At 40.8% G+C, this 249,891-nt stretch overlaps 6 protein-coding genes and 1 long non-coding RNA gene across 17 annotated transcripts; 3 read left to right on the top strand and 4 right to left on the bottom strand.

Moving 5' to 3' along the window:
- Nucleotides 1–13,125: 13,125 nt before the first annotated feature.
- Nucleotides 13,126–14,846, bottom strand: LOC144983649 (uncharacterized). Its single transcript, XR_013647408.1, has 2 exons — nt 14,258–14,846; nt 13,126–14,015 (listed from the first exon to the last, which is right to left on the bottom strand). It is a non-coding gene; the product is annotated as an uncharacterized LOC144983649 (long non-coding RNA).
- Nucleotides 14,847–44,142: 29,296 nt separating this feature from the next.
- Nucleotides 44,143–184,319, top strand: nlgn2b (neuroligin 2b). Of its 5 annotated transcripts, none has more exons than XM_023962099.2 (9): nt 44,143–45,039; nt 98,435–99,177; nt 131,140–131,193; nt 137,841–137,990; nt 166,396–166,581; nt 171,797–172,062; nt 172,981–173,134; nt 173,633–173,999; nt 179,187–184,319. In XM_023962099.2, the coding sequence occupies exons 2-9, from the start codon at nt 98,691–98,693 to the stop codon at nt 180,100–180,102; spliced, it is 2,580 nt and encodes an 859-aa protein (XP_023817867.1). In that variant the 5' UTR covers nt 44,143–45,039; nt 98,435–98,690; the 3' UTR covers nt 180,103–184,319. The 5 variants fall into 5 exon arrangements, with proteins under 5 accessions (XP_023817867.1, XP_023817868.1, XP_078786427.1 ...); XM_023962100.2 differs by having other exon boundaries at nt 173,639–173,999; XM_078930301.1 differs by lacking the exon at nt 44,143–45,039 and adding an exon at nt 84,703–91,266 and having other exon boundaries at nt 173,639–173,999.
- On the bottom strand, nt 80,281–84,193 carry LOC144983808 (uncharacterized). The gene is made up of 7 exons (XM_078931221.1): nt 83,617–84,193; nt 82,745–83,538; nt 82,339–82,621; nt 81,407–81,582; nt 80,780–81,154; nt 80,357–80,536; nt 80,281–80,289 (listed from the first exon to the last, which is right to left on the bottom strand). The coding sequence occupies exons 1-7, from the start codon at nt 83,759–83,761 to the stop codon at nt 80,281–80,283; spliced, it is 1,962 nt and encodes a 653-aa protein (XP_078787347.1). The 5' UTR covers nt 83,762–84,193.
- Nucleotides 184,320–189,055: 4,736 nt separating the features above from the next.
- Nucleotides 189,056–199,797, bottom strand: LOC101159037 (endonuclease domain-containing 1 protein). 4 transcript variants are annotated; one of them, XM_020709010.3, is made up of 4 exons: nt 199,628–199,797; nt 199,500–199,556; nt 190,695–191,025; nt 189,056–189,833 (listed from the first exon to the last, which is right to left on the bottom strand). In XM_020709010.3, the coding sequence occupies exons 3-4, from the start codon at nt 190,980–190,982 to the stop codon at nt 189,225–189,227; spliced, it is 897 nt and encodes a 298-aa protein (XP_020564669.1). In that variant the 5' UTR covers nt 190,983–191,025; nt 199,500–199,556; nt 199,628–199,797; the 3' UTR covers nt 189,056–189,224. The 4 variants fall into 4 exon arrangements, with proteins under 4 accessions (XP_020564669.1, XP_020564670.1, XP_078786771.1 ...); XM_020709011.3 differs by lacking the exons at nt 199,500–199,556; nt 199,628–199,797 and adding an exon at nt 191,483–191,622; XM_078930645.1 differs by lacking the exons at nt 199,500–199,556; nt 199,628–199,797 and adding an exon at nt 191,404–191,458.
- Nucleotides 191,563–230,359, top strand: kdm6bb (lysine (K)-specific demethylase 6B, b). 3 transcript variants are annotated; one of them, XM_023962751.2, is made up of 23 exons: nt 191,563–191,796; nt 198,539–198,742; nt 200,436–200,558; nt 203,445–203,501; nt 203,770–203,893; nt 206,498–206,554; nt 207,681–207,885; nt 207,960–208,187; nt 208,262–208,417; nt 208,489–208,767; nt 213,119–215,439; nt 215,507–215,633; nt 217,996–218,101; nt 219,106–219,311; nt 221,221–221,357; nt 221,437–221,511; nt 221,585–221,733; nt 221,810–221,924; nt 223,443–223,630; nt 223,721–223,862; nt 223,930–224,056; nt 224,146–224,316; nt 226,832–230,359. In XM_023962751.2, the coding sequence occupies exons 5-23, from the start codon at nt 203,775–203,777 to the stop codon at nt 226,853–226,855; spliced, it is 4,932 nt and encodes a 1,643-aa protein (XP_023818519.1). In that variant the 5' UTR covers nt 191,563–191,796; nt 198,539–198,742; nt 200,436–200,558; nt 203,445–203,501; nt 203,770–203,774; the 3' UTR covers nt 226,856–230,359. The 3 variants fall into 3 exon arrangements, with proteins under 3 accessions (XP_023818519.1, XP_023818520.1, XP_078786769.1); XM_023962752.2 differs by lacking the exon at nt 191,563–191,796 and having other exon boundaries at nt 198,428–198,742; nt 207,681–207,898; XM_078930643.1 differs by lacking the exons at nt 191,563–191,796; nt 198,539–198,742 and adding an exon at nt 199,096–199,285.
- A 4,490-nt stretch (nt 230,360–234,849) lies between these two features.
- On the top strand, nt 234,850–236,989 carry tmem88a (transmembrane protein 88 a). 2 transcript variants are annotated; one of them, XM_004076574.3, is made up of 3 exons: nt 234,850–235,348; nt 235,929–236,254; nt 236,518–236,989. In XM_004076574.3, exons 2-3 carry the CDS (start codon nt 235,946–235,948, stop codon nt 236,791–236,793), a joined length of 585 nt encoding a protein of 194 aa, XP_004076622.1. In that variant the 5' UTR covers nt 234,850–235,348; nt 235,929–235,945; the 3' UTR covers nt 236,794–236,989. The 2 variants fall into 2 exon arrangements, with proteins under 2 accessions (XP_004076622.1, XP_020564673.1); XM_020709014.3 differs by lacking the exon at nt 234,850–235,348 and adding an exon at nt 235,689–235,825.
- A 1,567-nt stretch (nt 236,990–238,556) lies between these two features.
- pcolcea (procollagen C-endopeptidase enhancer a) lies at nt 238,557–248,114 on the bottom strand. Its single transcript, XM_011483702.4, has 9 exons — nt 247,917–248,114; nt 245,780–245,888; nt 245,450–245,702; nt 243,634–243,758; nt 243,422–243,558; nt 243,044–243,345; nt 242,892–242,969; nt 239,616–239,786; nt 238,557–238,829 (listed from the first exon to the last, which is right to left on the bottom strand). The coding sequence occupies exons 1-9, from the start codon at nt 247,991–247,993 to the stop codon at nt 238,699–238,701; spliced, it is 1,383 nt and encodes a 460-aa protein (XP_011482004.1). The 5' UTR covers nt 247,994–248,114; the 3' UTR covers nt 238,557–238,698.
- Nucleotides 248,115–249,891: the final 1,777 nt, after the last annotated feature.

Genomic DNA, 249,891 nt, shown 5'->3' on the forward strand with positions numbered 1-249,891 from the left:
TGAGATCATCATCCCATCACTCCAGCAAGGTAAGAAATTCTGAGATGTAGTTTGGAAAACACACCTGACTGAGCATGCGTGTGTAAATATTTTAATGTTCCATCAATTATCAGTTTTTCGTGTAAAAAGTCAATCATTAGTTTAAAAAAAGTTAAAAAAGTAAAAATTTTTACTGAAAGTAAAAATTAAATGTATGCTACAGACATCTGAAATGTAATGTATTTAATGTGTTTATTGTGAATATAAATTTCTGAGACACAGGAAGGATGTTCTGTCCAGATGTTTGTGTATTTGTTCTTGTAAGGGTCAATGAAAGAGGAATGTTGAGATACAAAGAATTACCAGTTAAATACTGTTGGATGAATGGTGAAATATTGAGTTTTTATAATCGTTAATCGGACTTCAGTTTCAGACTGACCAGCCATCAACCTCACCGCACGTCACTGAGTAGTTTTGTGTGTCAGAGAGAAGCAGAGAAAAGAGTGAGATAGAGAGAGTGTGCATGTGTGTGTGTGTGTGTGTGAGATGAGAGAGAGGTGCCTGTGTGTGTGGAGGGGGTATCTGACCTCCAGGGTAACTCTGGCTAAGGTGCATTTGATGGGTGTATTGAGGGTGGACACTTTCCTTGAAATAAACACAAGTACAATACTTGCTGTTGTGTTGTAGGGAGAGGAGTTTTTTATGGAAAATAGTAGTTTCATTGCGTGTTTGTGTGTGGACGTCTTGGCAGGTTAGTGTGTGGTGTGGCTCTTTGACTCTCACAGTGAAAAAATTGGGCTCTTGGTGTCAAACTTGTTCGCCACCCCTGCCTTAGTTCATTACAAGTAGATTAAACCAGCAAATTACCCAAATCTCAAATCAGTTGTAGACAGTCAGATTTCTTCTTTCCCTTCTTTTCCTTTTGGGTCGGTGCTTGTTGTTGTTGCATAGCATTATTCTGTCAGTTTAGGACGTGTCACACAGCCACTACGTACATGTTGTGCAGATTGCATTGATGAAAATTTGGTGATATGTGAATATTCATGGAAAAAGTGAGAAAAGTTGTGGTCTTTATGTAAAATTTTCAGATGTATCAGGAATGTACCACGTTAAAACAAACGGAAGAAGTACGAATAAACCACTCAAAGAACATGTAAATCATTGTAGAACATGAACCGTGTGTTATTATAGCACTGTTTATATGCAATTCATCAGTGTTTCATGCATCAGTTACGTAATTTTAACATGTTTTGTGCCCCGTACACACGATACAAAAGTTATACATCGGTGGTACATGCGGGAAAAAGTTTGTTAGTGGAAAGCTACAAATTTGCTTACACATCTTGCAAAAAGCATGCACAATAGTGTACGATTTACATAAGAATTGCATATAAAATATGTAAAATACACATAAATTGCGTAATTCTCAACCGACAAAAAGTTTTGAACAGCTCAGAACCTGTTGGCCGAAACTGACGACGGACATCTGCACACATTGACAAATGACGATTCACCTGTATCACGAAAGACCGATAATTTATACATGGAAAATGCACAAAATGTACGTAGTGGCTGTGTGACGTCACCTTCTGGTTCCGTTTTGTCAAAAGCATAACAAATCAAATCAAATCAAATCAAACTTTATTTATAAAATAGCGCTTCTCGTGCATTCTGTGCAGCTCGAAGCGCTTTAACACTAAAAACAGAAAACACACAACATTACAGTAAAAACCCAACCCACCCTTCACCCTTCCCACTCCCCTCCGTTAAAACACATGACCCATGGCCCCCACGTACAAAGAATAATGACTATGTAACTTTAAATAAATAAGCAAACAAACAAGTATGGCTTGGCTCTGCCGTTAGGAAACAGTATTTGGGAATCCTTTCATACCAGGAGCCAGCTTGGCCATTGGAACATCGCCACAGTGCCCACCCAGACTGGGACAACACTGGGGTCCACTTCACAGCCATGAAGCTGCAAAGCTAGACCCCAGCTGCCCCAGCAAGGACGACAACTGGTCATAAAAAGCCAGCTTTGCCTATACAAGCACTGACCATGAAGACCAGCTGTCCTTCTGACTTTCCCTTTCTCATTATTTATGATCAACATTTCCGAATTTTCTTTCTTTGAACTTTTTTTGAATTTGTTTTGAAGGCTGCTATTTTGTTTCTGCTCTTTTTTCCAAAGTGCTTACGTCACAAACTATTTCTTTTTTACTTCGTCCTTTTGATCTTTTGGAGAACTTGTTTGCTATCGGTTCGTTGAACCAAAACAGACGTTCGTCGCAATAAAACGGAAGCGGTCTTTTTCAGGCAGACCCGAGGTCACTGCTTGGTCCACACCATCTTTCACCGGACTATTCAGCAATGAACTTTGATGTGGACAAAACAGCTCTGGGTTAAAGCACCCCAATACTCAATAAATTACCCTATTGAGCAACAAACAATCCACTCTTCTTTGGCAGCTCTTCTGCATGCCAGTCGTTAAGGTAACCACTGGAAAACACAAGGTCAACCGGAAATGCCAGGCAAGGTCCTTCTTTTTCATCAGTGCTTGACTGAGAGATGACAGCAGCTATGAGTTTCCCATGAAAGTACCGAGCCACGGACTGCAGAGGCAGTCACGCATGAGATAATGCAGTTTGTATTGGCTTGAAAACAGAGGAAAGTATTTTTCTCCCCAAAGCATTCAGCCATTGTCGTCAGACACTCACTTGTCTTCTTACTTTGAGTAAGGAATCAATCTGCTAATGGACACCACATTACGCTCACTGCCAAAAGTTGCTCTCCTTTGGGTTTTTTTCTAATCTAAGTACATGCAAAGTTACATAGAAGGAAAACTAAGCAGGGACTCTTCAGACGGTCTGAAGGTTATATAAATGTTTGCATCATTTTAATGAAATGTCCTGACACAAAGTAAGTGGAATCCTTAAGATTGTAATTATTTTGACTTTGGCTAACCTGTTTGAATGCAGCTCTAACAGCTCCTGTCCATTGTGTTCAATGTATTTCGGATTTAGAGACCAAGTTAAGGGGACATTAATTTGTGTTTTTTGGTAATTAAAAGGGGAACACGGTATTGAAGCTCTGGCAATTTATCCTAAAGTATTTTGTTTTCCTAAATAAAATGCATGCACATCTGCCTTGCTCCCTCCACGTGGTTGTTAATCTTCGCTCTGATCACATGCAGGATTTATAACCGAGGCTCCCTCAGCTCTGCATACTGAAGCCTCTTATACTGAAGTCAGAAAATGGAGCACAAATCAAAATAAAGTATGAAGGGAAAAGCAAATGACAATTCCGTCTCAAGTCCCTCGGTGACTTTTCCTCTTCTGAATATTGTCCAAAAAGGGGGATTAAGTGCAGATGTTTTGCTAAAACCACATCCATGCATGCATATCAGTTTACACGCAAGCAGAAGGTATTAGTGGCATATCCTCTTTTGAGGGGCTTTATTGGGAACTGTTTTTCCTCGGATAATAATTCAGAGGCTTTTCTATGTTCTGCGTTACATAATAAAGACTTTTAATATCCGCAGTGAACATTGCAAGCTTCAGTAAATGGATGAAAAACAGATGCAAGAGAATAGTTTGTGGTTAGCAAAGTCATAAACAATTTTATTTTGCACAAATCTCTAATTTGAAGTTATGGGAAGATAAGTTAACTGTGATGAAAAGACAACAACTAAAAATTCCTTCTATAGGATAGAATTCTGATCGCTTGAAGACCTGAGTTGTGTGAACGGATTTCCGGTCATTTTAGCCGCACAACAACTTGATTGTGTTCTATTTTGGGGAGATACACTCACAGAATCCATCTTTCTCTCGGATTGTCTCACATTTTTCTACAAAAATATTTATTGGTTTCCTCATTAACAGCGAGGACCTCAATTGCAGCGCAGGCATGTGTAATCCCAAACCATTATTTTACCACCACCGTACCTCACTTGAGGTATTTTTAAGCATCATTCGTAAATGTGTAAATCAAACAAAAAGGAGAAGGGGCACAGTAAGACTTGAAATATTACAAATTTTCAGAGTTTTTGTTTTTCATTATAGAAGATGCATTTAAAAATCTTTTAGAAACCTTTCCTGATCCTAAACAGTTTTCGGGGCCCTCTGAGTGCTTTTTAAAAAGCAAATCCCATCGCACATATGTTTTCCAAATATTCATACATACTGTTTTCATATTTTTTGAAAGTTATAATATAACTTCGCATGTAGCAGAAGATTTAGAAACCGCAAGGATTCTTTGCTTTAGTTTGGGTTTCCAGTCGTGTTCTTGGTCATGTGAGTTGTTCTCTAACAGTCACTGCAGGTTTATGTAGATCATTCACAGCTGTTTTCATTTCTGTCAATTGCCCTCAGTCTATGTAACCCTTGTGTTATCCTAGGCACTTTAACATTGGGAGTTGGGTCATCTAGACCAGTGATTTTCAACCTTTTCTGAGCCACGGCACACTTTAACCTTAAAAAAAATCCCGCGGCACACCAGCATCCAAAAATTAAAAAAAAGGAGAAACTCAGACTGTATTGATCTACAGCCCCTCCCTCCACAGTCTCACATGCATTTTGGAGATAATTGATGCAGAAAAAGCTGGAAACTGCAGCTGTTTTTTTCTAAAAGATGTAATAAAAGTTAAGTTAGAAGATTTAAAAACAGTTTGAAGTGTGTTTGTTGGTTTCAAGACGTTTAACAACAGATCTCCTTGTGCTCACAACCCAATGCATCATGGGAGATGTACTGCATAAAACGGCCAGCGGATATCGCTTTTCGGAGCTTCATTGTTTTGTTCACTTTTTCCACAGTCTGATACCGGACTCTGTGGAAAGCTACACCGCTAAAGACGAGCTTTAGCTGGTATTTTTGTTAGAACTGAGCGACTTTACGAGCTAAATCGGGACGAGGAAGTGAAGACTTTAACCACTTCTGATTGGTCAGACTGATGACATGTGATTAAGCTCCCCAAGAATGATTGGTGGAGACAGTTAAAGCGACGGGACTTTTCCAAAATACAGCCGGAGCTGCAGCTGAATCGTGGTAACGTCATTCTTCTCAAAATGTCTTTAATAAAATAAAATAAACGCAAAGAAAAAGTATTTTACGATCTTTTCTATTCCTAACTCCTCAGTGTTTTATCAGGGCCTGTTTGGATGAACAGAGCTGAAATCCTGGAGATGGGAAATGTTGTTAAATCAGTTAATGAGGGCAATCTCCCACGGCACACTTGACCATCTCCCACGGCACACTAGTGTGCCACGGCACACTAGTGTGCCACGGCACACTAGTGTGCCACGGCACACTAGTGTGCCACGGCACACTGGTTGAAAAACACTGATCTAGACCCACTAGACAGTGCTCTGAACCTTTCTTCTTCAATGATTTGTGATCTTCACTGGTGTCCATGGATTACATGAAATCTTTCCACTTTTATCCACCTTTGTCATCTTAGGGATAACATGTTAATGTAAGGGTGGGGTCATCTAAGATAGCACAAGGGTTAAGTGTGTGGTTTTCAGTTCATCCTTGTCAGTTCATCTGCTATGTTCTGTTCTGCCTTGCCACCTTTTTGGTTCTCCATAGGTTTCGTCATGGTTCAGGCTATGTATTAAGTATTTTAGTCTCTGTCACCATGTCTGATCTCCTGAATATATCAGGTCAACAGCAAAAGAGTCATAACTTGTAGCTACAACTCACAGGAAACTGGCATTCACAAAATGGTTGATATTTTGGTCTTCTTTCATGCAGAGATCAGATTGCATGAAATTTTTGTTTCCTAAAAAAGGAAGAAAAGAGATTTTAGCAACAGAAAAAAGGGATGTAGTTGTATTAAAGACCAACTAAAATGAAAATTGTGATTTTGGTGTTTTTAACATGTTCTTGTAGCATTTCCCTCATGACGGAGGACTTGAATACAAAAATTAAGATTATAACTGTGTTGCTGACTATTTTTTTATTTAAATTGTTGAGAATCAGGAACAGACGAAAAGATGGAAAAAGCTTGTCGCTATGCACAAACCACAATCGGTAGACCACAAGATCCCTGCTCCAGTTGCAGACAGCTAGATCTTCGTTTTCTTCGTCTGAGCTGGCATCTGGCTCAAAACTGCACGGCTGGACAGCTCCAATATTGGTCGCCATTTTTCTTTCACCCATAATGTTAGATTGAGGGTTGTGATGGGCGGGGAGCCAGCAGAAGAGTGTGCAAACAGATGGATGATGGGAAATTAGGACAGGTTCACTCTGCACCAATGGTCCCGCCCACATCTCAGAGGTCAAATCCTGCTGCTCTGCAAAAACTAAGTCCTAGAAAAACAACACAAGGATTTGGGCTAAAAACAGAATAATCATAGTTAAAAGACCACTGGGTACACTTTTACAAGAGTTTAAAAAATTAACAGAGTGGAAATTCATCAACAAAAAACAACAACCTGTTTTCTCTTAGATTGCATATGCATGTATTACGGGACCAAGAATCTGATGTCACCCATAGCATCTTAAAAAAAATGAATCCTGAAGTGGCATTCATATTTAATTAAACTCTGCCCCTCTGAAAATGCTCATAATGGCAGTAGTCAGATATACAGGCCAGTAGGTTTTGTTGAATTCTCCATTCATTTAGACACATGCCAATCAAAAATCCCAAGCCCCTACTTACTTACAAATTTGTTGAAACCTCAGTAAAACTTATGATCAAACCTTAATGATTTATAAGCAAAAAAGGGTGAAAGGGCATTATAATTAATAAAAACAGTTAGTTTGTGCACACAAGCAAAAGAGCTCAAGCCATCATCTGGATTAATAGATCTGATGCTACCCTCTACTTCAGTCAGTTTCTATGTAGACCAGTTGAAAATAATTTGTTCCCAAATAGAGGCATAATTATTTCAATCCAGTTGTATTTCTGTTTAATTCTCAAGAAAAAACTCAGACAGAATTTGTATTTCCCAACATGTTTTTAAATGTTAGTTTTGAGGAGCCAGCTAAGTTCTTTTTGTAGGAGAAGGCTTTTATTGCCAATGCAGTGACACTGCAGCACTATAAAGGAGATTATCAACTTGTGTATGATGTTTGGGTCGCGAGGTTCCTCTGTATCAGCAAGTGGCGCAGAAGTAATGGAATTGATTCAGTAAATCTGATAACAGTATCATCACACTGTCAGATGCTGGATTGGATTTCTTTCCCCAAAGGCTGGGCAGTTTCAAAAATTTAAATTTCACCCTTAAATAATCAGGAAAAAGGGATAGGAATGCTGCTGGTTTCTACCACTGATGTTACAATTTATTGTTATAGATTTTTGCTGCGGTTTTATTGTGATTTATTGTTTCCTTTTTTTGTATTCGTTTAAGAAAAGCTGCATGGAAGTGGCAATGGGCCTTTCAAAACTTGGCAAATAGGAGCAAAGTTTGAAGATCAACATCTAAAATGATGATATATTTGATCTGATGTGTGTCATTTTTAAACATTCTAGAAAATGCATTTGTTTACATGTAGATCTAAAACTTTTGGTCCATTTTGCTTCATTTTTTCAAAAGAAATCCATTACCCTACTGCCATGACTTCAAGAATACAGTGATGTCTGGATAGATGCTTTTATTTGTCGTCATCACATGTGCAAAGACATTTAAAGTTTAAAGTTCAGTGCATCATTCATTTAAAAGAGAAAATCAAAATAATTTTCAGATACTTAACTGCAATTAATAAACAGAGCATGATTCAGATATTAAAAAGAAATTGAAATAATTGGCAACAAATAAATAAAAAGGGCATCATTTATTCAATAAGTACAAGAAATTACAACTAATTAAAATCATTTACAATAAAAAGGAGTTTAAAATTACAAAAACAAGCACATTAATAATAATAATATATACTCAAAAATAGATATCAAGGCCACAATGCAGCAAGTTTTTAGAAACCTCCAACATTAAAACAATTTCTGTATGAATTTTAACATTTTTTAACAACATGAAAACATTTTACTGTGGTATATGATAACTGTTAATAAGCTGGTAAAATACTGCTATAAGGCTTTTAACAGGAACCATTGAAGGCTCATATTTCACCTGCTTTATCTTTTTTACATATGTTACTCATTAACTTTAGAATTGATTTTAAAATGTTAATTCTGATTTTTAGAGCTTTTAATGGCCAGGCCCCTGACTATGTTCCCCATCTGCTCTAGTTGCCCCCTTCAGTCCTCAGTTTTCAATTACTTAAAGTCCCAAGACTTGTTCCAAAATGAAGGTAAGTAGCCCAGAGATTGTGCAACGCCCTGCCTTTATGCTTCGCCTGACTGACAATGTCGAGTCTTTTAAAAGACCTTTTAGTTCATTGTTCTGTATCTTGTATTATTCTGTTTCTCTCCTTGACTGTAAAGCACTATGTGAAAGGTGCTATACAAATAAAGGTTATTTATTTACTTAATGAATTACTTGAGATTATTCAGATTCAGAATAGAATTTCCAATTTCTTTGGAATCCAATTTGGCAAAACCTGACATCTGGAAACACCAATTAAATAAAATGTACCCCAACTGGAACAAGCAATCACTGTAAATTTTTGTGATGCAGAACTTGTACACTGGGATTTCAACCGAGTTTTTAGTGGCTTTATACTGTTTTAGTGCAAAATAAATACTAATTGGAATCTCATCTTTAGCAATCAGATCGATCTAAGGGAATCAGTTAATAGAATCCACTGTTTTATAAGATTACATAAAAATTGGAAAATACAATTTGAATTGATGCACAGTAATTTTATTTTACTATGATATAAAAAGGACTAACGGCCATAACAGAAAAAAACACACATGTGAAGACAGCAAAAACTAATCAGTCTATCATTCCAGTCCAATGTTTTGAAACACTTTAGCAGATACATGTGACCATACAGTGTGCTAGAATGTTCTAATAATGTTCCCTTTGGATTCTGTGGATGTGGAAAAACAGAAGTGGACTGAACTCTAGGAAACTAAAATGTGAATGGGTTTGACATTAATTCTTGTTTACTTGTACATATATTTAATTTACACTTGATTATCTTGCAAGAAATACAAGGAATATGGAAAACTTCACCTGTTTAGTATATCAGGTATTTATCTCTGAGTCAGACTGGTTGAATATTTGGCTAAAGACGTCCTCGATCGATTTTAGGTCAGTGAATCAGATCTTAAAAATGAACCAATATTGACCAATAATCGGATCGTCAACCACAGATGATGATATGAATCAAATCGAGTCTTTTCATGAGAACATTGAAAGTTCTTGGTACTATCTAGCTCACTTCCAGGCAACTGCATGTGGTTGAGCTCTGTCCCTCCACGACCCTGAACAGGATGAAGTTTGAGTAAACAACAGATGAAAAAGCTACTTTGTACACAAACTTTTAAATGTGTTTTTTTTTCTAGGCCAGCTGTTCCATGTTGAGCATAAATCAGCATGAACCTTCAGATGCAACTGTCCAGATACAAGCAGGAGATTATGATTTCTAATCGTACCAGACTCTTTTTTCTTTTTTCTTTTTTCTTTTTTCTTTTTCTTTCCTCCTCTCTAACATCTTCACTCGTTATTTCCGAGGAGCTGCATCAAAGTGAAAACAAGCCAAAGACAGATTAAGATGACCTTTGGTGTCGTGGATTAGGAATGGAAAGTAAATCTTCCGGCTCAAATGACATCTTTTGAAGACAGATCTAATCCAGCTGCTCGAAAATCACATTTCCAACAATTAAGGAACATCTTGTTCAAATCTAAACTGGTGTGTGTTTGGAACAAATTTGGAAACTTTTATCTGTGAAGGGCTTTAGTATCATGCCAACAAAATCAGGTCACACATGTGACATTTCTCAAGTGTCCCATCAGACTGTCAGGTGTTTCACTAATACAATTCTAGTCCAGTAGAAATTGTTGACATTTTAGCAAAATTGGAATCAAAGAAACCCTTTTTACTATTCTTATTTTAGTCTTTCAATAAAACAATAATAGCTTTTTCTCTTTGACTATCATGAATTATCAGGCTTGTATGTTGTGGAAGTAGATGAAACTGGAATATCCTGGGTGGGCACCTCCCATCACAGCTGTTCTGGTGAATTATGAGCACCCACCCCCCTATCCCTACTACCACCACCACCATCCACTCCTTAGGTTTTGTGTGGTTTGCTCCCAAAACTGTGCTTTTATTTATTTTTTATTTTTTTGCTCATGTGCAGCCAAGCAAACAGTCACATGTTTCTACACATCACAACATGATGTTTTTTCCCACAAATGTAATTCATCCTGTTCCATACTGAGCCTTTGACCTCATTTTCCTAACATCATTCGATGTGCAAAAATGCAGTATTGTTCGAGCCGAGTTTGATTCCCAGAATCACAGGACCAGTGCCTGATCTTGTGCTGAACTGAACATCCTGTGCTGCACACACAAAGCACTGGAGCTGCTAATTGGCTGCTCCAGATTAGGTTTCTTTCGAGAGAAGAGGCGAACGAGGTCTCACTCCCCATGCATCACACACTGTGACTTCCTTCACTACTACGGCACACCGAGCAGTTTCCACTGGGGTCTCTTTTGATCTGGATCCTGATTTTAAGATATCATTTTAGCCTAACCACATGCCTTTTTTGGTTTTTGTGTAGGATTGCGTCTTTTTGTTTTATTTTGTGCATTAAGCTTTTTTTATAGTGTCCGAAACATTTAAAGCGAACATATCCTATGGTAAATTAATACTCATGCAAATTCACAATTTATGACCTTGTCTGTGTTTTTTTTTAAGCTCTTATTTTTCCTTTGGTCTTTTATTTTTAGTGTTTGCTTAGATTTCAATGTGCATCCATGCCTTTGCCTTATTGTTGTTTTGGTGCTTGCTAATCTTAAACCTTGTTGACACAACTTATTTTAAATGGCATGATGTTGATTTTTGGTCACTAACTTAGTTTTCAGCCAAAAATGACTGTTTTTGTTTTGTTTATTGTAAACATATGATATTCAAATGCTTAACAGACTATTTATTTATCAAATTAAAAAAAAAAAAAACTTGTGAATTGTTTGCTGAAATCTTATCTATGGTAAATTTCTGCTGAACCTATAACACTAATGAGCGTTCAAGAACTTGCTGTACGCTGGTTCTTGAATGTGCTTTTAGCATTCGGTGTTCACAATGGACTGTTTCTACCTGATTGAAAAACATCTACTCTCAGTCGGAGCAGGCTTGGTGCGAAGAGGCAAAGCAGTGGAAATCTCATAAATCATGCTCCAGGCTTTTTCTATCACAGCTCTGTTCCATTATATGAAATACTTGGTGTCTTTTAATTGTGGCTGGGCAAAAACTGCCATTATTAATTTATCCTCCATGATCAATTTTCTGACGGTTGGCACTTCCGTTAATTGAAAAGGACGCCATCCTCGCGTGCAAAGTCCAAAACTGAAATTGAAACACTTTTTTTGAATTAAATGAGTCATGTGACCAACAACTGGATGGTAATGGGATTTTTGGTAGGAATTGGCTGGCTCGGGCACTGCACAGCGGGCGTCACAAGAGGTCCCTCAGTATCACAAAGTTAATCCAAAGTTGAGCGTGTCGTGCAGAATTGTTGGATCCACAGTTCCTCTGTAAAATCACCAACCACCATATCCCAAAATGGCTTCATTCCCACTTTTAAGGAGCTTGCCACTCCAAATCCTGAAAGACACCAACGTGTCCCTTGATAGATACTGAAGAGCACTAGTGCTGTGGCAAAAATTTGAATGTATCTGCTGTAAATCAAAGAATTGCGTACATCTGTCGCCATGTTTTTGAATAACTGCGTTAGTTGGTTTGTGTTTATTCGCATAATTAGGATTTACTGGAAACAATGTCATTTTAAAATTGTTTTTTTTTCCAACATTTCTAGAACTTCAAGTTTTGCTTATATGTGTAATTGAAACACAGCTAATAAATATCTGAATGTACATCTGAACAATGTCCATGTGAACAGGTGAATGGAAGCGTGGTTTAAGAAGCACTGAACACGCCCACGCCGTTTACCTGTGACATGTTGAGAGTAAGAAGAAGGTTTTGTCTCTCATATTTCACCTTCATGATATAATTTTCAAGAAACTCTGTGCTTTTTCTTTTTGACCTTTTATAAAATTAATTGTGCTTCTTCTTTGCTTATATTTCTAGTTTACAGCCACACACACTAAGAATGCCGACAAGAAGCATCAGCTTCCTGCACCGTCTTTAGTACATCCAGTCTAAAGAAACCAATCAATGGTGATGAGGGAGATAAGTGCTGGCCAGACCAATGGTTCCTCACTAGCACTCTCAGTAATGAAGCTCCAATCCAGACTTTTGCAGTAATTGTCCGTTTATTTGCAATGAACTGGACTGGATACAATGTTTATACATGTTTTGACGGCCAAGAGAGACTTTTGCCTTCACCCTGATCCCAGCACAATAGATTATTTAAAGGGGGAAAAAAAAAAGATTTTTTGAAAAATCAAGACTAGAACGCCCAGGATTTTTCACTCCCCCTGCAGCGTCCAGAGCACAGCCAAATGGCTGGGTGGCTCGAAATGACTAATTCAACAGCCTTCAATTAGTAAATGCAGCACCAACTACCTGATCATCTGGATAAAGACATGTCTTAGCTAACCACATTCTTTACTCTGATCAGGGTGGGGGAGGTTTTTCTGCTTCAAAAGAGCCTCCAAGCTCTGACAAACTTTGACTCCCAGTATGTCAACTGAAAAACCAAGATGCCTTATTTTTACTACCCTGAGCAGACATTGAAAATGATCCTGGAGCAAGTCAACCCATTTGACTCTGAGGGAGAAGAGATAGTCCTTTAGCTGGACTCAGACTGATATTTCTTTTGATAAGATTTCATGAACATCTTGTTCTCATTTTCTGATTCTAGCAGTTGTCTATCCATTTATTTTCTGTGCCTGCTCATCTTGGTCAGGATCACAGGGGTCTGCTGGAGCACATCCCAGCTAGTCACAAGCAACTGGGGAGGGGTACACCCTGGATGGGTTACCAGTCCATTGCAGGGCCACATAGATAAATAACCAGGAACACTCACATACACACCTATGAGAAATTAAGAGTCATTTAATTTAACCACATGTTTCTTGGACTGGGGAGGCAAAGGAGGCCTATTTGACATGTTTTGGAATTTATAGTTTCAACTAGAATTCAACAAAAAACAAAAAAATTAAAATAAACAAGTGAAACAACATATATCTTTACATTGCTGAAGGTTTTCATTGCTCAGATCTCAGAAATCAGATCACAGATGAGGAGATTTCATTGCCATCAGAAAAGAGAGGACGACAGAGAGGAGACACACTGTGCCAACAGAAAAAGCAAAAGATGGCAGGATGTGGCATTCAGAAAAGGTTGGGAGGCCTCTTCATCACAGCCCAATTGAATGTTACACTGCTGAGGAAGAGCCAACTGCTTTGGTCAGAAGTACGGTGTCGACTCGCTTACAGAGATTCCTGTGTCTCCTCACTCTGAACATGCTTCAGACTATTCGGGACTGTGTTGTTCAGCATGAACGTTAGACAGAAGATGACAGCTGGTTCATGGCCCTCCCTGAACTAATGGGGTTCATTGCCATCCTCCTTGTGAGGGGGGGATAAAACTTCCATCCATGCAAAACGCAAGATGGTTGGCGAAAATGGGAAATCCACTGATCTAAAAAAACTATGGTCAGAAACCACTTCAAAGATATCATGCAGCATTTACACTTTGATGTCAAGGGCACGCGCATGGAACAAGTTGGGACTGACAGGTTTCCTGCAATCTCCAATGTTTTTGGGTTTGTTGTTGCCAACTGCATCAAACTTTCAACCAGGCAAAATTCACTGGGAGCTTCCAGAATCAGTAAAAAACCTTGCACAGGTACATGCGGGAGCTGAGAAGGCGAAAAAGGAATACCGTGTTTGGTGACAAGCTCCCATACCTGGCAAAGGGAAACGGGCAATATGCCAGGTGAATAGTCAGTACAAGAACAATAATGCAGAGTGCGCTTTGTTGATTGCTACATGTATACCTTTCCTTCCACTTTCGGCTTCTCCCATCAGGGGTCGCCACAGCGAACGAGTCGCATGGTAGATTTGGCAATGTTTTACGCCGGATGCCCTTCCTGACGCAACCTTCTCAAACCGGGCTTGGAACCGGCAGAGGTAGAGAAGGGAACAGGGAGCAGCCCGGAGTCGAACTCGGGTTTCACGGATGGAAGGCGCCGCAAACCAGCACGAGCTAAACTGGCTCCCTTGATTGCTACATGTATACCATGTGGCAAATGCAGAAAGGAGATTTTGGGGCAGTACCAAGTATGCGCAGACAAGTAGTGGGTTGAAGATATGACTTTGACCAGATGATTTCTTTGCTTGAACATTTCAGTATTGTGTTGGTAAAGAAGTGTCTCTTGTGCATGAACGATAAATCTCAGCCAAAAAAGAAAAACCAAACTGTGGTGACCTCTTACTAGAAGTGACAGAGGTGAGGGGAAATAGTGAAAACTTGCGCAGCCACTTGGCTTGTCCTTTTTGCATGCCAAAAGAACAACCTAATGGCTGTGCTGTTCATGTGCAAACTATGTTGAAGGCTGCTCTTTGGGCATGTAAATTTTAACTAATCCAGCCACTTGGCTGTCCCTTGGACATTGTAGGTAGAAAAGCCAAATGGCTGCCCTACGGACGTTCTAATGTTAAATGACGGGCTGATCTATTATCAGTGACTCTGTTTACGCCAAATATCAGATCTTTCTCTGATTTCTTGTTGTTAGTTTTTTCAAGTGACCATAAAAACAGATTGATCTGATATCCTTTGACCGACTCCTGCAGTTGCAATGAAAAAATTGGATGAACATTTACAATTTCTCTCCTTAAAGTCAATATTTCCCGGTTTGTATCCACTCTTATTATTTTCTGTTTTTCCAGCTGTGCAAGATCATATGAGTATATGATGTAGTCAAGATATGAGACCAGAGGTAGCGTGGCTGATCCAAATCAGCTGCTGCTTCCTCTGTAGATACAAATGACAAGAACATTGTGGTTTTTTTAGACATACTGGTGAGCGCTACAATCCTCGATGCTGAGACACTTACCAAGAACAGACCAGAAAAAACTTTACAAATAACTGGAAGTTTAAAACTCCGAAACAAACGTAACTGTCCCAAATAAATACATAAATAACTTTTCAAAAAAGCAGACAGATGTTTAGTGATGACTGGATTTCCAAATTATATTTTTGTAAATGTCTGTATACTCCCAGTTGATTTTTTTTTTTTGGCAATAAAGAGGCGGTGTTGTTTAAATCCCAAAGTACGATTGATTGATTTTGAATAACAGTAAATGAATATAACTTTGAATGAAACTTTAGCTGTTGACGTGATTACACTTTTAGTCGGATTATTGTTTAAGATTCCACGTGCTCAAAAGGCAGACTGCTTTTGCTGAATATCAATCCAGTTAAAGGCTATAAATAAGATGAATATTCAAGAAAATCCATGAAATACGTAAAAGATGTCCACATGTCTATCCATCCTCAGAACCCACTTAATCCTTTTTGAAGTCACAGGCTTGCTGGAACCATCCCAGCTGTTGTGTATAGTTGGGGTACATTCTAGGTTGCTGGTCTGTTGGTGTTTTTGGTAAATAAAAACTTTAAATGGCCTATATCATGCAAAAAAAACTTTTTTGAGCATTTAAGTGTGTTATAATGTCAATTCCTAACTTTAAACAACCTCAAAGCGGTATATTGATGCATTCACGCATTTCTGAGAAAAAAAAACCCCTGCATTCTGAGCACCAGACCCTCCCAATACACGAATATGAGTGGGCGCTCACATTGTGTCGTAGACCAGTGAGGTACAGCCCCTTCCAGAAAGAGTGTGGCACCGTCCCCGGGTTAACACAAACTCCCACTTTAGCCAAAATCTTTTCCTTTTATATGAACAACATTCACGTGCGTCTTTGCAAAAGTTCAGATGTTGTTTGTTTTCGTGGGAGAAACGCAGACACGCTGCCGAGGCCGAATCTAGAATGACGTCACGAAAATCGCGACACCCACAAAGAGAGGAAGGCGGAGCCTAAAAGATTGAGTTGTCTTACTTCCGGGTAGGAAATTAGTTGCGAAAATAAATCATATTTTATTAATAAATGTTCTTTAGTGGGCCAAAGATAATATGTCATTGTATGTATGGATATAGTTTACTCTTAAAGGCTTAAGAAATTAATTATCAATATATGAGTCTTTATGCTGACAGAAAAATGCAGTTGGCACAAAAATAATACATGAGAATTTAATATAATTAAAACTAGGTTCTCCCTTCAGGTTTCCAATTGACAAGACACATTGTTTAAAATATTCAGAAATAAAGAAGGAGGATAAATACCGAGTCATACTAAGGCAACATGCTAAAAATAGCAAAATATCTACATTCAGCACTGGCGCACATGAATCTCTTTTGAGGTCTGAGATTCTGCATTTCCTCTGGCAAAAACGACACTCCCAAGGCTTCATCAAAAGGCATCCTGCTGAGTTTCTCCAACAATTCATGAACTGTTCTCTGGTAAAGAGAGCGACTGTCAGCATGCAATATGACGTTTTGTCACCCAATGTTCCTATTAACTTCATTGAAATAATGCAGCTGAAAACACACAAAAAGCACAACATTTGACCACTTTTGATTTTGACTCCACCACGCCTTCCCCGCTTCAGGTCATTTCAGTTAAACCAGACGTAATTGTGTCTCTTGGTGAATTCTGAAGTCTCCTCTGCAGCTTGGTAGATAGCTGAGCTTAGAATTCCACATTTTCCTGCTATCCTTCATAAGAGAGTCCTCTTTGATGTTGCAGAGCTCTGCTGCGAGACAGCCTCTGAATCAGTGGGAAACTGCAGTGGATTAATGGATATTGCAGTCAAGTCTCTTGCTGGGGGCTTGCTTGTGTTTCGTGAGCCGACCGCGCTGATCTTTGTTATCATCAACTTACCGTTAGTCGTGCCCTGCATTTGGCCCAGCAACAAGAAAAGCCATGCGATAGCTGTATTTGTTTTTATGATGCCGCAGGTGGCTTTTAAATGCGGTGCAACATATTCTGCGCTGATTCTGTCTCTTGGGGGTGTGAGTGGCAATCCATTAAAGCGGGGAAGGTGTTCTGGGCATGACAGGCATGTGAGGGCAACTTCCATATGAGGGACATGGGAGTTTGAACACCTTGCTGTCTTAATCCAGGAGCTGCCAGGTCAAGTGTCAATTAGAATTTACATCAGGAAAAGTAAGCTGCTGGCGCACAGACTATTTTTGTGGTGAAGCTAATTATTTCCATTCACCATGTTGGAGTGTGCAGGTGAAGATTTTTGACAAAGCCGGTGACTATAAATGACTGCTTAGCTCGATGGTTAACCAGTCTTCATGGGCAAATGGGCGGGGCAAATAAGGGTGACAGTTGTTGAAACACACAGTAGGGTTGTTGTGTGACTCAGAATTTGAAGTTGACTCCTGTCAATTAAAAGACTACACCCTGATTTGTGCAAAATTTTGGCATTTATAAAAAACTAAGATTAAGATAGAGGTAGAAAAGTTTATAAAAAAACGTAGTGCATTGTATAGGGCAAATTCCAATATCCAGTTTCCCAGAAGTCTGTGCGAAAAGATGGTGTGCATCGGTGCTCACTGGATTGGCAAATATAGATGACAATGCATTGCAGTTGAACTGTTTTTCCATTTAAAAAAATGTAGGTAAAGCTGTTTTTCACGAATCATCTAAGTTTTCATCTTCAGCACACAATAAATTCATAAATGGTCTTTGGAAAATGTTTACACTGTTTGCTTTGGCATATGGGTATTGTCATGTTTGGCGTCTGAAAATAAAAGTAGTAAGTATGGTCTTTGCATGTTTTTCAAATTCAAGACTCTCAATAGTCCCCCACTATATAGTCTTTTAGGGGTTAGGAGGTGGTGAAGGAATTAAAACACAACCCACGTGATTTGATTCATTTTATTTTATTTTATTTTTTTTCCCAAACAGAATTTGATAAGTCCAACCTTTTTTTTTAAGACTCACTCTGAGGAAAATCACGTTTTTGGTGTTTTTTATCATGGTCCTGTAGCATTTTTCCCCTTGATGGAGGACATATATAAAGATAATAAGATTAAAACTGTGTTTCTGAGTATTTATTTGATCAGGGTGAATCGGAAGCAGACGAAAAAAATGTTGTTTGAAAAGCTTGTAGTTGTTATGTGCAAACTACAATCTGCAGGCCACAAGCTCCCTGCCCAGGTCCATTCTGATGCATGGCATTGTAACCATGTTCATTTGGTACAAAGGACCCAAAATGTGCCAAAAAAATATCACCCACATCATTATACCACCACACCAGCCTACCATTCGAATGTGGCAGCAGACTCGTCCGACCAGACAACACTTTTCCAATCTTTTTTGTCCAGTTTTGTGTTAATTGTGGCCTTAGTTTCCTGATCTTAGCTGACAGAAGTAGTGCCCAGTGTGTCCTTCTTCTGCTGCTCTTGCCCATCTGCCTCAAGGTTGGACGTCTTGTTTGTTTAGAGATGCTCTACTGCAGACTTTGTTTGTAACCACTGGTTCTTTGAGTTCCTGTTGCTTTTTTTATCAGCTGGAACCAGTCTGGTCATTCTCCTCTGTCCTCTGGCATCAACAAGAACTATCACTCACAGGATATTTTCTTGTTTTTGGAACATTCTCTTTAAACCCTAGAGATAGTTGTGGTTGAGAATGCCAGTAGATCGACAGTTTCTGAAAGCCCTGTCCATCTGACACCAACAACCATGGTCAAAATCACCTCAATCTGTTTTCTTCCTCATTCTGATGCTCAGATTGAACTGCAGTAGATAATCTTGGCCATGTCTACATGCCTAAATCCACTCAGTCGCTGCCATGTGATTGGCTGATTAGAAATGTGTGTTAACGAGCAGTGGGACTAATAAAGTGGCCAGTGAGTGTATCATTTACGTCTTTATTTGGGTAAAATTTTATTACAAAAATGCCAGAAGTGTCATCCACTACTCTTTTTAACATGATGCAGTGAAAACACAACAATACCAGGATTTATATTTACCTCACATGGAGCAGGTGATTATCCCAGCATGCACTTGGCAGGCTTGCTGTCCATTGCAAGGCCAAAGTAGGTTAACAGCATCTCAGATAAACTCTCACCTGTGAGAAAGCAGCATCTTCATGCTGTGAGACAAAAGTGCAAATTAGTGCCGCGCTGTGTTTAAAACGCGGCTCCGCTTACACCCGTTCTGTCACTAAAAAGGCCAAATGTGCCTTTATTGAAATGATATCCTTTTCTTCCAGACATCCTGGTTGTTCAACACCTATTTGGAGCCAAAGCATGACTCTATGAGGTTATAAAATTGGTATTTAAGGTAGCCTGAACTCGCAGTAGTCAGCATCTAACACGCCACAGGCTAGGTAGATTTTAGCCAAAACCACACTTTAATCCCCAAACTCTGTCCTCTCATTTCCCATGGTGGACAGACAAATCCTTGTTTACCCTTAACCCTCATCTGTCACCACATTAAGCCTTCAACAGAACCTCTGGCACTGATTAAAATACTAATATTATGCCTTTCTACCCTCAGGATATCCTCACAGATGCCTCTCCTTCACACTGTAGCAGATGGGTGTATGATGACTGTGCTATTAGTGCAGATGTTCTTTTATTTTTAATAATTTGTTATTTCTCATGCATGAAATAAAAACACAGGCAGACCAGGCTGGTATATGACAGCTTTACATCCCGGTTTGGATGTGATAATCTAATCCTCAGCAAGACTCTTTCTCCAAGATGCTGATCTCTTTTCCAAATTAGACACATTGCCAGACACTTTAAGCAAGCAATGACTACATTTAACACATCATGGGAAATCATGTATAGATAAACGCTTTAAAAATATAAATTCATAAAATATTAAGTCTTTGCCATCCAAATTTTTCTGTGTATTTTACAACAAAAGGGGGAAAAAACGCTTTGATAAAATCTTTAGCTCAAAGAAGATGATAAAAACTTGGGTAAATTGATTGTTCACTGCCTACCAAGGGGTAAAACATTTAGTGCATGCAATTGCAAAGTGCAGTTTAAGCATTGGTGTAACATCCAGAGTTCCAGCTGGTTAACGCATAATTATGACACAACATTGTGGTTATAAAGTAGTCAGTGTGCTGGCCTGAACGAGGGGTGGAAACACCTTAAAGCAAAATAGTAATAGAAAAATAAACACCTATACACCAATTGAAAAAATACACCAAATGACAATTAGCTGATGGTTTTCTCAGCTAATTTTACAAGGCAACAGTTGTCAAGACTCAAGCTTCAGTTTGCACCTCCGACCACCAGAGGGAGCTATCTCCCCCACCTTCCACCAGCTGTTCTGCACTCAGCAATCACCACAAGTGTATTTCATCAGGTTTTTCCCTGTGTAACATCTTGTTTTGTATTTGCTGACAGTCTGAGCTTAAGAACTCTGTTTTCCTTTGTTGACCTTTCCTGTCGCTCTGCTTTGCCCTTGCCTACTTTGTTTGCCGTCCAACTATTAAAGCTCCTTGACCATCCTTTTTGAAACTGGTTGAATGCAACTAGTGTGAAAGCATTTTTTAAGGCAAAACGTACAAATCACGTGGTCATACACCGCGCGTAGAAAGTAAAACTAGTTGAACTTTGACTAGTTTAATGGCAGTGGCCAAACTATAATATTTTCCGAAAGTTTAAAATTAGCATTTGGATCTAAAATGTAACATTGCATTTAGCATTTGGCAATGATATTATTTATTTTAACTTTATACTAAACAATTCAATCAGCTTTTAAATGAAACCGCATATTTGTTTGCATTCAATAATAACATTCTGCACATATATAAATTGTTGGATAAATCTGACAAACTCTCAGAAAAAGTAGGAATTCAGGGCATGACTGCAGAGTGTTGACAGATAAAATGAGATATTTTACATTGTTTGTCTAACAAAATGACTAGGATGCCGGCTCAACAGCGTAAAGTCTCACATGCAGTCAGATTTACATAAATTCCCTGTAAATGGCAGCTGTGGTTTTCTATGCTGCCACCAGATAAAGAAGGCACTTTTCAAGCCTTGTTTTGGTTTAAGGGAGTCTGAACGTTACCTTACAGCCAAGAACTGCTATTATAAGAAAAACGGAATTTACTTAGAAGTCAAAGTTAAACCTAGTTAAACCTTTTATTGTATTTAAAAATATATTCAGAATAGTTTTTACTCATTTTTTTCTGTCACAGATTGCTGGTGGCACTGAAATGTTCAACAGAGCAAAAAAATGTTTTACATTTGACTTTTTTCCTAAGTTTTTCCTAAATGTCGGTTATTTTTTAGAGTTTTTTTTTTTTTTTTTTAATAAAACTAATGTATTGTCATTCGTCTTCAACAGCTCTACAGTTTACATTATTTGACAAAAATCAAGTTGTTTGATTAATGTCTGAAGCTATGTTCACACCTGGCATCTGTGGCGCATTCAAGAGCGTACTAAATGGGCATTTTTGAACGCACTGTTCACACTGGACGATCGCTTCCCAATACTGGCAATTGTCCGCCACCTACAATTGAAGAGGCACGGTGTGAAATGTCAGAGTGGTGCAAATCTTGTGAATCTTGCTCCAGGCTTTTTGTTTCAATTCTGATATATGAAAGACTTGATGTCATAAAATTCCAGCCCTACAAGAACCACAATTGTTAATTTCTCTGTCATGATCAATTTCAAAACAGTTGGTATTTCCGTGAATTGAAAGGGATGCCATCTCTTTGTCGTTGGTCGTTGGTAAAGTTCAATTGGTTTATCTATCAACGCACTTTTAATGGCTGCTGTTTGGTATGCAGATTTCAAAGACGGACTTGAAAACCTGCGTAGTGACGCATGAATGCAAGACTTTTGAATTCAGAAGCCCGAAACACAAGTTAACATAGACTTTTCATTGTAAGTGGTCGTTTAAAGCCCGGTGTGAAGCTAGCAACAGAGTCTGTCTTTTAATGGAAGTACCCTCTCCAAAAAGGACCTAAGATCTTAAACATAATTCAAATTCCAGGTTTCTTTCCTGTAGTAAGTAAAACTGTACTTGCAGATTAAAGGTCATATACAATGCTTTTCTTAAGCCCTTCAGAGTAAACTATATCTCTATATGCTATATATTACCTTCAACACATTAAAGAACATTTTTAATGAAATATGAGTTTTTGTCGCAGCTCATTTTTCTAGACAGAAGTAAGACGACTCAATTTCTGAGGCCCCACCTTTCTCTCTGTGTGGGTGCCACCCATTTCATGACGTAAATCTGTAGTATTTCTGTATGAGTAACTTGTCTTTTAATCTCTTGATGCATATTAATGCAAACATGCATTAAACCACTTGCAGCATCAACCTGAAATTTAGACATCAAGAGGTTAAATAAATTCCCCATTAGCTCCTTAGTGCCTAAATGTTGCTTGAAGCTTTAACATACAAGCATTGCTTTTAAAAGTCCTTTTATTGAATGCTGTAGATCTTTAAGTAGTTGTGAAAACTAATAGAGAGATATTTATTGTTTAACATAACCGAAATAAATATCTCTCTATTAGTTACCAAAACACTTTTAAATATACCACATAGTCATAATACTTCTTTAATAAAATATGTATATACTATACTATCGTCTATTTCCACGCTCCAGAAAAATTGGCTGTGATCAAAACTGATGCAAAGCACCATGAACGTGGTGTATAATGATCAAAGAAAATGAGCATGAAGTGTAAAACTTATGCAAACATGAGGCAATGCTATTAAACCCATTTAGCCCCAAACAAGCATGTACCATGTGATCCAGTGAAACCATCATTCAACTGTGCTGCATCTTCTGTGGTGCATCACACCTCTGCAGATAATCTCCTCATACACTACCAGTTCAAACACCATGCTGTGTGGTGAACTCCTTCTTGATTTAGTCTGATTTTTTTATGTTTTGTGTTCAGGTTTGCCTAATAGTTTGACTCTGTTCCTGTTTGGACCTCTTCCAGGTTGAAATCAGTAATTGATGTGGAAATGTATTTTTAACAGTCAGTGTTAAAACTGTGTTCATTCTTACTAACATGTGTTTTGTCACCCTTTTTTTTTGGTATAATTTTTTAAATTTTATTCACGTTTTGTTATTGTCTATGGAGGCTTGATGTGTGCTCCATAGACACATCAGTGCACAAAATTACTATTTTGTATACACAAGAGAGCATTACGTGTGCACAAATTATCATTTTCTTTGCACAAGTTAGCATTTTGTTCGTACAACATGCTAACTTGTGGGAAATATATATTTTTTTTTTTCCAATGTCAATTGCAGGGTGTGTAAATGAGGAAGAACACTGACTGAAAGATACACTGCAAAAACTGAATCTTAAGAAAGTAAAGTCAAAAGACCCTTGTCTCAAGGAATAATTTGTTATTTTTTGTCTTGCAAGAAAATTATCTTATTAACCCTTGTGCTATCCTAGGCACTTTAACATTGGAAGTTGGGTCATCTAGACCCACTAGACGGTGCGCTGAACCTTTTTTCTTCGATGATTTGTGATCTTCACTGGTGTCCATGGATTACATGAAATCTTTATCCACCTTTGTCATGGTAGGGAGAACACGTCAATGTAAGGGTGGGGTCATCTAAGATGGCACAAGGGTTAAAAAATGTTTCAATAAAAAACTAACCTTAGTCTGGCAATATGTGTCTATGATTTTTTTTTCTTAAAATAAGAATTCTCAGTGAGACCAAATTTCAAACCCCATCGTCAGATTTTTTCCCCCCTTATTAATACAACTGCTTCCACACGACGGGGGGGTCATCAGAAGAATCTTCCAGATTAGCTGCCACCGCTCAATTTTTTTTTTGAAAAATAGTTTGCAAAGTCACGAATTTGCAGTCAGGTGGGGATGACGTCAGTACACATTTGGACGGCTACAGGGTGGTGGTAGCTGGATCACTGGCCAGCAGCAGATGTGATTGAACGATGTGTAAATGTCTCTGGACAGCTGCCGTCCATATCAAGTGCCACCGGCCGCTAACTGGGTAAATACTGTTGGAGCAGCACTCTGCATTGCGCCTTCCCCAAAAACCTCTTCTTGTTTGCCCTTCCCGTGCACGTTTTCTAGCATGAGTAATGCAGCAAGCACAATGTTTTGTCTTCTTCGCATTCTTCTTAGCATCAACCGCAATTCATGTGTACAGTCTGTGTTTGTTAAGTCTGTGAGTTGCTGTGGTGCTATCAATGCTATGATGAGTTATGTGAAGCATCAATGCCTTCTCTCCATTTGGACCCATGGTGGTCGAGATTGCCAGATTGTCATTTGGTCTTCGCTGGACCCCCAGCCCATGTCAACAGCCCTCATTGTGTGTCAGTGCTGCTACCGTACGATTTCTAACAATCAGATGGTGGCATTGGGCTGCCAGCACAGGGGAAAGAGTGTGACTGGAGGGTGACAGTCTGAAATCGGCCTGTCATCAGACAAGTTTGGGGACCATGGAGACCCCCTCCTATCACTCAATTATGGCGTTGTTGCCTTCCTGTCACTGGACTGCCACCAAGCTGCCTCCAAACGTGCCTGAGCGGCCAATGTCAAAAATTTGACCGGTTGCCATAAAATTGTAAGTTTTTCTTGAAACCTCTGTAGCCACCGCGCAGCGTATCAAAAAGGCGACTGCTGCCTCCCCGTGTGGCCAGATGCTGAATTTGCTGAAAAACTTGCATTTAGGTCGCAGTGTGGTGGCATTTGGGGCTATGCAACCATAGTCTCAAATAACTTTTTTTTAATTGACTTCTGCACTATAGGTTTTAAACTGAGCGTTGATGTTTAGTGGAAACAAACCTTTCAGTGAGTTGGGCAACAGCTGGATGTTAAAACAGTTCATACAAAGGAGCTTAAATATTAGGTAAGAATCTGGGAAAAAACAGGAACGCCGGGAAGCAGACTTATTTAGGTTATGGAAGATCATCCATGTCTGAATCCAAGCCACAGCCCGAAGAAGAAGGAAGCTATAGACAGACGGTGTTTTTGTGAGGGGAGGGATGGGTACTGGGACTGCGGGTGCAGAGCAGAGAACATTCCAGGAAACTCAGAGGCATAATCTTCTTATCCATGGCAGATTGGTTCAATGTGTGATGAACACATTCATGTGCATGTATGTGCAGAGAGGAGAGAGTGCGAGAGGTTCAGCTTTGCTCCTTCACATTCTCCAACTGTTTCACAACATCACTTCCTCCCCTCTAGTTCTGTTCTTTCATGATACAGCAAAAAAAAACCCTGCAAGTCCAACCTCTGTATTGGTTTCAGTTATGACCCTGACTAGGAGGCACGACGGGTGCTTTCACACCAGAGATTCCTGTGAGAAAGAGCATTTGGATGGTGGAAAAGCATGAGAGGAGGGGGTAGGGCGATGTGGACAAGATTCTGCTGATTGTTGGAAACTATACCCTCTAATTTCAACTGCAACTCCATGAGACAAAGGCCTCGGGGAGAGAGTGGGATAAGAAAGTATTTCACAGAGTGATAAGACAAAAAACAAGAGAGCAAGAGGCAAGGATGAAAGAGAAAGGGAGGATGGACACAGGAGGATAAAACACTAGAATGAGGTTTGGCCTAAATCCAGACAGGGAATGGAAGAAGACGATAGAAAAGGGAAGGGGTTGCCACTGACCAAATGCCACTGTTAGTGCTCGTCATGTCCTTTTAGGGTCTTCCGACCAACTTGATCTCTCCTGGACTCGCACACCTCAGCTTTTACGCGCAATGCTGCAACACACTCTTAATCTTAACATCTTAGTAAAGCACCATTTGCCCTCCTGGTCCATGTGTATCCTCTCACCTCTCTTTTCGATCCCAGTTTCCCCTCTCCCCCTTGATAGTCTTACTCACAGACCGTGACTATCTCCCACAGTCAGAGGCGCTGTGGATTAGAGAGAAAACCAAATGCAATCAGCCAGCGCCTCCTGCTGTAGAGGCAATGAAACACGGCTCGGCTGCATCCTTGAAAACCACAGCAAGGACATTTCTAGAATCAATAATTGGCTCTTACTTTTGTTTCCCCCATTGCTTTTACAATCCAATGCCTGTGCGTGTCTGGCATCCAAAGAGTTCAAACATAAAAAAGAGGGGGATAAGAAGGAAAGAATTATCCGAAATGTCATCAAATTCTATCAACCTTTTTTTGTTTACCATAATCTTTTAATGAAAGGTAAGATGGACTCACTCAAAAGAACTGGTGTTAACTAATGCTGAAAATGATCAACATTTACAATAAAACTGTCTCTGTTCTATTTGGACATGCACTTTATTAAGTGTAACTGTGTGTTATTGCATTTATTAAAGTGCCTTCAGAGCAATACTTGTGTAATAGAAAGTACAATTAGGGAGCAGTTCTAATGTAACAAAACCTAATTCCTTCTGATTTATGCAAAGAGAAAAGAAATATGTTTAAAGAAAAACCCAGAAATATGGTCTAAAGCTCAGTGTGGATAATATTGTAAGATGATTACAGTATCCATTTCACTCAGAATGGTTTTCACTATATGCATAAAGTCTCTTGCAATTTTTGACACACTTATGAAACTAGGGCACGGAAACGTATTGTACTCTCTGCATTTCACAGTTCTGAATGTTCAAGTCATTCTCCTCAGAACTAGATAGTCAGCTCCCCGTGTTTCCCAGCAGGGCCGATGCTGAGAACCTTCCTTCTGATGTTTAAAAGGCTCTGAGACCGGAGGACTGGTCTTTAGAGCTATATCATTTTAAAATGTGTCACATATTCTCTGGAAAGCTTGAATATTCTCTAAGATTGTCGTTGATTTTCTGTTGCTCCTTTTGTTTCATTGCAGTGTTGTTCTTGGGGCGCTCTGTTATTCGTCGGGATCAGTTGAAGTGAATAGCATAAGCTGGTACAAAAGTAATTCAGCGTGGGGAGAGTGTTTTAGGGGAATCAGAGAATGAGAGACTGAGAGGGGCCTTGGCAAAGCTACAGTGTTTCACTGCAGAGATTTTAAATCCTTTAACATGATTTCCCTCATCCTATTAAATGCGTACTTACAGAGAGACAGTCAGTGAAAGTGCTCCATACAGGAGTGAGGAGGACTGCATAAGAAGGAGTGAAAGTAAGAGGACGAGAGATTTAATGGATGTTAAATGTGAGAAAGAACATGTTATATGTGTCCTATCAGTCTCTTGAATCAAGCATTTTTCTCCTGCCAAAATAATATGCCATGCTCTAGACAGAAGACAGAAAGGCAGGCAGGCGGATAGATGGAAGAATGCATGCATCCAACATGGATATATGTATGTGTTGATAATTTATGCATATAAGCATCCATCATGTATGAATGTATGCATCCATCATGCATCCATCATGCATCCATGTTGTATGAATGTATGCATCCATAATACATTTATCATGTATAAATGTATGCATCCATCATGCATCCATCATGTATGAATGTATGCATCCATCATGCATCCATCATGTATGAATGTCTGCATCCATCATGCATCCATCATGCATGAATGTATGCATCCATCATGCAGCCATCGTGTATGAATGTCTGCATCCATCATGTATGAATGTATGCATCCATCATGCATCCATCATGTATGAATGTATGCATCCATAATACATTTATCATGTATAAATGTAGGCATCCATCATGCATCCATCATGTATGAATGTATGCATCCATCATACATTTATCATGTATAAATGTATGCATCCATCATGTATAAATATTATGCATCCGTCATGCATTTATCATGTTTGTATGTCTGCATCCATCATGCATTCATCATACATGAATGTATGGATTCATCATACAGCCATTATGTATGTAAGTCTGCATCCATCACGCATTTATCATGTTTGTATGTCTGCATCCATCTTGCATCCATCTTGTATGAATTTATGCATCCATCATGCAACCATCATGTATGTATGTCTGCATCCATCATGCACCATCATGCATCAATCATGTAGGAATGTATGCCCCATCATGTACCCATCATGCATCAATCATGTATGAATGTATGCATCCATCATGTACCCATCAAGTATGAATGTATGTATCCATTGTGCATCCATCCTGTATGTACGTAAGCATCCATCCATCATGTATAAATGTAGGCATCCATGTATGTATATATATGCGTATGGAATCATCATCCATCCATCCATCCATCCATCCATCCATCCATCCATCCATCCATCCATCCATCCATCCATCCATCCATCCATTTCTTGGATCGTTCTATATAATTCCATTGAAGCCTTGGGTGCTGGATCCTGATTGGTCCTTGTTTACCATTTGCTCTGCCTCCTGTTGTCACACTCGTCCTTGATGGGGATGTTGACCCTTGCCTATACCTTTTGCTGGACCTCCCACAGGGTCAACCAGAGGAATACCCCTGTACACCCCTGAGGTTTCTTCTTTTTTTTCCGGAATCCGTTTTTATTTAGGAGTTTTTCCTTACGGAGGGTCTAAGCAAGGGCAGAGATCCCCAGTTTATTTTAGTCTGTTTAGTTAGTTCAGTTTCAAATTTCCTATTGATTTCTATGTATTCATGATCCTTTTGATTTTCTGTTTACTTTACGAGACGTCTGTTGTTGTGATTTTGGGATTATGAAAAAATGAAATGAAATTGAATTGAATACCTGGACTGGTTCTCGTCAGGAGTATGGAACAAAGCCCCAATAAATGACATCACTTTGTTCCTCCCAATCGACCATTGTTATCATGTTGTTTTGACTAAATCCCAGTTTGTCAGCCAATTTTCAACAATATCGCAGTAGTAGGTTTAAGAATTGTCATCTGGACTTGGTTTTTAAAAACAATTTTTAAACCTACTACTGTGATGGAATCAACGTGGATGAATGAGAGTGTTCAGACATTTTACAACAATATCTTTACATTGCACTATTTTTTAGTGTTGTGCTCTTGGTATTGTATTGCAATTTGGTGTTGTACTCCAGCCTGCTATTCTATTGTATCCTACAGTTTTATAGGTAGGGTGTGAGCTTGAGAAATTCAGGAGTTGATCCACGATGTCCTCAGAGGAGACAGGGGTGATTGGGACAGACTTTAACAAACATGTAGGGAAAGGAAACAGAGGTGATGAGGAAGTGATGGGATAGTCTGAATACGAATGCAGAAGGACAGACAGTGGTGAACTTTGGCAAAAGAATGGAAATGGCAGTGGTGAACATATTTTTCCAGAGGAAAGAGGTAGGGTCACATGTGAGAGTGGAGGAAGAAGCACACAAGTTAATTAGACCTTGTGCAGATGTTGTAATCTGAAAGAGCCCAATGACTGCAAACCTTTGACTGGAGAGAATGCAAGCAGACATCATAGGATGGTGGTGTGCAGGATGACTGAGGAAGAAAATGAAGAGGACAATGGCAGGGCAGAGGACCAAGTGGTGAAAGTTGAAAAACGACAAGTGCTGTGTGGCTTTAATGGAAGACAACTACAGTTAAAGTGATCATGAAAGATTGGGAGGCATGTCATCCAGAATGAATAAATGAGAATAAGAGACGTGGTGATGGAATCAGGAAGTTCAGGAGTGTGCGTGGAGGAAATGGGGAAAAAATGGAACACATAGAGGACAGAAGAGAGTGGACAAGAGAAGAGGGAGATGATGGAGGTGCCAAAGAGTGTATGAGGACAGGTTGGTGAGGCAGAGAAATGGAGATGAAAGGGATTTGGTGCAAGAACAGGGGTGGACATGTGTTGACAAGTTCCAAAGGTGTGATGAAAGATGGAAGCAGAAGGTTGAGGACCTGATGATTGAGAAAAATGTTGGAGAGCAAAAAGGAGAAGAGGTGGCAGCTGTGGAGCAGAATGTAGCGAAAAGCAGTAACAATGAAGGAAGGAAAACAGTTATGCCACTAAGCCCTCTCCTGCATCGTGCAACCTACACCTCCAGTTCCTAACAGAATGACCTGACCACTATAGACTCAGCAGGAAAATTTCTGCTGCTATGGCTCTTTCGTCACTGCAGTTCATGCCGTGCCACTAAAGACGAAGCATTTTCTTGCAGCATTGTTCAAGTCCTGACATGCCACATCCAGCCCGCCGGTTTTGAGGGGAATTGCCGGGGCCACAATACTTCACATGTCCTGTCCCAGAGAAGGATCAATGAGGCAGCTCCTCTTCATGTATCCTGTCTCTAAGGATGGTTGCCGTTTAACCCTCATAGTCATGCTTTGTGTCCCAAAATACGTTCACTTAGCCTGCTCCCCTTTATGTTTCCCGTCTCTGATGATGGTTGCTGTTCATTCCCCTTTGTCATGTCTTCTGTTCAATTCAATTCAATTCAATTTTATTTGTATAGCCCAAAATCACAACAACAGTCGTCTCGATGGGCTTCGAAGTAAAACATGAACTCAAAAGGATCACGAATACAAAGAGTTCAATAGGAAAATACTAAAATGAACTAACAAACTGACTAAGCTATACTGGCATCCCTGCCCTTAGACCCCCCTTCGCGGTAAGGAAAAACTCCCCAAAAAAACGGATTCCGGAAAAAACGAAGAAACCTCAGGGGTGCCCACATGAAGGAGGGATCCTCCCCCAGGACGGACAGGCGATTTACCAGAACTCTTAGAGAAGAATTAAATTATCTAAATCTACAACTACATATATAAAAGTCCAGCAGACGAGCTTCATCCAGCCGTGGTTGTGGGGACAGTCAAAGGCGCGAGTCGAGCCGGAGACAGGAACCACAGCCAGGTGTAGGAGCAGGAGCAGAGGCGAGGTACTCGGCAGAGGCGAGGTACTCGGTCAGGTACAGAGCAGAGACGAGCCAGAGATGAGCCAGAGGCAGGATCCACAGCCAGGTGTAGGAGCAGGAGCAAAGGCGAGGTAAACGGTCAGGAACTGGAGCACGGATGAGCCAACTGGAGTCTGGAAGCACTCCCACTCCCCAGGAGGGGAGAGGAAAAGAGGGACAATACATGAATCGCACTGCACCAAACAGAGGCATGGAGAACTAAATGATAAATTATGATCAAGAATAGAGGAGAGGAAGGGTAGAAGTAAAAAAGGAAAGAGGACAGAACCCCAGTGCACCATAGTTACCCCAGCTTCAACTTCTAGCAGCCTTTTAAAAGAAATAGTTATTAAGTTTAATTTAAACAAATTAACATTAAGTTAAATAATCTCTGAATACTAACTAGTCTGACAATAAGCCTGTCCAAAGAGGAATGTTTTCAGTCTAGCTTTGAATGTAGAAACTGAGTCGGCCTCTCTTACATGAGCTGGGAGTTTATTCCATAAGACAGGGGCTTGGTGGCTAAACGCTCTACCTCCAACCGTACTTTTACTAATTCTAGGAACCACAAGCAGTCCTGCATTTTGCGAGCGAAGTGTTCTCATTGGATGGTAAGGGACTATGAGGTCCTTAATATAGGACGGGTCCATTCCATGTAAGGCCTTATAGGTTAACAGGAGGATCTTGAACTTGATTCTGGAATCAACTGGGAGCCAATGGAGCGAAACTAACACAGGAGTGATGTGATCTCTTCTGCTGGTTCCAGCTAAGCTAAGAAGCTGCTGCGTTCTGAACAAGCTGGAGACTTCTTAAGGAACTCTTAGGACAAGCTGCTAACAAGGAGTTACAGTAATCCAGCCTTGACGTAACAAATGCATGGATGAGTTTTTCAGCATCACTCTTAGAAAGTATATTTCTGATCTTAGCAATATTCTGCAGGTGAAAAAAGGCAGTTCTGCACGCCTGAGATATGTGAGCCTTAAATGATAAATCCTGGTCAAGTAAAACCCCAAGGTTTCTAACTGTGGAATTGGGGGCTATACTTATGCCATCCAGGGAGACTATCTGAGCAGACAGAGTATCTCTGAGGTTTTTAGGACCAAGTATAATGACCTCAGTTTTTTCTGGGTTCAAGAGGAGGTAATTAATTGTCATCCAGGTCTTGATGTCACTGATGCAGGCGTTCAGTTTCTCTATCTGGTCATTCTGGTCAGGCTTCATGGATAAATACAACTGCGTATCGTCGGCATAACAATGAAAATTAATGCTGTGTTTCCTGATTATGTTTCCTAGGGGTAGCATATAAAGCGTAAACAGGATCGGTCCCAAGACTGAGCCCTGTGGGACTCCATAGTTGACTCGAGTGCACTGAGAGGAATGGCCATTTACATTAACGAACTGATAGCTATCGGACAGATAGGATTTAAACCACTGGAGAGCAGATCCTCTGATCCCTATGTCCTGCTCTAATCTATGGAGTAAAATACCGTGGTCGATAGTGTCAAAGGCTGCACTGAGGTCCAACAGGACCAGAATAGAAAGTAGTCCCTTTTCTGAGGCCAATAACAAGTCATTAGAGACTCTAACTAGTGCAGTTTCCGTACTGTGGTGAGGTCTAAACCCGACTGAAAGTCTTCAAAGTGGCTGTTGTCCTGTAGGTGGCAGTAAAGCTGCTTAACTACAACTCTTTCTAGGATTTTAGAAATAAAGGGCAGGTTTGATATCGGTCTATAGTTGGCCAAGATGCTAGGATCCAAACTGGGCTTTTTCAGAAGAGGTTTAACAACTGCATATTTAAAAGACTGTCGCACGTAACCCGTTTCCAGAGAGGCATTTATCATTGTTAATATGGGATCATTAATTAGGGGAAAAGTTTCTTTAAAAAGTCTGGTGGGAATTGGGTCTAACAGACACGTTGAGGATTTGGAGGACGTAATAATTGATGTTATTTCCGCTTGATCCACAGCAGTGAAGCAGTCCAATGTTACAGAGGTTTCTATGGATGCCTCCATTTCTACCGCTTCAGCCTGTTCTGGGCTGATAGTAGGAATAACTTGATTTAACTTATGTCTAATATTTGAGATTTTACTATCGAAAAATGTATGAAAATCATCAGAGCTGAGAGAAACAGGAACATGTGGTTCTACTGAGCTCTGACTGCGAGTTAATTTAGCAATAGTGCTAAAAAGAAATCTTGGATTATTTCCATTCTCTGATATTAAGGTTGAATAGTACTGGCTTCTAGCTCTACGCAGAGCTTTTTTATAATTTAATAGGCTATGTTTCCAGATATCCAGAGACTGCTCTGAACCGGAGCGGCGCCATTCTCTTTCCAACTTACGGGTTTCTTGTTTAAGAGAACGAGTTTCAGCGTTAAACCACGGTGCTACTCGGTTTTGTCTGACGAACTTAGGTTTCAAGGGGGCAACAACATCGAGTGTACTCCTGAGGGCTTGTAAGGCATCATTAACAAAGTGGTCATTTATACTAGGACTGATACTATGGGAGCTGGTCTCAGAGTATTTTCTCAGAATATCACTAAGTACTGGCTGAACTGTGTGTTTAATCTCAGACACAGAACGGTCAGTTAAGGTTCTTCTAAGCTGTTTCTTATTCACTGGGACAGAAGGATGTTCCAGTGTAAGCTGGAAGGTAATCATAAAGTGATCAGAAATGATGGGGTTAAGAGGAAGGACACTCAGCTGGCTGATCTCTATCCCATGGGTTAGAACAAGATCCAGGGTGTGCTTATGACAGTGAGTGGGTTCATTCACACTTTGGGTGAAACCAACATCATCTAATAAAGCTGCAAAGGCCTTTCCTAGGCAGTCACTGGGGTCATCAACATGAATATTAAAATCCCTTAATATTATAATTTGATCAGAATGTAAGACAATAGTCGATAGGAAGTCGGAAAACTCAGTTAAAAATTCTGAATATGGGCCGGGGGGGCGATAAATAATTATGAGTAAAACAGGTTTTCGAGTTTTCCTGTTTGGGTGACTTAAAGACAATATGATGTTTTCAAATGAATTATAAGCATTTTTAACTTTAAGGCTGAGAAGTAAGCTAGACTGTGATATTACTGCCAAACCACCTCCTTTCCCTGAAATCCTGGATTTCTGATAGTTAGCATAAGTGGGGGGGGGTTGCTTCATTCAATCTAACATAGTCATCCTGATGGAGCCAAGTTTCTGTTAAGGCTAAAAGACTAAGGTTGTTATCAGTAATTAACTCGTTGACTAAGAGGGACTTGGAGGAAATGGATCGAATGTTTAATAAACCGCATTTAATTACATCATAATTCTGCTTGTGAGAACTGCTGTCTGTCACTTTAAGGTTTCTATGACTCTCATCTTCCAGATGAGAGTCAACGAGGCTGCTCCTCTTTATGTTCCCTGTCTCTAAGGATGGTCGCCGTTCAACCCACAACCATGTTTCCTGTCCCCAAAATACGACCACCTGTTTCCACCACTTTGTTCCCTGCCTCTGAGGATGCTTGCCATCATTACCCTTTGTCATGTTTCCTTGTCCCAGAGGAGGGTCACGAGGACTGCTCCCCTTTATGTGTCCTTTGGGAGAGTCGTTGGGACTGCTCCTCTTCCTGCCTGTTCATGGGGAAGAACTTCCTGATGCACTGTAACTTGTTGCATTATTCCAAGTCCTTAATTGTAGTTTAGTGTTATAGTGCAGCTTTGTGTTTATTGCTTTGCCATAATTTAGTGTGCCAACATCAGGAATAGGAACCGGAGAAAAATGAGCAACTAACCATGACAGGTGACAATGTTTTATGACTGGAATTTAAAGTTGACAATAATATAAATTAACACTTACTGAAAACAAACAAAAAATGCCTTAATGCCTTAATATTGAACAAGAAAAAGACCAAATGAACCATATATTTATGTCAGATAAGTTTTTCAAATCACAGACCAGACAGTTGAAGTGTCCCATTTTAACATGTCTAACCCTACATTGGCTCCATTAATAACTTTCACAATCAGTGATTTAATTTTAACCAGACATAACTATATTTTGACCCAATAATGCAAGTTAATACTTTGCCCACTACTAAATGTCATTCTCAGGAGAAAAAGCTCATTCCTTGCTCTGCCTCACAGAGGTGCATTATCCATAAAGATTTCCTCCTCATAATAAATCCACCGGTACACAGTAAATGTTTTGCATATACTACAGAAGTATAGGGTCCCTGATATAGATAGCGACCATGTACATTTGCGTACTTTCCATTTTCATTTTTTACTTACCATTTAGTAACCATTTTGCATTCCAAGAAATGTGTTGATAGTTTCTGTTTTCATACAGAACATTTCATACAGACAACTGATCAGACACAGACAGCATCATTTGCTGTCTGGGGCGATAATAGCAGGTAAAAATATCACTCTTGGGTCTGCAAGTCTAGATAAGATAATTCCATCTCGATGTATTATTCTAAGGAATTTTAAAAAAGGAGGTGGATCCCAATATTTTCTTATGATTTATTGATTTTCCAAAATGTTTCTATCACCAAAGACTTACTTCTGTGGCTACGAAGACAGTCTTTTAGGTAAACTTTAATTGGAGTTATTATAGTTAATCCTGTGGTTTTATGTTTCAACTTTACCTTTTTTGATATTTTAATGGGGGGAAAAATTGTCTTTTCAGCAAAAATGCTGCAAAAATAAACAGTGGTTTTTACTTTGTACTCCAACACAAAGAAAAACGCACCTTTATAATACGTATTTATATAGAAAGCAAAACATAAAATATCACTCTTTTGTTTATTTAGAGAAATAAAATATAAAGCAACTTCATCTGCTCCTGATTCAATGCAATTTGAATAAAGAATAATAAAAAAAAACGTTTTCTCAAATTATTTTATACACGTCCTCCATTCTGAGAAAAATGCTACAAGAAAGTGTTAAAAACTCCAAAAAAGGGATTTTCATTGGAATGGGTTTTTATGAAAAGGAATGTATAATTCTCTGTGTATTTACTGTTAAACTAGAAATGAAAAATTATTTTTTACATAAAACACCAACATTTTATCAACAGAAAATAGACTTCATGTCTAATGCTTTTGCCAGAGGAACATCCAAATTGCACTTCAGTGACATAATGTGGTGTTTGTTCAAAAAAGGAGGCTTTTGTTAAATAAAAATGTATGAGCAAAAAAAAGAAAAGAAAAAAAAACTGATTAGAAAAATTGAGTCAAAATGTCAAAAGATACAATGTAGTTGAAATGTCTTTATCGTGTTTTTGATCCAATTTTTCTTTTTAGAACCTAAATTATTTTTACAGTATATTGTCGAAAAGGTAAATCTTTAACATGAAGAAGCTTTGGTTAAGGTTTCCATAAATATTGATAGGAATTGATTGCAATTTCTGTCATTTTGCTTGTTTCTGTTTCTACCTCTCTCATCATTTTATTCATTTTCTTGGATCTCCTCCATCAGCACTTCTTCTATCATGATTAAACTTACAGACTATTCTAAAACCCATGCTCCCTTCATTTACCTGCAAGATAAGATTGATTCACACCATCCCACAAAGATTGCATGCATTTTTTATAGCTGGATTTGAAATTGAAATTTAAGTCGATAAGAATGGAGATTGTGAGGTCTCTGAGAACTGATTGATGCTTCTATAGCAGCTTGTTTAGTCCATACATATGCAGCAACAACATATATCCAGCAGAGTGAGCTATTTTCCAACAACTCGGCATCCAATGGTTTGGAAACGGAGCTGCAGCACACAAAAAACAATATGGTGATCGCACCATAGTCAGAGGGCTGCAGGTGAATTACATTCTCACATAATACTGCTCAAATCCATATCTTCTTGTTTCTCAGATTTTATGACGTATTTCTCATCAGGTTGATCCCTAATGCTGACTGCTTCCTATTTTGTGTTTCTAAATGATCTAATTTAGGGATGGCCGTTGGAAAGACGTATGGGAAGAGTGGTCACCCTTTAACCGAAAGATTGCAGGTTTGACCCTTTGGGCATGACACTGAACCCCGCATTGCTCCCACTGGTTAGCAGCTTGCATGTTCAGATCTGCCACCATCAGTGTGCGAATGTATATGTCTAAATGAAATTGTGACTGTGAAGTACTTTAGGCCTTGAAGAAGGTAAGAAAGCACTATGCTGTGTGAGTACCTGCCATTTATAATTTTCAAAAGGCCACTGACAAAATACCAATTGGTTTTCTTGCATTTAGCACCTAGTCGTAGCCTTGTGTTTTGGCATTTCAAGTTCATTACAAACTTCAACATGAAAACTGTGGCTCAAAAACAGCTACTTGCGACACTGCCTTCTGCTTGTTGCGATAAGAGGACGTGGCATCTACTGACACAACCTTTGTTTTTAAAAGGCCGTGTCACACAGCCACTACGTACTGTTGGTCATATGTGAATATATGTAGAAAAAGTGAGAAAAGTTGTGGTATTTAGGTGAAATTATCACAGAAGAATGAACCACATTAAAACCGCGGAAGAAGTACGAATAAACCACAAAAAGAACACGTATACAAAGCAGGACATGAACCATGCGTGATTATTGTGCTGTTTATGTGCAATTCACTAGTAAAATGTGCATCAATTGCAAAATTTTATCGTGATATGTGCGACGGATATGCAGTAGAAAATTAAGCATTGGTGGTACATGCGTGAAAGGTCTGTTACAGATACGTGGAAAGGTCGTGGAAAGCCACAACTTAGCGTATGCTTCTTGCAAAAATCACGCACAATTGCGTCAGATTTATATAATGCTAACGAACAAACAACTTAAATGTAGCATAAACTGTGTGATTCCCAACTAACCAAAAAGTTAGGACAGCTCAAAACCGAATTCAGGTAAGGACTTGTCGGCAAAAACCTTCAACGGACGTCGACGAATGACAAACGCAAAAATCACTTATGGAGTACGTTTGTCACGCATGGAAAGACTGACATTTCCGACATGGAAAATGCGTAAAATGTTCATAGTGTGACATGGCGATAGCAAGCAAACATCTGAATGCAAGTCAGTTCAGCATTTATTTCAGCTAACAGAATGCTCATGGTTCGCCCACGGAAATCTCAATCTCGTGCTGCAATCCAGGAAAAAATAACACACTGCCTCCCACTCATTGTGATTTTTTCAGACACCCAGTCTGGTCAGACTCTTCTTTGTTATTGCTCCCAGTGATAGTCAGTAAGCGCATCAAGCTTCTGCAGCCGTTGTGCTGAAAACCTTGATGACTATTCTTAGTCGATGTTATGTCAGTGCTAACTTTAACAAGATTTCTCCGCACTCCCATCCTCAGGACAACCATCAGGAACAGGTTTGTTTTCTACAACAAGAACTTATAACTTTCCTTCCATCACTTGAAAGCTTTTCTGACATTAAGGCTAAAAAAAGCTGCTTCCTTTGATCAGTTTGACCAAATTTCTTTTCTTTGACTGGAGTTACACCTTTATTCTTCATTGCAAAGCAGTATTCTTTAGGCAACTGTTTCTTTTGTTTTTTTTTTAATTATCCTGGCTGTGGTGTAGAGGTGGAGCGGTCAGCCTTTGCTGATCGTAAGTTTGGTGTGTCCACGCGTCCTTGGGTGAAACACTGAACCCCATATTGCTTGTGGGGGTAAAAGGTTTGTGCCAGTGTTTGGCAGTGAAGCTGCCATAGGTGTGTGAATGAGACTGTGACTGTAAAGCACCTTGGGTCTTCAGGGAAGGTAGAAAGGGGCTATATAGGTAAACACCTTAGTGAAAAGAGAAAAGCCATTTAACTTCTTCAGACCCAGTGTCCAGCTGCATCACATCACATTTTGGGTCACATTACCACAATAGTTAATTTTGCTTAACTAGGGCCCTGTGACTACTTGTGTAAAGGGTTAGTTAATAATAATAATAATAATAATAATAATACATTTTATTTATAAGGCGCCTTTCTGGGCACTCAAGGTCGCCGCACAGCATGTATACAGTATAAAATACAATAAACACTTAAAACAACAACAACAATTTAAATAAATACAAAATTAAATAAAAAATATATAAAAACGTGAAAAGGTTAATGTTAAAGTGAATAGTTCCACTATACTTAAGAGGTTCAAGTGAGAGTTCTAACAAAACAATGTTAAATACCTTACATTTGATGTTATTGACAGAATCAAAAATAGCAGCTCTCTCAACTCACCGCGAAAAGGCCCGGTTCAAATCCCAGCTGGGATCTTTGCATGTTTTCCCTGTGTAAGTGTAGGTTTTCCACTCTACACCTTCCACCCACAGTCCATAAACATGATTCATGGGTGAATTAGTGACTCTAAATTGTTGCTATACGTATAATTGTGAGTTTGTGGCCTGTTGAGGGTGTCCCCCGCGTTCGCCCAACAGTGGCTGGGTAGGCTCCAGTAATCTCGTCCCCCCAATAAGGGATTTAAGGGGTTCAGAAGATGGATGGAACTTCCTAAAAGAGATTTACATTTCCAAAGAAACTTAAAAACTAAAGCTTGAAAACATCAAATTCTTTTTTTAATAATGTGGAAAAAAATTGGTTAAAAAAACTACATGCAGGGCTCAACTAGCCAAAAAATTTCTCAACATAATTTATGTATTCTGAATTTAAGTTAAGTATATAAATATATGGTGTGCTTGAAATATGCTACAACAATTCAATTTCCCTATGGGATTAGTAAAATTAATCTTAATCTTAATTTGAAAGCAAAACAGTTATTCCCTTTCTTTCTAAAGTTTCAGTTGATGATTATTCACTCACGAAAACAAAGAAATAATAATTGGACGTGTAGCCTAATGTCAGGTTTTATATTTATGCTCATTTATTTACAACTTGAACATTTTTTAAGAAATTAAAGAAAAAGAATTAACACTAAACATTCATGGTTGTGACTTTGACCCCCTGTCAGAAATGATGCCTTACTTGGCAAAGCATCTAGTGAAACTGTTTTTCTACTCGTCAAATTGAAGTTTGATCTGCATTTGGCGGGTGTTAATTTAGAGCCCTGACTACGTGTTTGCTTTCTCTATTTAAGATTTCTGATTTTAGATTACTTTTTTTTAACATGGAGATTAGCCGCACTCCAGTTTAAGAGCACTTTCTAATGGCTAATATGGCAAATGACTGACCAATTAAAAACTTAAGAGTAGAAGAAAAGAGCAAATTAAAACAGAGTTTCAATGCAAAGTAAATGTCACACAAGTCAGATATGTTTTTGTTCATTTCATATAATTTGTAATGAAAACCTGAGAATTCCTCCGCAAAAAGCAAATTTTTAAAGGTATTTGATCCTAAATGTCATCAGCACAATTTTTTTTAAAATAAAGAAACAGTTAAATAAACACATTTTTCTTTACTAAAACAGCTTTTCATGATGGTGTAAAACAAAGATCAAATCCAATCTTTTCTATTCATCTTTGTCTTGTGACACAATTTCAGAATGGCAGAGCAGAAAACAAAATATATTTTTTCTTATGACAGGTTTACATATTTAGCCATATTTTCAATGAATAAAGTGTTTAACAGAAGTTTATCGCGGCATTTTGTTTTTATTTGTGACAACCAATGATCACATTAAAACATATCTTTGTTTTTGTAAACAAGAAATGTTTGATATTTTTGTTTAATTCATAGAATAGAATAGAATAGAATTGAATAAAAAAGAATAGAAAAGAACTTCATTGATCCCACGTGAGGGAAACTACCTTGTTACCAGAACTCTAATAACAGATAGATAATAAATAACACTAAAATAACACTTAATTACTAATAAAAATGTTGCTGCATTTGCTGCATTAAAAACAGAAAATGAGCTTACCGTACATTGACTTGAAAATCCTCCAGATGATGATTGGAATGTTCAAATGTAAACTGATGTGCACAAATGTATGCACTTGCAAATGCAAACAACATTTTTTTTTAACTAATCTATTTATTTGTTTCCATTTTCCTCCACATATCCTGTCAAACACTTCCCTCCTCAAGCCCTTCTTTTCCCTGCTTAAAAAATAGTTGTTGGTCACGTACCGAGTTTGTTTTTGCGTTTTGTGTACACTTTGTGTTTTCAAGATCTCTTTCCAGATAAAATTAGGCCTTAAGATGGATGTAAGTCCAAAGTTAACTTCATCAGATCTCTGAACTGGCTTAGCTGGCTCCCTTTAACAAAAAGATGCCTTCATTTACTCTGAACTCTCTCAGTATATCTCTATACTTTCCTTTTGTAACTTGGAGCTGTGCTTCTCCTTTTCATTTCCCCTTCTTTTTCCTTTGGGTAATACAAATCCTCTATCATAGAAAAAAAAGGTTTGTGCTAACAAGATGTGCTCCCGCATTGATCAAACTGTGATTTTTAACACAGGTTGTATCTGCAATTATTGCTTGAATGTTCCTTTTTAGTCCCTTTCATTTGTTTTTTATGCAGAATTTTTTTTATCTTTCATCCTTGTCCATCAAAGATGAATTAAATGTGAAATCTGTGTCAAATAAAATCACATAGAATGAAAACAGGAAAACAGTTTGGACGTATTTCTTTAATGTTACAGCTTTGGTCACATTATTTTTATTTTTTATTATTCTGTGTTTTGTGTACTTTTTTATGTGTTGGAGTGGAACCTTGCTATTTTTGTGGATCTATGAGTCTCTGTGTTGATTATTTTCAGGTGTGGGGTTAAGGTGGTAAAAGCAGTCTATGAAATTACCATGTGGACATCCAGTCCTTCAAAGGGGAATTCTGCTGCAACCTGTCTTCAGCACCAACACTTGTCTCTAAATTGTGATGCCTGGAGATGTGCTGCCTTTCAGGTGTGGCTTTTTGTTTACGGCGCTGTTTAGCGTTCTGGTTGTGTTGATTGTACTTGAAGTGCATCCGGATAAACGGTTGAATTTTTTTTTGTTGATGTCACTCATAAGATGACATTTTAAAAAGTGCTTTTTGATCGATGCAATGTTCATACTAATGATTTAACATGAAAAAAATGACAACTAAATAAATAAAAGTCCATTATTCAGTCCCTGAAAACATGAAAATATAACCACTAAATTAGTGGCTATAGATAAAAAGTGCATCAGTCGTTAAAAAAAACAGGACACGCAATTAAAATAGTTAAAAACAGAAAAAAAATATATAGAAGATAGACCCCAAAGTACAATGACCACATCAGTAAGGGTGGGCTACCATGTTTTTTTCTCCTGTTAGGATGTCACAATATTCCTTCTTACATTTTTTGGGTAAAAAAATGTGTGGATTTAGAATGTTTTGTTTGTTGCTTTGGACTTTTTGCTTCACTTTCTTAAGTTATTGTTGTTGCTTTATTCATTTTTGTTGTGGGTTTAAAGTTGGGGCAAGTCTAAGCTAGATTCCAGAGACAGACATAAGGGCATAACAGTAAATGAACTACTAACCATGGTCTACTACTATGATCGTTATGAATTTCTGCCTGTGATGGATCATCATGGACGCCCCACAGAAATGCACTCCTGTCTGAAAGATGGATAAGCCATGCAGTCTCATCCCACCCTGTTCATTCACCTCCACCAAATCACCTGTTAAAATTTGAATCCTAACCCAGGCACTTACCTTACATTAGAAGAATGTCAGGCTTGCCACTTTACTCTCTGCATACACACCACATTAGATCCACAATAGATGATTATTTCCTATGAAATCACGTTCACAAACCCCCTCGGCATTGCGTGCTCAGATGGCCACTTTCAATGTTTAGCCTATGTAAATACACGTTTTGGCCGTCCACATTCCAAACTGTTCTCGTGTAGCTACGCAAGTTTTTACAACTGTTTTTGGGCTCTGCTTATGTATTTATGTGTGACCATTGAACGTGTGTTGAAAGTTAAACCAGGTCGAACTTTGACTTTGAACCTAGTGATTTATGGATGGTCCTTTTTAATTCACAGAAGTGCCAACTGTATGAAAATTGATTGCATTCATCCGACCATACTTCAATGAGTTGCTGTGTCTCATAATTGTGGTGTAATGACATTGTTTATAAAAGAACTGTGTTAAGGAAGTTACAACAGAGCGGTTAGGATGACGTCACGGCAGCGTGTGCCGCGTAATGAGACACACGAAAAGCATGTAAGAAGCGTTTTCAGCAGTGCTTAAAAAAAGCATTCTAACAAATAAACAGTTGTACTCTTTTTTTTTTTTTTTTTTTTTTTTGATAAAACTAAAATCGCTGCTTTATTGTGGTACACTGTTTATTTTTGTATCGCGTGACCACCGGCTACAGTCGCCGCTTTGGTTCAGTTTTTCCGCTCCGAGGGTGGATTATATTCAGACTGAGGAATCTCAGAGCAAACCTAAGCTCAGTCCGATTGGAAACGAACTGAAACCACCTCTAAAGATGGGTCAGAGAGTGGTTCTTGGTCCCAAACCAGGGTCTGCTTAGATGTATTCAGACCAAATTTGTCCAGTCTGAAGATGCCCTAAGTCTTTTATATATCGGAATAGCGCTGTGAAAGATAAACCTGGAAAAAGATGCAGGAGGTTTGCACCATTTTTACCTTTTGCACTAAGCCTCTTCCAACTCGAGGTATTGGACTTATACTAAACAATTGCAAAGAAAAAGAAGAAAAGAAAGAAGCCCTTCCCAGCACAGTGTGAACACCGTGGACTAAACGCACATCACATGCATCATACGCATTTCTGTAACTTGAGAGGCTAAATAAAAAAAAAGACTCTGTTGACAACTAAAGTTTTCATTCCAGGAAACAATGTTTCCTGTTAGACCTGTTGATCAAAAACTTTTGATTTTTTTTATTTTGTAAATCTGAAAATGGTTTATTGGCAATCATTAATAATATAACTCTATGTATTTGAAAAAGTAATGTTATGTTGTTGAAACCGGCAAGGAAATTTTAGCCTAAAAGGCTATGTTTCAATGAATTTATTATGTATTACTGCAAAAAAAGTCTATTCGTGGTTATGAATATTTACACTGTCATGAAGATGGTATCTTCTAACATTTTTCTCTATATGCTAATCAACTTGGTTTATCTGTGTTTTGCCATTTTAGTACAATATTCAATTATTTTTAATTATTGGAATAATTAAGGAAAAAAATATATTTCTTAAATATTCGCAGCAATCGCGTACAATGTTTTTTTTTAACTTATTTTTGCGCCCCCAAGTGGCCAATTATGGTATGAGTTAAAGTTAACACTTTTATCTCTTAAATTTACTGCCAAATAAAATGTTGTTGTACGTGAAGCTTAAACGATTTTTTTCTTTCATCGTAGCCTGAAAAAAATACAAGAACTGTCAAAAAAAGAACATTTAGATAACAGGCTGTTCCAAGCAGCAGCAGCAGCGTCTGTGCGTCACGAACCCAACCTGTGAGATCTGAAGATCTCACACAGCTGGGCGTCCTATGAGAAGAGACCAAGCCGCACGGAGAGAGGCGTGAGCGGGAGAGCTGTTGGAGCTCACGCCATGGGCTCTTCTTCTTTTTCCTTTCCTCATCCATCCTTCCATCCGTCCCAAAGGCTCCTATAGAATCCCTGCATCAGCCTTCGTTTCATTCGTGCTCCGCTCTGAAAGCATGAGGTGGAAGCGGAAGTGTGTCAGGCTGAGCCCCTCTTCTGCGCTCACAGCATCACACGCCAACTGAATCCAAGAGACAGCAGCACGCACGCGCGTAGCGGACAGATTGGACACCTGATTCTGAGCGTCTTTGGAGCGCTCTTTTATTTTTTGGAACCCTCCACCACCTCTCCAAGCCGGTGATTTAAAGGCCCTCACGGTGCGACGCGCCAAATATCCCACCTAGGATTATCATGGACTAACGTCAAGGAGAGAGGACGCACCGAATCCTGCCGCTGCAGCCTTTATCGTTTTTTTTAAAATTGTTAATTAAATTTTTATTTTATTTTTTTATTTTACGCAATCTAAAGTCAGCGGGCTGCCGCAGAAGTCAAATATCTGTGGCGAAGGAAAAAAGAGCAGGGTGTTGTCAAAGAGGAATGAGAGGAGGAGGAGGAGGGGGGGCAGTATGAGGTGTGCTTTTTTTGGAAAAGCCGGAGAAAGACGGAGACCGAGAAGGTGTACTGACGCGCGAGAGCCTGCGACGCGGTGCCCTCTTGAGAAATAACTGCGGTCCGACAAGAAATGGCCTAGTTAGAGGAGGAAAAAATCCACAGAGGACAGACAGAGAGAAGAATCGTGTTTAGGTGGACGCATCATCATCACCATCATCACCATCATCATCATCATCTGTCTTCAAGGTAAGCCTCCAATGACAGATGTGTTTTTTTTTTTTACTGCCCATCTGTCAGGAGCGAAAAGTGTGCGCAAAATGTATGCTTTGGTGACTTCGCACTTTGCGCACGTTCCTCCTGTCTTGACGCACCGTAACAGGGGGATGAGATCCAGGCGCCACTTGGTTGCTATAGCACTGCTTTTCTTCCTCTCAGCGAGAAGCTGTCGGTTGGCCTTGCCTGTTGATAAACTGTCACGTCTCAACTTGACCCGTCTACTTTGTGCATCCGGCGTCAGCAGCCGCTGGATATGAGGGGGATTTAATTGAAGCTGGCTCCTCCTGTAAATCAGGCTGCTTTTTCTTCTCAGCAAAGCTCTCATTTCCCTGGGCTGAGGTGTAGATTACACTGATTGTTTTTTTTTTTAATTATTATTATCTGGCTGATTGATGACATATTAATATGTGCTGCAATATAACCAATCTGAAACAGTGTGACAGGCCTTGCACTGTAATCAACAAACTCAGGCTTTGGACGCTGCAGTCAGGATGGTGAATTAAATGCACACTCTCTGATGATCCAGGGAAGACTCCATTGATATGCAGTGCTGGTTGGTCTGTGCTCGGTTAATGGCAGACAACAGGACCTCTGTTCTGACAGGTCACTGATGAGAAATAGTGTATTTTCATTTTTAGGAGAGTGAATGTTTCTGCTCTTTCAAAGATGCAGCGCCTCTAGCCATGCTGGAGTGACATTTAAAAATCCATCAGAAAACTAATAAAGTGCTTTTGTTGACTTTCCCAGGATTCTGTATTACTCTAGTTGGCGTGTGGCTTCCAGGCCGCCGCTATGTTTGCCCAGATGTCAAAGTACAGGTCATTTTTGAAGAATCGGACTCCATCTGCCAAAGCCAGAATGTCTTCATGCAATGACATCTGTACTGCAGGTACCACGGTCATTTGTAATTCAAAAGAAGATAAAAGTGATCACCAGCATTCTTTGAATTCTGCGTCCTATTAAGCTGAAGCAAATTTGGACAGAACGCTGTGTCTGTTGGTTTCCAGAGAGGACAAAAAAATAGTGGATAAGTGAAGATAAATGGAAAGTAAAATAAAGAATGACTGCTTAATGGATTGGATGACAACACGAGGTGGAGAATTACAATGCAGAACAAAATGTGTCAAATGTGTCTTAATGTTTAATGACGTCGTTGGCAGGCGGTGTGTGAGGAAGGCAAGTGTTCAGTGGAATCATTTTCTCATAAAAGCAGAGCTTACTTCATAGATTACGAGTTTTTTTTTTTTTTTTCCCCCCCCAGCATTTGCAATTATCTTCATGCAAGATCTGCCTCCAATTACCCACTCCCTTTTTTTAGGTGTCAATGAACTTGTTTACATTAATAAGCACAATCAAAACCCTTTTTGAGCTCAAATAAATTACCCAGAATCCTTTAAGATTTTACCAGCTACCACTTCCCCCACAAGTATGTATTCAATGGACTAGAAAAGGAAAAATAAAAAATAAAGCTAAAAAACTAACATAAAAAAATCACCAAAAGAAATGTTTGTGATGATTATGAAAGATCTGGCAAAACAAAAACAAAACAAAAAAAATAGCCGTTGAATCTCTAACAAGATATGACAATATATTTATTTTTTTAACTAGAGTTGCTGTGGGGTCTGAAATGTCTCTAAATAGCGACAAATTGACAAGTTAGCAACCCAGCTTGTGAGGTTTAGCTTACTGCTTTTTCATTGGCTGCTTGTTTATAGTTGTCTGTGTGCAAAGGTTGGAGAGTTTGTCATCTTTGTTTGAGACCCCATGTTCTCTATTTTGTGTATTTTATCTGATTTAAAAACTCAATTTAAACTCCCACCGGACAAGTGGAAACCGAGGAATAATAAAAAAGAAAAAAACAGACAGGAGAAACTAAAGGTTTTATTTTAAAATATAAAATATGTCGCTCTGCTTGGCAAGCTACCAAGCAGCAAACACATTTGAGATAATCCAGTTCAGATCTCTTTAGATTTATTCAAACCTCTTTTTAGCTCTTTTAGATAATTTATTATTTGAAGACAGATTGCAAGAAAATCTACATCTCTGTATTTGGATAAATAAACAGGCAGATGACAGCTTGCTCCAAAATTACAGCAAAAAATAAACTGTCATTTAAAAAATAATATTGTTTGAGAAGAAAAACAGCCATTTAAAAGACTACGAAATTCCGAATAAGACGCAAGATACGCACAGGAAGCTGTTTACCGATAAATTATCTTCCAGGAAGTTTTAGAATGTCTTTAATTATTTTAGTTTTTGTAAGGTCATAAACAAATAAACAAAACAAAAAAGGGCGCTTATATGCACATACATGTTGGTCACGACTGACCTTAAGCTTAAGATCATGTCCGGACATTTTATATCATGTAGTTTGTGTGCTTGATGACCCTTTAAGTCCCCCTGACAACCTCTTAAGGTAGCTGCAGATGGCATGTTATTTGACCTATGACATTTTTGAACTCTCCCAAATTACTTTAAAAAAAGGTATAATTGAATAAAAATAAGGTTGGTAGTATTGTTAAAAATGTGTCAAAATGGGGAGCATCTATTAACCAAATTGTTTTTAAACCAACTTCTTTATATTAAGCTGTAAAGCCTTTCATTTCTTGGCTGAGATTTGAAAAAAAAAGAGGTTAGAAAGAACCCAGTCACAAAAAAGGAAAAGCTACATAGTTGCTTGACCGAACCCTTCATCTGCAAGCAAAATGAAGCCTACAAAACATTTGTGCAACTGCCTTGTGCAGCCTTCTTTAACAGGCAACACATAATAGCCATTTGGAAAGTAGACTGGCACAAGTGCCATCATGCTTTGTGGGGTCTGAGGAGAATGTCACAGCAGACCCCATTTAGAAAATCAGGTGATGTAGTGCGTTTCTTATTAGCAGCAGAAGCTTAAGACCATTAAATGTGACGTTTGACGAACTCTCCAGATGTGATCCGTTAAAGGTGCTGCAACATTCGACTATCTGGTTTTCACACTTGGAAAATATTTGGTGCTGCTGTGATCAATTTGTGACATGGTTTTTTTAGAAAAGGGTGATCTGTGTTGATAAAGAGTGCTAATTATCAGATACTTTTATTTTGAAAATGCGTTTCCATGCTTTAAAAAAATGACCTTGAGGGCTCCTAAACTTGACGTTTAATGAAACGTTCAGTTTGTTTTGCTCTCCTAAATGAGTACAGCCCATTTTAAAAATGTAAAAATAAAAAGATAAAAACTAACTTATCCTCTTATTATTTTTTAGGATGGTGTTAAAAGTTGTTGGCATTTATACCCACTTTGTCCTCTCTAAAATATTCTGCGACCAAGGATTTACCTTGATCTTTCCATGCATTTCCCCATGATCACCTATCACGGAAGCAGTGCCCACAGAACTCCTGGATGAGCCTCCCTTGGTGTTAATGTCACCTTTAAAATATCACAAGTTCTAAATGCTATTTCATATGAAGCTGAATGGCGATGGGTCATTATTTGCTGAGCTTTGAAGCCTGTGCGAGCTGGGGAAGCAGGGGGAGTACTCAGATGAATGCAAAGAAGAAATGCACTTCACATAGATCACAGCCCTCTCGAATACTTTGTACCACGGCTACAGTTATGTCTTTGGAAAAATTGAGAGGGTTACAAATTCATTTTCAGTGCATCTGCAACCTCATTCAGGAAGGTTCTTCTGCTTTCACTGTTTTGCTTGTGAAAAAGAAAGACCCTATTTGACCTGTAATTACCTAAAACTTAAGAAACTGCAAAGGAAAACCTTAGTAACATGCATCCGTACAGGTTTGTGTGTTGTCCAAGCCCATGGAGGGTCATAGAGAAGAGTGGCCGCATCTTAAAGGGAGTGCAGGTGTCTTGCAGTTCCCCTTGAGATTCGTGGGTCCACCTTAAAGAAACACATAACAAAATGGTTCTTCACATCATTGGCTGAAGGCGGAAATGATTCAACTTCAGACGGAAGCTGAAGCTCTTTTTTTTATTTCCCTTGCTATTTCGCAGTCTCGCTATTTTGCAGATTTTTTTCAGTGTGATTTTAGGTGCCCATTTTTTCCCAGCATACTTCGTTGTGTTTCCTGATTGGCTGTTGACCCTGTCAATCAAACTTCTCCGTGCTGTCTCCTGTGCATATTTTCTTCTGCAGCTTTTCTCTTGTCATGATCAGATCTATGTTTTCAACTTATTTTTCTACAAAGGTTTCAACTTTGAGAGAAAAAGTGTGAAAATGTTCTTGTCTGTCAAAGAAAAGTGTATAAAGTGTGTAGAGAGGAGTTTTATGGACTGGTTCAAGTCCCGGCTGGGGGACCAGAAAAAGAACATCAGTGGGGGACCTTTCTGTGTGGAGTTTCCATGTTCTCCCTGTGGTTTTCTCCGGGGACTCCGGCTTCCTCCCACCATCCAAAAACATGCTTCACAGGTTAATTGGTCACACTAAATTGTCCATAGGTGTGAATGTGAGTGTGGATGGGTGTGTGATAAAGTGACCCTGCAACAGACTGATGACCTGTCCAGGATGTCCCCTGCCTCTGCCCACAAGTGGCCCCGTGACCCCGAAAGGGACAAAACGGAAGAAGATGTATAAATGAAAAAATTAAAGTCTTACAGCTTGAAACAACAAATGTACAAGATTTACTGTGTATGTACTGTTACATGCCGCCAGTTAAAATATAGTGTTTTGGGGTGAACTTCTAGTTCCAGTTGATGATGTCCAGCCGCCGTTTTGTTGTCCGCATCCAGGTTCAAATGACCTTAAAGGGCCTATAACATGCTTTTCTTACGCCTTTCAGAGTAAACTATATCCCTATATATGATAATATATTACCTTTGGCACACTAAAAAACACATTATTAAATGAAATATGAGTTATTTTTGCAGCTCATTTTCATACCTGGAAGTGAGACGACTCAATTTTGGAGGCACTGGCTTTCGCTCCTTGTGGGTGTCGCCCATTTAATGACGTCATCCCAGAGTCTGCCTCGCCAGCTTGTCTGCAACCCCCCCCAAGAAAAGAAAGAAAGCATTTAACTTTTACAAAGATGGATGTTCATATATAAAAGGAAAGTGTTTTGCTAAACACTGCTAGCCCCATGCAGAAAGTGGGCGTGTATGTGTTATCCTGGGGCGGTGCCAGACGCTTCCTGGATGGGGATGTTCTTCTTTTATCTATGACAGAATTGCTGTGTTCACATGAACAAAAGTAATCGGAAAGAACGCCTGATCGGAAAAGAAATGCGTCATGTAAACACGCCGTTCGGAATAGTCTGCCCCGATCAGACTCGTTCAGATCAAAATTTCTTTCCGATCGAGGTAGGTGGGTTATGCCGATTGTTGATCCGATCGTTGTGCATGTAAAGATTTCATTCCGATCATGTGTCACTACTGCCCTGGTTTAATGCCATGCGTAGACGGTGGTACGCTCCAGAGAAAGCTTTGGACGCCCGGTGCGAAGCGCCGCTCCGCCTTTCCCCCGCTGCCTCTTCACCTCTCCCCTCTCCTACACCCCTCACAAGGTGGGTGCGGGGAGGAGCGCTTCGTGCCCCGTGACGCATGAACCCATCGCGGTCCGGGTCTCGGGTGCCGGTGGACCGAACGAACTGTGTCTCTGAGCAGAGCAGCCGGTTTTATAACTTTGTGTTTGAGAGGAGGGAAGGATGCTTTGTTACGTGTGCGTTTTGTTATGTGTGGGAGACTTCGGACCGCGATCCGTCCCGTCGCTCTGGGTTAGTGGCTGCCGGACTCAGGAGAACCGTGTGTCCGACCAGAGCTCGGACTTCCAGCTGACACGGTGGCTTTGGGGCGGTTGGAGCTTTTCAAAACAGAAATGCAGCTCAGTCCTTAGAAACTGTTCAAACAATCATGTGGATTTGTGTTTCCAGTCGTGTCCCGATTAAATAAAGGCTGATGTTATTCACACATATTTACGTGCAGCCAAGATGCAGATTGCAGCATTTTATTTATGGATTTTATGTTCATCAAAGGCTAAATGTTGTTAGCGCATGTTAGCCTTCTCCTAACCCTTCTTTCTACCAGCTCTGTTCTTCCACAAAAAAAACACTGACCACATGGATTAAAAATAAAATGATGAGCGAACAAGCGCTTCATAATATTCATAACATTAATAAAAGTATGTTTAGAAGATCATCTCACATATTACTGAGCTGCTGCATAAATGTATACAGCAAGGTTTGTTTACAACGGGACTCATTTCCTCTTTCTGTATTTTCAACGCTACTGCGCATTCCCAAATGATTTATTCCGACCAAAAGTGTGACCATGTGAACGTTCGTTCTGATCGGAAAAAGTTTTTCCGATCCCATATACACGGTTGGATTTCAATCCGACCATTGATCCGATCAAGATATTTTGCGCACGTAACCACGGGTATTGTGAGACCCCAGTTGTTTTCGTGGATTGGGAGGGGCTGGTGCTTAGAGAGTAAAGTGCGAGTACATAGCTCCTTATTGACCGCACGTAAATGCTGCACACATGGGCTGTTCGGGTGATGAAAGTGCCCACGATTCAAACACAGTCAACACCCTGATTGTTGAATTTCCTCATTTTTAACATTCCGGCTTAACGCACAGAGCACGGAAGGAGTGCCCATTTATCACGTGAGCAGCACTTACAGATTCCACGCGCAATTTACAGGATTTGAGGCGGTAAAAAAAAAAAAAGAAGAAAAATCTGTCTGACGTGCCTGCGTCAAACCTACTTCCCCTTTATTGACCCTGACATATTGTTGAAGGGTTCACTACGGCTCGTCATCAACATGTGCGTCAACATTAAGATGGCCTACGACCTTGATATTTTGCCTGGGCCACATGCGAGAACTGTACAGGTTTGCCCATTTTTCACCCACAGATGGTCTGTATCCACTTGTAAGTGCAGTTGTGACTTGGTGTGATGGAACCAGGATTTAGATTCTAAAACATGAGCCCTAAAACTACAGCCAATTTGGCTTAAAGTGGTAACGAAATAAAAAATAAAAAAAGGGGACAGGCTACAACTTGACCCTTATTTTTATAACACTACCATGTCCCTTCAGTCTGCTGCTCTGAGGATAGATTGGATGATTTACCTCAACACCAATCCCAGCATCATCTTAATCACAGTGAAGGGAATTTATCACCACCTTCTACCCTCTAGATGCTAAAATCTGGACACACTTCACTGCTTTGAGAGAAATAGGTCCTTTCACACCATGAGCACACAAAGCAAACTAAGAAATTCATTTTCCTGCATTAATTTACTGCTAAAATAGTTGATATTCATTATTTTTGTCTAAACCTGACTCTACTGCCTCAACAGAATGCCTCGTGTGATGAAAGTTGACACTAATATTTGCTGCCAGCAGGTGTTGCGGTAATATTTGACTCTGTGTGGTAGTTTCTTAATTTTTACAGGAACGGGCATCAACAACAACGGACATTCTTCAAAGAATGAGATGCTATAGCTGCTATCTGGGTTATCGTCATCCCGCATGCCCCTGTCCTCTTTGCTTTGGAGCACAGGCCTTATTATTTGCCCCCTCTCAAAAGATGATGCATCTTTGAGAATAAACACATTTCCATAATCACACTCTGAATATTCAGTAAAACAGAAAGGCAACTACAGCCATTTCTCTTTAGAGAACTTTCTTGGATGTGGTAACATTTGAATCAAATTCTTACATGAGTTTGCAGCAGCAGGAATTTTCTGATTAGGCTGATATTGTCGTGACGCTGTCATGGTGGAGTGGGCAGAGGAACTCGATGCTGAAAATAAATAAACCTGATGAAAAGTTAATTGTTTTCAATTGATGTAATTAGAAATTTGTGAGGAGCCCAAGTGGAACAAGAGGAGCGGAGGAAAGGCAGGAGGTAAGTAGGCTCAGGTCTGGTTCGATGGATGTGTAATAGGTTAGGGAAGCGGCTGAGCTGAAGCTCTGAGGAGTGTGATTTCAGAAGAGGGAAGGTCCAATCCAAGATCTAAACTCTAAGGACAGATTTCATGCTAAATTCCAACTCCGCTCATCTTTTGCTCAATTGTAAAATTGTCTCAGTGGTCTTTTAGTAATGATTATGGCATTTTTGCCCCCAAAAAACAAATTTTTCTTGGACATAAAATTTGTCTCGCAGTTGTGAAAGGAACCAATGGCAGGAAGTAAGCCTGGACTCATTTGCCATCATCCCCTTACAGCCCTCATACCCCCAACCTAACATTACTGGTGCAACAAACATGGCGAGTAATCCAGCCGGATAGTTTGGAGCCAGATTCCAGCTCGGATGAGGTAAACAAAGACGTACATGGATTTGTCTATAAGTGGACCCATCAGAATAGAGCGGAGTAGGGAGCTTGCCGTTGTCGCTTCCATGTCACAACTACAAGCTTTTTCCACATTTATTTTCAGCTATGAAAAAAAAAAATCATGTGTTTTTGCCTCCAAGTAAATTAAAATAATTTTGAAGCCAAAGTGGTTTGATGCATATTTGTATCCATAGGCATGGGGCAAAGATTGAGAACAACAACAAAGTTGAATCTCTCCCTCAAGATTCTAAAGTTAAGTCCCTTATTACTACACTACCCCCGCTTAAGGGAATGAAGCCAATTTGTGGCCAATCCCAAATCATTTGTAATATATCAATGAAGTTTTTGCCCACATGGAGCCTGGACAGTGTTTTCATTGCCATAATAAAAAAAATTGAATTCATGAAATTTTAAAGGGGGGGATATTAAAAAGTAACCCTAAATGAGGGCAGCAAGTCAACTTTCAAATGAACAGAGGAAGTCCTCTGCTCCCACACTTCTCTGAGATGTGCTGCTTCAGGACCTTATTAAATCAAAATCCTTGTTTTAGTCGCTGAGTGGTGATTAAAAGTTCATACATAAGAAAGGTCAGCATGGTTTAAATCTATTCAATCATTAATCTTCTAATCTGTTTTTTCCCTTTTGGGGTCACGGGGCTGCCGGAGCCTATCCCGGCCACTCATGGGAGAAGGCAGGGAACATCCTGGACAGATCGCCAGTCTGTCGCAGGGCGGTTTAAATCTATTACCCAACTCAAATGTGGTCCTAACCTGCTCAATTAATTTCAGATCTCGGGCATTTCGTCTTTGACATTTATCAAAACCAGGAAGAAATTATTATTTTGTGTAATGTGTTCTGCAAAGAGTAGATTAGGGTTTTGCAAATTGCGTTTTAGGTTTAGATCATAGACTGATGTTTTTTGAGAAAAGAGTTAAAGCAGTTGATCGACTGGTATAGAGAAAGGCACTTGGTGTTTTAATAGTTGGGAAAAACTGTAGGTTTTACCTAAAGAAAAACAACATTTTCTCCAAATTAAAAATATTGTTTATACAAGATTTATTTGATTAGAATATTGAGTTTAGTGAAAAGCTTTTTATTTTCAAGTCATTGTACAACACAAGAGAAAATCTCTACCACAGATTCGTTCTCCAACAAGGGCATGGCTATAGGGGGGTAAAGGGGGCTTTTGCCCCACGGCAAGAAGCTTTCCCCTTACCCCACTTGGCTCCCAAATTTTAAGTCAATATTACTTTAATTAATGAAAAAGATCTGGAAATCATGAACAAAGCTTCTTTTTAGAAAAATACACAATAGCAATGTTTTTAAATGAAATTTTAAGACCCTTGAGTTTTTTTTACAGAAACGTTTTTTTTCTTTTCTTTGTCATGGCTTTCTACTCTGATATTCTCATTTGCCACCGTTCCAAATTTGATATGCCCCCCCCATAAAATGGAGTGAGTTGATGTTGTCCATGCAAGTAGTAAACCTCTCCTCATGCAATGAAGCTCATTTCCTTTCTGAATGCAACCTCTGCTGAACCTATTATAGTCAAGTTGTGTGTTGTTGACACAGCTCTCTGGTCTATCGGTAACTAAACATTTTGGTATCTTCTTAAAATCTTCTGATCTAAGAGTCTGTCACTCAAGGTGTTTTGGGTCTAATGAACCTGGAAGAACTGTCACTCAGCATTTTGTAACAGACTGCTTTGAAAGCTTGGATGAGCACGGATTGGGGTAAATTATGGACTATCACTGCCTGTGTGAATTTAGAGTACAGTCATCCCGTAAAATGTCACACCCTTCAGTCAGGTGCTTACATGAGAGAATGAGGGCGATTCATGGAAAGCAGATTTTCAAAACTGGTGCTGTGCTTTCGGATTTACGTCAGACAGTAATATGAGTCACGCAAAGGAGAACAACAGGACAAGGACTCCTCAAGCTGGTCATACCCTCTCATGCTTCAATAAAAACACTGAACAATGCTGCCCCTGGTCTTTGAGATCCACCATCTGGCTTTTTTTTTTTCATCATCTCTTCCCTACTCACCTCTGATTAGCTGGATTAAGGGCTTCCCTATTCTGATTGACTGAAAATGCCTGATCCAGTCACTAAAGAGAAGGGCAGGGGGAACCAGGGTTGAGGAGCCTTGCATGTTCTCCCCACGCATGTGTGGGTTTTCTCCGGCACACTGGCTTCTTCCCACATTCCAAATATAGCCTCCACAGGTTAATTGGTGAATCTAAATTGCCCCTAGTTGTCCATGTGTTGTTGTATGACCCTGCAACAGACTGTCGACCTGTTCAGGGTGTACTCCTCCTTTGCCCAACAGTAGATGCCGTTGGCACCTGCAGCCCCATGACCCCGAAAAGGATTCGGCAGGTTCTGATGATGGATGGATGGATGGATGGATGGATGGATGGATGGATGGATGGATGGATGATTGCGTTTGGGGAGCATTTCACAAATGAAATGTCAACAGCATTGTGACAACTGTACCCCAACAGCAAGGCAACAATAACAGAAACATCAGGTTTTGAGTTGACTGATAAAGAAAATGATTGAAATGGAGGAGGACTATTTGTTCATAGTCATAACCCTACAACTTTAGATGTTAAACCCTTTAACATCAGATGGTTAGCTCCAGTGTTCACATTCTTTCAACGACCGTAATTCTTCAACCGTTTAAGGAATTAATGTAATTCCAGCAGATTATGAAGCGCAGAAAAGCAGCCTTATGGTGATATGCAAACCTGGACAGTAGTGAAGTGTTTGCGCAATCTACCAGCTGATTCTGTTGTGGAGAAAAGCGGTTTTGCATGGTTATTCAACCCTTTACATTAGTGTTGCATATTGGTGTATATTATAGTGGTAGGTTTAAAGGTTGTCATCTGGACTTGGTTCTTAACGTTGAAGACCTTTTACCCAAAAGGCTTTGTCAATTCTGAAATAGCTGGTAAAAAGAGCTGGTTTATATGTGCTCATGGAGGAGGAGTCAGACCTCAAACTGGATAGTATTGTCTACTTGGACTACATAGTTTCGGGTCGTTAAGAGTCCTTTGTCCTTAGCTGGGGTTGGGGCGACAGTAACTACCCTCCCCAACCTGGTCATCTCTTTCAGCTGTCAATGACCTAGGTAAAACCGGTTCAGTTTGTTTGGGTTTCAGAACACTGCTGTAGATGGATGGAAGAATAAACCTGAGACAACCATTCTTATTAAGAGAATGTTTCTTTTTCTTGACAAAGATGGCTTCTTTCACTCCTTGCTCAAACCATCCTTTCTCTCTGGCAAAAATTCGGACTTCACTATCCTCGAACAATGGTTTGTGGCCTTCAGGTGGAGGTGCAGGGCAGACTCGATGTTGGTAAAACTGCTTGTGTAGCGGTTGTTTGGTTTCTCCTATGTATTGGTCATTGCAGTTCTCTTTGCAGTGGATAGAGTACACAATGTTGCTCTGTTTGTAGCTAGGAATTTTGTCCTTAGTTCTAATCCAGGTCGAGTCATACCAAGGACTATAAAAATGGGACCCAAGGCTTCTCAGTATTAAGAGTACTGTAAAAGTAAGAGTAAATTCGTTGTACCTGTACATTGACAATAAAGATATTTCAAGAGGTTGGATTGGGGGGATTTAAACCACCAAATGGTTCCAGAGTACTACTGTCCCCGCAGCTTACTGATCCCCCAGGGGATCTGCCAAATACCGCAGGGGGAAAAAAATTTCACACACTTATGTGCGTCACAACTAATGGGACTTTAACTTGAAGTCTTGTGGGAAAACATACATCTTACTTCTTGAGGAGTAAGAACTAGCCGTAAGAATGAATTACTAACCTGATGAAATGTGATGCTACAGAATTCCACACAGACTCCAGATTTTTGTTTCAGAAGGTGCCACAGTCTCTTTATTACTGTTATTAGTTGAACACTTTTAGGTTTGATGATTTTTTCTTCTTGTGCGTGCCGCAGCAGGTGGCTGCTGTTGTTAGGAACATGTTTAAATGTGGCCCCTCCCCCACATCATGGAAATGTTGTCCGAATCCGAATTGCTTCCCTACCCCTACGGCTTCTCCCTACCCCTACATTTAGCACTCTAAGTGGAAAGTTATGGAAAGAATATTGTCTTCAAATTTGGATGTTTCTACTTCTTGGTGACGTCATCACTAGTGATCTATGTTAGCTTGTAGTTGCCAGCGGTGTAAAAATACATTACAATATCAGTTTTCTAACTTTAAAAAGTCATGAAAGAGCAAAAACTAAATATTTAAACGTAAACGTCCGTGCTTCAGAGCCCACCAAGAATAAATGCATTTCTCCTCCACGCCAAAGCACGACATGGATCACCCTTCTCGCTGAGGCATACCCAGCCATAAGTTCCCCTTAAAAAAAAAACTTTCGGACACCACTACAGCTACATTTTGTGCAATAGGGAGGAGCCAGAGGGGTAGGGAAGCAATTGGGATTCAGCCGTTGTCTTACATAGTTCTAGACCACAAGAAAATGAGCAAATTTTACTTGAAACTTTACATTCTAGTTTAAATTCAGAACCGATCACTGGTGAAAGTCACAGTTTTCCCTTACAAAACACTTTTCTTTCTTGAACGTTTGTATTTAGAACATGCCCATTGAAAACAGCGCTCTTTATCGTTTATTCAGCTGACCTCAGGGACATACCTTTGAAGCACAGGGAGCCTTTTCAACTCTAGATGGCATATAAATCATTTCAATGCCCCAACGTGTATTATAACTCCCTGCACCACTCAGCGCTAACTTACACATCATTAGTGCAGTCGGTCTGTCTGTCAAAGTTTCCACAACTGTCACAATGATCTTGGTTTAAAATCACAGCAAACCTGGATGAGTGATGATTCTGTGTCAGAATGCCTCCAGTGTTGACAATTCGGCTGGTTTATTGTTGATGTAGAATAAAGACAAGCGGCTCTGTTAGCTTTAGGAGCAGCTGCATGACATGGGAAATGTGTTGTCCATTATTATGATTGTTTATGGCCAAACACCATGCTTTCAGCTCTGCCACACATTTAGCATATCATTTTTTTTCTTCCATTAGTGATTGAACTTCTATTTTAAAATCTGCCCTGTTTACTATATGCTGCGCTTCTATTGTCAAATAACAAAGGCAGCTCTGTCCTTACTCCATCTGTGCCCTCTCTCTAAATGGAATGAGGTTCAAATGTTCTTTATTAAGGTAGTTTGCAAATTATTAAAACGTTTTACTGTTTTCACAGAGTCATGGCAGAATATAATAATCAGTAATCCTGAGAGCTGCTTCATATCTTACTGGATTACACGACTTTGTTCACTAACCCCTCTGAAGGTTAGACTGCACCACAGACAGCCCCACATTTAAGTTTGGTTTAATGTTGGAAAGTCAAAATCTCTTTCCTAAAAAGCACATTTATATCTGCAGTTTCTAGACAGCAATAACAAAACATAACATTCAAAATAAAGAATTTAGACAGAACATGAAGGAAGAAAGAATTCAGACAAACATGAAATGTAGAATTTGGACAAATATGAAGAAAGAAGAATTTATACTGAAAAGTAAATCAAATTGAATGCAACAAGAAACACAATTCTTGTAGGATTTAGCCAATGTAAAGATGTTTTTTTTTTCAGAACCAGGTCATGAGGACCAACAAAAGATGACAGATCCAGGAGTAAGAGTTTATTAACCCTTGTGCTGTCTTATGGGGTCCAAATGACCCCACCCTTACATTGACATGTTATCCCTACCATATCAAAGGTGGATAAAGGTGAAGAGTAATGTAATCCATGGACACCAGTGAAGATCACAAATCATTGAAGAAAAAAGGTTCAGCGCACTGTCTAGTGGGTCTAGATGACCCAACTCCCAACATCAAAGTGCCTTGGCTAGCACAAGGGTTAAGGGGACCAGAGCAGGCAGGATGATGGCAGAAACTTGACACCAGAGGACATGGAGGCAGACGGAGGATGGAGGATGACGAGGAATGGGGGGGGGGCAGAGTCCAAATTTCAGTGAAGGGGCGGGGCGCCGGCTTCAGAATCAGACTGTATTGACTGTATCTGAGAACTGGACTGAGTGACCCCTCCCCCTGAGGTTCCAATCAGGAAGTACCCACCGGCACCAAGAAGCCAAAATCCCATAGACTTCAATTGAGAAATAAATAGCTATTACTCAGTCATTCTATTTAACAGAATAACCATTCTTGCTCTGCTACCTTTTTTTAAACATGTATGACACCAAGTTTTTCATATATCAGAATCAAACTATGAAAGAAAAAATCCTGGGGCAATATTCACGAGATTTGCACCGCTTCAACATTTCGTGCCAAGCCTCTTCCAACTGTACATGCACTAGTATCTGGCTGCAACTGTCTAGTGTGAACACCATATGTGAACGTGTGTCACATGCCTGGTGTGAATGTAGCTTTACTGCTGGCAGAGGTAGCCCTATTCTTCAGTAGTACGTGATTTAGGTAATCAATGGTGGGTAAGACATAGAATAACCTCAAAAATTTTAAGTTGCACCTTTCTGCCAAAGTGCCTTCATATGAGGGTAAGTCTGAGCTCGGTGATGCTAATATTAAACTCCTGTTGAACTGATCATCATCAGCAGCAGCAGATGCACATACTTTGTTAAATTTGAGGTTGTTCTGTTGTGTGCGAGAACACGGTGCCATGAGGGAAATACTCAAACAATTACATCAGCGTTGCAACTGTTGCTGCAGATATACAACCTGGGAAAACATAACAATTTTCAAATCATTTAGAAATCGCTGTTCTGCAAAGAAAAAAAAGTTCACCTCAAGGTCAGACTGTGCGATGCTCAAGTTTGCACATAAAACGCTCAAGCTCCATCTCAGACCCTGCAGGACTTGTGGAGCATATTAAATATTTTACAATATGATACCACAATTAGAAGAAAGACTGCAAGACTGCACGTGTGCTGAACATGTACAGTAAACCTGAGCTTAAGGAGCATGTGGCTTACATACGGCATGCAAACCACAAGATTTCTGGTCTGGTGAGCAGCATCATTTGGCTTGGACACCCAGCACCATTTGGCTAAAAGCAGACAGTTTTACATCAAAAAATACTTTACGAGTGACGGAGGGTCGATTTGGGTTAGTTTGGTTGGACCTGGACACCTTACAGTCAGTAAGTTGAACTCCTTTGTACACCAGAGTATTCCAGCGTGAAGTGTGAGGCCATCTGTCTGTAGCTTAAGCTTAGCTGAAACTGGGTCACGCAATAGGACAGTGATTCAAAGCGCAGCGACAAATAAACAGAGGAATGACTGAATAGGAAAAAGATCAGGGTTCATCTTGGGGTTGGACTAGTTAAATCGATGATGTGAGGCTGTTGAAGACACTCCTCAAAGCTGCAACCTGATCTAAAAACGGCTCTCGTGCGTTTGTGGTTTACTACAGTCCAAAAACCTTTACATGCACATTAGTTCTAGCTTTTTAAAGGTTTTAAATAAAATTCATGTCATTTTTATGACCTATTCCGTCAAATCTGACGTGATTACATTTTCACAAGATTTTGATATTTCTGGTGGTCAAAGCTGTACGCCTGGATAACTCCAATATTGCTCGCCATCTTTGTTGCAATGGTAATGTTTGGTTAAACCAATTTAACTTTGACCAGTCAGAGACTTGCATTTGGTGGAGACACGACAATTAAATCTGGAGAAATATCCTGATTGAAGGAACTAAAACTAGTCAACATGCAAAACCAAATGCATTTGTTGGAAGCAGGTCACACTTTTACTCATTCCCAATAAAAAATGTATCACTCTTGTCCCCCCCCCACCCCACACACATCATTTTGAGTTTTTTGCAAAGCAGCAAGGGACAGAAGGAGACAACAGAGAGATAAAAAGCTGCAGGTGGCAGGCTGCACATTAGTGACTCCTTATTGAGGTAACCCCCCGCTGCAGCGTGAAAACCTGGCTGTGTCCTTCTGCAGCATAAAATTGGAACATTATGTTGACAGAGCTCCTATTGTCTCCTGTCTTTATTAAAACAGAGCCTGGGTATCTGGCTGCTCCAGCAACACAAACGCCAAGTGCCCTTCTGCTGTGTTTCCAACTGTGCAGCTGCATGACAGGGTTTTCAGTTGTGTCCAGCATCATGTGACCTCTGCAGCCGGGTCAAGTTTACATAAAAGCATGACACTGATTTTATAGAATTATTACCGTATAACTGGGTGGATGGAGATCAGAGTTTTGATTTAATTAGTTAAAGGACAATAAGAAAAATTCTAGACGTTGTCTGCAATAAAAACCATCCAATATTATGGTAATTCAAATTCTAGTTTTAAAATATTTTCTACTCATCACTATAAAAGCTATTCTCTTTTGGATTTGATTTGAGGTTTTCAACTTTATTCAAAACTGTGATTGTTTAGGAGTTTGTTAAAAAAGATCCTTGAAAATCTCAGAAGTTTGTGAATAACTGTTTAAGTAAAAATGAAAGAAACATAAAAAAAGAAAAAGGAGAACACTGCCCACAAAGAAGAAAAAAAGGTATTAGCCACTGTTTTAATTTGTGACTCTTTTCACTTTAAAAATGAAGTCTTTTATATATCCTTTTCAGAAAAAAAACAAATCAGAGAGAACAAAATTGTTTCATATTTGATACATTACTCACACTTTTTAAAGGATCTTACTCTGCAAAATCCTAATAAAGTATCACTATTCCTTCCTAAAAAGGTGCAATTACTTACAAAAAAGGGCCTTAAAAATGTTTTTTTTAAAACACAAAATTTAACCATTAGTTTAAATCTTCAAAGTCACACAAAATCAAATCAAAACACTTTCATATATTTTTGTTAAATTGTGACCATAAAAATTCTGATTAAAATGAATTTATACCAGATATTTACTTGCCCATCTCCATTTTCCTTCATACATAAGAAATTCATCTTTGTCATGGGAATTATTGATACTTCAGGATTCTTAATTCTGTCTGATAAGTTATGAACCTGATACTGATAAATCATGTATTGAAAATAGTATGGTAGATCAGGGGTGGGATTATGTTAATTTGCTTCCTTCCAATCCCTTTCAAACAATCTTATGTCTAATTATCCTAAATTATCCTAAATATTTGTATGAATGTATAACGACTGATTGTATTGTTTTGTTCATTATTCTTATTTGATTGCTTAAAATAAACCATTTCTAATCATAAAGGAAAAAAAAAATTGTATCATGACTAAAATATTCTGTTGCAAACAAAATAAGGATTTGGAAATTAGATTAGCGAACAAGCTTTATTTTGCTGCAGAGCTGTGACATTTAACCATTTAAATCAGTCTAGAAAATGTCTAATCTGAGTGTTGCGGTAATCTGACACACTGAGATTTCCCCTTAGAAACCAGCATGGCAGTGAGCAGAGGTTTCTGCAGCTCTGGGTTAAAGCTTTTCACATGATTCTCACCCTGAATGTGTTAACTAGTGGACAGGTCCAAACTGTGTGGGGAAAAATGGCTGCCATCCTTAGTGTGAACACATTTAACTGACTGTTAATCCCTTTTTGTACCCAAAAGAGAAGTTGTGAAGTCTTCTGTCATCTTTCATTTTCTGAAATCTGATTGGTTTTTTTTTCTTCCAATGAAATAAATTGACAGTTTAAAGACGGATTTGATTTATTTTAATGGAAAAGCCATTTAAGATGTGGATTTTTTTCCTGTTGTTTTGGTTGTAATAAATGGGTTTTAGTGAAAATAGGAATCTGAATAATATGAGGGATTTTAATAGTTGAATTGGCGTTTCAATGATCTTTATAGAGTCTTTCTTTAAAAAGGTCCTAAAAATCAACATATCGGACTGTGTCTAAAGAACCACTCAGATAAAAGTTGTGTTTTTGGTTTAACTTGTTCTTGTGACATTTATAAAGAAAATTAAGCTTAAAATTGCTTTTTTTCTGAATATGTCTTTATTTAAATCGTTGTGAACCAGGAGCAGACAAAACATGGTGTTGGAAAAAGCTGGTAGCTGTGAGGTAGAAGATACTAAGGCAAGCCATAAACACTCCTACTCTGCTCCATTCTAGTGCATCCATTTGTAGACGACTAAATGCCATTATTCAACACATTACTAATGGTAAGTGTTGCATTACGGTGCAAAACTGCTTTTCTCCGTGACAGAGTTTACTGAAATTACGTTTGTTGCATAGACGGTTAAAGATCCGATAGTCGAATGCTCCGATGTCAAAGAGGGTCAATGCAAAAAATAAAAAACAATACAAAGGATTTATGGGATTCTGATAATGGCCTTTATTTGTTGGGCTTAGATAAGATATTTCCAAAACGACAGTTTTGAATAGGATTCTCCTGGAATGCTGTCATTAGGATGGCCAATAGTGGTTTTGACTTTGCCTTTAACATGGGCAGGCTTGTTGTCAAAACACAGGCAAAATGAACACCAGATGCTGTTTCCTACAGTTTTCTGAGTATTGGCCAGAAATCCTATCCGTAAACATGTTTACCTCTAATGAACACTTTTCTTTTACTAAAAGTCACTCACACTAGTCCCTACTGGGGTCTGCAACCTGAGGCTCCAGAGCCACATGTAGCTCTTTTACCCTTCCATTGTGGCTTTTTGGGTTAGAAAAATAAAAATGGTTTTGATTTTAAATAGTAACTGTAAAATAAAAAGTAAGTAGCAAAGTAACAAAAAAAAAGCAACTTATTCACAAACAGTTGAAGAACAGCATGTTTCACATGTTTCATAACTAAAACATTTTGACAGATTTTGTGCATTGTGCACCACAGACAATACAGTAAACAACCACAATTTAGGCACAACAGATTATAAGGCAGATTGTTAATTTTTTTAACAAATTCAAACATTTTAGGTATGCCTTATGGTTCGAAAAATATGGTATGGGACTCTCAATTAGCTTTGATTTAATTTGGGTTTGTTAGATCCACAGATTTCTGGGTGCACCACAAACAGTAGAATAAGCTGATGTGTTTTTACAGCCTACTACTATGTTGCTGCATTGAAATGATCTCATGTGACGCAGGATGTATTTTATTTTGAAAGGAAGTCATGTTAACCGCAGTCAAGTCATACATTTTTTTATATTTTGAAAAAAAGATGATTTTTTTTATGCTTATGTTTATTCATAACAGAAACCAACAGTTAATTTGTATTTGTCATAAAAGTACCAATAACATGAATATGTTTCTCATTTTTCTATAGGGTGAAGTTAGACTTAGTGGCTCCTACTGGGTTGTGGAAAATCATCAGAAATCATCCCGATTGGCTCTTTAGGTGTTGAAGTTTGCAGACCCCTGAGCTAGTGTCAATGTCTAAAAAGCTGATGAAATCAGTGCTGGTTTTAACACTACCTTGACAGAAAACATAGCATGAACTGCAGTTTATTAGGTAATGCAGAGATGCAAACAAGTCAGGATGGATCTGGAATCCATCACAGAAATATCACAGCAAACCTTAATGGGTTTTTAGGGGTCCTGTCTCAATAGGTAGTGACTGTTTGTAATCTATATTAGGCTGGTGGTGATCATGCTTTGCCTAATCCACACTGACAAGAAGATAGAAGTTGTACATTAAGATAGTTTTCCTCAATTTTATCAATGGTTATTGGGAGATCTGAAGTAATCAGAGTAGTTTTTACTGATATGTTTGCTGGATAGGGGGTCTCTGACTTCATCGAACATCCAGCTTCCGGTGATGACTAGTTTGAGACTGTTGAGAGGCGCTGATTAGATCAAATGGTGCAGATGTTATCGGAAAATAAATGAAGCCTTATTGATTAAAGTGGAACAAAATGGGTGTCACTGTTTCTACTGTGGTTGCTAAAGATTTTTGGATGATTTCGAGATCTGTACTCATTGATTAAGGGTCGATAGTTGGCACCTGTAGACGTGTTTGATCATTATCTGAATAGATGACTATTAAACAGCTGTGTTCGTATGAAACATTTATCTTTAAATCCTTGGTTACAGGTTCTAAAGAAAATATAGTTCAGAAATTTGTAGAATTGTCGTCCTAAATTGGCATATTTTAGCAATGTTTATAGCAAGTACTGTATTTTTTCACACTATAGGTGGCAGTTAAAAGCCTTGATTTTTTTTTTTTTGAAGCTACAGTATGCTTTATAATCCGGTGCGCCTTATATATGGATTGATTCTGGTTGTGCTTGCTAATGTTGAAGCTATTTCAAGAGGTACACTGTGCTCTGTCAAAATTAAATTCTGTTTTTTTTTACTCTTTATCTCCATCCTCCCTGTAATAAAGTAATAATTCTATAAAATTAGAATCATGCTTTTATGTAAACTTGACCCGGCTGCAAATAAGGTTAAGAGTTATTGTAAATTTTGTGAAGACGACGCAGCTAACGCGGTTAACTTGTTGCAGTGTCAGACTGTTTTTTTATTAACATGTTACTGACAACGCTGAAAGTTAGTGTACTCACAGAGTAACATTTTTTTTAGTGGTATCAGTCGGTATTTTAGTGTTAGCATAACGTAAAGTGCTTTACATTAAAACAAAACAAAATAAATAATATAAAAACAATCATGAAAATTAAAATAAGCACAGACATTGAAAAACAGGGCCCCCTCCCTGTACCTACGCACAGCCCCCCACTCCTTTCCCACTTCCCACCCCCTAATCACAGTAATGTTTTTTTTAGCGGTATCAGGTTGGTTTTTATGTCTTACTAACAAGGTTGGGGATTTAGCGTAGTCACAGTAACATTTATTTTAGCGGGATCTATCTGTTTTTTACGTGTTATTCACAATATTGGGAGCATTGACTGTGTAATATATAACTGGATATATCCCGTGTGACGTCAACCATAGAAAATACCTTGTTTCAGGTTCCAACCAAATGAAGTCAATTCAGTTGCAATTTTTCAGCGATATGTCCTCACCATGTACAAACTAGACGTCCTTGTCTTGTTTAATGCACCTCATAATTTACTGGACCTTATATATGACATAAGTTTGGACCCACTCATTGATGGTGCACTTAATAATCCGGTGCACCCTATAGTGCAGAAAATATGGCAGATCAAATTCATGATATACCTCGACCATCCTTGATACCTAAAAGATCTCCACCAAGCTGCAACTCCATTAACCTTTAGTGGTTTATTTTAGGGAGAAAGAAAAACGGTTGAGTGTTTTCCAAGAGACCCAAGTCACTTTACTTGTTATCCTCAACCCTTGTAAACATCTGTAAATTATTAATTTGTTTGGATTCTTAGAACACAACTGAACTTGAGTGCAATAGTACAGTGATTTGATGCTAGTTTCAGCAGCAAAAAGAGGTGTGTCTTTATTTGAGACAACAAAAAGCGAACACATAACAGCCGGTAACTTTAATAAACATAGTTACTAAGTCACACAAATAAAAAAAAGGTTATATTTAAAACGTATTTTACCAAGCACTTGTAATTCAAGACGTCATCCATGTAATGCAAACTATTCTACTGTAGTTTTCCCCCCTCTTCATATGAAAATGATTCACATCATTTTACCATTTAATATCCCAATAAATACTTGATGGAAATATTCTTCCTTCTGTTTCATTTTTGCAACATCTCAGCAGCAAAGCCATTGTGTATATTTGGTGGAAACTACAGTAAGAGCCTTTTTTTCAGTTGCATTTCTTTTAAAAAAGTTACTGGTTGTAGAAGTCAAGCTGTTTTCTTCCTTCCTGTGATCTTTCTCATTAACTAAGGTTATTGTTCTCGTGTATATGTCTGTGGTGAAGCAAAATTTAGCTAAAAGGTCTACGTTGGAAGTAATCCAGTTGTACCTTATTAAAAATATTTTTATTTTTCAGAAAAAAAATCGTAGTCACATATATGATATTAAATTGAAAGACATTTACTAAACCCTTTAACACCAGTGCTTAAGCTTCAGTTGATACTTTTTCAACTTCTGTAACTCTTCAACTGTTTATACAATTATCATAATTCCAGTGGAATCTGAAGCAGAAAAAAGCAGCCTTGTGCTAATATGCTACACTTTATGTTAGTAATGTACTGTATATTGGTGCAAAGCCACGTGTTTTCATGTCAGAATCAGCTTATTCACGTTAATAACATAAATGGTCGAGGAGTTACGGTGTGTCAAGGAACGTTTGTTATCTAGGTATCTCTGGTATTAAAGGGTTAACACTAGAAAGGTTATTATACGAGGATTTTTGATTGTGTCCAACTATAACCTATGCGAATTTACCATTCTTTGTGCAATATAGCTTTTCATGGTCTAAAATCAAGTTACACTCGAAAAATGCATTTGGAGTGTACTAAGGATGTTTCAAGGAATCAGAAGTTGACTGATCTGCAGAGGCAGAGTGGTCAAAATCTGATTGGAAGATCACAGTGTAAAAGTGTTTTTGGGCAAAACACTGAACCCCACGTTGCTTCTGGTGGTTATAGGTTGGCGCCAGTGTTCAGCAGCGGAGCCGCCATCTGTGTGTGATTGTGTGTGTGAGATGGTGTTTAAGCGCTAATTAAGTATATGCCATTTACCATGTTTTTGATTCTTTAGTTTGGCCAAATAAAATTATGCTTCAAATATAAGTCTCTTTTCATTTGGGCAAAGCTATTGATGTTAGACACATTTCAATAAGTGCTTCAAATACAGAATGCCTGACATTTTTCTCCAACAAGACTTCGCCATCTTTTAGTTCAGTGAAGAAGGGCACAGACATGCAAAATAAACAACAGACAGTAGTGGAGTACATAAACCACGACGTGTTCTGTCTTCTTGGTGCGTGACTCTTCAAAGAAAATTGAATGACTCAAATCCTAACCATAATGTGCTTAAATCTGCCTCCGTATGTTTCATCTTTGCAAATGTTGACAATATCTCAGTCCACAAATCGAGAAGCTGCAGCGCCAAGCTAGACAACTTTTCTAGCTTTCACGACTTCAAGAGGAGGTGGACAAAAACGTGGGATGTAGGTAAATTCTGACATTTGATGAAAGAAAAAGACCAAAAAAAGAAACCTGCGTGCTGTATCACACTGTTTGAAGAAACGTCTATGTTTGTAATGACAGCTAATATGCTAATGCTAATAGAAACCACATTTTGTCAAAACGGCGATGAGCAACGCAGAGGAATGATACACTATTTGTCAGATTTTTTGAAAACAGGTAACTCCAGAGTAAAAGTGGCAGCAGCAAAAAAGTACATAATAAAGAATAAAAAGTCATACAAGTCGCACTTGAGTATGAGTCATAGATTTGGGAGAAAAGTACTAAAATGTGGGACCAAGAACGGGCATTTCATCTTTAAAGGTCAACCGTAATAACAGAATAGAAAACAATAGAGTGAATATCTGCACACTTCACTACTGTAACACATTGATGCTTATTTAGTGTTCAATTATCCAGATAACCATAAAGAACATGCTAAAGAAGTCAACTAAACTCTTTATATCACTTCAAATCACTAAATCTGTTGAATTCTTCATTCTCTATGTCACTTTGGAACAACTCTGCTGAGCCCGGCTTGAACCTGAATTATAGGTCTTCTTCTGTGTTGATGTCGGTAGCAATTACAGATACAAATATACACAGTGCCCTCTTGTGGTTGTTCTTATTTATCTTTGAAAAATCACTTAGTCACCCCTGAGTATAAGTCACACCCCAGGCTAAACTATGCAAAAATCTGCGACTTGTACTCCGAAAAATTTGATTTGAGTTTAGCATGGAGGTTGCAGATTAACCCTTAAAGCTCCAGTGCTGACATTCTTTTGACTTCCTTAACTCTTCAACTGTTTACTAATTAATGTTAACTCCAGTGAATTCTGAAGCACAGAAAAGCAGCCTTGTGCTGATATGCAACATTTTACACAGTGAAGTGCTTATGCAATTACGCAATTACTTTAAAGGTAAAGTGTTGCATTTACTAACATAATGTGTTGCATTACACATTACTCATTACATCTCCCCTTTTAAAGGGCCAATAAATAACACATCCATAGTCATTTTCAAAAACCAAATATTACTTTTTCATTATGCTTGTCTACTGTACAAGCTGTATATTTCAAATGTACTTATTTGACATTTTTTGCAATCAGAAAACAGAACAAGCCTGAGACAGTAATGGAAACGCGGCCCACGGCAACTGCAGTGACTAAAGAATCTGTTAACCCTGCAGCTATGGTGTAATGACCAAACCTCTGGGGCCGACAGCCACAGTTTCTATGCTTGTAGTGTAACCAGCAGGTATCAAAATAATTAAACACTTTGTCAATATGTTCTTGTGCCTCATGCGGTGGTTTATATTTAATTATAAGCAAAAATATTGATGATTATTCCTTTAATAGCATTAAAAAATAATAAAACACCAGGTTCAGATATTTTTGTAAATGTTTGTTTTTCTGTAAATAGTATTGCAGCATTTAAATATTACTAAGTAGACAACACCCAACATTATTTCTTATGTAGAGATTGCTCTTGCCATGCTGTACTCCAACAAACTTGGTGACTGATGTCTTGCAGTCTGTTTCCTGGCTGCATCATTTACTAACTGGACAACAATTTATGATGTAAGATTCAACCCGAACCTGTCTCATGAGAGTCTGTATGTCATACAGTTGGAAATTCATGCTCCTTCTCAGGAGCACACAATGCCCTCCATTTCTCACAATACAAAATTGATACTGATGCAAAAAAAAAAAAGAAGAAAAGAAACAAAGTGTTGCAGCTATAGCTTGCTCTTGCTTGATTAAATTCTAAAGATTTCTCCATGCAATTGCGTTCCTTTGTGTGCCACACTGTCTGCTCATTCTCACCTCCTGTGAGTTCATCTCAGCCAGTACAGCCACAAGAGCATCACACTCTCACTGTCTCATTAAATCCACATACAACTCTGTGTCGCTAATGCAGCTATATGTTCCCCCCTTCCTGCAACACTTCATGTCACATTGTTTAAAGTCTTGCATCGGTTCTGGAGCACACCTCTTATCTGCCCACCATGGTGCAATATCCCATCAGCAGCTGCCACCCTCCCCCAACGATCTCACAGCTCTGTCACTGTGGGGAATTGTGTAAATGTGCCGTACATTATCAGCCACACGAGCCATTTCTAGCCCACTTTTCTTCGGAACTCACACGATCTTATATAAGAAAAGAGCAGGTGTGGCTGACATGTGTCTGTCAGCCACACACTTAAAGAATGATCCAATTTACTTTATGGTGGTGGGGGGTGGGTAGAGTAACTTCATTTGGACATTGTCATATCTTCGGTGTATTTTTTTTTTTAATGCTCAGACTCATTTTTGATTATATGGCACAAATAATTCAAGGGCATGCTTGTTGCTGTGACAACGGAGATTGCAGTGATCACGACCCTTGAGCAGGTATGAGAGATGGATGGATTGGCATTTCAAATTAAAGTGATTTCACCCAGCAGGAGGAGGCTTGATTAGACTGGAGGCCCTTTGCATAAGAACTTGTTTGCGAAGAATAATTGCACGATTTCAAACTAGACTTCTTAATCTGAAGTCTGCTTGATGAGCTGATTTTGTCCCAGTGTTTTTATTTATCTATAAACTTCACTGTACTTTATCTATTTAGACCCTGTTAGTGACTTTTTAAAAATAACAGTCAGCATCCAGCCATTGACTGTATATAAAAAGTGGACTGAGTGACCCATCCCCCTCGCAGTCCAAATAGGAAGTATCTATTGGTTCCAAGAAGTCAAAAATCCATAGACTTCTATGGAGAACTAATAACCATTCTTGTTCTACTTCCTGTTTTCAACATGTTCTTGCCAATCATACATTTTTTCATGACCTTTTTTCTGTATTGCAAGTTATTCCACTTATCAGATGCCTCAATAAAAGTAGGTGCTCTCACGTTGAAACGTTAGACAAATTTTGTGTAGCCCACTTTAGTCATGGTCATGGGACTGAGACAATTCTATATCCTGTGGCTTGGGGGGATGTTTTGGCACAAAACACTAGACTAGCTCACCGTATAACCAAAAATATCTAGAAATAACACATGCACATTTTATTTTCTCATTTACTAATTGTTAATCAATGCTTTAATGGCGTTGTCAATACCTAAATCGGTGATTTACGGGTATCTACATTTCGATACCCTGGCATAGATCTTGGGTGCCTCAAGGGCTGGTGACCTATATATTTTCCGACCAACCTGCCATTAAAGCTGCTTATTGTAAACAGGCATGTTTCTAACATCTGAGTGTGTGTGTGGACAGGCCCCGCCCCTTCTAGATCTGTATTACTTCTAAACCTGACCGTAGAGATTATAACCATCCAGCACCTTTTTGCTTTATGCTGCTTCATGGTTTTACCCCCCTTCTATAATCACCCCCCCCCCCCCCCCATGTCCCTCTCTCTTCTTCCCTCCTTTTCTTTTCTGTCCAACCAAAAAAAGGTTTTAATATAGGTTAGATCAGGGGTCGGGAACCTATGGCTCGCGAGCCATATATGGCTCTTTTGATGGTCACATGTGGCTCGCAGACAAATCTTTAATTATAGTTTTTTTTTTTTCATTAGACCAGTCCTTCTCGGGCGCGATGCGATGCCAGAGGCGCGCAGTAGTAGCAGTGCTTAGAGAGAAAAATCTGCGCCAGCGCTATCAGTTACTATTATCTATTATTTCACAGAGTTTGTACCAGCTGGAAACTTGTGAATTGCCGTGCCTAAAACTGCGCGCTCCCGTCTCTGAGAAAGAGCGCGCAGATGCGGGGACGGGATGTGTGAGGGAGAAAGCAGAGGGTGGGGCTGAGGTGTTGTGGGGACAGGCAGCAGGTGAATCGCGCAGGGATTGTAAAAACGTAAAACCCGCTGCCCGTCACTCACTGCAGCGTGTGAGTGTGTGTTTGACTCCAGGTCTGCATGTGATCAGTCTGTCTCACATCTACAGAACATTCAGACCTACAATCACGTTTAAAGTCTCAACGCCTGCATGAAGCAGAAACTCACCACGGATCAACCGGACTAAACCATCAGCAAAACTACCACGAGAAATACTCACCATTTATTAGCAACAGCATAACAATGTTATTAAAAAGAATCCTCAGACTTATTGTACTTTAAAAATGTTGAAATTAAATCAAATGCACACATTCACTTGTATATTTAGTTTTAAACAAATTGTCGCGGACTGAGTTGGATGGCTGTTGGGCCGCGTTAAAAGTTCTGGAGTTCATTGAACGCGTCAAGCAGAGATCTGATTGGCCCTCAGTTCTGTCGCTCAGCCTGTTGTTAGGTAGTTTGGACCAATGGGGTTCAGCTATTGGCCGAATAAGGGAAATGGGAGGGGCTGCAGCGGTAGCAGGGGAATATAAAGTTGGGAGAAGCGCACTCGTCTCGGCGGGAGAGATTCAGGAGTTGCTGAATGAATTGTTCGGCGTTTGTTGCGGTCTGCAGTAATCGGAATAAAGAACTTTAAAAGAGGTTAAGTCTCCGTGCCTCAGTGTGGGAAAGGGACACTACATTATTGTATGGCTCTTTCGAAATTACATTTCAAAATATGTGGCATTTATGGCTCTCTTGGCCAAAAAGGTTCCCGACCCCTGGGTTAGATGAATAAAGTTTAGCCTAAAATTACAAAAAGGGTTAATTCAAACAAACACCAAGTGTGTCGAAAGATTCATAACCCCCGTTGTTACAGTGAAATATGTCCAACACAAGAGGCTTTCAGCTCTCATCTGTTTGCTCAGCTGTTGGACAGGACAAGTTAAAAAAAAAGCTGCTTATTGGCTAAACACACCTGATCCAGGTAATCAAATGCATATAAAGCAGGAATTTTGGAAAACCAGCAGCAGCAGCCCTTGAGCCTAGATACTGGCACCCCTGTTAAATCACTAATATTTAGCACAAATTATTTGCTAATTGGAGGGGTTCTCCACCACAAGTGCACATTTTATATCCTCTTAAACATTTAACTAACACCCGTTTTGGCAAAACTTGCGTTACTCTACCTAAACTCACGGCACCATCCTTTTTGAGCTGACTGGATTAAAATAAGCAGCATAAAAGCAGCTAAGGAAGAATGGCTGTTTACAAATGAATGCAGTCCAGAAGCATCAAATCATTGCATCAAATAATTGTTAAAACGGCAACTGAACACACCTATAACTGCAAAAAAAAATGAAAGCAAAACAATTAGGAAGTTATATAGTATGATAACAACTGTCCAAAATACCTCTTAACATGATAGATTTAGTGTGAAACGAGTCGCCTATGAGTGCCTTAAAGGTTTCACCTCTAACAGGCGCGATCTGATGTCAGTGCAGGACGAGGTCGTCAAGTCTGATGACCGTACTAAATGAGATCAGTCGTGAATTGGTTCTAACAAGTGACGGATGTTTATTATATCCCATGAAAAGCCTCTTTAAAGGGGCTTGTTTAGGTTGTAAAAGCAGCTAAATGAATGGGCAGCAGACGCTTTACTCACAAAGGGTCAGGACAGTGGAGCTTTATGGAAGGAGACTGAAGGACGAAGTGCGGCATGACATCCAGCAAAGCACTTAATAACATGTCACCCTTGTTCTTTGCACCTGCCTCTTTTGAAGCCATGACTGTTTTCACCGAACTGTTCCCAGTCGGCTCCTCTCTCCTTGTCTTTTTTTAAGCCGACCTCCTCCTCGACTTTATTTTAGCCACACGCTTTGCTCTTTCCGTATGACCTCATATCGGGGCTGTGTTCCTGTACCACTTGTATCAGACACCTTTTTAATGGATCCCGGCGAGACCCACAAACATGAAAGGTACAAAAGCATCCGCTCAAGTCTGGAAGTTTAGGCCAACATTTTTAAGCTTTTCAGTAAAGCTGAAGGAGTAATTTGAGGAGTCAACTTGCATTTCTCAGAAAATTATAGATTTAAATTGTTGATTATAGCAGCAAAAAGGGTTTCTAATGGAACTACCGCTAAAGCCGGACAACTATATTAACTGCTGTACATAATGGCTTGTGTGTAGCTGCACTGTGAAAGCTTGTGTCTAGTCAAAAGCACAAACACAATACAGAAATGTTACACAGATTCTAAGTAAAATTAAAGTTCAAACTTACCTGGAACCTGTTTTTTTAATTGACATATTTTTAACTTTGTTTATAATTAGCCTGCAACTTCCTCCCCAACTTTTGAGTCAATATTATTATTACTGACAACAGTTAAGAAATCAAGCTTCTATAGTCATTGCAAAAATAACACAAATAATATTTTAAACACAATTTTGAGACCCTAAAATTACGTATTTTTTATGAGTATGTATTTTTGATCATTTGACCATTTGTAAAGGCTTTTTATTGTTGTTTTTATTTGTCATCCTTCCGACGTCTTCTGCCCCCATCCCTCCCCCTCCTATATGAAACGTTCTAGCTCTGCCACTGGGCCTCCACAATCCCTAATTTATCGCCATCTCGATGAGTGCCTGTGCGATACACATATCGCCAAAGATGGCGTAAACTGCGATAAATGGTTTCCTTAATGCTAATCCAATCTCATGGCAGCTTGAAGAATCCAATGAATCAAATAGATCCCTTTACGCATTTGAACATTCAGATGGACCCCTTTTATTGTAGAGTCCTCCCTCATATTTAGACGAGGGTTATTTGGAGTACATCTTTAATCAATCAATTTACTGTCTTTGTATTGCATCTTTCATCATTCATAAGTAGAGCACATTATGCTTTAACAGAAAAAGCAAAGAGATAAAAAAAAAAACAGGTTAAAACATAACAAGTGTTACAAGTGCAAAATGTCTGATCAGATCAAAGATCAGTTTAGAGTTTACAGTTTACATGGGCCCTGAAAAACCTAATCCGATTAAAACAAACCTTTACATACCCCACACTTTCGATCGGAATAAATCATTTTGACATGCGCAGAACTGTCTAAAATACCGGAAACGGCTGTAGAAGAAGGAATAGCGAGTTCCGTTGCAAACAAACAAATGCGGCAAATGGGGAGATGTAAAGATCTGCTTTTTTTTAAGTTATTCGACAACTATATATTTATTTATTTAGCCATCATAAAATAGGACATTAAAAAGGAGATTTAATAGAAGAAAATATTTACCTGTACATTGACTGTCACGCACTTTGTAACATTTGGGAACTTTGTACACAGAGGTTGCACAGGTGAGCTGAAAAGGTTAGATTCTCTGCTTTTACCTCTAATCAGGCATTATATAGTTTCAAAACTCTTACAGCCACCAAAAATATATACATCTATATATACTTTTTACTTTTTGACTTAAACTAGACCTGATTAAAGGTGCTCTCTATAACTACTTTAAAGACCCACTTCTATCAAAATCATGTTTTTTGAGGCTTTTAACATGTTTTTGTTGCATTTTTCTGATGATTGACACATTTAAAGAAAATTAAGCATAAAAGTGCCTTCTGTGTATTTTTTGTCAAGTCATTGTGAAGAAGGAGCAGACAAAAAAAAAGCTTGCAGCAGTGAAGTTGAAGCTACAACAGCAAGCCACAAGCTTCCTGCTCCACTCCATTCTGATACATCCACTTAAAGACAAATAGATCCATGAACGTCTTTGATTTCCTCGTCTGAGCTGGAATCTGGCTCTAAACTGTACGGCTGGATATTGCTCACCCTTTTTGTTGTACCTTTAATGTAAGGCTGAGGTTGTGAGGGGCTGCAAGCAGTGAAAGTGCAAACAGAGAGCAACAATCCTGCACACAACTCGAAGGCGAATTTCTTACAAACTATTGCTGCTAATCTGTAGAAACGATGTCCTCTAAAACAACACAAGTTTTGGATTACGGCACAATCAACACTGGGAACACTTTGAAAATAGATCACAAGATTATTGGAGGAGGAATTTAAATTTTCTTTTTTTCTTTTCTAACGTGATCAGCAAGGTGCTGTGAATCATGCCAACATATCGAGTGGTCCACCAAATATTTTGACCTTTTTTTTTTTTAAATATATTGTTAGAAACTGTTGCAGCCCAACAAGATCAAAGCAACACTGAATGTAATAAAGGTCATGCCAGAACAGATAAAGCTTTAGAAAACACCCTGAAGAACTATATATGCTAAACCATTTGCATGTTAGGCCCTCTGTACTCTTGTCAGTCTTTGTTACCATGGCATCCTTTTTTTCTCGTGATTTCAAGGCGGGTTGCACGGTGTAGTGGTTAGCACTTTTGTTTCAGTGAGAAGAGTTTGCATGTTCTCTGGGCACTCCGGCTTCCTCCCTCTATCCAAAAATGTGTTTCATAGGTGGTAGATGGTTATAAAATCGCCCTTTAGTTGTGAGTTTGTGTTTTTTTTTGTGTGTGTACCTCCATGATGGACCGGCAGGCTTTCCATGGTGAATCCCGACTTGGGGCTGATGTAGCTGGGACGGGCTCCAGCGACCCCCATGACCCTGCACAGGACAAAGCGGGTTTAGAAAGTGGATAGATGGATTTAACAGGCAGCCTCTCAGTGTCCTACCACCCAGGCCTCCTCCAAATGAAGCGGGAGAGATCCGCCTGTCAGTCGAATGTGGTTGTCATAGACGGGAACGAATCACTTAGACGTAAATGTTTGCCAAAGAAATGTTCGTAACACCCACGATGGGGACACGAGACACACATTGAAAGCACATGTCTAGTAAGTTCTGAAACATGTGGTGCTTCAAGGGATAGCTGCAGCATGTGTGCGCCTCCAACCACCTCGCTTGTAGAATTGAGAAGGTGTAGGCATGGTTGCACCCCCCCCCCCCCAACTGTGTACATCACCCACAGATATCTGAGCTAAAACAGCTAACATCTCACTTAGATCATCCCTAATTAATCTGTCACCAGACGCTGCACTCTACTTGGTGTCGTTATGACACATTCTCCTGCTCGCAATCACAAAAGCACTGAGAAAATAGCTAAATAAGAAGTAGCAGCCCCCTAAAGGCACCAGTGTTCACCCATAGCCTATTTTAAGGGAGGCTGCCAGCAGCTGTCAAGATGTCTCTCTTTTGGTGTAGAGAGGTGTGAGATAAACGGGTTTCTGTGTAATCCACAGGTTTTAAACAGAAATACAACGACAACAAAGACACTGACCAACAGCAACATATTGATTTTCTGGTCCAGCAGTGACAAAAGGCCTTTTGTCTAACATCTCTTATCTGCTCCTGGTTCCTGCTCCTCTCTGAACCCTGCGGTGCTTTAGTAACTTGCATTGATGCTTCATTAGGACACCTTTAATTAATTTCTGTTGGACTACTGGTGAACTCTTTTTAGTTATTTATTTTTTCATATGCTTTTTCATGCCGTGAGTCCAAGCTTAAGTGTAGCTGGGAAAAAAAAAAAGATGTTTAATTTGTTTTGACCTGATATTTAAATGGAGCATGGCCTCTGGTGCCCACTCAGAAGCTGTCCAAAATCTTTTTCTTTTCGAATGACACATGCACTGCAATTTGTCAAGTTAATTGCAATTATAATAAGCTTAAAGTACTATTACCCTCTGGAAATTTGCTCCCTTATACAACGGTGGAGGGTGTACTAGCATCAATGCCATCTGACTGAACTGAAAGATGCAGCAGAGCCAAAGGCAATGAAAGTATGTCCAAATCTTATATTTGTATGTGGAAAAAAGTGCATCCTAAAACATTACAGAATTGCTATAAAATTAACAATTTCAACATGGAATTTGAAGGGATTTGGATTAATGGTTATTTGAAGCTGTTCTCCACAGCAGTTTTGATAAAGCAGTATGGAGACAGACATAGGCTGACAAGGGGAGTTTCTGTGTTACACTCAAGACAGGGGTTTTAAAAAAATGTTTCACTATCCAATCAAAGTGATATCATTTTATTTGCAATTAGCCAAAAACGAAACAAAACAAAAAAATATTACTTATTTTAAAGACCCACACCGACAAAAAAATTGTTTTTATCATGTTCTTGTGGCATTTTTTTAATTATAAAGCAATTTAAGCTTAAAATAGCCTTTGTGAGTATTTCTTTATTCAAATTACTGTAAATCATGGGTAGAGAATAACGATATAATTTAATGTAACAATGATGTAGAATACATGCTGGGCGGGGCCACCAGCTCCCTGCCCGAGCTCTCAACAACAGGAAAATAAAGGGGGGGTGGGGGAGCTCCCCGTCATTGGTCCTGCCCAAAACTCAGAGGTGAATTTCTAATGAATTAAAGCTGCTATGCAGAAACTATGTTCTTAAAGAAACATGTGTCATGATATGACGCAGATTCTGAATGACCCAAGTGCTGGAACCCGGAAGGAGACTCGGACAGGAGGTAAGTCTGAAGTAGATTTTAATTGGGCTGAAGATGAGTGTTGGCGTCTTCCCAGAAGGTGGAGCGTCAGCTGGCTGGAGGCGTCTTGACGAGGAGATCCAGGAGCGAAGCACGAGTGACCAGAGGACTGCGACCAGGTGAGTATCAGAGTGGATAATTCCTGAGGCAGATTGAGAGGGATAATTAAAGACATGAAACTTGGCAATAAACAGGAGCAAGGATAGGTCAGACTAAGCACCATGGGAGGAACAACGAACTGGCGTCGGCTGAAGATCCACAGACTCCTTAAGAAGGCTGCAGCAGTGATGAGGTGAGTGAGAACAGCTGGTCGCGTCAAAGGCAGAGAAGGTGGGGGAGGGGGAGAGTAACTGACAGGCCACCATGACAGTACCCCCCCCTCAACGACCGCCACCTGGCGGTCCAAGACGACGATCCGGATGGGCCCGGTAGAAGTCGTCGATGAGGGTATGGTCCAGAATCAGGGAACGGGAAATCCAAGAACGTTCCTCCGGACCATACCCCTCCCAATCCACCAGAAACTGCACACCCCGCCCACGGCGCCGGACATCCAGGATCTTGCTGACCGTAAAGGCGGGGGCGCCGTCGATGGTACGGGCGGGTGGCGGGGAAGTGGACGGCGGGCAAAGCGGACTCTCAGTGACCGGCTTGACCTGAGAAACGTGGAACGTGGGATGCACCTTAAGGGCTGCCGGGAGACGCAGCCTGACACAAGCGGGATTGACGACCCGGTCAATGGTGTAGGGCCCGATGAATTTGGGGGCCAATTTACGGGATGAGGCTTGGAGAGGAATGTTTCGGGCAGATAACCAAACCTTTTGGCCAGACTGGTAACTGGGACTCACCCCCCTGTGGCGGTTGGCTATCTGGCAGTTGCTCTCCTTAGTGCGAAGGAGAGCCGCCCTGGTCTGCAGCCAGATGTTCCGACACCGTTGGAGGTGGAGCTGGACCGAAGGCACTGCCAGAACCAATTCCTGAGAAGGAAACAAAGGGGGTGAGTAACCCAAGGATGCCTCAAAAGGAGATATGCCTGTGGCGGTGGAAGAATGGGAATTGTGGGCATATTCCACCCACACCAGGTACTTGGACCAGTCAGCTTGATTCTGGGCTACCAGACACCTGAGAGCCGCTTCCAGTTCTTGGTTCGCCCGTTCTGCCTGTCCATTAGATTGGGGGTGGTAGCCCGATGTGAGGCTCACGGTGGCTCCCAGGGCGGAACAGAAAGCCCTCCAAACTTGCGACGTAAACTGAGGTCCACGATCAGACACTATGTCGCTGGGAATTCCATGATGACGAAAAACATGATTTATGAGGACGTCGGCCGTTTCAGAGGCTGAAGGCAGCTGAGGCAGGGGAATAAACTGAGCGGCTTTAGAAAAACGATCAATAATAGTCAGGATTACCGTATGGCCTTGGGACGGTGGTAGTCCGGAGACGAAATCCACCGTTATGTGGGACCAGGGACGGCTGGGCGTGGACAGGGGTAGCAGATGTCCAGAGGGAGGCCGGTTGGAGGTTTTCGAGCGGGCACAGGTGGTACAGGCCGCAATATACTCCTTGACATCGCGCTCCATGGTGGGCCAAAAGAAACGACGCTTGAGTAGTCGGGAGGTACGGTAAACTCCTCCATGGCAGGCAATGCGGGATGTGTGTCCCCATGTGAGGACTTCAGATCTTAGGGCGTCTGGAACAAAGAGAGTGCCCGGAGGACAGGAGATGCCATCAGGAATCTCTCCTTGGGCCTGGAGTACCTTGCTCTCGACCTCCCAGGTAAGATTGCCGATAAAACATGAAGCAGGAAGTATAGGAGAGTCAGAGGTAGTCTCGGAGGTGTTGTATTTGCGAGATAGGGCATCAGGTTTGATGTTGCGGCTGCCAGGACGATAGGTGATTGTGAAATGGAATCGATCAAAAAACAAGCACCACCGGGCCTGACGGGAATTGAGTCATTTGGCACTGCGAAGATAGGCCAGGTTCTTATGATCAGTTAATACTAGGAAAGGCTTTTCTGCTCCCTCCAGCCAGTGACGCCATTCTTCTAATGCCAATTTTATGGCCAAAAGTTCACGGTTACCCACGTCATAATTTTGTTCGGCGGGACTTAGTTTCCGTGAAAAAAAAGCACAGGGCTTGAGTTTACCGGTGTCCTCGCGTTGTGATAAGACAGCTCCTACACCGGAGTCCGAGGCGTCCACCTCCACGATGAATTGTTTGGTAACATCGGGCTGAATCAGGATGGGAGCAGACACAAAAAGGGACTTGAGTTTTCTGAAGGCGGCATCAGCCTCCGGGTTCCAGGCGTAAACTTTGTTTATGGAGGTGAGTTGGGTGAGTGGGGCAGCTATACTGCTATAATTACGTATGAACCGGCGGTAGAAATTGGCAAACCCAAGGAACTGTTGCAGTTTTTTACGAGTTTGCGGTATCTCCCATTGAGTGACGGCCTCAATTTTAGCTGGATCAGGGCGGATATTGCCAGCCTCAATGATGTAGCCCAGAAAAGGGATGGAGGACACGTGAAACTCGCATTTCTCTGCTTTGACGTAAAGCTGATTTTCGAGCAACCTCTCAAGAACTAGACGGACGTGATGTTCATGTTGGGATTGATCGGTGGAATAAACAAGAATATCGTCCAAATAAACAAAAACAAACCTATTAAGGAAATCCCTCAGGACGTCATTTACAAGTCGCTGAAAGACCGCAGGGGCGTTGGTAAGACCGAACGGCATAACAAGGTATTCATAATGCCCCAACGGGGTGTTAAACGCCGTTTTCCACTCATCTCCGTCACGCATGCGTACCAAGTGATAAGCGTTACGGAGGTCGAGTTTCGAGAAAATCTTAGCCTGTTGTACCGAGTCAAACACAGATTCGAGTAATGGTAGGGAATATTTGTCTTTGACCGTGATTTGATTGAGCTCGCGGAAGTCAATACATGGCCTGAGAGACTTATCCTTCTTCTCCACAAAGAAAAACCCTGCGCCGACAGGAGAAGAAGAGGGGCGGATATGACCCAAAGAGAGGGCTTCTTGTATATAGCTTTCCATGGCGCTTTTTTCGGGTCCCGATAGATTGTATAGCTTCCCCTTGGGAAGGGGAGCCCCATTTAACAGCTCGATGGAGCAATCATAGGGACGATGAGGGGGCAGAGCGCTAGCTTTGGATTTAGAAAAAACCGAACGAAGGTCGTGGTAACAGGAGGGGACTTTAGAAAGGTCGATATCCTTCCCTAGACCAGGGTCGGGATAATTAGTGATGGGCATGGCCGAGTGTAGGCAGTTGGCCATACAATAGGTGCTCCAGTTAACGACGCGAGGTGAAACCCAGTCAATATGCGGATTGTGTTTCTGGAGCCACGAGAAGCCAAGAATTATGGGTGTTTGAGGGCACTGAGTGACAAAAAACTGACAGTATTCACGATGATTACCGGAGGTCAGAATGAGAAAAGGACTGGTACGCTTAGTAATGCGAGTTAGTTGTTTTCCACCCAGCCCAGCCGCGTTGATAGGCGTGGAAAGGTCTTCGACTGAAAGCGAGAGGTCATGAACAAGACGTTGGTCTATTAAACTATGCTCTGCACCAGAATCTACAAGCGCTTGGAGTTCAAATACTTGGCATTTATTACTGACTTTGACAGGAACAAACAAGAACTTAGAGCTAGGTGCTGGTTCAGGATTTTCCCCCCGTGGCCTGTCAACTAACGGGGGGGTTCGAGAATTTAACCGGACGTTACATTGAGAGACAATGTGACCAGTCTGACCACAATAGTAGCATAATCCCTCATCACGACGTCTTTGTCTTTCTTCAGAGGAAAGCTTGGCGTGACCAATTTGCATGGGTTTGTCAAGATTGCAAGTAGCAGTATCACGGTTGGATGGTAGGGTAATCCTAACCGGGGAAACGAGAGTAGCTGAAGGCGGCGGAGGCTTACGCTTTTGTTCGACGTGGCATTCACGTAACCGGACATCGGACCTCAAGGAGGCGGCGACAAGGTCTTCAAAGGTGTCCGCTTCTGGCTGTGAACATAGGTGGTCTTTAATGCGATCGTTCAACGATTGATAATAGATGCCTTTGAGTGCGGGATCCGGCCAACCTGCTTCAACCGCCAGAATGCGGAAGTCGATTAGATGGTCACTTACCGGGCGGTTACCTTGTTTGAGACTCAGTAACCGCCGGGTGGCTTCTTCCTGCTTTCTGGGTTGGTCAAACACTAGACGGAATTCCCCAATGAAGCGGTCGAAAGGTAGGTGTGTGATGGGATGGGTGGCTAGGAAAGCCTGAGCCCACTGAAGCGCCTTGCTGCGGAGTGAATTAACAATCAGAGATATGCGGCTGTGATCGGCCTGATAATACCTGGGGGCCTGTTGGAAGATTAGTTGGCATTGAAGCAGGAACCCTCCGCAGGTCTCAACGTTGCCGTAAAAAGGTTCCGGCTGTAGACGGACATTTTCCGGGACGAAGGCGGAAGAGGAAGTGGGGTTGTTGCCGGAACTAGGAACTTGGGCAGCGGCTGCAGGGGAAGAGGATTGACTGGTTAATTCAAACAGTGTCTGAGAGATGCTGTTGAGACGGCGAAATAGATCCTGCTGGGCTGTGGACATTTGAGTTAGAGCGTCCGCTTGACTACTCAGGAGGTTTCCTTGCAGGGTGATGGTGTGACGGAGCCCCACCGGGTCAGCTGGGTCAGAAGTTTGGCCAGTTCGTTCTGTCAATATATGACGCAGATTCTGAATGACCCAAGTGCTGGAACCCGGAAGGAGACTCGGACAGGAGGTAAGTCTGAAGTAGATTTTAATTGGGCTGAAGATGAGTGTTGGCGTCTTCCCAGAAGGTGGAGCGTCAGCTGGCTGGAGGCGTCTTGACGAGGAGATCCAGGAGCGAAGCACGAGTGACCAGAGGACTGCGACCAGGTGAGTATCAGAGTGGATAATTCCTGAGGCAGATCGAGAGGGATAATTAAAGACATGAAACTTGGCAATAAACAGGAGCAAGGATAGGTCAGACTAAGCACCATGGGAGGAACAACGAACTGGCGTCGGCTGAAGATCCACAGACTCCTTAAGAAGGCTGCAGCAGTGATGAGGTGAGTGAGAACAGCTGGTCGCGTCAAAGGCAGAGAAGGTGGGGGAGGGGGAGAGTAACTGACAGGCCACCATGACAACATGTTTTTTTTATTTATTTTGGTGTAAAATTAAAATATCTCTGGTGTGCTTTTAAAATGTATCAAAAGATGATCGCAGTTGGTTTAACCCTTGTGCTATTCAAAGCACGTTAAGTTGGGAATGGGGTCATCTGGACCCCACAAGATGGTGCGCTAAACCTTTTTTTATTTATTTTTGTCTTGTTCTTCAGTGGTGTTCATGGATTACATGAAACCCTCTCTACGTTTATCCACCTTTGTCATGGTAGGGATAACACGTCAAGGTAAGGGTGGGGTCATCTGGACCCCATAAAATAGCACAAGAGTTAAAGGGTCTCATTTTCTCTGGAAGTGCCTACATAGATGACAGAGAGGCAGGAAGTCTGGTCACTTTTGACCAAAAGAAAAAGCCTCAAATGGAGTAGGTAGGTGGTTGGATGAACAGGTAGATGGAGATCCTCTTGGCAGAAGTGAAGATCAGCATGGCTGTGAAGTTTTCCTTTGGCCTGAGGCGAGACACTACAGCAAACAAGCAGCCTCCAAAAAGCGCCGTTCTTCTCCGTTAGCATGCATTAAGTGATCTCTTTTCATTTTATGGTGACCTCATTAGTTGTAAAGGACAGTGGGGATGGTGAATATGCATTTCAAATGCAGAGGAAATTATGCAGTATCTTTTTAAAAAACCTTGCCAAGAGCGTAACCAGGGGTCATGAAGATCAATGAAAATGTCCTCTGGGGAACAATGAATGAACCTGTTTCAAAAGATCATGGCTGTCATACTCCAGCCTGAGAAAAAAAACAGTGCAGAAGAACTCTATCATTTTTTTCTGCATAGTGATGAAAATGACTGGGAAAAGATAGATAGTAGTTTGTTTCTTCTTGTAAGAAATATTGTATATTCTAGTCTATAATTTGCATTTTATAAGCCTTGGTTTTCTTTTTCAAGAAATGATAATCCAGAACTTGAAATTGGATTAAACACCCTGGACCTTGTTCTAACCCATGGTATAGAGATCAGCCAGCTGAGTGTCCTTCCTCTTAACCCCATCATTTCTGATCACTTTCTGATTACCTTCCAGTTTACACTGGAACATCCTTCTGTCCCAGTGAATAAGAAACAGCTTAGAAGAACCTTAACTGACCGTTCTGTGTCTGAGTTTAAACACACAGTTCAGCCAGTACTTAGTGATATTCTGAGAAAATACTCTGAGACCAGCTCCCATATTATCAGTCCTAATATAAATGACCACTTTGTTAATGATGCCTTACAAGCCCTCAGGAGTACACTCGATGTTGTTGCCCCCTTGAAACCTAAGTTCGTCAGACAAAACCGAGTAGCACCGTGGTTTAACGCTGAAACTCGTTCTCTTAAACAAGAAACCCGTAAGTTGGAAAGGGAATGGCGCCGCTCCGGTTCAGAGCAGTCTCTGAATACCTGGAAACATAGCCTTTTAAATTATAAAAAAGCCCTGCGTAGAGCTAGAAGCCAGTACTATTCAACCTTAATATCAGAGAATGGAAATAATCCAAGATTTCTTTTTAGCACTATTGCTAAATTAACTCGCAGTCAGAGCTCAGTAGAACCACATGTTCCTGTTTCTCTCAGCTCTGATGATTTTCTTACATTTTTCGACAGTAAAATCTCAAATATTAGACATAAGTTAAATCAAGTTATTCCTACTATCAGCCCAGAGCAGGCTGAAGCGGTAGAAGTGGAGGCATCCATAGAAACCTCTGTAACATTGGACTGCTTCACTGCTGTGGATCAAGCGGAAATAACATCAATTATTACGTCCTCCAAATCCTCAACGTGTCTGTTAGACCCAATTCCCACTAGACTTTTTAAAGAAACTTTTCCCCTAATTAATGATCCCATATTAACAATGATAAATGCCTCTCTGGAAACGGGTTACGTGCCACAGTCTTTTAAATATGCAGTTGTTAAACCTCTTCTGAAAAAGCCCAGTTTGGATCCTAGCATCTTGGCCAACTATAGACCGATATCAAACCTGCCCTTTATTTCTAAAATCCTAGAAAGAGTTGTAGTTAAGCAGCTTTACTGCCACCTACAGGGCAACAGCCACTTTGAAGACTTTCAGTCGGGGTTTAGACCTCACCACAGTACGGAAACTGCACTAGTTAGAGTCTCTAATGACTTGTTATTGGCCTCAGAAAAGGGACTACTTTCTATTCTGGTCCTGTTGGACCTCAGTGCAGCCTTTGACACTATCGACCACGGTATTTTACTCCATAGATTAGAGCAGGACATAGGGATCAGAGGATCTGCTCTCCAGTGGTTTAAATCCTATCTGTCCGATAGGTACCAGTTTGTTAATGTAAATGGCCGTTCCTCTCAGTGCACTCGAGTCAACTATGGAGTCCCACAGGGCTCAGTCTTGGGACCGATCCTGTTTACGCTTTATATGCTACCCCTAGGAAACATAATCAGGAAACACAGCATTAACTTTCATTGTTATGCCGACGATACGCAGTTGTATTTATCCATGAAGCCTGACCAGAATGACCAGATAGAGAAACTGAACGCTTGCATCAGTGACATCAAGACCTGGATGACAATTAATTACCTCCTCTTGAACCCAGAAAAAACTGAGGTCATTATACTTGGTCCTAAAAACCTCAGAGATACTCTGTCTGCTCAGATAGTCTCCCTGGATGGCATAAGTATAGCCCCCAATTCCACAGTTAGAAACCTTGGGGTTTTACTTGACCAGGATTTATCATTTAAGGCTCACATATCTCAGGCGTGCAGAACTGCCTTATTTCACCTGCGGAATATTGCTAAGATCAGAAATATACTTTCTAAGAGTGATGCTGAAAAACTCATCCATGCATTTGTTACTTCGAGGCTGGATTACTGTAACTCCTTGTTAGCAGCGTGTCCTAAGAGTTCCTTAAGAAGTCTCCAGCTTGTTCAGAACGCAGCAGCTAGATTCTTAGCTGGAACTAGCAGAAGAGATCACATCACTCCTGTGTTAGTTTCGCTCCATTGGCTCCCAGTTGATTCCAGAATCAAGTTCAAGATCCTCCTGTTAACCTATAAGGCCTTACATGGAATGGCCCCGTCCTATATTAAGGACCTCATAGTCCCTTACCATCCAATGAGAACACTTCGCTCGCAAAATGCAGGACTGCTTGTGGTTCCTAGAATTAGTAAAAGTACGGTTGGAGGTAGAGCGTTTAGTCACCAAGCCCCTGTCTTATGGAATAAACTCCCAGCTCATGTAAGAGAGGCCGACTCAGTTTCTACATTCAAAGCTAGACTGAAAACATTCCTCTTTGGACAGGCTTATTGTCAGACTAGTTAGTATTCAGAGATTATTTAACTTAATGTTAATTTGTTTAAATTAAACTTAATAATAACTATTTCTTTTAAAAGGCTGCTAGAAGTTGAAGCTGGGGTAACTATGGTGTACTGGGGTTATGTCCTATTTCCTTTTTTACTTCTACCCTTCCTCTCCTCTATTCTTGATCATAATTTATCATTTAGTTCTCCATGCCTCTGTTTGGTGCAGTGCGATTCATGTATTGTCCCTCTTTTCCTCTCCCCTCCTGGGGAGTGGGAGTGCTTCCAGACTCCAGTTGGCTCATCCGTGCTCCAGTTCCTGACCGTTTACCTCGCCTTTGCTCCTGCTCCTACACCTGGCTGTGGATCCTGCCTCTGGCTCATCTCTGGCTCGTCTCTGCCCTGTACCTGTCCGAGTACCTCGCCTCTGCCGAGTACCTCGCCTCTGCTCCTGCTCCTACACCTGGCTGTGGTTCCTGTCTCCGGCTCGACTCGCGCCTTTGACTGTCCCCACAACCACGGCTGGATGAAGCTCGTCTGCTGGACTTTTATATATGTAGTTGTAGATTTAGATAAGTTAATTCTTCTCTAAGATTTCTGGTAAATCGCCTGTCCGTCCTGGGGGAGGATCCCTCCTTCATGTGGGCACCCCTGAGGTTTCTTCGTTTTTTCCGGAATCCGGTTTTTTTGGGAGTTTTTCCTTACCGCGAAGGGGGGTCTAAGGGCAGGGATGCCAGTATAGCTTAGTCAGTTTGTTAGTTCATTTTAGTATTTTACTATTGCACTCTTTGTATTCGTGATCCTTTTGAGTTCATGTTTTACTTCGAAGCCCATCGAGACGACTGTTGTTGTGATTTTGGGCTATACAAATAAAATTGAATTGAATTGAATTGAATTAAATCTGATTGTGTTTACTGATGTCAAACCAATTTTTGAGAGGTACAGGGCGCTCTGTCAAAGCATTTGTCTGTTTTTTTTTTTTACAAGTTTCAAACAAGGTTGGGTAATTTTGAATATGCTAAAACAGGTAACATGTAGCCGTGTCAGATTTATTTACATCTCACTCACAAGGTTGGGAGTTGATGGTATTGTAAATATGCTAATGTAGATAACTTAAGAGTCCTGTCAAACAATCTGAGAAGCCGGGCGGATAAAACATTTTTTTTAACATGAGGAGTGCGCCAGTCTTTTGCATCAACCAGAATAAAAACAATAAAAAGTTGACCATCTTGTTACAGATATTTTTAATGCAGCTCACTCTTCTAACGTGGCTAACATGTAGCCTGTTACAAAGAAGTTCTACAGTTACTGTGAATGGAGCTAAAAAAAGTGTGACTGACTGACTATAAGGTGCTTAAAGTGTCCCTATACATGACATAAATTCAAAAATAGACCATTCATTGAAGGTGTGCTTTATAATCTGATGTGCCCTATCGTGCAGAACATGCAATAGTCATTTTTAAAACCTTTCAAATTAAATATTTTATAGGGTCAAGTTTGTATTAAAGGAAATTCTTTATGGTGTGTCTGACTGAAAAAAATAAGTTGAGAGGCAAAGGTGTTTAAATCAGGCACTATTTGGCTATAAAAACAAAAAATATAGAACCAGATTGCTTCTCCTTTGTTTTGTCATTGTAAAGTAAAAGTTAATTTAATTTTGCATAGTTTGCATAGTCTATCTTTAAGTTCCTCAATAGTTTGTATGGAGATTTGCTTTAACACACAGCTGTTTTAACACACAGCTGTTTGTCTTTTTTTAAAGGACTGCATTGGACACCTAATTAGGCCTTTACAGCAGAACCCTTTACAGCAGCGATCCCCAACGGCCATTTGGTACCGGGCCACACAGAAAGAATAAATTACTGACCTTACTTCCGTTTTATTTATTTCAGAATCTGAAAGATGTTTTATTTTGAAAAATTGCCCGTTTCTCTGTTACATCCGTCTATGTTACTCTTGACGCAGGCCAAGGCGCTCTTTTCGGTCCCGTGATAGGTTACCATTAAAAGAAAACCCAGGAGCTAGCAAAATGAGTAAAAAACAAACGTCTTTGGAAAGTTTCTTTGCCAAGGGGAAAATGCCCTGCCAGGATACAGAGGAGGAGCCTTCTATTTCCAAAAAAAAAAAAGAAGCTACATTTAATAGACAGTACTTCTTTTTTGCACAATGAGTGTGGGAAGGGGAGAGGATGATGACACCTGTGCGATGTACAATGTCATGCGTGTCAAAATAACAGCTCAGGGTTTTGTCTGTAACGTCTCTGTACCTCCGTCATCGTAGTATTGCTACAATATTCATCTGCCTACTTTTCAAAGACCGGTCCATGGAAGTTTTCTGTGACGTCATACCGGTCCGGGGCGTTAAAAAGGTTGGGGACCACTGCTTTAAAGCATTGAAGGGCTGTTCTGATATCATGGTCACCCTTAGGATTGCCTCTTGTTTTCTTCATAAAATAAGAATGGAAGAGTGGAAGCCTTTCTTTGAAAAAACAGAAGCAACAGAGCTAATGTGCTAAGAATAACCTAAAGTCAACATTGTCACCAGTATCATTGTTTCATTTTGTTCCGCGGATTGTGAGTACAGTCATATGATGTTAAATAATTACATTAAATTAAATAATAAAGGTTTGTCCATCATCTCATCTCCCTCGTTATACCTGAAGGTGGAACACTTGGAAAAAACAAGACATCTTAATGAAATGTGTACAGATTTTCAAAGGTTATTATTGAGTGTTATTAGTAGAGTCTCTGAAATGGTTAGAGGGGGTTTTCTGTTATTTAGTTTTTCAGGACCTGAAAAACCTCATCATTGTATCTCTTTGAGGATGATCAAGGAACGTTTAAGACAGAACTGATTTCAGAATCTCCAAAGTCCTGGTGTCTCAAACTCTTTTCGAATCTGTTGAATACGTTTTCAGCAAGAAACCCTGAGCAATGGCTGAATGATATTTCAGTGTTAATCAGTGTTAAATAAAAATTTAAATCGACTTGTAGTTATGGTGTCTTCAACTGGTGACCAATAATATTATTAGCGCGTGGCTAATAGTATGTCATGTTATAATTTTTTTTTTTTAAATGATATAATGAAAAAACGTTTTAGCTGCACTGCAGATTATGTTAATCCTATATCGCTAAAGCCAGTTAAGATTGTCTTTCAGTGACAATCCCATGACTTCCGTTTTTGCGGCTTGTCTACAAATGAAAATAATGGGCTGTTCACCAGCTATTTAAAACAAAGTTAAATTCCGTTAACTGTATAGAATAGGACTGAGTAACCCCTCCCCGCTTGGTTTCCAAACAGGAAGTACCTGTTGGTTCCAAGAAGCCTAAATCCCATAGACGCTATAGCGATATAAACAGCTATTATTCAGTCTTTTTAATGGTCATGACATTTTTTCTTTATTGCAACTTATTCAAGTTATTAACTGGCCAATCAGAAACCTCAATAAATGTGGTCCCACATTTAACTTTTAAAGCATTTGTTTGAGAGATTCTGTCGGGAACTGGTGGTGGTGGATCCAAAATGCAGGTGACCGGGTTTGGTGTCAGAAAATAAAACTTTTGATAAATCAACTGAAACATGACCAAACCATTAGAATAACAAAAAGGTGGCAAAGCAGATGACCGGACACAAAGGAACTGAAAACTGGATACTTGAATAGACTGAGGGTGACTAACTAAATAATGCCAACTCTGAATGATCAACCTGAAACTGGTGAGCCTGAAAAGCAAAACAGAACATGACAAAAACACCACAAAATCCAGGTACAGAATCCTCACAGATTGCCCCAAGCCTGCTTTCAAGTAGTAAATGTTTGAACTCCGAATAAGTTCACTCCTGATTAGTGAGAGTGGTTGTTAGATCAAACTTGAGGAAACTGATGTTTCAAGTGATTTTATTTTAAAAGTAAATAAAAACAGGAAAAAAAATCAAATAAAAATGTAAAGTAAAAATGCATTAAAGTACATTCTGTTAAATTTGAGAGAAATTTAATTTAAGTAATTAAAAAATTAAAGAGAGGAAAAGGAAAGTTTAAGTCTGTAGTGGGCGCGGTGTTAATTACGGGCTCAGCTGTGCGCACCGGCGACGTCTTTGGATGAAGGGCATGCGTAGCGCCAGATCAGGCAGAGCTCGAGAGCGATCGGAAAACTCGCGATCCATCTCAAAAAACTAGTCCAAAAACCTGGTTAAAGGCATCAAAACCACGGAGGCAGCCGGTAAGCTTCGGTCGTAGTGCGGGGCATAGTTGGTGTGATCTGCTGTGCGTTAAGCGCCGGCTGCGCGTATCCGCGTCAGCTGCCACGTCATTATATGTTTGTTTAGTCTATCATTGAATGTCATTTATACAAGCACTGCTATTTATGAAATATATGTATAGCTGTATTTTCAATGAATTCCCGTCATTATGAAGTTAACTTTTTAACAAAGTAATTGTGCAAATTGAATTGATTATAGAGTCATGAATTTACGTGTTGATTAATGTTATATATTTATTGTTGTATTTATTGTGGTAAATTGATAAAATATTATGTCTTGTTTAGGTTTTTCACCATACGTACATGTATAACCAACACCTCGCCATTACTGTTGAAACCTCTCAGGAAATTGAATAAAACAGAACAAAAGGAAAAGTGTGTCTGGATGGTGTGTGAAGTCCTGCTCCTAAAACTCTGTGGATGCTTTCCCCTTTCAAGTGGGGCATGATAACTTGACAGTGGTTGCCAAAGAAACGATGACCTAGACCCACTTGGACCAATCACTGCTTACTTAAAACATTTGGCTCCAACATGGCGGCATCCATATCGCAACAGAATTGGATTATTATTTTTGGATCCTGAATTAAGTCCTTTTCAAAGTGTGACATCATACTCAGTTCTCATATACAGTCTATGGTTGTTCCTCATTGACTCTTTTGTTAAACCAAAAAAATATATTGACTACTTTCATAAGATAAAGCAGCACAAGATTTCAGCCTTGTTGCTCTGATTTTACTCTTTCACTAACAAAATAAATATTTTATTTTAATGAGAACCCTATATTGTTTTCTTATCTGAAATTGTGCTGCTGAGTGGTCTTTTAGTTGTTTGTTGTTTTAAATCCTGAGCTATAAACTAGTCTTACTGGGTGTGTTTTAAAAACTGGTATGGTTTGGTGTGGTCAAGTCTGGTTTAGAATAGTCTAGGCAACTCACCTTGGACCATCACGGCTCACGTGGGTTGAAGCTAACAACAATGGAGGTCATCCAACGACTCATTTTGGCTTTTGGTACTTGGTTCATTTAATGTTGTTTGAGGATGAAGAAGAATACAAATGGCAAGATGGCAACAACCACAGTACCAAACCTAGACCTGCATGTTTTAAAAGCCTTTTGTTTTATGATTGTTATATATATATATTTTATTCTATATTCTATTCTTTATTCTTGATTTCTTAGACGCTTCTTTTATTTGGTAACATTTCCAAAAGTAGGCGGTTGGATCTTTTCACTGGTATTTATTTGAGTAAATCCTGATAGTACTTTTTAGAATGTAAATCTACATCTATTTCCTATTTTTTAGCCTACATCAAATGTGGACAGGAGTATTGGCTGGATGGTGTACGGACTCTGTGTTTGCAGAGAAAGGAAGAAGAAAAACCATTTGGCTGAGCGTGCATTTGCAGCCTGACAAGTGGAAGTCTCCAGCTTCTCACTTCATCAACAGGGGGACTTATTCATCTTTCATGATTCATTAAAGGTTCTTGAAAACACTTTGAGCCTAATAATCATCAGTTTATATCAAACACTATAAATCATTCTCCCTGTACCTGCTGAAAGAAACATTCCTTTGGAGACAGAGTTAATGTGCCGTTTTAATGAAGACGTTTTCAAAAATAATATATTATAATATACCCCACAATATACTCTATGAAATCTCCAAAGATCAATTTACTATGAAAATCTACATTTGTAGTACAGAGATATTTATTATACTTCATTTTTTGATTCAAGCAGTCTTTTAGGTTATGAGTTTGTGATGTGTAATGTGTTTTATATTGAACTGACCTAATTTAGTCTTGAAAACACTGATAAATCGATTATTTAGAAAGGGTGAACTAAATGTTATGGTAGAAAATATAGTTGATGAACTAAATTCTTTTACTTTGAAGTGTGTTTGAAGTGACAGGATTGATTCCAAATTAACTGGAAAAATATAAAATCCACAAAATTAAATTCCAAACATTGTCAGAATAATTTAAGGTTCACTGCCAATTTTGCAAATAGTTGAATTATTTTGAACTGATTTTAGTTTAATATTGATTCAACAAATATTTTTGCATAATTGGAGTTTAAAGGCCCGTACACACCGGGACGAATATTCGCCAGCGTTTTTCGCCACGTTTTTTGTGTTCTCACCCAGGCGATTTTCGCTGACGATGAGCCGAGCGAACATGCAATTCATTCCCTGACATTAGATGGCGCTTAATGTAAAACAGAAATACTCCTGTACACAAGGTGGCGCTGCGCAACTTCACGCTTCTTAAAGTCGCTTTTCCCTCAGAAGAAGAGAGCAAGTATTTACGCGCTTGTCAGAATCAAACAAAGAAAACATGAATATTTCAAGCACCAGTAGCTCTAGCTCCAGTTCCAGCGATGAAGAAATTGTTCTGTTGAATGATGAAAGATGCCGGAAAAGACGTCGATTTTGGGTACATCCCATAGTTAAGAGAAGAGAAGAACATGGGGAGTTTTATCGACTGGTACAAGAGCTGAAAATGTATCAAGAGCGTTTTCGGGGATATTTTAGAATGTCCGTTAGTGAGTGCATCTTCTTCGTCTTATTTCTTCGTGGGAGTGTAGACGCTACTTGGCATATATCTTCTTCGCCGTGACGTATGTGTGCTCAGCAAGACAGTTTTGTGTTTGAGCGCCCCCAAGTTGTGTCTTACTGTAACTTCAGAAGCTCCAGACACGTGTGCAAAAGCGCCATTCTCATTGGTCGTATAGTTTTTGACGCGGCGCATCAAACCAAAAAAACGAACCCGAGGCGTTTTTTAAAAAGTGACACTTTTACGCGTGGCGTTTTTTCACGTCGGTGTGCACACTCACATTGGTGCCCTTTGTTTAGTCACGAGGCGTTAAACGTCGGCGAATCCCGGTGTGTACGGACCTTCAGACTTAAGCTGCATTAAGTTTTAGTCAAAACGTTTTTTTGTTGTTGTTTTTTTCCCCCCCGAAAATCAGCTCCATCCAAACCAACAGAGAAACACATCCTGGCAGCTGAAACTGGATCTAATTTTACCAGACAAAGATTAGACCAGGCAGCAAGCATTCTTCTCAAGAATTGAGTAAAAATTTTCATAAACCACTCTGACCATATCAATTCAAACATAACCTTAAAAATGCTCCAGTGGCATTACCTTCTCCAATAGCCTCAGCTGACAGGGCAGTGTATTACATAAGACGCAGCAGAAAACGTCTCCCATCAGCCTTTTGATTTGTGTGTCAGCTCATCCCATTTTCTGTGTAGAGGTGCATGTTCAGTCCCGTTTCCACTTATGGATGGTGGATACAAACAGATGGCAAGAATATCAAGGTGTCACCGCTTGCAAGTTACATGTAGGAAGTTGACAATGGAGGCTCTACTCACATGGAACATTTGGTGCCTGATTGGATTTTCTGCATTTGCGTGATGTGCACATGCGTGTACGTCCATGTTTGTGCATGCAAGGCAGCAATGGATACATGAGTAATCTGACAGGCTACGAACATTTGACCCGAACATTTTGTGATACTGCCTAGAAAGGACACATCTCAGCTCTGCCTCTACTGTGCATACTAAAGGGGCTCTGACCTTGGGCTTGTGCCATATGTTCCTTTACATTTACCAGAAGAATACAAACACAGATGTCTCCAACAAAACCAAAATGTCTTCATAAATGAAGCAAAAACATGCAATGGGCATTTAAATTTAAATGTACATTGAATATATGTACAAAATGATGCATGAGCCCACACTCCAGAGATCTTGACTAAATCACTTAAATTGATTTATAGCAGAAATTTGATGCAAAAGGATAAACACAGTCTGCTTATGAATTCAACTCAATATAGCTTTAATTGTGTTTATTTTCCGTTCATGTATTCTCTATTGACATCTGTTTCAATATTAACCCTTTAGCTCCACTATCGAGTACCGTAATTCTTCAATCGCTGACGCAAATAACTATTGACAGTTGCAGTCGATTCTGAAGCAGAGGAAAGTGGCTTTGTGCTGATATGCAACACTTTACAGTAGTGAAGTGGTCATGCAATCAACGTAAATCTTGTGATTCTGTCAAGAAAAGTGGCTTTATGAGAAGCCATCAGAATCAGCTGATTTATTTGATAAATGGTCAATGAATACGGTATGTCATAGAGCGTGTGCTATTTGGAAGGCGCAAAGGATCAAAAGGTACAGTCTGTTGTTTGCTAAAAGTCTTGAAATCCCATAGATTTATCTGATGACTGTTCAATGACTATTCAAATGTAATTTTCTGAATTGCTGTACTCTTGTCTTGACCCGGCAGATGGACAGGTTAGGGAAAGGGTTAGGTTAATGTTCAAGAGCACATTTAGTTTGGGATGCAACTTTTGAATTAAACATACATCAATGTCTTATTTTCTATCTTGCAAAAAAACATATAAAGGTTTTTCAAAAGCAAAATGGTCTTTGAGAAAATATGTCTTTGTGACTAGAATTGACAGATCTCTTTGCTTCTTTAAAGATATTTTTTTAAGTTTGAAGAATTCTTGGTTTATTTCTATGGGGCCTGTTTCTGCACTAAGGTACTGAAGCAAAACAGAAAAAAATAAAGCAGAAGAACAACAAAGAACATGTTGCGCCTCTGACCCAATTTGAAATTTGAATGTTGCCGATTGCTTGGCAACTTTAACGTTCATACTATACGTTAAAAACTTCTAAGGGAAAAAAGAAAAAAACAGTAGCTTGCATTGTCTAAAGTGAACCTCCTACTGAAGGCCTGCAGACATGTGAATGTTACCAACATGCTAACTTTGACCATGTCTGTGTACTCGCACATCTTTTTTTCAACATAGATCGTTTATGTGTAACATGCATTTCCAAAAAGCACATTGGTATCTTCTTAAACCTCTGCATTTCGGCAGCTGTCTGTAAATGAAGTGGATTGATAGCGCAGGGTTTGGATGCTGAAGGAATGAGGTGGCATGGAGCCTACAGTTAGCGATACATAAAGCTGTTATCACGCCTAAAGGGCTCCGACTCCCAAAGCTATCGTGAGATAAGCTCAGCCCATTCATCTGTAATGGTGTGAAGGCAACTGAACAGATCAGAGGGAGAACGCTAACCGACACAGAGGAACGAAGGGCCGATGCAGTGTTCTGACCACGGGAATCGGGGAGATCATTTCCACCACTGTTTTACAGGCTTCAAGTAAGCTTCACTTTTTGAAAAGATTATCTTCACCTTTTTAAAAACAAGATGAAACAAACCATTGTCAAATGTTCAAGTAAACAGTCCACATTCAGATTTGTTTGAAGTTCCTTGAAGTTATGCTAGTATGCATTTCAAAATGACATTTTTACTTTGTTAACATGGAATTGTTGTGAATGGTAAATGGTAAATGGCGTATACTTATATAGCGCTTTCTACCCTCTTTCGAAGGCCCAAAGCGCTTTACAGTCACAGTCCCATTCACCCATGCACACACACATTCACTGCTCCGCTGCCGAACACTGGCGCCAAACCTCCCACCAGAGGCAAGGTGGGGTTCAGTGTCTTGCCCAAGGACACTTCGACACATGGGCGTGCAAGCCGGGAATCGAACCTGCAATCTTACGATCATGGGTCGACCACCCTACCGCTGCACCACGGCTGAATGTCAAAGGTTAACATGACATAAATAAATAATTTAAAATATAATAAAACGGTTCCCGTAAAAATATTTTTCCAGCTGAGGTTTGGAATTGAGATCAATTCCTGTAATATTTTTGAAAATTAGATTTCATTTGATTTATTTATTTCAAGCATTGTAGTCAGATCAATAAGGAATTTATACAGATTAATCAAACTCATTACAGAAATTATGAAATGCATTGATTAAAGAAACAGAAAATTAAACAAACAAAAAAGACACTTGAACCACATTTGCGTAATTAAATATAGTGATCATTAAGTAATATTAAATAGATCTTGATTTTTCTGCTTGAAAAGGAGTGGGCAGAAGCAAGTTTATATAATCCCACCCCACTTTGTTTATTCATGTTATAGTTAAAATAGTTTTTCTAATCTGGTTCTGATCCGATAGATTCTTTTCAAGTTACTTGAGAAAACCTTCATTTATGATTTCAGTAAACAGTAATGGTAACCGGTATGTAATCTGCAAAACAGTGAGACTGTAAAAGGTGAACCATTTTAAATTAAGTTCATTCTTCTTTTTTCTTCTAATTTTTGCTTTGTTGGAGTGTGTGACGCTCCATATCGCCTCCCAGAGGGCACTAGAAGAAAGAGGTTATAACATAGCTGGGCTGCATTGTAAAATCCAATGCTGGTTCTGCAGAACTTCTTTACTTTTCATAGAAAATGATGGAGTTTGCATGTTCTCCCTGTGCATGCGTGGGATTTCTTCGGGCAATCCAGATCCCAAAACATGCTTCATAAGGTTAATTGATTGTGTATGTGTGTGGGAGGGACGGTGTGGCCTGCAACAAACTGGCAACCTTTCCGTGACCCCGACAGGGATATGGTGTGTTAAGAAAATGGTCTTGATGGGATAAGAAAATATGGTTGCCAAAAGCTTTTAGAGTATATTAATATTAATTTCCTTAAAAAATATTGAAGTTCTTCAGTAACATTTTACTGTTGTCAGAATCAATTTTACCCATTTTACTGTTGCCTGTGCAGTTTTATGATCTTACTTTTCTTTTTTTTTAATGTTTTGTACCACAGGGTTTTCATTGCATTGCTTCATTGTTCTTTGATTGGAAGAGGAAATGCAGTATTTTTTATGTGGCATTTGTGAGTCTGGGAAGGGCACTCACGATGTCAAACAACAAGGGTTCTTCAGGTCACTTTGATGAAACTCTGGTACCAAATTGAATTTTCAAAAGAAAAGCTTCACCAATAACTTCTCCTTCATCCCAACAAGGATAAATAAAAAAATGATTATTTGGTTCCTGATATAAAAGAAACAGAATCTCAAAGCGTCTGCTGAGATTTGTGTAAAGTGCACTATTCAAATCCATATCCTCTGTGCTTCAAAGACTTCATTTTGGCTAAAATCGATGTACCTGTTGTGTCTCCTTGAGCCGTTTAAGCACACTGACGCAGCTTAAAGCGTTTATTCACAGACGTGCACTGAAACCTGCAACTTGTCTGTGTCTTTCAGGTTTAATTGGCGTCCAGACTGCTGCGCTGGACCCGATGGGAATTTCAATGGAGAGAACCGATGAGACCACAGAGGCTACTTGAGAATGCTACCTGTCCCTCCGGCTCACCATGTCATCCTAGAAACCCTATTAACTGCTCCCCTTCCACCATCCCTCTTCTTGCCTTTGTCATTTCCTGTAACCCCCTGAGTTAGATCCCATTCTTGTCCTTGCTTACGCCCCTGCAATCTGAGCGTGCCAGTCTTTATTTTGGACATGTTTCTTTTGTTTCATGGCACCAGCCACCAAGGCTGTGGTGGGCGGCGGCCTAACATGTCTCGGCAGGTGGCTAAACCCTGTCTACTGTGGCTCCTGGGACTGGTGCTGCACCTAACGCTGTCGTCCTCTCAGCGAGTTGACCTGAAGTACCCCATCGTGTCCACAGTCTACGGAAAGGTCCGTGGTATCAGGAAGGAACTCAACAATGAGATTTTGGGCCCGGTAGAACAGTTTTTAGGTGTGCCATACGCCACCGCTCCTGTCGGCGAGCGGCGCTTCCAGCCTCCCGAAGCGCCCGGCTCCTGGCAGGAGATCCGCAACGCCACTCAGTTCGCACCCGTGTGTCCCCAGAATGTACACGGCGTGTTACCAGAAATCATGCTACCTGTGTGGTTCACTGACAACCTGGATGCAGCAGCCACCTATGTTCAGAACCAGAGCGAGGACTGCCTTTACCTCAACATTTATGTGCCGACAGAAGACGGTAAGTTTGCACTTTGACAGAGAGCTGTATAAATAGATGCAGGATTTCAGGAGTCCAGGAATCCATAGCACTTCTTTGCATTTAGAATGGTGTCAGAGTGAAATCCTGGTTGTCACTGTGAATATCTCGAAGATCATTTTGCATCTCTATTGTTAGGCTGAAAAACCCTTTCTCAATGCGACAGCTTGTGCTTTCTTCAATATTTCTACTCTGACTCCCACAAAGTGGGTCATTTTGATTTATCAACTCAGAGACAGAAGTTTGTGATGTCAGAGGAATCCTAAAGACAAGCTTTAGGAATTGTACCAGTTTTGTCTGCAATCCCCTTTTGAATAACTACAAGATAAATCATGTTACACAGTCAACTTATACTCCAAACACACTTGATTTTGGTTAAAATTTCATTTAAGGTTGTGTCACACAGATGCATTTTCCACATCTGATATTTCAGTCTTTTATGATAGAGAAGTGGACAAAATTGTTGCTCTCAGTTAAAGAAATAAAGTCCATGCTCACTGAAATGACTTGAAACGTTCAAAAGTAACAATAAATTTAAATTTATTGAAGATTAAATGATCAAAATCAGCCATTACTTTTGAGTTGTTAATTTACAGAATAATTAAAAAAAAAAAACTAATGAAATGGGGCTGGACAAAACTGATGGTACCCATAACCTTTTGAGGCAATCCCTGCAATGAAACGGTTTCTGTATTTGTCAATGAGCCTTCCGCACCTGTCCACAGGTGTTTTGGCCCACTCCTCATGAGCAAACTGCTCCAGTTGTCTCAGGTTTAACGGGTGTCTTCTCCAAATGGCATGTTTCAGCTCCGTCCACAGATGTTCAATGGGATTCAGATCTGGGCTCATAGAAGGCCACTTCAGAATAGTCCAACGCTTTTCTCTTAGCCATTCTTGAATGTTTTTGGCTGTGTGTTTTGGATCGTTGTCCTGTTGGAAGACCCATGACCTGCCACTGAGACCAAGCTTTCTGACACTAGGCAGCACATTTCTATCCAGAATGCCTTGATAATCTTGAGATTTCATTTTACCTTGCACAACTTCTAGACACCCTGTGCCAGATGCAGCCCCAAAACAGAACTGAGCCCCCTCCATGTTTCACAGTAGGGACAGTGTTCTTTTGGTTGTATGCTTCATTTTTGAGTCTACGAACATAGAGCTGATGTGCCTTACCAAAAAGCTCCAGTTTTGTCTCATCTGTCCAATGGAAATTTTTCCATTGGACAGATGGCTTCTCAACATGCATTTTTGCAAATTCCAGTCTGGCTTTTTTATGATTTCCTTTCAACAGTGGTGTCCTCCTTGGACGTCTCCCATGAAGTCCACTCTGGCTCAAACAACAACGAATGGTGCGATCTGACACTGATGTACCTTGATCTAGGAGTTCACCTTTAATGTCTTTGGAGGTTGTTCTGGGCTCTTTGGATACAGTTCCAACTATCCGTCTCCTCAATTTGTCATCAATTTTCCTCTTCCGGCCACGTCCAGGGAGGTTGGCTACTGTCCCGTGGGTCTTAAACTTCTGAATAATATGTGCCACTGTCGTCACAGGAACTTCAAGCTGCTTAGACATGGTTTTATAGCCTTTATCTTTCCAATGTTTGCTTATAATTTAGTTTCTAATGTCCTTGGACAATTCTCTCCTTCGATTTCTGTTGTCCATGTTCAGTGTGGTACACACCTTTTCACCAAACAGCAACGTGACTATTTGTCTCCCTTTAAATAGGCAGACTGATTATGGGTTTGAAAACAGCTGTGATGTCAATTAAAGGACATACCTGGGTTCATCATGAGCCCCTGGGCAATTAGTTCTCAGTCTATTATGGAGGTACCATCATTTTTGTCCAGCCCTATTTCATTGGTTTATTTATTTTAAATATTTCTGTTAATCAAAAACTCAAAAGTAATGGCTGATTTTGATTATTTAATTTTCAATAAATTTAAATTTATTGTTACTTTTGAATGTTTCAAGTCATTTCAGTGAGCATTGTGGACTTTCTTTCTTTAACTATGGGGTACCAACAATTTTGTCCACCACTGTACACGTCAGTTGAGGGTTGCGGCCAACGGATCTCAACATGAATTTGGTTTTGAGCTGTTAAAAATGTTTAGTCGGTTGAGATTTACACAATTCACTCCTATTCTACATAGTTTGTACGCAATTATTACATAAATCGTATGCAATAGTGCATGATTTTTGCAAATTTGTGGCTTTCCACGATTGTTCCACGTGCGTCTTAACGACTTTTCACGCATGTACCACAGATGTATAACTTTTAAATGGCGTATTCTGCGCACATATCGCATTCAAATTACATAACTGACGCACGGATCACCAGTGAATTGCACAATAATTGCACAGTTCATGTACATGGATTTATGTGTTCTTTGCTGGGTTTGTTCTGACTTCTTCCGTGGTTTTAACGTGGTTGATTCGTGATACATCTTCAAAAATTTCACGTAAAGACTACAACTTTTCCAAGTTTATTCACTTATGACCAATTTTCATCCATGCAATATGCGTAAAATATACATAGTTTCTGTGTTACACGGCCTCAAAGGAACATTATGTAACCCTAGTATTTAAAATAGCTGCTACAGACCATATTCAGCACTGCTGCCTCTCCTCTCAAAACACCTGAGGTCACGGATGTTAAACCACACCGTTCTCGGTATAATATTCAGGCAAAGTTTTGTCACAAACTGCTGGTTCCTTTCCAGTTAACCAACTGTGGCGAATGCTGTTGCAGCACTTGTCTTCTAGCTGTCTGCATAAAATGCCATTCACACTTGCAGGCATGGTAGGTTGGAAATTAAGTGGCACGTTACTGACATGGTCAGGAGAAAATTGAACAGCCCATGTGTCAGTCTTAAAATATCCCATTGTGCTCCACAGTGAAATATATATCCTAGTTAGATTGAAACGTTTTTTAAAAGTCTTTTAGGGTTTTTCAGGTCACATTGCTGCTTTAAACACCTTTTAATGACGTAGTTAAAAAAAAAAGGATCACTTTAAATCAGAACTGGACGAAAATATCAATTTATCTTAAAGCAGGTTGTCTAAAATCCCATTGTTTGATTTTTAAAGTCCCCCTCCGATGAAAACCATGTCTTTTAAGTTTTTGACATGTAAGTGTGGCATTTTTCTAATGAAAGAGAAAAAAATTAATAAAAATGTTTGCATTTCTGAGTATTTCTCCTTTTAAATCGCTGTCAATCAAACTGTCGCAGAGGCGCTTGGTTTGAATTAATGAACTGTTGTGATGTCACAATTTCCCAGTAGTGCATGTGCTTTGCAACAGTTCCCTGATCTGCCCTGTCCCACGTGCAGAAACTCAGGTGCGGGAGAAGGGAAGATGATATGTTGCTGCATTCCCTGCACGCATTTTAAGTGCATCCAAGGCTGGATTTTGTTACGGGTGGCACATATGTATTTTCAAATTAAACCTTAAGTCCCATTAGCTGTAACGCACTTAGGCGACCTTTTATATTATTGCCTCGATAAAAAGAAGAAAAATATCATAATGTTCAGGAGGACCGGACAAGCTGGCTAGCATATCTCTGTCTGGCCGCCAGTTGCCTCCCGGGAGCCGGCATAGATGCCCACCTTTGCCTAATAGTAGCCGGAATAGGTTCCAACGACCTCCGCTGCCCCAAAAAGGAGACAGCGGGTTCAGAAAATGGATGGAAGCTCAGGAGAACTACTATCGGATCAATCCACCATATTGGATGTGTTTTCTATCCCACTATCACTGAAATCATCATGTGTCCAAAATTGAGTCCCTGATTGCCAGAGTTCAGATTTTTTAACTCTGGCCCGCCCCCATAATCGTGCTGCTGCCAGACCGTCGCTCCGCGACGGTCACTCAAATCGCGCCGCTGGACCTCAGATAGCATCTGTACAATTGACTTAACTTTGAAACTGGCTGCCCCTGCTGCGTAAATCGCGTTTGGTGTGAACGCAGCTTAACCGTAACCTGTAATCCTAAACTTAACCCTTCCTCTGGGTCTGTGCGGCAAGGAAAAAAGTCCAGCACAGGCCGCACGTATTTGGAAAATTACATCCAAATAGTCACTTTCCTTCTGGCATTTCATTTTTTTTGCTCTGCAAGTGAATGAAACATTTTTCACCATTTCTGAGACTGTCAGTCGGTGTCATTTGTGCCCCTGCCTTGTGTCAAGCCTTTCACTCATGCAAGACGCAGCTTGCAGAAAGACGGGATTGAGAGCAGAGCCACTCAGCTCAGCACCAAATGGCCACGCCCATGTAAACGAGATTTTAGCAACAGAGGCTTCAGATAAACATGAAATATGGCTTTCAAAGACATTTAGGTTGTGGGATTTTGGTTAAAAACTTCATAACCATAATTAAAACACATTTAAAAAACTTGTAATAGGGGGACTTCAAAGAATTTATTTGTATATATGTGCAAAAAAAGTTGGTCAATGAAAAAAGTTCACCTCAATCCCTGTAATGTAACTGTAGTTATCAATAACAGAGTCCAAAGGTTTCCAGCAGGTCTCTACCATGTTGTCACAGTAACTGCTATTTTGGTCCATTCCTCCATACAGATCTTCTCAAGAGCTGTTATGTTTTGGGGCTGTTGCTGGGAAACACAGACTTTTGACTCCCCCCACTGATTCTCTATTGGATTAAGGTCAAGTGACAGGCTAGGTCACTCCAGAACCTTGAAATGCTCTTTACATAGTCACTCCTTCATTGCCACGCCGATGTTTGACATATCACTGATAGGTGTTCGCCCCAAATCTCCCCCTTTATGACCCCATGCATTCTTTCCTTTCATATAAATCAGTTTCCTCTTTGCAGAAAAGTAGCCTGATGCTTTGACACCTGTGCTTCACACTGGGTCTTGGAATGCGACTCTTCATTCCTTCCCTTCCAAACGAAGATAAAAATCCTCTGAAATTGGATTGAGATCTTGTAAATAAGGAGTTATTGAAAAGCTTTTTGTGTTTTATTGAATATATAATTGTAATTTGTGACTTTTTTCACTTCAAAAAACGAAAGTCAATGTTAAAGTTGAAAAAAAGAAACATTTAGATAAAAATTACGGCACATATTGAGTGTCAGGCCACTTGATTGCTTATGAGGCACAACATTGCATTGAAGCACTTGTAGTTTTGTGTAAGCTGTACATGTCACACACTCACAAACAGAGGGATATTTAGTCCTCTATGTTATTCCCAGTAGGAAAGGTGTGCAAATGAGTGAGACAGATTTTACATGTAGTCCGGTCTGCTTGTCAGAATCTGTCACTTATTGTCAGGGGTCACTGCTTACACAATGCAGATGCAGTCTCCAAGGACGTGTTTGCCATCCGTGAGGAAAAAAAAAGAGTGGAGCAGAGTAAAGTGCTCTGGAGGCTGGAGACAGTCCAAACTTCAGAGCTTCACCTGCAGTTTTGTGATAATCCTGTAATATAATTTCCCATGTTTCTTGATTTAAATGTTGAATTTAAATCCCATGCATTCAGGAATATGTAAATAATTTTGATGCATTTTCAGGTCACTAAACATCTCATTGCTTTCTAACAATCTGTAAGGATTGCTCCAATTATTTAACCCTTTATTACTTAACTTTACATAAACGGTGAATAGGGCCGTTTTTTATTAACCACAATATAATCTTTACAACATTAACTCTTTGCCTGCTTGGGCTAAAAACAAAATGCCACCTTGAACATATTTTTTTTTATTCTAGCTATGGAATGTCTCTTTGGCCATTTTTTCATCTGATATATGAGCCTTTCAAAGAATATGAAGGAAACAGCAGGACAGAAGAAAACCTTTTTTTTATTTAAGGTTTTACTAAGGAAAACATGCCGAACATTTGCTTAGAAACGGGAAGTTTTTTAATTCCAGATATAGGGTTGGGACTGAAGGGTCAATCCCATCAACAAATCACTCAAACCAAAACATATTAAAGATCACAACAATCAGAAAAAGCAAAGATAAAATAAAGACATATTTTAGAAATCAAAATAAAATTCCAGAAACCAAAACGTAATTTCAAAAAAACAAAACACAATTCCCAAAAAATGTGACAAAATAACATTTCGGAAAACAAAAGTCATTTCCAGAAATTGAAATGAAACAAGAATAAGTAACTGGAAAAGGTAGATTTTATGAGACATCACTGATTGGATGATGATGTTTCTTTACCATTTCAGAAGGAAGTTATTTGGCATGAAAATGTACTTGAACAGAAGATTTTGCTTTAAGCTTCTGGCCAAACCCACTGCAAATGTTAGGTGATTGTCATTTAACTCTACCAGAGTTGAGGCAAAAGAACATCCTCCGGCTTTCTCTTTTCTTAAAAACTCAAACATCATCATTCAATCAATGACATCCCATAATACCTAGCTCTTTGTTTCCTATTTTGTTTCATTTTGATTTATGGAAAATATATGTTTTGTTTTATGGAATTTTGTTTTAATCCCAAAAACATAATTGTTTTTTTTTGTTTTGCTTTATTGATTGTCGTATTGATCTTTAATGTGTTTTTGCGTTGAGTGATTAATTTATGTGATTTGAACTTCAGGGCCACCGTAGAGATGAGGTATTAAAGGGGAAATTCATACAGCATGTTGACAATCAAATCAAGTCTTTAAAGGTGTAAAATTTATTTTGAAAACAAAAGCTGCAATGCTGCTACTTTTACTTGCTGAAGGGCTTGTCTTTGTTTTCATACTGACAATTTTAGCAAAATGAAATCATCAATACCAATAAATCACATTTTACCAGCTTTTAATTTGAAAGAAACTGAAACAATTTACTTTTTGTTTTTTTCTGACTGCTAACTGTTGTAATGACCTGTATTTAGAAAAAAAAGACTAACTCACACACACATATAAACGTTGTTCAAAGCCTTTTGCTGTTCAGTTTAAGCAGAACTAGGTTCTTGTTCTACTGTAAGTCTTCCTTCCCATGGATCTGATGTGTCTCCTGCTTGCCCAACTGCTTAAAGAGGTGGACCTTCTGCATCTGTTTGTTCTTAGAAAACAGGAACTCCAAGTTCAAGCCTGGGAATTTAGTTTTTACTGTAAAAGTCAGTGAAACAAAAAAACTGACTTAAAAAAAGGAGAAAAGAACAAGACTTTTAAGAGTAATGATCTTGGAAGTTTTTATTGATACTAGAAAAAAGAAATCTGTGCGTCACCGGTTTACTTTAATGTTGCAGTGGAGTGTGTATGTGTGTGCTTTAAATGTACATGTAGCTTTATGTAAAAAAACAAAAACATCAATAGTATGTTGCAGGAAATCAAACAATTGTACAAATGTATGGAAAAGACTTGTATTTCTAAAATAAACAGAAAAAAGGAGAAATGCTGTCATTTGCCAGAGCTTTCAAATTTGTGCAGAGAAAAACTGTACATGATCCAAAAGTACATAGTCAAGTGTCAATGAGGCCTTTCTAAAAATTTATATTTATTTATTTAAGTAACAGAAAAGCAAATTTGTGGAGCAGAAGAAAACTTAAAAAGTAAACATTTCCTTGAAGATTGATTGTATATGAGAACTGGACTGAGTGACTCCTCCCCCTTCGTGTTTCAAACAGTAAATACCTGCAGGTTTCAAGAAGCCAAAATCCTGTAGACTTCCATAGAGGAAAAAAAGCCATTACTCAGTAATTGATTTTGTCAAAATAGTAATTCTTGATCTTTTGTTGTTTTTTTTAAAGGCCCAAATCATGCAAAATCAACTTTTTGAGCTTTTAGGTGTGTTACGTTAATTACTCACAAAAACAACCCAAAAGCGATATTTTGATCCATTCACGCATTTTTGAATATTCCTCTAAAACCTGCAGCCTGAGTACTAGCTTCACAATGGGACATAGATAACTGAGGAACAGCCCTTTACAATAAGAGTGCAAAGAGCCGCAGCCCTCCAAAGTCATAAATGGACTGACGGGAGAGGGTTGAATATTTGGGTATTTTTTACATATTCGTATATTTTTTTCTTGACTTTTTTCTTTGAAAATCACAGAGAGAGTTATTTGGTTATTTGGTTATTTTTTTATTTTTATAAATAATTTTGTTTATCTTATTAAAAGATGAATGAATGAATGAATGAATGAATGAATGAATGAATGAATGAAATAAAACTTTATTAATATAGCACTTTACAACTCCTTGAGGGCTCCAAAGTGCTTCGCAATGAAATATATAAGAGGCTTCAGAGAAGAAAAAAGCCATATTAGAAAGACAAGATTTGGAATCCCTGCTATAGAGCAGGGTTGGACAAACTACGGCGAGGGCCATTTGATAAACTACAGTTTGTTAAACTACTTAATCTGGCCCGCCAAACTAGAATAAATGATTGATAACCATGATTGATGACCATTGTATAGGTGCAGAAGGTTACTGTGCATCCATTTGGTGTTGGGTTGCTATGTAAGATTTGTTTTCATTTTTCCAATTCAAACACCACATGAATGCATACACTAGGTACATTAAATGATCAAAATGTCATGACCAGTGGATGAGGAAGACCCAGTTGCTGAAACCTGGAAGGAGGACACAGGTAAGGAGTACGGTAAGTAATTAGGATTATTTTGATCCGATGTGGTTGGGAGTTTTGGCGTGGCTGGAGGTTCTGGCGAAGTTGATGTTCGTGGCGTGGCTGCAGGTTCCGATGAAGTTAGTGGGTGCCGTTCCCGACGGCACCCGGCCGCCGGGAACGGCGGCCGGGTGCCGTGCTGGGTGGCTGGTCGCCGTGGCGGGGGCTGGGGGGGGGGCTTGGGGCTCTGGGGCCTGGGGTCGTCTGCCCGTGGCCGGTGTTTCGCCCGTGGCCGGTAGTTGGCGCGTGGCCTGGCCCCCCGGGGGTCGGCGCCGCAGTCACAGCAGGGGTTAATGGGTTCACTTGGGTGGGTTTATTTCATTATTATTATTATTATTATTATTATTATTATTATTATTATATTAATTATTTTATTATTATTATTATTATTAGTATTATTATTATTATTATTATTATTATTATTATTATTATTATTACTTATTTATTTTTTTTTGGGGGGGGGGGGCCTGGGGGGGCAGTGTGCTAGTCCTTAGGGGGGCCAGGGTATGAATGGTGGGGCTGGACCCCCTGCCCCCCCGTTCTGGCACCGGGACCCTTCCTTGCTGGCTGTCTCTCGGCGCCGCGAGGCTCTGGCCTCCAACTGCGGCTGGCTTGGCGTTTCTGGCTGCCCGGCCGCTCTGGGAGGGGGGGCGCCTACCGCGGCCGGCTGGGGGGCCGGTCGCTCGGGGGAGCCTTCTCCCCCGGTTGTGCCCATCCGCCCGCTCCTCCCCGCTCTCACCCAAACAAATATTGCACACAGGCACATAGGGCCCCGGGATCTGGATGGGAGGGGTATGCTGGCGGGGCTCACTGGGGATGCCCCTCTCTGGGTTCTCGTTGGCGCCCGCCCTCCTCCCCGCTTTTTACCTACAGTGTATTGATGGACAGTTTTTTTTTCTCGCTCATCTTAGTGTCAGATTTTCACCTTTGATGTAACATTCGTCTTTCCAGCAGATCTGGTATAATTGTTACAGCTTAAATTAATAACTTAGTCAAATCAGTGCTTGTATCCCCCACCTTTTCACCTTTCTTCCTTTTACTCTCTTCCACCCTCCCCTCACATTCTTCCCCTCTCCCTCCCCACACACACTAAATGTAACAAATAAATAAAAAATAATACGACAAAAAGGGGTTTATACAAATCTACACTCTAGTTTCTTGAAGCTATATAACCTCTTTTTGTGATAGTAAAACCTGTCCAACACAAAAAGCCTTCAGCTCTAATCTGTTTGCTCAGCTGTTGGACAGAACAAGTTAAAGAAAAGAAAAAAAAAAAAAAAAAAAAAGGATTCGTGGCGTGGCTGAAGATCTTGGCAAGTTCGGGATCCATGGCATGACTGAAGGGTCTGACGAGGAATGATTCTCTCAGGAGATTCAGGAATGTAGTGGCTGCTCGAGGAACCGTCTGACTCAGGTGACTCTCGTGGCATGAAGTCCTGAGGCAGAAAAAACAGTTAACGAGAGACCAAAACATGGGAGCCAGACATGAGTTTAAGGTTAGACTAGCACCATCAGGGGGAACAAACTGGTGAAGAATGCTGGAGCTGGGTCTCCTTAAGTAAAGCAGAGTCTTGATGAGGTGAGTAGTCACAGCTGGTGGAGTCAGGAGCAGAGCAGAGAGGGGAGAGGGAGGAGAGCTGACAGAGGCATCATGACAGAACCCCCCCCCCCTCAACGACCTCCGCCTGGCGGTCCTGGGCACGATAGAAGTCGCTGATGAGGGTAAGGTCCAGGATAAAGGAACAGGAGACCTAGGAGCGTTCCTCTGGACCGTAACCCTCTCAGTGCGGTGACGAAATCCACAGCAATGTGAGACCAGGGCGGTTAGGTGTGGGGCATTCTGGACACGAGTTTCGATGTCCCAAGTGAGACTTCCCACGATGCAGGTGGATGGTTGAATGGTAGTGGTGGAAGGTGATTCGGAGGAGCAATATTCACGAGAGAGGGCGTCGGGTTTGATGTTGCGGTGATGTGATGGTGAAATTGAATCGTTTAAATAATACACTCTAACAGGCTTGGCGTGAGTTGAGTCTTTTGGCGGTGCGTAGATAAGCCAGGTTTTTATGGTCAGTCCAGACGATGAATTGTTGAGTCGCCCTCCTTCAGGGCAAGCTTGAAAGCTAAGAGTTCCCGGTTACCCACGTCGAAATTGTGTTCTGCGGAGGACAGTTTACATGTAAAGAAAGCACAAGGTTTGAGCTTGCCTGAAGACTCTTTGAGAAGGACTGCTCCAACACCGGAATCCGAGGCGTCAACTTCCACAATGAATTGTCTTGTGGGATCAGGTTGAATGAGAATAGGAGAAGAGACGAAGAGTATTTTGAGGGTGTCAAAAGCGGCCTGAGCTTCTGGGTTCCATTTATAGAGTTTAGAGATGGAAGGGAGTGGAGTTAATGGTGAGGCGATGCTGCTATAGTTACAAATAAAACGGCTAGAACTTAGCGAACTCCAGAAACTGTTGTAAATTCTTACGAGTGTGCGGCGGTTCCCACAGGGCAACAGTTTCAATATTGGTGGAGTCTACCCACCTCGAAAATGTACCCCAGGAAGAGAATGGAGGAAACATGAAATTCAAATTTTTCGGCCTTGACAAAAAGTTGATTTTCCAATAATGTAGACAAAACTAGGCTTACATGGTTCTCGTGCTGTGAGGGGTCTTGAGAATAAATTAAGGTGTCGTCCAAGTAGACGAACATGAAACGATTGAAATCTCGGAGGACATCATTGACTAGTCGTTGGAAGACTGCGGGTGCATTGGTCAAGCCAAATGACATTACAAGGTACTCGCAATGACCAAGGGGAGTGTTGAAAGCAGTCTTCCATTCATCACCTTCTTTTATGCGCACAAGGTGATAGGCTTTGCGGAGATCTAGTTTCGAAAATATATGAGCCTCTTGGACAGAATCAAACACGGAACTGATGAGAGGAAGAATATTTGTCTGTCTTTGACAGTTTTTGGTGTAATTCGTGTTAATCAATACAGGGACGTAAGGACTTATCCTTCTTTTCTACAAAAAAGAACCCTGCATCAACTGGAGAAGATGACAGACGGATGTGTCCCGAGGAAAGTGCCTCTTGGATGTATCTCTCCATGTCTGCTTTCTCGGTACCGGATAAATTAAACAATCTAACCTTAGGTAGAGTAGCGTCTTATAGTAAGTCAATGGCACAGTCATAGGGTCCATGAAGCGGTAGTGAGCTGGCTTTGGTTTTGCTGAGGACGGCCTTGAGGTTATGATAACAAGAAGGAACCTTAGAAAGATCAATATTTTCTGAAATAATATCACAGGGAGAAGTGACGGAGGGAATGGCTGACTGGAGACAGTTAGCCAAACAAAACGCACTCCAATTAATAACGCGTTGATGAACCCAATCAAATTGGGGGTTGGGTAGTTTGAGCCAGGAGAACCCTAAGACAATGGGGTTTTGAAGAGAATGGGTGACGAAAAACTGAAATAATTCTCTGTGGTTACCAGAAGTAATGAGTAATATAGGCTTAGTGCGATGGGTGATAAGCGAGAGGTGTTGTCCCCCTAAACCAGCAGCTTTAATAGGAGAGTCTAAAGGGTTCTATGGGCAAAGTCAGTTGCTTGACAAGGCTGTGATCGATTAAACTTTGTTCTGCGCCGGAATCAATAAGGGCTTGGGAGTCAGAAACCTCTGACTTGTAACAAATCTTAACAGGGATATATAAAAAATCTTTTCTAGTGGAAACCACCGAATGGCCCACCTGCGGCCTGTCTTCTAACGGGGGGCTCTGGAGTTTAAACGCAAAAAGCATTGCGAAACTTGGTGGCCCTGGTTTCCACAGTAGAAGCATGAACCCTCCTCTCTACGTCTTTGACACTCTTCAGCGGATAACTTTGAATGTCCAATCTGCAGTGGCTCTTCCGGAGGTTTGCGAGATATTTCGGACAGAGGAAACGAATTAGCGGCGGTACAATGCTGAGGGATGCTAGGAGTTAGCTTACGAGTCTGATGACTGCGTTCATTCTGGCGTTCTCTGAGGCGGGTTTCAGAATGCAGAGCTTCAGAAACAAGTTTTTCGAAACAGGGAGCTTCAGGTTGTGTGCACAGATGGTCTTTGATGGTGTCATTAAGAGATTGATAAAAAAAATCCCTCTTAGCGCTGGATCGGACCAACCTGCCTCCACAGCTAGAATCTGGAAGTTGATCACGTGATCGCTGACCGATTGATTGCGTTGCTTGAGGCTCAGCAATCATCAGGTGGCTTCTTCCTGCTTTCTTGGTTGATCGAAGACCAATCAGAATTCTCTGAAGCGATCGAAGGGAAGATGCGTGATGGGATTGGCCGCTAAGAAAGCTTAGGCCCATTGCAAAGTTCTGTTTCTGAGGGATTTGACTATTAGTGTTATTTTACTGTTATCGGAATGATAGTACCTGGGGGCTAGTTGGAATAAAAGTTGACACTGCAATAAAATTCCTCCACATGCTTCGACGTCACCAAAAAAAGGTTCAGGCTGGAGACGGAAATTTTCCGGTTTGGGGACGGAAGCGGAAGTGGGGATGTTGCCAGAAGATGGGAGCGGAGCTGAAACAGTGGAGTTAGAAAATTGTCCAGTTAAGTTAATTCTAAAAGTGTTTGTGTCATACCGTCCAGGCGTCGGAAAAGATCTTGTTGTGTTAATGTAGCGGCTGCTCGAGGAAGCGTCTGACTCAGGTAACTCTTGTGGCATGAAGTCCTGAGGCAGAAAAAAAAAAGTTAACGAGAGACCAAAACATGGGAGCCAGACATGAGTCTAAGGTTAGTCTAAGGTTTATTTGTATTCAATATTAAGCATGTTTTCTTCCAGCTTTCATGTTATTTTTTCCCTATTCTCATGGAGATCCATGGAGTGTATTCCCAAAACACTCCATGGATCTGCTCCTGGTCCGGCCCTTCTATCAAATTTTGAACCTTTTGTGGCCCACAAATCGAACCCCCCCCCCCACCCCCCACCCCACCCCCACTGGGCGATCTTTGCAAAAGTTCTTCTTTATTCTTTGGTTTTTGTTTTCGTTGGCGAAAGACACGCTGCTGAGGCCGGCTCTAGGATGTCATAGAATGGGCGGTCCCCACAAAGAGAGAAAGGCGGTATCTCAGAGATTGAGTCATCTTACTTCCGAGTACCAAAATAAGATCACAAAATAGCTCATATTTAAAAAAAATAATTGATTGATACTTTATTTATCCCACAATGGGAAAATTCTTCTCCGCATTTGACCCATCCCCTGGGGGAGCAGTGAGCTGCAACCGAACCGCCCTCGGGAGTAGCGTTAAGGGTTTTGCCTGAGGGCCCTCATTCGGTGATGTTAATTGCTTGCCATTGATATGGTAATTGCTTCACTACCATTGTTCATTTCCCTCCGGGAATTGGATTCCTGCATGGTAGCCTCTCACCTTATCGACGGAGCTACCCTGCCACTTCTACAGTATGCTTAAAGTAATATATTATATACAGTTTACTCTTGAAGGCATAACAACACATAAGCCCCATAACATTTTTTTGATAATCCAGATTTTGTTTCATGATTTTTTTTAGTGCACTTTGTAAACTAATCAGTCAGATACCTCAATAAAAGCATGGTTTGATTGACAGATTCTCTGAGCCTGCTTTCAATGGAAAGGGTGTGGACTTCCAACAAGCACAATCGTGACTGGCGACGGTGGTTGCCATGGAAATAATGACTCAGACCAATTCAGAAAAATCACTGCTTACTGACGTCATCTGGCTCCAACACGGCGGCATTTGTATCACGGAAAAATTGCAACTTAATTGACTTCATTTGTTAATGGAGCCAGGTGTAAATCCTTTTCAATGGATGACGTCTCACTCACTGAGTCCAGTTCTCTTATACAGTCAATGGACGTTACACATGTCATTGATGCCGCTTCGTTTAACATAGATTTTAAGGTTCTAGAAAGCAGCTTATAGGATCCAGGACTTCCCATGTTTGGAGACATCTCCGTGACCATGTGGCATTCAAAAGCAGTAGTCCAATGCTTGTTTTTTTGGTGATAAGAAGAAACAACAATGGAAAAGTGAAGATTGAGATGTAAAAACCAGTGTCTCTGAAAACATTTGTCATATGAATATCAAAATGTTTGAAGAGAATGTTGTTGCACTTTTTGGGGTTCATACCTTCTCTTAAACTGCACGAAGTTATCCTCTTGGATGTTGATCAAACGGTTTGATTGCATCAGTCTGATCATCATTAATTTCAGGTTTATTATCATTCCCAGCAGGGGATCGAGTTTTCTTTATGCTCTAAAGCTACAAAAGCGTTTGATGAAGAAGTTGTTTATATATTTTATTATACATTAGCATAAATTAAAGATCATTAAAACTTACCCTCCGAATAACCTTAATGAAATATTCTGACTGTTTCTCTTCTGCTTTCTCTTGGAAGTCTTGTGACAAATTGATATGTTGTGGTCCATCTTTTAACCCTGTTAAAAGTGTTAAAAATCACTTTTTTATGAGATAGTATCAATTATAATGCGATGGTTGATTTGGTAAGTTACAAAGAGGTTGGTTAAAGATGCAAAAATACTGACATTTACCCTGTCTGAAATTTGATCCACACATTTTTAACATGGTGTAACTGTACCATAAATAATTATATATCAACAAATTTTGCACTATTTCTATACAGCAAGCAGTCATTTCAAAAACAAACAAACAATAGTTGAGTTATTTTCACCATAAGGTCTTGAAAATTAGCAAAAATTCCCGCCAAAGTGCTTTGGAGATTTCATGGAAGCAGCCATTTTGAAATGTGCAGGAAAAGCACATTTAAAAAATATAATACAAATGGTTAAATATGGTTAACCTATAGGGTTAAAAACAAAAAAAAACTGTGTTTTGTTTTGTCATTTCACTCGTATGGTAAACCCCATTAAGCTTCATTGACAAAAGTTGGTTAAAAGACAATTAAAACCAAAAAAAGCACATTTAAATATAGGTATAGATCACAGCAAATACTTTTTTTTTCAAAGTGACTTTTTGTTACTCCACACTGGAGATAGGTCCTAATATACCCATTACAAAAATTGATGTTCGTCAAACCTGAGATTTTGACAATTTAAAGATGACTGTTTAAGGCCTAAGCAATCAACTACCTAAAAGAGAGCCGATAAGCATCATCACTTTTTACAGCCACTTATAGCCACTTACCAATCCACATAATTGAACTCAGGTGTTACCGTCACCTTCATTATCACAGGTGAATAATATTATGCATTCAAGCATGCAGACTGCATCTCTGAAAGAACGTGTTTCTCTCAGGAACTCCAAGTTTTGACACAGTACAGTGATAATCAACTCATAAAATGTTTAGGCTTCTTAATGTCTACTGTCAGTGGTGCCATAATGAAGTGGAAGCAACAAAAGGTGTGACACCAAATTAGCCACAAAGTGGTAGTCATCTGTAAGTCGAGTCAGCAGATGCTGGAGGGTGGGTCAAAAAAGTTTTTCTACAGACCTTCAGACTCCCTGTGGTCTTCAGTTTGGTGGAATAGGCTTTGATGCCCGAGCAGCTGCATCTAATATTTCAACAAGTTTTATACAAGGTGTTGGATGCGATGGTAGAAAGCCTGACTCTGAGTCTCTATCTTATGTAAGGGTTTGAAGGTACTTTCTATATTGTAATGTGTCAATAGGGTAGTATGGTGTAAGATTCCAGGTGAATGCCAAAAAAACAAAACAACGCAAAGACTAATCACAAAAGCAACTGCCATAGCAGAGCGTCTGTGCAGTTGATGCTGAAGTAACTGGAAGGCCTTAGTCACAACTGCCCTTATAGGTGGATATGGGCTGTATGTGAGGGGGAAATGGGCAAAGCTGTACGGGGCACACAGGTGGCCCACAGGCAATGTGAAACATGTCCCTTTTTTTCAACTCCCCAAACCATGCGCGCTGCTTGTGTTCAGCTTGATAATCATAACAATCAAAATGAAAGTTTGCGTGGACACCCTATACACGTCCTCCGGGCACTTACGTACACCCTAGGTGTGGTCATTACCATGTGATCAGTAAGTAGCCAGTACTAGAACCTCACTAATGACTAGAGTGCAGCATAAAGCTACCGTAGAACAGCATTACCCGCACGTCATAAGTGCGCACAACTTATCCTCAAGCTATGTTCACACCGCCTTTGGCAACAGGCGTTCAAGCGACCATTTTCACTTAATAGACTATGTAAGGACATGTAAATGCGCGTTTTAGGCTTCAACACTCTCGCATTCAAGCATCGCCACGTAAGTTCAAAACGTGTGGCCATTGAACGCACATTGAAAGCTAAACCAGGTTGAACTTTGACCTATCAGGGACTCTGATTTGGAAGTGGCACATGGACGGCGTCCCTTTTAATTCACAGAGGGGCCAACTATTTGAAAAATGATCATGGAAGTGAAATGAATGTCTGCGGTTTGTGCTGGACTGGAATTCTACGACACAAAGTCTTTCATATATTTGAATAGAGCTGTGGAAGAAAATACCTGGAGCAAGATTCTTGAGATTTGCATCGCTCCAAAATGTCGCACCAAGCCCCGTCCAACTGTAGGTGGAGGACACACGCTAGTACCGGGACAGACCAGTGTGAACACCATTAGCTAAACGCATGTTCAAGAACAGGCATCAAATGCCCGGTGTAAACATGGCATCACAGATACTTCATGATACACTTACCACAGGCTCAGAATGATACAATCAATTTTCATTCCCTCCCTTAAGGTGGCCATATAAGCCTCAAGGGAACTGCAAGACACCCTTGTGCTTCCCCTAAGATCCATCCGCTTCTCTGTACAATCCTGTACGGTCCTGGACAACCCACAATTCTAGTCACATGCAACTATTTGGAAGGTTGACCCGTACAGGTGCATGTGACGAAGACATCGGACTGTTGACAGAGGAAAAACAGAAGGAAGATGACAGACTATGACAAAGACGGGACTAGAGAGCTGCTGACGTGATGTGGAGAAAGAATTTAGACCAGGTGAAAAGGAAGCAGGTGTAAATTCTTCTGTAGAAGGGTGCTGAAGCCAGCGCTGCCAGATGGGATGTTTATGACGTAATGTTGGAAGAAGTCAGAGAAGAAGATGCAGAGGACAGTGTAAAAAAGAGGCCAAGGGTTAATTGTGGTGACTTCTGAGGGGAGCAGTTGATAGCAAAAGAGGAAATATGTAGGGAGGAACATGAAAAGCTAAATAGAAAAGGATCAACTAGATACAAGAGAGCCTACCTGCCTATAGGACTTCAGTGTACAATTTCTTTAGGAAAGGAAAGCTAAGAAAAAATCTGGCAAGTGTTAAGGTCATCAAATGTTTTTGTTTGGTTTTTATGTTCAGGACACTGACTAAAGAATACAAAAAAGTTGTGCAGCATTTGATGCCACAGCAGGCCTCATCATTTCAAAATGAAGGAGAATTGCAGGTTTACTGTGCAATAAGAGAAACAGGCTTTTGTCAGGTAACCAGTAGGAGTACAGTCACTAAAAATAGGTTTCTGTTGTGGAAATGGAGGACTCTTATAAAAGGATAACCATCAGCGCAGCACTCCACCAATGAGGCCTTTATGGTAGAGTGGTCAGACAGAAGTCATTACTTACTAAAAGGAACATGACAGCCCACTGGGAGTTTGAACAAACACTCAACTACTTGGCTACAACCCCCAACACTGTGTTTTTAGGAAACAAGAAACTGAGCTTCATCTTGTTAATAACAGTTAAATACAGCAGCGTCACTCTGTGGGGACTGGTTTCTTCTTCCTCTTCTTTTTTTTTTTTTTTTTTAGGTCTGGAGGGTTTTCAGGATACAGTAGAATCAAATATGGATGCAGATTGAGTGTTAATGTTTCCACGAGCCAAAAAAAAGTAAGTAGAGTAGCAGCTACAGGAAAACTAACCCGAACCTGATGGAGCATCTGTGCAAAGACATGAATATGGATCTGCCAAGGCACTCCACCTGGTTCACTATACAGTACCTGCCAAAAAAGAAGAGTAACAAAAGCTATGAAAGAGGAGAAATGGAACAAGCTTAGTACACTTCTAAACATGGGAACTTGTCTTGTATTTCTCTGAACTGTTTTTAACTGTGTAAGATTTTTGGATGCCTTGAAGTTGCCACAAATCTATTTCTTTGGGTTGCCAAGTTAAAAAAATAAGTATTTCTTGATGAAATGCTAAGTTCACTTTGGACTTGACATTCATATTTCACATTTTGAGAAACCTTAAATTGAAGCAAGGTTAATAGTTAAAGCATCTATAGCAGGGGTTCTCAAAGTGCGGCCCGGGGGCCCACAATAAAATAGAGGCAGAGCAGGTTCCTTTGAGGAAAAATGTGTTGGCGAGGAGAAAAGGCGCTTTCAAGCTACGTGGACAAATGCTTACTTTGTCGTACCTCAAGGGCTGGATAAAGTCATGTGCCTTATTTGCAAGCAGGTAAATGCAATGCTCAGCGAATTCAATAAAAGTCACCACTATGTTACAAATCATAAAAACTATGTCAAATTTACCGGCGAGGAGCGCAACAACAACAACAACAACGAGGCTATGCTGCACAGCAGATAATGTTTACAAAAATGGCTAAATCCAGTGAAGCTGTGACAGAAGCTAGCGATGTCGTGGCTTTGGAAATGGCCCGGCGTAGCAAGCATTTCAAGCAAGTGACGGGGAGTTTGTAAAAGGAATGTATTTTTTCTGTTTATCCATTTTTTTAACCAAAATTGGCCCCCACTCTAATGTTGAGTTCCTAATTTGGCCCTCCGCTACAAAAAACTTTGAGAATCCCAGATCTATACCATGCATAATCAACCTTTTGAGCTTTTAAGTTTTTTATATTGTTCATTCTCACGAAAAGAAAACCCAAAGTGGTATTTTGATCCGTTCGCGCATTTCTGAGTGTTTCTCTGAAAATCTGCGCTCTGAGCACCAGCCCCTCCCAACCCATGAAACTTAACTTCTTATGTATGAAGTTGAGGAACAGCCCCTCCCAGGAAGAGTCTGTGCTGCCAGCACCGCCCCCAGAATAACACACACACACTTTCTACATGGAGGTAGCTGTGATTGGCTTAACGCTTTCATTTTAAATGCACATCCATCGTTGCAAAAGTTAAGATGTTTGTTTTCGTGAGAAAAAACGCAGACACGCTACCGAGGCCGACTCTAGGTTGACGTCACCCACAAGGAGAAAAAGGCGGCGCCTCAGAAATCGAGAAAATAACTAATATTTCACTGAAAAATCCTTCTTTGATGTGCCAAATGTAATATATTATCATACATATGGATATAATTTACTCTGAAATGCTTAAGAAAAGCACGATAATGAGTAAGTTCTGAGTATTCAAAGCTCTTTTTACACGGTTTTAAACAGGCTGGACACACTTCTACTAAAACACTGCAAATTGACAGTAGGAGTGTGTTGAACTTGTTAGAAATGTGCTAGAGATAAAAAAAATAAAACATTTTTACAAGCACATAAGTGTTTTTGACGGAAACAATCCCTGCTGTATCCTGTTAGTGATCATTCTGGAAATGAGTCCACTGCTTGTTTAGAGTTGATGTGTGTCAAAATTTGAAGTCCCATAAATTATATATAGACGTTAAAGACAGGATTATATAAAAGATCACATTTAGGTAGATGTACAGTAACATTTCTACAGCATTAAAGTGAATCTGCATGAGCCAGTGCATCATTCAGAAATAGAAGTTTGTAACCACCAGGACTTCTCCAGGAGTATCCTGCCTAACCTGAGTGATGAAGAAACACGATCCTTAAGCTTCAGGCCCACTATATAGGGATCAAGAATGAAAGCGGATACAAAACAATTCAAATAGAAACCAATGGACTTAGCCTGAGCAGTTTCACTGGAGCCATGTGGTCAAGAAGCATCTTAGCCACTGACTGTATGTGAGAATTGGACTGAGTGACTCCTCCCCCCTCGCGTTCCAAACAGGTTGGTTCTTGGTTCCAAGAAGCCAAAATCCAATAGACTTCCATAATCTATAACAGCGGTCCACATCCCCCGGGCCACGGATCGGTACCATTCCGTGGGTCATTTGATACGGGGCCAAACAGAAGGAATAAATAACTTACATTACTTCCGTTTTATTTATTTCGGAATCGGAAAAAGGTTTTATTTTGAAAAATGGCCTGATTCTCTGTTACATCCGTCTATGCCAACCTTGACGCAGGCCAAGGCACTCTTCTTGGTCCCGTGATAGGTTACCGCTAAAATAAAACCCAGGAGCCAGCAAAATGAGTAAAAAACAAATTTATTTGGAAAGTGTCTTTGCCAAGGGGAAAACACCCAGCCAGGAGGCAAAAGAGGAGCCTTCGACTTCCAAAAAAAAGAAAGCTACATGTAGCCCTTGTGCTATCCTGGGCACTTTAACATTGGGAGTGGCGTCATCTAGACCCACTAGACAGTGCTCTGAACCTTTTTTTCTTAAATGATTTATGATTATCACTGGTGTCCATGGATAACATGAAATCTTTCAACCTTTATCCACCTTTGTCGTGGTAGGGAGAACACATCAATGTAAGGGTGGGGTCATCTAAGGTGGCACAGGGGTTAATAAACAGTACTTCTTTTTTGCACCATGAGTGTGGGAAGGGGAGAGGATGATGACACCTGTGCGATGTACAATATCATGCATGTCAAAATAAAAGTTCAACATGCGTCTTGACACATCTCTGTTCCACCTTTGTCGAAACCTTGCTACATTAATTGTACGCCACATCTTAAAGATGTGGCGTACAATTAATGAGTGAACAGTTTGTCTGCTGTCATACCGGTCCGTGGCATTAAAGGTTGGGGACCACTGATCTATAAGATAGATAACATAGACTTCCATGACCAATCAGATGCCCCAATAAAAGTATGCGGTCTCACGTTGAACGTTCGAAACGTTTGATTGACTGATTTCCCCCAAGCCCACGTTCAAGTAGTAGGGGTGTGGCCTTCTAACGAGCTCACTTCTGATTGACGAGAGTAGTTGCTATAGAAATTATGACTCAGACCGACGTCTTCTGGCTCCAGCATGTCGGCGAGCGTATCAGAAAAAATGGCAACTGGATTGATTCAATTTGGTCTGGGGGAAAATCCTTTAGTTTTGTTAAAGCTCTTTAAAACGCACAGCAGAGGTTCTGACGTGTCTCATGTGTGAAGACACATAGAAATACTAAGACTTTATGGAAAATCTCCATTCAGGACAGTTGGAAGAAGTGTTTTTTCTGGACAATGAAGAGGTTTTTATCAGTAGAACTTTCATTAAATCTGATGATTTTGTAATTTAAACAATAAATAAACATGTCAGCTACAGCCGTCTGTGTATAACCTACATATATTGTATTCTTTCTGTTCTATCTTGAAATGTCAGCAGCAGACAGACAATTTTGGTTAATAATTAAATATCTATGGCTTTTGTTGTTGAATAATTGAAGAGAAAAAGAGAAAGAAATGTGGCATAAGAGTAAAAAAACGAATTGAAAATCCTTTTTATATCTTTCTCAGTTTAAACATTTTTTGGTTAATCAGATTTATGTTTCTTGAGGCTATAATGCTGTAAAAATGGGTTTTTATAACATTTTCTCCCTAATAAAAATACCTTAAGTAGGTAAAATAAGATTTCTAGGGAGGAAAAAGGAATTGACCAGATATAGGCATGGTAAATAAAGTAACTGCCCCTATAGTGGCGGAACTATCTAGATTATTTTTTAGGGAGGCCAGATGCTGGCACAGGTTTGGGAAAGTGGGAAAGGGGGGGTTTAAGTAAGTGACCCAAAACTTAAATAAACGTTAGTGGTTCTCATCTCGTACGTACGGAGCCCGTGTCCTGACTTTAAAAAACTAAAATATATCTTATTCCCACAAAATAATATTCAGTTCCCACAAGGTAATATTCCGTTCCCACCAAATATTTCGTTCCCTCGAAATAATTAATTCGTGTCATTAACACGACATCGCTCTCCGTCCGGCCGCAAAAGCTGCTTTCAGCGGTAACTTCCGTGTCTCTGTGACCCACATTCTTTCAAGAAAAAACAAACAAAAAATAATAAATAAATAAAAATAGACCAAAAAGCCCCACACCACACCAAAAAAGGTGTACTGACAAACAAGCAAAAAAAAAAAACAACACGAAAAAATGAAGATGAATACAGCCTCAACAGAGGACAAACTAGTGCTTTGCTTGTGCCTGTCCCAAGCCCGGTAAATGCAGTCGGGTAGAGCACTCAACATAAAACCTATAAGGCCTATCAAATGGATTAAAGGAGAAGATTGATTTATAGATAGATGAACTTTTTTGTTTTCTTTGCATTTTAGGGTCCCGGAGGGACATGAGACCCCAAACTCAGCACACCCAGACTTTCCCCCCCTTGCCCATAGTGGCATGCATGAGAAAAACACACAACACACCTTTGTGGCTAGACTTAATGTCATTGGCCACTGTGCTGTGTTTAACGTTAACCACGTTTATGTTTTTCTTTTTTATTTGACCATAGAGTCTGTGAATGGAATGCACATTCACAGGACAGCAGTTTTTAAATTGCTCTTTGATTTTAACTTTAATGGTTCCATGTGCAGAAAAGTTAGGTGCAGCTATTGTGCTCTGAGGTATAGAGCAGATTTCCTCTCAGCCTTGATCAGGTGTTTGGCGTCAGATCTTCTCAGCATGACATGACCTTAACACATTTAAGCTTCAGAGTAGAACATTACCTAATTCCTTCCCATTCCAGTTAAAGCCATGCCTGTTCTGTCTCTCATACCCAGAAATACTCTCCCTGACCATGTTCTCGACTTTGCTCTTCAGATAAAAAAAAAAAAAAAAAAAATCAAAGCCTTCTTTTCACTCCACATCTGTTCGCTCTGTTTTTTTCTCAAACCATGCCTGCCTCATCTCCTCTCTGCTTCTCCTCTTTCTTCTTGCTCCTTATGCAGATGGCAGTAGAAGGGGTCACTGTTCTGAATGCAAATCAGCTCAGTGCCCTTCCCCACCAGGGCATCACGCAACCCGTTCAAGTTTGAGGGAAATTTAGAGAACTTATCAACTAACACAAATGCCCTTTTGGATTGAAAAGTCAGTTATATTCCCTCTTTTTATCTCTGTTTTGCTTCCCACCTGCTTTGCTGTGTTAAATGTGTGATCAGGTTGTTAGGCAGGAGAACTGTCTCACTGTGTTCCCATTTCCTCAAGACACTCCCCAGGCAAAGGCCTCATATCCTTCATTTTTATTACCTCTAGAGCAGCCATTTACCGTGCACTTTATTAAAAAACATATTTCAAGGGACAAGACGTGAGGAAGGCAAAGCGGGGTGGGGAGGGGGGCAAGGACCGAGCTGGATGCACTAGAAAAGATGAAGAGCAAACAGTTTAGAAATGCGTGTCCTGCAAGTTGCAGGCGTGGAATGGGGATGGGGTGGGTGAGCTGAAGCTGTGTCTGACACCTTGTCAAGTAGACGGGGCAACGTGGACATGACATACTGCAGCTTCATGCCGTTTACCGCGCTGAGGAAATGGAGAGGGACGGGAGACAGCTGGCTGCTGGTGCACTGAACCGGAGAGAAACGCAGTTGCCTGAGAGATGGAGTCACATTAGGTCAAACAGTACAGTCCTGGGACAGCCCGGACTGAATGCCTCTTCATAGACCATTGAATTTCCCTGAGCAGTGGCCCATTACATCATGTGGCAGTCAGCCTACCGGCACGCTTCTGTTCTGAAGAGGATGAGGAAGATGTTTTCAAGCCTAAATTCCCCGAGGCCACATCCTACTTTAGTTCCTTGATAATGCACTCTAGTAGTTCTCCAGACCTTAAAAAGCCATCAAGACCTAGATACCTTCTTGAACACTCACTTTGGTCCAGTTCCTCACAGTCATTTGTAGAATGGGGTTGATGCGGGTCAAACTCCGCCTGTGGTTGGCTTAACTTTTTTTTTTATGCAACAACTTGTAAAACTTTGCTTAGCTGGTAGTCATTAGCCTGTTCTTGGACCTTTCAAACTTTCAAATTTAGTTTTTTCTTCAGTGGTAAGCAGCATGATGACAGTTTGAAAGTGGTGAAATGTGTCTCCAGCTGCTCAGTTGATGCTAGCATTACCTCACAATGGATCAACCCAACCATGCTCATAAAATCTACAGCCTTGCCTGATTTGCAGTGAAAAATAATGAATATAAAACCCTATCAGTACAAAATGCACATCACTAGTAATTAAATCCAGTGAAATGTAATTAAAATATGTCATTATTAAAGACCCACTCCAGTGAAAACTGTGGTTTTGGTGTTTTTAACATGTTCATGGGGCATTTTTCTGAAGATGGCGGACGCACATCTAAAATAATAAATAAATATAAATATAATAAATATAAAATAAAAATAATAATAATAAATAAAGAAATTAAGCTTAAAATTACATTTTTCTTTGTTCAAACCGTTATGAATCAGTGGCAGGCAAAAAAATGCAGTTGAAAAAAAGCTTGCTGGTGTGAGGTAAAGTTACTACGGCAAGCCACAAGCTCCCTGCTCCTATCCATTCCGATGCATCCACCTGCAGACAAATAGTTCCATGAACACCTTTGTTTTCCCCGTCTGAGCTGGAATCTGGATCAGAACTGGATAGCTCCAATATTGCTCGCCATTTTTGTTGCACTGCTAATGTTCGGTTGGGGTTGTGAGGGGCTGTAAGCTAGCGGGTGAGAGTGTAAACAGGGGGATGTTGGGAAGTAGAGATGCGCTTATTCCGCGCTCAGGCTCAGGCATCTGATTGGTCAGTTTATAACTTGAATAACTTGCACTACAGCAAAAATATCATTAAAAGAAATGGGATAAGTAAAAAGATAATAAAAGGTTTTAGAGGAAGTATTTTATTTTGACAAATGGAATGACTGAGTAATAGCTTCTTATTTCTCTATAGAAGCCTATGGGATTTTATTTTTTTGGACCAGCAGGTACTTTCTATTTGGAACGTGAGGGGGGAGGGGTCACTCAATCCAGTTGTCATTTACAGTCAATGGTCTGTAGTTGAAACCTGTTTAACTGAAGAAACAGCTTTGCCTGCATTATTTTCTAATACCAATCAAAAAGTCGTAACAATAGTTAATCAAAGTCAAAGTTAGCTACATTTAGCCACTGAATTGACAACACTGATATGATGTATATGAAGTCTCCAGAATTATCAGTAGAACCAAGTGAATTCTGGTTTGATGTTCATCAAGGTTGTGCACCCCCTAGCAGAAATGTGAGCTTTATAGTTACAGTGTTCCCTCTATTTTATCGTTCTAAAAATAACCACCGATAGATGAAATCTGAGACGTAGGATTACAAATGTTTTAAGGCTGTAAACCTCCTTACAACACAGTTTTCTCAGACAGACATGTCTGAGAATTTTCACACTTTTTTCATTTGTTGAAACACTCAAAGTGCAAAATCTTTTAGGAAATAAGTCAAGTATTATAGAAGGAAAACAAAGCTCGTGAACGAAGATTTAAGTAACTCTGACAAGCTGAACACATTCTTTACAAGAGACACCACAAAGAGGAAACAGAGCAGCACTGTAAAAAAAATAAAATAAAATAAATAAAAAAAAGAACCTGCAAAGTTGCGCTCAAAAAAGCTGCAAAAAAACGAGACCCCAATACAGTGAGGGAGGTTTTTGTGGATGATAACTAAGTTGGAGTTGATCCATCTGGTCTTACCCATCTCTATAAATGTGAATGATCTTTAGCGTCGGGACTGAGCCCTACACAGTGTTTTTAAATCACAACATCATGCATGTATGAACACCATTCTCAGCTATGTGTTGTAGTTCCACTGCATAAACACTCCACTTATAAACAGACGCCGTTGTTTTTACAGTACACAGTAGATGCTGACTTTTGTTTTGGATGTGTGCTGCAGGCGCTACAGAACTCGGAAAAAAATGACCTTTTTTGCAACGGGTTATGTGCACATCAATATGTATATGTGAGTGATTGTATAACTGTGATTAATGATCATATTTAGTAAATTGAATTATGACCATGATGGAGGTTTTCTTCAATACCAGCTGCAATACCGGCTCTCTCTTTTCCTTTTGTAGGACCTTACATTTCTTACTGCTCCCTTTTGTTTCCACGTGTATAACTTGAGTTTTGACCCCTCATCTGACTTGATATTGATTTCTGCAGTTCATCACACTGCCTTTCTGGAGCCTTATTGCGGCCCTCATTTGTAAATCGCTTTGGTTAAAAGCGTCTGTTCAATCTGAACGGTTTCGGGTTGGATAAAATTGAGTTATGCCAACAAGCCTTTACAAAGCTCCGCCATCTCTCACATGAGATGTCTGCAAACGCCTTGTGACTGTTTCTCTGTCCTCCTAGTTGCAGCCTAAGCCATGACTGCATTGCACTTTTATGCAAAGTGGGTCTCGATAGGTGTTTTATTGGACATAATTCTTTGAAGTTGTTCACGGTAGAAGTTTAGCGCCACATGCTGCTGCAGAAGCAGAAGTTCTAGATGGAAACACCCTTAAAGAAGTCAGAGTTCTTTGCCAGATGTTTTGGAGTTGGCGGTGTAATGAATCATTTTAATAACAATTCAATTAAAATCATTATTAGGGGGTTACGATACAATGCATATTTGCTTTTGGATCATTTTAAACAATCTATTTCATACACCTAAAATGGATCCAGGACATCTTTAGCCAAAACTTCTACCAGTGTGACTCAGAAATAGATATCTGGTACTGAACAGGTGAAGTTTTTCAGATTCCTTGTATTTCTTCAAGATAATCAAGTGTAACTTAAACATGTCTACAAACTGGCAAAAAAAATGGCAAATACATTCAGATTTTAGATTCCTAAAGTTCAGTCTACTGTTGTTTTTCCACATCCAAATAATCCAAAGGGAATATTATGAGAACATTCTAGCACACTGTATGGTCACATGTCTTTGCTAAATTCAAAGTGTTTCCACACATTGGACTGGCATGATGGATTGATCAGTTTTTGCTGACATCACATGTGTGTTGTCTGCTGTGATGCACTTGGTCGTTTTTACAGTATACTGTAGTAAAATAAACCTACCATGTCTCCATCCAAATGGTATTTTCCAAAATCAATGTGTTTTATTTTATTTTATTTTGAAACGATTTTATATTGGTATAGGTCGATTTGTTAAAATTCGATTGACAACTTGCCTCAAACAGATCGATCTGGTTTGATCGTAGGAGTAAAAATCAATTTATCCAAAGGCTGTGTCACACAGCAACTACATACATGATACAAGATGAAAATTGATCATACGTGAATATTTGTGGAAGAAGTGAGAAAAGCTGTGGTCTTTAGGTGAAATTTTCCCAGATGTATCATGAATGAAGCACGTTAAAGCTACGGCAGAAGTACGAATAAACCACGCAAAGAATACGTAAATCAATGAAGATCATGAACTATGCGTGATTATTGTGCTGTTTATTTGCAATTCATCAGGGATTCGTGTGTCAATTACGTTATTTTAGCATGTTATGTGCGTCATTTATACACTTTTATATTGGGTCATTTACGCAAAATAAAAGAAATACATCAGTGTTGCATGCATGAAAAGTCCGTTAGACATATTTAGAACGGTGGTGGAAAGCCACACATTTGGGTATGCATCTGGCAAAAATTATGTACAATTTGTGTAATAATTGTATATAAATTTGGTAGAATACTGTTAAACTGCTTAATTCTCAACCGACCAAAAATTTTGAACATCTCAAAAACCCAAATTCACGTGAAGAGCCATCATCGAAACCCTCGACGGACATTTGCGCACATTAACGAATGATGATCGTAAGAAACACTAAAGAAATACGTATACCGTATATGTATCACAAAAGACAGAAATTTCTTACGTGGAAAATGCACGAAAATGCTTAAAGTGGCTGTGCAACACGGCCTATACCAATTGGATTGAAGCAAGGAATCGGGTCTTGAACAAACACCAAAATTACAGAATTTTAAGAAAGCTCGATGGTCAACCCCATGGGCCGGTACAGTCCAACGCTTCCATTTTGTGTCTTGCTTTAGTGATCAAAATTCCATATGACCATTGACTCACTTTACTATAATAATAATGAAGTGGATTTATCTGTGCTTTTCCAGATGCTCAAAGCGCTTACAATGTGCATTCATTATTCATAATTGGTGATGGAACTGTGGTATGGTACTACATCAGTAGCCACAGCTGCCCTGGGGCAAACTGACAGAGGTGCGTCGCCTAGGGCCCCTCTGGCCATCACCGGGATATTCATATGCACCAGTGCAACCACAGTGGAGACCTGGAGGGTGAAGTGTCTTCCCCAAGGACACAACAACAGTTGGCTGGAGGGAGCAGGAATTGAACCGCCGATCCTTCGATCACTGGCCAACCTGCCGCCTATGTGTTTGGCTACATGCTTTCCTTAAAATAGCATGTGAATTTAGAGAGTGAAGGGAAATTGGAGGAGTCTCCATTAAGCAGAAAGGTGTGGTTTTTGAGTGGTGATAAGTAGTGAGGGAGTGCTGACAAGACAGCAAGTTAATGGGCCTTTCTATCCATTACTGGCCCGTTCACCTGTCTGCTCTGCAGCACAGGACCAACGCCTGTGCCGTCTGCTGCTTCGGCAGTAAGTGCTCTCAGCATCAGGCTTCTGCAGTGATGCTGAAAGGAGACAGCAGATCCACTAAGCATCGATTCTCAGACATTAGGACTGACAATAAACATTTGATATCAGGAAACCATATTTATGAAGATGGATGGATAAAAGAGCAGCATAACGATGGTAGAGTGCACAGAAACTTTGTCAACTTTGTCATCTGATGCACAGCACAAAGGAAGAGCATATGGAAGCTCTTGACTGTCCTCCAGTACAACAATATTAAAGTTAAATAAACAAGTTAAAAAAAAGTTGAATATATTACAATTAAATTATAGTATTGAAGCAAACCAAGACACGCAAAATGTCACAGTTTCTCAAATGATCACTGGACCTTTGAGATGACCTTTAAACTTTAGATAATAATTTTTAACTTTTTTTTAATTGCTTTGAATTTATTTTAAAGATGTCAGTCAGTTTTATGTTCTATGATTTTGGTTTTATTCTCAAAGACTTCTCACTGAGCTGTTTGCTCTGCTTCAGAGCTTGATATCTGTCATGGTCCTCTTTTTTGTAAAGGCCGTGTCACACAGCCACTACGTATATTTTCCTCACTTTCCACGTGTTTGTTTGTGATACATGTGTGAAATACGTAATTCATAAGTGTTTCTTGCGTTCGCCATTTGTCAACGTGCGCAGAATTTCTGTCAAGGTTACCGCCGACAGGACTTTCGTAATTCTTCCGTGGTTTTATTGCGATTTATTTATGATGCATTTGTGAAAATTTCACTTAAAGACCACACCTTTTCTCACTTTTTCCACGAACATTCAGGCATGACTAGTTTCAAATATGCACAAAATGTAAGTAGTGGTTGTGTGACACGGACTTAAAGCATGGGAACATACCTGAAATATCCAACAAACTAAAAAGTTGAAGAAAAACCAAACGACAGGAAGAGATTTTAACTCTGCACATGACAGGATACAAAAGAAGCTATAACAGTACAAAGTGAACATCATAAGAAGTGTAACGTTGCACACTGAATGTGATTCGCAAATTGCATCCTTTAACTCTGTTGAGTTTGTGCAGGGATGTTACTTTTTGATGCTTGTGCAAAAATATGTTCATAAACTAGATGAGTTTGGGAGGAGCTACTGTCCAAAGTTTTAGCCTCAAGGCTACATGGAAGCATTGACTGTATATATTATTTACAAAGCATGGAAGACACGGATGAAATCGAGAGATCAGGTTTATTAATTTGAAAAGCTTGAATAAAGTATAGGTAAAAATGCTGCCATGTCTGGGTTCATGGGATCATTCAGAACCTCTCCCAGTACTGTGAGCTCCACCATCTACTGCAGGAGCTGCATCTGAATGACTGCTGCTTTCAGCGGTACTTCTGTGTCCCGCTAACCCAATTTGAGGATTTTCTCTCCTGTATTTTCAGAGGAGGGAAAAAATAAGTATAAAACTATAGGACAATTTTATTGCTGTCTCAATACAAATAAGAAAAATATTAAGTTCAGAGGAAGAACGATCACCTCTTCTTGTTGGTTTTGGATTCCATCTGCTGATCACAGGCCAAAGCCTTGTACATGATTGGTTAACATGACAAAAACTTTGCCGTGCTGCACTGTTGTGCTGTCTGAACTGCGCTCCCGCCAAGCCGCACCACACCATCTCTCAAAAAGCAAGGACCTCAGATCACATTTACACATGAATTTAATGTTGAAACTGGGCGACCGTGCCATGGGAAAGTGCATTTGTTGTGAAAGCAGCTTAAATCACCAAAAATTGATTGCCGGATCAACAACTATGATGAAGTAACAAAGTGAAAGCTCTAATCGGTACAAGATCATCACAAGATGGATAAAAACCAGCAGGTGTTCTTCTTTTTAGGCAGTGTCGTACTATATGAGCAGCTCTAATATCTTCAGGTTGGTCCACGCCTAAAAGTGCAGTGTGAAGGCAAAACCAAACAAAACATTCAAAGATTTTACGATCCCAGCCATAATGAACCGATTTCATCAGGGCTTCCTGATCTAAAAGATGCTTTTTCTTGAAGGCAGTCCTAATAGGCCATCTCAAATCCAGTGGTTAATTGTTTGCTTATGGAAAACTCCATCCCAACAAAAGGTTTATGGCATTCTTCTTAGTGAAAGTCTGACAAAGGAAGAGGCGATAGGACAAAAGTCAGTCACTAAGATAAACTGGGTTTAGTAGCTGTGCCTTAACTGAATTTATTACTCAGCCTTAATTTGCCCCCTCTTTGACCTTGAAGGGGGAAATCGGAGCCGTTTATTTTAAACATTACAGGATGAACGTTTCCCATGTGTGTGGGTAAAATACAGTATGTGAAAAATAGCAATAGTAAACTGGGCTGATTCAGTCAGAAAAGTCATCAGGAACAAGTGACAGCTTGATTCAGTTCCTTACTTTTATTTTCCTTTCAAGGCAGCAATATGTGAGGACTGATTGTGAAAAGGCTTGAGGAAGAAAAAGTCTTTTAGGTCATTTACAAAGGCAGACCTCGACAGGATCCCAAACAGCTAAAACAGATGACTTTGTGGTTATCTTTTTAGGAAACAGTGTGTAATGCTTGTACACAGCCGCTGAGGTGAAATGGAGCACGGTGCCTCACACTTTGCCAGTTTTTCCTCCTCGAAGCCTTTCTTGTTTTTGTTTTTTTTTGTGTGAGGGAATTTCCTGCAGATGCAATCTTTTTGAATTTTGTCTTTTGTCTCTCCTTCCCCCATTTTCCAACCCTTAGGTCCGCTCACAAAAAAACAAGATGAGTCTACAATGAACAGACCAAAGGATGAAGGTATTTTAATTGCATGTTTTTTTTTGCCTTTCTTTTTACCTTGTGCTCTATTTTTTAAAATCCGTAGGGACTGAAGTGTTTGGATGTGAATTAATGATCACCCTTTTTGTGCACATTACACAGCCCACTTTGAAGCGCTCTGTCACAGGCAAGCATGAGCTACCTAAATATTTAGCTGTTCGGCCCTTTACCCCTTCTCCTCAGTTCTTATCAGAATTGCTTTTTGGTTGCTTGTAGAGAAAACCCTTTTCTCATTTCTTGCTTTTCTCATGATGAATCTCTATATGAGGAAAAAAAATCAATATTCTGTCCTTTTTCACATGGGCTTTTATTCTGAAGTTCTCATGAAACAACCTTCGGAAAAAATGTTCTTGGCTTTAAGATTGAACTCAAAGTTTGACCTAAAACGGGGAAAAAAAGTGATGTATTTCTGCATGTTTCTGCTCTTGCCGTACATTTTCAGGTTGGCTGCGGCCAAAGGGTGATATTCTCACGACTCTTTACTGATGCGGCCAAAATCGGTTCGGTCTTGTGCTGCACTCTTGAATCCCTGATTTACCCTGGTCCATCTGCGGTGTGCCTCCCTTGTGTAGCGTGGGGAGTCCGTCTCACGACCGTCGGTTAGTGCTGCTCAATCCTGGTCCTGGATATCCACCACCCTGCCTGTTTTCCAGTTCTCTTTTCACAGCTTTCTGCAAATTTGCTGACTCAGGTGTCTCCTAATTCTGATTGACTGAACACACCTGATCCAGGGAATCGGCAGCAAGAAATAAAGGGAGAGACAGGCAGGGTGGTAGATTTTAAGGACCAGAATTGAGCAGCCTTAGTTTACACTGTCCGTCTCCCCTCCCCCTGGTGTCCGAAGGAGTGGTTCCAATACTTAAGCGATCAAGCCCCATACTCTCTCCTATAAAATGCATGTTTTGTATCAGAATGATGTTTATGGTTTTGTACTTCCAAAGTAAAACTTTTATTGGCCATGGTTAAAATGGTCACCGCAGTGATAACAGCCGTTATCCCGTGGTCACGACACATTAAAATAAAATATTATTTCATTACATTTTATTGTTAAAAGTACAACGGAAGTTTTTATTTTGAAACTTGGACATGTTTCCTGTTTCTCTGGCTTTAACACCTTGACAGACTGGAAATAAAACTTCCACATAAAGCTGGCGTTGCGGAGTGACAGGAGTCAGTCACGAGGCGATGTAAACATTCCAATTGGTTAAGGAACCTTCTATAATTTGTGTGTCAACGCAACGGAGACGCCCCGCAGACGGACTAGTGGAAAAACAATGTTGTTTCCGTAGATGTGCAAAGGAAGCATACTCTTGAATGTCTGTTCTTGTATTTATTTTTTTGTTCACTGTGTTGCGTTCTATTTGGGTGCTGAACCGTCGCTTCCTTGCATCTCTAATTGCCCTGCTTTAAAAAGAGACAGATGCAGATAATCCAATTGTGCGGATTCTTAACAGTGAAAATGGAGGGATGGGGTCCTGAGGTATAGGAGAAGAGCAGACTGATGGAGCAGAGATGAAAGAAAAAGAAAAGCTTAGCACAGAGAAAGCACTGGGAAGGGCAAAAAAGAAGGGTGAAAAAAAATAACAATCATAATGAAGACAAGTGCGTGATGAAATGACATTTATAGAGCTCAGAAAGTGAGAGAAATGTGGAGGAATAGAGAGTGAGAGGGTGGATGAGTAGAACACTGGAAGAGCTTGACATTTATGCCGACAGCTGATGGATCTTGACAGGATCAGGAGGGTTGGGGTGCAGTCGAAATCTTCACTTAACCGCTCAAGTATGGATTGGACAGGGGGCTCCTAAACAATGTGGTATTTGCATCTTACTCCAAAGTTGTTTGGAATGAAACAGCCATTGCTTGTGTGCTGGTTTGCGTTTAAAGAAAGTATTTAAGTGCTGATTCAGGCTAAAACCTTTTACACCCAAATCAATCGAAATTACCATAAAGGAATGAATGAGAGGGCATCAGAGGAATGGAAAATCAGATGGTAGGCACTTCCTGTGGAGATGAAAGACATTACTATTGAGAATGGAGGGAGGTGGTTAGAAATCAGAAAGGATCAGGTCAGGTGGAGCTGAAAGGAGTGAATAATGTGACACTGTCTTTGAGGCAAGTGGATGAGATGGTGAGCTCCTTGTTGAGTGGAGAAACCCGCAAAACATAATCAGCTCAAACCCTATTTGTAGTATAATGTAGTAGTACAATGCTACGTTCACACCGGCCTCTGCAAAGTGCATTCAAGCAACCACTGTCTACAAAAAGTCTATGTAAACATGCATTTTTGCGTACTTCAGGCTTCTGCGTTCAAAACTCTGTCACGCAACGCTAGGCAACTTTTTAGGTTTTGGGCTCTACATACAAAACATGCATCCACTGAACTTAATCAGTTGAACTTTGACCAATCAGGGACTCAGATTTTTTAGTGACATATGGATGACGTCCTTTTTTAATTCAGTGCCAACTGTTTGAAAATTGATCACGGCGGAGGAATTAACAATTGGTGAGTAAGGTACTGGCGGAGGGAAACCTTGCCCTAAGTTGCCATGGCTCCTCCTTACAATACACTTGTTTTTTAAACACCTTTGGACACCACTACAACTTCAAATTACGCTACAACTGGAGCAGTAGTGAGGAGACAGGAAGGTAAGGAGGTAATTTGGATATGACCCAAGTCTGACATATAACGGAATAGAGCTGTGAAAGAAAAAAGCCTGGAAAAAGAATCATGATATCTGCACCACTTTGAGATTTTGCACCAAGCTTCTTCCAATTGTAGGTAGCAAACAATTCAATTCATCAAACAGTAGAAGAAGAAGACCCCCCCCCCCCCCCGCGCTTGTCCAGTGTGAAGACCATATGCTAAAAGCGCTTTCAAGAACTCGCACCACTAGTGGACATAGAGTCAAACCCAAATTATGCAAAGAAAAAGTGACATACTCTAAAACTACAACAGTGCTGTTGCTAATGAAGCAAAGTGAAACCAAGAGGATATTTAAAAAGGCCTTTGAAGCAGACTCACTAAAGGTCATTTAGAAATGTGTTAGAAAATGGTTTTGTTTCTGGAAAAAAATTGTAGAAGGACCAGAAAATCCTATTTTTCCATCTATTCCCCTACTAAAGTCATGTCGAGATGAGACCAGAGCAAAGTAGTCAGTCCTAACGTTCATCTTTCTTTCTAATGTTCAATGTTCTTCTTTATGTATTTATTTCTGTGAGATGTAAAAAATACAGCACATTTGATGGGCTGAACATCAGGTTAGTCAATTTCCTGCTGCTTTGCTTAGCAGTGGAGTAAAGAAACATTCATAAAACCGGGCAGTTGGATGAAGTTTGGAAAACCACATTTATCAATCCTCTCAATAAACTCATAAAGTACAATGAAAGATCATGACCACAATTGAAAAAGCAAATCATAAAAAATGAAATGTGTCTTAGAAAATCACAAAAAAATTACAGAAACCAAAACACACCACCAAAACAAAAACAAAAAAAAGAAAGAAATGAAACTGAAATGTTTCAGAAAACAAAAGTATTTAGCAGAAATCAATATGAAACATTAAAAAATGACACAAAGGAAGAAACCAGAAAAGACAGGTACTATGCAACATCACTGATTGGAAGATACCATTCGTCCATCATGTCAAGTGAAAGTTATCTGCTATACTGCTGTACTATTCATTAAACTTTTAATAGTATGTTGACATTGAAGACTCATTCAGAAAAAAACTCAAACGTACAAAATCAAACATCATTATGCAATCTGCAATGTGTCATAGTACCTACCGTTTCTGGTCTCATATTGTGTTCTCTTTTTTAGCATTTCCTTTTGATTTTTGGAAATACTTTTGTTTTCTGAACTGTTTCATTTTTTTTTATTTCTGTTGTTTGTTTGTTTTTGGAATTGTGTTTTGCCATGGTGCAGCAGTAGGGCGGTCGACCCATGATCATAAGATTGCAGGTTTGATTCCCGCCTTGCACGCCCATGTGTCAAAGTGTCCTTGGGCAAGACACTGAACCCCACCTTGCCTCTGGTGGGAGGTGGGCGCCAGTGTTTGGCAGCGGAGCCGCTGCCAGTGTGTGAATGTGTGTGTGAATGTGTGTGTGCATGGGTGAATGGGACTGTGACTGTAAAGCGCTTTGGGCCTTCGTAAGAAGGTAGAAAGCGCTATATAAGTATACGCCATTTGCCATTTTGCCATTTTCCATTTCTGGAATTTTCTTTTGATTTCAAAAACATTGTTGTTTTTTAAGTATTTGTTTGGCTTTTTTTTGTTATTATCTTTTTGGGATAAGTGATTAGCGCTTCAGGGCCAACATGACAAAAGTCTTGTGTTATGAAAAAAAATCCTAAATTTCATTCTATTTAGGCAACCAACCTTTTTGCGTACAGCAGAACCACCCCTCTGAGATTTTTTTGGCTCATCACAGCCTCAGATCTTCTGTCATTTAGGGTTCCAAACCTTTATCCTGAAGATAAAAACCACATTGATGTAAGGTGATTTTAGAGGAGGGACTGTTGCAAAGTCATAAATTATATGAATATTGTGAGCTTTATTTTTAATGGCCTTATGACAACAATGGAAATATATGTTTTATCTTTTCCTATTTTCATTCATCTTCTGCCGTTTTATCCCTTTTGGGCTCACAGGGCTGCTGGAGCCTATCCTGGCCACTTGTGGGTGAAGGCAGTTCGCCAGTCTGTTGCAGGGCCATAATCACACACCCATTTATAGGTCAATTGGCAGCTCTAAATCACACGATTTAGAGCTGCCAATTGACCTATGAAGCATGTTTTTGGACAGTGGGAGGAAGCCAGAGAGAACCCATGCATGGGGAGAACATGCAAACTCCGTACAGAAAGGTCCCCCATTGATGTTATGTGTCAGGTCCCCCAGCTGGGACTTGAACTTGGGGCCTTCTTGCTGTGAGGCAAGAGCGCTAACCACTGCGCCACCATGCAGTCTCTTTAACTACATGCTACAGAAAATTCTAGCGCTAAAAAAAATCAAGAAAATATCTGAGGAGGACAAAGTTTATTAGAAATGTAACATTTTGACTTGATTGAAGTAAATGTCACCTTAATGCATTTTCTAAAAGAGAAGAAAAATCTACATTTTCTTTGAGTTTGCACTTAATAAAAATGTAGACCCATGTCGCAGCTTGAGTTGCATGTCTCAGGATTAAATTTACAGTTAAAGTGTTGCTGTGAGTGTGGCTGATGACAGCCTGCTGATACGTCATTCCTCCATACCGTCCTGGTAACGCAGAGATAATTGAACTTGTTTACATATCCTTCGGGAAATCAGCCAATGCTCGGAGAAGACCAGAGCAGATAAGAAAAAGAGCAGCAGCACACTAGAGTTTCAAACCAAACGTTTTTTTTTTTTTTCCGTTTTTTTTCTCAGTCTTGCTCGTGTCTCTCATATGATCTATAAAAGATCTAAGACAGATTAAACGTATATGCTGCTACACGAGCCATGTGCGGCGTTCTGCCATATTCGCTCGAGTGTGTGCGCTCGCCACTGCGCGTGACTCACCCAAGTGCATGTGTAACCTGAGATTCAGGTGGTGATGCAGGCGGGTGTGCAAATACGTGAGTGGAATTTGTTACCACGGCAACAGGCATTCAGTGAATCGGTGCAATGGAATGGCTGGTGCACTTCTATTAGAGAGAAGCAGTTTCCATAGCGACTCAGCATCGCAGCTGCCTATGCGAGAGTTTCTGTGTGTGTGTGTGGTGTGTGTGTCTTTTTATGAATATGGTGTGAATCCTGTGCGAATTTGAATGTTCATTAGCGCACCTTGCTATGTGTGACTTACTTTATACCATTCCTTTTTGACTTGTCCTTGGATGCATGTTTCTTTGGCTTAAACCTGGTTCACTCTACCCCCTCCACACACACACACACACACACACACTCTGCCAGTCTTTTTGTGTTGGCCTATTTTCTTCTTCTTCCTCTTGCTGTTTTGCTCCCCCACTTATCCTTTTTTCTCTCCTTTCCTCTTATCTTTCTGTCTCCCCCTTCTCTGAAGCTCATCAGGGTAAACAGATGCTGTGGCTGTTATTTATGTTTCCACTTGGTCTCCCTTTCATACAAATTATCCACAGGACCTGCACAGTGCAGACGCTCTGCCTAACTGGGCTGCGCTGGCAGCTCTCGCAGCCTCATCCAGACACTCAGAACGTACCACAGACACCGGGGGAGGCAGAAGTGGAGCGTGGGGGGGTTTGAAAGCTTACAGAGTGAACCATAGCAACATACTGATGGGCACAAAGACACCAATAAGAGATAAGGCATAAGAATTGCCTGCACCATTTGCTCTGCACTTACAGGGGAACAACTGTTGGGAACGTACCATAGCAGCATAAGACAAGCCAAACAGACATCACAGACAGAAATGGAGATGATAAACCCAATGGGACATGTACAAAGTGTTTGACTCCAACTCTACATACCCTGAAAATGTTGAATTCTCTCTACAGTGGTCTTTTTTTGCCTATGAAGTCTTGACTTGCAGTAATTTTACATTTTTGAGCGCCAATTACCTCAAAATATTTCTTTAATGATTCCCAGTTTGGCTCTGACTTCCGTAATAAATGACTGTCTCTGTTGTACAGATGTCCGGGATCGTCGTAAGAAGCCGGTCATGCTTTTCATCCATGGGGGCTCCTATATGGAGGGCTCAGGGAACATGTTTGACGGCAGCGTCCTCTCTGCGTACGGAAACGTAATCGTCGTCACCATGAACTATCGACTTGGTGTGCTTGGTAAGTCTACCGCCCACATGCAGTTCACCGAGCTGGATTTTGCCCTGTTACACTTCACAGGGTGAGATTGCTCCGTTGGGAATGCGGCTTACAGAATAGTATTGTTTGCTGGAGATTTTCATGGTCATTTTCCATGGATATTTTCCATGACAGAGAGAAAAAGCCTTCCGTAGTAATAAAAACAAGAATGGGACAAGGACGATGCTATTGGGAAATAGGACATTTTTTTTAATGTTGACCTTTGCAGAAGCTGACTATTTTTCCTGAATTAGTGATGGGAAACACTTGAAACTCCAAGGTGTGTTTTGCCTGTATTTTATTCATCTTTTATGATTAGATTGCAAGGTTAGTGCGGTACAGTGGTCGCACGCTGTCTGCCTCCGTTCATTTCTTTTGCCATACCTGCTTAATCCTGATCAGGGTTTAAAGGTGGGGGTGGAAGCCAGCTCCAGCTGTCATGGGGCTGGAGGCCGGATACACCCCAGGTCAGGCCATCATCTTACCACAGAGCTGTTGTCTTTTCAATTTTTTTTATGTAAATCAGCTGCAACCTCAGGACAAAGACATTTTCAAACAAATTTAGAAAGAGATTGAAAAGGGAAAATGACTAAACTGTAACTCAGAGGGAATTTGTTAATATGGCGTCTTCTTATCATATGAAATTCCATGCATTTTTTCGTCATTTTCCTTCCTCCACTTTAGGTACAATAAATTGTCCTCTTCAATCGTTGCAGCTGCAATAACCCAGTTTGTGCCTGTGAGTTGAGCCCAGCGATCATCGAATGTCCTTACCCTTTGTGCTGCTTGATATCAGTGAAGTATTTACATTCGCCATCATCTTTTGGAGGTGTTTGCTCACAGATCATATGTGGCAGTCACTGAGTTTGGCAGCTTGGGTAATCAGATCTTGTTTATTGCATCAGGCCTGTTTCAACATATCACAATAATGATAAACAGAGGAACTGGAGTTGTCTAGGATAGAGTCCAGCGGTGGCGGCGACTTTTAACAGAGGGCAACTTGATACATGCTGCTATTGACAGTGTGAGTGAAGAGGCGCAGGCAGGCACAAGGACAGATAGAGAGTTACCAGCATGACCCAGACCCACTGTTTTCTTTTTTATACAGCCTTTTTCATGGTTTTCACCTAAACTATTGCTGTTAGAAAGCTTGTTTTTTTTTCCAACTTATTGTTTGAATTCAAAAGAAGTCCCAAAATTTTGACATATATTCATGCCTTCTAGAGCATTTATTTTTCTATATAATTTTCTTTTAGGATAAGGCATCAACCGTTGCTAAAAATGATTCAAAGATTATAGGTTTAAACATGCTACTGAATTGTACTTCCCAGAAAAAAGGATTTCAAAAAAGGTTTCTGAATATAGTGTTACCATAAAACAATTCGTTATGCAAAATTCTATAAATGAATGCCTAATGTTAAAAAAGGATACATTTAGGACTATTAGCTCAGTGGCAAAGAGCCATTTTTAGGGGTTCACATTGGTTTCACATCTCCCCCAACATTTATTTATAAAAATATATCCCTACACATTTGCTTTCACCTGGAGAGCCGACTCCAAATGTCATATGGGCCTTTATTTCCCCCGACTGCCTAATTAAATGTTAAGGCCATGTCACACAGCCACTACTTACATTTTGCGCGTTTTCCATGTATGAAATTTGAATCTTTCATGATTCATGCGTGATGTACGAAATTCATACGTTTGTCATTTATCCATGTGCGCAGATGTCCGTCAAGGGTCTCGGCCGACGGGTCTTTACGTTAATTTAGTTTTGAGATGTTCCAAATTTTGTGTACTTTACATATTTTATGCGCAATTTTTTATGAAAATCTTAAACAATTGTGCGCAGGTTTTGCAAGACGTATATGCACGTTCGTGGTTTTACATGACCATTCCAAGGTCTAACAGACTTTTCATGCATCTAACGTCGATATATAACTTTTAAATTGCGTATACGGCACATTTTAAACTCACATTAAAATTAGGTATCAGACGCACGAATCACTAATGAATTGCATCTAAACAGCGCAATCATGCACTGTTCATGTTCTACGTTGGTTTACATGTTTTTTGCGTGGTTTATTCGTATTTCTTATGTAGTTTTAACGTTTTTAAAAATTTAAAAAAGTCAAATGACGTCAGAAATTTTGTAAGGCACAAAGCCTTAAAAAAGTACTGGGTTGTGCATAAAGAAGCAAACTGTCCGTACAAGATAGCAGCTGAATTTTTCAGAGACTGATTCTACTTTATCGTAAGAAAACATGACTTCTCAACCTATGTAAACTCAAAGTTTTATGTACCAAAACCAACAAAGAAAGCATTATTTACAAATTCTCAAGTGTCTTGAGGACAGGCAAGCTGCAAATCACTCAATGAGATGGTCAATGCAAGTTTCCTAACACAAAATTCAAGCATTAGCATTCCCCTTTTTATATATATATATTAAGGTGCTTCAGTTAAATTAAAGGTTTTTTACAAATTTTTAAAAAGCAAAGTAAATGCTGTTTGCACTAGTACTGTCAAACAGGAAGTTATGCACAGGAGCGCACCTGATGCAGATATATTAAGTTAGAATGGATTTGGACAGAGGAAAATAATTTACATTTTATTGAATAAAAGCTGGTAACCAATAAATTAAATCTGATAAAACTTAATCTCTCAGTTGTCTAAAATAGCCAAATAATAATATTCAGACTTCAAAGCTTTTGCGTAGGCTACCGTTTTTTTTTTTTAACATTGGAAGGCACACATGAAGCCTGAATTACATTCAAAAAACAACCGTATGCTTAATAATCCGGAGCACCTTATATATGGACTATTTCTGGATGTGTTTGCTGATGTTGAAGTGATTTTGAGAGGTACATGGAACTCTGTCAAAACAGCACTCTGTCTGTTTTTTTTTTTTGTTTTGTTTTTTTACAAGTTACAAACAAGGTTGGGCGTTATTGATGATATGCTAATGCAGCTAACCCAGCTAACATTTAACAGAGTCGGACTGTGTATTTTTTATGTGTTTTGTATTTATACTTTTAAAAAGAAGCTGAAACCTTAGGTAAGACGAATCATAGAAGCTGCACTTTGTTTAAGTAAATTTCAAAACATTAATTTTCAAATATGACTAAAAATCGACGCCAACTGGTGTGGCTTGGTAGTGACTAATCAAATAATCCAAAAATAGGTCCATGGGTTATTCAATAAATTTGTCGGTTACATCCCTAGTTTTAAGTCATTGCATTTGGAACCAACTGTCAGAGTCAGACTGCGAATCCCATCTTTGTAGGATTGTTGGTTTTAATTAGATGGGCTTCTGGTGGCTGCACAATGGTGCAGTGGTTAGCACTCTTGCCTCAAGAAGGACCTGGTTCAAAACCTGGCTGGGTACCTTTCGGTGTGGAGTTTGCATGCGCTCTCTGTGAATGTGTGGGTTTTCTCTAGGCTCTCTGGTTTCCTCCCAAAAAACATGCTTCGTTGGTAAAATCAAATCTCTATATTGCCCCTAGGTGTGAGTGTGTGCCCCTGCAACAGACTGGCAACCTGTCCAGGGTGTACCCCATCTTCACCTAACTGTTGCTGGGTTGGCTCCAGCAACCTTGAGCAGGTTCTGAAAATGGAAGGATGGACTTCAACTTCATAAATATAGAAACAAATGCAACTATTTGAATGACTGAGGTGAATGAAAATAAGAAGTCACTAAAGAATGGAGATTTAGCTCTGTTTTATGGAAGACCTCCACTCCAATACCTTGGTTTAGATCTTGTGCACTTGCTGTGTTCATTAAGACAACTGTCCTTGTGTGTGTTCCATGTGACACGCATGATTGTGCGTTACTTCTGCTGTGAGTGCTCGTGGACTAATTGCCTTGTGTGGAATGCAGACATGAATAATGCAGCATCCATCTGAATATTTAATGGCCTCTCCTCTCTGACGCTGCGCTCCTGAGTCAAAGTGAGAAACAGAGGTACAAACTGTCTTAATGGTTTTACGTTCTAATCTTCAGCATTATCCTGTACTTACACTGGCAGGAGCTTACACATGCCAACCTCATTTCATACAGCAACTGCGCCTTTAAGAGAGCGACGGAGCATTAGGAGTAAGGGAAGAGCGGAGAAGAGGGAAAAAAGAGACAGTTGAGCTAGGGAGATGCACAGAGAGACGGTGAGGGGAGAGGAAACAGAAGGGGGGAGATGGGAGCAGTCTAAAAATAAAACCTTAGATATGCTTTTTTAAATCTGCCGAGATGGAAGGTATTCGCTCGAATAAAACCCTCCCATCAATGCGGCCACGGGCCTCCGTCCACTATGTCACTCCTCCGCACGGCAAAGTTTGCACCATTTTCCAATAAATCATAAAGAGTTTGCCTATTAATTCATGAAACGCCTGTCTTTGTGCCACGAAATGGGTGAATGAGAAGAAAATGTCTGCGGTGCACAGCTCGGTCTAGAGGTTCGGAGGTGGACTTCAGTGCTCTTCACCTCCTTCTACCTTTCTCTCGCTCCGGGCTCAGACAGCCTTCTGATTTGTGTTGAGTAACCATCTGTTCAGACTAATTAACTAATTAATGAACTCTGGGGAAAGGCCCACCGTTGTGGGCTCTGAGAACATTTTTCACCTCAGGAAGGGAGATGAAACGCTGCTTTACTCTTAAGTGAGCAGCTAACCTATTTGGGATATTGTGTTGATGACAGTCCTTTTATTTTGCTGAAATGTACCCCTATAGGTATCCATTAAGACCGGCATTTATTCTCCGTGTTTTAAACTTTGCTAACTTATTTTTCCAGATTTTGCGAATGTTTTTAAGGATCTTTTTGTCATGATTTCACAAGGATGAGGAACCCAGATGCTGCAACCCAGAAGGAAGACAGGTAAGTGGAGGATGAGAATGGATTTATTGTTTGCTCCAGATGTGAAGATGGCTGGTTTGAGGAGTGTCCAGGTTAGACGTGGCTGTGGCGTGGCTGGAGGGTCTTGAAGCGGTTAGCGGCTGCCGAGAGTTTCCGTGCTCCTGAGGCGTAGAATGGAAGGTCCGTGCTGCCGTCACTCGTGAGCGGTAGGTTCCATAAGGGGTAACAAACTGGCGTCGAGTAGTGGCGTTGATCTCCTTTTGAATCCACAGAAGATGATCAGGAGAGTGATGGCAGCTGGTGGCAATCAGGAACATTAGGGCAGAGCTGGAGGGGGGAGGAGACCGCCAGGCACCGTGACAGTACCCCCCCCTCAACGACCGCCTCCAGGCGGTCAGGGACGCCGATCCGGGTGGGCACGGAAAAAGTCAGCAAGGAGGGCACGGTCCAGGATCAGGGAACGGGAGACCCAAGAGCGTTCCTCCGGACTGTAACCCTCCCAATCCACGAGGAACTGGTGGCCGCGACCCCGGCGGCGGACATCCAAAATCCGACTGACCGTATAAGCCGGGGCACCATCGATGAGCCGGGCGGGTGGAGGGGAGGCGGATGGCGGGCAAAGCGCGCTGTCAACGACAGGCTTGACCTGAGAGACATGAAAGGTGGGATGGACTTTGAGAGCCGCTGGGAGGCGGAGGCGGACACAGGTGGGATTGATGACCTTTTCCACAGTATAGGGACCGATGAAGTGGGGGGCGAGCTTGCGGGAGGTGGCCTGAAGAGGAATATTACGGGATGACAACCAGACTTTCTGACCAGGGTGATATGTAGGACCCACCACACGATGACGGTTGGCCGTACGGCGATTGGTCTCCTTAGTCTGGAGCAGAGCAGCCTTGGTCTGATGCCAGATGCTCTGGCATCGGCGGAGATGGTCCTGAACAGAGGGGACAGCGAGGTCTAACTCGTGGGAAGGAAACAGCGGAGGCGGGAACCCCAGAGCAGCCTCGAACGGGGACAGGCCTGTGGCAGAAGAGGGGTGAGTGTTGTGTGCATATTCGGCCCAAACCAGATACCTGGACCAGTCAGAGGAGTTCCGGTCGGCGAGACAACGCAGTGATGTTTCGAGCTCCTGGTTAGCTCTTTCAGCTTGGCCGTTAGATTGGGGATGATAGCCTGAGGACAGGCTGACTGTGGCCCCCAAGGCCCCACAGAAAGCCTTCCAAACCTGGGAGACAAACTGGGGGCCCCGATCCGAGACAATGTCCACAGGAATACCATGGTGACGGAATACATGCTGGACCAGGATCTCCGTGGTTTCGGTGGCCGTGGGCAACTGTGGGAGCGGGATGAAAAGGACAAATTTAGAGAAGCGGTCTATGACGGTGAGGACGACCGTGTTTCCCTGAGAAGGAGGGAGACCGGTTACAAAGTCCAGGGCAATGTGGGACCAAGGACGCCCGGGAGTGGACAGCGGATGGAGGAGACCAGACGGTGGTGAGTTGGAGGTCTTGGAGCGGGCGCAGGTGGTACAGGCAGCCACATACTCCTTAACGTCCTTAGTCATGGAGGGCCAGAAAAAACGCCGACGGAGGAGGCAGAGAGTCCTGGTGACCCCGCCGTGACAGGCAAGACGTGAGGCGTGGGCCCACGTGATGACGTCGGACCTGAGAGATCGGGGTACATAAAGTGTTCCGTCAGGAGGTTTTGGGTGATTGGGTTCCTCACCTTGAGCTTGCATCACTTTATTCTCAATGTCCCAGGTAACGTTTCCAACGATGCAGGTGGAGGGAATGATGGGGTTCGTGGTGCCGTCCTGGTCATCAGAGGAGCAGTACTTCCGTGAGAGGGCGTCGGGCTTAATATTGCGGCTTCCTGGTCTGTAGGTTATGGTGAAATTGAAACGGTCAAAGAACAGGCACCAGCGGGCTTGACGGGAATTCAGTCTCTTGGCGGAGCGAAGATATGAAAGGTTCCTGTGATCAGTCCAGACAATAAATGGATGAACCGCACCCTCCAGCCAGTGTCGCCATTCTTCCAATGCTAATTTAATAGCGAGAAGTTCACGGTTGCCCACATCATAGTTGCGCTCAGCAGGGGTCAGTTTCTTAGAAAAGAAAGCGCAGGGCTTCAATTTGTTGGAGGACTCTTCCCGCTGAGATAATACTGCCCCGACGCCTGAGTCGGAGGCGTCAACCTCGACCACGAATTGTCTAGCTGGGTCGGGTTGTATTAGTATGGGGGCTGTAACGAAGAGGTTCTTGAGAGTGTCAAAAGCTTCTTGGGCATCCGAGTTCCATTGGTAGGCCCGAACAGTGGAAGTGAGTCGCGTGAGGGGAGCCGCGATGGAGCTGTAATTTCTAATAAACCGCCTATAGAAATTAGCGAACCCTAAAAATTGCTGAAGTTTCTTACGCGTGGTAGGGGGTTCCCACTTGGAGACAGCCTCGATTTTAGCGGGGTCGGGTCGAATGCTACCTGCCTCGAAGATGTACCCTAAGAAGGGGACGACGGTGGAATGAAACAGACATTTTTCGGCTTTGACAAAAAGCTGATTTTCAGACAATCGTTGGAGTACCTGACGAACGTGGTTTCTGTGCTGATCAGGATGTTTAGAGTAGATCAGTATGTCGTCAAGGTAGACAAAAACGAAGCGGTCGATAAAGTCCCGTAGAACGTCGTTTATGAGGCGCTGGAACACGGCAGGAGCGTTTGTTAACCCGAATGGCATGACGAGATACTCATAATGACCGAGAGGAGTTTTGAAAGCGGTTTTCCATTCATCACCCTCCTTGACCCGTACGAGATGATAAGCATTTCGTAGGTCAAGCTTGGAAAAGATACGGGCCTCCTGAATCGAGTCAAAGACAGAGCTGATGAGCGGAAGGGAATACTTGTCTTTTACCGTGATCTGATTTAGTTCTCGATAATCTACGCACGGTCGGAGGGTTTTGTCCTTCTTCTCGACAAAAAAAACCCTGCACCGACAGGGGAGGAAGAAGGACGAATGTGCCCCGAGGAAAGTGCCTCTTGAATGTAAACCTCCATAGCGGCTTTCTCGGGGCCAGAGAGATTGAACAGCCTACTTTTAGGGAGAGGAGCGCCGTCCAATAAAGTGATTGAACAGTCGTAAGGCCGGTGGGGAGGTAAGGCACCAGCCTTAACTTTGCTGAAAACGGTGTGAAGATCGTGGTAGCAACTAGGCACGTTAGACAGATCGATCTCCTCAGGAGATTTAACGGAGGCTGAATTAGCGGGTGGAACAGCGGATTGCAAACAGTTAGCGAGGCAGAACTCGCTCCAACCAATAATACGACGATGGACCCAATCAAATTGCGGGTTGTGGTGACGAAGCCAAGAGTACCCCAGAATAATGGGGTTCTGGGGGGTTTGAGTTACGAAGAACCGGGCGAGTTCTCTATGATTACCAGAAGTAATTAATAACACCGGTTCCGTACGGTGAGTAATCACCGAAAGGTGTTGACCCCCCAACCCAGCGGCTCTAATAGGGGAAGGAAGGGACTCTGTAGGCAGGGACAGACGAGTAACTAGGCTGTGATCTATAAGATTCTGTTCAGCGCCGGAGTCAATCAAAGCGTGGAGATCCAGAGTTTCAGAAACATGACTTAACTTGACAGGAATGCGGAGAAAATCTTTAGAAGATGACAAGACTTGACCCGCCCGCGGCCTGTCCTCTAGCGGGGGGTTTTGGAGTTTAAACGCAGGCTACATTGGTGTACCTGGTGTCCAGGTTTTCCGCAGTAAAAGCATGCCCCTTCGATCCGGCGTCGCTGCCTCTCCTCTGCGGAAAGCTTGGAGTGTCCAATCTGCATGGGCTCGTCGGTCTGACTGCGAGAGGTTTCAGACTGGGTTATAGGAGAAATGTGTGCCGCCGTACCTTGTGGTGGATTAGCAGGACTTCTGCGTGGAGGCTGAGGTCTTTCATGCTGTCGTTCACGTAAGCGGGTGTCCGAACGGAGAGCCGCCGTGACGAGCTCCTCAAAAGAGTGGGTTTCTGGTTGCGAACACAGGTGGTCCTTAATGACTTCATTTAAAGACTGATAGAAGACCCCACTCAATGCTGGATCCGTCCAGCCGGCTTCCACCGCCAGGATTCTGAAGTCTATGACGTGGTCGCTCACTGAGCGACTTCGCTGCTTAAGAGCCAGAAGCTTTCGTGAGGCTTCCTCCCGCTTACGGGGTTGGTCAAAAACCAGCCTGAATTCATTAATGAAGTGCTCGTACGATAGGTGGGTGACAGGATTGGCGGCCAGGAAAGCCTGAGCCCACTGCAGCGCCTTATTGCGGAGTGAGTTTATGATCAGGGTAATCTTGCTGAGGTCGGAGTCATAATACCTCGGGGCTTGCTGGAACAGGAGACTACATTGCAGCAGGAACCCTCCACAAGCTTCGACGTCGCCGAAGAATGGTTCCGGCTGCAGTCGGTAGTTTTCAGGTGACGGACCGGAAGCGGAAACTGCGGCGATGCTGGAAGCGGGAGGTGATGGTGCGGGGGTAGCCCCCTGGACAGTTAAATTCATCAAAGTTTGCGTTAGACCATCCAGGCGCCGAAAAAGTTCCTGTTGGGCAGAGGATACTTGCGACAGAGCGTCGGCTTGGCGGCCCAGGGCGATGCCTTGCTGGCTGACGGCAAAACGAAGTCCCTCTGGATCAGCTGGGTCCGGAAGTTCGCCAGTTTGTTCTGTCATGATTTCACAAGGATGAGGAACCCAGATGCTGCAACCCAGAAGGAAGACAGGTAAGTGGAGGATGAGAATGGATTTATTGTTTGCTCCAGATGTGAAGATGGCTGGTTTGAGGAGTGTCCAGGTTAGACGTGGCTGTGGCGTGGCTGGAGGGTCTTGAAGCGGTTAGCGGCTGCCGAGAGTTTCCGTGCTCCTGAGGCGTAGAATGGAAGGTCCGTGCTGCCGTCACTCGTGAGCGGTAGGATCCATAAGGGGTAACAAACTGGCGTCGAGTAGTGGCGTTGATCTCCTTTTGAATCCACAGAAGATGATCAGGAGAGTGATGGCAGCTGGTGGCAATCAGGAACATTAGGGCAGAGCTGGAGGGGGGAGGAGACCGCCAGGCACCGTGACACTTTTTAAGCTAGCTAGGTACCAAATGGTGGCTTGGACCCTGGATATACAGAGGTTCATCAAAAGGACTTTTCTGCAAGATGCTTTTGAAAAGAAAAGTTGATGAGTATCTGATCTTAACAATTGTCAAGGTGTAAGCTGTGGGTTAGCAGACCCACAGACCAGTTATCCTGACCCCTTGACCTCTAGAATTAGACCATAAAGTCTTATTTAGACTCTAGGCTTGTCATTCTTTCATTATAAAAAGTTGACTCGTATTAGTGCTAGTAGTATTGAGCTGAAAAACAGGCTTAATTAATTTTAATTAATTAATTTAATTAATTTTTTTAGCTTTCTATCAAGGTCAAATTTTTATAAAACATGTCAAAAAGTTACACAGTACATTCAAGTAAAATAGGTGTAGATCTAGACATCAGATGTGGTATTACATATAAGTGTTAAAATAAGCAGGTGTGCAAATAAATAAAAGAGCATAAATAATGGAAATCAAATCAACAACCTTGAAGTGCTTTGAAAGATATGCTTAGCTATAAGCCTTAATCTCTTTTTTTTTATAACTTTATTTTTATTAGTTTTTGTTACATGAACACAAATCTCAAACAACATCACAAAAAAACAAGAGAGAAAAGAAAAAGGTCAAGTCTAGGTGTTCCCCATGTCTATCTGTTGTACAGTGTCCATTTTTTCCACTTTCGGTGTAATTGTGCCTCTTGCAGCTTCAGCCTGTATGTTATTAATTCCATTGAATATATGTTGTTGATTGTTGAAGTCCATTGCTCCTTTGAAGGGATCTCCGTAGTGCCCCAGTTTCTGGTTATTGTTTTTTTTGGCGGCTAGTGACATGACTTTAAATAAATATTTGTCACTTTGGTGGATTAGGTTTCCTGAAAACATGTACAGATAAAACAGTTCTGGCAACAAAGGAATTTTGTATCCCAGCACTTTGCATGTGAGATCGCCCACCATCTTCCAAAAACCTGTTACATTCTGACATTTCCAAAATACATGAGAGTGGTCAACATTTATTTCTCCACATCCGCGCCAACAGCTCTGATTTGTTTTCAAATGTTTGTTCTTCAGTTTAGGTGTTATGAAAAATCTAATAAGGTTCTTCCAGGCAAACTCTCTCCACGTTCGAGATCCAGTGGTATGGTGGTGTCTCCACATATCTAACCAGTCCTGTTCAGTTATCCTTATGTTTAATTCTCTTTCCCAGTTATCTTTTACTTTCAAAGTTGTGTTTTCGTCATATTCCATCAATGATTTATATAGCATACTAATCCATTTAGTATTGTTGTCTTTATATGTCTTTGTTATTGTGTGAACTATCCCGCCTTCATCCCCAGAGGAGTCGCTCTGTATTGCTTTCTTATGGTAGTTTCTCATTTGTAAGTATCTGAAAAAATCCTGTTTTTCAAGGTGAAATTGTTTAGTTAAGTTCTCAAAACTCTCCAGCTGTCCGTCCTTTTCTAGCAAGCACCATGCTGTTATTCCTTTTGTAGTCCAATATTTAAAGGTCTGATCATATTCTGCTGGTTTAAATTGCCTGTCATATGCTACCCATTTTAATTTTTTTGCACTATTTAAGATTTTGTATTTTTGGAGTAGTTTGAACCATATAGTTAGTGTATGATTTGTTATGGGATCTAAATGCCTTTTCTTTGTTTCATATAACTCTTTATCACCAATAATGTTTTGAATAGGTTCTTGTAAAGTTTCACATTCAATATTTTTCCATTTTCCAGTATAATGGGGGTTACACCAACAGCATAAGTACCGTAATTGTGAGGCGATGTAGTACTCTTTTAGCTTTGGTAAAGCCATACCTCCTTTGTTCTTTGGAAGCTGGAGGGTGCCATATTTTATTCTGGATCTTTTATTGTCCCATATGAATCTGGATATTGTTTTATCCCACGTTGCAAATTGAGTGTTGGAGACCTGTGCTGGTAGAGCTTGAAATAAAAATAAAAACCGCGGCAATATATTCATTTTCACTATTTCGATTCTAGAGCTGAAATCTAGTGGGAGTGTTGACCATCTTTCTATGTCTTTTTTTATCTTGTCTTGTACTTCTGAATAATTTTTAATGTTTATATGTTGAAAGTCTTGTGTTATTTCTACTCCTAAGTATTTAATACTTTTCATATTCCAATTGAATTTAAAGTTGTTTCTAATGTATTCAGAGGGAACATAGTTGAATGTTAGAGTCTGAGTTTTTGAAGTATTAATTTTATATCCCGATAAATTTTCAAATGTTCCCAACAGTTTCAGCCTTAATCTCTTTTAGTGTGACAGTAATAATGAGATTCTAGAAAAATATTGATTAACATCTATCATGCACGTCCAGTGATGGACAGCCAGTCTGTTCAGACTGAACTCTGTCTTCTCCCAAAGACAGTAGGGAGAGGCTCCAACAAGTACCATGAGCCCAGCTATAACTAAAGCAGAAAACAGACAGTTGGATAAATGTACTTTTACAAAAACTATCATTTTTAAGCCACAAAAATAGTCCCCCAAAGGGATTTCATAACGGTAATACTAATAATCACATTCTGTGCTTTTTGAGGTTTCTCAGGTTTCTATTTATCCAATGGTAATGCCACTTTGACCTTAGAGCTCACCCCCCCCCCCCCCCCCCCCATTAGGCTAAAGCTGGTGCTTTGGACAATTCCAAGGCCTGAAATAGCTACAAGTGGGGGCAGTCTGTCAAAATGTCCTCTGTGTTTTTTAATTAATTAAATAAAGAAGTAAGTTTCAACATGAAATGGTCATCTCTATAAATTGAAGCACGGAACACGATTCGCACGGCAGGGGTGTCCAGTTTCAATGATAAGTCAATGTACAGATATGATGACAGGTCCTGTGGTGTTTTTTTAGCGTCAGGTGTGGTGTGGTGTTCAGGCAGCAGTGCCATGACACGCCACAACATTTTCAGAATATAGATATCTGAACTTTGGCGAAGAATTTTGCATTGTGTCAAACAATCAGGAACTCAGCTTTGGCTCATGACGTGTCAATCAGTAGGTGAAGTCCAAAACCAATTTTATAATATTTAAATTTTATGTATTGACACAATAACAAAAAGTTCTTCTAATTTTAAATTATTTTTTTTTGAGTCCTCAAAATGGGTCACAGTGATGCTGAAAGTGCTGACAGCGGCCGTCATTTAACTCCTGCAGTAGATGGTGAACCTCACCGAACAAGGAGAGTCCCTGAATGACCTCGTGAACTCATGACATGACATGGCGACATGATTACAGATACTTTTGTAGAGCCTGTCAATTAATCCATTTCTTCCATGTATTGACTGTGCATAAGATCTACAAAAACTACTTCCATGTACCAATGAGGCTAAAAACCTTTAACGATTGCTTCTCCAACATGCGTTTGGTCCGTCAAGTTATAGATCATATTTTTGAACAAGCATCAATCAGCGAATTTGACTCTCATCCAAAGAGAAGCAGCAGATGCATAGTTGATGTGAACGTAGAATTAGATTGAGTCAAATCCCACTCTCAGTTCTCAGTTCTGGTCTTTAATTTGTAGCAGAAGCTCATTGTTGGGTGAGGGATTCAGTAATTGGGAAGCTTTTTCAGTTTTTCCTCCAAAAAAAGTAGAATTGTGTTTTGTTTAAGTGAGTACTTTTTCTCTATGCATTTAGCTGAACATTTTCCTTTTTTTATTGATACATTTTTATACTGCATGCTAATTTCTAGACTTTTTATGTCTGTAATACACAGACGATTGATGCTGTTAAAGACCAACTCAAAACCCATTTTTACAATCAAGCTTACCAGTCAAATTGAATGGGCCTCTGGCAACTTACTGTATTTTATCAGTTTAATGTATTTTTGCTGGATTTTTCTGTGTTATTTTTACATATTTTTATGTGTAATGTTTTGTGACTGCTGTCCGGGAACGGTGCTATATAAGTAAACATTACTTAACATAATGATCAAAATGTTAAAACTTGTAGTCCTGCTTATGACAGACGAACTGGAAGGTTAAAAATGTTTGTTGTGGAACAATGCCATCCATCCATCCGTCCATCCATCCATCCATCCATCCATCCATCCATCTTCAGAGCCCGCTGAATCTCTTTTGAGGTCACAGGGTTGCTGGAGTCAACCCAGCTACTGTTGGGCGAAGGACACCCTGAGCAGACCTTCAGTCTATTTGCAACACTTCTTTTGTTTAAATACAGCAGCTTTTTTTTTGTTTTTGTTCTTAAAGGAAGCAGGCATTGCAGCTTTTCGTTTTGGCCTTACTAGAACAAAATGGGCTTCCTTGCAACCAACTACTTCACTTTTCACCTACATAGATATAATTATAAACACTTTATTTTCTGCATTTATATAAATCCTACCTCGTATAACAGTATAACACTCCATAATCCTGAATTGGGTGTAATGTTTGTGCCACTAATTAAAATATATTTCATAAGTACGGTTGCCTGGTTTGCCCGCTAAATGCAGATTGGGCAATTAAAAACATGTAACCCAAACGGATGTGTTTATGTGCTCAGTTTAAAACGCACTGGTAAGTACCATTTTTATTATTTACTGAGTACACTGAATTTCACATGCCCGTGCCTTTTTCACAGAAAATAAAGCAGGATCTGCTTGCTTGGCTCAGTGAGCCTCAGAAGAGAGCTTACATTGTGCGGAAGATCCACATTTTTAGGCATAACAGTAAACTGTATTGTTAGGCAGCGTGTCAATTAATTACAGCCTTCTATGCCTTCTTACATCTAAACACACAAGCGGCAGACCTACAGCTTGAAAAGACTCCTCTACTCCGCAAGGAAACCCTCAATCATTCTTTCATAATTGCCAAATTAGTTTTGTTTAGGGGTTATTTGTATTTTTGCATCAACATTTTAGGTTTTCTCAATTGAAGGTTGTTGTGTTTGTTCATGTTCCAACAGTGCGGCATGTGAGAGGAAGTTCTAAGTCAGTTGTCTGCTCACGGTTCATGTTAACTGAAATCAATATGGGAGTTTTTTTCTACAGAGGGACTCCGTAAACAACAAAGAAAGATTTTTAAAAGAGATAAATAAAAATATAAACAGCAGAGTTAAATGCAGGATCGTCATAACTCTGATGTGCAGAAATGAGACAATCTGTTGCTGCTCATGAGGTTAACATTAAAGCTTCCCACCTGCAATCTGTTCCCAGAACGCAGACTTATGAGGCTTCTAATGCCTAGTAATATGTTCACATCTATTTATATTTTTATTTAAGTGTAAATATAAAGCTTTGGAGGATTCCTTTCACTGTCATGATGACTTTAATTCTGAGACCGTTTTTTATGAATATGTTCCATCGTCAACCCCTTTGTGCCTGACTTAATGTCCAATCATGAAAATAAATATTCTTCAGTGTTTTTTCTATTCAAAGTGATGCTAAATTAACTGAAATCCGTAATTTGAAGCGACTTTGCGAATTGGCGACATACAGCTAATAAATAAGATTATAAATCGTCTTGCTTCAGCATTTTCAACCAGGTTCACTAATCTGGGTCAGTTTAATTTGGGTCAGTTATAAATATGCACAAAAAAGTTTTAATATTAGCCATAAGAAAGCAGTTAACATTTTGGTTCCTCATGTTGGCAAAAAAAATTTTTTTTATTACAAAAGTATCTTAATAACCAAATTTTTTGTCCAAATCTTTTGTTTCAAATATGCCTGAGTTATTACGGTACAATTACCACAGACAATAATCGTGGACCATTAGGCACACTGTCAAGGCACATTAGCGTGAGTCTGAAATGAATCTGAACAATTTTTGCAAAAGAAATGTATTTGACTTAATTTTTTAATAAACCATCGACGTGTTCATCTTTAAAAGACAGTGGATTCATAAATGATCGTCGCAAAATGCTCATATCAATTGGACTTTAACTTTGTGAAATCGATGACATCATAGTCTGACACCGCCACACGTTAACATATTTAAAATAACTATAGACGGACATTTTGACAGAGGGTTGTGTACATCTCTAAATTCCTTCAACATCAGTAGCTAAAACACAACCAAAATTCATCAATAAGGCGTTCTGGATTATAAATTGAATTATATATTGTGCATCATAGTGCGAATAATACAGTTACTTATAACAGTTTTAAGGTCAAAATCTTTCTTCCAAATGTATTTTTTGCACTTTTACTCTGACAAATTGCTGATTTTATCAATCATTGATATAAAAGGCCTTGTGGCAACACTTCCTTGAGCATCTTTATGCACATCTCCAGGCCACAGTTGTAAATATCCTTTATGTTCTGTCCTTGGTTTAATAAAGATTTAATTTTAGTTCAATAAGGGGGGAAATATGGAGGACTTCATGCAAGCATGAAGTACTGGAATCATGTTGGTTTATTGGATGGGCCCTCCAACATTAAATGGAATTTGTGCTTACATGGCATACATTTTGATTCATATTCCCAGCAGGTGGACTTTTAAGGTGGACTTGAATGAAGTTTAAGAGCTAAAATATTCTATATATCTTTTCTTGCCATACTTTGCACTGTAATCAGCTGGGCCGGGACCAGAGTCACAAATTTGGTTTCACCTCTGTTTTGAAATGACTTGAATAATACTTGAATCTTTGAAAGACCCTTAGTTCTTACTTGTGTTTTTCTGTCCTGAACATAATCTGCATCAACCTCCTACAGACTGCATATTATCTTCTGGACAATACTGAATGAATCCCTTCTACTCCATTCCGGCCGTCAATGTGTCTAAATAATTTTCACACAATGTTTTGTTTTGTATATTTTTTGGAATAGTACCTCTGTTTGTAATTGAATGGCAGACCTTCACAATCACAGGAAAGCTTCATTTCCTTTTTCAATCCCATTTATGACATGTCTGATCATCCTCTGCCTGACGTCACTGGGAGATTGCATAATGTGTCCTTCATCACACTCCTCTTACCTATTTCAGTTACGATCTGATACTAGCTTAGGGCAATATTCACTTTAATATCTGTTTCATGTCAGTGGATTTTTTTTTTAATCCCTGCTTTCCCAGGACTCTACACTCCATCCCTGCCTTCTGCATTTGTAGTTCTTTTTTTTCCTGTGCAGCATTTTACTCTGCTGATATTTAAATATTGAAATAGTAACTAAAACACTTAACGTGGGAAATTACTTTTTTTAAAGGCATTAATTTATAATGCTGTTTCTGTTTCAAAAAGAAGATTAAAGGTACATAAATGTACTTTTGTGAAGCCGTAGTTTGCAAAGAAAATAAGGGTGAATTCAGACTGGACACATTTGGGTCTCTTAAAGTGAACCAGAGTTTGATTCCCCTGATAATTCAAAACAAATTTACCTGACCCATACCAGGAACCACTCTCTGACCCATCCTTCGAGGTGGTCTCGGTTTGTTTCCAATCGCTGAGTTCCATTTCGCTTTGAGCGTACTCAGTCTGAATATGTTCGTGCTCGGAGCAGAACAACTGAACCAAAACAGCCACCGTAGCCGGCAAACAGAGCGCCACCGACAAAAAACGTGGAGACACAGTAACTCATTAAAATTTAGTCACATGGTTTCGTTTACAAGCTTTTGTTAAATACAGAAATTTTCAATAGACGATAGTTGAAAGGATTATAGATGAATACAGATGATAGATAGATGAATACAGATAATAGATAGATGAATAGATAGATGAATACAGACCAAACGCAAGGTTCAGGACTCATTCTGGACCAAATTAATGCTAGACTCTGTCTGGTCCAAGGAAATTTCAATTTAAATATACCCTAAGATTGGTTGTATTTTTCTGAGTATAAATTGGGGGTGTGACTTATACTAAGGTGCAACTGATATGTTATTTATTCAAAGTAAATAGCTTCAAAAGATTTAGTCATTTTAAGTGATACAAAGTGCTTAGTTGACTTGTTAGCGTGTTCTTTATGGTATGGTTATCTAAATAATTGTTCAATTGCAGTGTAAATTTATTAGATTCTTCTTATGTTTCATCCCAGTAAATAGACATGAACGTGTTACATTAGTAAAGCATCAACAGAAACTATTATTGTTATCGATTTCGTTGTTATGACTTGCCTTTCAAGAGGAAATGTCTGTTCATGTTCCTGTGTTTTCTTTAATAAATGTATCCAAAAAGTGCGACTTATAAATGACTTTTCTTTCTTTATTATGCTTTTTTTGGCTGGAGTGTCTTAGAGTCCAAAAATGCATTTTAGCATTCTATGTTTTTATTTTATGTTTTTAGTTCAGATGAATTGAAAAGTCATTGTTTTATTTTATTCCCTATTTATTTTAAGACTTTTAAATTAATGCTGTTATTTCTTCATTACATTTTATGAAATTATAAATTGGATTACTAATATGTACTCTGACATTAGTTTGTAGACAAACCCAGTTCACCTAACCCTGTTCCTCTCTGACAGTAAACTAAAAAAAAAAGCTAACTGGCTGTGCAGACGTCTGGAACTCGCTATTATTTCTTCCTGCTGGAGACGTCTCAAAGCTCTAAAAGCAGGAACTGGACGAGGTTTAGGCTGCTGAGGTTCCTGTTAAAGGTTCAGTCTCCTGGAGTATATGTGAGATTCTCTGCAGGCTTATATATAATCTAATAAAATGAACAGGCAAATACTAATTATGGTGAAAAAATACTGAAGAAAATGTTCTAACAATGTGCCTTAAAAAAACATTAAAACGGGAACATTAATACATTTTTGGCAAACCCTGAAACCAGATTGTTTATTTCATAGAAACATGTAAATGTAAAATTGTATTAGCTTTTTTTTCTTTCATCAATTTGAAATAAATTTGTTTTTAATTTTAGTTGAGAATGCAACATGTTTTTTTCAATGAAAAAAAACTCCTAATGGCTGCAGTGATGCGTGTCCCTCCATCATGAGTTCTGTTCTCTTGTTTTTCTTTCATGTATTTGTTCAGCGCGGGCCTTGATGACTCTCCTTACACTTGCTTAGCCGTTACCTTAAGCGAGTCTTGAATATGCATGAGTGCAGCAGCATCATAAACTGCAGCTCTCAGCGCTAAAGTCAGGAGGAAGCCCCAACTCAGCAGAAGGGGTGGAGGAATCAGAAAGAAAACTTGCTGCAAAAGAACGAGTGGAAAAAGAAAGGAGTGTGTTTGGCTTCAATGCTGAAAGATAAACCCAGAAAAAAAGGAAGAAAAAAAATCTCTCTGTGAGTTGATCCCTCATTGAGAGCTGCAGGAGGCCGAAGCTCAATCTCAGATCTGAGCTCGTACTTATGACTCAACAGCGTGAGGCTACTTTCTTTAAGTTTATGTCCGCTTGCATGTTGTTGTTTTCCTGCTTAAATATGAGTATGGAAGTGCTTTTGTGAGTGTCTACCCATTTCATTTTACCCGAGGCCTTGGACCGTTGCCAGGCAACTGTGGCTGGCAGCCCAGCATGGCTGGGCCGTCGACACGTGCCCGCGGTTTTGATAGGCGGTGCGGGTCAGTACTGATACATGACTGGGTCAGAGTCCCGTCAGGCTAAGAGCAAAGCGTTTACTGGGACGGGTTCAGTCAGTGCTAACTTGTAAACATTATCTTAATGACTTGATGTATTCCTTTCTAGATAGACACACGTTTCTGCAACATTTATACACGGTAATAATGAGATTTCTGTTTTTAATAACCTTTTCAGCACTGCAGTGAGGAGGCTGGGAGCAGATGTGGTTTCCTCATGAACTAGTTAATCCTATTAAGTCTACATCACAGTTTAATCACACTTTGTGTTTTTTATGTTCATTATCACATTATCATTATTGCTGAGAACAGATCATTGTCCTCTTACAGCTAAATCGTTGTTTGGGAGACTTTTAGAGGGTCTAGAGGTTTTTTATACGGCCATACTCTTAAGGCCCACTACATTAAAGAACTGACAAAAATGTGACTTTTATTTCAATCAATTTTTTTTTTTTTGAAGAAAGTTTTTGCTGAGAAAATTTTTTATTAGGATTCACAAATACCGACATAAAAATGCCTAATTTAACCAGAAATTTGATACACACGTTTTCAAAAAGGAATTAATTATCAGCACATTTTGGATTCTTTCAATACAGCAAGTAGTCATTGAAAAGAAATGATTATCAATAGATGAGTTACTCTTACCCTATACCATGGTCCGGGTGAAATACTCAATTCTGATTGGCTGCAGAGGAATACTCAGAAATGCATGAATGGACTAAAATACCGCTTTGGGGTTGTTTTGTGTGGAATAAACATTATGATAATCTCAAAAGCTCAAAAATTTAGATTTTGCATGGTATAGGCTCTCTGAGTAAAGATAATAACATGCTAATGAGATAGGGGTCTCTGAAATACATTTATGAAATATGATATTATTGGTTATATGGGGTTCATTTAAAGAAAGACAGAATACAGTCAGCATCATAAATATTTGGACAGAGACACATTCTTTCTAATTTAGTTTCTGTACATTACCACAGTGAATTTGAAATACAACAACTCAGATGCCATTGAAGTGCAGACTTTCAGCTTTTATTCCATGGGTTGAACAAAAAGATTGCATAAAAATGTGGAAAACTAAAGCATTTTTAAACACAATCCCTTCATTTCATGGGCTCCTAAGTAATATGACAAATTAAATAACTGAAAACAAAATGGTCATTACTAATATTTGGTGGAAAACCCTTTGTTGGCAATTACAGCCTGAGTCTTCAACTCATGGACATCACCAGATGCTGGGTTTTCTCCTTCTGGATGCTCTGCCAGGCCTTTACTGCAGCGGCTTTCAGTTGCTGTTTGTTTGTGGGCCTTTCTGTCTGAAGTTTAGTCTGCAACAAGTTAAATGCCTGAAATGCATGCTCAACTGGGTTAAGATCAGGTGACTGACTTGGCCATTCAAGAACATTCCACTTCTTTGCTTTAATAAACTCCTGGGTTGCTTTGGCTGTATGTTTTGGGTCGTTGTCCATCTGTATTATGAAATGCGGCCCAATCAGTTTGGCTGCATTCACCTGGATCTGGGCAGACAGGATGTCTCTGAACACCTCAGAATTCATTGGGCTGCTTCTGTCCTGTGTCGTGTCATCAATAAACACTAGTGTCCCAGTGCCACTAGCAGCCATGCACGCCCAGACCATCACACTGCCTCCACCGTGTTTTACTGATGATGTAGTGTGCTTTGGATCATGAGCTTCTCCACGCCTTCTCCATACTTTTCTCTTGCCATCATTCTTGTAGAGGTTGATTTTGGTTTCATCTGTCCAAAGAATGTTTCTCCAGAACTTTTTTAGAGGCTTTTTAGCAAAGTCCAATCTAGCCTTCCTATTCTTGAGGCTTGTGAGTGGCTAGCATCTTGCAGTGTACCCTTTGCATCTACTTTCATGCAGTCTTCTTTTTATTTTAGACTTGGATATTGATACCCCTACCTCCTAGAGAGTGTTGTTCACTTGGTTAGCTGTTGTGAACGGGTTCCTCTTCAACATGGAAATGATTCACGATCATCTACCACGGTTGTCTTCCGTGGACGTCCAGGTCTTTTTGCGTTGCTGAGTTCACCAGTGCTTTCTTTCTTTCTCAGGAAGTACCACACTGTTGATTTTGCCACTCCTAATACTGTAGCAATTTCTGGCATGGTTTTTTTCTGCTTTCTCCATTTAATGATGGCTCCTTTCACCTGCATGGAGAGCTCCTTTGACCGCTTGTTGTCTGTTCACAGCAAAATCTTCAAAATGCAAGCACGAACCCTCTAATCAACTCCAGGCCTTTTATCTGCTTCGCTCATAATGACATAACAAGGGAATTGCCCACACCTGCCCATGCAATAGCATGGAAGTCAATTGTCCAATTACTTAAGAGCCCATGAAATGAAGGGATTGTGTTTAAAATATGCTTTAGTTTTCCACATTTTTATGCAAACATTTTGTTCAACCCATGGAATAAAAGCTGAAACTCTGCACTTCAATGGCATCTGAGTTGTTTTATTAAAAATTCACTGTGGTAATGTACAGAAACAAAATTAGAAAGAATGTGTCTCTGTCGAAATATTTATGATCCTGACTGTATGTAATTGTTAATTCAGACACAGAAAATGACTTTAGGAAATGTTGCATATACAATATCATTTAAAGTTTTTTTTTATTATTAAATACACAGTATATTGTACAAAATAATGGTTAAATGTGCATAAATTACAGAGTCATAATTTTAAAATGACCACTTCCCACGTTAAAGAATTATTCAGTCTGCCTTAAATTAGCCAAACTGCTGCAGGTTGTAAAGCGCTTCACACTTTAAAGGAACAAAACGCTTCATTGGTTTACTTTATAGTCAACTTCCAGCGCTTAGAATCCTGGCTGAACATAAACAATTTTATGGACTGATTTATTGACAAGTTGAGTTTGTAGAATAAACAATAAAATTAAGATTTTGATCTTATATCAATGGTAAATAGAAACTGTATCTCTGATATTTTGTCTTTGGGGGAAAAAAAAACCTTAAATGTCTCATTTGACTGTTTTTTTTATTTTTTTTATTCCTGATCGATCTGCCTGACTAATGGTAGCGAGGGGGGTTCTAAAACATCATTGGACCACGTTCCAATTAACTGTTACAGGATGTTCCACCACTTATCAACACCTCCCGACTTAGATTAATCTTTCTGTATTGACCAGCTATGTACCAACGGCTTTTAAATTAGCTTTAATTAAAGCATTGCTTGGAAAGCCCACTCTCCATCCTAATGTGTTAGCCGATTTCAGACCTGTGTTTGTGTGAAATCCTTTTAAAATGTTGTCTAAAAACAACAGATCGCTCATTTAAGGAGGAATGGTTTTTCATGAGGAGTTACAGTATGGATTCAGGGGGACCAACAGAGCATTAAAACAGCTTTACCCCCCTGCAGCTTTCCTTTATATTATTTGTCATTCTCTTTGATCTCATTGGTGCATTTAAAAACAGAAAATATGTTATCTTGACATCCTAACAGTAACATTGCTATCAATGCTGCTCCTGTTTGTGTGTAATGTTTTTTTTGTTTCTCTTTTTGGACACAGTGTGGTTAGCTCTGGTCCTCCATACGGCTTTACAGAAAGAATTTATCCATCTCCTTTTGAGCAATGCATCAAAAAAATGTCTAAAATGTCAAATCTGTCTGATAATCTAACTTCAGGCTGCCGTCTGTTCGCACCCTCCTCTGGAGAATAAACAAACATCCTGGGAATGTTGTGCAGTTACAACGTCTCTCCAATAGGGGGCGTTATCACCGAGAAAATAACTGACCAAGAGGTAAAACGTGCCGATTCTTTGACTGTAATAAAACAATGAAAGTCCTTAACCTGCTCACTACACCACATTTACTACCTGAAACTTTAAGTATTTGTGTGTACTTTTTCAGCTTTTTTTTAAGCTCTCAAATGATAATAATTCAAAGAAAATATAAAAAAAAATCCTCCAAAAGCAGGAGTGAGAAATGTAAATAAATGTATGCTATGCTAGAGACGGTTTTGACTGCCAGAGGCAGGTGTCCAAAAGTTGTGCTACAGTCAAATGTGCGATGTTAGAAAAGATATTCCAACGAGATAAAGGAAAGTATGCAAATATAGAGTAACACCTTAAGAGTTGAGCTACAGGAGTTTTTTAAAGTAAGAAAAAAACAAAAATTGAAATACTTCCATTCCTAAACTATAATTTTAAAAAAAATTGAACAAAAATTGAGCAAAAATGACCATTTATTATTGGTTTATAGTCTGGTAACAACAACGTCACCTGTATTATACCACTAAAGCAAATAAAACAAAATTATTGAGAAAACTACAACACAATAAAACCGAGTAAGACTAAAGGCTCATCTACCTTAAGTAAAATGTTTACAAATGCAGCACAACAACTTTTTAAAGCACTTTTGTTTAAGGAGTTTAAGGAATTGTAAATTGTTACTACCACTGACTGTATCTTAAACTGATCTTCTCGCTCTATATTGGAGCTTTGTTTACAACAGAACTTCCAATTTTTTTCTTCCACGGCTGTGCCGTAATTTTTCCAGACCAATCACTATCTCACACGTCATCAGACCAACGTACAGCCAATCAAGTAATGTGACATCATCATTGGTTGCAGCGCGTGTTTGAAGACATTGGAAGTTCCGTTGTAAACAAACCAAGCTTCGACATAGAGCTAGAAGATGATCTTCTAAACGGGCTTATATTTTTGTTATGATTATTGCTAAGTGCATGTTCGCTTATAGTTTTTAAAAAAAAAACATGTAGGCGAAGTGCGTTTAAAAAGTAATAACGCGCGCTTCGAAGGCCATTGACCCGCTTATACCATTGTCACTTACAAAAGCAATACATATTAACCGGTTTTTAGTCCTTAATTCTTGTTTTTTTTCCGATTTGGATCGCTTTTCTCACAAAAAGTGGACTATTTATTACGTGATGCGGCGCGATGTAACAAATAGTCCCCGTCGTGGCGCACCACCGCTGCAGTTAAGATTCGGCGATATATATATGCGGATCTTTCAGACTGGTTGAATAAAGCATCAGTTCAGAGAGAAAGTTCACCTCTTACCACTTGTTTTTGTCCAAATGATGAAGCAAAAGGTTGTTTTAAAGAAGCCGGCGCAACAATACAAAACATTTAAGCTACGTGACCGGAACTTCTTTTGTCACCGTGCGGTTATCAGGTTTTAACGCACACCCAGCAGCCAATCAGAATCAAGTATTCACCCGGACCATGTTATAAGTTGACAATACTATCCAGTTTCAGGTCTGACTCCTCCCCCATGAGCGCATATATACCAGCTCTTTTACTAGCTAATTCAGAATTGACAAAGCCTCTTGGATAAGAGGTGAAACATCTTTTAACTTTAAAAACTAAGTCCAGATGACAGCCCCTAAACCTTCTGCTATGATTAGAGAATGAATGTTCCAACTAGTCTTAGCTCTCTGTGCTAAGTAACATAAAGAATCGACACAGACCAGGCTATGCTGATATACTCACAAGAGACAATGCATAGGGTTTTTTTTAATACATTTTCCATTATGGGACATAATTTTGAAAATAAAGTACCCATGACAATTACTCTGGTGAATCTTCCTCAACAGTTGTAGCTTCAAAACATTTCTACAAACATCTGAAAATGATTTTGCTCTCATCCCAAGTTTGTTTTTCATATTCTTCAATTTGTTTGCGTTCTGGCTTTTTTTTTTTTTCACGCCTGGCAGCAGTAGGAAGAAGCGATTGTCTGATTTGGAAGGCGGCTGGTTGACTGACAAGTGTTTTATTAACTGGGCTGAGGCAAACAAAAGGCATCGGGGAAGCAGCTCTTCCAGGTTAAATAAAGAACAAGTAAAACAAAAGACTGGAACTTGAAGGGAAAAAAAGCAGTAGAAGCTCATTAGAGAATCCATCGAGGAGGATTTTGTAATAAAAACATGGTGATCTGGAATGATAGGTACTAAAAGATCAACAGCAGAGAAACAACTGATGTGTTTTTAGGAAACAGAATCCAGGTGAGACAGAATGACTGCAGATAAAGCACAACACAGTGAACAAGGGGAAACCCTTTCAAAATAAGAGGTTCAATACGAAGACAAATTCCGGCTGAACGATTGAGGAAAATATAGAAAAACTCCTAGAAAAAACTAACAGACTAACTTCCAGTCATGGATATTGTGGTTGTTTTTGAAGCTGATAGGACTTTGAAAAACTTTTTTTTTTCAATTTATTTGGCATTACAGCAGGGGACAACAGAATTCAGCTGTCACCAATTCTGCACAGTGTTCCACTTTAAAACATGAGAACTCTGTAATGTTCACCTCAGCTGTGACAGACACCATCTAAAAAATCAGATTGTGGTATTTTCAATAAGAACCTTGAAATGGTTTTGTATGTAGCCACTCTGTTGCCCGGGTGATATGTTTGGGATCATTGTCATGTTGGAAGATCCAGCCACGCTGCTATTAGAGAAAAATTTTGTTTGGAGGGCACAGTGTGGGCATTACTAATGCCAAAAAGGCACTTGAGTGGCAAACGGTGGCAGACGCCAAATGCTGTAGCCTCACAACCTCGGACCGTGGCCGAAATGAAAAGCCTGCAGAGGTCCAACAAGACGCCTCAAGGAAGTCGGAACCGGCTCATAAGCCACTCGTCCTCGTTTGCCAGCAAGTCTTCTTGCAGTCTAAAGATGCGTTCACTCCGAATTCTTCTATTTGCCACATCTTCTAAGAGCGCAAGATCAGCCATTGTGCGTCACTCATTACGCATTGTGATGGGGCATTTTATTTCCCTCCATTTAATTACATCTGACAAGCTACAGATGTCAGTAATAATCGACGTGGAAATGGGAAATTGTTCAGCGCAAATGTAATTTCTTGTTGCTTTCTGAATGGTTGAGACGTACGCCATACATTGTTTTATCAAAAATAAAACAAACTAAAGGCATATGCATGAATACCATAATTCCATATCTTATGAATAAATGTTTTACTATGAAAACAACTTTCCCCAGTGGACAATTAATGCATCTCTCTCCATCTATCCATCTGTCTGTCTAATTGCACCTATATCTGCTCCGCCAGACGGACACACTGACGAGAATATCAGTTTTGTACATTATTTCGTTCTGTTAACTATATTATTTATGAGGATGAATTGCACAACATGCCAATATAGCAGAACATATTTCACTTTTCTTTCTGCAAATAAGTGTTCATTTGAATTTCTGTTGTAATTTTCGTTTGATTTTTTTTATTTGTTTCACTGCTGATCGATCAAACGGGTGTTCGTGTAGGCTGTTAATTGTAAGACTTGCTTTGTGAAGTCTTCATGTTATTTATGAGAGGCACTATTGTCATTTTCACTTTCACGTATTTCTTCCATCTGCCGACGGTGTCGCCGTTTCTCATTTCACCCGTTTTTGTGTCCACGCCTGGGTCAGAGCTTGCGTGAAGGACCGCACATTTTCCCGTCAAGTTTGCTTTTTATAAATCTCAATTCTTGCGTAGAGAGTGGCGTATGCCTTCTTTTGTGCATACGCAACGTTTATAAATGAGGCCCCTGGTCTGTCTCCTTACCGTTCTTCGGATCATTTGTTCCCAACAGGTGAGATTCCCAATATTGGGGCTCCAGGTGGAGGGAGACTGTCAGTGATCTTGTTTATATCTTCTATTTTCTAAGACTTGCTCCAACAGTGGATCTCTTCTCATCGAGCTGCTTGTTTGTTGTTCATTGGTTCCTCCCAGTCTTGTTCAGGTGTACAGTCTTGTCTCTTAGCTCTGAGGTCTTGGTCATGGTGGACAGGCTGCAGACTGACTGTTTAAGGGTGTGGACGGGCGTCTTTTATTCAGATAACCAGTTCAAATAGCTGACATTAGTACCAAGTGGAGGATAAAAGAGCTTCTTGAAAAAGTAACAGAATTTTTTTTTGCTTCTTTATAGGAGGTTAACATTTATTTTCTGCTTCATTATACAAATAAATTCTTTAAAAATCAAACAATGTAATTTCCTGGATTCTTTTTTACACTCGGTCTCTCACAGTTGAATTGTATCTGTGATGAACATTACAAACCTCATTGAGGTTCTCTGCAAGCAAATCTTGAGAAGCACTTCTAATGAGACACTTTTCAAACTGCTCCTGGTTGCAGTTATTTTACAAATTAGCATGTTGAAATTTTAGTCAGCAGTGTACTATATTCACCCAGAAACAAAACAACAAGAAAGAAAACACACTAAAAAGTCTCACTAAATAAGTGAAAAGAAGAAAACCCTGCAGGTTTTTTTTTTTTTGCTGTGTGAACTGATGGCGCCACACATCATGAATGCACCTCAGGCAGTGGTGTGTTTTCTCCTGAATAATCGCTGAATCTTTTTACCGTCCGGGTGAGAAAATCAAGAGACGAGGCGGCTGAATCAAATCCGGGGCATGTATGATGAAGTGGCTCTCTTTTTGTCCTGCCTTCCTGCCCTGCTGCAGACTTTACAGTGGGAGCTGAGCGGATTATGAAGTCCGTTAACGCAATATTTGAATTTCAGCTTGCTCTAAGACACGTGAACAGGCATTCTCTAGTGCAGGAACAAAGTATTCTGTCCATTTGGATCGTTGTGGTTTTTTTTTTAGTTTATTTTATCTCGTTGTGGGTGTGCACCTGCTGCGTGTCCGGAAAGTGGGTGAAACTTGCCTTCTGCCACTCTCCTCCTCCCTCTGCGGAGAAGTTTGGTCCAACTTTCAGCGTGGGCATTTGAAGTTAGTAATTTGATGAGCCTTCAGTGGGAACGCTCAGCCGTGCTGTGAGCTGGAGGCTGAGAAGTTAATGACAAAGACAGCACACTGCTTTCTAGATTTGCATGGGACAATATGAAAAAGTAAGAAAAAAACAGCGCAGCATAATGCCCAGACACCCTGAGATTTCAAAAAACTCCTCGATCATTTGTATTTTTCTCTCTTTCTGCTTGCTTTATTTGCCCCTGCAGGGTTTTTGAGCACAGGGGACCAGTCTGCAAAGGGGAACTATGGCTTGTTGGACCAGATCCAGGCTCTGCGTTGGCTCAATGAAAACATTGGCCACTTTGGAGGAGACCCAGAGAGAATCACCATCTTTGGCTCGGGGGCTGGAGCTGCCTGTGTGAACCTCCTCATCCTCTCCCACCACTCCGAGGGTACGTTAGCTTCCGTCAGTCCTGTCTTAGCATTCAAGGAGAAAGAAGACTTAGCTGATAAGAATTTTTAGCATTTGGAGGCATTACTCTCCAAAGATCCAGACAGGATTCGCTCACAAAAATATTTAAATGAAAAGCCTCCCTTCATTAACGCTTACTCTGCATGCTCATTTTAAGGCAGTGTCACACAGCCACTATGTACATGCAATTATATGCAATTATTACGTAAATCGTATGCATTTTTAATTTTTTCTTTTTGCGGGATGTATACACAAACTCGAAACAGCAAATAAGCGGGGGACACTGTACGCTTTTATAGATGAGAGAAAATCAGACAAAGAATGAGGAAAAAGCCTTGTCCATCCTGAACAATGAACTCTAGCAGTCAAAGTCTGGAGGCGTTACTGATCGTGTGGCTCAGGGTCACAATCAGGAAGTTCATTCTGCAGTCTTATCCCAGAACTGTGAATTCTGGGAATACCCAGTAACCCTGCAGACCAGGAACAAGGTGCTCTGCTTGGAAAACACAGCTAACCAAAGTGCTGAAACTGCAGCCTTTTTGACCATTTGAAGGTTTTGAACTTTTTGTTTTAATGTTTACAAATAAAAAAAAAAAACAATTTATTCCACTCACTAAAGTTAAAGGAAGATGTGATTTAGAGTATGAGGTTTATGGAATGATTCTAACCACAAATCCAACAGGCTTAATAATAAAATATATTTAACAGAAATGTTACAAATGTAAAGTTTCTAAAATTAAAACAATACCAATTGTTAGTTGTTTTGTCTATATTTTAAAGTTATATTTTGTGTTTAAACCAAAAACTCCACATTTCTTGGCGTTCTTTATCTTTTGTAATTTGTTTTGTTAGTTTAGTGTTTAGAGAGACAAAAATTGTACGAATAGTTTAATGTACTTAGCAAAAGGGGCAGAAATAATACGTTTGTTGTTTTTTTTGTCTGTTGCCCTTTCAATGTCACAAAAAAAAGTTTGCCTGTCATATTATTTTGTTTTCTGTTTAGTCAAAGTCTAGGACTAAGTAAATACATAAAAAGAAATATGGATAAATAAATAAATCAAATTGTAAGAGGCTAAACTGTTTGAAAGATCATTAATATCTTGCCTTGCATCTCTTTTTTTCTCAGGTCATTTTCTTTTTTAATCCTAAAGCAATGGCACCAACCTTTTAAAAGATCAACTATATCCGGCACCCCCTCACCTTTGCTTTTGTAAAGCTCTAACTTACATTCATTCTTGACACACGAGTAAAAAAAGAAGCACTGATTTTAAACTGTAGGCTGTCATTTAAAATAACAGTCTACAGGGGTGTGACGATTAATCGACTTAATCAAGGAATTGGTTTATATTCTTACGATCCGACCACATCCTTCTGTCTGTGACAATCGACCTATCGACCTATGTCGACCTATGTCATTACAGAATTGTTTAAAAAATGAAATAAATTAATCATAGCAATTTTGGGAAATATCATTTGGATTGAGGAACATTAGGTTCAGTATCTGCATATTTACCTCTGAGTCACACTGGTAGAAGTTTTGGCTAAAGATGTCCGGATCCATTTTAGGTCAGTAAATCAGATTGTTAAAATTGAACCGACTATGAATAATATTAGCAACCACTAATTGATACTTTTCAGTGTTTTCTGCAATGTTTTAGGGTTCACAGCAGAACTTTCTGACTCTCCATGTTAACAGATTAGGGCATACTGCGTGGCAAGCTGGTCTTTTTGGCGCCATGCCTGTTTCTCACGAGGTAGGGAGACGCCAAAATTCCCAGCATAAGGAGTCGCTGGTCATCAGGTTTGTGTTCCGTGCTCCTTTTCCGATGGTTTTGATTTGTACACAAGATGTCTCAGACAGGCGCTTATTTTTATTTTTTTTTAACGCTACCAAACGCCAAAAAGTAATTGCCTCACACCTTCTCGTCTCTGAAAAAAAAACCCCGCCAGATGTTTGCTTACTAATCCTCTGATGTGAGGGTTGTTTGTGGAGCTGATGAAAGATGAAAATGTGGTTTTAAAACTTTACCAAGAATTCAGATTATGTTATTACCGTTAACCTTCACACTGACCACAATGACCGGAGAAAGATTAAAATGTCTGAATCCTTCATTGCTGCGAATCCTTCATGCGTGCAGAAAAAACATCTTTTATCTCGCCAGAGAAGGCATTCAAGAAAATATACAACCTTGTTTCATTGATTAGGCAGACCTAAACAAATCTCAGGTGCTGTTGTGTTGCCAGCGAAAAGGGTCTTGTATGCTCAAAAGGCAAGGACAGGCACTGTCTTCCGCTCAGAATTCAATCTGAGTTTAATGTTTAAATTTGAACTGCTGGCACTTGTTATGCCAAAGTTCTTGTCATACTTTTGACAAGGCTTGGGTCATTTTAAGGAAGATCCTGGCATCTTTTCATGGATTAAACTACTCTGCCAGGCCTAAAAGAGGGTCATCACCTGGATTAAAGCAAACAGACAGATGTGAGCTTTCCATCATAAAAGTAATTAAGTGATTTGACCTTGACTGACGCCATGAAGAATTTCTTTTTATACTTTTTCATAAATATATCAGTCAAAAGATTCATTGTTTTGTGGGAAAATATATATTTTTTTCTATTAGAAATAATTGGAAAACCACTGCCCTACATTAAAATAAAAAGGAGCTTTTTGAACTTTTTTTTGTTTTGTTTTTTTGGAGGAAGAGTTTGATCTTCTAAAATTAGGTAGTCAGAAACTCAGCAGATATGACAATTTTTTAATAATAAAAGCTCTTCTGTCTCTTACATATGAAGAAATTACAGGATTGAGGGTGAAAAATAAATTATTTATTTATTTAAGAATGTTTTCCGTGGAGTTGATTTTAAAAAAATCTGGTGTCCGCCCACACTTTGCATCCTCCTCCTTTTTGAGGGAAGGATGCCAGAAACCAGTTTGGCACATCAGAAAGACTGACTTTAAAGAAAGCACAGGTGTGGTTATGTGGCCTACTGACTGATTTGACGCCAGCTCTGAAGCTCCTTTTGAAGCTCCCTGGTGGCCACTATCAAGACAGAATTTCTAAAAATGGACATAAAACCTGTCCGTTTAAGGGATACGGCCCGAAAAGTTGCTCTGAATTTGAGCGTATGATGGTTTTCTGTCCACCAAAGGCCAAACATGGCGAAAAATTGAAAGAAATTAAAAATAAATAGCAACTTTTGCTGATTTTTTTTTTTTTTGCACTGTAAGGCACATGTTAAATCTTTATTTAAAAGAAAAGAAAAAAAATAGTGCGCTTGGTTGTCTGGTTGTGCGATTTTCTGTCAAAATGTTTGACAATTGGAAGAACAAAACACTCGGCAAACCAAGTCCAGGACGTCAAATGCTAATTGATGACGATATAGAAAAAGTGAAGAATCCTTTTCTGAACCAGTTTGGACTTCAGACCTAATCAGAACCTTTGAAAGGCAGATGGTCCTTCATAGGTCAGGGGTGTGTGGAGAAAAAACATTGACTACAAAGCCTCTTTTCCACTGAGCAGGATGGTCTGTTCCTGTCCTCAAAGTTGGACAGTCACGGCTCATGCGGGGTGGAGTGTAGACCTATTGTGTACCTTTGCATCATAGTAGTGGGACTACAACAAAACAAAGCTATCAAGATCAATGGAGCTCATCCAGCAGCCCAATTTCTTCTGCTTGGCGTTTGGTACTTCGTATATATAAGTCATTTAATGTTGTCTGAGAAAAGATTGTGGACGGCGAAGAGGAATACACTGGCGCTAGTCTGGCCAATCAACAGGTTTCATCCTGTGACAGTATCTCCGCCCGTTCCATTTTTCTATGGACCTACAACCAAGGAGGAGCCCAAAAATGGTACGAATTGGTCTGGCTCAATGGGTCAATTTTATAATGGAAACACTCAAAATACCAGACTATTCAGTGGAAATGAGGCTTAGGAGAACTGGACCTTGTGAGTGTGATGTCACGTGTAGAAAATAGTTTACTTTCGGCTCCAAAAAAAATAGTGAATTCAGTTGCCATTTTTTTTGCGCCACCATGTTGGAACCAGATGGTTAAGTGATTGGTTCCTCTGATTACTCTTGATTACCACTCTGGCCAATCAAAAATAAGCTTGTTGGAAATCCACATCGCTAAATTGAAAGTAGGTTTGGGAAAATCTGTCAAACAAAAATTTTGAATGTTCATCGTGATACCACATACTTTAGTTGAGGCATCTGATTGGACAGTACTAATTGACTAACTACACTATAAGAAAAAATATGAAACAAAAATTTGGATTAGTAAGATGTTAAGAAAAGGTTTCAGAGCAAGAATGGTTATTCTGACAATGACTGAGTAATAGCTGTTTGTTTCTCAATAGAGGTCTATGGGATTTTGGCTTCTTGGAGCCAACTTGCACTTCCTGTTTGGAACGCCTGGGGGGAGGAGTCACTCAGTCCAAGTCATATACAGTCATTGGGAAAAACCACTTATCTAAGATAAGGATGCTTATCTAAAATAAGGATGATCCAACATTATATCAGTTTTTTGGGGGGAAAGGAAATAAGTTTGTTACATTTATACTTAGTTTTGTTTTGCTACTGTTTGAAAAAAAAATTGCTGAAGAAGTTGAAGGGCTGAACGGTTTTTGAAGGTACACCGTGTGTTTGCAGAGGAGAGATGAGGAGCTGAGAGGGAGCTGCAGCTGAGAAGCTTCCTAATTGATTTCACAGGGAGACGAGCGGGGGTGGGGCGCATGCAGAATATGGGGGGGCTTAATTATTAATGACAGAATCTGCAGATAAAACAGAGGGACAGCAAGCCACTTTACATAACAGTGCAACGGTGCAACAGAGCGAGAAGGGAAAAAAAAGTTCCTCTTTTTTTTTCCGTCTCTGTGCCATTTCTCAACAACCTCGCCGCCGTTTGCAGAGCTGTCACTGTTCTCGTTGCTGTTGTCTCTCTCTGCATGTAATGGAAAACACATTTTTTCACACAAACTATCCCGATGATTTTCTCCAGCTGTTAAATGCTGCCACTTCCCCCTGCTTTGTACTTTTCCAATGCTCCTCCTCGGAGACGTACATTATTTAAAACGTCACACTCTAGAGCCCTGCAAACTCCAGCAACTGCAGGCGAAAGTGTTAGAAATAAAAAAATAAAAACTGGCAGGGAATTAGTACTTGCATATTGTAATGTGTGGGAGTGCAATTGTGTAGGTCTGTTCCAGAGGGCCATCGCACAGAGCGGCTCGGCCATCTCCAGCTGGTCGGTCAACTATCGGCCGCTGATGTACACCAAAATCCTGGCAAAGAAGGTGGGCTGCTCTTTTGGGGACATGGCAGATTTGGTCGATTGTCTACGAAGGAAGAGTTTTCGGGAGCTGGTGGACCAAGACATCCAGCCCGCACGCTACCACATCGCCTTTGGGCCTGTGGTAGACGGGGATGTGGTGCCAGACGACCCTGAGATCCTCATGCAGCAGGTAGCCCCTGAGCAGAGTCTAACCCTCAAAGCCACGTTCACACCTCCCTGACAAATACACGTTCAAGCGACCAATTTCAATTTAAATGTGAGCGCGTGCTTTGGGCTTCCGTATTCAAAACTTGGTGTTCACGCGTCGCTACGCTAGTTTTTAATTCGTTTTTGCGCTCTGCAGACAAAATATCACACGTGCATTGAAAGTTAAACCAGTTGAACTTTGACCAATCGGGAACTTGGATTTTGTAGTGATGTATGGATGGCGTCCTTTTTAATTCACAGAACTGTCATCCGTTTGAAAATTGATCACGAAGGAGAAATGAATAACTGCGGTTTGTGCGCGGCTGGAATTCTTTGACGCCAAGTCTTTTATCAATTGGAATAGAGCTGTAAAAGAAAATGTCCGAAGCAAGATTCCCAAGATTTTCACCACTTCGACATTTTGCACCAAGCCTTTTTCATCTGTAAGTACGTGCGCTAGTATGGGATGACGACAGTCCAGTGTTTTATCGTGTACTTGATAAAACATCCCCTGTGTGAATATAGCATAACACCGGAGCCTTAGCTCTAGTGTGTATATTCCTTCAGCTACAGTAACTCTTCAACCATGTAGGTAAATAATATATTACTGGATTCTTCTGCATAGAAATGTGCTTTGCAAAATTACGCAACACTTCACAGTAGTATGTGTTCCATGTCGGTGCAAAGCTGTACGAAAAGCTGCTTTTCTCCACATCAGAATCCACTCATTCACTTTGATCGCATAAAAGGTCAAAGAGTTTCACCACGTCAAAGGGTGTGTGTTATCTAGCTGTTACCGTCAACATCTTCATTATATAATGGTTAACAGCCTTTTTTTTCTATGTGTTGTGTAAACACTCATCAAAGTCTCTTTAACACCCCTGGTCTTTCTTGTTCTTAGGGCGAGTTCCTCAATTATGACATTCTGCTGGGTGTCAACCAGGGAGAAGGTCTGAAGTTTGTGGATGACAGTGAGGGAGAAGATGGAATATCAGCAGCATCCTTTGACTACACCATCTCCAACTTTGTGGATAATCTATATGGATATCCTGATGGTCAGATCTTACCCTTTTTTCCATCTATGTTATTTATCCATTCAATGTGTATGACGATATAATAAAGAAATACTCAGAAATGCAATTTTTTAGCTTAATTTTCTTTGAATATGTCCTCCATCATCAGAAAAATGCCAAAGGACCGTTAAAAAACATTTCTTTAACAAAAATCAGATGTCAAGGTTTTAACATCCTTACTACCGTATGTGGTTATCTCTGATGAGTATTCAGACCTTCATTTTATACTGGTCCCCTTTACATTTGTGCAATGGAAATGACCCAAAAGTGTTAGAACTGCAAAAAAATAAAAATAACTCTTAAGAAGTGAAATATTCATAAAGAAATGTTTGGCAGAGAGCATGTCATGATTACAAGATAAAAGCACAGCTCGAAATGAAAAAGGTTTTGAGGATTTTAATTATAATTAAGGCAGAAAAGTGGATACTTAATTTAATGAATTCATGCACACTCATGTTGAAATTAATTTTTTTTTCCAAGGTAAAGATATCCTCAGGGAAACCATAAAGTTCATGTACACGGACTGGGCTGACAGGGACAACAGTGACATGCGTAGGAAGACCCTCCTGGCTCTGTTCACCGACCACCAATGGGTAGCCCCAGCTGTCGCCACTGCCAAGCTGCACGCTGAGTTTCAGTCACCCGTCTACTTCTATACTTTCCACCACCACTGTCAGACTGAGGCCAGGCCTGACTGGGCCGACGCTGCCCACGGAGATGAGATCCCCTATGTGTTTGGGATTCCCATGGTCGGAGCCACTGACCTGTTTCCATGTAACTTCTCCAAGAATGATGTGATGCTCAGCGCCGTAGTCATGACGTACTGGACCAACTTTGCAAAGACAGGGTACGTACAGGAACCACCTTTAAAGACTTGCCCATTTTTCTCCGTGTAAGCTTGGTTTTCTTGTGTGGTTCTAGTCATATTGTAATAAAGTTGCACTTTTCCAAATTGATAAAGTTGTTTGGAATCCAAACTAACTAAATTATAGGCAGGGCAATGGACTGACGAACTGTTCGACGCCACCTTCATCCAATAATGACTAGGATAGGCTCCAGCATCCCAGTAACCCCGAATGGGATGAAAATGTTTAGAAAATGGATGGATGAATGAAACTAAACCATACAGACTAAAAATGAGCTTAAAAATAATAGTAAAAATGAAATTGGCTATAATTATACGATGGTCTGGGTGAATACTCAATTCTGATTGGCTGCTGGGTCTTGATAAAAAAATGATAATCCCAAGCCCAAATGTCATATTTCACTGCGCTGGCTTCTTTTAAACAAACGTTTGCTTCATCATCTGGACAAAAACAGGCGATAAGAGGTGAATTTTCTCTCTAAACTGATGCTGAAGTCCCCCTATGACAATTTTTTTATGAAAACGCTCCCAGTGGTGTTTTAATTATGATTATGAGGTTTTTAACCAAAATCCCACAACCTAAATGTCTTAAAAAGCAATATTTCATGTTTATCTAAAGCCTCTGTTTCCAAAATCTCCTCTACATTGGGCGTGGCAATTGGTGCTGAGCTGAGTAGCTTTGCTCTTGATCCCCCTTTCTGCAAGCGGCGTGTTACGTGCGGCCAGCGCTGAACCTTTTTCTTGGCCGCACGGACCCAAAGGATCCGATTTGTGCGCAAAGGTCTGGCAGCAACGCAATTTCAGCAGCATGGTGCAATTTGGTACAAATCTGAACCAAATTGGCAAAGGCGGCTATACCCTGGACAGTCTGTCGCATAGGGACCATGGAGCTGGAGCAATGGCGATCACTATGCTGGCTCTTGGGAGGCCAGCTGGTGGGCAGACAGAGACCCACTGCAGGATGCCAGCCTGCTCGGGCCTCCATAAGAACCTCTTTACTAACAAGGTGGGGCGATAACGTACTGTGACTATGCTAACTCCAAACCTTGGTAGTAACACAAAAAAAATAGACATTAGTCGGAATATCAGATTCACAATAAAAACCAACCGTGTTTGCAATTCGTAAAATTAAAAGATTGGCATTTTGACAGAGCGCCATGTACCCACCAAAATTGCTTCGACATCAGTAAGCACAATCAGAATTAATCCATATATAAGGTCAAATTTTTTTTATTTTTTTTTTAATAAGGTTTTTAGCTGCGCCTATAGTGCAGAAAATATGGTGATTTAAAGCAGGGCTGCCAACTTTTTATGAAAGCTTGGAGTGAGAGTCAGAAAAAAGAAGTCACTCTATACTGCATATAGATTAGACAAGTTTAGTTTTGTGAAAGTGTATTTGCGAATAAGGTGAAAAAATCATGAACTGAAAAGGAAAAAGGAAAAAAAGACTTTTTAAAGAACAACACAAAATAATTGTTCAGCTTAATAACATGGGAAACAAACAAACTACACTAAGACAAGACAAGATACAAGGCATTTAGAGAAAAAGGTTAGAACTGTCCCTTGTTGTAAGTACTTGTGGCCTTTTTTGAAGGTTTGAGAATTTTAGTTGACTCCCACTTGACAGAGCGCCATGTACCTCTCAAAATTACTTTGACATCAGTAAAAAACCTGATTCAGGGCCTACTACCTTAAAGTTTCATCCAAGGCCAAACTGTTCCTGGTCTTGGTTTTGTTTAGGCCCACTTTGCATTTGAGTGGAGCAGCACCAGGACCAGCTTTGCCATGGTGGCAAGCCTCTGGAACAATCTGGCACATGTAAGCTGGGAGAAATAAATAACATCCAGCGGTTCAAACTAAATAAAGTAATTGAAGTCGCCATTTTTCTGTGATATAGACTTCGCCACGTTGGAACCACGTTAGTAAGCGGTGATTGGTTCGAGTCGGTCTGAACCACTGAAAGCAGGCTTTGGATAATCTGTCAATCAAACCTTTTGAGCATTGACATGAAACAACCTTGTTTCATAGAGGCATCTGATTGGCTAGTTTACAGCTCGAATATTGCACTACAGAAAAATATTGTGAAAAAGTGAGGATTATCAAAAACGTGCTAAAAAAAGGTATCAGATCAAGAAGGATTATTTTGACAAACAGAATGGTTTCTATCAGCAGGTACTTCCTGTTTGGAACACCAGGGGCGAAGCATCACTCAGTCCAGTTCTCCAATACAGGCAATCACACCCATTTATTAGGCTACTTTAAAATACAGATACAAAACAAAAAGCACCATAACAGAACTACAGTATGCATCAATGGGTTTTAAAAGACAAAGAACATAATCTAAAAACGCAAAACAATGATTATTGAAAAACTTTTGTATTTGGATCTCGGTAGACATAATTTTTTCTGTTTTCTTTGATCCCCATTTTAGCCCAGAAATTGTCCATCTCCCTGCAGTCTCACAGTTCATGAGTCATAGATCTCAAATTTCAGTTTGGGTTGGCTCTGCACGTAACACTGTGTTTCTTCCAAATGTGCAAATTGATGACGTAATCGCCTCCTGCGCATCCCTCAAACGGCTGCACCGATTTCAGTGATGCTCTCGAGGCTGTGTGATTGCACGCAACACATTGATTTAAGCCTTACTCACTAAAGGGGCGGACTTACCATTAGTAAAAGGTAGGTGATTGCCTGGGGCCACCAACACTCTGGGCCCCCGAGTTGAACAACTAAGAAAAGGGTCAAAAATCAATTTAACGTTCATTATTATTTAACTCTGTCATAAAAACAAACCGACCCCAAATCACATGTAAAAGTGTTTTGTCCACCCCCGTCCCTCTGCAGCAATGGAATATTCCAACATTAAAAAAGGAGACTAAGACCAACAGGGACCAATCAGTGTTCAGCAGCGGAGCCGCCATCAGTTTGTCAATGTGCGTGTGCAGGACTGGGACTGTTAAAGCACTTTTAAGAAGGTAGTAAAGCGTTTTATACCATGGTCCGGGTGAACACTCGATTCTGATTGGCTGCTGGCTGTGCATTAAAACATGATAACCCCACAGTGAAAAAAGAAGTTCCGGTTAGCTAGCTTAAATGTTTTATATCACTGCGCCGGCTCCTTTAAAACAACCTTTTGCTTCATCATTTGGACAAAAACAAGCAGTAAGAGGTGAACTTTCTCTCCGAACTGATGCTTTATTCAACCCATCGGGACGATCAGCATATATATATCGCCGAATCTCGACTGCAGCGGTGGTGTGGTGCAACGCGGACTATTTGTCACATCGCAATGCGCAGCATCACGTAACATATAGTCCACTTTTTGTGAGAAAAGCGATCCAAATTGGAAAAAAATCAAGAATTAAGGTCTAAAAACTGGTTAATATCTATTGCTTTTGTAAGTGACCATGATATAAGTGGGTTAATGGTCTTCGAAGTGTGCGTTATTACTTTTTAACGCACTTTGCGGAAGCAACAGTCCTCCACTTCGCGTCGGACGGTTCAGGCTTCCACGGCGTGCGTTAAAAAGTAATAACGCACACTTCGTCGGCCATTAACTCTACTTAACCCTTGGGCCATCCAAGGACCGTTAATGTTGGGAGTGGGGTCAACTGGACCCCACAAGATAGCACAAGGGATATAAGTATTTACCGTTTATTTTGTGTTTCTCTGTCGTTTTAGTCTTAAGATCTGACGTGAAGCTGTGCTGAAAATACGCTTTTTGCCCTTATTTGGGTTTTTATTCTACTTTTTTATTTAAAAAAATCCTTTTTTTTTTCTTAATATTTGAGAAAAACATAGCTGCTGATAAAGTTTAGTAATAGTCAATTATTTAATGTTTCTGTCTGACTGACTGCAAAAATGTTGGATCGATGTAATATTATTAAAAATGTGTCAAAGTCGGACTTTCAAGTGAACCAGGACATAAAACAATAGGTGAATAATTACTGTTAATTATGGCTAATTAATTTATAACTCGTTCACTTTTTTTAAGGGTCTGGTGGTTTTCAAATGACTTTTGGGTTGGAAAACCATGACTCTATCTTGCAACACTGGCAGAAATGAAATGATTCGAAGAGATTTTTTAAAAAGTGTCAAAAAGTGGCTATTAAAAACAGGAGAATGCAAAGAGAAAGGAAGAAATGTGTTGCCATACTTCCAAAAGTGCTGGAAGAAAGACAAGATAAGAAACAGAACAGAAACAGAACAGTGCCCCCCATCCCTCCTCACACATCTCTCCCCCCATCCTGCGCAGCCCGTTGGTGCTGTTTAAGGGCCAGTCTTGTGTTCGAAATGAGAACATTTGACAATCAGAGGGTAGTTTGTGTGTGCGTCCAATGGGGATCCCGTGGGCACTTATCAGAGCCGTTTCAATAATTAAAAAAAACAGGACTTGTGTCTCAACATTATCTTAACAAGATTCTCAAAAAGGTATAAACGTTTTGAGGTGTTAAAATTAGTGAATTATTATTGTAGTCGGTTTAAAGGCTGTCCTCTGGACTTGGTTTTTAAAGACCAATTCCAGATGACAACCTTTAAACCTACTACTATGATGAAGTCTACCTGGATGAATGAGAGTCTTTCTAGACATTAGTGCATAATATTTAGAACTTACTACCACTCAAACTCAAATACATACCTGGAAAATGTTAAATCAAAGTAGATAGAATTTTGTTGATGTTTTAACTTGAGAATGAGTGTGTCACAGTAGTGGATTGCACTCACAGAAACCATGCGTCCACATCCGCGTAAACAAAGAATCCCACTTAATATTATTGCCTAATCAATCACCACAGTCTCCTCAAGCCTAAATTATGGATCCTACGAGTGTTGCTTCAGCCTTAACCAGACCTTAACAAATTCATTAAAAAGATCAACTGGAAAAAGTGACTTTAAGTGTATTTCGTGAGAAATAGAGGTGTGGCGTGAGAACGTGAGAGACCAATCAAATGTGTGAGTCTCACAGCGAATGAGAGTCGGAAGCCTTTTTTAAATATGTTGTAGAAAGGTTGTTAAAAATGTATTTTTGTAATCTCCAGAACGTAAACTTGTTTTTCCTAATAGCTTTTGAAATATCCGCAAAAATGTCAAGAATACCAAAACGGACAATTGTATATAAACAGATAAGAAAACATTAATAGGCTACACCTTTTTTTTTTTTTTTTCCAGGGATCCCAACTTGCCAGTTCCTCAGGACACCACGTTTATCCATACGAAGCCGAACCGTTTTGAAGAGGTCATCTGGACAAAATTCAGCTCCAAAGACAAGCAGTACTTGCATATTGGCCTAAAGCCTCGAGTCAGAGATAATTACCGTGCCAACAAGGTGGCATTTTGGCTCGAACTGGTGCCACATCTCCACAGCCTACACGAGGAAATCATTAGCTCCATTACCACTCGGTTGCCACCCAATAACCGAAGGAAGCCCTCTCATCCCGGGACCCGCTCCACACGACACCCGGTGGTCTCTACTTACCCACCAGATTCTGATCCGGATGTTTCTGAAAGACCCCGCTTTTCTCCTTTTCCCAGTGAGACAAGGGACTACTCGACCGAGCTGAGTGTGACGGTAGCTGTTGGTGCTTCGCTGCTTTTTCTCAACGTGCTGGCATTCGCCGCGCTTTACTACAAACGAGATAAGCGGCACGAACTCATGCAAAGGCGTCACCGCCGCCTGTCCCCTCACCGCAGCACGACAGCGGGAATGGGCGTTGGCATGGGAGTGGTGGGCGCCCCGCCTCACAACGACCTGGCGCTGAGCCAGGAGGAGGAGCTAATGTCGCTGCAGATGAAACAACAGAGGGTGGAGCTGGAGCACGGGACACCACTCCCTTCGCGCGGCGTCCATGGCGATCTGGAGACCCTGAGGTGCCCGCCTGACTATACGCTGGCCCTGAGGCGAGCCCCAGAGGATGTGCCACTTATGACCGCCAACACCATAACAATGATCCCCAGCACCATCAGCAGCATGCAGCCCCTCCACCCTTTCAACACATACCCGCCCATCCCCACCCCTTCTTCTACACCTGTCCCCAGCCACAGCAACAATGCCCTGCCACACCAACACTCTACCACCCGTGTATAGGAGCAGGTACAAGCTTTGCTGCCCCTCTCTGAGCTCACTCTCCTCCATTCAAACGTCACTTTTATCACCTATGTTCTCCTCGTTCGATCTTCTTTCTCATAAAGCCCTCAAACAAAGCTGCAGTTTGTAAGATAAGAGGCAAAGGATTTCCTCCAAACTGTAAACAGAACTCAGAGAGACTGTATCGAAAGCTACTCTGTCACAGTGCGCCACAACTGCTTTACCCTGTTAGCTCTATGAATATTTGGTGCTTAGAAAAGTTGCTAAGCTTTAAGCTTGTAGCTCCCTCATTTGGGTTTCATCATTCAGCCAGACATTGGATGTGTAGCCTAGTTGTTGGGCGCAAGTGTTTTTGAACATTTTTGTGAGTGTGTCAGTGTAAAACTGTGTTTAACAAAGCAACACAAATATGCATTTTTTGGGAAGGGGGAGGGGGTTGTTTGCAAAATGACGATTCAGTAGCAAGCAGAGTTGTATGGGGCAACATATGTCCGAACAAGGTGTCTCTCATGAAGCCCGATTTGTTGGAACTTACAAATTGCAGCTTTAAAGGCCCAATCTGGAAGTCAAATTTGGCCCCCGACAAACCCCAACAGCTGTGTGTGCATTGTAGTTTGAGGTTATTGTTCAGCGTGAAATCAATTAGCAGAGATGGAAGCCTATTTGATGGCAACGCAAGGCTAACAAGAAAACCAAAATGTCTGCTGGGATCACTCTACTCTATCTTCATTGAATCCGTTCACTCACTGCCTCAGCATTTAGAACACTTCCAGATTTGGGCTTCATCTCTTGGGCAGACCAGTAAATGACTGAATCCCATTCGGTACGGTGGCCCAGAAGTGCAAATTACATCCACAAATAATTAAACGCAAGAACATATTAAAGATCACATTGACAATTAAAAAGGAAAACATTTTTTTTTAAATGACGTTTTAGAGATCAAAGCAAAATTCCACAATTCAAAACTCAATTCAAATGAAATGCATTGTGGTCTAAATTCGCCAATCTAGTGAGAATCGAAGCACTCTGGTTTTTCGCAGAGACTTCTAGTAGTTTTCTAGGACACTCAATTTTGTAATTGTAGATTCTGACAGCTGTACTAGAAGGAGAGCTATATAGAGCACCATGAAGTGAGTAGTGAAAGAATCTGTCCACAACCAATAAGGAACCAGACAAGGTAGGTACTATGGGACGTCGCTGATGACATTTGATTTTTGACATTCTGGTTTTGAGGTTTTTGGTTTCCGTAAAAAAGTTGTTTTTTTTTGGTATTTACTTTAAAGTTGTTGCCAACATTAAAGACACATTTAAAAGAGTTTAAATCTTACTATAAAATCAGTGATGTCCTATAGTATCTTCCTTTTCCAATTTATTATTATTATTATTATTTTTTTACATTTTATTTTGATTTCTGAAAATTAGTTTAGTTTTGTTTAATTTATATTCCGATTCATTGTTTTGGACTTGTTTTGGTTTCTGAAATTTTGTTTTGATTTCTAAAATGCAATGGGTTTTTTCATTTGCTTATATCTTTTAACTGTCGTTTTGATCTTAAATATATTGTTTTGCCTGTTGGCACTTCAGGGCCACCGTACATTGGATGCAACCTGGAATCCAGGCTGCCCGTTACAGCTCGCTGCACCTGCGTCTCACACGCTCTAATCATGTCCATTACTTTATTTGTTTCTCTCTCATTATCTCTCTGTCTTTACTCTCCATTTCTACTCGTTTATCTCCTCTCACACTTCTCTTCCCCCCCCCCCCCCCCCACACCTTCTGCATCTGCTTTTATCGCTCTTTTTATTAAACCACTGACATAACCCATTTCCTCGCAATCACTTTAAGACTCTCCTTTCTCTTTTGGAGTCTTTTATACAAAAACACAAATGTAAATGATGTATTAATAATAAATTGTGAGGATATGAATGAAAAAGAAAACATATTCTGATATCTCATTTTTACCAGCATTCTTGGTGCCAAGTACTGTGACAAAGTTCCTCTTTCGCCGGCGTCCAGTGGACCGCCTGGAGAGGTTCATCCTGACTGTATCTTACAAAAAGAATTACCATCAGAAAAAGTGCCAATCCTCTTCATTTTTTTAACCACTTTTCTTTGTTATCTTTCTTTTTATTACAGGGAACTTGATATATTATTGTTTCTGTGTGGAATGATTGCATGATTTTTGTTTAGGTTTTTATTTGAAATCTGTCCAGAGAGATGTTTTTCACTTTCAGAATTTGCCTTGTTTAAGTTTTTTTTTTTTATCTTCATTTTCTGTTTTAATATCAGCAGCACTTTGTGGTACTTCAGAAGGTATATAAAGAGATAAATATTGTGTTTAACTATAATTATAACAAAGAGAGTAAATATTCCCTCTATTTTTTCCTAACACTGAGGCTGTGCCGCAACCCCGCCCCCGTTCCCCTCCAAGACTGACTTTAAAAAAAAAACCTCCCCCCTAGTTTGCTTTTCATTCCTTTTCTTCATCCTTTGCAGGTTTGCACTCTCAGTGTTTCTGAATTGCACCTGAACATAGCACTTTTTTCCGTTTCAAGAAAAAAAAAAAAGATTCTTCGTGATTATTCTGAATACGGTTTTTCGTCTGCGACTGACATGAACGTTTCGGGAGTCCCAGGACCTGCCTCGTCTTTTCGTCCGCTCTTTTTTCGCCGTCCGATGAGTGTCGCTTCTGCACGTCAGAAGAAGGAAAAATTACATATTTGTGGTCAGAGGAGGAGGGAGCCTGGTATGTCACACCTTTCGCACAAGTGAACACAAAGACAGGTTGTGCTCTGAACAATTTTGGAGACGAAAAGAAAAGCCCTGTGACATAAACACTGGACAATCTGATCTGTCACTAAGGATGTAGTCTACAAATCTGATCCAACAGACACTACTCACACCGCAAAACTGGGGGAGTATTTCCTCAGCATCCTATTTGCTTCAGGCACTCTGGAGCCGGACTGCCATGCCTCATGCCGGACTGGAGCAAGCTGCAAGGACAGAACCAACTCAGAAAACAAACTGTACATTTTTTTAAGTGTAACAGAACAACATGGAATTTGTAAATATTACGTTTGTCGTTTGGTTTGAGTGATAAGCTGGGTCTTTTCTTTGTGGACAACAGGTGCAAGTTCAAGACGACTTTACGAGAACTTTTACGGTTTGTTTGATCCTGTTTCATTTTCTTGACCTCAACTCTCAGTAGGTTTTTGGGCACATCTTTTAGTCTATGTAAAAAAAATTTAAAAAAGAAATAAAAAAGAAAACAAAAAAACCACAGCATGGATGAGGTAAACTCAAAAAGGAATATTTCTGGCTCAGGGTGGTCTCTAAATTGTGAGTAACATGTTCCTACCGAAGGAAAGGTTGTTTAAAGCATAACCTGCACATTTGGCAACATCCCATCAATCATAAAGGCAGCTTTGGAATAAAATTAGTTTATTTTATTTATTTTTTTGGTGAAAAGCCAAAGAGCAGCTGCAGAGAAAGGATGAATGAAGGGGAACAAGGAAGGACTCCAGACAGCGAAACAACATGGTGTCATTAAAGTGGTCAAAAATAAGCCACAAAATTGAGTTTAACTTGTGACATTGAGGGAATGAATCATATTTTTGTTCCAAGTCGTCTCGGGTGTTATTGGACCGTGTGACCGGAGGGGGGTTTAAAAAAAAAAATACAATATATATATATATATATATATATATATAAAATAAATCCTTTGTAGTCCATTTAGTCTTCTTTCAGGCTCTGATCATGGTGGTTGCTTTGCTACCTTTTCCAATTGTGTCTGCACATTCTGTCCATGGGATTAGTGACGCAGCTGTTTGTTGTGAATTTCCTCCAAAAATGACAAAATTCTCCTTCTGTCTTTTCCTCTTTTGGGGAAAAAAAGGGGTCTTGGATGGCTAACGGAAGCACACTCACTAAGTTTACATGTTTACACGCCAAATGTGATGTTGGCTTATGATGGGGGGGGGGAGGCATCCCACTGATCCAAATATCCTCTTGTTATGATGTTTAATGGCGGAGTGTTGAAATGAAAGCTTGCACCTGTTTGTCTGTTTCATTTAGTCTGATACAGTAACCTGAGGAGCAAGAAACTGTGAGAGGAGGAAGTTAAACCAATTTAAATTCATATTTCTATTTCAAATAGAGGCTATTACACACTGTATGTTGTGTATCTGAACCGGAAAACATTAAAAGACATTCTTAAACTAGTGTTTCTTGAGTTGTTCTTTCACAGAGTTAACCATGTTAAGCCACTGCATCAAAGAATTGACAGAAAATTCCCTTTTTTTATATTTAAATGGCTTTTTTAAACCCTTTTCTTGATATCCACAAGCGTTTTATATATATATATATATATATATATATATATATATATATATATATATATATATATATATATATATATATATATATATATATATATATATATATATATATATATATATATATATATATATATATTATATAAGATCTAGAAAGTATCAACTATGGTATGTTGGGTGATTTGGTAAGTTTTTTGTGTCTCAAATTTAAACCACACATTTTTAATATGGTCCAACTGCTTATATCGACCAGCTCTTCCTAGTCTCCTCCTCACCAACATCAGATCACCCGCCAACAAACTACTGCTCTACTGTCTGATCAGCAGGCAGATGAACTCCAACTCAGAAGCAGCTGTGATTGTGGCAGGAGACTTCAATCACGTGGAAGTCAAAGCAGTGCTCCCCAAATTTCAGAGGTTTATACACTTTCCCACCAGAGACAACAACACACTGGATCAAGTCTACTTGCAATATCCCAGGTGGATACAAGGCTGCAGCAGCTCCTCACCTCAGATCACATCTCTGTAGAGCTAATCACCAACATACAAACCTCTGATCAGCAGGACTAAACCAACCACCAAAACAGTTCAGGAATGGACTGACGAGGCTTCTTCATCAACTTACTGACTGGAAGGTGTGTAACCCTTGTGCTATCCTAGGCACTTAACCATTGGGAGTTGGGTCATCTAGACCCACTAGACAGTGCGCTGAACCTTTTTTCTTCAATGATTTGTGATCTTCACTGGTTTCAATGGATTACATGAAATCTTTCCACCTTTATCCACCTTTGTCATGGTAGGAATACCACGTCAAAGTAAGAGTGGGGGTCATCTAAGATAGCACAAGGGTTAAAGATGGCTCAGATCTTGAGGCCTCCACAACATCTGTCTGTCTGAGCTATGTGCAGTTTTGCACCAAAGATGTTTTGCCCACTACTCCATCAAAGTTTATCCAAACCAGAAACCATGGTTTGGTGGCACAGTGCGGTCTCTGCTCGAAGCTCGGTGTGCAGCCTAAAGGTCAGGTGACAAGCTGGCCTACAGCAGGGCACGCACAGAGCAAGGCCAAATGCAAGCACAGACAACACATGGAGGAGCACTTTGCTAATAACAATCCACGGGAGATGTGGAGAGGCATGAGAACCATCACAGACCACAGGAACAATGCGCAATGACCCCATTTTGGCTGACACCTCAAACACCTTCTTTGCACGCTTTGACACGCCTGGCAGCAGAGACACTGGTCATCTTTTACAGCTGGAGAACAGTCCCAGCCTCTCGTCCTGCAGCTACATCAGGTGAACTCCACCCATCAAAGCCGCAGGACCAGATAAGGTGTCAGGTCGTGTTTTGAAGCTATGTGCACAACAGCTGGCTGGTGTTTTGCTGGACATCTTCAATCGGTCCCTGCAGCTCGCCTCAGTTCCTGTGTGCCTCAAGTCCTCCATCATTGTGCCTGTGCTGAAAAAATCCTCTGTCTCTTGCCTAAGTGATTACCGGCCTCTCGCTCGGACACCAGTGATCGTGAAGTGCTTCGAGAGGATCGTCCTGAGCCACATCAAGGACATCATCCCTGCTCTTCTGGACAGTCATCAGTTCGCACTGATCCTGAGTACAGGAACACCACAGGGGTGTGTCCTCAGCCTGGCCCTTTTCACTCTGTTCACCCATGACTGCTCTGCTATCCATCCCACAAACATGGTTGTAAAGTTCGCTGATGACACCACCGTAGTAGGTCTAGTATAGTAGGAGGGTCTGCCGATAACAACCTTGACCTGAACACCACCACCAAGGAGGTTATTGTGGACTTCAGAAGGTCTTAGAAGGTGGTACACACACCTCTCCTCATTCATGGGGAGGAGGTGGAGCGGGTGGACCGCATCAAGTTCCGGGGGATGCACTTTACTTCTGACCTCATCTGGTTGTTTCACACATCCCATCTGGTGAAAGAGGGCTCAACAGAGACTCTTCTTCCTCAGGAAGCTTAAAAGGACTGGACTCTCAAAACAACTTCTGGGGAACTTCTACAAAGTATCCTCTGTCTGAGTGCTACGGCGTGGTACGGAAGCTGCACCACTCAAGACAGGAAGGACTTAGCCCGGGTGGTGAAAACCACACAGGAGATTGTGGGAGGACCTCTCCCACAACTCGACTCAGTGTATGACAGCCGGGTCCGACGGAGGGCTCACATAGCTGCAGACCCCACTCACCCGGAACATATTTGTACCTCTTCCCTCTGGAAAGAGATACAGGAGCATCAGAACTCACACTACTAGACTGAGAAACAGCTTTTTCCCCAGAGCTGTGAAGTCCATCCACCCCCCCCCTCCCCCAATTACACACTTGTACCCCCCCCCACACACACACACACACACAAACTTAACATAACCCACTGATCCCCGCCAATACACTGTGACATGCTCTGGTGGCACTTTTAATATTTTAATGTGCTGTCTTTCTTACCTGTATAGGTGTCTATTGAAAAGAGCTGCTGGTAAATAATTAATTTGTGCACTGCACGGTGACAATAAAAGATTCTGATTCTGATATGGAGTGATTTCATTATTCCAAGTGCAACACTGACTGTTTTGAGCTTTAAAGCTTGAAAATGTTTGCTTCAACAATTATTTTGAACCTGAAGAACTTGAAGACAATTTTTTTTTTTAAATAAATGAAGAAACTCAAATGTTAAAGTAATAAGATTCTTTTTTAGGGCAGCTTCATTTACCTATTTTTATTTTTTGGAGAAGAAAAATCATTGTCTGTAAAGATTTTCCTCTTTTTGCCCTCCAAAAATTCAACGTGCAGCCTTCTCTGCTCTCATGTCAGTGCTTACAGGAAATCCAAATGGCTCAAAGTTTGATCATCAGATGAGGTTAGACAGGAGCAGGGAGCAGGTGAAGGAAGATCTAAACAGTTGGAGGTTTGCAATGAAGGTCTGATGCAGCACGACGGAGCACATGTGTGAATGAGAGGAACTCAAGTGAAACTGTGAGGTTACAGGTGGAGAAGGTGGAGGACTTTTAGGTAATTAGATTAATAAAGAGAAGAGGTGTGCAGAAGAACGTTGGAATGGGTGGAGGAAGGTTAGGATGTATGACAAGAGTGTCAACTCGCTCGAGTGAGAAGAAAGGTGGATCAGGAATGAACACATCAGAGGAACAGATCATGTTGGATGTCATAGACGTGTTGAGATTAGGAACAGTGACATCTCTGTGGAAGTTTTTTTACCCATAATTCAAAGTGATTTAGGAAATTTAGGAAGGTGGGCCCCACCCTGACAAGGGGCTGAGAGAAAACACCACGCTAAACGTACTTTCAAGCAGCCACTTCTGTTGAAAAGTCTATGTAAATATATGTTTATGCAAGGTTTACTGGAATTATGTGACACCTATGTCTGTGAACAAAAAAGCCTGGAGTAAGATTCATAAGATTTGCACCGCTTTGACATTTTGCACTAAGCCTCTTCCAACTGTGATTATGTACACTAGTGTTGGGTAGCCACAGATCTGTGTGAAAATCCTGGGCTAGCTTCAAGAACGCGCGTCCCAAGCTTCAGATGGAGGTTTTTTAAGTAAAACTGAGAGGATTGTAGCCATTTAAAAAACAGTCAAGTTGACAAAAATAAAAGTCATTTATAAAAACAATAACAAATTCTCAAGTTCAGTTCTACTGCTGCGGCCTCCAGACAGACATTTACCCAAATAAAACTCTTATTGTCATGCTGTTTGTTCATGTCTAAATGACTTTAATTTCCAAAGAACCTGGCAACACAGCTTTTGTGCTGAGGACCGTCCAGTCATCTGTGTTTATTCAGCTGCTGCACAAAATAACAGCAAACATGCCACTATTTTCTTCCCTCTCAATATCCATACTTTTGCTAAATGTAATCCAGCAACAACTGAGCTCCTTCTTCTCAGCACTAGCTGACATTGCAGGAGTATAAGTCTTTTTACATCACCTCAATCATTAATTTTAGGTAGTATTTCCGTTTCACCACCAGATGGCAGTGTTGTGCAGTCCACAGGGACAATTTTATTGGTTTCTTAGAAAATAGGTTTGTACGTCTTTTTAACAAATTTATAAGGTCATCAATTGATTTTTTTTTTTAGGTTTTATTAATTTTTAAATCACTTGTAGATAACCTCAATAATAGAAGACACCCAGTTAGGCAGCAATACAAGTCTAATCCAGTTTTAAAACCCTAATGGGAAAACAGTTATGCCCCTGGTCATTTATTTAAAATGCATATGCTGGTCAGCAGGATAACTGGAATGTATTTAAAGTGTCTGTGGAGCTTTAAACAAATGCTTTACACTAATTTAAATTAAATCGACCAGCAAACCCCCCCCCCCCCCCTTTTTTTTTTTTTTTTCTTTGCTGAATGGAGATACCTTTTTATCTAAATGATAGCTCTGGTCCAAGATTTTTAAAAAAATGAAAACTTGGATAAAGTGAAAAATTGGACGAAACTCACATACTTTTAAAAAACATTACTATTGATACTCTAAATTGTTTTTCCCCCTTGTGTGGACAGTAAAGAGGAATTGTCCTTCAGTATTTGGTTAAAAAAAAATCTTTTAAAATATCTTTCTATCAAAAAAGGAAAAACACAAGAGAGCCAATGAAGAAATTTTATTAAATTAGTCAATTCTTGTCTCCTCCCATATACAAGTATTTTCTTTCTTCAGCATCTTTGAAAGTGTTTTTCTTCAGGACAAAGACAGAAGGAAATGGAAGAAAGTACGGCAAGTCAAAATGGTCAAAAGGGTGGAGTTGTACGTGAGATTTAGATAGTGTGCTGCAGGTACACAGGAAGAGGTGACGGAGCTCTGCAGTTGTCATAGAAGATCTGCAGGTTCTTATCCACATTAACGTGGTTGATCAGGAACATCTCCAATTCCTGCACTGTCATCTCGTGAATGCTGTTGCCCTCTTTGGCGTTTTTGGCCATGGCCCCGTGGGATGGGAAGAGGGTCCGCACGTCGTGTGGTGCGTTTCTGTCGTAGTCTGTGCAGCAGTAGGCGGACCACATGTCCTCTGGGATGCCCACGCGTCTCTGGTTGTTGCGGTGGATGGCGTGACCCGTGGTGGTCACTCCGGTCACGATGAAGGCGGTGCCACGGCAGAAGTTATTGAGGCGCACCCTGATCCGCTCTTCGTACTCGCGCCAGGGCCCGATGTTGAACTCGCGAATCTGCGGCACCACGTTGGTCAGGGTGTAGGTGGCAGCCCGGTCGTGGGGGGTGGACTGGTGTTGGTCCGGGTTCAGGTGGCCTCTTTCGTACAGAACCACGTCAGAGTAGTCATCCAGCACAGCCTGGCTGTCCTCGAACTTCATGTGGAGGTAACCGGTGGGGAAGGGCAGCATGTTTCCGTTTCCGTCCATTTCTGCAAGCTGAAGGGAGATAGAGGACCAACTCCTTCACTGCACTGACACTCAAAACATTGTAGGAAAAAATGGCGTCCTATTCGACATCCTGAGATGTTTTGTTTGTTACAGTTAGAATGTTAGACATTTCTATATTCAGTGTTTTCCTACAGAGCTGAATTTGGACCATCTTTGGGGGTTTTTTCAACTCTGAGTTTTTCCCTGATAAGTCCAACAGTCTGACACAAAATGTACAATTTTTTAATCATATTTCAGACTTTTTTTCTTCAAATTTTTACTTCTTTGATTAGAATTCTACCTTTTTTTTAAAATGTGTACATTTTGACAACAATAACCAGAAACAAGTGTTCATAAATATTCATAATCTTGAAATTTTGCCTTTTGTAAAATTAATTTCAGACTTTATTTGTGTACAAGTAAGTCTTTCTTTGCTTTGATTTCTGTCTCTTATTCTGAAATGTTGTCCTATTTTCTTAGAATTCTGTCAAATTATGATGTTTTTTCCTATGTTTAATTTTTTCTACATACATTTTTTGCCAATATTATTATTGTTATTATTATAAATAATTTCCACCCTGAAAAATCTAACTATACTTGTCAAAGTTCCAATTATTTTTTGTAAATCAGAATTTGAACTTTAAATGTAGATATTGTCCTTCCTTTTTTCTAAAAGAATTCAAACCTATTTTCCCTAGAATTCAAATGTGAGAATTTCAGTTTAGAGGAAAAGTTATATCATCTTTTAATCTGTATCCATTCTTCTTTTTCAATGGCCCTGATTGTCTTCATAGAATTTTACCAAACACAACTTTATAAACATAACAAAACTTTGAAAAACTAAAAAGTCTTTTCGTGTTTCTGACCAACCTGTGGCTCGTACATCCAGGGATAATCCACACGCCTGTCCCCCTCGGTTTTCTTGAAGGTGTAAGCCGAATAGACCGGGATCCTGTCGTGAGGATCGTACAGGGTCACATATCGAGGTTTGTCTGCGTAAAACTGGCAGATCTTCTTCAGCGTGGGTCTGGTGAATCCCCGCGGTGGGGTCCCCATGTACAGGGAGTTCTTGCATTGCTCCACCTGGTTAAAATCATTGACGACCATCGCTGAGGCCGGATAACAAAACAGAAGAGTCAAAACCAGGGGAGTCGACATCCTCGGCCTCTTGTCAAAGCTCTGGAAATGAGAGATGTGGAAGCTGGGACAAGGAAACAAAACGTTTGCAGTCAGGATTTAAATGTTCCTGCTGATATGCAAAGATGGAGTGGAAGCCATCAGACAGGCCTCCAGTGCATGAATATGGGTATCAGTGTGCAAAAGTGTCCAACATCTAAACTCCTCATTTACATCAAGGTACTTAAAATGTCTTGCATTTTTGTGTGTTTTCTTTTCCTACATATTTCCTGTGAGGATTCATAATAAAGATGGAAACTTTATTAACACCTGCAGCAGCAAAAGCCTAACTTTAATGAACTTACTGGAAACTGGTGAGAAAAAAAGGCACACAGTGGAGGAAATAAGTATTTGATAGAAAATTAAGATATTGACTTTAAAGAATGGATGTAAAAGTGTTTACATTTCACTGAGGGGAAAAAGGTATTTAATCCTCTAGTAACCATAAAGAGTTCCGGTTCACACAGACTGGTTGGACTCACCTGATCAAACTGTCACCTGAACTAGAGACACCTGTTTGAACTGATCACTTGTAGAAAAGACACCTGTCCACAGAATCACTCTATCAGTCAGACTCCAAACTCTCCAACATGGAGACTAAAGAACTTTCAGTGGATTTAAGGGAGTAGAGTGTAGACCTGCACCAGACCGGAATGGACTACAAAACCTTCAGTAAGGAGCTGGAAGGTGATAACAGCAAAAAAAACAAGAATAACAACTTGACCATCAATCCATCTTTGGGTATGGGCCTCCAAGCAAGATCTCACCAGACTGGGTGTCAAGGACCATGAGAACAGTGAGTAGTTGATGATCTTAAAGCAGCTGCACACCACAGTCACCAAGAAAACCATTGGTAAGACTTTATGTCGTACTGGTTTCACATCTTGCAGAGTCCCCCTGCTTGAGAAGGCACATGTGTAGACCCCCCTGAAGTTTAGCAATGAACACCTTCAGGATTCAGAGAGTGTTTGAGAGATGGTTCTCTTGTCAGATGAGACCAAAACTAACTCTTGTGCTATCCTAGGCACTTTAACATTGGGAGTTGGGTCATCTAGACCCACTAGACGGTGCACTGAACCTTTTTTCTTCAATGATTTGTGAACTTCACTGATGTCCATGGATTACATGAAAGCTTTCCACCTTTGTCATGGTAGGGAGAACACATCAATGTAAGGGTGGGGTCATTTAAGATAGCACAAGGGTTAAGCTCATTGGCATCAACTCAACCTGTCATGTTTGGAGGAAAGGAAATGCTGCCTCAAGAACACCATAAGCATGGAGGTGGAAGCATTATGCTTTGGGGGTGTTTTTTCCTGCACAGGTCTACTTTACTGTGCGGATGGGAGGATGAAGAGGCATGTACAGTCAAATCCTGAGTGAGAACCTCCTTCCTTTCATAAGCATAAAACAGGTCGTCAACCAAGGAATGGCTGAAGAAGAAGCAGATCAGGGTCATGGAGTGGCCCAGCCAGTCTCCATCTTAGTCCTATAGAAAACCTGTGGAGAGAGCTTAAGCTCAGAGCTGCCAAGCGACAGCCACCAGATATTAGTGATTTAGAAGTCATTTGTAAAGAGGAGTGGACCAAAAATTCCTCCTGATATGCGCAGAAACCTGATCATCAAGTACAAGAAACAACTGACCTCTAAGGAGTTTTTCCACAAAGTGCTAAGTCTTTTCCGGCAAATGCTTATTTCCCTCAATAAAATGCAGATACATTTATATGAATTCTTTAAAGTTGATTTCTATCTCTCACTGTTCAGATGAACCTTCCATTAAGATGATGGACTGTCAGTTTCTTTTTTGGTGAGAAAACTTACAAAATCAGATAGGATCACATAGTTCTTTCATCCATCATATGAGGGCATGTAGTACACGGTTGAACGTGTAAAATGCAAAACTTCCTGTCTGTCTGCGTTTGAACAAAAGGCCAGTGTGGCTCAGAGATACGCTGCTTCTCAGCAAGAGCGGAGGATAAGCTCACAAAAGTAAGATAAAGGATGAAAGTTTCACTTCATAGTGCTGACATGCAAAACTCTGTGCATCCCTCATCACCTGCTGTTGCTCTAAGAAATTATCAGAGTAAATGAGAAGATCAGTAACTTTTATTGTTTTTTCGAAAAGTTTTTTTTTCTCCATTCATTGAAGTAGCAAAGGTCCAGCTGAAATCATTTTGTCTCCCAACCCAAAGAAGCAAGAATTGCGTTAAATGTTGACAGGTTTCAAACGACTTGTAAAGAAAAATGCCTTAATTTGAAGTCAGTTAAAGGTGGATTTTGTAATCCGGATGGCTCCTTGACCTGTTTCTTCGTCATTCTGCATGCAGAGCAATTAAACCATCTGAAGGCATCCTCCTGTTTCCAGGGTGTCTCATCATCAAGGTTTCAACAGAACAAGCTTTACTGCGAACATTTCTCCTCTTTTTTTTTTTGCATTGCTCTTTCTTTCATCATCCCCTCATATTCCACGCCTTGAGGCTACACACACATTTCTCTCCAGCACTGCTAGTTATGATCATCCTTATTATCAATAAGTTAGTTCATTTTTGGGTAGTTTTACAACCAAAGTATTCTGTGTCCAGGTTAACTGATCAGTAGTGGATTTTTGGCACCTGATCCAAAGCTTGCTGATCAATAACATTTCACAATTAAGGACACATAAAGAAGATTTCAAAGGTCTAAAACATGGAGAATGGGAGAAGGCAGGGGATGTCCTACAGGTCGCCAGTCCGTCGCAGGGCAAAGATATTTCAGTCATCAGCATTACTACAGCTCTTCTGCTGGAGGTGAGGAGATCTTAACTTTTTTAACATTAAGTTGAAAAAAATATGCTTTGGAATGGTTGTAGTTTATCAATTTCAAGCCCAAGTCACATGCACCTGTGTGTGGTTGACCTGTTAGGTGGGTTTTGTGTTGTCTGGGCCCGTAGAGGGTCATGGACAGATGCAGTCATCTCTTAATGGGAGCGTGTTGCCACCGTAACCCTTTTGCTACCTGACGGGGTCAAGATGACCATTGACGTGTTATCCCTACCATGACAAAGCTGGATAAAGGTGGAGAGGATTTCATGTAATCCATGGAAACCTGTGAAGATCACAAATCATTGAACAAAAAGTTCAGCGCACTGTCTTGTGGGGTCCAGATGACCTCACTCCTAATGTCAAAGTGCCTAGGATAGCACAAGGGTTTAAGGGACGTCATGAAAATGGAATGTTCCATTGTTTGCATGTGGTAAGTGTATCAGAAAGTATTTGTAGATAATCTAAGTTGCATGCACTTACGACGTACAGGTGATGCTGTCGCACGGTGCCCTAATACCAAACTCTAGTCGTTTAGTATGATGTGTGTACTGGCTCATTTCCAACAGTCAAGCTATACACACCAGGCATGTGATGCGCATTCTTGAACAATGAGTTACATCGCTAGAGGAGACATCATGTGGTTCCTCATGGGAGGAGAGCACCGCCATCTTGGTGAGGTCAAGTTACTACTGCAGTGCATGCATGTGAACACATTTTCTGCATAATACCAGTTCATTGTGCGGGTTTCAACTGCCAAAATCAGAGAAATGAGTCCATGAAGGAGGAAGGTATATCATTTCACCGGTAAGTATTTTGATTTTTTTTTTTCTTTTTATGCTGCAGGGGCTTCATTAATCGTACACATGTTGACATGCATGACGCTGCAGGGCTATTATCAACATGCTGCATGATGTACGTATAATTTGCTGACGACATAAATGTACATTTTATTTTGCTAAACCTGTATACAGCATACTAGGCTATTATAGTAATATAGATTTATACATTTCTGACTCAGTGACTGAACTTTTCTTGCAGGTTTCCATTGGATTCAGACTTTAGGAAAAAGTGGGCCTTAGCAATAAAAAGAGCTAACCCAGATGGATCACTGTGGTACCAACTAGTAATACAGTCTGGCTATGTTAAAAACATTTTGTGGAAACAGATTTTAATGAGAGGCCAGACTTCTTGCTTGAAATCCGACACCATACCATTTGTGTTAAACAAATTGATCACTCACATGAATCAGTATAAATCTATTGTTTTTCTTGTTTTTTTTTAGGGTAAATCTATTGTTCACTTTTGGACTTCTTTTGAATATTTATTTTTTATTATTATTAATAGACTTATGTTTTTATTATTATTGACTTATTATTTATTTGTTGTTTTTATTTATTTTTTGTATTGACTTACTATTGAATTATTATTATTATTATTATTATTGACTTATTGTTGCGTTTTTCTAAATAATTTAAATTACATAATAAAAGAGGTCTGAAACTTCTTAATGTTTAGAAATAATTTTTTAAAAATTCTTTGTAATTTTTTTATTTGTAATAAGTCCTGCAACAATGCATTTTCATTAAAGTTTGAGCTTTTAAGGCTGACTGTTTCTCTTCTTTAACAACAACAAATGATGTATCTATATGTACATATATATATATATATATATATTATCTATATAAAAATAATATATTTACATATATGTATAAATATATATAAATGTAAAAATATATATAGTTAGTACGTAGACACTACTAAAAGCAATAGAAATATTGCTTTTAGTAGTGTAGTAGTAGTAATAGAAAAGCAATAGAAATCATTGTCATGTGGGCGTCGTCGACCTCACCAAGATGGCGTAGCGCTCCGCCACCGTCGGCCAGACTTCTAAAGCGGGCGTGTCTCTTCTAGCGATATAACTCATTGTTCTTGAACATGCTAAATGGGAATCCTTGAATGTTCTTTTATCACACGGTGTTCATTCTAGACTTTTGCTACCCAATACTAGCACATATGCTGGAAGAGGCTTGGCGTGAAATGTACAAGCGGTGAAAATCTCGTAAATCCTGTTTCAGGTTTTATTTTCACAGCTCTATTCTGATATATAAAAGTTTTGATGTCATATAATTCTCGCCGGGCACAAATCGCAATAAATAGCTTCTCCTCCATGATCAATTCTCAAACAGTTGGTATTTCTGTGTTCTGAAAAGGACACCATCCATACATTACTACTAAACCTGAGTCCCTAATTGGTCAAAATTCAATTGTTTTAACTTTTGATGCATGTTCAATATCCATGCATTTCGTGTGTAGAACACAAAAACGGACTAAAAAATTGCTTATAGCAACACATGAATACTGGAGCTCTGAACGCAGAAGCCTGAAATGCACATATACACGCGTTTACATGGACTTTTTCATTAGAAGTTGTTGCTTCAATGCATGTTTCTGAGCCTGGTGTGCACCCGGTGTTTGCCAGGGTCTGTCACTCACAGTACGTCTGTTGAATAAAATGTGCATGAACATTGTCAGTGTACGGGTTCACAGAGCAGTCTACGACTGCTCAATGAGCAGGGGCCTCTATAAGGTGGAATGCAGGTTCCCTGTACAGGTTTGCCTATGTTTTGCCTTCAGAGAGCTCGTATCCAAGGGCAGTTGTGACCAAAGGTGTGTCGAATTTGTGCAGCCTAATCCTATAAAGCCCACTTGGTCAAACACTTGACAGAAATTTTGAAATGTTCAGGATAATACTTTTTTTTTTTAGAAACCTTTGATTTATTCCATATAAGAAAATTCTGCAAAATACTATTTTTTGAGATATAAATGGTATCAATTATGAGACATGGTGTGATTTTGGCAGGTTTTGTTCAGCACAGTGTTAACTGAAGATGCAAAAATGTTGCATTTGTTCAGGAAAAAAAGCTCCTTGGTGACCCACAGTTTCAAATTTGATCAATGTATGTAATATGAAGAATCAACAAATTTTGCATTCTTTCAACACATAGTATTTATTAAAAAATAAATAACAAAAAGATGAAAATTAGCTCAACTTTTCCCACCAAGAGTTTAGATTTCATGGAAGCAGCCATTTTAAAATGAGCATGAAAAGCCCTTTGACTGCCCCTAGTGGAATGAAGATGAACTACAGGGCAGAGAACAAGCTTTATAAAATGGCTTTTTAGGGAAAGTTTGGATCATGTTAATGATAAAGGGGTCTCAGAAATGCATGTATCAAATATAATATAAATGGTTATATATGGTTAAAGTATTGTTCAGAAAAATCTTTAAGAACAAATAGAATCCTGCAGTTCATGCATTAAAAAACTGCCATGGAAATGTCAAATTGCTTAAAGGACTGTGTGCAATTCCACATTTTCTCCTCATGGAGGGAGTAAAGTCTTGAATATAAGTTTCCACATTTCAAAGTGAAAGCTGTATTTAAAAGCACATTTACATCTCCAATACAAATGGTATTTTTATATATGTATGACACCATTAAAAACGATGTCAGACAAGAAGATGCAGGGTTTGCTCTTTTCGGTAGTATGAAATATTCCACAAAAAAATGAAAAAATGTTGACTCCTGCGGATTTAAATGCTGTCAAGTTAAAATGAGTTTTCTTTTTTACTCTGCATAATATAATTTTTTAATTAAAACATATTTTTAAAGGTTAGAATATCTATTTTTTCTTACTGATATTTTTTTACTCGAATCAAATTAGGACAAAAGGCGTTTCAGGAGGATCTTTAAGATTTGCTGTTAAACGAAAATATATTTTCTATTTAAAAATGACTATAAAACACCTCAACAGGGAGGTAGGTGCTGTACAATAATTAACCACCAGGGGGAGCATTGAGACACATTCAGTACTAAGGAGTCCTACAGTTCTTTTTGCCCCAGCGCCTGCTGATTGGTCAAAATACCCGCACGGGGTTGAAAGCTGACCAATGGAGTTTGAGCTGATTAGGAGCTGTTGCTAAGGCAGTTCAAGGATAAAAACGAAGTGATAAGGCTCCTCCATCATTTCACACTTGCTCATGAATATGTTTTCTTCCGCCCTCCATATATCTTTACTTTTGGTGGAGTTTCCAGCCCGACGCCTCCGTCTGCTTTTTAATTAGCCGGCACAGAGTGGAATTAGCGGAGGAGTCACCGCTTCCTTTGCTTTGTGTGCCACACAGGCCGTAGCCCCGCCCCCGCTGGTTATCCCGTCACCTCTCATCAAGCTCAGACTAGCAGTCCATATTGTCACCATTTTTGTCTCTCCTTTCAAAAAAAAAAAAGGAATGTGCAGGGCTAATAAAGGCGTAATAATTAACCACAGCACGCGCATTGTTAGTCACATATGACAAATACACGAAAGATGTTTTATGTGAAGGTTTTAGCGATTCCTGTCGTAAAACATGGCACCCACAATTTTTTTTTATAAAAAACCAGGAGATACTTGCTTGAACAGCGTTACGTGAATAACTAGTGTACAAAATAAAACGAACAAGTCAATGCGGGAATTGTCAGTATCAACTCGCCGGGACTATCTCACATCTGCGGAGGGATTTTAAATATCTCTTCTACTGTACTGGCTGTGTTCCCACCCACCCGCACTCACAACTGTACACACTCATGTACACACGCGAACGTTCACACAACACACACGGGAAGGGAATGAAGCCCACTCCCCCTCCCACCTCCTCTTTTTAAAGCCCCTCTCGATTCTCATTGACTGTCTTCTTGATTGGCAGGTCTCTGGAACCGCCCCCTCGGCCGCTGCACGTGGATTAGTCTGTTCTGCTATGAGAGCCTGAGCCCGAGCATCGGAGTGGAGTGGAAACAGGAAGAGAAGGCGAGGGGAAGAGAGGAGATAGAGGAGAGGACCGGGTTAGACAAGGTGGCGAGGAGTGAAAAGGGGAGCAGGAGGGCTCCACAGACAAAGAGGAGTGAAGGAGGTAAACCCTGGGCCGTGGAAAGATGGGGAAAGTTGGATGAAATATACTGTGCGCGCGCGCGCTCCGACCGACGTGCGGTGTGTGTTTACATTTGGTTAAACTCTCGCCTTATTTAAGCCTTGAGTGAGCAACACTGCGGGTGTCTGTCTGCTAACTGCTGCACACTCAAGCGTAAGGCTTTGCGCACGCGCACACACACAAGCACACATTAAATGTAAAAAAAAAAAAAAATCTCGATGTAGCAGCGGCATTATCTGGCTAATCTTGTAATAAATCGCATGTTTGTATTTGTTGATGAGTGTGACACGCCGGTGTGCTTCCACAGCAGTGAGTGGAAGCTAGTACCCTCCTTCAGAGTGATGCCTGAACTGTGTCACGTACTGCACGGGACTACAGACTCCACTCAAAACGCCGCCTCGCGCACTCATTCTCCACGAAAACCGGGCCTTTTATTTTTCTAAGCAACGCTTTTTAATGTCGCTTCCGTTTGCGACAAAAGCCTGCTTTTATTTTGTTTTAAGTGAAAATGCATAAAAACAGAAGGTGAGTGTCAGGAAGCTGTGTTCTTTCAGCTGGGGGGGGGGGGACTACTTTCCTTTCTAGGTTACCACTGCACGCGCGCACATCCAGTCTCACCTAAATCTGCCAACCTGCCTCTTTGTTCACTAAAATGAGTATATATTTTTTTGCATTGTTTGCCCTCCTCCTCTTCCTCCTCCTCCTCCTCCTTCCAGCTCCTCTTTCTGTCTTTCCTGACCTTGCATTGGTACATTCCAGCACCCCTCTGAGGGCTCCGCTTTATGGAGCTGGGAAGCTGTAGAAAATGGAGAAAGGGGATCAGGCTCAGGGTGGTATTTTTAGAAACAAATTTGATATTCGTCTCACAAATGCGTATTCCTGCTCCTGGTGGAATTTGCTGCCCGGTCCGTCACTGAACATTGTTGCTCCACAGCAGTTGAATCTTCTTGCTGGTCTATGAAGGAGCCACTAGAGACATGACTGGTCTGCTGCAGCCGCTGCTTCCTTATATGGTAGAGTTGCCAGTTAGTGCATGCACAAACGCAGCTAAAACAATGCAGTAGATGTGACACCAGCTGCAAAGTTTGCACTTCCAGCCTGCAGTGTTTATCCCTGCAGATGCAACCGGCATTTGAGCAGAGTTTAACATGTAAAGCCCCCCCCCCCCACACACACACACAGTCTGGCTGCCCCCCCCCCCCCCCCCCCCCCCTGCTTTCTCCATGTCAAAAATCACACACAAATGCAAACACTCCCCTCTTTGCTGGAGGCCTTCCTCCCAGCTCTGGACGAAATGATATCATCGGTTGCCGGGATACGAGGACACAGCGTGCAGAGAAAAAGGGAGGGCGAGGCATGGGCAGAGCCATACACTCTGCCTTGGAGAGGAGGGGGGGGGGGGGGGGGGGTAAAAAAAAGGGAAAGCAAGAGGCCGAGATATTGGGTATCAGAGGGGGAAAAAAAACTCATTGAAACAAGTAGTAAGGCATGAGTGAGGAAGAATGCCTGCAAGCCTGTCAATAGTTGCTGGTTTTAGTCTGGTTCTTTGTCTGGAGGGGACAGTTTTGTAACAATGGAGATAAGAATAGTTACAGCTACACCTGAGGCACCCTTTTGATTGAAAACAGTAAAAAGCTCATGGTGTTTCCTCACCACGTCTGTCTGCTTGTGCCAGCCTTTCACAGGGCCTGAAGAGTCTGCACAGATCCGTTATATTCCTTTTCCCCGACTGACGCCGTCACTGAATTCGGACCTGGGGGTCTGTCTGTCGCCCTTCTCTCTCAGCAGTCATTGCAAGGTAAGACTGGCAAAGCCCCCGTGGTGTTGCATTTCAAAGCAACAACTGCTGGGTGACAAATAACCTAGAGAGGCGTGTCAGGGGCTCTAAGCTGGATTGCTAAATCAACAAGCAGTTGCATTAAAGTTCCTTTTGTGCAGGAATATCATTTGTGCATGCTGATGTTCACTCCCCATCAAGTTAACCCGTTTAGCAAATGACATCATTTGGCCTCAGAGCTGAAGTCCAGATGTCTTGCATCAACCCGCCACACATGGGTTTAATATTGTAGGCGCACACACACCATTGCAGTGCACAGAGTGGGTTTGAAGCTGCTGCTGACTGACAGCACCCCCAGCAACACTGTAACAAAAGTCTGTGTTCTAGTCTGCAGCAGAGTCAACAACAGATGGTCTGTCTGTGCAGTGTTGCACCAAAGCTGGTCGGCCCTGGTCTCTCCTCGTGCTGCAACTGCATGCCTTTGTCTGCCTGTGAAACTGCATGTGCAGTCAGCTTGGTTTGCATGTTGAAGAGCACACATCCCACCCACTGTAAAGGCAGCACGATGCATGTCTGTTATTTTTGGATGAGAATGTCTGAAATATGCTTTGTCTGAGTCTTAATTAAATTGTATTTTTGATGTTTTTAACGTGTATTTTTCTGATGATGGAGGGCATTTATAATGAAAATTAAGCTCAAAATTAAACTTGAGATTTTTTTTTTTTAAATTCAAATTGTTGAGAATTCGAAGCAGATGATAAGAAGTCGTTTAAAAATAGCGTGTAGCAGTGACATAGAAGCTAAAATAGCTAGGCCACAAGCTCCATTCTGATGCATCCAGTTGTAGACTAATACATCCACGTATCACTTTGTTTTCCTCATCTAAGCTGGCTCTAAACTGTACGGCTAGATCGCTCCAATATAGTATTGTTAGGTTGGAGTGGTGAGGGGCTGTAAGCTAGAGGGAGATGGATGACAGGGTTGATCTGCGTCAACAGTCCCGTCTATAACTCTTGCTGCGTTCACACCGGGCATGTGACGCGCATTCAAGAAGGCGTGTTTATTTAGCACATGGTGGGACTGTAGCCACGTAAAACCAGCACATGTAGCTACAGTTGGAAGAGACTTGGTGCGAAATGTTGAAGTGGTGCAAATTTTGTGAATCTTGCTCCAGGCTTTCTCTTTCACAGTTCTCTTCTGTTAAATGGAAGACTTGGTGTCATAGAATTCCAACCGGGTGCAATACTTAATTTCTCTTCCATTATGTATTTTTAAACGGTTGGTACCTCTGTGAATTAAAGAGGACACTACTCATCTGTTGCTAATGCCAAATCTGAGTCCGTGGTTGGTTTAACTTTCAACGCACGTCCAAAGAATACACAAAGCTTGAAAACTGTCTCAAAAAGTTCTAAACGAGCACATACGTGTGGCTGCCTGAATGCGTGTAGCAGAGGGCGACGTGAACATAGCTTCATACATGAATTTCTAATAAACTACTGCTACGCTGCAACACAGATTAGTGGATTTTGGCTAAAAACTGCATAATTATGGTTGAAAGACCATTGGGTGTAGATCAAAAGAAGACCGGAGTGGGACTTACATGAAGTATTGTCATCTGCACATCTGAAGATTTAAAGTGCACTCATTGGTGTTGGCTCTCCATTGTGCTGTTTATTTCCTCCTTTGATTAGAGCAGCCTAAAACACCCAAAGTAGGCCTGCACAATATACCGCTAATTTATCATTATCGCAACATCAAGCTGTGCAATATGCATACCGCAAAAGATGGCGAAAATCACAATAAATGGTTACCTTGAATGTTCTAAAACAAACTCATGGCAGCTTGAAATATTGAACAAATGAAATAAATCCCTCTATGCATTTAACCAATAGGAAGGACCCGTTTACATTGTTGATCAATCAGAGGAGCCCTTTTATGTTTGATGTTTCCCTCCTACGTCGACAAGGGTCATTTGGAGTCTAATTTTTAAACTGTTGCAGTGAAATGGAAATGTTTCTGGTTGTTTTGCCATTTGTTTATATACCGCAAATTATATCGTTATCGCAATATTAAGCAGCAATATCGCATATCGCGAGTTTTACTCATATCGTGCAGCCCTAACCCAAAGCCACAAACTGTCTGGCTTTTGGTTGCTTTAGCAACAGTTTGGAATTGAATTGGAGAGACGCTGCTCTCCTCCTCTCATTCAGCATCCAGACAAATGTTAGCGCAGCACAGCTGCAGCAGCCTCTCCACAAGCAAACCTGTGGAGCAAACGTGCGAAGCAATAAGGGAAGTGGTGAGGCAGTTCACGGCTCTTCTTTGTGTGAGTTATAAATAGCTTTGGGGAGCGCACGTGTGTGTTTGCGGTATGCACAAAGTGGGTCTGTAACACAAATGCATTAACTTCAGTGACGACAGGAAGTCGTGTTTGTGGACGACTTGCAGCAGAATATTTGGCGTAAACGACAACAACGATCAGCCTGATCCCAAAAATGCGAGCTTTGTGTTGGTAGACTGGAGCCAAAGGTGAAGAAAAATGTCACGGGGAAGCCGCAGCACCATGTTGTTTTCTATCTTGTAGTGAGGTTGCCATGGGCTTTGGTTTTACTGCCATACATTTTTTTTTTCTCTGTCACTGAATGCCCCCTGGCTGCGGTGGCTGCTGGGAAGCGGTGATTAGAAAGAGGCAGAGTGCAGAGCTCTGCTCTGGCAGACTGATGATATGACCGCTCCAACGGATACAGCGGAAAGTGCAACATTTACATGAAGCCCAAACACAGACTTGCACGATAAATAACGTTCCAGCACAGGAAGGAGCGTCTGGTAGGGTCAGGGATGTGTGCTTTCCTTGTCTGGTACAATGAGTGGTTGTCACAGCAGAGGCTTGTCTCTTTGACCCTGCAGATTGCCTCTTGCTCTCAGGTGTGAAGTGGAGGGCCTCCAAAACACGGACCAAGACTGGTAACTGCACCAGTTTCTTCACTTGCCCCTGAACTGAATGCATTCCTAAAGCAATTCTCCTGAAAGATGTTATCACCCCACACCACGAATGTTTCCTTTTTTTAGTCCTACTATACACACTGGAATCATATCACGGTTTAAAATGCATTTATTCTACAATTTGTGTGTCTTTAAGCTGCTAACCATTGACGCCATTTGCCACATGTTCATTCAGGTTGAGCATCGTTACGACGTGCACCATGTTCACAGAGCCACATTTGTATTCCAGGCTGCATGTATCCCCCAGCAGAGCTCTACTCTGGCCGCAACACATGGGACTCCTATCCAGCTGGAGGACCTAACAGAGGACAGTGGGGGCCTGCAAACGCTCGTCCCTGGAACCAAACACAAAGGTCAGCAACACTGTCAAAACACGCACAATCAGACCAGCACATATATTAAGATCAAGCCTTTATTGCTTAAAATGACACGGCCCCCATTCGAAGAGAATGATAAACCTTTTTGGCTTGTTGTGATGAGAAAAGCGTAAATGTTAGGGGTGACACTGTGGCCTATATGTTAAGCAACATCAGTGAAAATCAGAGGAAGTTGGGCCAACTTCCAGTATTGTTCCAGGGAGTAGAGCAGTTTGAAGTCTGGGCTGATTGAGGATAAGCTCCACTTTGTTAGGATGACTGATTAGCTGATGCTCTGATGAGCCCATTCATGAGGAGCTTCCATTTCAGCTGCAGCTGGAAGAATGAGTCCATGTTTAGCATCAACAAGCAGTGCTCTGGTGAAGGAGGCAGCAGCTGACTAGAGCTTCAGCTCTAATACTGTTTAGTTCTGGATGAATGGAAATTCTGGGACTGCCACTGCTAAGAGAAAAAAAGATAGAAGTCCCTTTGTCGTCTCAGAATTTATTTTCAAATCACAAAATGTTAGAATTATCCTTACAGCTCTATATATTTGCTAAACAGTAGGTTAAAAGTAACCTCTGATGGTATGCAGTAGTATTTAATAACCCATTAACACCATAGATTTTGCCGGCAACACCTAAATAACACACACCCTTTGACATACTGTACATCTTTGACTGTTTACGCAATTAACGTGAATCAGCCGGTCTGTCAGATCAAGAAAAGCAACTTTTTATATCAGCTTTGCACCGGTTTACTAATGTGTTGCAAAACGATACAAAGCCGCTTTTCTCCATGCAATCAGCGTAAATCAGCTGATTCCTCCGCAGACGGATACATTAGTCGAAAGAATACAAACTCTGGACCTGAAGCTCCACTGACTAATATAATGGCACCTCTACTTTAAATGGCGCAGCTCTTGTTGTCGTTGCAATCAACATTCTCACTCCCAACTCGTCATTTATGGATGTTTTTTCGGGGCTCCCTCCACGTCACTTTTTGATGTTTAAGGTGTCCCTGACTGATCGTTTTTCGACGTGCTGCCTGTTCCTATTAAATCAGGGGTCCCCCCGGGCCGTAAACTGGTACTGGTCCGCAGTTCAAGGGTCGCTTGGTACCGGGACGCAGACAGGAAAAAAAAATGCTTTGATTCTTTCCACTTTTTATTTTCTAATTCAGAAGGAAGTTTTATTTTGGAAAAATACCGGATTCTGTTCACCACATCCTGTTTTCTTACCGCGTCGCGTGGAGCGCTAGCTAAGTCATAAGCCCAAAGCTAAAAGTTAACAAAAGCCAAACAAAAAGATGCTCTATTTGTGGAAGAAGCTAGTGAGGGTTAGATCAGTGTTTTTCAACCTCTTTTGAGCCAAGGCACACTTTATCCTTGACAAAAATCCTGCGGCACACCAGCATCCAAAAATTAAAAAAGGAGAAACTCTATAGTCTGTATTGATGTGCAGTCTCTCCACAATCTCACATGCCTTTTTGTGATAATTGTAGCAAAAAAAGATGGAAGTTGCTGCTGTTTTGTCTAAAAGTTGTAATAAAAGTTAAGTTAGTTTTCCATAATAATTTTCAACTAAATTATTTGACATTTTACCCTGTAGTTCCCTTCAGTTTATTAATATGCAATTTTATGTAACCTCACAAAAAAACAAATATATTCTTTCTAAATTGTGATTTATTTTTTTATATTTATTTCAATGACATAGCCGAGCCTTTACACCCATGTGTCTGATTCTTTGCTAGTTTAAAGACTGCCATAGAAAGGTGCTCATAGTTATTGTTGGGGACAAGAATGTTTCTGTTTACTATATAAATGAGGTTTGAAGAAACCTATAAAGGCAGATCTGAGGCCGGGCAGATAATTAGTTGGGTTTGAAACAGTATGGGATGTTCTCAAAGCAAAATGAAGGTGAAGATATTGTGTGAAAAACCCACAGCAGTTTGTGAAACCATTTATAGCAGAGATAACTCAATAATATTGTGTAGGAGGCACAATGTCGCCCTTTTCTGTTCAAAGTTACCCTTTGAAGTTTGCCATTTGTTTATTCAAAACCTTTTTTTCATGTTCTGACTATGAAGCTGTAAAGAAACCACGCTTCATTCTTTTTCTGTTCACCTGCTCTACTCCTCTGTTTTGGTTCAGTGAGTGGTTTTCTGATCTAATTTTAGCTGTGGGACACCTCAAGCGACTTCGGATACACTAATGCGTTCATGTGACTAAGAGGTTGTGTTCACATGGAACTCTGCAGATGTGAGGCTTTTGTCTGACGGGTCTTCAGCAGACGTTATTAAGAATGATGTTTTAGTGCAGCTTTCTTAAACATAGAAACACATTTGCAGTTTTTTAATTTCCTCAGGAGGGTCTCAGACCGTTCCCAAAGATGTTCAATCAGTCAGAGAGCATGAGAAGTTTTTGGAAATATATTTAAAAAATGACAACCTTTGAGGCTAAATTCTGATTACCCGAATTTTTGATAGTCTTTTCCGTTTGAATTGCTGGCCAACTGAAGAAGCCATGATGATGTTTGGGAAAAGTTCCAATGTCATTTTTTTAATCTTGTATTTCATACATTATTGTGTCTTATTCTGCAGATGCGTACAAGGGCGTGATCAGTCCCATCACTCACTGTCTAATCGTCTTGTCATCAGGTCAGTGTAAACCTGTCGGTTTGTGTTTTTGTAATTTAAAGACAGGATTGTTGTGCTCCTGTTTTTACTTTAAAAGTATTCTGTTCTTCACTTAACGCTATGTTGGATGTGAGTACTCGGAATGTAACGATGATCTTTCCCAACAGTTCGGTTCAAACCTCAATTTTTGGGAAATGGTTCTATTCCGCTTTGATTGATGATTTGTGTTCGCGGGGGTTAGGGACCAGAGACTCCTGCCAACGGGCAGAATCCGCAAATACGGATAACCCCCCACCCCCACGGCCATAGAAAGTCAGTCATTGATCCTTACTCATCAAAAACCCTTCTGAAACATTTATGATGCTTTGTTTATTAAATAACATTGGATATTACTCAACATAAAGAGTTTTTGTTTTTTATTTAGAGCAATAGACTATATCGTAGTGTACTTCATAACGCACATTAGGAGTGTCACTGCCATAAAACCAGTAGTCCGTGCTTCCACCTTCACTACTTAAGTGCAAGAGGTCCTCGACGGCGCGATTTGAGCGTCTGGCATGGCGGGTCGGTGCGGCAGCAGCCTGTTTTGAGTGTCGCTTCTTCCGAAAGAGGCCGGTTTCATCCATCGTTCATTTTTCCTGATGTTAATTATTCTCCGTGACCATCTTTCTCACTATATCAGGGTATTTTCTGGACGTTTCTGAGTCAGCTGATGTCATTTCTCCATGCAAGGGCACAAACTTCGGCTACAGCGATTCCGGAACCGGTGGAAATAGCTGTAAAAAAAATTCTTCAGGAGGCGGCAAGGAAGCCGACGTGCTCTTCATCTCTGCTCCCCTTCAAGCGCGTTTTGAAACATGAATAAGCGGGGGAACACTGTATTACAAAACAAAATATAAAAATTCAGAAAAATCTTCTTTTGAATTCGCCATTAAGCAAGTTAAAGTGACAAAAGCCCCTTCAGTTGGTTTTTATTAAATTTGGTGTCATAATAAAACAATGTTGAACATGTTCAATTTAGCACAATGCAACATACAGTTCGGCATAAAACTGTGAATGTTAGCATCTCTATTGGGTACCGCTTGTGTTTGTGCGGCAGGACACCTATTCTCAACTAGACGCTGAGTTTGGGTGTTTTTCTGTCCAGGGGAGACAGAGCAGTCAGCCATGCGCAGGACAAGGGAATCTCAAAGGGTCATCGACATCCACCTCGAATCTGGGATGGTAAAGGACCGCAATTCGAGGGCCAGAACTGGCATCCCAACTCCACGCGCCCTTTCAAGAGTCAAGCTGGGAGTAGCAACGGCTACCTAACAGCTGCAGGACAGCACTATGCAGATTGGGACAGCAATGTCAGCAGTTGTGGTGAGAACCGCCGACTAGGAGCCGGACAGTTTGATAATGGTAACGCGTGTTTCTTTTATAGCATGGAGGTCCGCGGCTGAACCGCAACAGCAGGGAGCTCCCGTCCCAGCAGGAGAGATGGGATTCGTACGACTGCCGAAGAAACTTCCCAGGAAGAATGGTGAACAACAGACCGGGACCCTGGAAACGGCCGGCCTGCCACCAGCGACACAGTCCACCCCCACAGCACCATTCGTCTCCACGGGATGCATGTCCTGCCAAGAGGAGAAGGGACTCGGACCCAGATCAGGCAAGACTTCTTCCGGTGCAGCAGCCCCACCTATTGGTGAAATCTTTCCTGATAGGACTATTTTCTCTGTTTAGTCATCTCATTTTGGATCAAGGAATTTGCCTACACCTGTCCGTCCAACAACCCCCCCTCGCCACTACCGCTGCAGCCAAGACGACAGGCAGACTCTTCACAACAGGGCCGGTTCTTACAACTTCTTTGACCACAGAACCACAGCAGCACAGCCACAGGTAAGATGACGGGAACAATCCGAAGAAGAACGTCGCGCTTATGGAGTCTAACAGCTGTAAACTGTTACCAGGAAAGTGCAAAGCTGCGAATGGGAGGCCAAGGCTTCGGTAACTTCGAAGCTCCGAACCAGAGCTGTGGCGGCAGATTAACGCACTACGGTGACAGAGGGAGGGTAGAGCGGAAGAGCCCCCCTTCACCAGCAGACCACACCCGTGTGCCTTACAGCCAGCAGAACCATCATAACCACCATCAGAGGCACCCAAGCCACCCCAGAGACGCACAGCACAGCGCCCCACCCTGCCCCCCGGAAGAGAGGGACTCACGGAACCATCACCACCGGCAAAGCACAGTAAGACGAATGAGTGACTACTGAACTACTGAAACTCTGTGCCAAGTTGGGACTTGTACTTCATTTTGGTGCTGTGTTTCGGAAACATGAATTCTGCTCACTTTTGTTGAACAGTTCTAGGCAATCGTCCTACCTTTCCACGATTCATACAAGAATGGGTGAACCCATGAGGGTGGGCAGAGCTTCAAAAAATGCAAAAAGAGAAGTGAGCGAAGGTCTAGCTCAGGGATCGGCAACCCATGGCTCCGGAGCCACATGTGGCTCTTTCATCCTTCTGTTGTGGCTCCCTGTGACTTTGGAAAATAATGAGTATTTTATAATAATTAAATTTTATTTTAGTTTGTTCATTTTTCATGGCATTTCAAAGGCGCTGATGGCTCCGTACGAAGCGCGAGCCACGTAAAAAACAGCTTCGTAAAGCTTCGTGCAGAGCTGATAGCAAGGAGAGGCACGCGGGGCGGCTTCAATAAACACTCCGATCTTCTGCCGGGAACTTGACGTGCCGTGGGGCAGAGATCAACTCGCTGATGACAGAGAGTTCGCGCCAGTGTTGCCAGATAGAGTCACAGTTTTCCAGCCGAAAAGTCATCTGAAAACCGCCAGACCCAGCCAAAAACTGCCCAGCACAGCTTTTGTTGATGTTCTTTTTCATACTGGACTGATAAAATAAAAGATTTTTCTAAATAAAAGATAGTTCTGACTATTAATAAAATGTGTACAATATTGAATATTTCTTCAGCAGGCCGCCTTCTTCCATTCATTTTCTTAACCCGCTCTATCCCCGCTATAACCTGCGTCCGGCTCTTTCATCCTTGTTGGAGCGCCCCGACTACCGTATTTTGTGCTCTCTGTGTAGAACACACTGAGGAGCGCGGGGGAAACAAATCCCAGCTACAGAGGATGTGAACAGGTGAACAGGTAGAGAGGAAAAGCAGGTGGAGAGGCGGAGGAGGGGCTTTGGCTTCAAACTCTCAGAGAGATGAAAACACGGGCGTCAGATTGAGACGCGGCTTTCCCTCCAGGAGTTGAAGCAGAGACTTTCCCTGGGATGATTTTATGAACTCAAACATGGAAACATGATTACCAAGTAGAACTCTTCAAAATAATAAACCTGATCTCTCCACATTTTCAGTGTCTTCCATGCATTGATAAACACATCGCTCCATGCAGCGATCAGACCAGAACCAGTAGCTGCGGCCGCGGTATCACCCTTTAAAGAACACAATGTGCATTTGCACGACGTATGCTTAAGACGATGTCCGATTGGCCAATCTACATGTCAATAAAGTCCCGTACTTCTCAGTGAGGATTTTGGTGGATTTTAAAGAAGTACCGGTACTTCTTTTTTGTTTTTCTGGCCCGCGATCAACACTCATGTAATTGAAGATCGACCGGTCGATCGCGATCGACGTAATGAGCACCTTTGAATAATATATACATGCATAATATATATAATGATGTCAAAACGGGTTGTGGCTCCGGGTGCTTTCTTTTTTATTAGGGGCGGTACCAAATGGCTCTTTGAGTAAAAAAGGTTGCCGACCCCTGGTATAGCTGTTCTTTACAGCAAAAGATTCGAATTTAGTGACTTGATGGATGAGAGGGACGTGTACAGTGCCCCGAAAAAAAGAAGCCAACACCGGCGATGGGTGACGAAAAACGAGCTTAAATTGGTTTGGGGAAAAAACTGGTATTTTTTTTATGTTTGAGCACCAGATAAAATCCAAACAGTATCCATCCCTGTAAGTTACTAACTGTTCAGACTAGTGTTGGGACAGATTTTAATTTAAATAAAATAAAAACGAAGACAAGCGACAGAGTTTTAGGGCCAGTTTACAAACTTTTTTTTCATTTGAATTACAATTTTAAAGTCTTAAATTTACGAGAAAAGTTGTAAATGTACGACTTTAAAACACGTACATTTTAGAGAAAAATGTCAAAAAACACCAAAGTTGTCTGTTTATTGGAGCCGTGCTTGAAGATGAAAGATGTGGAGCATTTTGAGAAGTTTTATTTCCAGATAGGTTTAAAAAACAAAGAAATTCTGAACCTTTTGTCGACTCAAAATTAAATTATTGTTAGGTTTTCCGGCTTTCCGGTGTTCTGTGTCGGTAAAGTGGAGTTTCATATGTAAAATAAGGAGCTCAGAGACACGTTTGGGTGTAAAGAACCACTACTGTATTTTCCCTATTCATTCACATAACCAGAAGTCCATTTGTCTCCTCAAGGCACACCAAAGGGGAAGGAAAACAGTGCTACACACGTCCCCTCCTCCAAAGGAAACTTCTCGTTTCAACATAAAACAACAAAGATGAATAAAAATAGTCTGTTGTGCATTGTCCAGAGTAGGATCCCTCTGAGAAAGTGCGCCTTCTCAGAGGGATCCTGCAAACCACCAATCAATATATTAAACCTTAATAAATCAAACAAATGATCTTCCATTTGGAACGTTATCAATAAACATTCAGCTCACCTGTTCAACTGAGTCTAGTCGGTCTGCTCTGCTGCCGCATGGCGTTCACTTGCCGGACTTTGACTTTAAATCTCGTAAATTTGCTTTTGTTGTTTTGGTGGCCCTAAAACTCAGCTGAAAAGACACTATCAAATTATATGAATATTATATTCACAACAGAACATAAACACCATCCAACACACTTAAAACGAGTCAAACTTCTAGCCACTAAATGAGTTTCAGTCCGCAGTGTGGCGTCATTGGCCTCTTTTTCTTGAGGACTGTTTCCAGCGGTGGTTGTCTTTGACACGTTTGGTAGTTTCAGATGGACTGAATGTTCTGTGTCATTAAAGGCCAAGACTGCAGCACTGCAAAGCCTGAATCTGAAGGAAGTAAAAAGACCCTTGTCTAAGAAAAAGTCTTATTTTCTGTCTTGCAAAAAAGTGTTCTAATGGTAAAAAAATCTTAGTTTAAGAATACATGTCATAGTGGCTAGAATTATTTTGTTAAGAATCGATATAAGACCATTTTTTTCTTACCCCTTTTGGGGATTTCTGTGCTTATTTAAAGACATTTTTACAAATTGGAAAAACTTTTGACTGATTTCTGGAGGGCCTGTTTCTGCAGTGAGGTAGATTCAGGCCCCTGGACTCTTCTGCAGCGAGCCTCGCTCTTCTAGCTGCAGTCAAACCTCGACTTCTCCTGAATAGAAGTTGTCTGCTGAAGGCCGTCTTTCAGGATGCAATGTTCCTGCCAGAAAATATGCAACTTGGTCTTTTCTGTAGACCCTTAAGTACCCCCCACCATTGACGTTTAAGCGTTAATTTGATTCTGAGGGTTGAACCATTTCCCACACTGTCTTTTCTGAATGAGTCTTTATTCGCAAAAATACTCTTCTGGACAAACGACCAGCTCATAATTCTTTAAATTGTGTTTCTTGTCAGTGGTTTCTGGAAGTTTCCGGGATCATTTAGGAATGTCATTAACACAATCATCCCAAACAGGGATGCAGTGTCATCTGACATTCAGTAAAAGGCTTAGGCGGTTTCCCCTACACACAGACATGTCTTCTCTTTTTTATGTTTTTTTTTTTTTAAATGTGATGCACAGTAAAGTCTGCAGGTACCTGCAGAAGCATCTGTCCAAACAGTAACAAACAGCTGGAGGACACAGCTCTTATACTGTTGGGGAGCGTGATGACTAATGCATCCCAAAAGTACAAACCATGGTGTGAAATGCTCAAACGCACGACTGTAAACATCTCCTGTGGTCTGGCTGAACTGACTCTTTGGTATAATCATCATGAGGTGCAGTTAGATGCGGTTAAGTAACCAGATTAACCGAGTAATCTGGTTTCTTTAAAACACTGGTTTTCATAACCAGTGTAGATTGAAATTTCTTAGTAAATTAGCATTTCATGTGAGGTTCTTGCAGTGCATGGACACCTGCAAACTGACTTTTAGTTTCCCTCAGAAACTAAAACTTACCCGCATATAAAAATAAAAAAAGGCAGTTTTTAAGCCCAGAGGTGGAAGCATCATGATATGGGGCAGCTTTACATTAGGAACTAGTCCCCAAGTACTAATATATGGTAAGACAATGGTCCAAAACTGTCTATAGCAACAGAGTGACAGTGTGGTTGTTACAAATCCTTATCCTTAAACACAGCGCAGCTCAGAAACTTGACTTCCTTCTCTACTTTCCCCTCAAAGAGAGACAATTTTTAATTATCAGCAAAATCCTGTTTTTTCCTAAGATAGTTAAGAAGATTTGCATTTCACTGTCACACACCTTACTGGTCGAGGATCGGGATTCAGCAGGCCTTGATTTGAACTGAAATTAAGCTTACAACTACAACTCAAAAGAACAAATAATGACACGCGTATTTTACATCTGCAGGAAACACACCCAAAAAGAAACTCGAAGGATCCATCCCTCCCCAAGAACTCGGTCTCAGAGTTTCATCCCTTTTCATCTCAAGTCTGCAGTCCAAAGGATGGAAGTCCTGTTCCCAGCAGTCCACTTGTTCCAACCAGTTCTTCGTACCCTGCGACCAGCGGCAGAAAATACCCCTCTGACATCATACCATGCCGTCCCAGCCTCAGCGAACAACAGACATCTCAAGCAAGCCCCAATCGAAGCCCCAGCTTGGCACCAAACACGTCCCACACTGGGTCAAAATCTAGGTCTTCAGATCCTAAGAGCAAGAAGATGTTCTCGAGTTCTCAAACGCTCCAGGAAAACAAGCTTGAGAAAAACGTGGAGGAACTCAAAAAACCTGAGCTCAAACAAAAAGACAAGTTAGTGAAAAAAGAAAAAAGGAGTGACTTTAAAAGGAAGGAGAAGGAAAGAAGGAGGAGAAAAAAATTAGAGAAAAGACTAAGTGAGAAGAAAGACAAGAAAGAGAAATCAATCAAGAGAGAGCAAAAACTAGCATTGAAGAATAAAGTTGGAGAAAAAGAGTTTGCATGTTCCTCTGCTCCAACAGACGCCAAACGGAGTCGAGGACTGCCGACCTGTAAACCCAATCCCATGCAGTCAGAACCTCATCAACCCAGCCGTGGTCTCCAACAGAAGACCTCAAAACTGAAAAACGGCCCTCTTCCAAAGAAGGATCCTTGCTCCAACAACTCCCAGTCAGACAAAGAGCCAAAAATAAAGTTCCCGTCCCTCCTCTGTAAAAACGTTGCACCCGTTAGTGCAGAACCGCCTAGTAGTTTGGAGAAAATCGCACACGGCACAGATGCTCCACGGACAGGAGGTCTTGGTGCTCCAGATCTTCAGCCTGTTCCTGTGCTGGGAAACTCAGCAGAACCTGGGGAGAGCCTGGCCAACACTCCTCCTGTCCTCAGCTGGCAGGGCTCGCCGGTGTCCGATCTGGAAGAAGATGAGGAAGAGCTCGAAAAGGGCATGATGAGCAGACCTGTTCTGCAGCCGAGCCCCACCCATTGCTCCTCGCCACCGGAGAACGGAAGCAAGGAAGAGGAGGAGGCCTTCGAGGGAACACCTGATGATGACTCGAACGACAGCACAACTGAGCTCTGTGAGGCGCCCAGTGCAGTCAAAGAAGTTATAAAAGAGGAAGATGAGGAGAACAGCAAGAGAACGCTTCTGACTGAGCTCCACCAACATAAAAATGGTTTGGATGATGTCTTCAAGAACCTCGCCAATTTCCTCGGAGGCCAGAGGGTCACGTATAGAGGCGGTCCATTCGGTGGAGCACAGGGACGAGGAGGCAAGTTCTCATCCACCCTAGTGCCAAAGATTAATGGGCATGAGAATCAGGAACTCGCCCTAAAACCCTCCCCCACATCGTCTTCTGACTCCAGTAATCAGTCACCACCAAACACTACCTCAGACTCACATCTGAAAAGCTACTGTCTGCCATATTTAAGTGAGCCTGTCACTGGAATCAAGGAAAAGCAGAGAGAAATGGACATGGACGCTAAAATGAACCCGGAGGAGATGGGCACCAAGAAAATGCGAGCCGACTCGTCTCTTCTGGAAGGGTCGCTGAGTGCAGAGCTAAGAGTGACCACAACACATACGGCGTCCTTAACTAGCGTCATCACCGTCACCACTAAGGAAGAGAGAAAAAGCAGAGCGGAGCCGGGAAGCACAGCCACAAACAGGAAGAGAAAACAAAAGGCCAACAGTGGAGGACGAGACGACGCCAAGATTAAGACAAAATCTGAGCAACACAAGACAAAATCTGAGCAACACAAGACTAAACGTAAGCAAACGAAGGACTTGAAGACGAAGCGTGCTGTGTCCCTGCTGTGGGTCAAGTCCTCCAAACGTCTTTTTGAAGACGCAAACGGCCAGATTCCTCAGGAAAATCAAAACCCCAATAGCACATCAAAGGCTTGCAGAGCCGATGAAAAAATAGCCGCAGATAAGAAGATGGAGGTTGGAGAATCAGAGAAGAAGAAGTCCACTTCGGACACCAACGCCTCGGAATCTGCCTTATCTGGAACGATCACTTTGAAGTCGGGCTGTCCGTCATCGTCCAGCAGAGCTCCCAGTTCAGCAGCTTCAGTGGATCCCTTGAAACTCAAAGCAGCGTCTATGGGCTTGTTGAAGGAGGTGAAGATCGTCCTGGTTAAAATGAAAAACAACGGAAGGCAAACATTCCAGATATCGGAGCTGGAGGAGCGAAAAATCCCGCTTTCCGAAATCAGTATTGACAATACAGCCAGGGAGCTGATCACAGCATGCAGGTGAGGGATTTTCCTAAAACATTCTCGTGTCGTCGATCTTTTATTAATTTCATGTTATCTTTTGCAGGGGGGCAGTCAAGGAGGGGAAATTTAAGGAGTCGTATCTGCTTCCCGGCCTCACGGTGAAACCCATATTTGCTGTCAAGACGCCAATCCCTCGAGAAAAGCTGAACCCTCCAACACCAAGCATTTATGTGAGTCCGCTCCACATCTTAGGGATTCTGACTTATGGTTGTTGATCTTTGAGTTTGAACCACTGACTGTATATGAGAACTAGACCCATACTTTTGGCTCCAACCAAATGAGTTCATTTTAGTCGCCTTTCTTGGCATTGTGAACGCCGCCATGTTGGAGTCAGTAAGCAGTGATTGGTCCAAGTTTGTCTGAGTCAACAATTCTATGGCATCAACTCTCTCCAATCAGAAGTGAGCTTGTTGGAAGCAGGCTCTGGAGAATATGTCAATCCGACGTTTCGATTTTTTGATGTGGGACCACCTACTTCTATTGAGGCATCGGATTGGTCAGTTTATAATTTGAGTAACTGGAACTACAAAAAGTATCACGAAAAAAAGTAGGATTATCAAGAGAATGTTAAAAAAGGTATCTGCAAGAATTGTTATTTTGATGAGTAGAATGACAGCCGATCATTTCTCTACAGAAGGCTGTGGAATTATTGCTTAGGTGGGTACTTCCTATTTGGAACTTGAGGGGGGAGGGGTCACTCAGTCCAGTTCTCACGTATGGCTCCAAATGAACAATAAAACCTTCATGCCTCTGAAAAATAAACTGCATCCACTGTTCTTCTTTCTCTTTCGGCTTTTCCCATCAGGGGTCGCCACAGCGAATCATCCTTTTCCACCTCACTCTATCATGAACATCTTCTACCCTAACGTTAGCCAACTTCATGTCCTCTGTTAAGACATCCATATATCTCCTCTTTGGCCGTCCTCTTGCCCTCCGGCCAGGCAGCTCCATCTCCAACATCCTTCTACCAATATATCCACTATCCCTCCTCTGAACATGTCCAAACCATCTCAGTCTGGCTTCTCTGACTTTGTCGCTAACACAGGCAACGTGAGCCGTCCCTCTGATGTACTCGTTCCTTATCCTGTCTAACCTGGTCACTCCTAAGGAGAACCTCAACATCTTCATCTCCGCTACCTCCATCTCAGCCTCTTGTCTCTGTCTCACTGCTACCATCTCTAACCCATAGAGCAGAGCTGGTCTCACCACTGTCTTGTACACCTTTCCTTTGAGTCTTGCTGGCACTCTTCTGTCACACAACACTCCTGACACTTTCCTCCAACCGCTCCAACCTGCCTGCACTCGCCTCTTCACCTCTTTTCCACAATCCCCATCACACTGAACTGTTGACCCCAAGTACTTAAACTCCTGCACCTTCTTCACCTCAGCCCCCTGTAACCTAACGCTTCTACCTTGATCCCTCTCGTTCAGACACATGTATTCTGTCTTACTACGACTGACCTTCATACCTCTTCTTTCCAGAGCAAACCTCCACCTCTCTAGCTGTTCCCCCACCTGCTCTCTACTCTCACTGCAAATTACAATGTCATCCGCAAACATCATTGTCCAGGGAGATTCCTGTCTTACCTCGTCTGTCAGCCTGTCCATCAGCATAGCAAACAAAAAAGGACTCAAAGCTGATCCTTGGTGTAGTCCCACCTCCACCTTGAACTCCTCTGTCTGACCTACAGCACATCTCACCACCGTCATACTTGTCTCATACATGTCCTGAACTACTCTGACATACTTCTCTGCCACTCCAGACGACCTCATACAGTACCACAGCTCCTCCCTCGGCACCCTGTCATACGCCTTCTCTAAATCTACGAACACACAATGCAGCTCCTTCTGACCTTCTCTGTACTTTTCCATCAACATTCTCAAAGCAAAAATGGCATCAGTGGTGCTCTTACGGGGCATGAAACCATACTGCTGCTCACAAATGTCCACCTTCTTCCTAAGCCCGGCTTCCACTACTCTTTCCCACAGCTTCATTGTGTGGCTCATCAACTTTATTCCTCTATAGTTGCTGCAGTTCTGCATGTCACCCTTGTTCTTAAAGATCGGGACCAGAACGCTTCTCCTCCATTCCTCAGGCATCTTCTCACTCTCTAAAATCCTATTGAACAACCTTGTTAGAAATTCCACTGCTGTCTCTCCTAAGCACTTCCATACCTCCACAGGTACGTCATCAGGACCAACGGCCTTTCCGCTCTTCATCCTTTTCAGAGCCTTCCTAACCTCATCCTTTCCAATCTCTGCATCCACTGTTGACAAGAATAAATGTTTTGCGAATGAAAATACAACCAATATAAAGTTTTAAAATAACACTGTGAACCCCTGTTTTGATGTTAAGACTGGTTAGTGTGACTTTAAAACACTACAAATAAATAAAAAGAGTTTAAAAAATATCCAAAATATGGTTTTCTTTCCTGTTCCAAGTTAGGTTCAGACGTAAATATCTTCAGTAACATCTCCATAATGCATGTCTGTTTGCGTAAAATTTATGATTGTGTTCTGCTGTTTCTGCAGCTGGAGAGCAAGAGGGACGCCTTTTCTCCCATTCTGCTTCAGTTCTGCACCGATCCCAAAAATCCTGTTACTGTCATCCGAGGGTTGGCTGGGTCCCTCCGCCTTAGTAAGTTTTTACAGAACCAATTTTTGTTTATTTGTTTTTTAAATCACATTATTCTTAACAATCCGAATGCAAAGATTGGCACAAAATTTGACTGATGTCTCATAAAGCTTTGTCCCATTCAAGTCAATAATGGTTCATGAAGTTCCTTAATCTAAGAAAGGTGCAATTAAGATGTTTGGTCCACATCTCCCCCCTGTGGTACCAAGCGGAACCAAAACAAAGGGCCAAAAAGGGTCACTTTGGTCTTAAAAAGTTCCAGGTCTCTTCATACTTGAAGACATTTGGTGCAGCGTTTCCATGCTTTCAGTTTGTGTCTTTATTAAAGTCAGAATTTTCGTCCTGACTTTAACAAAAACCACCAAAAGATTGTCTCCATGAAATGGTGAGAAATTTATTTACAAGGAAAATGATAAAATATAACAAACATTAACTTAAGGAGGTGAAGCAAAAAGGCTTCAAGGTGAACCAAGGCCAAAACAACAACCAAAACCCTGCCCATCTAATTCCAGAGATTTTACCTGCAAAAGAAAAACGATGCCAAACATTAAATCCACAATATGTCTTTGATTTACATAAAAAATAAAGAAGGAAGGTTTATTTGGTGATTATGGAAAATCCTGAATCTTTGATAAATCTGCTCTAGAAAAAGTTTCAGTGTCTTGAACTATGAGAAGGGCATACTGGGTTCACTCGCTGTATCACGGTTCACCTTTCAAGGTCTGTTTCGCTGATTGTTTTTATTCTTACAGCACTTATGTTCTGTAAGAATTTAACACATTTACATACATCTTTTATCATGATCAGGGTTTCATTCTATAATCTTGAACTTTGAGAGTTTAAACAAGAGAGAAAAGTGTGAAAATGTTCGTGTCTGTCTTAACTTTAAAACTTCAGTAATAATTGTAAAAAAATCAAGTTGACGTCTTTGCTATAAAAGAGGGAGCGCTGTATTTGTCTTTAGTAAAGGATTCCTCCTAACTTATATGAATGTTTTTCTACTTAAGATCTCGGTCTGTTCTCCACCAAATCTCTGGTGGAAGCTAATTCGGATCACGCCGTGGAGGTGAGGACTCAAGTTCAGCAACCCGCTGATGAGAACTGGAACACCAGTGGCTCTGTGCAGACGTGGCCCTGTGAAAGCAGCCGCTCGCACACCACCATTTCAAAATACGCCCAATACCAGGCTTCCAGCTTCCAGGAGAGCCTGCAGGTAAAGACGTTTTCTCCGACCAAGCACATTTTCATCCTGAGTCATCAAATTAGTGCATTTACTTCTTAGGATTTAAACGTAGTGTGTTTTGTTGTCTGCAGACATGTTGCAAAGTTCCTGAATTTATCACTGTTTTCAGTTTTTACTTCTGTCCAGAAATAAAAAAGAGCAGATTAGGAACACATTTGGCAGCTTTATCTGAGACTTTTAGTCATTCTCACATTAAGCAAATGTGGCTTTTACTTATCTTACCAAGCAACTTGTATTGCGTCTCCCCCCTCCCACATCCTTGGGGTTTTAGGGCCTAAAAAAGGCCAGACCCTTCACAGCTGTCTTTAACTGAACACAATCAACCATTTTTATCGTGCATGCTGTACATTTGGTGTATCCTGGTCTTGTCTCCTATAATAATGAAACATTTTATACATGCTAGACTTATTCTGGAATGAACTGGATCCAATTATATTCAAACGCTAGAAATCGATCAAATTTTGCTTGATTTTGGCGTCCTAGCTACTGTTGAAATGACCTGCTCCAAAAAAATCTATAAATTTACAGTGGGGCCAAAAAGTATTTAGTCATCCATCAATCCTGCAAGTTCTCCAACTTAAAAAGATGAGAAGGGCCTGTAATTTTCATCATTGGTAAATCTCAACTATGAGAGACAAAAGGAAAAACTCCAGAAAATCACATTGTCTGATTTTTACAGAATTTATTTGTACATTATATCTTCTGTAAGAGGATCCTCTGTCCTCCACTCATTACCTGTATTAATGTTACCTGTTTGAACTGGTTATCTATATCAAAGACACCTGTCCACAACCTCAAACAGTCATACTCCAAACTCCACTATGGCCAAGAACAAAGAGCAGTCTAAGGACACCAGAAACTAAATTGTTGACCTGCATCAGGCTGGGAAGACTGAATCTGCAATAGATGAGAAGTTTGGTGTGAAGAAATCAACCGTGGGAGCAATTTTTAGGAAATGGAAGACATACAAGAAATCTGATAATCTCCCTCCCTCTGGGGCTCCCTATAAAATCTCACCCTATGGAGTCAAAATGATCACAAGAACGGTGAGCACAAATTCCAGAACCACACAGGGGGACCTAGTGACTGACCTGCAGAGAGCTGGGACCAAAGTAACAAAGGCTACCATCAGTAAGACACTACACCACCAGGGACTCAAACCCTGCAGTGCCAGACGTGTCCCCCTGCTAAAACCAGGACATGTGCAGGCCCGTCTAAAGTTTGCTAGAGAGCATTTGGATGATCCAGAAGAGGATTTGGAGAATGTAAATTCTGTAAAAATCAGAAAATACTTTTTTGACCCACTCTATCTATATTTATGTAATAAATTACACTGCTTTATTATGAAAATTAGATTTTAAACTGAGTCAGACCATATATTCTGAATTATTTAGGTTGATCAATTTTGATGAATATTTGAGATTACAACATAAAGTCCTCTGTTGTTTTTCCTTAAACAGCTTGTTGATAATGTTTGAGGTTCATTTTGAGCGGATCAGTAAAGAATAAATCATGGCACATTAGTGGCAACATCCATTGTCAGGAGTCTGTCGCTGAACGCTCACACCTTTCTGGAATTTACTCCATATATACTAGCGGAGCGTTTAGTGTAGTGGGAACACGCGTGTGCCATTCTACACGTCAATGAAGTGACGTACTTCAGGGCGACGAAGATTGGCTGACTACAATTGGGGGGAAAAAACAAATCTTTTTTGGTTAATTTTTGATGACCCATAATCTACCCACAATTCCTTTGAGATTGAAATCTCTTTAGATGTTAACCAGATTATATAAAAAAACACAACACAGATGTAGGTTTTTAGTGCAAAGCTGCTGGAAGTTTTCAGCAATCCGCTAAGCTCATGCAGATGTGTTTTAGGAGGAGAAAGGAAGTGAGAGTGAAGATGAAGAGGAGGAGACTGTGAAGGCTGCTCTAACACTCACCATCTGCAAAGGCAATCCCCCTTCAGTGACCAACAAGGCCACCTCTGCCCCTCATGTGACCAGCACGCCCAGGTTAGACCCCTTCACCCGCCGCTCCGTCCGAATCTTCTCTGAATGCAGCAATAACCGGGAAAATCACTTTTCTCCGCAGCTTTTTCTCTGACCAGAAAACAAGCAGGAAGATCATTAAATTCGGTACCAATATCGACCTTTCTGATCCTAAAAGGTGAGACCAGCTTTGCCCAGCTTACTGCGGTGTGATTTGTTCATCGCGTTACTGAGCGTGTTTGTTCGTTCAGGTGGAAGGCTCAGTTGCAGGAGCTGCTGAAGCTGCCGGCTTTCATGAGAGTGGAATCGAACAGCAACATGCTGAGTCTGGTCGGACAAACCATCCTGGGCATGAACACCGTTCAGCTGTACATGAAGGTGCCGGGCAGCCGCACGCCAGGTTAGCGAAAAGTGTTGTCTGTTTGAGTGTATAAAAAGGAATATTGTTCATTAAGCAGCTTTGTTTTTTTTTCCAGGTCATCAGGAGAACAACAACTTCTGCTCCGTCAACATCAACATCGGACCTGGCGACTGCGAGTGGTTTGCGGTCCATGAAAACTACTGGGAGACGATAAACAAATTCTGTGAAAAGTGAGTTCAGAAAGTGCTGACTCAGCTTCTGGACATTCTGTTACTTCATAGTTGCAAGAAAAAATCAGCTCAAAGTTGTGCCATAAATCAAACACCGACTTATACTAATATTTCAGACAGGGAATCTCTTTTTATTAAGGAACTGTCGCCCACATTAAAAAATGGCTATATTTTAAAGCCTTAAGATATATCGATACTGTAGTGCTGTCATGCAATACATTTTTGTGCGATTAATAAAACTATTTTAATTCTAACCTAATAATTGCTGTGAAAAGCCTAATTTTGAGGTCTTTTCATTTAAATTTGTGGCATTGTGGTGCAGGAAAAGATCAAACTACAACAAAAAAGTGGCTTTATGAAGTTTTCTTAATATAGCAACTTTCAACCTTTGCTTTTACACCAACAAGGGTTTTTAATTATCACAAATATTTAGGAGTAAAAAACAACAAAACATCAGGCATAGAGTGCTCTAATTTAACAGATAAAAACAGTTGGAAATCTTTCTGAGCAATCCACAGAATATTGACCACAAACTACAACATTAAATCCATAATATATGTTGACTTTTTTTTTTTTTTAAATATATGTTGACTTTAACGTCCCATGCGATCAGCACTCTGCGTACCCCATTCATTTAGAAGGAACACCTTATCGGGCTTTACTCCTTACATAATAGATAACATTTTTGGCGTTGAGGGAGTTCTGTGAAGAACTACAAAGTCGCACATTGATGAGGGCACAGCAGCGACGCGGCACATGCTGCATACACGGACCACTGACAGGGACACAGACGTGCACTGAGATCAGCTGAGTTCAATTAAAACGTTCATGCAAGTAAACAGCTGGACCTTAGGCTTCTTATATTTGACAACTCAAAAATAGTTATAGATTAAAAATTAGATTAAAGTAACTTTTTTTTTTTGAGCGCTAACTTGTCTGTAATTAATCGCAATTAATGAGCAAAGAAAAATAGGTTCAAAAGTCAGAGGAGGGAAAAGAGCCAAACAAAAATTGAAGTGACTTATTTGGCCACGCTGTCTTGTTTTTACACACTATTTTTGGTCTAAAATGTTTTTATTGGTTTTGTAAAATAAATGATCAATTTATGATTATTTTCTCAATATGCCTATTTCTTAATGTTGACTTTAACGTCCCATGCGATCAGCGCTCTGCGTACCCCATTCATTTAGAAGAAGAAGTATATTTACTTCTTTAAATGTAACTTTTAATGTACAATTTTAAGCACCAAAAACAACCAAATCCCCCCCCAATACACAAATGATACAAATTTAAAAATCCCACAATGGCTTTTAGAAAGAAGAGTTTCTGGTGTAACTGCTCAAACCAATTAATAGTTACTTATCAGTTGATTATTTTTCAATTTTAAATGAATGTTTTATTTAGGTTCCTTTGGAAACAGAAAAAGATTCCATACTGCCATCTGGTGTTTAGTGTTGTAATTACAGCAGTGATAAACCTCTTCAAATGCTTTTTTTTTTTTTTTTTTTTTTTGTACAGGCATGGAGTGGACTACCTCACAGGGTCCTGGTGGCCAGTACTTGAGGATCTTTACAGCTCCAACATCCCCGTGTACCGCTTCATCCAGAGACCGGGGGACCTGGTTTGGATCAATGCAGGGACGGTTCACTGGGTTCAGGCTGTCGGCTGGTGCAACAACATCGCCTGGAATGTCGGACCGCTCAACTGTGAGTTCCATCAAGGAAGATCCAAAAACATACATCTTTAGATAAAAGGTTTTTTCTATCTTTAAACTATTTGACTTCTTGCTCCCACAGCGTACCAATATCAACTGGCCCTGGAGCGCTTTGAGTGGAATGAAGTGAAAAAGGTCAAGTCAATAGTTCCCATGATCCACGTTTCATGGAATGTGGCTCGCTTGGTCAAGATCACCGATGAGGACACCTTCAAGATGATAAAGTAAGGCGTTCATCTGCATCATTCTTGCATGATTGAACTGCTTGGTTCTCATTCGTGTTCCTCGCAGACATTGCCTGATGCAGTCCATCAAGCACATCCAGATTCTGAGAGAGCAGCTGGTGGCAGCCGGAAAGAAGATCTGCTTCCAGCCCCGTGTGAAGGACGAACCAGCCTACTACTGCAACGAATGCGATGTGAGTCCCTCCTCCTCCTCCTCCTCTTCCTCCATCATCATCATCATCCTCCTCCTGAATGCACCACAAACAGAGCTGTTTCTGTGCAGGTGGAGGTGTTCAACCTGCTGTTTGTGACCACTGACAGCAGCACTAAGAGGACCTACGAGGTGCACTGTGAGGACTGCGCTCGAGCTAAAAGCTCCTCTCTGGCTGGAGTCGTGGTGCTAGAACAATATCGAACGGAGGATCTGATGAGAATCTACGACAACTTTGTGCTGGTTAGTATCACCGTGTCCCTTCACTTCCTTAGCATCATAAGCTACTGATTCAAGCTAGCAGTGTCCAAAACCCATGAAGCATGAACTTCAACACTAGTACCAAACAAATGGAGTTTGGAGGTTAAATATTGTCAAAATGTTCATTTTTACTTTCTGCCTTGTCATAAAAAACTAAATGTTTTTACGGGTTTTGACATTTTCATCTCAAAAACTTTGATTTCAGATGTGATTAACTTGTTTTATCATTGGCCTAATAACTGTTTCAAGAGAATTTGATATTTTTCTGTGTCCTTACTTAACTCTCAATAAAAATAAACACATTTGGACACAGGGAGCATGTATTTCAAATGTTTTTAGCTTCCTTCAGCCGTCCTCAACTCTCCTCCATCATTTGATTCATTTTTAGTCTTTCATGGAGCCTTTTCTCAGCTGCCGTTGTTGTTTTTGCTTTTGGAAAATGGTTTAAAGCTAATTTAACCTTTAGCATTTTTTATTCTTAGTGCGAATCAATAAACAACTTTTGACCATTTCTGAACTTCTGCTGTTGAAATTTTATTCACATGAACTATTTTTTAGTTTTTAGTGCACTAGAGGTTCTTTAACTTTCTTTAACAAAGTCTTTCGTGCCTTTGCTGAAACTTAGGGATCATTTTTTTAAGCAGTTTTGGAACTTTTTATACAAATTTCAAATGTATTTTCAATTTCCGGCTCATATTTAGTATTTCAATATTTGTTTTTTCTGCTTTAGCATTGGCACTAGCTACATTTTGAAGCACTGTTTAAATTGAATAAGAATCGTTTCAGCTGCTCATCCCTTTTCTTTTCATTTAGACATTATCATTTGTTAATTTTTCCATCTTTTCAGCCCATGGTGACCTGAATGTAACAGAAGAGCATCAGAAATGTGTTCTTTGGTCTCCACCTGGTCTGTCGTCTGTTCCATATCCTCTTAAGGAAAACTGGATCTGGGTTTCTATGGGTTGGAAAGATTCTGTACCTTTTAGTCCGTGTTTCAAAATTGAAGACTTTTTAGAATCGTTTTTTTTTTTTTTTCATAATTTAGTTAAATATTGAGTTATTTTGTTTCTTCTTTTTTTCCATTTTTTTGTGTAATCATTTTATTTCAATTGACAAATGTTTGAAAAATGCTGAAAGGGATTTTTATAAAATGACTTTCGGTGCAACTTCAGGTCAGCTTCTGTCAGAAAAAGAAGACAGAATAATTGTTTATAATTGGACAATTATTCAAAAGCTGCTCTTGTTTAGAAGAAAAGTCTTTTATTGTTCTGCACTTAAAGCCTCTTTTTTTTTTAGTGTCTTTGAACCTCAGTAGAGTCAGTTGTGGCGTTGAACCACCGACTCCAGCAGTACTGTTACGGCTTTGATATAAAACTCACTGGCCAACTATCAGAAACTTCCCAAAGTTGTAGGCTGACAGAAGCAGTTTGGCTCCAAACCTTTATTTTTAGCTGCACTGAACAAATACGCAGAGAGCAATGACCTCAGGTTCGTTTTATCTAAATGTTGGAGTTTTTTTTTTTTTTGAAGAAGGTCAATCTTCTCAGCAAAGATGTTTGATTGACGGTGAAAGTTTAGAAGTGAAACCAAATCCAGAGAAGCAGAAGTGCAGCAGAGGCTTATCAAGGCCACATCTACAGACCCCCAAAGATCCCATCAGGAATTCCTGTCTGCTTTCAAATACGCTAGAGGTCTGGATGGAAGGAGAAGGTTTTTAACATACCAGCTTACTCCTAATAGGATCCAGGTTAGTCTTTTAACCTTTGGTCATGTCAACATTTTCAATCTATGGATACCAGAAAACACAACAGAGGCTGTTTTTATTGGCTGCTGCATTCCAGCTTTAGGAAAAACCCTCCAGCTCAAAATACAAAACATAGTTTGTTTGTCCTCTGATGACTGAGGACACAGAAAAAGAAAACTACGCTGAATATGGCATTTCTGAGTATTTCTTTGTTCAAATGGTGAATCAGGCGCAGACGAAAAATGCTGTTAGAAAAAAAAAGCTTATTTTTGAGGTAGAAAATACGATGGGTGGGGCAACCAGCTCCCTGCTCCGCTGGGCTGGTATCTGGCTCTAAACTGTACGGCCGGATAGGGTGTGTAAACAGAGAGCTCTCAGCAACAGCAAGGGTGAAGCGAGATGGGGTTGACCCTATCAAAGGTCCCGCCCACAATTCAGAAGTGAATTTGGAAAGAACTACTGCAGAAAACAGTTTTTGTTTATTTTTTGACTAAACATGGTAATATCGTAACCAAACGTCCGCTGGACTTTTGAGCGTTCCAGTTTGGAGAACGCTCTGAAAATAACTCCAAAGATGATCAGAGTGGGACTGTAACGAACCTGTGCCCTAAAAGTGTTTGTTTGATCATGAGAAGCACATTTTTTTAGGAGGTACCAGTGGATGCTGGTGGGTCTTTTGGGCTTTACTGATGTGAATCCAAGGCGTTTGTTTCCGTTGGTAACCACTCCTCCACTATGCTGTCTGTTTTTCAGGCTCCTCCCCCGGTTACAAAGTGAGAGCCTCCAGCGTCACACGCCTCTCAGCCATAAACCAAAACTCTAACGGCAGCACAAGCGTTGCGTTGCGTTCCCTCCGTTCCTGCAAACACTCTCCTCAATCAGCCAATCACGTTTACATCTCACATCCTGGTGCGGAGACTCAGCCGGTCCGGCTGCAGCTCACTGTCTTCCCCGTTCCAGCTGCAGTCCGGACGCCTGATTTCAATTGGAGTGACTAGACTGGTTCCCCTCAACCAAGAAATATCAGGTCAAATACTGTATGTTCAACGGACACTGCTGTGATTCAGAAGCATCGAGTAGCTGGTTCTGTGTGTCGATTCAGGTACTTTTATGCAAAGTCAGTAGAACTTTTTAATATTGTTGTTATTCTGACACCAATCTAGTTATTCCACATGTCCATTCGTTGGCTGTGATTCTAACGTACCAGCAGGGGAACGGCTTCACACAGAAGTAGCTGATTGTCACCTTTAGCATCGTAATGGTTCATGTTTTTTATTGGTTTGTTTTTTACATATTCAGGTAATTCTGACATTTTCTAACTCCTGTCTGTAAACTCTCTTTGAGGTGCTAATCTAATCTTATTTATTCTTCTTAAAAAAAAAAAAAAACATTTTACCAGCCTACAAGTACACCACATTGGCCTTGTGAACTGTATTTAGAGGAGATCAAATACACAAATGAGGTGTTATGTTTGTATTAGACACAAAAAAAAAAAAAGAATTGGAAACCTTTTGTCAGTTTCTCTGAAATGCGGGTGACCTAAAGGACTAAAATTCTTAGTTGGAAATCAAGTATTTAACGAGAAAACATGTTTTTGGTGTCCAGCAAAGTGATGTTCAATGTGGTTTGTATGGCACACAAAGAAAACAGACGTACACTTGTGTCATTTTTACTCTTAAAATGGGGAAAAACATCCCAAGTTTATACCTCTTTTCTTTTATTACAGTGGTCATGTTTCTAGATGACAAAATGACGGAGGAAGATTAGAGTCACTGGAGAAAACAAATGTGAGGAAATTCTGATTTTCTCTTTTTAAAGATTTTAGAAAAAGAGTTTAAAGGAATAGTTCTAACTCTAACTTTATTCTCAAAATTCTAATTAAAAAGTCATGATTTCTAATTTCATTTGAGAAATCTGAAGAAACGTTTACAAAAGGAAATTTAGAGTCAGAGTCACTAAATGTCAGAGACTAAATGAATGAATATAGAAGTGAGAATCTTATTCACATGTTTTGACAATTATTTTAACAATTTAAACTTTAGGCTCAAAATCATGGGAAAAATTTAGAATCCAACTTTGGTTTTAGTTTTTGTAGAAAAATTATCCGAATTTGACTTTAAACCAAGAAATTGGAGAAAAAAAAAGGTTATAAATCTTAGTTTGGTTCTAATTTTTTTAATAATGGTCATAAATTGATTTAAAAAAAAGTAAAAAATAATAACTTGGGTTTTAGGGTTTTGGTAAAAATGTGTAAGAAATTGATCTTAATCTCTGAATTTTGAGAAAAAAGGACTTAAGTTTTAGATTTTATTAAGAAAATTGGTCTTTGATGACTTTAATCCAAGAACGTTTGAACAAATAATTGATAATCAAACTTCAGGTAATGGTTTATGGTGAAAAAATGTAAGAAATTGACCTTAATCCCTGAATTTTAGGGGAAAAAAATGTGACAAGTTTTAGATTTCCTCATTACAATGACAAGTAAATAACCTTTATCTAAAAATCTTGGGGTGAAAAGTGAGTAATGTAACTTTAGTCCAATTTTTTTGATTATTTCGGAAAACTTTTTAAGACAATTGACCTTAATCCTTAAATTTTGGGATTAAGTTAAAAAAAATCTGACTTTGGTTTTAGATTTTTTTAAGAAAAATGGCCAAAAATGAATCCAAGAATTTTGGTGAGAAAAAGTTAGAATTCTTACTTTGGTTTTAGTTTTTTAGGGAAAATTTTTAAGAAATTGACCTTAATCCCTGAATTTTGGGATTAAGTTAAAAGAAATCTGTCTCTGGTTTAAGATTTCTTTGGAAAAATGATCATAAATTGACTTTAATCCAAGAATTTTGAGAAAAAAGTTAGTTTGGAAGAATAAAAATCTGATTAAAATGTCAGAATTTCCTAACAACGAGTTTCTTTTTCTCCATGTGTGGAATCTTCCGGTAGAAAGTGAGAAACTGTAACTTGTGGCTGAAAGTCACTGTGGTGTGGATGGATGGGGTGCAGAGGGGAGGGGATCCACTGCTGACGTGCTTTTTAACACATTTCATGTTTAAAAAAAAAAAAGCCAACTGCATCTGTGAAAAACAGAATCCAGCTTTTTAAGATCTGATAAACAAATGCAGTTGTTTTCAGCCCCCAGTCCTCTTTTGTACCAGGAATCCCCCTTTTCCTGTTTTCAGAACTGGAACCTCAGACGTTCTGAAAACAGCTGGATAAACTGAACAGACGGCTGTTTTTGTTTGTTTGTTGTTGTTGTTTTTCTGCAGCAGTTTGGATGAATTCCCCTCATCGGTGAGTTTGTGAGCACACCTCTGCCCCCCTCCTTCATCCGTGCACATCCTGTCATGTACATACTGGATCTGTTTCCTTAAAAAAAAAGAAAGTTATTTTGTTTTCTTCTCTTCTAACACGAGCTGGAAATGATCCTGTTTAAATTACTGCATGGGGGGGGGGGCATTCCTCCCCTCCTTTATACCTCCTTTTGTTGTTGTTTTTCTCAGTCTTTTGGATTATTATTTTTTCCTCATGGAGAATATGAAAACACCCTGTAAATGGTCACATTTATTTATACTGTAAATGGTTGGTTTCTGAAATATTTATTGCATATCAAAGGACGCTTCACTTGAGGAGGGGCTACAAGGTATTTTCAAAGCTGTAGTGTGGTGGTAGTGTGGACAGGGGCAGTGCAATCAGGGGGGGCAGTTGAATTTATTGGTTTTTTTTTTCATGGTGCTAGACCCCCTCTTTGCCCCGATGCCCCTTTCATCGACAGAAGATGCTATTCGAAGCAACAATCTGGTGCTTGGAGCTGTTTTAGTGCAGTTCAGCCATTACACCAATGGAACCACGTCTTTGTACTGTATAACAACCAGATCCCGCTTATGGTTTTTTCAAATCTCTTTTCTGTTGTATGAAATTCATAACCTTCTTCTGTGGCATTAGTGGTTTTACGATGAGCATTAACCGTAGTTGTACTTCTTGACACTTTTGCAGAGACTTTTAGGGATTTGACTTTTTAATGGCGTCAAGGTTTTCCTCCCGTCTCGTCCTCCTCATCAGTATTATTTGGAGGACCTAACAACTATTTTTGTTTGTCTATTTGATTTATGCTGCACTTGTTTCCAAAAGATTCTCACATGGACAAAAAAAAAAGAAAACCTGAGCCAGACCTGTCTTAAATCCCTCTGTGATTTTCTGTGACATATTGTATTGTTGTTCAAGATAATAAAAATAAAAATGTTTTGATAAATGATGGAATAAAGACGTCTCTGCATTGTACCAAAAGTGTTCTGAAAGATTTCTGCATATAAAGTTCTCCCTTTCCACATCTACCTGCAGCCGTCTAATCTTTAGATATCTTTAGATTTCAATTTTTCAATTATTAACTATGAAAAAAGGCTACAAGAAGATGTCAAAAGTGACTTTTTCGTTAGAGTGGGTCTTTAACCCTTGTGCTATCTTATATGACCCCACACTTACATTGACGTGTTCTCCCTACCATGACAAAGGTGGATAAAGGTGGAAAGATTTCATGTAATCCATGGACACCAGTGAAGATCACAAATCCTTGAAGAAAAAAGGTTCAGAGCACTGTCTAGTGGGTCTAGATCAGTGTTTTTTCAACCTTTTCTGAGCCGCGGCACACTTTAAGCTTAAAAAAATCCCGCGGCACACCAGCATCCAAAAATGGAAAAAAAAGGAGAAACTCATAGTCTGTATTGATCTACAGCCCCTCCACAATCTCACATGCATTTTTGTGATAATTATTGCAGAAAAAGCTGGAAGCTGCAGCTGTTTTTCTAAAAGATGCAATAAAAGTTAAGAAGATTTAAAAAAAGTTTGAAGTGTGTTCGTTGTTTTCAAGACGTTTAACAACAGAACTCCTTTTACGCTGTCACTCTCACAACCCAATGCATCATGGGAGATGTAGTGCATAAAAACGGCCGGCGGATATCGCTTTTCGGAGCTTCATGGTTTTGTTCACTTGTTCCACGGTCTGATACCGGATTCTGTGGAAAGCTACACCGCTAAAGACGAGCTTTAGCTGGTATTTTTGTTAGAACTGAGCGACTTTACGAGCTAAATCGAGACAAGGAAGTGAAGACTTTAACCACTTCTGATTGGGCAGACTGATGACATGTGATCAAGCCTTCAAGAATGATTGGTGGAGACAGGTAAAGGGGCGGGACCTTTCCTAAATACAGCCGGAGCTGCAGCTGAATCGCGCTGCCGTCCTTCTTATCAAAATGTCTTTAATAAAATAAAATAAACGCAAAGAAAAAGTATTTTACGATCTTTTATATTCCTAACTCCTCAGTGTTTTATCAGGGCCTGTTTGGATGAACACAGAGCTGAAATCCTGGAGATGGGAAATGTTTTTAGATCAGTTAATGAGGGCAATTTTCCACGGCACACTTGACCATCTCCCACGGCACACTAGTGTGCCGCGGCACACTGGTTGAAAAACACTGGTCTAGATGACCCAACGTTAAAGTGCCTAGGATAGCACAAGGGTTACGAACATTGGACTGTGGGAGGAAACCAGAGTTCTCAGAAAAAAGTCTCACATGCAACTACCACACAGAAAGAAAAAAAAAACTCAGCTGGGATTTGAACCAGAGACTAACCGTGCAGCCTGCAATGTTATATTTAGTTTTATTTTTTTATCAAAGGCAACTAGTAATCACTAAATTCTGTTCATGTGTGAATAGTAAACTCATTCAGAGGAATCAACATCTTTTTTTTTTTTTTTATGTTGCAGATCAAAAGTCCACTTTGGACTTTGTAACCCTTGTGCTATCAAGGGAAGATGGATGGACAGATGGATTAACCCTTGTGTTCTCCCTACCATGACAAAGGTGGATAAAGGTGGAAAGATTTCACGTAATCCATGGACACCAGTGAAGATCACAGATCATTGAAGAAAAAAGGTTCAGCGCACTGTCTACTGGGTCTAGATGACCCAACTCCCAATGTTAAAGTGCCTATAGCACAAGGGTTAACCCAACCCATCTTGAGAAAAATGGCCCAAAGCATGATGGGACTGCATCAAAATTAGCTGTGGGAAAGTTGTCTAAACAGCGATGAGCATTAGACCTCCAGGAATTGACGCACATCTGTACATGTAAACGTTGAAATAGCCACGATTTAGATATCTAATAGATGTCTGTGTCTAGTGGGAACAATCTGAAAAGCAGTGTACTTTTACTAAAACTGAAACAGATACTCTTTACAATTTTAACGAAACTGTAAATTTTAGCAATCTTCAAACTGGAGATCTCAGATTCTGTTTGGTCTTTAACCCTTGTGCTATCCTAGGCACTTTAACATTGGGAGTTGGGTCATCTAGACCCACTAGACAGTGCGCTAAACCTTTTTTCTTCAATGATTTGTGATCTTCACTGGTGTCCATGGATTATATGAAATCTTTCCACCTTTATCCCCCTTTGTCATGGTAGGAAGAACACGTCAATGTAAGGGTGGGGTCATCTAAGATAGCACAAGGGTTAGATGGGATTTATCCTTTAGGTAAGAACAGCAGAAAGTAAAACTGAAATAGGCTAACTGAAGTTAAGGACCCGCTCCAATGAAAGGCGTGTTTTGGGTGTTTTTTAACATGTTGTTGTGGCACTTTAGAAAGACATTCACACTTAAAACTGCATTTCTGATTCTTTTCTTTTATTTAATCATTGTGAATCAAGAGCAGACAAAAAAAAAAGCCGTTTGAAAAAGAGCCTGCACTTGTAGACAACTAGATCCATGTCTGTTTTTCTCATCCCAGACGGCATCTGGATCCAAACTGTAGCTTCAATATTGATCGCCATTTTTGTTGCACCTGTAATGTTGGGGTTGGGGATGTGAGGGGCTGTAAGCTAGCGGGAGAGAGTGCAAACAAAGGAATGATGGAGAATATTAGCATTTTAAAACATTCCTTTCATTGTCCTTTCTATTCTGATCAGATCAGTAAATTTTCACATTTGATTAGAAACATCTGAAAGCAAAATATTTACAATAACTTTATTATAAACTGAGTAGCTTTATGTAAAGGAAATGTTAACACCTTTGCAACCTTTTTCTCACATCCATAAAATGAATATTTCATGGACTGAACAATATATATATATATCTGCAAATTTGTTTATTCAGTTCTTGGAGGACATATGGATTTAGGTTGAGTTTGCGGGTTGCTCTTCTGTTACAGTCATGACCACTGAGTGGCTCCACTGGGTTAAAGCATTGCTCAACGTATTCTCCATTAACCTAAATCTTCCACTAGACCAGGAGTCTGCAAGCGTCAACACTTAAAGCCCAATTCAGGTCGATTTCTCACTGATAGAAAAGAAAACACTTATTTGCATTTATGTCAATGTTACTGTTAAGATTTATGATAAACATAAAGAGAAAAAAAAGCCTTTTTGGAAATATTTTGAAATATGTTCACAAAACTTCCTTTCAAAATAAAAGACACCCTGTGTCACATAGGATCATCTCACTGCTACAAATGTAATAGTAGGTAGTTTGATGTCAGCAATGATTATTAAAAATATATATATATTTTACCAACTATCTTACTGCAATAAAGGAGAGCTGTATTTTTTAACCATAAGATGCACTTAAATTTCTTACATTTGTTCAAAAACAGAATCTGTTTTTAATCTGGTGTCCCTTAATTCTGGTTGTTACCGACCTCCAGTTGAATCGGTTAGTTCAAAAGGGGCCCAAGTCCAAGAGGTTTGTTTTTCCAGGAAATGATTTTAATTGCATAGCTTAAAGGGAGGCTACACCAAATGATTAATACTTTACCCAGATTTAGCACCAGTTCATAGCTTACAAATACTAATATGACTTTTATAATTTCAGAGGACTAGCAAACTAAAGTCTCTGAACTTGGGCCCTGAAACAAAACCCATGCAAGAGAGACCCAAGTCTAGGAATTTTGCAATTAATGCAATTTAAATGTCAAGTATAGTCAATTCATTACAACGGACTTGGGACTTTTTTGCAAATAATCAGATAGCTTTTCCTTTGAAGACCATAGAACATATAATATCTCTATTTTGAACAATTGTGGACTTGGGCCCCTTTTGAACTAACTGATTCAACTGCTTTTCTGTGGAACAATCTGTCAAAATGTTTTTTAATTTTGCTGTCCTGACCTATAGAAGATGGCAGACCCCTGCATTAGACTAAAGTCACAAAGCAGTGACACATCCAATTATAGCATGTTTGAAAAGCAGCGCAGGAGGTGATCCATAACTCTGAGAGTTTGGGGGGTTGAAAGCAGATGAGATCCACTGTGAGGATGGAGCAGCGGATATCCCCCTTCCAAGGACAGGAAGCCTGCTCTTCCTCCACCGGCCCGCTCAGACAGCAGCACCCGCACAAACACGGACGCTCTGGCAATGACAAACCCACCCTCTGCTCCCACGTCCTCCAGCCCTACTGGCATGAACTCTTTGATCATCTCTCCTCTGCAGCAGATATTGAGGCTCCATTATTGTCATCAGGGTATATAAAAAGAGAAGAAAAAAGATAAACAGAGTTAAAAAATAAGATGAAATCTCAAAAGAAAGTTTAATTTTTCCCTCTTTGAACTGAGCCCCTCTGGTTTCTTATCAGTCCCTTGATGGCCAAATTAGTCAGCGCCCTCCCTCGTCCTCATTTCCTTAGGTCCCTCTGACATGGGAGATCTGTTTTCCATCACGAGGTCAGAGGCCAAAGCTGCTGCTTGGCTCTACAAACCGCTCTGTCACCTCAGCCTCACTGCAGAGCAGCCGAGGTAAATGCAGATCCTGCAGAGCTGCTGGACTCCCTGTGAAAAAGACGGCTGAAAACCTGCTCCAAGGTTTGACTCCTCCTTTGGGAGATTCAGCAGAAGAGGGGGAAAGTGAAAAGTGGGCTGCCTAACCTGACTACTCTGATCTGTGCCAATAAACATTTGGTCCTCCCGCCCCCTGCTTGTGAGGGGTCGTTACATAAAGCCCCCCAGAAGCGGGTCCCTCAGACTGCTCAGCACAGGATACAGCCGCACCGACTCTCCATCTGGACTGGGAGCAAGGAAGCAGAATGTCAGGGAAGGAAGTGGGAAATCTGTGGCTTTTCTTCTGACGCACAGGTCCGAGGCAGGAGTCGGGCAAACGTCTGTGGACTTTCTGGAAAAACGGATCGACTGAACCACACACACCCCCTCCAGATCTGGGAATTTACAAAGGGAAACTCTTCAAATCGGGAGGAAATTCCTCAGATTCCCAACATCTGCAGCTACAGTCGAAGGTGAGTCCCACACACAATCTGAATGCAGAGGGGAGTCCAGCTTACTCTGATGACGTCAGGAAAGGAAGCAGATGATGGAAAGCAAGGAGTTACCACTTTTTTTTTAACTGTTTCTCTAAATCAGACGTTGCCACTTGTGTAGTTTTTTCCCAAATGAGCAGCATGGTTCCTGAACAGAAAGCGACGCACTGAAGGAAGTTTGCTGAAACTCCATTCTGATGGTTACGTCACAGGAAAACTGTCTATTAATGGATTCTAGCATATCAGAGGGAGTGGAGTGGAATGTGGAAAGAAGTCTTTGGCGGTTTTCTCAGACACTTTGGTGATTAGCGGGCCTTTTCTTGTTGCCTCTCCCTCATTGTTCTGGATTATGCTTATCCTGTGGGTTGGGAAGGTGGAGTCATGGAGCCCATTTCCTCCTCAGTCACGGCGACTCCATTTATCTGTGTTGACTCTCCATACATTTCATCGCTTTATGTAAGAAGCCATTGAAAACTGGCAGAGTTTGGACTCTGGTGGGAACTTGGTGGGGGCTCTGCCCTGCGTGGACGCAGCGTGACCGCCGTTTTTTTTCCTGCAGGTTGGACCGCAGCCACCATGAGTCTGTCACGGAGCGGGACGCTGGAGAAGACGGCGTCCGAGCCGGCCCGCTCAGAGGCCCGCTCTGCCTCCAGAGCGGGGTCAGGGGTCGTGGTGCCTCCTCCTTACTCGCTGGGTGGCAGCGAGGCGGCGGACGCCCCCCTGGAGCTGCGGGGGTCCCTGGACTGCTGGGCCTGCTCCGTTCTGGTCACCGCGCAGAACCTGCTCATCGCCCTGATCAACGGCGCGCTGGCCAGCCTTCTGTTCGGCATCATCCTCACTCCCGCCCTCACCATGATCATCTTTGGCTTCCTCTGCCACTCCACGGTAAGAGCAGACACCCCCACACTGAAGTGATTAACACCCCCCTCTGGGGTATTTTGAAGCCTGTACGTCTGGCGGTGGAATGTCAGCAGAACCTCTGTTTTTTCAGCCATTTGACACTATTTTCAGACATTTCTTGTCTTGTGTGTGTGTGTGTGGGGGGGGGGGGGGTGATAGTAATTCCTTGCAGCTGTTCTTTGCAGCAATGCATTGTGGGCAGACCGACTGATCCTCTGAGATTTCTGTGGTCCCCTGTTCGCCTACAGGTCCAGCCCAGCGGAACGTCCCTGTTCTGCTCGGACCTGCTGGACGACACCGCCTGCGTGGCGCTGCTGGTGGTGGGCTTCCTTCTGCTGACCCCTCTGCTGGTCCTGGCTCTGGCCGCCTACTGCCGCCTGGCCCGCCACCTCCAGCTGGGCATGTGCTTCATCCCCTACAGCCGCGCCGTCTACAAGAACCTGCCTCCGCGCCAGGAAAAGCCCGGCTGCTGGGGGCATCAGCAGGTGAAGAAGCGGGATGGGAAGGGCAGTGTTTGGGTTTAGGAGAGGACCCCACCCACGGCTCCTTTGGAAAGCCAATCAGTGCTGGATTTCTTTGCAAAAAATCTGTTTTAAATATCTGTCATGTGTAGATTGTCACTGATCCCTCTAAAGCTGTTGAAAATCCTGTTTGTATCTCCTTTTTTTAACTCCTTTTTATACATTTTTTTTATAATAAAGTGACTCACTGACTATTGAATGCTGAGTTTTGGATAAATGTTTTCACAATCAATCAAATGATGGATCTCTGGGTTTGAAGGATGGTTGCAGGTGCACCCATTCACCTGAGCTCCTCTTCTTCCATCACCTCCAAATCTTATAAATGTGCATCATCCATAATTTCTGGGTGCTTTTCTTGAAGCTGCACAGTTTTAGTCCCACTTCCTCTAGTTCTCTTGTGAGAACATGCCTCTCAAAAGCAACAAGCTTTTGTCGTTGCATCTTAGCAGGTTAAAAGTCTTTTTTTATTATTTGTTTTGCCGGGATCTCCCCTAACCTCAGATTTGGATTTGGTTTATTTCAAGCAATCAAAACAAAAATATTACAGAAGACAAACAAAATACACAAAAAATTTGAAAATCATAGAAAAGTGCATTCATTTCCACAATTCTGTTCAAAAAATGTAACTTTCTCAGAATATCGTGTCAGGACCCACTGTTCAATGTTTTCAATGCTGGCCCTGGCCTGGGTGGCGGTCTTGGTCGCCCGGGGGGCGGTTGTTCCCTGCCTGTTCCCGTGTGGCGTTGGGGGAATTCCGACTGCCGCTGCTGCTGCGGCGGGGGTATGGGTGTGGGGGTGGCTGGGCGCTCCTCCTCCTTCTTTTCACATTCCACCATCCATTTTAGAAGAACATAAACACTCACCTGAGCACAGGTGTTAGCTCACCTTTGCACTAATAGTTTGCATGATTGAATGAATGAAAGATTTCACACTAGTTGGTTTAAAGGCATAGGTATGCGTTCGTGAACACTATCTGTTTTGTGTGCATGTTGACATGTGGACATTTTTGCGGCTAGCAGGTGTGTTGATAATATTTGAGTGTGTGTGAACAGGCCCCGCCCTTTTTGTACTACATTTGAACCGTACCGTAACGATAAACAACCAGTAAACCTGTCTGCTCTATGCTGCTTCATGGTCTTACCCCCCTCCCCTCCTATTATCACCCTCCTACCCCCCCCATCTCTCTAGCGTCCCTCTCTCTTCTTCCCCTCTTTTCTTTTCTGTCCGGTCCAACACCAAAGATTTTCAGACATGATTGAAATTAATAAATTTTGGCCTCAATTACAAAAGGGGTTTATTCAGACATACCTTTGGTTTGTCTGAAGATGAATAACCCCTCTTGTTAAAATAAAATATGTCCAACACATGAGGCCCTCAGCTCTCATCTGTTTGCCTAGCTGTTGGACAGGACAAGTTAAAAAAAAAAAAAAAAAAAAAAAAAACATAAAATAAATTGCGTATTCATCTAATTTTGCCTTTTCTCGATGTAAGATGCAGTTTTTATTTCATCTCTTTAACCCGTCTGGAGTGAAAATCCAGTTTATGATTCCTGTTTTGCAGACTTTACTAGACCATGTTTAAAGGCTTTTTTATTTTTAAAATGTGCCCTTCATTCCCGTAGAAGATCAGAGGTCAGTCATTCACAGAGGTGCAGCACACTGCTGAGGTATGACGTCACTCAACCTGCTGCCACGATTCCCGTCCAGCAGGTGGAGCCAGAGTCACCGCTCTGACATGGACATTAGAACAAACAGGTTTGATCTAAGTTTGTCAAAGTGATTATAAAATAGTCTTTATTCAGGTATAAATAGCAAACACAAAGTTTGACCAAAGCTTGTATAAAACAGTTAATTTAAAACTGTATGTGAAAAAAAATTAAAATAAGAGTAAAGTGTTTCAAGGTGAGCCTTAACATGGCTGCTTACTGATGTTCATCAGTAATTTCTGGTGAGGGGCTTTGTATGGAGCGGTGAAGGCACCAGGTTCCAGGGTACCGCGCCCCTCCTCGTCCACCTGACCCATGATGATGTAGTTGGAGCCTTCAAATCAGACAAAGTAATCAGATTACATTCACAATAATATCTTACATTAGAATAATAAAATACATTCTTCTTTTTCTGTGCCGCAAAGTTACTCTTTTGTGAAATGAGAAAAAATATACATTTTGGTTTTTAAGTTTGGGGTCAAATCAGGATCGGCTTGAGGTGAAAAAAAAACTAGAAATATGTAAATATGAATTTAAAAAAAAGAAATTAGAACATTTGTACATTTTAAACATTGTAAACTTGATGGAAATATTAAAAATGGGATGTAGCATACATTAGTGGCAAGGCTCTTCCAACAACAGATGCTGTTTTGGAGCGAAAATGACATCATCATACTCTCTCTCACCCGATCTCAATCATGTCCCAGTAGCAAATGGGCTGACATCCCCACCCCCATATGAAACGAGGGTCAACTCCGAAATCAAAAAGTCTGAACTTAAATTTTAAATTTACAACTGAAAGCAAAAAAGAAAAGAAAAAAAAAACTAAAGTTGTAAAAACAAACTACCAGCTGTTATAACTACGTTTTAGGTTGAAAGTTTTTTTTAAAACCAAAGTAATTAATTTAAATTTTTATTTCAATTTCACTTTAAAGTTTAAATATATTTATTTCAAATTTACAATTTGATTTTTTAGATTTTTGCAATAATTCCTTTAAGTTTTCAATGTTTACTTTGAGTTAAAAACTTTTTTCAAATGATAATTTACGAGTTTTTTTCATTCACTTGAAGCTGATCCTGATTTAACCCCGTACTAAATGTCAGTCTGCAGAGCTCTCACCGCGGCGAAACAGGGGACATTTCTTGCACCGGGACACCAGCTTCACCGCCATGGTTTCTCCCGCTTGCGTAATGGTAAGTCGTCCGGCTTTAAAGGCTTTGATGAGGGAGATGTTGACGACCAGAGTTCCTCTGGGCCCAGGAGCCATGGAGGTCACCTGACCGGTTATGACTGAAAAAGATCAAGCATCCTCCGTTAGACGGCTGCAGCTGAGCAGACAGACATGCCTCTGCCGGGTCTATGTCTGCAGGGTCTGTGTGTGTCTGCAGGGTCTGTATGCTTCTGCAGGGTCTGTGTGCGTCTGCAGGGTCTGTATGCATCTTTAGGGTCTGTGTGTGTCTGCAGGGTCTGTATGCATCTTTAGGGTCTGTGTGTGTCTGCAGGGTCTGTATGCATCTTTAGGGTCTGTGTGTGTCTGCAGGGTCTGTGTGTGTCTGCAGGGTCTGTATGCTTCTCTAGGGTCTGTGTGTGTCTGCAGGGTCTGTGTGTGTCTGCAGGGTCTGTATGCATCTTTAGGGTCTGTGTGTGTCTGCAGGGTCTGTATGCTTCTCTAGGGTCTGTGTGTGTCTGCAGGGTCTGTATGCATCTTTAGGGTCTGTGTGTGTCTGCAGGGTCTGTGTGCTTCTCTAGGGTCTGTGTGTGTCTGCAGGGTCTGTGTGTGTCTGCAGGGTCTGTATGCTTCTCTAGGGTCTGTGTGTGTCTGCAGGGTCTGTGTGTGTCTGCAGGGTCTGTGTGCTTCTCTAGGGTCTGTGTGCGTCTGCAGGGTCTGTATGCATCTTTAGGGTCTGTGTGTGTCTGCAGGGTCTGTATGCATCTTTAGGGTCTGTGTGTGTCTGCAGGGTCTGTGTGCTTCTCTAGGGTCTCTGTGCGTCTGCAGGGTCTGTATGCATCTTTAGGGTCTGTGTGTGTCTGCAGGGCCTGTGTGCTTCTCTAGGGTCTGTGTGTGTCTGCAGGGTCTGTGTGTGTCTGCAGGGTCTGTATGCATCTTCAGGGTATGTGTGTGTCTGCAGGGTCTGTGTGCTTCTCTAGGGTCTGTGTGCGTCTGCAGGGTCTGTATGCATCTTTAGGGTCTGTGTGTGTCTGCAGGGTCTGTGTGCTTCTCTAGGGTCTGTGTGCGTCTGCAGGGTCTGTATGCATCTTTAGGGTCTGTGTGTGTCTGCAGGGTCTGTGTGTGTCTGCAGGGTCTGTATGCTTCTCTAGGGTCTGTGTGTGTCTGCAGGGTCTGTGTGTGTCTGCAGGGTCTGTGTGCTTCTCTAGGGTCTGTGTGTGTCTGCAGGGTCTGTGTGTGTGCAGGGTCTGTGTGCTTCTCTAGGGTCTGTGTGCGTCTGCAGGGTCTGTATGCATCTTTAGGGTCTGTGTGTGTCTGCAGGGTCTGTATGCATCTTTAGGGTCTGTGTGTGTTTGCAGGGTCTGTGTGCTTCTCTAGGGTCTCTGTGCGTCTGCATGGTCTGTATGCATCTTTAGGGTCTGTGTGTGTCTGCAGGGCCTGTGTGCTTCTCTAGGGTCTGTGTGTGTCTGCAGGGTCTGTGTGTGTCTGCAGGGTCTGTATGCATCTTCAGGGTATGTGTGTGTCTGCAGGGTCTGTGTGCTTCTCTAGGGTCTCTGTGCGTCTGCAGGGTCTGTATGCATCTTTAGGGTCTGTGTGTGTCTGCAGGGCCTGTGTGCTTCTCTAGGGTCTGTGTGTGTCTGCAGGGTCTGTGTGTGTCTGCAGGGTCTGTATGCATCTTCAGGGTCATTGTGTGTCTGCAGGGTCTGTGTGTGTCTGCAGGGTCTGTGTGCTTCTCTAGGGTCTGTGTGCGTCTGCAGGGTCTGTATGCATCTTTAGGGTCTGTGTGTGTCTGCAGGGTCTGTATGCATCTTTAGGGTCTGTGTGTGTTTGCAGGGTCTGTGTGCTTCTCTAGGGTCTCTGTGCGTCTGCAGGGTCTGTATGCATCTTTAGGGTCCGTGTGTGTCTGCAGGGCCTGTGTGCTTCTCTAGGGTCTGTGTGTGTCTGCAGGGTCTGTGTGTGTCTGCAGGGTCTGTATGCATCTTCAGGGTATGTGTGTGTCTGCAGGGTCTGTGTGCTTCTCCAGGGTCTGTGTGCGTCTGCAGGGTCTGTATGCATGTTTAGGGTCTGTGTGTGTCTGCAGGGTCTGTGTGCTTCTCTAGGGTCTGTGTGCGTCTGCAGGGTCTGTATGCATCTTTAGGGTCTGTGTGTGTCTGCAGGGTCTGTGTGCTTCTCTAGGGTCTGTGTGCGTCTGCAGGGTCTGTATGCATCTTTAGGGTCTGTGTGTGTCTGCAGGGTCTGTGTGCTTCTCTAGGGTCTGTGTGCGTCTGCAGGGTCTGTATGCATCTCTAGGGTCTGTGTGTGTCTGCAGGGTCTGTGTGCTTCTCTAGGGTCTGTGTGCGTCTGCAGGGTCTGTATGCATCTTTAGGGTCTGTGTGTGTCTGCAGGGTCTGTGTGCTTCTCTAGGGTCTGTGTGCGTCTGCAGGGTCTGTATGCATCTTTAGGGTCTGTGTGTGTCTGCAGGGTCTGTGTGCTTCTCTAGGGTCTGTGTGCGTCTGCAGGGTCTGTATGCATCTTTAGGGTCTGTGTGTGTCTGCAGGGTCTGTGTGCTTCTCTAGGGTCTGTGTGTATCTGCAGGGTCTGTGTGTGTCTGCAGGGTCTGTATGCATCTTCAGGGTCTGTGTGTGTCTGCAGGGTCTGTGTGCTTCTCTAGGGTCTGTGTGCGTCTGCAGGGTCTGTATGCATCTTTAGGGTCTGTGTGTGTCTGCAGGGTCTGTGTGCTTCTCTAGGGTCTGTGTGTGTCTGCAGGGTCTGTGTGTGTCTGCAGGGTCTGTATGCATCTTCAGGGTCTGTGTGTGTCTGCAGGGTCTGTGTGCTTCTCTAGGGTCTGTGTGCGTCTGCAGGGTCTGTATGCATCTTCAGGGTCTGTGTGTGTCTGCAGGGTCTGTGTGCTTCTCTAGGGTCTGTGTGCGTCTGCAGGGTCTGTATGCATCTTTAGGGTCTGTGTGTGTCTGCAGGGTCTGTGTGCTTCTCTAGGGTCTGTGTGTGTCTGCAGGGTCTGTGTGCTTCTCTAGGGTCTGTGTGTGTCTGCAGGGTCTGTGTGCTTTTCTAGGGTCTGTGTGCGTCTGCAGGGTCTGTATGCATCTTTAGGGTCTGTGTGTGTCTGCAGGGTCTGTATGCATCTTTAGGGTCTGTGTGTGTCTGCAGGGTCTGTATGCATCTTCAGGGTCTGTGTTTTTCTGCAGGGTCTGTGTGCGTCTGCAGGGTCTGCGTCTGCAGGGTCTTCCCACCGAATTCGCTGGAGCAGAAGCCGGTCTTCACGGTCCCGTTTCTTTTGCAGATTTTGGGACACACAGGGTTCTGGGGATCTACAGGTGGAGAAAATGTTCATCAGATCCAGAGCGGAACTCATGGAGGAATGCTCGCAGAAATCTGAACCTACTCGGCTTATTTCCGTTTGGCCGGGAGGGGGTCACCCTCTGGTTTTCGCCTCTGGTTCTAGGATTATTCCTTCTTGGTGGCTTCGTGGGGGGAAGTGGGGCAGTGGTGGTGGGAATTGGGGGTTTTACCGTGGCTACAGGTTTGACCACAGGTTCTGGGGGGACAGATCTGGCTCCGGAGCCCACCGCCGGTGGCTGAGAGCCACGAGGGAGGCTGGTGTAGGAGGCGAGGAAGCCGTCCAATGGGACGCTGTAGTCAGACACAAACTGGACCAGCAGCTCGTTGCTGCTGGTGACGATGGGTCTGGAGGAGATGGGAGAAAAGGTGAACATGGAGGCTGAAAACCAGATCTTTCCCAGAAAGCTTTCACGCAGCTCACTCTGGGGTTTGATCGCCGCAGAACTTCCCAATCAGACGTGAATCGTCTGTCTCTTTGCCGTTGAAGAACGCCACAAAGTCAAAGCGACACTCGGTGTCGGCCTCCACCACAAACTTATCAAACTTCACCTGGATCACCTGCAGGCCGGACACAAACAAGAGCTTTAACTGTCGTCTCAGAGTCAAAGGAAGTCAATAGAGGGAGTTCCCGACCTCATCCGGTCCCACAGTGATGAGCCAAGAGCAGCTGACCCCGAGAGGGTACTTCCCGTCAGGCCAGTTCGGCGTCTTGATCTCTCCCTGGCTTTTTGTCATCTTTCCACCGCAGATCTGGGATTCTGAAAGCAGCGACATAAAGACGAGAAGCTGAGAGCTAAATAACTGAACTGATGTCACAGCGGATTCTGTTTCACGCGGTTAAACCCAAATGCCGTTTTGTGATGATCTGATTGGAAGCCACTTTTTTACAAAATAAAGAGAAAAGCCCTTCCCCAAAATTGGAAATTAGACAGAAAGTAAACCAAACCGTTATTGGAACACGGCCACAACGTCCCACTCCGATCATCTTTAATCCATTTTCAAAGCGTTACCAGAGATGATGATGTCGTTTTTAGCCAAAATCCAAAAACCTGTGTTGTTTTCTAGGACATAGTTTAGCATTTATGTTGACAGTTAGTGTGAAGCAACCCCGTCCCCTCTTCCCCTTCCCTAGCTTGTGGCCCACCCAGTGTATGTTCTACAGCACTAACAAACAATTCTTCTAATTTTTTTCATCTGCTCTTGATTCACAATCATTAAAAATAAAAGAAATACTCAGAAATGAAGTCTGAGGCAGATTTTCTTACTGCGTGTCCTCTATCATGAGAAAACAGCCACAATAACATGTTGAAGCACTATTTACATTGTCTTTAAAGCTTAATGTTAACTGAAATAAAGAGCATATCAAGCTACGTTCACACGAAGCATGTGACGCATGTTCAACAAAACGCTAAATGCTCATCATTGAACTTGCTTTTAGCGTATGCCATTCACACTGGACGAGTAGGGAGGGGCTTATTCTTCTTTTTTGTACTGTTTACCACCGCATGTCTGCCACCTACAGTTGAAAGAGACTTGGTGCAAAAATAACGATGCAGGTCAAATCTTTCTCTAGGCTTTTTCTTTCACAGCTCTATTCCAATTTTTGACAGACTTGGTGTTGTATCATTCCCGTCGGGCACAAACCGCTGTTTGTAATTCCTCCTCCATGACCAACTTTTGAACAGCTGGGCACATCAGTGAAGTAAAAGGGACGCCATCCTTACACCATTACCAAATCTGAGTCTCTAATTGGTCAAAGTATTACCTGGTTTAATACTTTGAATGCGCATTTCCATGTGCATTCTATGACATTTAGAACACAGAGCTTGAAAACGGTCGTAGAACCCTGCATAGTGACCCGTGAACATAAGAAATTTGAACTTGGGAGCCCGAAACGCGTGCTTACATTGCAAGTGGCTGCTTGAACGTCGCTTCAAATGAAATTTTTGTTTATATTATTATTCACGTTGAAATTCAATACTTTCCTTATTATGAAACCTCTAAATGAGCTTCCTTAGGGAAGTTGCCGGTTCATTCCCCTCAGTCATGCTTTTGGAGCTCTACTCTCTTCTCTAAACATTTTGTGTCCTTTCTGTGCTTATGTTTAACCCTTTGAGGCCTGAATTTATTTCCAGCAATGAAAAAAAAAAAAAAGATCACGTAGGCTTTTGCTTTCCTTGATGCTAAATTAAGGGGACTTTGGAGCCGAAGTGGTTTGCTGAATATCTGGATCAAGAGATGTTAAGGGGTTAAAAGGTCAACCGTTCAGATTTCAAGGACAGAGGTTCTCCTAGAAAAAAAAAGATAAACCCGTCCTTTCTCGGTTCATCCGAAATATCATTTAATTAGTGTTAATGACAGCTTCAGGGTCTTTCCTTCAGAGAAATGTGATGCTTTTTAAAGTAACGGGCTTCATCATCACTTTGCAATGTGAGATGTGTAATCTAACCATAGGGTTGGGTTGCTTTGAAAAAGGCCACAAATCCTGAGCTCTGCGTCTCCCCATCCGTCACCATCTCCAGCATCATGGCGTTGGAGGAGGAAATGAGATTCCCGGGCCGGAAGGTTCCACAGAAACGGCCGAGCTTCTTCCCCACAGCAGAGTGGTCGCTGTACACATCCAGATAGTCGTAGCGGCACTGTGAGTCGGCCTCCAGGTCAAAAAGGCGGAAGTTGAGGGTGACCACTTTTCCCTCGGGGACCTGGAAAGCAGATAGAACTCAGCGAGTCACATCCTGGAGGAGCGAGCTCAGCGTTTGGACGGCGGGAAGTGACTCACGGTGATGCGCCAGGTGCATCGGCTGTTGGCTTTGTAGGAGCTCGGGAAACCTTCGCTGCCGACAAAACCGGACTCTGCAACCAGGTCTCCTCCACAGAGGAATATCGGCCTGTGAGGAAACAAAGCTGCTTCAACAGAGATGCTCCTCCTTTATCCTCTGTATGTGATCTGACTAAAGCTCCACATTTATTTCAAACACAAAATAAGGCAGATTTACTGCAGTTTGGTGGAAGATTCAAACGTTTTACTTCTGTCACACGAGGAGGTTCTCATTTTTAGAGTGAATGTAAATGGATTCATGTCCTGCAGGGCATGACAGCTGCTCATTTACTCCTCATCTGTGTTCACAGCCTGGAAACAAGGAGAGTTTTCTTGTCTGCTGGTTTTCTATACCTGGTTTCTAGAGCTTTGATCAACACCTGCGTCTTTCTTAGTGTAAAGTCAGAAATGTATTTATTTATTTTTTCCATCTGGCTTTATTTATTTGATGCAGAGGATCGGAGGTATTTTTGGCTGTTTTAAATTTTTTCTAGTGAGTAAGTAATAAAAAATCATCTTAAGAAGTGAAGAAATCTCTGGATTTTCCTGCATTTCATAAGTGTTTTCCTTACAAAAGGACAGACTAAGAGCTTCGAAATGTTAATCTAAAAATGCATTAAATTATTGAATTTATTTGGTCTATTTTCTTATTTTCCCTGCTTATATTTCATATTACAATATTTGAAATTAAATGTTTTTATTTATTATTTTTACAGTCAGACAGGCCCCTTTGGGATTTCCTTTTTTGTAAGAAAACCGCCGTATTCAATAATTACATTTTGAAAAGATTTAAATTTGAGTGAAAATACATTTCATATTTGTGCAGAGAGAACTCAGCGATGTGAAATACATTTTCCAGTCTTCTTTTGAACCTTTGAATTACTGCCCCATGTGTGAGGGAGGTTTCATGTCTTCAACGAAGTTTTGTTGCAATGCTTTGGTAAATATTTGGTCCACAAATGTTCTGTTCACTGTGACAGACTGGCGACCTGTCCAGGGTACCTGCATTCGCCCACATGTGGCCGGGATAGGCTCCAGCAACCCCGTGACCCCGAAAGGGAAAAAACAGTAGAGGATGAATGAATGAATGTGTTGTTCATTCCAGACTCTCATCAATAGGATTGTAATAAATGCATACAAATTGCACTTTTAGCACATTTTTATTCAATTGATTTTCATTTCTCATTCCCATTGTCATCGTTACAAAATTCTTTTCAACCTTCAAAATAAAAACCCAGAACATTATTCTTGTGTTTTTTTCCAAAAGGAAAAACACAGAAAGGCTAAATCAAATCATTAAAAGTAACACCTCCTTCTTTTAATACAGTTTTATTTAATTTTCAAATTTTCAGATTTTTTATTTCATTCAGTAAAAAGTTTTGGGGTGTCTTCAGGAAGGTTGATGAACAGGTGTTTTTTTATTTTATCAAATTTTATAGCTTGCTAAGTAATATTTTTATAAAGTTAAAATTAAATTTGATTTAAAACAACTTATAAAGCAGAGAAATGTTTTTTCTGTCACAATAAAATGTAAAAAAAAAAAAATTTGGGGGACAAGGCACGCTCCAGTTCTGACAGAACCTTTTGGAAAGTTCTTTAGCTTTCCAGGAACTGTAATCCTTTTATTGGCGAGGATAAAAATGTCTTCTGTCTGCAGCTGAAAGGCCTACAGCCTGGAGGCTGGTCTGTAACGAGGAACGAAGCCTCTACTGCTGACGTCATTTTGAAGCACAGAGCCTCACAGGGAGGACCTTTTCTGTTTTAAACAAAAATGTGCTTCACAATTAGAAAAAAAACAACTAAAGTTTGATAAAAACAGAAGGAAAGAGCTCAAAGGGAAATTTTCTGTTTAGTAGGGAATTCAAAATGTCCAGATTTGACCCCCTGGGCAGAACAGAGTGTTAACATCTGTGGCGGCTGAAGTTCTGCAGACCCGCAACATGAACTATAAACTTTCAGCACAAAGAGGGGAAAAAGACACACACAGTCATGAGAGAATCCCACTTCCAGGACTTTTCCTCCTGCTAAAACTTTCCTCACTCGGAATTGGCTCTATAAATGCTAACGTCAGACTTGTGGGCGTGTTTCGTCTCCTCACCTGGTTTGGTTGACCTGCTGGGCTGTTGTCCATCCCGCCGCGGCGAGCAGGAGTCCACAGATGCAGAACGCGTGCATTGTGGTGAACACAAAGCTGAGAAAACTGTTTCGGGACAGAGGAGGTGAGACGAAAGAGGAGGCTATTTGCTCTGAGTAGGCGGAGACTAAAATCAGAGATGCTGGAAGGATAATAAAAGAGCCGTGAGGGGGGGTGAGATGAAGGAGCAGAGGAGGGTGGAGACGACTTTAATTGGAGCCAGATGTTTCCAGGGGGGACATCAGCTCCATCGAACGGGAAGAATCCACGTCCGGCCTCAGCGGTTCCGAAATATTCTGGAAAGCTGGCCATTACCTCCACGCCGTGCCCGCCCGCTCATTAAACGGGTTACACAGGTGGAGGGGCAGCCTGCAGCACACTGAGCTCAGGGGGGCATTAAGCCTTTGCATTCTTCTGCAAATCAGAGTCAATCAGGTTCCAGAGAGATGTGAAACAGCAGCCTTTAAGTGCTGTTTCTTTACTTTACTGGAGTTTACTTGGGTCCACGAGAACCAGACAGTTTTTATTCCTTTCCTATAAAACCGAGGCGAGAACAGGACTCTGGGGGGAGTTTTCTTTCCGTGTTGACGTTTGGTGATGAGCCAACCCTCTGGCCTACATAACTGAGGTCTGCCTGTGGGATTTACAATCCCAAAAGGACTTTTACAGGCCTCAGAGAGGGAAACACCTTGATGAAAGCCTGAAAAGGCTGCACCTTCGACTTTTGTAGAAGATTTTAGAGATGTGTTAGGCTGGACCTGCAAAAAAATAAAAAACCAGCAGGAGCAGAGGAATGCAGCGAGTCTACTGTGGGGGAGCTCTTTCACTTACATGTGTGGGAGGAAGACGGAGTGACCTTTTCGCTGAGTAGTAATCAGAGCCAAAAGTGGGGGATTTTGCAATAACTCCTGGCAACGTTTTCATGCTGGACCCACATTCCTTTGAGGGAATTCAGAGGGCAGCGAGGGGGCAGATGAGGACTGCCAGTTAAATCCCTCATAGTCGAATGCAGTTGCTAAAGAACCTCTCATCATCTTCCAGGGCAACATCATGACACTATTTCCTAAAAATGTTGAAATCCTGATAAAGATTTGCACATTTGTGTCTGGAGATCATCACGGCCTTCCTCTGTAATTGTGGTTCTTCTCAAATTCCCTCCCACAGCTCAGAAAACGACGACTGTGACAATCATGTCATACAGCCAAACAAATAGAAGTGCAGTTTGATGTGACTTAAAGTGTTTTTTGTGCCTTATTAGCCCTTCATCTGACTGATAGATGGAAAACACCACAATTTTAGTGAGTTGTGACAGTTCATAAATGTTCACAGGACCCGAGTTGGCCCTCACATTTGGCATCATTAAAATCCAAAGGATGTCTGTTAGAAATTGCGTTATACTTGTCTTTGGAGATCACTTAAGACACGTTCATGAATGATTTTGTTTAGTGGAACTATTTGGCAAGAGCGCTGTACTTAATGGAATCTCTGATCCAGATGCCAAGGTAGGAAAATATTTTCCCATCTTGTGTTTTTAGGTTTCAATAGTGAGTCAGCACATGGAGATGTAAGTGACTGGAATATGCTGGGATTTATAATCAGCTAATCAACAGCTGTCTCTGTACAGAGCTGCCGGGCAGCTTTGTCGCTACTATGGTGACATCTAGTGGTGAAAATGTCAAACTGCACTCCCGTTAGTGCAGTTTAGCTCAACTCCTGTCACAAGTAGATCCGGCGGTGTAGGTACCAAAACCTACACAGTCATTATTATTTAGTCGTGTAAAATTATGTTTTTATTGCGTGTTACTTTGCTCTGATTCTATTTATTTATTTTTTACCTTCAATGTCTGCGCATGCGTAATTTATACTACGGAAGTAGTATAAATTAAACTACTTTACACTACGCACAACTGATGTGCAAAATTAAGCAATCATTAAAATT

This window comes from Oryzias latipes, chromosome 14 (genome assembly GCF_053564925.1).
Source record: "Oryzias latipes strain Hd-rR chromosome 14, Olatipes_Hd-rR_3.1".
NCBI classification, from domain to species: domain Eukaryota; kingdom Metazoa; phylum Chordata; class Actinopteri; order Beloniformes; family Adrianichthyidae; genus Oryzias; species Oryzias latipes.

Bases quoted from the DNA above. Each gene is read 5' to 3' on its own strand.
- LOC144983808 (XM_078931221.1), bottom strand. From the start codon at position 83,761: ATGGTGGCCTGTCAGTTACTCTCCCCCTCCCCCACCTTCTCTGCCTTT. The intron at 83,539-83,616 runs GTGCTTAGTCTG...GATCTGCCTCAG, and splicing joins AGTTCGTTGTTCCTCCCATG to GAATTATCCACTCTGATACT. The intron at 82,622-82,744 runs GTAAGTGACCAT...CTATGTTCACAG, and splicing joins TCAAACAAGGTAACCGCCCG to CCAGAAGCGGACACCTTTGA.
- nlgn2b (XM_023962099.2), top strand. From the start codon at position 98,691: ATGTTTCTTTTGTTTCATGGCACCAGCCACCAAGGCTGTGGTGGGCGG. The intron at 131,194-137,840 runs GTATTTTAATTG...TCTGTTGTACAG, and splicing joins GAACAGACCAAAGGATGAAG to ATGTCCGGGATCGTCGTAAG. The intron at 173,135-173,632 runs GTCAGATCTTAC...TTTTTTTCCAAG, and splicing joins TCTATATGGATATCCTGATG to GTAAAGATATCCTCAGGGAA.
- LOC101159037 (XM_020709010.3), bottom strand. From the start codon at position 190,982: ATGTCGACTCCCCTGGTTTTGACTCTTCTGTTTTGTTATCCGGCCTCA. The intron at 189,834-190,694 runs GTTGGTCAGAAA...ATCTCCCTTCAG, and splicing joins CCTGGATGTACGAGCCACAG to CTTGCAGAAATGGACGGAAA.
- kdm6bb (XM_023962751.2), top strand. From the start codon at position 203,775: ATGTATCCCCCAGCAGAGCTCTACTCTGGCCGCAACACATGGGACTCC. The intron at 208,768-213,118 runs GTAAGACGAATG...TTACATCTGCAG, and splicing joins ATCACCACCGGCAAAGCACA to GAAACACACCCAAAAAGAAA. The intron at 223,631-223,720 runs GTGAGTTCCATC...TTGCTCCCACAG, and splicing joins GAATGTCGGACCGCTCAACT to CGTACCAATATCAACTGGCC.
- tmem88a (XM_004076574.3), top strand. From the start codon at position 235,946: ATGAGTCTGTCACGGAGCGGGACGCTGGAGAAGACGGCGTCCGAGCCG. The intron at 236,255-236,517 runs GTAAGAGCAGAC...GTTCGCCTACAG, and splicing joins GCTTCCTCTGCCACTCCACG to GTCCAGCCCAGCGGAACGTC.
- pcolcea (XM_011483702.4), bottom strand. From the start codon at position 247,993: ATGCACGCGTTCTGCATCTGTGGACTCCTGCTCGCCGCGGCGGGATGG. The intron at 243,346-243,421 runs GTGAGCTGCGTG...CATCTCCTCCAG, and splicing joins TGCGGCGATCAAACCCCAGA to ACCCATCGTCACCAGCAGCA. The intron at 238,830-239,615 runs GTGAGAGCTCTG...TCTGATTTGAAG, and splicing joins ATGTCCCCTGTTTCGCCGCG to GCTCCAACTACATCATCATG.